Source organism: Phyllobates terribilis, unplaced genomic scaffold (assembly GCF_046119375.1).
Source record: "Phyllobates terribilis strain yellow unplaced genomic scaffold, ASM4611937v1 Scaffold_3__8_contigs__length_932513732, whole genome shotgun sequence".
NCBI classification, from domain to species: domain Eukaryota; kingdom Metazoa; phylum Chordata; class Amphibia; order Anura; family Dendrobatidae; genus Phyllobates; species Phyllobates terribilis.
Window position 1 is genome coordinate 760,706,238 of NW_027362763.1, and position 288,358 is coordinate 760,994,595.

At 45.0% G+C, this 288,358-nt stretch overlaps 3 protein-coding genes across 4 annotated transcripts in view; 2 read left to right on the forward strand and 1 right to left on the reverse strand.

Annotated features, from left to right (window-relative positions):
• Positions 1-71,109: 71,109 nt before the first annotated feature.
• On the reverse strand, positions 71,110-115,479 carry NDUFAF5 (NADH:ubiquinone oxidoreductase complex assembly factor 5). Its single transcript, XM_073672209.1, has 11 exons — positions 114,422-115,479; positions 112,249-112,289; positions 111,162-111,225; positions 100,901-100,948; positions 99,222-99,325; positions 95,156-95,195; positions 93,509-93,706; positions 84,304-84,364; positions 76,832-76,915; positions 73,444-73,526; positions 71,110-71,279 (listed from the first exon to the last, which is right to left on the reverse strand). Exons 1-11 carry the CDS (start codon positions 114,677-114,679, stop codon positions 71,184-71,186), a joined length of 1,077 nt encoding a protein of 358 aa, XP_073528310.1. The 5' UTR covers positions 114,680-115,479; the 3' UTR covers positions 71,110-71,183.
• On the forward strand, positions 115,413-188,293 carry ESF1 (ESF1 nucleolar pre-rRNA processing protein homolog). The gene is made up of 14 exons (XM_073672208.1): positions 115,413-115,563; positions 118,939-119,540; positions 126,957-127,291; positions 131,120-131,233; positions 141,137-141,237; positions 144,191-144,343; positions 145,511-145,625; positions 146,455-146,593; positions 150,013-150,174; positions 172,002-172,123; positions 175,601-175,691; positions 175,956-176,038; positions 179,798-179,944; positions 187,099-188,293. The coding sequence occupies exons 2-14, from the start codon at positions 118,994-118,996 to the stop codon at positions 187,405-187,407; spliced, it is 2,418 nt and encodes an 805-aa protein (XP_073528309.1). The 5' UTR covers positions 115,413-115,563; positions 118,939-118,993; the 3' UTR covers positions 187,408-188,293.
• A 78,571-nt stretch (positions 188,294-266,864) lies between these two features.
• The window catches only part of TASP1 (taspase 1), a 143,941-nt gene continuing 122,447 nt past the window's right edge, over positions 266,865-288,358 (forward strand). For both annotated transcript variants that reach the window (XM_073672211.1, XM_073672212.1), the window contains exons 1-6: positions 266,865-266,987; positions 271,384-271,440; positions 279,366-279,539; positions 279,907-279,974; positions 287,980-288,048; positions 288,346-288,358. The exon at positions 288,346-288,358 is cut by the window's right edge and continues 108 nt beyond it. In XM_073672211.1, coding sequence (XP_073528312.1) covers positions 279,395-279,539; positions 279,907-279,974; positions 287,980-288,048; positions 288,346-288,358 — 295 coding nt within the window. In that variant the 5' untranslated portion in view covers positions 266,865-266,987; positions 271,384-271,440; positions 279,366-279,394. The remainder of the gene's footprint in view (positions 266,988-271,383; positions 271,441-279,365; positions 279,540-279,906; positions 279,975-287,979; positions 288,049-288,345) is intronic.

Sequence of the window (288,358 nt, forward strand, 5' to 3'; positions counted from 1 at the left end):
CGCAGCATCCATAGGCCCAGCTGCCGAGTACCCCATTGCCCCAGGGGAGCGTCAACTTCTGGCGTCACGAACAGGATTGCGTGCCCGTTGCCACTGGGTACTGTGCACCTTAAAGAACTGTTTCCCATACCTTGGTGAAGTTTTCCCACCAATTGCCGCTGTTTCCCGCCATTTTCCGCCATTTTTGAGCCGCCGTGCGGGAAGAAGAGGGGCGTAACCGCAGGAATCGGAGAGGCGTGACCGCTGGAAGCGCGCGAAGCTCAAGCCCCGCCTTGCGCTCTGACACATCACCAGAAAGCGTCAGGTCCTGGAAGGAGACCGTCGTCTGCGGAGCTGCGGCCTACCTGATTAAAGAAACAGGAGGTAGGCTACGGTTCACTAGGGGGGCTCAACCATGGCCGACGACCAGCAAGCCGCCGAAGCAGCGGTTAACGCTTCTGATGCTTAACTTGTGCCCGGAGCTGCACAGGCCGGAGCGGCCGCCCCATCAGCAGGGGTCGTGACTCCGTTGATACCCATGGCCCTGCCGTATATCCCTGGAGCGAAATGGCTTCCCCAGTATGATGGCAAACCAGACACCCTGTCTGGGTTCAAGAGAAAAATATGCGGTGTACTGGATATGTACTTAATGACTGGTAAGCAGAGAGCCGCTGTCGTGCTGGGACAATTGACTGGTGCCGCAGAGCGGGAAGTTGAAACCTGGCCAGCCGCAGACCAGGAATCAGTATCCATTATCTTTAAGAGACTGCAAACTGGGTTTGAAAACCGCACTGAGACAGATCTCCGGATGAGGTTCTACCACTGTACCCAGAAACCTCAGGACAGTATCCGGGACTATGCCTGGCGCTTACAGGAAGCCTTGCGGACCCTGAAACAGGTTAGTCCAGCCAGCATACAAGATGAGAGTAAAATGCTGACAGAACAATTCGTCCGGGGGTCCCAGAAGGAGAGCAGAACCGTACGGTGGTGGTCCTTAGATCATCCAGATGCCTCCTTTGACACCTTGAAGGACATGGCTATTAAGGGTCAACAGCCCCTGGAAACATCAGGGACTGCTATCCAGCATTACCAGGGTGGGGCCACCCCAGTGGCCGCAGCACCCACTGCTCCTTCATTAACGGCTGAAACAAAAATGCAAACAGTGCCCCCTAGCGAGCTGGACAGCCTGCGCTCTGAAGTGCGTCAGCTAAGTAAAACCCTGGCCACTGTCCTGAGCACCCTCCAGCTACAGATGGAGCCCAAGCCGGAAGGAAGGATTCTACTCGCCGACAGCCCTGAGGATGTCCCCTGGATGAGGAGAAGAAGGAAGACAGCGCCACCCCGTAGGAGGACAACGCCATCCCGGAGGAGGACAACGCCACCCCGTGGGAGGACCAACGACAAACGTCGCCCTCCAGGAGACTTCATCTGCTACCGTTGCCACAAGGCAGGCCACACAGCGCGGAACTGTCCTTTAAACGGGCAAACCCTGGGGCCGAGGGCCGACACCCAGGAGTAAATCAACCAGGCCTATCAAGCTGGTATCACCGGTTCGTAGGAGGAAGGCGTTTCCTGTCCATCGTGCTGGACGGTATAGCAACACCTGCATTACTGGACACCGGCTCACAGGTAACCATCATACCTGATGTCCTCTACAAAAGGTACTGGTCCATAGATGAACTCCACCCGCCAGCCCCAAACCTCTCTGTGTATGCCTCTAACGGCCTTCCTCTTAACCTATAGAAAACACTTGGGCCAACATATTCAGAGACTCACGGGTCAGTGGTGACAACAAGGACCGGTTCACCACTCATGACCGTGAGTGAAAAATTGCCTACTCAGGAAACAGAATGAGAAACCGCGAAAATGAGTAATGATGGCATAAAAAAGCAAAGTTTATTAGTTAATTAGAAAGGGTATACAGAAGTGATACAAAAATTGTATAAATACTTAGAAACATTAAGACAATGGGTAGATATTGGATCAAAACAGGAAAAACTCCCATAACAACTTCAAAGCCCCCTTAGATAAAGTTACCAGGGTACAATATGTCCCAATAAAATCCACAAGAGGAAGAGTAAAGAGGGAGAAAACAGAAAAGGGGAGAAGACAAACAAGAGTAAACAGTAAAGGTAGAACCAACAGGAGAGTATTAGATCACAAACAGAGAGGCGAGATAATATAACCCTTAAGTATGGTTCCCAAATGGGGGACCATAGTAATGGGTAGGTCAGGGCACTCACCAAGCTGATTGCTAACTCTCCCGAGTGTGTGGGGCAAAGAGAGGCGATCAAAGGACATCCACCAGGGGCCTCGACGCGCGTTTTGCGTGTGGCTTTATCAAGAGGCACGTAGTGCATGGTGCATAAGGACCCATATTTATAGGACCTTAAATGGTCACATGAACAGTCATGTGACCACTATAGTATGGCTGCCACGAGGGTCGGGCATTAGGGCGCATGCGCCGGGGTCACGGCGGCAGCGGCAATCGCGCGCCGCCCATCATGGCACGCGCACATACCGGAAGTGTCGGATGACAACATCCGGGGGTGCGTCGTTGCCATAGAGAAGGACGCGTGCGAGTGCCGGCCGCGGCTCACCCGGCGCATGCGCACCGCTGGCCACCGTAGCAGCACCACTGTGTGTCCCATAGGAGGTCGTGAGAAGTAAATAATACGACCAACCTCTGGGGGGAGAAAAGGGGAAGACCGCCCCGGGGCACCGGGAGTGAAGCATAATAAAAGATCAAGTCAGGCGCAGAAGACGCACATGTGGGAACGAAACTATACAAGCAGCAGCTAAGAAGAAATCATAAAAATGAAGAGAAACCCAGATGTTCGTTAAGCCCCCGTGGTGAAAGGGTGTCAAGAATAGTGATCCACCTGGCTTCCTTTTGTGCCAAATCTTTTATTATGCTTCACTCCCGGTGCCCCGGGGCATTCTTCCCCTTTTCTCCCCCCAGAGGTTTTCCCCTAGGGGTACAACATCCTTCCTTTTGGTTTTATTGATTTTTAATTGCTTGTGTGTTCTGATATTTATTTGTTGTACTTTTCTCTATTTCTAGAGTTTCCTGATTATCCATTATATAAGCCTCTGATTGGATCAGTTATTTTGTGCATTATCTCCATATGATGACGGAGTTGGAATCGGGAATTTCCATTAAGAAGATTTTTTCTGTATTTTTTCCCTGTTGTGTATATGTAAATTTTCTTTTCATATGTATTTCTCATCTTTATTTTTACTTGTGCTTATATTTTGCTCTACCAATACTTACAATAATTAGTTTTCCTATTATATATTCTCGTCTTTACATATCCCTCTTTTTCTTTCCATTCTGTCTATATACCCTTTTCCTTCTCATTGCTATTGGTCGTATTATTTACTTCTCACGACCTCCTATGGGACACACAGTGGTGCTGCTACGGTGGCCGGCGGTGCGCATGCGCCGGGTGAGCCGCGGCCGGCACTCTCGCGCATCCTTCTCTATGGCAACGACGCACCCCCGGATGTTGTCATCCGACACTTCCGGTATGTGCGCGTGCCATGATGGGCGGCGCGCGATTGCCGCTGCCGCCGTGACCCCGGCGCATGCGCCCTAATGCCCGACCCTCGTGGCAGCCATACTATAGTGGTCACATGACTGTTCATGTGACCATTTAAGGTCCTATAAATATGGGTCCTTATGCACCATGCACTACGTGCCTCTTGATAAAGCCACACGCGAAACGCGCGTCGAGGCCCCTGGTGGATGTCCTTTGATCGCCTCTCTTTGCCCCACACACTCGGGAGAGTTAGCAATCAGCTTGGTGAGTGCCCTGACCTACCCATTACTATGGTCCCCCATTTGGGAACCACACTTAAGGGTTATATTATCTCGCCTCTCTGTTTGTGATCTAATACTCTCCTGTTGGTTCTACCTTTACTGTTTACTCTTGTTTGTCTTCTCCCCCTTTCTGTTTTCTCCCTCTTTACTCTTCCTCTTGTGGATTTTATTGGGACATATTGTACCCTGGTACACATATATCTAAGGGGGCTTTGAAGTTGTTATGGGAGTTTTTCCTGTCTTGATCCAATATCTACCCATTGTCTTAATGTTTATAAGTATTTATACAATTTTTGTATCACTTCTGTATACCCTTTCTAATTAACTAATAAACTTTGCTTTTTTATGCCATCATTACTCATTTTCGCGGTTTCTCATCCTCTTCCTCTTAACCTAGTAGGGGTTAAGGACGTGACAGTGAAGGTGGGGAGAGTGGAACTAAAGGACCAAGGACTAATTGTCATAGAATCTAATCCTGGTGATACAGACTTGTATATGATACTTGGTACAAATATTGTTGGTAACTGTTTGGGAGAAGTGTTGTTTTTGCTCCAACAGATTGCCGACACTGCCAAACCAGGGCAGAGGAAGGTGCTCCAGAGAGAGATTAGAGCCCTCCTGTACCAGCAACAGGTAAAGCTAACAGGTGATCAGACTGGTAATGTACGGGTGACAGACCCGATACCCATTGTGATTCCCCCAATGAGTGAGATGCTGATTTGGTGTAGGGCAGCAATAGGTCTCAAGGGACAGAACTACCAGGCGGTAGTGGAGCCCATTAGCTCAGAACACAGACCTACACTCCTAACTGCTAGAGGGGTAATTGACGTATGAAATGGGAGGGTACCCATACGTCTCCTAAATTGTGGGGAGGAGGAAGTTAAATTGCCAAGATACGCCACTGTTGCCAGATTGTATACTGTGAATGATGATGCCATGCACACAGTGGAATCCTTGACCCCACCAGATGCAGTGGAGGACAACGACTCCGAAGCTCAGCTGGAGGATTGGTGTCAACAGCTCCATGTTGGGACTGACGCCACTCCTGTCCATCAGAAACACGGTGTTTACAGAGTGGTTCAGGAATATGAACAAGTGTTTAGTAAACACCCACTTGACTTTGGAAGGGTTAAAGAAGTACAACACCACATACCCACCAGTAACCATCCACCCATTAAGGAGTGTTACCGACCCATACCACCAGCACATTATCAGAACGCCAAGGAAATGTTACGTGACATGAAAAAGGCAAGGGTAGTAAGGGATAGCTGTAGCCCCTGGGCAGCTCCCCTGGTCCTGGTCAGGAAAAAGGACGGTAGCATGAGGATGTGTGTAGATTATAGACAGATTAATCGCATAACACATAAAGATGCATACCCTTTGCCCCGTATAGAGGAATCCCTGGCTGCACTAAAATCTCCCAATTACTTCTCTACACTGGATCTCACTAGCGGGTACTGGCAAGTCTCTGTTGCTGAGGAAGACCGAGAGAAGACGGCCTTCACCTCCCCGATGGGACTGTGCGAGTTCAACAGTATGCCGTTTGGACTCTGCAATGCACCCGGAACGTTCCAGAGGCTGATGGAGTGTTGCTTGGGACACCGGAACTTTGAGACAGTGCTGCTGTACCTGGATGACGTTATCATGTACTCGAGGACATATGAGGACCATCTGAAGCACCTGGCGGAGGTATTTGAAGCATTGTCCTGGTATGGAATGAAAATAAAGCCTTCTAAATGCCACTTGCTCAAGCAGAAGGTTCAGTACCTGGGGCACGTAGTCAGCTCGGAGGGAGTAGCAAAAGACCCGGAGAAGGTCACTGCCATCCAGAAGTGGCCTGAACCGAGAAGTATCAAAGAAGTACGCCAATTCCTGGGACTGCTCGGGTACTACAGGAGGTTCATAAAGGACTATACCAAAAAGGTAGCACCTCTACAAGACCTCCTGGTAGGACAGTCCAAAAGAGGAAAGAGTCCCCCATTCCAGTGGGGCAAAGAACAGACTGAATCCTTTGCAGTAATGAAGGAAATCCTGACTGGTGAAGAAATCCTGGCTTACCCTGACTACAGCCAGCCTTTCCTGCTGTACACCGACGCCAGCAATGAGGGACTGGGAGAGAATGGAAGAGAGAAGGTAATAGCGTATGCAAGCAGGAAGGTACGCCCTACCGAGAGGAACCCGGAGAACTACAGTTCCTTCAAGCTGGAGTTCCTGGCCTTGGTCTGGGCTATCACTGAAAGGTTCAAGCATTGACTAGCCTCAACTAAGTTTTACAGCTTTTACTGACAACAATCCCTTGACACACCTGGAGACAGTCAGGTTGGGAGGCATGGAACAGCGTTGGGTGGCCAGACTGTCAAATTATCAGTTCACCATCAAGTAATGGGCAGGTCACAAGAACACCAATGCTGATGCCCTGTCAAGGATGCCTCACCAGTCAGACACCGAGGATGAAGTGGATAATTTAGAGGAAGTTGAATTAACTGCTTTCCACCGCAGTGGAGTGGTCCATGAGCAACACGTCACCAGAAGACGTCAGGGAAGGACGCTGAATCCTCTAGCCCATCACAGTTGGAAGGAGACTCAAGACAGTGACCCGGTTGTCAGCCTCATCAAAAGACTGATCACCCAGGAAGGTTCTCACCTGGAGAAGGATGCTCCTTCACGAGCCAAGCAACTGTGAAATGAAAGAAGCCGGCTGTTCATCTACAGAGAGAAGCTGTGCAGAAGATATGTCAACCCCAAGACCCATGAAATGGTGTGGCAGATTGTTGTACCTAGGACAGATATCCAGATGGTGTTGGAAGCCTACCACGATCAAGCAGGTCACTTTGGCTGGAAGAAACTGGAAACCCTGCTGAAGGACCGGTTCTACTGGGTTGGAATGCGGAGCTCCATAGAGAGGTGGTGCCGGAATTGTGGACCCTGTAGCCTCAGAAGAAAAGACTACGGCATCCAGAAAGCACCCTTGCAGTCCATCAAGACAACCCAGCCCCTGGAGATCGTCGCTCTGGATCACGTCAAGCTGTCACCCAGCAGGTCAGGCTACTCTTATGCCCTGAGCATGGTGGATCACTATTCCCGGTTCCTGGTGGTAGCCCCTGTCAAGGAGCTGACAGCAGAAACTGCAGCTAGAACATTCCAAGCATACTTCTGCAGGCCCCATGGATACCCGGACAAAGTGCTGACGGATCAAGGCCCTGCCTTTGAAGCCGAGCTGTTTAAAGAATTTTGCCACCTGTACGGGTGCAAAAAGATCCGGACTACGCCGTACCACCCTCAGACCAATGGTTTGTGTGAGAAAATGAGCAACATCATCATAGACCTGCTGAAAACCTTACCCTTGGGAAAAAGAAATCAGTGGCCAGACAAACTACCTGACCTGGTAGATCTGTACAATCACATACCTGTGAGTTCTACAAATTGTACCCCAGCGTACCTCATGAGAGCAAGACCCGGAAAGTTGCCCATGGACCTGGAACTCGGAGTGGTAGAACCGGAAGCAGATATGTCCACTGAAGACTGGGAGACAAATCGGCAAGAGCAGTACAGGTGAGTACAGGCCTGTGTCGAAGACAGTCTGAACAGAGTAAGGGAGAGGCAGGAACTGCGCGCCTGAAGAAAGACTGTGATATTTACCATGGTGAAGTTTCCCGCCATCCGCAGCCGTTTTCCCGCCATTCGCAGCCATTTTCCCGCCATTGGGCGCCATTTCTGGGACTCCGCGCTTGAAGAAGAGGGGCGTGGACGCCAAAAGCGCGTGAGAGCTGAAGCCCCGCCTTACGCACTGATGCTGCGCAAGGTCCTGGAAGGAGCCCAGTGGACGCCGACGTCACCAGCGCGCGACGCAAGGTCCTCGACCCCGACGATCGCCTGCGGAGCCGCGGCCTACGGAGAAGAAGCAACGGAAGGTAGGCCACGGTTAACCAGGGGGGAGGAAGACACCAGGAATGGAGGGAGCTCCCACCGCCAGCGCGGCTGCTGCCGCAGTGATGCCGTTCACGATGCCATATATCCCCGGAGCGGCATGGTTACCCCAGTACTCAGGGGAGTCGCATACCCTGAGCGACTTTAAAGAAAGACTGTATAGCCTAATCAAAGTATACCCCCTGTCCGAGGAACAAAAAGTGAGCATCCTGACAGGCCGGTTAATCGGGGCAGCCCAAAGAGAAGTGAAGTCCTGGTCAGCCAGGGAAAAGGGGACTGTAAAGGAAATACTGGCCCGTCTAAAGGACACTTTTGATACCCGCACCTCAGCAGAGATTAAACTAAAATTTTATGGGTGCAAACAGCGGGCACAAGACAGTATACGGGACTATGCTTTGAATTTGCAGGAGGCCCTGAGAGCCATTAAGCAGTCAGACCCTGACAGCGTGCGTAATGAGGATAAGCTGTTGACTGAACAGTTCATTGAGGGTCTACAGTCCAGCGCCCACCGAACCCAGTTGCGTGTAATGGCCCTGCAGAACCCTGATTTGGACTTTGCGCAGTTCAAAGACAGGGCCATCCGGGTGCTCCGAGAACCGGCACCAGGTGGCGCTGTAACCCATAGGCGCCCCACCTATCACCAGGAGGCGGTACCCTTGTCTGCAGAGCCTGTGGGAGCTGATGCACAGGCTTTGGACAAAGACCCGGCTGCAGACCTGCACCATCAGGTCCAAGAACTGTCCAAAAGCGTTGCCGCGCTAACCAGAACTGTGCAGTCTTTACAGGTGTCTTCCCCAGGAAAGATCCAGCTGGCTTCCAGTCCGGAGGACGTCCCTTGGAGCCGACGGAGGAGGATCCCATCGTCCAGAGGATGGCCCAGTGACCGCTATGACCAGGACGGACAACCCATCTGCCGCCGCTGCAATCAACCAGGACATATGGCAAGGTACTGTCATTCAAACGTGCTCAACCTGGGGCAGAGGGCCGACCCCCCAGGCATAAGACCATCAGGCCCATCGAGCTGGCGTGATAAATACGTAGGGGGACGACCGGTGTTGCCTGTGGTGCTGGATGGCATTCCTATGAGTGCACTACTGGACACCGGGTCACAGGTAACCACCATCCCCTATGTGCTCTTTAAGCGGTACTGGAATGACTCAGATATTACTCGCTACCCAGATGACATTGGCCGTCGTGAAAGCCACCCTAAGATAACCTTGGGTACTAATGTTATTGAAAATTGTCTTGCAGAGATAATTGTCATTTTACAGCAGGTTGCGATGAACGCCAGCTCCAGTCAACAGCGTGTCCTACAAAAAGAGATCAGAGCCTTGATGAAAAGGCAACAGGTAGAACTATCTGGTGGTGAGATTGGAAGCGTTAGGATGAGTGACCCGTTCCCTTTCGCCATGCCCCCAAAAAGTGAGATGATGATCTGGTGCCCGACTGCAATCGGGTTAAGAGGAAGGGACTACCAAGCCATGGTAGAACCCGTCTACTCAGACAGTAGGCCCACCATTTTGACAGCACGGGGGGTGGTCGATGTATGCCATGGGAGGGTACCCGTCCGCATCCTAAACATTGGGGAAAGAAAAGTATACTTGCCCCGGTATGCTACTCTAGCCAAATTGTTCACCGTTAACCAGAACTCTGTAAAGGCTGTGGAACCCTTGCCTCCATCTCAACCAGAGGAGGGTAACGGCTCCAAGAAAAGAATGGAGGACTGGTGTCAGAAACTGCATGTGGGCACCGACTCCACTCCCTCACACCAAAAACAGGGAGTCTACCGGGTGGTGCAGGAGTACGAAAGAGTCTTTAGCAAACACCCGCTAGACTTTGGGCAAGTAAAGGGGGTAGAACACCACATCCCCACAGGAGACCATCCACCCATAAAGGAAAGATACCAACCTGTACCCCCTGCACACTATCAGAATGCCAAGGGAATGTTGCGAGAAATGAAGGAGGCTGGGGTAATCAGGGACAGCTGTAGCCCCTGGGCAGCTCCACTAGTTCTTGTAAAAAAGAAAGATGGCACTATGAGAATGTGTGTAGATTACAGAAAGATCAACCGTATTACACACAAAGATGCGTACCCGTTACCTAGGATAGAGGAATCTTTAGCTGCATTAAAGTCTGCTAACTTCTTCTCCACTTTGGATCTTACTAGCGGGTACTTGCAGGTTCCTGTAGCAGAGGCAGACAAGGAGAAGACCACATTCACCACCCCGATGGGTCTCAGCGAATTCAACTGTATGCCGTTCGGGCTCTGCAACGCACCAGGAACCTTCCAGCGGTTGATGAAGTGCTGTCTGGGGCACAGGAATTTCGAGACGGTCCTGCTATACCTGTATGATGTCACCGTGTATTCCAAAACATATGAGGACCATCTGAAACACCTGGCAGAGGTGTTTGACGCCCTGGCAAGCTACGGCCTAAAAGTGAAACCCTCCAAGTGTCATCTACTGAAACCAAAGGTACAGTACCTGGGACACGTGATGACTGCTGACGGAGTAGCTCCAGACCCTGATAAGATCACAGTGATTAAGGACTGGCCAAGACCCTCCAGCATAAAGGAAGTGCGGCAGTTCCTCGGGTTGGTAGGCTACTACCGAAGATTCATCTCCGGTTTCACCAAAATGGCAGCTCCTATGCAGGACCTCCTGATAGGCCAGTCCAGGAAGACCAAAAACCAGAAGCCGCCCTTCAAATGGGACAAGCTGGAGGATGAGTCCTTCCGCCAGCTGAAGATGGCCCTCACGGGGGATGAAATCCTGGCGTACTCTGATTACGGCCAGCCTTTTATTCTCCACACACACGCGAGCAACATCGGGCTAGGGGCGGTGCTGTCCAAGATCCAACAGGGCAGAGAACGGGTAATCGCTTATGCCAGCAGGAAGCTCCGGCCCATGGAAAGGAATCCTGAAAATTACAGCTCCTTCAAGCTAGAGTTCCTCGCGGTGGTATGGGCAGTGACAGAGCGCTTTAAACATTATCTTGCCTCTTCCAAGTTCACCGTGTACACGGACAACAACCCGTTGACACACCTGGACACTGCAAAACTAGGTGCCCTGGAGCAGAGATGGATGGCCCGCCTATTCAACTATGAGTTCACTATCAAATACCGGGCGGGATGCACAAATGCCAACGCAGACGCCCTGTCCAGGATGCCGAACTTGCCGGACGGAGGGGAAGATTCAGAAGAACTGGAAGAGATTGAACTCCCTGCGTTCCACCGTCGTGGGATTACCCAGTGTTCCCACCGAGTAAGGGACAGGCACTCTGCCACGTTCAATCCCTTACCCCACTACAGCTGGACGGAGACGCAAGACAGTGACCCAGCCGTCCACCTGGTGAAAGAGATGCTGACACAGGCTGATGCCCGCCTTGACCCAGACGCTCCGGAAGAAACTAAACAGCTGTGGTAGGAGAAGAGGAAACTGTTTCTCTACAAGGGGAAGCTGTGCCAGAGAATTGTCAACTCCCGGACACATGAGCTAACCTGGCAGGTAGTGGTCCCGAGAGGAGAGGCGGCTATGGTCCTGGAGGCATGCCACGACAGAGCAGGGCACTTTGGATGGAAGAAGTTGGAGTTCCTGTTGCGTGAACGGTTCTTCTGGGTAGGCATGAGAGGGGCCATTGAGAGATGGTGCAGAGACTGCGGCCCGTGCAACCTAAGAAGAAAGGACCGTGCCAGCCAGAAGATTCCTCTGCAGTCCATCATCACCAAGCAGCCACTAGAGCTGGTAGCCCTGGACCATGTGAGGCTGGCTCCAAGTAGGTCCGGGTACGTCTACGCCCTCACCATCCTAGACCACTACTCCCGGTTCCTGGTGGTGGTCCCTGTCAAGGACTTAACAGCTCAGACAGCAGCTAGAGCCTTCCAGCAGCACTTCAGTCGTCCACACGGGTATCCGGAGCAAGTGTTGACTGACCAAGGTCCAGCCTTCGAAGCGGAGGTCTTCCAGGAGTTCTGCAACCTGTATGGCTGCAAAAAGATAAGGACAACGCCCTATCACCCCCAAACCAACGGATTATGCGAGAAGATGAACCAGGTGGTGATAGTCTTGCTAAAGACGTTGCCCCTGGAAGAACGCAGTCTGTGGCCTGAAAAACTGCCTGATCTGGTGGACTTGTATAACCACATCCCAGTAAATTCCACCAACTGCACCCCGGCTTACCTAATGAGAGCAAGACCTGGCAAGCTGTCTATTGACCTGGACATGGGAGTCCTGACACCAGAGGACACCTCGCCAGAGGCAGACTGGGATACAGAATGGCAGCAGCAGTAGCGGAAGGTGCAGGAAAGTGTTGAGAGAAGTCTGTCTCAAGCAAGAGAAAGGCAAAAGAGGACTTACAACCAGCATGCTCCCGCTGTTCCCCTGGCACCTGGAGAGCAGGTCTTGAAGAGGAAAAGGCGGCTCCATAAGTTGGATGACCAGTGGGAGAAAGACCCATACACAGTACTGCCCTCAAGCCATGAAAATCCGAAAGTATGCGTTATCAGTAAGGATGGAGGAGAGACCACAGCCACTGTCTCCAGAGACCACCTGAAGAAGTGTCCTGAGCAGCTGCAAAGCACTGATGAAGACCAAGATAGCCCTCAACCCGCAGAGGAAAGGGAAGAAATGGTCAGTACCGTACTCGGAGAATTTCCCCGGTCCTGGACACAAATTAACAACGCTATTGTGGTACCCGTCCTTACCTTCCTCCAGCCAGCCCCTCAAGGGCCTACAGAAGAGCAAGTAGAGTTGGGAGAGCAACCGGCCCCGGAGGCAGAAGATTCCATACCAGCAGCCCAGGAGAATCAACCATCTGCCAGTAGTGAACCTGCCGTGCCCGTGGTAAGCCAAAGAGTACGCAGAAAGCTGCCCAGCCTACCCAAAACATCTCCAAATACCTGTAGTGCAGACACTAGTGAGCCCACTACACTAGGGGTAGAAACAGGGGACCCAGAAAGGACACCACCAGATAGCGTGTTACGTAGGTCCACCAGGAGCACTAGGGGTCAAATGCCCGCTCGCTGGAGAATCTAAAAAGTGATATATACCTGTACATTGCAAATGTTGAAATGTTTAATGTTTGTTGCCTGCATAATAATTGTGTTTTTCTAGTTACCCGACAGGGTTTATGGACTGACAGGTTATGGACAATGAATAACCGGAACTGTACCTTGTATATAGTTGCACCTGTAAAGTGCCCCTTTTTGTCCCAGACCACAGAACAAAAACCCGTGGAGGTGGCTGAAGACGTGGTCTAACGCCGGATCATCGATGCCCTGTAGCCACCGCAGGGCCTACGTGGAGGGTTTGGGACGTGTCACTCAAAATGCATCTCGGGTGACATGGACACCTGGCTACGGGACCGCCGAGACATAAAAAGACTAATCTTCTTGTATATTTGTTACTGTATTGTTATTACCTGTTGTGTTTTTGCAAAATGTGTTTAGTCCCGAAGTACTAAAATTTACTAGGGGGGAATGTGGCACCCCAGGGGTCTGGTTGCCACAGTGGTAGAAATACCATGCCTGAGAGCGAGCATGGGTTTTCCTGGTCAGGAGCAATATTGCATGCCACACCTCCTGCCCCAGTCCAGGGAGGGGAGGAACCTGCCCTTTATAAACTGGATCTGGGGCGGGGTTAGGGGTGAAGTCTAGTTCCAGGGAAAGGGACAGAACAGCAGCAAGGAGCTCTGTAGGAGCCAGGAGCTGAAGACCAGGGACTGGAGCAGAGCTCGTCCTGGCAGAAGACACAGAGAACCGGACACCGGAGTCCGTGGCTGTGGGGATATCTACATCCAGCAGCAGAAACCACCTGGCAGGGCATTTCAGGTCCTCTGGCCATAGAAAGCCCGGAGGCTCAGTCACACGCAAGGGACCGGCACCGCAATCGAGGAGCGGAAGGCACCAAAGGCCCCAAGTCACCAGCCATACGGGTGAGCACCACACGGTACACTCAGGGACGTGGGCTACTACACGTCTACAGCAGGGTAGCCAGGAAGAGTGCAGTCAGATGGGAAGGCCTATAACTCCACCTGGCCAGGGGACTCTTGTTCACTCACAGACTGACCAGCCCTCTTATGTTAGCCAGTATGCCCGGCAGGGCCTTCTTCATTACCAACAGTAAAGACCCTGAACCGCACTGCACGGACTCTGAGTAATTTCTGCTGCGCCCACGCACCACAACCCTCACCATCTACAGACGCTGCCCTGAGGCTATACTCCTCCCGTGGGGAGTTATACTACACTCTGCTGCGCACACCACACCAGCCTCAGCGGTCTGCCACGCAGCGGCGGTTCTCAGTGACCGCAATCCACAGGTGGCGTAGTCGGACATTTAATCATAAAAACCACATAAATAGACTGTCACTGGTTTGACCACCCTGAGCCACGGGACCGGGTCGCCGCCACGGAGACTACAACCCCCAGCATTATACAGAGATCCGGCTCCGGGTATTTCCCCTACACACACGGCCCAGGGGGCGCGTCAATTATACCCGTAATACACTTTTATCAGCCACAAGAAGAACCTGTGAGCGATCTGGAAGAACCTGCTCAGGAACAGGAAGAGTCCCCAGTAAGTGGAGGATTACTCGTTGAGACGGAGCCTGAAGGCCCAGTGGACAGTGTACTTGCCAGTCCCATAGAGAGATTAAGGCAGTTCTATAATCTACCAGCACGTACACCTGCTAGATTAACAGAAAGGGTACGCACAGACACTAGTGACACCCCAGTGCTACGAAGGTCCACACGCAGCACACAAGGACAAATCCCTGCCAGGTTTAGGGAATAAGCATGAAGTGCCTAAATTGTAAATAGGTACCCCGTTGGGTATTGCCTATTATTTATTGTATAAACTGTCAATAATATGTGTGCATTTAGTTATCCGTCAGGGTACAAAGACTTGTAGGCTGAGGACTGTGAGCAGCCAAAAACTGCACTGTAAATAGTTGCACTCATCAAAAGTGCCCCCTTATTTGACCACTGAACAAAAACCTGTTTGGCGTGGCCGAAGACGTGGTCCAACACCTGGATCACTTATGCCCTGTAGCCACGCCCAGGGCCTACGTTGAGGGTTTTCAGGCGGGTCCCTCATGTTCTTTCATCGGTGAAATGGACACCAGGTTACGGGACTTACTGTAACTTTATTAATGTTATTATAATTGTTATTGTTGTTAACCTGTTTTGCAAAATGCTTCAGTCCAGGAGTACTGAATTGTACTAGGGGGGAATGTGGCACCCTGCTGTTCACAGGAACCACAGAACCCAGGGTGCATGGATGGACTTCTCCACAAGAGGCCCTCATTACATACAAACACCTCCACCCTTCCACCTCATACCACCAGAGGGAGCCCGTTAGGGATATATATATGGAGGGTGGAGCCAGGCAGCTCAGTCAGTTGTTTAGCAGTCAGACAGAGTCAGAGAGTCTGAGAGCGTGCTGACGCTGAGAGCAGCGTAGATGCAGAACATCTGCTGCTGAGTATTGAGGGCCCCGAGTGTGGCCGACGGCAAGGAAGAGAGGAGTTGAAAGGGGCAGAGGAGCATCATAGGCTCTCCCCGAAGATACAAACCGGACACCGGGTCCGCTCGTACAGGGTCCTTTATACCCAGTAGGGACCACCGGCATTCCAGGAGGACTACAAGTCCCTGGCAGACCTGAAGCTAGACCCATTACAGGACCAGGAACCAGGAAGGCCCCAGCATTACCAGGGATAGTGGTTGCCAGCAGATGGTCCTACTACCAAGCGAGGGAACAGCATGACACATAAGCTAGGCCTAGTTGCAGGCTGGCCAGGAGCATACAGAGAGGCAGACACGGACCAGGAGGCCTTATACCCACTCACTGGGGAGAAGTCCGGAAGTGCACCCATCCTACTGAGTACCCTGGACCGTACCTGACATCCGCACCAGTAAACGTATTGAAGCGAATCCCATGTCTCTGTCAGTTACTCCTGCTGCGCCATCCCGCCTGCACTAGAAATCCCAGCATCACCACCCACCAAACTCCACACTGCACGGGGGCCCGCTCCACCTGTGGGGAGCAGAAACACCTCAGCTGCCATCCCATCACCCCCCGGATGTCTGCAGCAGTGCTGGTAAACCTTACCAGGTACCACAGGTGGCGTCACAAACTATTTACTTTACTTTTATCTCTATCCAAGTTACAATCCCCTTTTTGGTTGACCGCCCTGGGCCACGGACCGGGGCAGCCACTGTGACATACCCCCCCCCCAGCATCCATAGGCCCGGCTGCCGAGTACCCCTTTGCCCCGGTGCGCGTCACTTGACATTGGACCTTTTAGGCATGTGGAGGCAGACGCATGTGGGTCTCCCTTAGTGTTCACCTATGCATTGAAAAGCAAAAGCTGGCTAAAATTAGGAGGAAATGCAATGCCCGTTGGAAGAATGGTGGCGTTCGCAGTGGAATAAAAAGACAATATCAATACCCTTTGAAAAAGTGGTGGAGGTCGCATTAGCTTAGCAAGACGGTTTTAATGCCCCTTGGAAGAGACGTGGAGGTTGCAGTAGCTTAACAAGACGGTTTAAATGCCCCTTGGAAGAGACGTGGAGGTCGCAGTAGCTTAACAAGACGGTTTAAATGCCCCTTGGAAGATTGGTGGAGGTCACAGTAGCTTAACCAGATGGTTTTAATGCCCTTTGGAAGAGACGTGGAGGTCGCAGTGGAATAAAAAGACAATATCAATGCCCCTGGGAAGAGTGGTGGAGGTCGCATTAGGTTAACAAGACGGTTTTAATGCCCCTTGGAAGAGCGGTGGAGGTCACAGTAGCTTAGCAAGGCGGTTTTAATGCCCCTTGGAAGAATGGTGGAGGTCACAGTAGCTTAACAAGACAGCTTTAATGCCCCTTGGAAAAGTGGTGGAGGTCGCAGTAGCTTAACAAGACGGTTTTAATGCCCCTTGGGAAAGTGGTGGAGGTCGCCTTAGCTTAACAAGACAGTTTTGATGCCCCTTGGAAGAGACGTGGAGGTTGCAGTGAAATAAAAAGACAATATCAATGCCCCTGGGAAAAGTGGTGGAGGTCGCATTAGCTTAACAAGACGGTTTTAATGCCCCTTGGAAGAGACGTGGAGGTTGCAGTAGCTTAACCAGATGGTTTTAATGCCCCTTGGAAGCATGGTGGAGGTCACAGTAGCTTAACAAGACGGTTTTAATGACCCTTGGAAGAGACGTGGAGGTCACAGTGGAATAAAAAGACAATATCAATGCCCCTGGGAAAAGTGGTGAAGGTCACATTAGGTTAACAAGATGGTTTTAATGCCCCTTGGAAGAGCGGTGGAGGTCGGAGTAGCTTAACAAAACGGTTTTAATGCCCCTTGGAAGAGTGGTGGAGGTCACAGTAGCTTAACAAGACGTTTTTAATGCCCCTTGGAAAAGTGGTGGAGGTCGCATTAGTTTAACAAGACGGTTTTAATGCCCCTTGGAAGAGATGTGGAGGTTGCAGTGGAATAAAAAGACAATATCAATGCCCCTGGGAAAAGTGGTGGAGGTCGCATTAGCTTAACAAGATGGTTTTAATGCCCCTTGGAAGAGATGTGGAGGTTGCAGTAGATTAACAAAACGGTTAAAATGCCCCTTGGAAGAGACGTGGAGGTCGCAGTAGCTTAACAAGACGGTTTTAATGCCCCTTGGAATAGACGCGGAGGTCGCAGTGGAATAAAAAGACAATATCAATGCCCCTGGGAAAAGTGGTGGAGGTCGCATTAGGTTAACAAGACGGTTTTAATGCCCCTTGGAAGACCGGTGGAGGTTGGAGTAGCTTAATAAGACGGTTTTAATGCCCCTTGGAAGAGTGGTGGAGGTCACAGTAGCTTAACAAGACAGCTTTAATGCCCCTTGGAAAAGTGGTGGAGGTCGCAGTAGTTTAACAAGACAGCTTTAATGCCCCTTGGAAAAGTGGTGGAGGTCGCAGTAGCTTAAAAAGACAGTTTTAATGCCCCTTGGAAAAGTGATGGAGGTCGCATTAGCTTAACAAGACGGTTTTAATGCCCCTTGGAAGAGACGTGGAGGTCGCAGTGGAATAAAAAGACAATATCAATGCCCCTGGGAAAAGTGGTGGAGGTCGCATTAGCTTAACAAGACGGTTTTAATGCCCCTTGGAAGAGACATGGAGGTTGCAGTAGCTTAACAAGACGGTTTAAAAGCCCCTTGGAAGAAACGTGGAGGTCGCAGTAGCTTAACAAGATGGTTTTAATGCCCCTTGGAAAAGTGGTAGAGGTCACAGTAGCTTAACAAGACGGTTTTAATGCCCCTTGGAAGGGACGTGGAGGTCACAGTGGAATAAAAAGACAATATCAATGCCCCTGGGAAAAGTGGTGGAGGTCACATTAGGTTAACAAGATGGTTTTAATGCCCCTTGGAAGAGCGGTGGAGGTCGGAGTAGCTTAACAAAATGGCTTTAATGCCCCTTGGAAGAGTGGTGGAGGTCACAGTAGCTTAACAAGACAGCTTTAATGCACGTTGGAAAAGTGGTGGAGGTCGCAGTAGCTTAACAAGACGGTTTTAATGCCCCTTGGAAAAGTGGTCGAGGTCGCATTAGTTTAACAAGACGGTTTTAATGCCCCTTGGAAGAGATGTGGAGGTTGCAGTGGAATAAAAAGACAATATCAATGCCCCTGGGAAAAGTGGTGGAGGTCGCATTAGCTTAACAAGATGGTTTTAATGCCCCTTGGAAGAGACGTGGAGGTTGCAGTAGATTAACAAAACAGTTAAAATGCCCCTTGGAAGAGACGTGGAGGTCGCAGTAGCTTAACAAGACGGTTTTAATACCCCTTGGAAAAGTGGTGTAGGTCGCAGTAGCTTAACAAGATGGTTTTAATGCCCCTTGAAATAGACGTGGAGGTTGCAGTAGCTTAACAAGACAGCTTTAATGCCCCTTGGAAAAGTGGTGGAGATCATAGTAGCTTGACAAGACGGTTTTAATGCCCCTTGGAAAAGTGGTGGAGGTCGCATTAGATTAACAAGACGGTTTTAATGCCCCTTGGAAGAGACGTGGAGGTTGCAGTAGCTTAACAAGACGGTTTTAATGCCCCTTGTAAAAGTGGTGGAGGTCGTATTAGCTTAACAAGACAGCTTTAATGCCTCTTGGAAAAGTGGTGGAGGTCGCAGTAGCTTAACAAGACAGTTTTAATGCCCCTTGTAAGAGACGTGGAGATTGCAGTAGCTTAACAAGACGGTTTTAATGCCCCTTGGAGGAGTGGTGGAGGTCACATTAGCTTAACAAGACAGCTTTAATGCCCCTTGGAAAAGTGGTGCAGGTCGCAGTAGCTTAACAAGACGGTTTTAATGCCCCTTGGAAAAGTGGTAGAGGTTGCATTAGCTTAACAAAACGGTTTTAATGCCCCTTGTAAGAGACATGGAGATTGCAGTAGCTTAACAAGACGGTTTTAATGCCCCTTGGAAAAGTGGTGGAGGGCGCATTAGCTTAACAAAACGGTTTTAATGCCCCTTGGAAGAGATGTGGAGGTTGCAGTAGCTTAACAAGACGGTTTTAATGCCCCTTGGAAAAGTGGTGGAGGTCGCATTAGCTTAACAAGACGGTTTTAATGCCCCTTGGAAGAGACGTGGAGGTTGCAGTAGCTTCACAAGACAGCTTTAATGCCCTTTGGAAAAGTGGTGGAGGTCGCAGTAGCTTAACAAGACGGTTTTAATGCCCCTTGGAAAAGTGGTGGAGGTCGCATTAGCTTAACAAGACGGTTTTAATGCCCCTTGGAAGAGACGTGGAGATTGCAGTAGCTTAACAAGACGGTTTAAATGCCCCTTGGAAGAGACGTGGAAGTCAGAGTCTTTTAACATGACGGTTTTAATGCCCCTTACAAGAGCCATGCAGTACAGAATATTAAAAACATTATTCCCATTATTGGGGAGTGGGTCTCCCATAGTCTTTGCCTATGTCTTCCAAGCAAAACCAGCCAAAAATTAGAACGGAGGAACTTGCAATGCTGGCAACACGGACCATGGTCACCCTGGTGGTATAGTGGTGGTGGAGGCTGAGGATAAGGAGAAGAGCAAAAAATAGCCGAATTGAGGAAGCGTATACCCATGTGTGGGTGTGAAGAGGTGCATGGGAATACACCTCCCGAAATAACACAGTGGATTTGACTTTATGTTACTCTGCTGTCATTTGGTGGTGATGAGAAGTCTGGCCCAATCCAGCACTTGTTCATTTTGATAAGGGTCAGCTTGTCAGCATTGTCAGTTGACAGGCGAGTGCGCTTATCAGTTATAATTCCCCCAGTGGCACTAAAAACATGCTCCGATAACACGCTAGTGGCAGGGCAGGCTAGGACCTCCAAGGCGTACAGAGCGAGTTCATTCCAAGTGTCCAGCTTGGATACCCAATAATTAAAAGGCATAGAGGAATCACGGAGGATGCTGGTACGGTCGGCAAGGTACTCCCTCACCATCTTTTGAAACTTTCCACTCCTTGTGAGAGTACCCCGCGCCTCAGGGCCTGTAAGCTGGGCGAGTCTCAGAAAACTGTCCCAGAATGTTGACAGTGCTCCCCTGCCTCTGCTGGATTGGAGTTGCGTCTCTCTCGCCTGTACGCCTTGGTTGGTCAACGAACTGTGACCTCTGGCGCTAGCGTGTTCAGATGGGAATTTTTTTAACAGTTCTGCAGCAAGGGCCTTCTGGTACTGCCCCATTTTTGTAGACCTCTCCACCTCAGGTATAAGAGAGTGAAAGTTCTCCTTGTAGCGGGGGTCTAAAAGTGTCACCAACCAGTAATGACTGTCACCCAACATTTTGGCAACGCGAGGGTCACGGTTAAGGCAGCGTAACATAAAGTCAGCCATGCGTGCCAGACTGGTAACGGGCAAGACTTCCGTGTCCTCACCAAGATGACGACTGACCATGCTCTCCTCCTCCTCCCCCCCGTTCTCAGGCCACCCACGCTGAACCAACTGTATGACAGTTGTACAAGTACTACCATCTACAGCGCATGATACCAGCTCCTGTTCTTCCTCCTCCTCCTCCTCTCCTTCATTGTCCCCCAATGCACGTTGGGATGAGATGAGTCTGGGCTGTGTGTGATCGCCTATTACGGGTTCTTGATCCATCTCATCATACTCTGGCTGCAATGCCTCCTCTTTAATTCTGTGCAGAGAGCATTGCAAAAGACAGACAAGTGGGATGCTGACGCTAATGATGGCATCATCGCCACTCACCATCTTGGTGGACTCCTCAAAGTTTGTCAGGATTGTACATATGGCAGACATCCAGGTCCACTCCTGAGGTCTTATGTGTGGAGTCTGACCTGAATATCGACGGCCTTGTTGCAGCTGGTACTCCACAACTGCTCTCTTCTGCTCACAAATTCTTTGCAACATGTGAAGGGTAGAGTTCCAACGTGTGGGGACATCACACACCAGTCGGTGTGCCGGAAGCTGCAAACGCTGCTGCAACACAGCAAGGGTGGCGGAAGCTGTAGCTGACTTGCGAAAATGAGCTGACAGGCGGCGTACTTTGACGAGCAGATTTACGGGGTACGATCTACTCGGGGTACGATTTAAGAAACCGTTGAACCACGAGGTTAAGGACATGAGCCAGGCATGGTACGTGTGTGATCTCGCCTCGCCTCAGAGCCGCCACCAGGTTGCGACCATTGTCACACACGACCATGCCTGGATGTAGGTTCAGCGGTTTCAGCCACAAATCTGCCTGCTCTTTCACAGCTGTTTACAACTCACAAGCAGTGTGAGGTTTATCACCTAAGCTTATGAGTTTCAGCACAGCCAGTTGCCACTTGGCTGAGGCAGTACTGCAGTGCTTCCCGCTTGTAACTGATGTGGTGATATCTGAGATGGAGGCTGAGCATGAGGAGGAGGAGGATGCATAGGAGCTGTACACTGTGGGGGTAACTCTGACTGACATAGGGCCCGCAATCCTCGGTGTCGGAAGGATGTGTTCCGTCCCAAGGTCCGACTGGGTCCCGGCTACCACTATGTTTACCCAGTGTGCCGTCAGAGAGATGTACCATCCCTGGCCACAAGCACTTGTCCACGTGTCCGTTGTCAGGTGGACTCTCCCAGTAACTGCGTTGTTGAGGGCACGGCAGATGTTTTGGGACACGTGCTTGTGTAGTGCAGGGATGGCACACCGGGCAAAATAGTGTCGGCTGGGGACTGAGTACCGAGGGACGGCCACCGCCATAAGGTTTCAGAAGGATTCTGTCTCCACTAGCCTAAAAGGCAGCATTTCCAACGCAAGCAGTCGTGAAATGTGCGAATTTAGGACTGTGGCCTGTGGGGCGTTGGCTGCGAATTTGTGCTTTCATTCAAAGCTCTTGGATATGGACAACTGAACGCTGCAGTGGGACGTGGACGTGGACGTTGATGCTGTTTCTTGAGAAACTGTCATAACAAGTGAAGACTGAGAGGAGGGGGCATCTTTGCATGCAATATGGATAGGGGATTGCCTTGCACGCACAACAGGGAGTTCTATTACATGCACAACAGCGGAAGAAGCAGTGGTGACACCCGCTGACACTGGTCGTGGACCCTGGGGTTCGCCCCACAAATTCGTTTGCTTTGCTGCCATGTGCCTGATCATGCTGGTGGTGGTCAGGCTGGTAGTTTTGTCACCCCTGCTGATGCTGGCATGGCAGGTGGTACAAATGGCCTTTTTGGGGTTATCAGCAGAGTCTTTAAAAAAATTCCAGACTCTGGAAGACCTACCGGTTGTACTGGCAACATCCCTCGTGTTGGTATTACGGGGAACTGTTGCCTACTGTAACATACCTGGTGGCGTTCTTGCATAGTGCACCATCCCCCACTATGCAAGATCGCAAACTTGATCATCAGCCCAGTCTGCTAGCCTGGCTTCCCTCCATGCGGTCTGCTTGCCTCTGTTCTGGCTGCTTAGGGCGGTGGCCCGATTACTTACTGCTTCTTGTAGCTGCTGCGGGCACACCCCTAATGCGTCCTCAGCCTATTGCTGTCCGTCACTGGATATTTAAACCAGCTCCACTCTGGAGCTGATGCCTGAGCATCTCTATCATTCAGTGTGCTTCTTGACGCTGAATGTGCCAGGTCCTGTCTGAACTATCTCCTAGCCTGTTTTCTGTCCGCCTTCCTGGAGGCTGTATTTCCAGGCCAGTCTGAACACGCTCCTAGCCTGTTCGTCCCGCCTTCTAGGGGCCACATACCTAGACCCGCTCCTGTATCTCGCTGCAGTGTCAGTTCCTGTCTGAACACTCAGTTCCTGTCTGAACACTCTCCTAGTCTGTTACCTGTTTTTCTCTATGTCCGTACCTTCCCTTTTTCTGCAGAGTCTGAACCTGCACCTAACTCCTACTCGTTGTCGCTGTACTTCCGTTTGTGAGTTTAGAGTCCTCTCGCTACTTCATTGCAAGTATCTTGTGTGTATCTGGTTCTACCTTTGCCTTCCAGTCTGTTACGTGTGAACAGAGCCCTGTCCCCTCTGCTCTGCCTTTGCTCACCGCTCCGGCGGTTTATCCCTGCTCTGCCTTTGCTCACTGCTCCGGCGGTTTATCTCTGCTCTGCCTTACTCACCGCTCCGGCGGTTCTTGCCTGCTCTGCCTTGCTCACCGCTCCGGCGGTTCTTGCCTGCTCTGCCTTGCTCACCGCTCCGGCAGTTCTTGCCTGCTCTGCCTTGCTCACCGCTCCAGCGGTTCTCACTCTGCCCTGCCTTTGCTCACCGCTCCAAGCGGTCTCGCTCTGCTCTGCCTTTGCTCGCTGCTCCAGGCGGTCTCGCTCTGCTCTGCCTCTGCTCGCCGCTCCAGGCGGTCTCGCTCTGCTCTGCCTTTGCTCGCCGCTCCAGGCGGTCTCGCTCTGCTCTGCCTCTGCTCGCCACTCCCGGCTTTCTTGCTCTTCTCTGCCTTTGCTCACCGCTCCAGGCGGTCTCGCTCTGCTCTGCCTTTGCTCACCGCTCCAAGTGGTCTCGCTCTGCCCTGCCTTTGCTCACCGCTCCAGGCGGTCTCGCTCTGCTCTTGCTCACCGCCCCGGCGGTCTCGCCCTGTTCTGCTCTTGCTCACCGCTCCAGGCGGTCTCGCTCTGCTCTGCCTTTGCTCACCGCTCCAGATGGTCTCGCTCTGCTCTGCCTTTGCTCACCACTCCAGGTGGCCTTGCTCTGCTCTGCCTTTGCTCACCGCTCCAGGCGGTCTCGCTCTGCTCTGCCTTGGCTCGCCGCTCCAGGCGGTCTCGCTCTGCTCTGCCTCTGCTCGCCACTCCAGGCTGTCTCGCTCTGCTCTGCCTTTGCTCACCACTCCAGGCGGTCTCGCTCTGCTCTGTCTTTGCTCACCGCTCCAAGCTGTCTCGCTCTGCCCTGCCTTTGCTCACCACTCCAGGCGGTCTCGCTCTGCTCTGCTCTTGCTCACCGCCCCGGCGGTCTCGTCCTGCTCTGCTCTTGCTCACCGCTCCAGGCGGCCTCGCTCTGCTCTGCCTTTGCTCACCGCTCCAGGCGGTCTCTCTCTGCTCTGCCTTTGCTCACAGCTCCAGGTGGTCTCGCCCTGCTCTGCTCTTGCTCTCCGCTCCGGCGGCCTCGCCCTGCTCTGCTCCTGTTCACCACTCCGGCGGTCTTGCTCTGCTCTGCTTGTCTACCGCATCTGCGGTTCTGTTCCTGAGTCCCAGTCTGTACTGGACCTTATCCAGTCTGTGCTCCAACCTGCTAGTGCCTCCCTGTCAGCACTCCAGCCGTGATTGCCAGTACCCCCTGCCTGCATACCAGTCGTGCTTACCAGTGCCCGCCTGTCTGCATACCAGCCGTGCCTGCCTATACCCACAAGTCAGTGTGCCAGCCTAACCTGCCTGTTCCTGTATTCTCCGGTGTGGGTCAACAGCCGTGTCCGGGGTCTGACCTGGAGTAGCACCTGGTCCCTCTGCTCGGTTCCTCCCTGGTGCACTGGCGTCATTAGCCGTCGTGCGACCTTGGTCGGATCGGGTAGATACTTAGTTACGCCCCTCCAGGCACTCTCCGGTTCATGGTCCAGTGGGATCACTAAACACGCACACGCCAGTCAGTCCGGGCGTGTGCATAACACCTGCTTTCTGTGTGCGGCCACCACACTGCTTCTTCCTGCCTGTTGGGATACTCTGCCTCCCTCCCCCTGTGTGCTGGTGGCCTCGCTCTGCTGTCCTCCTGCCACGTTGGGTCAGTTACTAGATCATCCACCACCTCCTCCTCTTCCACTTGGGCACCACAATCCTCCTCCTCACTTCGTGGCAATTGTGTCTCGTCATTATCCACCTCTTGTGACAAATTGCCAGCGTCGACTTCCTGTCGCCGTGGCTGTTCAAATATTTGGGCATCGCCACATGGGATCTCCTCTTCCACCACTTCAAGCGGAGCAGACAAGGGGCACAAATATGGAAATGGACCAGTGAACAGCTCTTCAGAGTGTCCAAGTGTGGGATCAGTTGCTGTCTGACAACACTCGGCATGGTGGGAGGAAGGAGCATCAGGGTGAGGAGGAGTATGCGGTCGAGACTCACGGCTACTAATACTTGACCGTGTGGAAGACAGACCGGAGGTGGTGGTGCCCAGGTAACTGGAAGTATTATCTGCTATCCAATTAATAACCTGTTCACACTGATCAGTTCGCAATACTGGTGTTGTAGTGTGCTTCCCTAGTAATTCGGTCAAGAAGTGGGAGTGAGAAGATGTGGCTGTTGGTTGTGGCACATTTTCACCTTGGCCACGGCCCAGTCCTCTACACGCACCATCACCAGAACGTCCAGTTCCACGTCCCTTGCCACGCGCCTTGCCCATTGTAAATGAAGTAAAATAGCTTACACTCGCACTATCAATGGAAAAAGGGTAATGAAAAGGAGATTAGAACCGTGGAAGAGGAACACCACAGTTCTATTCCTCTGGCCTACACCAGACTCTTTTAAACAGATATATTGGTGTCTGACCAGTCAGGGAGACACTATTACAGTTTTTTTTTAGGGCAAAAAATGGCAAAAGCAGGATAATACAGAGATTTGACCTGTGGAACTGCAAAACCACAGTTATAGTTATGTGGCGTACACAAGAATCTTTTAAACAGATATATTGGTGTCTGACCAGTCAGGGAGACACTATTATTGTTTTTTTTACGGCAAAAATGCCAAAAGCAGGATAATACAGAGATTTGACCCGTGGAACTGCAAAACCACAGTTCTATTTCTCTGGCCTACAGCAGACTCTTTTAAACAGATATATTGGTGTCTGACCAGTCAGGGAGACACTATTACAGGTTTTTTTTAGGGCAAAAAATGCCAAAAGCAGGATAATACAGAGATTTGACCCGTGGCACTGCAAAACCACTGTTATAGTTATGTGGCGTACACCAGAATCTTTTAAACAGACCAGTCTGACCAGTCAAGGAGACACTATTACAGGTTTTTTTATGGCAAAAAATGGCAAAAACAGGATAATACAGAGATTTGACCCATGGAACTGCAAAACCACAGTTATAGTTATGTGGCGTACACCAGAATCTTTTAAACAGATATATTGGTGTCTGACCAGTCAGGGAGACACTATTACTGTTTTTTTTATGGCAAAAAATGCCAAAAGCAGGATAATACAGAGATTTAACCCGTGGAACTGCAAAACCACAGTTATAGTTATGTGGCGTACACCAGACTCTTTTTAAACAGATATATTGGTGTCTGACCAGTCAGGGAGACACTATTACAGTTTTTTTTATGGCAAAAAATGCCAAAAGCAGGATAATACAGAGATTTGACCCGTGGAACTGCAAAACCACAGTTCTATTTCTCTGGCCTACACCAGACTCTTTTAAACAGATATATTGGTGTCTGACCAGTCAGGGAGACACTATTACAGGTTTTTTTTACGACAAAAAATGCCAAAAGCAGGATAATACAGAGATTTGAGGCGTGAAACTGCAAAACCACAGTTATATTTCTCTGGCCTACACCAGACTCTTTTAAACAGATATATTGGTGTCTGAACAGTCACAGACACACTCAATTTTTTTTTTTGGGGGGGGGTGGGATACCAAAAGGTTAATAAGACGCGTATTTGTACAGTCTGACTGAGAAAAAAAAATACAGGAGTTAGATGAAAAAAAATAATAATTTTTCCTGGCCCCTGAGACCGGGGGATAAGTCTAGCAATTTGACCAACAGGAGCACACAGGACTGTAATGCAGTGTTTGCTGGTATAACCACTGCGTCTCCTATACAGCCTGCCTGCCTGCCTGCCTGATATCTGGGATGGATATTAGTCCTGAGAAGGACTGTTTGTTTGATTTGGCAGGCTTTAGAGACCCTACACTAACTATTTCGCACTATATATCTCTCCCTAACTCAGCAGCACCCTCTCTACACTGTCTGATCCGGAGCAACTGTATCCAAGATGGCGGCGCCCGGTTTTAAATACTCGAGGTGACGCTGTGCGGCCAGCCAATCACTGTAATGCTCACAAACAACATGGCTGCGGCATTACAGTGACTGGCTGGCAATCCCTGCATGTTCATTGGCTCTGTAAAGAGCGCCAAACGTGCAGGGTGGAGACCCGAGCTCCCGCCCGAGTAACCTGGAAATGCTCGGTGCTCACCGAACATCCCGAGTAGTGAGATGCTCGGGCGAGTAACGAGCAGTGTCGAGCATGCTCGCTCAACACTAATCCTTTTAGCTTTGTATTCCAATCATGTGTATCATCCCACCAAGTTTCAGTGATTCCAATGACATCATATTTCTTTTCCTGCGTTAGTAGTTCCAATTCTCCTTGTTTGTTGCCCATGCTTTGTGCATTTGTATAAAAACATTTTAGTTTGTGATTGGTTTCTCTTCCTCCCATATTTTTATTATTTAGATTTTTTAGTCTTTGTTCTTTCTTTCCACTTCCAGTAGCAGAGATCTCAATAGTATTTGTCAGCTGTATAGCTTTTTCTGGCCTTTTGCTTCCCTTCCCACATTGTTTCTTCATACTTAGCCCTTCACACTCTCACGCATCCATTTTCTCTCTTGCACTATCCCTCTTTTTCTATGCTCCCCTAACAATTGAAAAATATTACAGTCAATGATGGTCCAGCTTCAAGTTTGAGACATGAATAGTTAAAATCCATTATTTATTGATTGTGATTAAAACCTGGTCATACATTAAATATTTTGTGCACTGTATCACCATGTTTTAATTGCAACCAATAGATAATGGATTTTAACTATTGATGTCTTAGACTTCGAGCTGAACCAGGTGAGCTGGCCTCCTTTTTCACTAGAAGTCCCAAAACCCCCTAGTCTACAGTAAAACTCTCCCTAAACTCCAGTCTACAGTAAATGTCCCACTGAAATTTTGGCTTCATATGCTTAGCTGCTCCCTGCTCCAGTTTATCTTACTTCTTTGTTGCATTCTTCACTTACTTCAGCAGCATGATGAGGTGACCTCATGCTGCAGCGATGTCAGCAGCGTACGTACGCCGCCACATTAGGACAGGGAACCAATTGGAGCTTCTCTGACCTTGGCAGTTCCAAAACGCTCAGAGGTTCATTTGTATTTAAGTCCTACATCCTAGTGAAGCTCCTCACAACTCCCCCGCTCGCCCTAGGCATCGGACCTCCGGTGCCTAGGGTCTGGGTAGGTGATAACTACTTTTTACTGAAATACCTTATTAGTGAAAAAGAAAACAAGTTTCCTTTGTACTTCTTTGTGACTTAGTTGTCAGATTGTCTAATAGGTTTCCTTTTACTTTTCTCACTTACCAGGCAGTGTCAGAGAGATTCTGCATCTCGGCAAAGTTCCTGGAGGTGGCCACTGGATATAGGAGTAGAAAATACAGAGATCAGGAATAAACTTTCTTTGGTTTTCTATTTTTTTTTGCTAATTTTATTTTTTTATCTTTTAACATTTTCTCAGCACACTCTTCCTCTTCTACTGCAGTAGGCCAACGGTTGGCATCATTAGTTGCGCTTCCGGTCTTTATGAGGACTCTTGCAGACAACTGTCCATTAGGATATACATTCACAGGAGTTGTAGGCACAGTCTCCGCTTGGAGAAGTCACGTTGTCCACCATGTACATAGCCTTCAGAATAGCATGCAGGCCGTGAGCAGGATTTTTAGTTTCGGAAGAATAGGTGCATCATTGGTCATATTCTGTGAATGTGGATAATAGGAACTTGTTAAAACAATAATAAACTCTTTTGATATAGTAAGGACTTATAACTTTATGAATATGATCATGTTTGCTCTCCCATGTCGACTAAGTTATTACAGAAAATTGCCTTTGCTCACTTATTATTTCTTTTAATACTGGCTGTAATCTTAATTTGCCATTCAGTGTGATGCTGTGAGTAGATAAAATAATGTTTCTATAGGATATTTGTTTCCTGCCATGTACTTCACACTGGCTATGTATAAATGTTGTGTATACTGTTACAATACAAAGATATGTACTTACATTTGGTAATGGAATCAACAGATCGCATCCACTTAATAGTACAGCCGGGATTGAGTTTCTGCAGGTTTTGTTGGATTATTCCAGATTCTGGTCTAATATCTGATATCTGGACTGCAGTTCTATCTTAGCGTCTGTGTGGATGGAGTATGATGACGATGAGATAAATGGTCCTCGTCTTGGGTGGTGCTCAGTATGAGCCGTCTGACTCTCCATTTTCAGCATTATGCTCTCTCGTCATCAATATTTATCTATGGAGACAGAAAGAATAGACATTAACTGAAAAAAATGAACTGGTTTATAAACTGATATGCATGCAAAGTATAGGATAAAAACAAAATGAACATATAAGTAAGAGCAACAGTGCATCTAAATAACATGGGGTACTTATTAAACACCGTTTTTCAGTAATAAAAAGCAGGAAAGCCATCCCACCAGCATCAAGGTGTACCCAAATCGGGATGGTCCTAAGCTCTAGTATTAAAACCTTACCATGCGTCAAAGTGGCATCAATGTGAATAAGGGCTGAGCAGAACCGTGTCCCGAATATGGGCACCCAGCAATGAGAAGCTATACAAACGTAATGTTTATATGTTTGATGCTGGTGGGATGGCTTTTACCCTTTTTTTTTATCAAAAACGGTGTTTACTAAGTTCTTACTGTTATTTATATGCACTATTGGTTTTACTTATATACTTACAGCAGGGTATATGTTCATTTTGTTTCTATCTTCAGAATAGACATTAGTAGATAGAAAAAGGCAGTAATATCAGTTATTAGAGGAAGGGCATGGATTATTAGTGGAATATTAGATCCTTGTCTTCAGTGATCTTTTGGTGTCAAAATATAAATTGCATTAATATACTTTATAATTATATAAAAATAAAATATCTTCTTACCTGTTTTCACATCTTGCACACATGTAGATGTCGTCAATTGTGTGATACATGCTCACTGGTGGAAGCCCAGGGTGAACACTGGTGACCTATTGAGTGTAGGACATCCACAGTGGACCATGTCCATCATTTGCACTCCGTCACAACGCCAGCAGGCAGCATGGCACATTTCTGTGCTAATGTTTCTCTAAGGCACTCTAAAGATAGAAAATATACAATAAATATTAGTTGTAAAGACACTCTACATCATAAGTGGCAACCTGCTCAGCCACATTATAGGGAAGGCAGAAAACACAATTGCCCTGGAGCTTTGGAGTTTTCACCCCTGGCAGTCACTTATTATATGTAGTGTATCCACTGTTCATCTCTTATACAGGTAACGAGTTCAAACAGATGCAATTAATACAGATAATGAGTGCAGATTAGGAGGGCTTCTTAAAGAAAAACAAACAGGTCTGTGAGAGCCAGAATTCTTGCTAGTTAGTAGGTGATCAAATACTTATTTCATGCCACAAAATGCAAACTAATTATGTAAAAATCATACAATGTGATTTTCTGAATTTGGCTCTCACAGTTGTAGCGTGCCTATGATAAAAATTACAGACCTCTCCATTTTTGCAGTTTTTGTAGGTGGGAAAACTTGCAAAATCGGCAGTGTATCAAATACTTATTTCCCCCACTGTATATACTTACATATGTTAGTGGAAGCAATGAATCACTACTATTTGGTTGTGCAGCCCTGATTACATTTCTGCAGGTTTTGGCGGAATTTTCCAGATTCAGGTCTTTTATCTGGACTGCGGGTCTCCCTGAGATGTGGATGGTCCTCTCTGAGATGGGTGGTCCTCATCTTAGGTGGTGTTTTGCATTTCAAGTTTGCCTCCACATTTTTTGCAAAGTGACTTCTCTTCACACATCCTTGTGAAACGGCCGACCCTAAGGAGACAAGAAGAACAGGGATTAGCAGACAAGAAAGAGCAGGAATATCAGTTATTAGAGGAAGGGAATGGATTATTGGAGGAAAATTAGATCTCAGTCTTCAGTGACCTCCTGATATAATAATATTAGTTGCATTAATGTAGTTTCTTTATAATTGTATAAAAATAAAATATTTCCTTACCTGCGTTCACACCCTGCACACACATAGTTGTACGTGTATTTGATCTCATATGTATGATAAGTGCTCACAGGTGGTAATTCGGGGTGGACATGTGCGACCTGTTCAGTGAACCCTACAAAGAATGGACCATGTCCATCCACTTGTACACCATTTAAATGCCAGCAGGCGGCATGGCACATTTCATGCATTAATGTGTCTCTAAGGCGCTCTAAAGATAGAAATAATACAATTACTACAAGTTATAAAGATACTTTACATCACAAGTGCTCACCTGCTAGGCCATATTATCGGGAAGGCTCAAGAGACATTTGCCCTGGAGCTTTGGAGATTTCACCGACTATCGGATCTGAAGGATCTCCATCACCCAGGCTGACTCTTCTGATTCATCAACCCAATAATCTCTAGTTACAAGCCTGATAGTTACTATTTATGTGTATTTTATCCACTGTTCTCCTCCGGATCCCCCACACTTAGGGAAAAAGGGGTCCCGAAGCTTTTCAATTATCCTACTCAGTTAAGACCTTATAGCCATGCATGTGTGTGTTTCTCTGGTTTGGAAGCTATGAAAGTTGCAGTAATTTCAGTCTGGCCCTAACAACCTATATTTTTCTATTAAAATGTCATGTTTTTGCCATATGATTGTCATATTAAACTTACCTGCAGAGTCGCACACTTTTTCAGACAGTTCAATGGTGGAATATAGATCGCCATCCTTAAAGTTGTTAATACACTGTCCAGCGGCTACCCTCAGTCTTTTACTCCACTTTATTTCTAGATTTGACTCAGGGAGCTAAAGATGAGAAATGAAGAAATAAAATACATTATATCTGTAATTCAATAAAAAACAGCGGAAAACGCAGTCCCTTCTAGGACACTACAAAAGGGAGGTATAAGTTGTGACTACTGGTCCTAAAGACTCCCTTAGGCACCAGGTCCCGGGGTGACTACGACCTCCTCCGCACCAGTATAACTCTGCATTTACATGGAGGAATAGTACAGATAACAGAATATAGATGAGGATGTACAACCCGGGGATTATAATATCTTACCTCGTTCTCAAACACGGTGCTGTTGTAGAGCTTGAACAGCCGCGTCACCAACTCGTGTTTGGTCTTCTGAAAATCCATCACATAAGGAGATTCAGGGGATGTGATCTCCTCTAGGAAGCAGCCCTGGATGTTACAAATAGGACTAGAAAGAACAGAAGATCATACATGAAGCCTTAGGTTATATCTCAGAACATACAGAGCATTTACCTATTCATTTATTTTCCTGACAATTTAGAAGGGATTTATCGATTAAGGATCAAGTCACCCAATGGTAGAAGGTCAGGGGTACATATACAATAGGGGCAGCCAGCAATAAGCTATGAGTCCGGGCACGTGGAAGAATCAGCACTGAAATAAATCTCCCAAAAATGCCAATGTAAGAATCCAATATCATTGTGAGCAGAGCTGGAAGGTTTCATTGGGTGCCAGGAGTTATACAGGGCAGAGAGGGGGATTAACGAAACACTGACATGGATTGGGGTGTCAAACAATCAACGACATGTGAGAGTGCTGGATTATATGAACTGAGCTGATGGCTGAAGATGTCCACCAGTAGGGGGCACCATTCTTAGTTTATAGTATATATTATAGCTTTATATAACTTACTGCTCCTCTGAGGTGGATCTCTCCAGGAATCCAGATGATCCTGTATCTGGAAGGAAACAGAGCAGTGAAAATCTTTTCATCTTTGGTAATTTTTACATTACGGCATCTATATAATATTCTTATAGAGATTAGCAAAATCTGCAGCCCTTGATTGAAAAGGAGTGAAGAGGCACCAGATTCATGGCCACTACTGCTTTTACTCTAAAGTGCCATGGCTGTGACCACTTGTTGGATATCAGGTCATGGTGCTCCTGTCTATTGTTAGATTATGTTTAGGGAAATATATGTAATCTGTATATATTGTGATCTAATCCATAGTTTTGGACACTGACCAGTGACAGGAGATGATGCGGTTGTTATTATATAGTCATCTCCATCGCTGTCGATAAATATCTCTGGAGATCCGCGCTGCTCAGGGGCATCGTCAGCTCCGATGTCAGAAGTCCTGAGTCCTGTGAATAACATATAACAAAACAGAAAATGGATTCATGGACTGTGTCAAATACCAGAAATCTAGGTTGTGTCTAGAAAACACAGCTATTTAGTCCTTACGTTTGCGGGATGATGTCTCCTCCCCATTAGAATAATCCTCGTCATCAGATACAACAATGACATTGATGTAACTGTGAAAACAAATATAGAAATAGGAATCAGTGGGGAAAATTCTAATATTAAAGCCAAATGATATTATGGATAAAATGATTGATATAAATGGATCAGATAAAATAATCCAGAGCCCAGGATCCACCAGGGTCTTATATGAAGCCGGGATGAAGGCCACTGATTGTCCCCAATAGAAATGTCTCCCAATGGGACCTGAGCTCAGAGTTGGAGAAGATTCATCCTACCTGTAGATGTCATTGCTGGATGACGGTAAAGATGTCACTAGATCTGAGGAAGTAAAAAAATATATGTTAGATGATTATTATAGGTAACAGTAATAAGTGATAATTAAAGGGATCTTCCAGGACGTAATGATTGGTGGCAATACTTAGGATAGGCTTATAATGATCGGTGTGGGACTTATCAAAGTAATGAAGGGGCCGCAGTGCCACTAGAAACATAATCATTGTCCTCATCATTGGTTACAGCCCAGTCCCATTGTGTGAGCTGCAGAACCAGAAACGGCTGCCCAAGACATCAAGCCTGAGTTTACAATGAAGGATGTTTTCGAGGATCCGACCCCTATTGATCAAACACTGACAGCTTTTCCTAAGAATCGGCCATTCATGTTTTATTAACACACAACACATTTTAAAAAAAATAAAATTAAGAAAGAATAGAGGCTGCAAACCCTACAATCCCGAGCAAAGCTGTTCTTATAAAGCCATTATTGTTTGGGCACATATCAGCTGAGACTAGATTGTATAGGGGATCAGTACCTGGGTCTCTAGATGTTATCCCAGTATTGAATCCAGCTTCCTGATGATGGTCCGGAAGTCTCAATCTTTTTTTGGGATGGGACTAGAAAAAGAGAAGAAATATAAGACAATGTCACATAAATCATCAGAAACATCAGTAAGGGTCTGAATATACCACAAGGGCACATGAGGTAACGGATCCGGAGTGCGGGGCATGTTATTCTTATGTTAATAGTAATAATGTTAGTGACGGTCTAGTAAGATGGATATAAACTCTTGTGATCTTCTAAGGTCGCTGCTTATTAACCCAATACCCAAACAGAAATATTACTCTTCATTATCAGGTATTAAGAAGCCAATAAGCAGCAATATTAATCATTCTAACAAGTTATCACATAAATCATTGGACCATAAATTAGTGATATATAAGAATAATGCAGAGAAGTGACGGCTCACCTGATGGAAATCCTCATCACTGCTGTTCTCTGAATCAGACAGAACAATAGTTCGCTGGAAACGCTTTTTGTTCGCCATTTTTTAAATCTCGCAATACCACAATCCTCTCTCTCTAACGCCTTCAACAACCCTCAACGGAATTAGGCGTTACACGGCATTTAGAACTGTCCGGTATATTGTGACGTCACTATAGTGACTCCATCAGCTATGGAACATTGCCACAATGACATCATCACATATACAGTTATAAGCAGCTATATATGTATAGATAGGAGGCTGCATTCATAATCACAAATAATTATTCTAATAACATGGAGTAATAATAGTGTGGTTATTCCCAATGAGGTCTGTTTGTAAAAAGTGTTGTTGTGTATTGGTGAAAATAGCCCAGAATTCCACCTTATTTTCCTCCCCTCCCTTCTTTCTCATTGTTGTTCCCCATTTTATCATTGCTATATAATATCTTATAAGTTATACGTTTGCATGTTTGTTTTCCAAATCTTATTGTGCTATTTTAGTTTTTTCTGGCATACAGGACTTTGGCAGAAGTAATTTACTGTGTATGTCTTAGGATCCTGGTTGGACCTCATGGCCAAGGAGTGGAATAATTACTGTAGCTACAATAGCTGCAAAGGGGCTCAGGAGGACAGAGGGGGCCCAGGACTCTGGACAAAAATAAAAACAGTGGTAGAGGTGCACACACTGTCAGAAGAGGGGTGATGCTCGGCCCCGATCTTCTGAAGTTGAAGAAGCAGAGTAGTGCTCCTTGTCTCTTCAATGAGGAGATGGTAAAATGCTCACTGCACTGGGTTCCAGATAATGGCTAAACAAGGAGCTCAGTGGTACCAAGCAACCTAGGCCCCCTTGCAGTTGGCATCCCACTATTTTCTGACCATAGGTTGTCTTTTAGAAGATTGTCACAGTGACCATTTTTGTGGCAGGCCAATCAGAGGTGGGATGGGGGCGGCCAGGGCCGGCTCCAGGTTTTTGTGGGCCATGGGCGAAAGAGTCTCAGTGGGCCCCTTTAACACATACCACGATTCATGATGCACTTATAGCAGGGAAATATATATATAGTACAATGCCGAAGATTTCACTTCTTACATTACATGAGCGATATCTATTGTAAATTCTACAATAGCTCAGAAACTGACGAATTCTCTCAACGCACAGTGCAGGCCGGACAGTATAGTCCTCCATACAGTATTATGGGCCCCATATATTGCTGCATGCAGAATACTGGTCCCCATATGACTCTTCATACAGGATACAGGTCCCCATATAACGCTCCATACAGAATACTGGTCCCAATATAATGCTCCATACAGGATACTGGCCCTCATATAACGCTCCATAGAGGATACTGGCCCCCTTATTTCACTCCATACAGAATACTGGCCCCCCACATAATGCCCCATGCAGGATGTCACCCCCCTTATAATACCCCAGGCAGGATGTCACCTCACCCCCCCATATAATGCCCCATGCAGGATGTCACCTCTAACCCCCATATAATGCCCCATGCAGTAGGTCACCTCACCACCCCCCTTATAATGCTCCATGCAGGATGTCACCTTTCCCCCCATAGAATGCCCCATACAGGATGTCACCTTTCTCCCCATATAATGCTCCCTGCAGGATGTCACCCCCCCATATAATGCCCCATGCAGGATGTCACCTCTTCCCCCATATAATGCCCCATGCAGTATGTCACCTCTACCCCCATATAATGCCTCATGTGGTATGTCAACTCTCCCCCCATATAATGCCCCATGCAGGATGTCACCTCTCCCCCCATATAATGCCCCATGCAGGATGTCACTTGTCCCCCCCCATATAATGCCTCATGCAGGTTGTCACTTGTTCCCCACCTCCATATAATGCCCCATGCAGGATGTAACTTGCCCCCCAATATAATGCCCCATGCAGGATGTCACTTATTCCCCCCTCCATATAATGCCCCATGCATGATGTCACTTGTTCCCCCCCATATAATGCCCCATACAGGATGTCACTTGTTCCCCCCCTCCATATATTGCCCCATGCATAATGTCACCTCTACCCCCATATAATGCCCCATGCAGGATGTCACCTCTCCCCCCCATATAATGCCCCATGCTGGATGTCACTTGTCCCCCCCATATAATGCCCCATGCATGTTGTCACTTGTTCCCCCCTCCATATAATTCCCCATGCAGGATGTAACTTGCCCCCCCATATAATGCCCCATGCAGGATGTCACTTGTTCCCCCCTCCATATAATGCCCCATGCAGGATGTCACTTGTTCCCCCCCATATAATGCCCCATACAGGATGTCACTTGTTCCCCCCTCCATATATTGCCCCATGCAGGATGTCACCTGTCCCCCCCTCCATATAATGCCCCATGCAGGATGTCACTTGTCCCCCCCATATAATGCCCCATGCATAATGTCACCTCTCCCCCCATATAATGCCCCATGCAGGATGTCACCTCTCCCCCCATATAATGCCCCATGCAGAGTGTCACCTCACCCCCCCATATAATGCCCCATGCAAGATGTCACCTTTCCCTCTCATATAATGCACCATGCAGGATGTCACCTCTCCCACCCATAAAATGCCCCATGCAGGATGTCACCCCCCATATAATGCCCCATGCTGGATGTCACCTTTACCCCCCCCCACATAATGCCCCATGCAGGATGTCACCTCTCCCCCTCATATAATGCTCCATGCAGGATGTCACCTCTCACCCCCATATAATGCCCCATGCAGGATGTCACCTCTCCCTCATATAATGCTCCCTGCAGGATGTCACCTCTCCCCCCCATATAATGCCCCATGCAGGATGTCACCTCTCCCCCCATATAATGCCCCATGCAGGATGTCACCTCTCCCCCCCATATATTGCCCCATGCAGGATGTCACCTTTTCCCCTCATATAATGCCCCATGCAGGATGTCACCTCTCCCCCCATATAATGCCCAATGCAGGATGTCACCTCTCCCCCCTCCATATAATGCCCCATGCAGGATGTCACATTTCCCCCATATAATGCCCCTTGCAGGATGTCACCTCTCACCCTCATATAATGCCCTATGCAGGATGTCACCTCTCCCCCCCATATCATGCCCCATGCAAGATGTCACCTCTCCCCCCCATATAATGCCCCTTGAAGGATGTCACTTGTTCCCCCCTATATAATGCCCTATGCAGGATGTCACCTCCACCCCCTTTATAATGCCCCATGCAGGATGTCACCTCCCCCCCTTTATAATGCCCCATGCAGGATGTCAACTCTCTCCCCCATATAATGTCCCATGTAGGATGTCACCTCTTCCCCTCATATAATGCCCCATGCAGAATGTCACCCCCCCCATATAATGCCCCATGCAGGATGTCACCTCTCCCCCATATAATGCTCCTTGCAGGATGTCACCCTCCCATATAATGCACCATGCAGGATGTCACCTCTACCCCCATATAATGCCCCATGCAGTATGTCACCCCCCCTAATATAATGCCCCATGGAGTATGTCACCTCTCCCCTCCATATAATGCCCCATGCAGGAGGTCACCTCTCCCCCCCATATAATGCCCCATGCAGGATGTCACTTGTTCCCCCCATATAATGCCCCATGCAGGATGTCACTTGTTCCCCCCCATATAATGCCCCATGCAGGATGTCACTTGCTCCCTCCCATATAATGCCCCATGCAGGATATCACTTGTTCCCCCATATAATGCCCCATGCAGGATGTCACCTCTCCCCCCATATAATGCCCCATGCAGGATGTCACCTTTCCCCCCCATATAATGCCCCATGCAGGATGTCACCTCTCCCCCCCATATAATGCCTCATGCAGGATGTCACTTGTCCCCCCCATATAATGCCCCATGCAGGATGTCACTTGTTCCCCCCCACCATATAATGCCCCATGCAGGATGTCACTTGTCCCCCCCATATAATGCCCCATGCAGGATGTCACTTGCTCCCCCCCATATACTGCCCCATGCAGGATGTCACTTGTTCCCCCCCTCCATATAATGCCCCATGCAGGATGTCACTTGTCCCCCCCTCCAAATAAAGCCCCATGCAGGATGTCACTTGTTCCCCCCCCCATATAATGCCCCATGCAGGATGTCACTTGTCCCCCCCCTCCATTTAATGCCCCATGCAGGGTGTCACTTGTTCCCCCCACCATCCATCATATAATGCCCCCCCGCCTGCTCAGGGCCCCAGGGGGCGGGGGTCCCACTCAAAAGTTCCTTTTAAGTTCCTGGATCTTCTAGTTACACTCCTATATAGGTCCTTGATACATAAATAGACTTTATGTGTAATCTATTTTTATTAAAGATATTCATATTATACAGGCAAACCCTAAGCTATTGGGGGACACAGGCGCTTAATGGGGCCTTTGAGTAGAGAGGGCCTGGTGCCAGCGCGGGTACGGGTGCTGGCACTGTATCCTTCCCTTGTGCTTTAAACTGTTTGCAATATTTACCTCTCTCTGTGGGCCCCATACTGTGTGGAACAATATATGGAGCCAATTCTGTTCTATAAGAGCATTATATCGGGCCCATTTTATATGGAGAATTATATGGGGCCCATTCTGTATGGAGCACTATATGGGGCCCCTTTATGCTGTATGGAGCATTATATGGGGCCCATAATTCTGTATGGAAAAATATATGGGGTCCATTATTCTGTATGGAACATTATATGTGGCCCATTATGTATGGAGCATTATATGAGGCTCATTATGTATGGAGAAATATATGGGGCCCATTATTCTGTATGGAACATTATATGGGGCTCATTCTGTATGTAGCAATATATGGGGTCCATTATTCTTTAAGGAGCAATGTATGGGGTCCATTATTCTGTATGGAACATTATATGGGGCCCATTCTGTATGTAGCAATATATGGGGTCCATTATTCTGTATGGAGCAATGTATGGGGTCCATTATTTTGTATGGAGCATTATATGGGGTCCATTATTCTGTATGGAGCATTATATGGGGTCCATTATTCTGTATGGAGCATTATATGAGGCCTATTAGTCTGCATGGAGCAATATATGTTTTTTTTCTCTATGGAGCATTATATGGGTCCATTATTCTGTATGGAGCATTATATGAGGCTCATTATTCTGTATGGAGCATTAAACGGGGTCCATTATTCTGTATGGAGCAATATATGGGGCTTAGTATACTGTATGAAGCAATATATGGGGCTCATTATACTGTATGGAGGGCTATGTGGTGCCCATAATACTGTATGGAGGACTATACTGTTTGGTCTAAATTGAAAACTTTCCCCCAGGACACATACTGCGCACTGCGAGGATTCACTGGTTTCTGAGCTATTGTAGAATTTACAATAGATATCGCTCATGTAATGTAAGAATTGAAATCTTCGGCATTGTACTATATATATATTTCTCTGCGGTATCTGTGCATCATGAATCGTGGTATGTGTTAAAGGGGCCAACTGAGACTCTTTCGCCCGGGGCACACGAAAACCTGGAGCCGGCCCTGTATACAGATTTTGTTAAAGCAGAATATAAGGAAGAACATACAATGAAGTAAGCCATATTCAGTCTCACATATAACATATAAGGTATAATGCGTTTACACCCAATAGGACTGACATTGTAATATTCAGCATTCCCATTATATATAACTAGCTATTAAGTCCGTACTACGCCCGGGAAGCGAGCATTTTTATTGGTATATGGTCTCCCATGCTGGTATGTGCTGCCCCCATCCTGGTATTTGTGCTGCCCCCATCCTGTTCCCCCATCCTGTTATGTGCTGCCCTCATCTCTATTCTGTTATGCATGGCACCCCTCATCTCTATCCTGGTATGCATGGCACCCCTCACCCCCAATCCTGGTATGCATGGCACCCCTCACCCCCAATCCTGGTATGCATGGCACCCCTCACCCCAATCCTGGTATGCATAGCACCCCTCATCCCCAATCCTGGCATGCATGGACCCCTCACTCCCATCCTGATATGCATGGTACCCCCTCATCTCTATCCTGGTATGTATGGTACCACTCATCCTGGTATGCATGGTACCCCTCATCCTTATCCTGGTATGCATGGCACCCCTCACCCCCCCAATCCTGGTATGTATGGTACCCCTCATCCTGGTATGCATGGTACCCCTCATCCCTATCCTGGTATGCATGGCACCCCTCACCCCCCCAATCCAGGTATGTATGGTACCCCTCATCCTGGTATGCATGGTACCCCTCATCCCTATCCTGGTTTACATGGTACCCCTCATCCCTATCCTGGTATGCATGGCCCCTCATCTGAATCTTGGTATGCATGGCACCCCTCATCCCCAATTCTGGTATGCATGGCACAACTCATCCTCGATCCTGGATCCTGGTATGCATGGCAGCCCTCACCACTAATCCTAGTATGCATGGCACCCCTCACTCCCAATCCTGTATGCATGGCACCCCTCACCCCCAATCCTGGTATGCATGGCACCCCTCATCCCCAATCCTGGTATGCATAGCACCCCTCATCTCAATCCTGGCATGCTTGGCACCCCTCATCCTGGTATGCATGGCACCCTCATACCCAAGCCTGGTATGCATGGCCCCCTCAGCCTTATCCTGTTATGCATGGGCCCCTCACTCCCATCCTGATATGCATGGTACCCCCTCATCTCTATCCTGGTATGTATGGTACCACTCATCCTGGTATGCATGGTACCCCTCATCCTTATCCTGGTATGCATGGCACCCCTCATCCCCCAATCCTGGTATGTATGGTACCCCTCATCCTGGTATGCATGGTACCCCTCATCCCTATCCTGGTATGCATGGCACCCCTCACCCCCCAATCCTGGTAAGTATGGTACCCCTCATCCTGGTATGCATGTTACCCCTCATCCCTATCCTGGTATACATGGTACCCCTCATCCCTATCCTGGTATGCATGGCCCCTCATCCGAACCAAGGTATGCATGGCACCCCTCATCCCCAATTCTGGTATGCATGGCACCCCTCATCCCCAATCCTGGATCCTGGTATGCATGGCACCCCTCATCCCCAATCCTGGTATGCATGGCACCCCTCATACCCAATTCTGGTATGCATGGCACCTCCAATCCTGGTATGCATGGCACCCCCATCCCCAATCCTGGTTTCCATGGCACCCCTCATTTCAAATCTGGTATTCATGACACCTCTCATCCCCAATCCTGGTATGCATGGCACCCCTCATCCCCAATCCTGGTATGCATGGCACCCCTCATACCTATCCTGGTATGCATGGCACCCCTCACCCCCCAATCCTGGTATGTATGGTACCCCTCATCCTGGTATGCATGGTACCCCTCATCCCTATCCTGGTATACATGGTACCCCTCATCCCTATCCTGGTATGCATGGCCCCTCATCCGAATCATGGTATGCATGGCACCCCTCATCCACAATTCTGGTATGCATGGCACCCCTCATCCTCAATCATGGCACCCCTCATCACTAATCCTAGTATGCATCCTGGATCCTGGTATGCATGGCACCCCTCATCCCAATCTTGGTATGCATGGCACCCCTCATCCCCAATCCTGGTATGCATGGCACCTCCCATCCCCTCATCCTGGTATGCATGGCACCCCCATCCCCAATCCAAGTTTGCATGGCACCCCTCAATTAAAATCTGGTATACATGACACCTCTCATCCCCAATCCAGGTATGCATGGCACCCTTCATCCCTATCCTGGTATGCATGGCACCCCTCATCCCCATTCCTGGTATGCATGGCACCCCTCATCCCCAATCCTGGTATGCATGGCACCCCTCATCCCTAATCCTGGATCCTGGCATGCATGGCACCCCTCACCCCCAATCCTGGTATGTATGGTACCCCTCATCCTGGTATGGATGGTACCCCTCATCCCTATCCTGGTATACATGGTACCCCTCATCCCTATCCTGGTATGCATGGCCCCTCATCCGAATCATGGTATGCATGGCACCCCTCATCCCCAATTCTGGTATGCATGGCACCCCTCATCCCCAATCCTGGATCCTGGTATGCATGGCACCCCTCATCCCCAATCCTGGTATACCTGGCACCCCTCAGCCCCAATCCTGGTATGCATGGCACCTCCCATCCCCAATCCTGGTATGCATGGCTCCCCCATCCCTAATCCTGGTATGCATGGCACCCCTCATTTCAAATGTGGTATACATGACACCTCTCATCCCCAATCCTGGTATGCATGGCACCCCTCATCCCTATCCTGGTGTGCATGGCACCCCTCATCCCCAATCCTGGTATGCATGGCACCCCTCATCCCCAATCCTGGATACTGGTATGCATGGCACCCCTCATCCAAAATCCTGGTATGCATGGCGCCCCTCATTTCAAATCTGGTATACATGACACCCCTCATCCCAATCCTGGTATGTATGGCACTCCATCTCTCATCCTGGTATGCATGGCCCCCTCATCATCAGTGTTTTTTCACCCATAGGAAGTAATGGGTGGTGAAAAAGCTGAAAAAAGCGCATAAAAAATGCATCAAAATGTGTATCAGCGTTTCTAGTTGGTTTATTAAAATGCAGCATAAACAAACACTGAGCCCATAAAAGTAAACACGGGCCCTTTGGGCAAAACAGGAAAACAAACAAAAATGGTAACACAAAAACACAGTCTTTGTTGTAGCAGGGATCCACCTGCTCAGAGTTCAGCAATGCCATGTGGTTCAGGATAGCTCCATACAAACAGATCTGGAGTAACTCTCTCCAGACCTACTGAACACTGAATGCCTCAGCAGGCCGAGTATTTAAACCCCAGATAAGACCCTTAGGTGGAGATTTGGTGAACGACCTCCCACCCGCTCTATAGTCATTCATAAAAAAAACTGGCTCATTTAAATATGGCTGATTAACCCTCTCAGCACATACCATGCAGGAGAAGACTTCAAGGTTCCCATCACTGAAGCTAATAGCCTCAGTGAGACATATCTCCCCTCCAGCACTCTGTCAGTCACTTTGTCACAATATATATATACATATACATACATGCATACATATATACACTGCTCAAAAAAATAAAGGGAACACTCAAATAACACATCCTAAATCTGAATGAATGAAATATTCTCATTGAATACTTTGTTCTGTACAAAGTTGAATGTGCTGACAACAAAATCACACAAAAATCAACAATGGAAATCAAATTTATTAACCAATGGAGGCCTGAATTTGGAGTCACCCCCAAAATTAAAGTGGAAAAACACACTACAGGCTGATCCAACTTTGATGTAATGTCCTTAAAACCAGTCAAAATGAGGCTCAATATTGTATGTATTGCTCACCACAGAAGAAATGCTAGCACAGGCTTCCAGAATCCGTAGTTTCAGATGCTGCACATCTCGTATCTTGATGGTATGGTGTGGTATATGGGGTACAAAGATAATGGGGCCATTCTTCATCAATGGAAACCTCAGTGCCACTGGATATCTGAAATTGCTACATGATGATGTGTTGCCCTCTTTATGCTCTGAAGATGGCACGTTCCCTGGGTTTTCCAACAAGATTGTGCACCACCACATTATGGGTGTCAGGTCCAAGCATTCCTACCTGAACTGTTTCCTGGAAAGTGGATTGGTCGTCGTGGGCCAGTTGAATGGCCACCAAGGTCTCCCGATCTGACCCCCTTAGACTTTTATCTTTGAGGTCATCTGAAGGCAATTGTCTATGCTGTGAAGATACGAGATGTGCAGCATCTGAAGCAACGGATACTGGAAGCCTGTGCTAGCATTTCTTCTGCGGTGTTGCTATCAGTGTGTCAAGAGTGGGAGAAGAGGGTTGTATTGACAATCCAACACAATGGGCAGCACTTTGAATACACTTTATAAGTGGTCATAAACTTGTAAAAAAGGCATGAAAGAATAAAGTTACGATAAAACCAAGCACGCCATAGTTTTTCTTATGAAATTCTCAATAAGTTAGATATGTCACATGACCCTCTTCCCATTGAAAAAATTAAGTTGGATCCAAAATGACCGACTTCAAAATGGCCGCCGTGGTCACCACCCATCTAGAAAAGTTTTCCCCTCCCATATACTAATGTGCCACAAACAAGAAGTTGATATCACCAACCATTCCCATTTAATTTAGGTGTATCCATAAATGGCCCACCCTGTAATTTCATTCAAGATGGAGGGGGGGGGCAGTCTAAATCTTAAACTAGGACCCATCAGACTCTAGTTATGCCACTGCCGATATGTATGTGCCTCTATGTAAGGAGAGACAAGTTTTATATCTGCAGCCTTCTGTGCATATGTCCAATCAGTAACGTTCACTTTATTGCTGTCTAATGTCTTGGTTCCTTCCTTGCAACTACTTCACATCTTCAAATCTCCCATTACATCTAAGAGTATGTCTCCTCAGAACAGAACGTCGTCAGCAATTAACATCACACACACTCTCAGAAGAACTGGTGTTTAGGGTCACGACAGAACATCTCGGCCCATGTAACCCTTACACTTCCACATAAATAATTGCAAAGTATTTTGCTCTTTTATAAATAGCGCAATCAAATTCCACAGCACTTTACAGACATTATCATCACTGTCCCCATTGGGGCTCACAATCTAAATTCCCTATCACTATGTCTTTCACGTGTGGTAGAAAACCTGAGAACCTGAAGGAAACGTATGCAAACACAGGAAGAACATGATGTTGTCCTTGGTAGGATTTGAACCCAGTACCCCAGTGCAGCAATGGAACAGTGCTAACCACTGAGCCACCATGCTTCCTATGTAGTTAATTTTATAGGTGTGATCCATGGTCACTGGTGAAAGCACAGGATGAACACAGTTATAATGGAGAGGGTATTGATCAAGAGTACAGCCGTAAAGGAACTGTTAATGAAGAGAATATTAACCCCTTCACCCCCAAGCCTGTTTTCACCTTCATGATGAGGTCAAATTTTACAATTCTGACCAGTGTCACTTTATGAGGTAATAACTCAGGAACGCTTCAAAGGATCCCAGTGATTCTGAGATTGTTTCTTTCGTGACATATTGTACTTCATGATTGTGGTAAAATTTCTTTGATATCACTTACATTTATTTGTGAAAAAATGAAAATTTGGTGAAAATTTTGAAAATTCAGCAATTTTCAAATTTTTATTTTTATGCCTTTAAATCAGAGAGTCATGTCACACAAAATAGTTAATAAATAACATTTCCCACATGTCTACTTTACATCAGCACAATTTTTGAAACATAGGGTTAAAAGTTGACCAGCAATTTCTCATTTTTACAACAAAATTTACAAAACCATTTTGTTTAGGGACCACGTCAAATTTGAAGTGACTTTGAGGGGCCTTTATGACAGAAAATACCCAAAAGTGACACCATTATAAAAACTGCACCCCTTAAGGTGCTCAAAACCACATTGAAGAAGTTTATTAACCCTTCAGGTTATTCACAGGAACTGAAGCAATATAGAAGGAAAAAATGAACATTTAACTTTTTTTCACAAAAATTTTACTTTAGGGTAATAGGAGGAATTGGACCCCAAAATTTGTTGTGCAATTTCTCCTGTGCACGCCGATAATGTTTTTTCCATCTTGTGTTTTGCGGTCACGTGACCATCTGCCTTTATATTCCAGCCCCGCAGTTCTAGCTGTGCTGGACTTCAGTGTTTGACTGTTTCTCTAGCCTGGTGCTTCTGTGCCTTTCTCTGTCAGTTTGCTTGGTCCTTCTGGGACCTCTAGTACCTTTTTGTCAGTTTGTCTTTTTGTGTTCTGCAACAACTTCTCTGTTTAGGAGGTGTCCCATTTTTGTCCCAGTCCTTAGTACTTTTAGGGACCCCTCCCTTTATGCTATAGGTCTTCATTCAGACTAGCCGAGGACTAAGGTGGGTCTGTTCGCTAGGAACAGGCAGCCCGCTGCATCGTAGGGATTCAGCTTAGTCTTACTGTAGGGACAGATTTCCTCAATCTTTCCTTAGTACATGTTGCAGATCATAACAGATACCCCATATGTGGGGGAAAAATACTGTTTGGGCACACGACAGGGCTCGGAATGGAAGTGGGTCCATTTGACTTTTTGAATGCAACATTTGCTGTAATCATTAGTGGACACCATGTCGCATTTGGAGAGCCCCTGATGTGCCTAAACAGTGGAAACCCCCACAAGTGAACCCATTTTGGAAACTAGACTGCTCAAGGAATTTATCTAGACATACGGTAAGCATCTTGAACTCACAGGTGCTTCACAGAATTTTACAAAGTTAATCTGTGAAAATGGAAAAAAATTATTTTTCCCACAAAAATGTTGTTTTATCCCAATTTTTTTAATTTTCACAATGATAGCAGGAGAAATTGGACCCCAACATTTGTTGTGCAGTATCTCCTGAGTACACCAATACCCCATATATGGTCAAAAACTACTTTTGAGGCACAATGCAAAGCTCCAAAGGGAAGAAAAGCTATATTGGAGATCAGATTTTGCTGCACTGGTTTGAGGGTGCCATGTCACATTGGTAGAGCCCCTGAGGTGCCAGAACAGCAGAACCCCTTATAAATGACCCCATTTTACAAACTACACCGCTTAGTGAATTAATCTAGGGGTTCAGTGATCATATTGACACCGCAAGTGTGTATCAGAATTTTAGACCATTGGGCAGTGAAGAATAAATAATTACATTTTTACCACCACCATTTTATTTTAACTCCAGAATTTACATTTTCACACTGGGAAATGGGTAAAAATGGCACCAGAATTTGTCCCACAATTTTTGCTGAATGTAGAAATACCCCCTATGTGGATGCACAGTATTGCTTAGCCACACGGCGAGACTCGCGAGGAACACAGCACTATTTGCCTCCTGGAGCACAGATTTTCCTAGATTGGTTTGCGGACTCCATATACAGTGCCCCTAAAGAGCTAGAAGAGCGGAATTCCCCCTCAAGTGATCCTATTTTGGAAATTATACCCCTTTGGGAATTTACCTACAGGTGTAGTGACGATTTTGACTTCATGTGTGTTTTCCAGAAACAAGCATCATTGGATGTTGCTGAGTGAAAATTGTAAACTGCCATTGTAGTGATGAGTACGATGTAGTGATCAGTACATGGTAGTGCACAGTATGTTGTAGTGCCCAGTACATTATGCCCAGCTCATGCTTCTGGAGACATGCACCTGTAAATTAGGTGGGCTCTCATCGCTACAGAAATGGCAAAAATGTGGATGCGAAATGTGGTTTAGGCACACTGGGGCTCAGAAGGGAGCGGAGCATTTGGATTTGGAAGCGCAGAATTTGCTGTATTTCTTTTGAGGAGCAAGGAGCCATTTTGCTTTTACAGAGCCTTTGTGCTACCAGTAATGTGGAAGCCCCCTATATTTCCGTTAACAAATGACGGACCTGAGTGGGGACTTGCTTTCTTTGTGGATTGAGTTGAAGCTTTTGTTGGGAACATCTTACATAACATTTGGGATCCCATTTATCCTGTGTTCTACGCTGAGCTCTTATATTTGGGTCGCCATCTAAATCTCCGAGTGACGTGATTCAGATGAAACCCCCGAGGCAGCCATTCATTATAATGAGACAGCAGAGTTACTCTGGACTCCATCTGGCCTCTGTTCTGCGTTGTCTTTCTTTTCAGAAGTGCACAAAATTGTGGTGGACCGCACCTCTGGATCATAAGTCAGATGACATCCACAGTGCCCCCATCTGCCTCATTATAGGGAATCTTCCATTGGGGATTCCGTCTAAATCACGTATTTCAGAGATTTAGATGGAAACCCCCGTGTAAGCTCTCAGTGTAGAGCGCAGGATAAATGTGAGCCGAACCTTACTGCAATCATTGGGAGGCAAAATTAACAAAATCAACAGCTGGTGAAGAATTGGTTTTATTTATTTTTTATGCCGTTCCTCGTGCGGTATAAGTGATTTGACAACTTTATTCCTCAGGTCGGTGCGATTACAGAGATTCCAGATTTATATAAATTTTTTTATGTTTGGTTGCTGTCACACACTAAAAGACGCTTTTTATTGTTTTTGCATTGCCATATTTTGAGAGCTACAATTTTCCCATATTTTGGCCGACAGAGTCATGTGAGGGCTTGTTTTTTGTGGGACGAGTTGACGTTTTTATTGGTTCCATTTCTGGGCACATGACATTTTTTGATCGCTTTCTATTCCGATTTTTGGGAGTCATATTTGTACAATTTTTAGTAACTTTTTTTTTTACCCTGTCCCAGTATGGGACATCAACTTTTCCTGCCCTGATTACTGATCATAACATTTGGGATCACATTAATCCTGTGCTCTACGCTGAGCGCTTATATCTGGGTCTCCATCTAAATCTCCGAGTGACGTGATTCAGATGAAACCCCAGAGGCAGCCACTCATTATAATGAGACAGCAGAGTTACAAACATTGTAACTCTTAAAATTGTACAAATATTAAAAAAAAAAAAGAATAAAAAAACCACAAAATAAAGAACAAAAATATATATATATACGGTATATATATTAATCCAATTAATAAATGTACTTATTTAAGTCCGCCACAGTTTTGTGCACTTCTGAAAAGAAAGACAAGGCAGAACAGAGGCCAGATGGAGTCTAGAGTAACTCTGCTGTCTCATTATAATGAGTGGCTGCCTTGGGGGTTTCATCTGAATCACGTCACTCGGAGGTTTAGATGGAGACCCAGATATAAGCGCTCAGCATAGAGCACAGGATAAATGTGATCCCAAATGTTATGATCAGCAATCAGGGCAGGAAAAGTTGATGTCCCATACTGGGACAGGGTACAAAAAAAAAGTTACTAAAAATTGTTCAAATATTAAAAACATTTTTTTTTACCCTGTCCCAGTATGGGACATCAACTTTTCCTGCCCTGATTGCTGATTTAATACTCTGCAATGCTTTTGCATTGCAGGGCATTAGAACAGTGTATCGCAGGCAGGGGGGAAGCATGTCAGGAGCTTACAGGCCATTGTTCCTGGGTGACCCCGTGGCCACCTTTCGGCCCAGGGTCACCATGGAGATCATCGGCACAATTCGATCGCAATCGCGTTATGCTGATGGGAGCAGAGAGGGAGCTCCCTCTTTTTGTGCTGCCCATTGATGTCGCTGTCACTATTGACAGTGGCATCAGAGGGGTTAAACACCTGTGATCAGTGCTAGCACCGATCGTGGGCGTTACTGCAGGGTGTCAGCTCTCATATAGAGCTGACACCCGCATTTGATCATCGTAGCTCTCAGTGTGAGTCTGCGCGATCGTCAGGAATTATATGTACGGCATTTTGCTGGAATGCAGCTCCCGCAGCGCCGTACATATACTGTGGATGTTGGCAAATGGTTAAAGGGGTTATTGGGACCTTTTATATTTATGGCCTATTCTTAGGAGAAGTTATCTATATCTGCTTGGTAGGTTTGTGACACCTGGAAGCCCTGCTGATCACCTGAAGTGCTTAGTAGCAGGGCTGCACAGATTGTCTGACACCTGAATAGTAGCCACAGCTGGGTACTGCACATCAGCCCCTTATTGATTCGAATATGAGGCAGATGTGTAGTACCGAGCCCGTCGCCGCCTCTTCCTGCCTAACTGATGGCACCTTTGCCTGAAGTCAATCAAGCAGGAGGAGTTGGCAAGAGGTGGGGAATAGAGCTGGAGTGACAGAGGCTTCAGATCTTCATCCTCATTTGAATATCAATTCAAACACTGATTTCTCAGTAATGGATGAATGGACTGGCCATGTAAAAGTGTTCCTAAACTTTTCTTTGAAAAAACTATCTGCGTATATAATAGTTTGTGAAGTGCAATTCAGCCTACAGATTCTCTTTAAGTCCCCTATATCTTCTAGTACTATCAACTTGAGCTGCATGTATGCATCTAATTGGCATTGATCGCTTTGACAAAATTCCCCACTTATATACCTTAATTTCCTCCAAGATGAACACGACGGTGGATGAGTCCTCATTTACTACAATGTCATCTTTTAGCAGAGATACAATGTTATCTTTATTGCTATTTGAAATTAAAAAAGATTGTGGAGGACCCATGTTTCTCGAGTCTGGGCTCTGGGTAAATATTCAATACATGAAATGTGTCTAAATGCCTACATATTAATCTAGAAATAGAATACTTAAAATGGTTGTCTTGGGTAGACAACCCCACTTTAAGGGTATGTGCACATGATGCAGAAATGAAGCAGAAAATTTCTGCATCATTTCTGCATCTCCCTGGCAGAAAAAACGCATGCAGATTGTGCATGCGTTTTTCCTGCAGAATACATGCGGATCCACATGCAGATTCACATGCGTTTCCGCATGCAGATTGACAAGCGCTTTCCAGGCGATTTTAGCATCACTTGGAAAGTGCTTGATAACTAGGTCACACTATATAAATCCATGCAACCGGCATGGATTTATACAGTGTGAACCGAGAGAGTGTATATACTTACCTCCGATGGCCCGCGCTGTCCTGCTCAATCTGTTCTCCCTCGCCGGCAACTTTGAATTGAAAGACCTGCCGACGTCAGCGTCACGTGACCCGTCACATGACTCTGACGTCACCGCAGGTCCTACAACTCACTGCAAGTGCCGGGAACCAAGCGGGAGCGCTGCGCGGGCCGACAGATGGTAAGAATACATTTATTTTTTATTTTATTCTTCTTTTACAGCTTTTTTAATGGTACCTGGGTGTGGATGAGACTCTCCTCTCCTCCACACCCGGGTACCATCCGCACATTAGAACGCACCAATTACGCAAGTACAAATGCTGTCTTGCGGAATTGGCGCGTTCTAATGCAAGTCAATGGCGGCGAAATCGCCGCGTTTCCGCAAAATTAATTGACATGCTGCGGATTTTTGACCGCAGCGTTAACGCTGCGGAAAAATCCGCATCATGGGCACAGCACATGCGGATTTCCATTGGGGAACATTGCTTCCCTTCTACCATGCGTTTTTCATGCGTTTCCGCGGCGTTTACACAACTGCAAAAACGCCGCGGAAACGCATGAAATACGCATCGTGTGAACACAGCCTAAAAAACAAACAGCCAAGGTGAAAATCAGATGATCACTGCAGGTCTGGACTTTGTAATCATTGGGAATCAACTTTTTATTGCTGAAAGTAGCCAAATCTGGAAATACCAAAAATATAAACTGCATCTATGCAAGTAGTCTCAGATTAGAAATAATACCTCCGCATAAAGTAAATTAATATTCTCATTTAAAGGGGCATTTCATTTGAAACTTCCACTTTAATTTATTAATAGATTTTCATTCTTCTGTGAGAGGTATAATCTGCTGGGAACGAGTTAGACAAGTGATGTTAATAAGATTGCTTTTAGGCGTGCACTTAAATCATTGCCATCTAATCGCTCTGTAATCACCTAGCTGAGCAATGGAGCCTTCTTGGACAAGTTGTCTAATTTAAAATGCAATAAACTGGAATTTTATCAAGTTTGCTGAAAAGCTCCCATTAATTGTCTGTCAATAAATATTAATCACTGCTGATTGTTAGGCTAGAAGCTGCTGGGAGTAAAAAAAATGAATTAAGTCCCTGTATTTGTTACAGTAATGTTCTCTAGGCTGCTGTGAGGAATGGGACAAGGCGCTAACTATCTGCAGAAACCACACGTGTCCTTATTGTGTCCTGTAACTAATGTAAGTCTATATTAATATATCTTACACATATATATACACACATATTATTGCATGCTAATTGAACCTGTCAAAGGATGGAAAATATTAGGCAGCTGGTGACCTGTGGGGTTCTTAACGTTCATGTATTGAAAGGAGGAAAAATGGTCAAGCATAAGAGTATGATCACACAGTTTTACTTACGTGGATTTTATTGCAGATTCTGATCCAAATTAACTTTAAAAACCATTTCAAATATTCTTTCATGTTGATTCTGAAGTGGCTCATGTGAACATATCCTAAGAATATGAGTGACTATTAAAATAGCAGATATTGTGGGGTGTTCCTAGCACCCAGTGGTTAGTATTTGTAGGCCTGTATTTATCATTAGGCACTGGAAGTCCAGTGCTTTAGGCAGTGCCTGCTAAAAGAAAATTTAAATCCCCTTCCACTGTCTCTAGTTGGAGCCGTCATCTTTCCTGGGACAAGGAGGAGCAATTCGCATAGACTGTGTGGAGAGTAAGGGAGACAAGCAATGTTCCTCCCTCTACTGGTTGCACATGATGCCTCTTCTTCAGGTGCTGTCAAAGATGATTCATAGAATGTTAGAGTTGGAAGGGACCTCCAGGGTCATCGTGTCCAACCCCCTGCTCAATGCAGGATTCACTAAACCATCTCAGACAGATGTCTGTCCAGCCTGTGTTTGAAGACTTCCATTGAAGGAGAGCTCACCACCTCTCGTGGCCGCCTGTTTCACTCAGCAGCCTGTTTCACTCATTGATCACCCTCACTGTCAAAAAGTTTTTTCTAATATCTAATCTGTATCTTCTCCCTTTCAGTTTCATTCCATTGCTTCTCGTGTTTCCATGTGCAAATGAGAATAAGGATGATCCCTCTACACTGTGACAACCCTTCAGATATTTGTAGACAGCTATTACGTCTCTTCATAGCCTTCTTTTTTGCAAGTTAAACATTTCCAGATCCTTTAACCGTTCCTTGTAGGACATAATTTGCAGTCCACTCACCATACTGGTCGCTCTTCTCTGAACATGCTCCAGTTTTTCTATGTCTTTTTTAAAATGTGGCGCCCAGAACTGGACACAGTATTTCAGATGATGTCTGACCATGGAGGAGTAGAGGGGGATAATTACTTCACGTGATCTAGGCTCTATCCTTCTCTTAATACATCCCAGAACTGTTTGCCTTTTTTGCTGCTGCATCGGGCTAACGTCAGTCCATATATTTTCTTTGGTATAGAAATGGTTAATAGATCACCGGGTGGAGTGAGGAGGGGGATTAGCAACGATGTCTGTTGGTGAGAGAGGCTTATTGGATTCTAGAACTTGATACTAACAGCCAATTCGTATAGATTTTAAATATGAGTTGGCATTAATTTACTAACGTGTGTGAACACTACCATGTGACAGCCTCCAATTAGAGTCGATTATGAGTCCAATTTTCTTTTAAAAATAGGGTTTGAGTATCTTACATTGAGGCCATGTCCCCAATGTCATTATTTTTTCTCAGGAGTGGGAGCCAAAACCAGGTGAGGAACAATCAGAGAAAAGGTATAATAGAAACAAGTCACCAATTTTGCATTTATCGTCCACTCCTGGTTTTGTCTCCCATTCCTGAGAAATAATACTGACCGAATACTGGTAGTGGGGCCGTGGCCTTAGACTACGACTGAGGGCTGGAAACGTGTCTCTATTTTACTAAGTGAACCCATCTGTATACACAAACTTTTTTTATGGATTTGTACTAATAAAGAAGAATATATACATTTTTATTACATCTAGTTATACTCCATGTTAAGGACCATAGCAATTTTATTCTTTAGATACAACAGTTTGTCCTTTCATGGAATTATTTCATCTCTATTTCTCGTCTTTACCGAAAACTCAGAACGCCAATCTTCTCTTGGGCTGGTGGGAGAACACTGTGGTCTTTTCAATGTCGTTATCTGAATACCACAAATCTGTGGCCCTTTGGGGGTGCTATATTGTTGATATTTTTATCAACTGATCAGAAATATCCTCATCGGATCAGGCGCATCATTTAAGGAATTTCTTGGTAAATTAAACAACAATATTGGCATTTGTCAAGGATATCGTAGCTCAAGAAGATCACGCAGAACAACCTGTGTCGAACAGCTCTATCGTCCGGGACAATTACACAATTGGCCGACAATCAACGGAGAAGGCCCGCAGGCTGTCTACACTATTAGGCCAGTTGTCGGGAAACTAACAGTAAGCCGATTGTATATACACCTCTGGATTCCAACACGTAAAATACATGTATATAACCTGTCCCGTCACTGCTAAATCCAAGATAACGCCAGAACAATTATTAGCTGCCACCAGCGGTCGTTTTTTTTTAAGCAGGCTGATTGAAGGCCTGGTTCTGGTAGTGTATGGCTTCGAGGCACGGTTTACAGAACAAAAGGAACAGAACTATTACATTTTATATTTTATCCAAAAGGAGGAGGTGTTTATAAAAAATATACAAAGGATTTTACAAAGGGTACAAACAATACAGCATATACAGTTACAGAAAATAAAAGGGATTAACAAAATTACTTAATACGCTGCTCGCAGAGATGAGTCAACTTATCCAAAGGAGAGCGCTTGACTTGGGGCCATTCATTGAACAAGATTCATGCATAGACGAGGTGTAACTCTCTACAGGAACCCAGGTCATAATTTGTCTTGATCTTTTATTAGCACCTGAGCTACACCCAAACCCCACCCCCCACGATGTCCTCAGCCCTCCAGGATTTTATGAAAATCCCACTTATGCGATAACTCCTCTCCGGACGGTTGCAGAAGTCCAAGATCGCTGCCATATTGTTTATCAGGATTTTACTCTTTCCCAGAGATCAAACATGACATGGCTGTTGTCAGTTACTTTTCCATTATGGTTTTGGGGCTTATAGGCAGGGGCTACAGTTAAGAGAAAATATGCATATTCTTCCCCTATTAACACTGAGGCCGAAAATGTATGTTACATTACTATCGGACCATACAAACTTCGATATTCCATATTTTCTTTCAGAGACATACAGTACAGACCAAAAGTTTGGACACACCTTCTCATTTAAAGGTTTTTCTGTATTTTCTTGACTATGAAAATTGTACATTCACACTGAAGGCATCAAAACTATGAATTAACACATGTGGAATTATATACATAATAAAAAAGTGTGAAACAACTGGAAATAGATCTTATATTATAGGTTCTTCAAAGTAGCCACCTTTCGCTTTGATGACTGCATTGCACACTCTTGGCATTCTCTTGATGAGCTTCAAGAGGTAGTCACCGGAAATGGCTTTCACTTCACAGGTGTGCCCTGTCAGGTTTAATAAGTGGGATTAACCCTAGAACGCATACCTGGGGCCTCGCAGGCCCGCCTTGTTAATTGTTTTCTATTTTCTGCAAGATTACTTTAGTTAGAATTTTGAAACTCTAGGTATTCCTCAGGTATATAGTTGTTTGTCATTTTTGTTTGAGTTATTCCATGTTATTTGCACATGGGCCTAAAAGGCCCCAGGTATGTGAAAAAGTAGATTTTTATGGTCATGCGTTCTAGGGTTAATTAAAAGTTGTCACTGCCCTATGCCCATTTTACATAAAGGCAGCTCAGATTGACAGCTCTTGTCTCCTGCTGCAATTCTGTGTGACAAGAAGAAGGAGGGAGGGGGAGAATGTCCCTCTCTAGTGGGGCAGCAGAGATGTTAATATTTTCTATGACAGCATTCATTTTGCTATGAAATTTTGGAGGGACAAATATACTCTAAGAATGAAAGCGGCCTTTACATATTGTTTTTAGAAAACAAGCTCCATATAAAAATCTATTACATTAGCGTAGTCATCAACCCTTTCCTCTTGAATAAAGTATCCAGAGTGGCCAATACCTACACATTCAAAGGAATTGTTAGATGTTATCCAAATTCAGGAAGGATTCTGATAAACTGAAAATTATAATCAAACAAAAAGGGTTGTCCCAGAGGGTCCAAGTACAAGCATAAAACCATGCACTTTCCAAAGAAAAGTGTGATCTACTCCAAGTAACTGAGAAAACATCTGATACGAGGGATGATTAGAATTATTGGCACTTTGGAAAATTGTGAAAAAAAATTGTGAATTTATAAATTTCTTTGGTCTTTCTCACGTACACACTTCTCAGCACGTGACGTGGGGTGCGCCTGCAAGGGTTAATTTATCGCCTCTCACTCAATCCAGCACTCAACCTCTGTTTTAGGCTATAAGGGGAGCATACAGTGGTGGCCAAAAGTATTGGCACCCCTGCAATTCTGTCAGATAATACTCAGTTTCTTCCTGAAAATGATTGCAATCACAAATTCTTTGGTCTTATTATCTTCATTTAATTTGCTTGCAAGGAAAAAAACACAAAAGAGAATGAAGCAAAAATCAAATCATTGATCATTTCACACAAAACTCCAAAAATGGGCCAGACAAAAGTATTGGCACCCTCAGCCTAATACTTGGTTGCACAACCTTTAGCCAAAATAACTGCGAACAACCGCTTCCGGTAACCATCAATGAGTTTCTTACAATGCTCTGCTAGAATTGTAGACCATCCTTCTTTGGCAAACTGCTCCAGGTCCCTGATATTTGAAGGGTGCCTTCTCCAAACTGCCATTTTGAGATCTCTCCACAGGTGTTCTATGGGATTCAGGTTTGGACTCATTGCTGGCCAACTTAGAAGTCTCCAGTGCTTTCTCTCAAACCATTTTATAGTGCTTTTGGAAGTGTGTTTTGGGTCATTGTCCTGCTGGAAGACCCATGACCTCTGAGGGAGACCCAGCTCTCACACTGGGCCCTACATTATGCTGCAAAATTTGTTGGTAGTCTTCATACTTCATAATGCCATGCACACGGTCAAGCAGTCCAGTGCCAGAGGCAGCAAAGCAACCCCAAAACATCAGGGAACCTCCGCCATGTTTGACTGTAGGGACCATGTTCTTTTCTTTGAATGCCTCTTTTTTTTCCTGTACACTCTATGTTGATGCTTTTTCCCAAAAAGCTCTACTTGTGTCTCATCTGACCAGAGAACATTCTTCCAAAACATTTTAGGCTTTCTCAGGTAAGTTTTGGCAAACTCCAGCCTGGCTTTTTTATGTCTCGGGGTAAGAAGTGGGGTCTTCCTGGGTATCCTACCATACAGTCCCTTTTCATTCAGACGCCGACGGATAGTACGGGTTGACACTGTTGTACCCTCGGACTGCAGGGCAGCTTGAATTTGTTTGGATGTTAGTCGAGGTTCTTTATCCACCATCCGCACAATCTTGCGTTGAAATCTCTCGTCAATTTTTCTTTTCCGTAAACATCTAGGGAGGTTAGCCACAGTGCCATGGGCTTTAAACTTCTTGATGACACTGCGCACGGAAGACACAGGAACATTCAGGTCTTTGGAGATGGACTTGTAGCCTTGAGATTGCTCATGCTTCCTCACAATTTGGTTTCTCAAGTCCTCAGATAGTTCTTTGGTCTTCTTTCTTTTCTCCATGCTCAATGTGGTACACACAAGGACACAGGACAGAGGTTGAGTCAACTTTAATCCATGTTAACTGGCTGCAAGTGTGATTTAGTTATTGCCAACACCTGTTAGGTGCCACAGGTAAGTTACAGGTGCTGTTAATTACACGAATTAGAGAAGCATCACATGATTTTTCAAACAGTGCCAATACTTTTGTCCACCCCCTTTTTTAGGTTTGGTGTGGAATTATATCCAATTTGGCTTTAGGACAATTATTTTTGTGTTTTTTCATTGAAGACAAATTAAATGAAGATAATAATACTAAAGAATTTGTGATTGCAATCATTTTCAGGAAGAAATTTAGTATTATCTGACAGAATTGCAGGGGTGCCAATACTTTTGGCCAGCACTGTAAATCACACCCCGACACATTCTGCACACCCCAATTTCTTACATTGCGACCACTCATCAAACACACAGGGTGATGAGTCCCTGAAATCTATGTTACTATCAGACAATCAAAAGGCCACACACTCTCTTAAAGGCATATTAAAGGTATCTTTAAGGTTTTTTAATATGTTTGACCCATGTATGCTCTAAAGATTTTAAGTTTTTATATAAATATACTATGTTGAGAATAAAAGATATAAAAAGATAAAAATAACAAATTTCTAAACGTTTCACGTCTGCAGTTATCCTGTTTCCTTGAAGGAAGGAAGAAGTGAATTATAGAGCACATCAGCAGCCCTCACAAGTGAACACATCTTCTTTTTGTGTCACCCAGCTTTTTATTGTCCTGACAATAGGCTCATATTTCCAGTACTACCCAGATTGGCCCATTTAAAGGATGCTGTCTGTGAATGGACGATGAGCCAAGCTGTGGCATCTCAAATACCTGTCTCTCCCTCCCTTCTCTTATACAGACAATAGGAGATATTCTTTCTTAGCTAAAAAGCCATCTGCTAGCTCTTTGAACTAAAGGCTCCATGTTTGACACCTTTAGTATTTTCCCAGGAGACCCCACTGTGGCTCCAACTTCCTGCAATAAGAGAAGGCTGATGTTATCTTCCATGTGGAGACAATCATGCTGACACAGCCTTACTAGTTATCTCACTGACAAAATAGTTTCCCTTACAATTATACATTTCCTTCACAGTCTTATAATCTCGATGGACCGTATTTCAAGACACATTTCTGCTCTTTCACAGATTACATACAGAAGAGGATATAATATCAGAGAACAACTTTTTTTGCAGCTATTACCTCCCCTCACCCAAACGCATAACTAGACCACTGGCTTATAATATGAATCTCGAGACTTTGCCAATTGCAAAACTACTGTGGTTATCTCTGTATGTGTCCATGTCCCCTGACATACAGTTGTGCTCAAAAGTTTACATACCCCGGCAGAATTTTTCCTTTCTTGGCCTTGTTTCAGAGAATATGAATGATAATAAAAAACCTTTTTCTCCACTCATGGTTATTGGTTGGGTGTAGCCATTTATTGTCAAACTACTGTGTTCTCTCTTTTTAAATCTTAATGACAACCAAAAACATCCAAATGACACTGATCAAAAGTTCACATACCCCAGTTCTTAATACCGTGTATTGCCCCCTCTAACATCAATGACAGCTTGAAGTATTTTGTGATAGTTGTGGATGAGGTTCTTTATTTTCTCAGATGTTAAAGCTGCCCATTCTTCTTGGCAAAAAGCCTCCAGTTCCTCTAAATTCCTGGGCTGTCTAGCATGAACTGCGCGCTTGAGATCTCCCCAGAGTGGCTTAATGATATGGAGGTCAGGAGATGAGATGGCCACTCCAGAACCTTCACTTTGTTCTGCTGTAGCCAATGCCAATGACAGGTTGACTTGGCCTTGTGTTTTGGATCGTTGTCTTGTTGGAACGTCCAAGTGCGTCCGATGCGCAGCTTTTGGGCTGATGAGTGCAAATTTGCCTCCAGTATTGGCTGATAGCGTGTTGCATTCATCTTTCCTTCAACTTTTACCAAGTTTCCTGTGCCTTTGTAGCTCACACATCCCGAAAACATCAGCGATCCACCTCAGTGCTTTACAGTAGGAATGGTGTTCCTTTCATCATAGGCCTTGTTGACCTCTCTCCAAATGTAACGTTTATGGTTGTGGCCAAAAAGTTCAATTTTGGTTTCATCACTCCAAATTACCTAGTTCCATAAGTTTTGAGGCTTGTCTCTGTGCCGTTTGGCATATTGTAGGTGAGATACTTTGTGGCATTTGAGCAGTAATGGCTTTCTTCTGGCGACTCGACCATGCAGCCCATTTTTCTTCAAGTGCCTCCTTATTGTGCATCTTGAAACAGCCACACCGCTAGTTTTCAGAGAGTCCTGAATTTCAGCTGATGTTAGTTGTGGGTTTTTCTTTGCATCCCGAATAATTTTCCTGGCAGTTGTGGCAGAAATTTTTGTTGGTCTACCTGACCGTGGTTTGGTTTTTACAGAGCCCGATTTTCCATTTGTTAATCACAGTTTGAACGCTGCTGACTGGCATTATCAATTCCTTGGATATCTTTTTGTATCCTTTTCCTGTATTATACCTTTTCTGGTAGATCCGTTGACAACTCTTTTGCTTTCCCCATGACTCAAAATTCAGAAACGTCAGTGGCTGGATGCAAGAGTCTGTCTGGATCCCAGAAACTCACTCAGCTTTTATGCACACACACTGATTACAAGCAACAGGTCACAGGTGAGGATGTTACCTTTAGTAGCCATTCAAACCCATTTGTGTCAAATTCTGTGCATGTTATCAGGCTAAAATCACCAGGGTATGTGAACTTTTGATCAGGGTCATTTGGATGTTTTTGGTTGTCATTAAGATTTAAAAAGAGAAAACAGTAGTTTGCCAATAAATGGCTACACCCAACCAATAACCATGAGTGGAGAAAAAGTTTTTTTGTTATCATTCATATTCTCTGAAACAAGGCCAAGAAAGGAAAAATTCTGCCAGGGTATGTAAACTTTTGAGCACAACTGTATGATGAAAAGACCAAATGTCAATTTCAGTGTCGTAACCCTGAACATGTGGGGGGCAGTAGACATGTCAGAGATACAGCCATACAAAAGACATGTGATCCTGATGATCTTTTATCAATCTCTTTTTAATTATAAAGATAGTCCAGTTTACAGATAGTAGGGGCGACAAGGAAAAATGAATTATTCAAAAAGAAAGTCAGTGGAACTACGGACCCTGACTAGCTCAATGAGAGACGGCCTTTCACGCTGTTTCTCTGATACACGTTTCATTTTTTGTGTTTATTTCTGGCCAATTTCCTTATTTTCTTATTTTTTTCTGGCTTCCCAAAAGTATATCACTGACATACTATTTTGTTCCATTTTCATTAGTTGGATTTCTTATCTTTTGCTTTTTCACATATTCTTATCTCCATTTAGACTTTATTATCCCCGCTCAATAGTATGAATTCCTATTGTACAAAGTTCTAAAATTACATCTTTACAAAAATGCAGTAACATTTTACACTTATTCATTAGAACATCTTTTGTATCGCTTTCTCTGCATGTCCTTTGCATAACTTTCTTGACATGTTACATTGTACTTTTGATTACCTATTTAGCTTAAGATTGACCCTGACAACTGCACGACGTGCAACGGTTTTTGGCTGTCCTACACACCACAACACAGTAAACAAATATGGAGCGGGAGCCTGTACATTCACTGAAATTAGCTTTTTTTAAAAAAAAAAATTGTTTTCAAATGAGAAAACCTATTGGAGCTGAAACGTTGCATGGGTTAATAAAAGGTTAATTTCATTGGATGTGCCGCCTTATTCACCATATTTGTTGATTGTTGGATCAAGTCCATAGAGGTGTGTGCCCCCTTTAGTTATCTACACAGTCAGTCCTTATTTATACTGTGTTGCATGTATGTGTTTATTTTCATTGATAGAACATGACCCATTATAATCTATAGTGCTATTCACGTCTGTGGTTTTTTTCATGGACCACGTGTCCGTGAAAAACTCTCTGAGACATGTCTGTCATCCGTGCTGCCGGAAAAAAACTAAAGCCAATATAATGCTATGGGTCTGTGAAAAACTGGTACGGCACACGGATGGCATCCATGTGCGGTCAGTGTTTAACATTGCAAATAATAGGAGCTGCTTTGTCATTTATTTATTTCTTTATCCATCTGTGCAAAAAACATTCATCACATACTGATGATAAAAACAGACACATTGATGCAAAACTAATGACATTGGTACCATTTTTTCATGTGAATGAGGCCTTAAATAGGGATTTAAAGGGAATCTGTCAGCAGGTATTTGCTATTTATTCTGAGAGCATCATAATATGGAGAAAGAGAGCCAGATTCCAAGGATGTATCACTTACTCGGCTGTGTGTTGTAGTTTCAATACAATCAGTGTTTTATCAGCAGGAGATCATTGCAGGACAAGGTTTCATGTGCAGCCAGTCCACTAAACTATGTACCCCGCCCCATCACTGATAGGAATCTTCCTGTGTACACGGTACATTGTCAGCAATCTGCCAATCAGTGGTGTGGGCGGGGGTTACACACAGATCAGCATTCTGAGCACTGCTACATCTACAACAGAGATAACAGAGATTCTATCCAAACTACACCAAGCAGCCCAGTAAGAGACACATCACTGGAATCAGACTCTTTGCTCCTACATTATGCTGCTCAGATTACATAACAAAACCTGCTGATAGATTCCCTTTCATAGTTTTTTTTTAGGACATACTATCCCCATTAATTCATCTTATATTGAATGAATTGTTTAAGCTCTATCAGTTAGTATTTTTACTGGCCATTTCTTAAAAGCTACATCAAGAGATTTCTATTTGTGCTTAATGGGGTGATAAAGGAGCTGTTAGACACGTGCACACATTGAGTATTTGGTGAGTTTTTTACATCATTGTAAGCCAAATAGAGTGAAGCAGTCAGAGGGAAAATATAATAGAAACACGAGCACAATATCAGACTGGGGTGCTAAGGGCCCACCAGTAACCAACTCCAGGCCCCCAATTTTCAGCTACATGCAAATGTGACATTATCCTCAATCACAAATTTATATAACAATGAACTGAATAGATTGTTAAATGAATAAGATGCTGCCTTTGTCTGTACATAGTGATTCAAGTATATAGTGCCATGTACTGTTCATATAAGAGGGTGGTGGCCCACTCCTGCACAGGGGCCCACCTGAGGATTCTCCTGTTGGCCAGTCCAAGCTTCTACGTGCACTTCTGCTTTTTTTTTTTTTTTACCCATTCCTGTGTTTGGCTTACAAATACTGATGTAAAAAAACCTCACCAAATACTGAACATGTGAACATGGCCTTACTGTGATTTTCCAATCTCTAACTTTCTCTATTAGACCACGGCCCCACTATCAGTATTTGGTCAGTATTTTTTCTAAGGAGTGGGAGCCAAAACCAGGAGTGGGTGATAAATGCAGAATTGCTGCACTTGTTTCTATTATACCTTTTCTCTGATTGTGCCTCACCTGGTTTTGGCTCCCGCTGCTGAGAAGAAATACTGACCAAATACTGATAGTGTTGCCGTGGCCTCAATGTGTTTGTTCACTTTTACTAATTAGTGGAGTTTGAAAATGAATTTGGTGTTCGTATAGCACTTATGTAGTGCTTTTTCTAATATATGGATCCGTTTAATGCCAGAAAACAAGTCATCCTTAGATGGAGGCTGCCAGGCACACTCCTCAGCAGCTGCTCCATCTCAGCAGAGTTTGTCATAGACCATTGCAGCCCGGAAGAGCGAGCAGCCAGCGGCTGTGGCAGAACAACATCAGCTGTAAATTTCTCCAGAATCCTTACTGCAAAAATGGATACAGTAGCTGCAAGCAGTAGCCTTGGTATAGGTTGCTTCATCTAGCTCTTGGCCAACTAAGGGAGCGTCACTGTGTGGGAGGTGAGTAATTGCAGGCAATAAACCATTAGGCCACTTGCACTTATACATGAGCCATGTATGAGGGAGTCAGAGTCGGTGTCATAGAAATTGAGGAGTCGGAGGTTTGGCTTACCGACTCCACAGCCCTGCTGCAGATTGTGGATGTGACAAGGTTCCCGAGTAGCTCCAAGTGTCTGCACCATGCACAGGTGCAGGAGCTATCTACCATCATACACACTGTTCTGCTGAGATTTTTTTTTAGTTTATGTGCACCTGTGCATTGACTAGCATTAGCCAGTGTGCGGCTTCCACAGGGCCGCACACAGAGAGAAGATAAACAGTGTATAAAGGAACGAGATATGCTGAATTTTGTGCATAAACTTTCTGTTTTTAATCAATTAGCCAGAGGTCAAATGCTTAATTCCAGTCCCTCTGCTGAATAAGAAAACCCAGCATGGTCACATTTATTATTTCAGTTAGAGTGCCTTCACATGGGTTGACTCATTGGATCATCTCCCACCTCGACTACTGCAATATCCTCCTCTGTGGCCTCCAGTCCATCCTTATCTATAATGCTCGACTAATCCACCTTTCTCCTCCTCCACTCTAGAGATCCCCTCACTTGCTCCCAATTCCCTAACGAATCCAGTTCAAACTGCTACCATTGACCTACAAAGTCATTCATAATCTGTATCACATATATCACCGGTCCTCCCAAGACCTCCGGCTCTCCTCCACACTCATACCTTTCTCACCCATTCGGCTCCAAGACCTCTGCTGAGTGTCCCCAATCCTATGCCCCCACATGTCCGATTAGCTACCACATTCTGAACTTTCAAACGGAACTTGTAAAACCCATGTCTTCAAGAAAGCTTATACAGCACCATCATATGCCGCATGCAAATACGGGGAGAACATTCAAACTCCTTGCAGATGTTGCCCTTGGTGGGATATGAACCCAGGACCCCAGCGCTGCAAAGCAACACTGCTAACCACTGAGCCACTGTGCTACACTGATAATAAAAATAATAATATGCTGTGTACTGCGATAGCAGCATTGTGGATGAGATTTCATCTACATGTTGCAAAGAAATTCTGTAGTGTGAATTGACCAGAGCTGTGGATTATTGATGTCCAGTATGTCAATGTATGCAGGTTTTCCCTGCTGATTTCACCCTTTGCAGTGCATTACTCCCAAAGCAAACCATTTGGGATTATTTGCAAATATGTCCTATGCGGTCACACCCTTAGGATTGTATAGTTTTTGTTTTTGTTAAATGCTATTGAACTTTTCGATACAGGTTTTTGAGAAACAGCCTAATTGAATTTAGAAAGAAATGATAAATATAAAAGGGAGGACTTCTCTCTACTAGATCCACTTCGCTTATTAAAAACTATAGTGGCTTTTTTCCCCCCAAATAGGCAGTTTGTGTTACACTTGTGCCAATAATATAACATGGGAAAGCAAAGCGTTAATAGAGGTAATGACTGGAAAACAATGAGCGTTCCAATAATAAGAATATATTATGTAACTATGCAGACACACAAAATAATTAAATAAATGGCAAAAATTAGCCTGTAACATAAACATAGAAGTCTACAAATCAACAAGATATTAACATATATTCAGGGTTGTAAACAAGCAATTTACCACGATCCCTCTTCACATTAATTGTTACACATTTCTATTTTCGGAGATGAGATCTATAGACTTGTTTGTGTAATCTTAATAATTAGATTATTTCTGCTAACTACAAGAAAAATAAAGTCAAGTATCCGATTACTAATGAGAAGAGAGAACGGTGACTGCGCTAGAAGGAGATATTGCATTAGATCATCTCTTTTCTCTGTTGCATGGCCAGGGTGCACTTATAGGGGTAATTAAAGGGGTTATTTTATGCTCCCTGTACAAGAAAATTGATTTCATAGAGAAGAATTGAAACCTTGAACCCCAAAGCCAAATACTGCTAGTAATAGTGGCTCCTTCTTTAAGTGAATTATTAATGTAATCACGTATTAGGCCACAGCCCCATTATCAGTATTTGGTCAGTATTTTTTCTCAGGAGTGGGAGCCAAAACCAGGAGTGGACAATAAATGAAGAATTGCTACACTTGTTTCTATTATATCTTTTCTCTGATTGTTCCTCATCTGGTTTTGGCTCCCACTCCTGAGAAAAAATACTGACCGAATACTGACCAAACACAGATAGTGGGGCCGTGGCCTTACTCACATTTACAAAGTCATCCAGCACTATGGAAAGCCAAGTAGGAATGCGCAGACATCCTATAGCGGTTACCCTACTTAGACTTTATAGGTGTTGCACCATCCAAACAACCCATTTTCTAAATGCAGATAAAATATTACCAAATATATTGTTATTATTTAGCTCTTGTTCAAATGTAATATATCACCACATTGAGGAACAGCAATCCATGATTTCCATATTGCTCATTTAAAAGTTAAAAAAAAAAAAATAAATAAATATGTTTTTGTAATCTGAGAGCAACACGGTGTAGGAGCTGAAAACCTAATTCCAGTGATGCGTCACTTATTGGGCTGTGTGGTTTCAATAAAATCAGTGTTTTAATCAGCAGGAGATTATCACTACAGGACTAGGTGTCTTGTGCCTCCAAGTCAACTGCTCTGTGTAACCCAGCCCACTCCACTGATTGGCAGCTCTCTGTGTACTCTGTACATTGACAGAAAGCTGCTAATCAGTGATGTGGGCGTGGTTATACACAGCTCAGTATTCTGAGCTCTGCTAGATCTACAGCAGAGAAAACTGATTACATCAAAATGACAGTATACAAAGCAGCAAGTGGCAACTGAAATCAGGCTCTATGACCCCACATCATGATGCTCTCAGACTACACAACAAAAACCTGCTGACAAGATTCCCTTTAATGACAACACAATTTTATTTTTTAATTTCAGCATCATTGTACAAATAAATTACTGTACAATAATTTCTATAATTTTTTTTTTATGTCACAAATAAATAAATTAGGGGGTTCGATTTTTTTTGCTTTATACTTTTCACGGTTCGTGTAACCCACTAAATGAATTATTATGGTTTCGTGGATACCTAATGTGTAGGCTTTTTGTTTTGAATTGTTATATGCAAGTATTTTATGATATTTTTTTTAGACCGTGGGGACTTTTGTATTATTGTTTTTTTTTTGTTGTTTTTTTTTTTTCTTCAGATGTTATAAAGCTTGTGGCATGACCAGACAGGCTTTGGGTGCAGGTGGAAGACCGAGAGGAGGTTGAGGAGGCAGAAGCAGTGGAGGAACTTTGACATAAAGAGGATTGACGCACAACTCGTGGGGACGGCAAGACTTGGACAGCAGCCCCTTGTCCTGCTGTCACCATAGTTACCCAGTGCCCAGTCAGCGACATGTAACGCCCCTGTCCATGCCTACTCGTCCAAGTGTCTGTGGTGAAATGCACCCTGTCACACACAGAGTTTATCAAAGAAGCGGTGATGTTGTGTGCGACATGCTGGTGGAGCGCAGGCACACCTTTCTTTGAGAAGTAGTGCCGACTGGGCATCTGGTACTGGGGCACTGCGACGGACATAAGGTCTCGAAAATCCTCTGTGTCCACCAGGCGGAAAGGCAGCATTTCTGTAGCCAAGAGCTTGCAGATGGTGAAATTCAACCTCTTAGCTTTCTCATGGCTAGGAGGAAATGGTCTTTTACTTGTCCACATCTGAGGGACCGAGGGCTGGCTATTGTGCTTAGACGGGGTTGATAAGGGTGTCCCCGGCAAACTGCCGGTCTGTGAGGAAGATGCAGGCGGACATGTTAGGTTGCCTTGATCCAAAGGTGGTGCTATCGATGTCGGACAGCGCTCAACACCAGCTGGTGTTACCACCTCCAAAGAAAATGATGACCTGCCAATCACGCTGGCTGTTGCGGGTAAAGAGGTGGCAGGTCTGCGCCCCAAAACAGGTGTGACTGCTGTCCCCCCAGTCACAGAGGATGAAGAGGCCGCGGATGCACAAGATATGGCAGACGGTGATTGGCCCGGCCGGCTAGGCCGCATTGTAGCACACTGAGCTTCCCACTGCAACTTATGCTTCATGTCCATGTGCCGGTTCATGCATGAAGTACTCAAACTATGTATTTTTTGGCCTCTACTTAGCTTTTGCTGACAAATGTTACAGATAACACGAGTTGGGTCATCTTTATCGATCTGAAAAAATGCCCAGGCTATGCAAGGCTTAGCACCCATGCGACCTGAAGAGCCACCACGACTTGTGGTGAGAGGCAGAGTTGTGTTTGAGGATGCAGTTGTTGACGTGCTTCCAATACTACGTCTCTGTCCAGGAAGGCGCAACCTGACCTCGTCGTCACTAGCATCTTCCTCCACCTCCTCTGCTGACCTCATCTCTTGGCTGACTGTGGGTTGACAGTAAGTGGGATCTCCGACCTCATCATCATCACCCTGTGCGTTATCACACCCGTCGTCCTCAGAGCCAACCTGTTCCTGCCCTGACAAAAAACTAAAGTTGTCGCTCCAATCAGGTATTTGAGTCTTATCATCGTCTTCCTCATTGTCTCCACCAACAGGAGTTACAGTTTGGGAATGAGGGTCTACATTATGGTCAGAACCTTCTGCGTCTGGTCCTGGATCCGACTCATAAAGATTCTGGGCATCAGTGCAGATCATTTCCTCGTCTGGATTCACAGAAGCGCTGGAGTCGACCTCTGATTCCCAGGCTATAGTATGAGTAAACAGCTCTGCAGACTCAACCATCTGTTCTACCTCATACTCAGATGGGCAGCTGGAGATTTGGGAGCTGTGAGGAAGCAAGTGCGATTTGGGTGACACCTTTGAGGACTGGAGTATTTGTGATGTTGAAGTTGATGTGGAGGAGAGCCCACTTAAAGGAGCACTTGATATCCGTTGAAGCACCTGCTGTTTTTGTGCCTCATCTGGAATTTGTAGCGATTGGCGTGGCCGTAAGAAAGGGATCTTATCACATTGTCCGCTAAAAGAAGTAGACATTTTAGTTTGGCTGGAAGATGGTCTTTCTTCTGCACCTACCCCACGGACACAACCTTTTTTCCCCTTCCCAATACGCCTATTCCCCTTTCCACCAGCAGCAGGCCTTTTTCCACTCATTTTGGTGGTTAACTAATTCACAACTCTGGAGTTGTTTGCACAAAAAAACAATGGATGGTAACCGAGCAGAGCTGAGTGGCCAAACTGTGGTATTAGGCCAAAACTATTGGCTGGGCTAGATGCAGAAAAAAATTATTTTTAATTTGCAACCTGATGGAGGTCAGTATAGATGGACTAATAGACCAAGTCCCACACACTGCTAGAAGCCCAAATATTTTTTCAGAGCTAGATGCAGAAAAAAATTATTTTTAATTTGCAACCTGATGGAGGTCAGTATAGATGGACTAATAAAACAAGTCCCACACGCTGCTAGAAGCCCAAATATTTTTTCAGAGATAAATGAAGAAAAAAATTATTTTTAATTTGCAACCTGATGGAGGTCAGTATAGATGGACTAACAGACCAAGTCCCACACACTGCTAGAAGCCCAAATATTTTTTCAGAGCTAGATGCAGAAAAAAATTATTTTTAATTTGCAACCTGATGGAGGTCAGTATAGATGGACTAATAGACCAAGTCCCACACACTGCTAGAAGCCCAAATATTTTTTCAGAGCTAGATGCAGAAAAAAATTATTTTTAATTTGCAACCTGATGGAGGTCAGTATAGATGGACTAATAGAATGATGCTATGCCCAAAAGATTTTACTTCACTAGGTGCAGTAAAAAAATTGGTATTCTATACACAGGTGGTATATCTTGCAACACAGATAGGCTACTCCACTGACTAACACACTCTGCAATAGGCCAAAAAGGATTAGCTTTGCTAGATTCAGCCAAATGCTGTGAAAAAAACTTGCACAGCACTGGCACAGACCTGCCTGGCAAAAACTGATAGGAACTGATGTAACCTAGTCCTGAAAAGGACTCCAATTACAATTAGTCTTTACTCCCACAATCTATCTATTTAAGAGCACAGACCTGCCTGATAAAAGTCGTAGGAAATGCTGTAACCTAGTCCTTAAAAGGACTGCAATCACAACTATTCCCTACTCCCAAGCTATCTGTATATTTGTGCAAAAATTGGCTTGAAATTAACAAGGTATAGCGCACACAGCAACAGCGGTGCCGTCTAACACGCAGCTGCAGCAGTGAGAAAATGGTGGCGACGGGGAAAATGGCTTGGTCTTATAGGGCAAGGACATGTGACATACACTGCCAATCACACATGCCCTTGCTTGTGTGAAAAAAAGCACTTCGCTCCGTGTGTGCGCTGCTGATAGGCTGACAGATTGCACCTCCCCACTGCAAATGCGGGAAAGAGAAAAAAAAATGGAGATCTTCTTTGTTCCTGCAGAGATCCATCCCCTGCCCCTCCCCCCGCCCCGCTGTACACTCAAACTGCGTATTAACATTAATTTTCATCATTACTGAGAAAAAATCCAGTTATGATTTTGGTGCACGAACAGTTATCGAACATAACCTCGAACAGCCGAATTTTTCTCAAATTGTTCGTGTTCGCCGACCGGCTCGAACACCGCCCAAAACAGCTCGAATTTGAGATTGGCGAACAGTTCGAGTAGAACAACGCTCATCTCTACTAGCGATCACAACAAAAGAAGCCGTAATAAATTACTTTTGTATTCTCCTTAAGGTCTCAGACTGCATCCGACAGCCGGAGCCCCAACCGGTTCCTGCCAGATTGCAGGAGCACACGCTTTAATCTGGCACTTTAAAGGGACTCTATCAGCAGGTTTTTGCTATGTAATTTGAGAACAGTATGATGTAAGGGCAGAGAGCCCGATTCCAACAATGTGTCACTTAATAGCCTGTGTGTGTATCTTTTTCAATAATCCCCTGGTGATAAAACACTGATTTTAATCACTGCAGGACTAGGTGTCACATGCCTACTGGTCAACTTGTTCTGTGTAACCCACCTCCCCACTGATTTATATCAATATACAGTGTACACAGAAAGCTGCCCATCAGTGTTGTGGCGAGGTTACACAGCGCTCCACATTCCAAGCTCTGCTACATCTGTAGCAGAGAAAACAGTGATTTTATAAAAACAACAGCATGCAGATCAACAAGTGATACATCGCTGGAATCAGGGTCTCAGCCTCTACATCACGCTGCTCTCAGATTACATAGCAAAACATGGAGACAGATTCCCTTTAAAGTTTCAATGGTAAAAGAATAAAAATCAGGAACAATTCCCAGAGCTTGGTCATTATCAGGTTAAAGGAAATGTCCAGGTTAGAAAAAAGACATTTCTTTTTATGACAAAGGGCTGAAAGCAGAGCTGTATATTGCTACCTTTTGGCATTTAGCCATTTTTTTGCAGAACATTTATACAAAAGAAAAAATCCACCCGACCTCTATCATTTATTTACATTTATTATAAAACACATCTCCGGGATTCTGCTCAGACAATTCGGTGGTGTAAAGTGACAGGTGTTTAGGTGTCATCATTTTTAGATTTCGACACAATTTCATTTACTTTTCCGAGCTCTCCAAATGACATTGTGGCGGAGCCTCTCTTGGCTGGCTTTGCCTGAAAGTACAAAATGAGAGAGAGAGAGAGAGAAAAATGTTTCAGGTCTGTTAGTAATTTTCTTGCGGAGCACTCGGGCTATATTGAACAATCTCATTGTACGCTGTACAGGTAATGGAAGCGAGAATGTTTTGTGGACTGAAAAACACTGAATGCATTGAATATAAAACGCTATAAATGTTCCAGTTGTTAAATAATAGTGACAAATAGAAAGATGGAACCGGACTCATTTATAGGTTGATCTAGTAATGATAGACACGGACACTGGGGAAAATAGTTATCATTTTGCAAGAAATATTTTATGCACTTCATGAAAATGGCACAGTTTTTCTAAACTTTTGCAGCAGTTTGTCTTCCACTTCTGAAGACAATATCTGCATTTGTAGAGATGCAGTAGCCACCAACTTGTAGGCTGCAAAATGCTACTCATCGAAAATGAATGAAAAAGGCTAAGGAAACTTTGCATGGCTATGGAAAATATCATGCTGCAGACATATAACATTGTTGTTGCATTGGCAGACATGTTTGCAGGAAGTCAATTGTCGAGAATGGACATGTCTTAGGCATGCAATCATACGCCAGGCCCCTTGTATACAGATACAGATACAGTTAAAGGGGTTATCCAGGACTCTATTAACTTTTTACTGTGGGCTTAAGAACTAATAGGCAGGTACTTGCTAACCAACTGCCCAGAGCAGATCTCCTCTGCCGGCACCGAGCAGTCAGTGATCGCTCCTGCCGGTGATTCAGAGGCTTTTTCTGATGTCCCGTTAACAGATCAGTGGTTGCTCTTCCACTCTGCTCTGTTGACAGGGTGTAACTGCTGAGGTCATGCTGATTGACAGCCGGCTCACAGATGTAGAACTGCAGAAAAACAGCTGTCAAACGCCCCATTGACAAAGCAGAAGAACAAGAGCTGATTTTTGGCCATGGAACAACACAATCACTGACAGCAGAGGTCGGTGCCCACTCTGAGCCGGATACAATAAACAGATAGTTGCTGGCTAGTTAGTAACTACCTGCCTGTTAGTTAATAATTTAGTCCGGGATAATCCCTTTAAGGCCACGGCTCCATTACCAGTATTTGGTCAGTATTTTTTCTCAGGAGTGGAAGGAAAAAAAACAGGAGTGGGTGATAAATGCAGAATTGGTGCACTTGTTTCTATTATACCTTTTCTCTGATTGTTCGTCACCTAATTTTGGCTCCCACTCCTGAGGAAAAAATACTGACCAAATACTGATAGTGGGGCCGTGGCCTAATAGCGTTTTACAACCCTGGGGAAATTACGGCAATCACTGCAGCTTGATTAAATCCCAACAGTGTGTACCATACAGACGGATAGGCCAGTTTCGCATATCAGTTTTCCTGGTACATGCATTATCGGTTATTCTGTTATTTTCATGGATAAGTCACAGTCCCATTATAATGAATGGAGCTTTTTACACCAACTGTCTGCAACAAAGAAAAAACAAAAAGTAGACAAATCCTACTTTGATCAATGTTGCAGATCAAATTAGTCAATGCAAGTTATGGCCCCATAAAACGATAAAGAAATGATAGCACACCGATGTCATCCATGTGCCGTCTGTAGGAGAAGCCAATAATTTTTTTTCCTTTATAAGAGAAAAAACAGATTATGGCTCAGTGGTCATCACTTGTGCTTTGCAGCCCTGGGGGTCCTGCATTCAAAGGACAACATCTGCAGAGTTTGTATGTTGGCCAAGATTTTGCGCTGGTTTCATCACACATCCCACACTCTACATGTGGATTGTCATAGCTGTCGCCACCGGGGCCCACAAGGTCTGTGGAATATGATGGCGCCATATAAGTCAAATAACTAAATAAAAAATAAAAAAATTGAACGAATGAAAAATGGGTCCAGCAGACTAAGGAGAAAGAAAGAAAAAAAAAAAAAAAAAATAATAATAATAATAATAATAATAATAATCGCTTACTGCTTTACACGTATGAATAAAAAAAAAAAAAAAGGGAAGTTTGAAACTGGTTGGTGCATGACTGAAAATCGCATACTTGCGGTCATGTGACGACCACTCAAACCGGCAAGCAGAGGCGAATCCTGACCGTGTATATACTGCACAGGATTTGTAAAACTGCAGATTTAAGATAAATCTGGGAGAGTATGTATTAATCTTAACAGTTTACCTGTGATTCATGAGGCTTCCACCCAATCATATAGTAGATCTGAAATGTGGCAGGTACGGAGCCATCCTCCTCTCCATACATCTCTGCAAAATAAGGAAATAATTATTATTATAGTGCCATTTATTCCATGGCGCTTTACATGTGAAAAAGGGGTATACAGACAAAAACAATTACAATGATTGTTAACAAAACGGGACAGCGACTGGTACAGGAGGAGCGAGGACCCTGCCCGCGAGGGCTCACAATCTACAGGGGATGGGTGAGGATAAAGTAGGCGAGGGGAGAGCTAGTTGTGCAGCGGTATGGTGGAGCGATGGTTACTGCAGGTTGTAGGCTTGTTGGTTCCTTTTGAAGGTTTCCACAGTAGGCGAGAGTCTGATGTGTTGGGTTAGAGAATTCCAGAGTAGGGGGGATGCACGGGAGAAATCTTTTATGTCATTGTGGGAAGAGGAGAGAAGAGGGGAGTAGAGTAGGAGATCTTGTGAGGATCAGAGGTTGTGTGCAGGTATGTACCGGGAGACTAGGTCACAGATATATGGAGGAGACAGGTTGTGGATGGCTTTGTATGCCGTGGTTAAGGTTTTGAACTGCAGTCTCGGGCAATGAGGAGCCAGTGAAGGGATTGACAGAAAGGAAAGGCCGGGGAATAGCGGAGGGACAGGTGGATTAGTCGGGCAGCAGAGTTTAGGATAGATTGGATGGGTGCGAGAGTGTTGGAAGGGAGGCCACAGAGCAGGAAGTTACAGTAGTTGAGGCGGGAGATGATGAGGGCGTGTTTCTGCAGATTCATGGTTGAGGAATGTGCAGATCCAGGAAATATTTTTGAATTGGAGTGGGCGGGAAGTGGAAAGGGCTTGGATATGTGGTTTGAAGGAGAGATCAGAGTCCAGGGTTACCCCGAGGTAGCGAGCTTGCGGGACTGGGGAGAGTGAGCAGCCAATGACGTTGATAGATAGGTCAGATGGGGGGGGGTGATTGGTTAGGTGGAAAGATTATGAATTCTGTTTTATCCATGTTAAGTTTTAGAAATCTGGCAGAGCAGAAGGATGAGATAGCGGACAGACATTGTAGGATTCTGGTTGGTAGGGAGGAGATATCGGGTCCAGAGAGGTAGATCTGTGTTTGTCACCATAGAGGTGATACTGAAAGCTGTGAAACTCTATGAGCTGTCTCAGGCCAAAAAGGTGTAGATGGAGAAGAGCAGGGGTCCTTGAACTAAACCTTGGGGGACACCGACAGATAGGGGGCGAGATGAGGAGGTGGTGTGAGTGGGAGGCACTGAATGTCCTGTCTGTTAGGTATGAAGAGATCCAAGATAGGGCCAAGTCTGTGATGCCGAGAGAGGAGAGAGCCTGTACTAAGAGAGAATGGTCCACTGTGTCAAAGGCAGATGACAGGTCTAGGAGGAGAAGGACAGAGTAGTGTCGCTTGGATTTGGCAGTTAGTAAGTTGTTGGTGACTTTAGTCAGGGCAGTTTCAGTAGAATGGTGCAGTCGGAAGCCAGATTGGAGGCGGTCAAAGAGAGCAGGAGGAGAGGTGGGAGGATAGTTCAAAGTGGACATGTTGTTCCAGTAGTTTTGAGGCACAGGGGAGAAGTGAGATGGGGCGATAGCTTGTCAGAGGATGGGTCAAGAGAGGGCTTTTTGAGGATGGGTGTGATCGAGGCATGTTTGAAGCATGAGGGGAAGATATCAGTTGTTAGTGACAGGTTGAAGAGGTGGGTTAGGGTTGGGATGAAGATAGTGGTAAGGCTGGGGATGATGTGAACTTGACCTAATCAAGTCCCACAAGTGGTGAGGTGTGATTTGGAGAGTAAAGAGGAAAGTTGATCTTCTGTAATGGTGGAGAAGCTGGTTTTGGAGGAGGTGTGAGGAGGGGCTGGGGGTATTTTAGGCAAAAGCTTTGTCTGATGGTGTCAATCTTCTGCTTGAAGAATGAGGCAAAGTCTCAAAGTCTTCAGCTGAGAGGAGAGGGAGGAGGCGCTGGGGGCGAAGGAGAGAATTGAAAGTGTTAAATAGCTGTTTAGGGTTGTGAGACTGAGGATATGAGAGATGAGAAGCATGTTTGTTTTGCTGCAGTGAGTGTGGACTTGAAGGTAGTGAGGGCTTGAAGATAGTGAGGGACTGTTTGAATGCGATGAAGTGCTCATTGGAGTGGGACCTTTCCCATCTATGCTCAGCAACCCTGGAGGCCCGTCGCAGTTCTTTGGTTAGGCTGGTGTTACAGGGTTTGATTGTGCGAGCTTTGGTATGTGTGAGAGGGGCGACAGAATTGAGAGCTGCAGCTGTTGTGGTGTTATATAAAGCAGCAGCAACATCTGCATCATGTAAGGAACTGATGTCTGTAAAGAGGGAGGAGTTTAAGATTTCTGCGAGGGTAAGCAAGTTTGTGGAGTGGGGATTGTTGCCCTGGAGAGGAGAGGGTAGAGAATGTAAGTAGCTTGTGGTCAGAAAGAGGGAGGGGTGAGTTAGAGAGGTTAGATAGGGAACGGAGGCGGGTGAAGATTAGGTCCAGAGTGTGGCCATCTTTGTGAGTGCCTGCGGAAGACCATTGGGTAAGGCCGAAGGAGGAAGTGAGGGATAGAAGGTTAGAGGCAGCTGAGAGGGAAGTTTCAATGGGGATGTTGAAGTCACCCATGATGATAGTGGGGATGTCAGCGGAAAGGAAATTAAGTAGCCAGGTGGTGAAGTGATCTAAGGTGGTGGTGGCTGGTCCTGGGTGACGGTAAATGACAGCCAGTTGGAGGCTGGAGGGTGAGTAGATGCGCACACAGTGCACCTCAAAAGAGGAGAGAGTAACGGAGGGTGGCAGTGGGATTTGGGTGAAGGAGCAGTTATCTGGCAGGAGAAAACCTACTCTTCCACCATGCTTGCCAATGGGGCGGGGGGTGTGGAAAAGGTGACAGTGTACATTAGGAAAACGTTTATATAGTGGATCACAGGAAGATGAAACCTAGACCGATTGGTTTCCAGATAAACCAGCCATCAAGACTGTTAGTGAATGTATAAAATGATCTACACATAATCAGCAAATAATCAGACAAATTGACAGCCCCATAAATTATATTGAGTACGTGTATCTTTTTGAAAAACACAGATATAACACACAAGTGAAAAACTGACATGTGAATTAGGCCTAAAACTGCATCTAAGAGCAGATTAAAAAAATAGCGTACTTCACAGAGGCTACTCAAGGGAAATAGAATTTCTTACAAAACCATAGAAGAGGTTGTTCTTTTTAGTACTCGGAAACAGACAAACAAGATTCAAACCATTGAAGCAGTAATAAACAGCATAAAGTCAGAGTGCTCTGCTTCTTACAGCAACTGCGGAGAACCAAGAATAAAAGATTTTTAAACAAAAAGGATTGTACAAGGGCAGCAGGATACCTTGATATATGGCCGCAGCTGCGAGCATTGAATCTCTGTGCAGAAGGCATCTCCTGTTCCAAGCACAGTTGCTCTCGCCCATACCTAGAACATACACAGGAATACAAATGACTTTAACTTCCCCATCTGCTTTGTTTTTTATGTAGGCCAGAAAGTGAAAAATTATGTAAAAGATGGAAACGTAAAAAGCATTTCTACCATGAAGAACTAACAATCAGCACTAAGTGCAAAGAAATAGCAAAAACATTTAAAGAGGGTCTCCTGTATATTTTTAAACGTCACAGAGGTAAAGCCAGTATAAGCAAAAAGAAGGATTAGTTACCACTGGAACCTGCTCCCCCGCGAGCACAGCCGCTCTTGAATGTCTATGCCGGACTGGAAATGAGCATGTCGGGGCCCCTGATTAGCTAGGGCATTACAATAGGAGAAATCACCCCATGTTCACTGACAGACACTGATAAGAAAAGATCTGACAACTTCATGGTTTCCTTTCTTATAGCTGTCGACTGTGACTGCTTCACATGCTTGAAGACCATTGTAGTCATTTTATTCAAGGCAGATATTCACTCCAGACCATGATAGGTAATAGAAGAAGAAAGTCCGAATGCTCTAGCAATAGCCCCTTTCTGAATATCTGTACATTAATTTTGGACTGGGGGTGGACAGGGACCTAAGTGCTAAGGGGGCCATTTCTACCTCCAAAGCAGTAAGCAACTTCTATCACAAACACATAACTGGACTGCATAGGGCCCATATACTGTCCTTGGACAGAGGAACCTCTTCTGTCTGTGTCCACCCCTGATTTTCACAATGTATTTGTATGCAGGTCAGAACTTGTGTGTGGTTCCTTGGCCCGAACCATAGCTGGAGGTTTCCACCAGTCCGGACACAAACAAAAAATACATCAAATAGCCTTAAAAATAAGATAATTACACACAGTCAAGAGAAAAAAAACATATGGTGGGTAAACAGTAAAAAATATATATACTGCTAACAAAGTGTGACAACTGATAGGGTGTACATGAGAGTAAGTAGTAGTAACTGGGAGACCTGTCTACAAAAGAAAGATAGTAAGAGGCAAATTAGCCTACAGAAAAAAAAACATAAGCAGTCAATAAGCTTTGCGGTTACACTTCAAAATTGAGGCAAAGAATTTGTTAGTTGCAGAGTAAGGGCTCGCTCACACGAGCATACACATCAGACGAGTGCTATCCGATGTTTTATTGGATAGCACTCTGACTAATATTTTTCTATGTGGCAGTGCAGATCAGCATTTTTTTTTTCCACATGCTGATCTGGCTCACAGGACTTAATGAATTTAGTTACCCATCTATTAGCTGCTAAGTTACAATCATGCAAATCCAAAGGGCGGCTGGTACATAACCCAAGCTCTACTTCTTTCTGGAGTAATTCTAAGAATGGAACTTCTCCATACAACCTTTTCTCCTGAACTTGCTGATTCCCAGCTGTTTCCATCAACGAGCGGGATATTGTTCCCCCTTGATGATTGATATACGCAACCATTACCCAATTGTACGATGGGATGCTAATAGGTCGGACCTGAAGAAAAGGAAATTTTCTAATGCTTTTTTTTTTTACTGCTATTAGTTAACTCATGTTGGATGAACTTCTTCTCCAGTGTTCTGACCAAGCACCCTGGACTACATGATCTCTCAGATGTGCTTGCATCTGTAGTTATGAGGTCGCTGATCTGATACACCCATGGGATCCCTGCTGACAGATTTTTTATGCTTATCCACCATAAGAGAGAGTTTGTAGTTACCGAAGAAAGATTTAGGTTTCCTTTTAAACACCTAGCCATTTTTTTTTTTGGCCCAACAATACCTCCCATCGTAGTGGTTTGGTATGCAATTGGGCCCATGACACTGCAAGAACACATGAGGTTAAAGTCCCCAAAGACAATCGCCTTCCTGAGCATCATAGCAGGCCTGTTCACTGTGGCCGATACCAGGGACGTCACTTTGGTCTTCTCCTCGCAGAGGAAACAAATCTGACTTGCCAAGTCCAATATAAGACCTAGAAAAGGACTGCGTTTTTAATGGTTTTGATTTTCCTATATTCCTCAACCAACCTAGCTCCTCCGAGATGGTTCTGACTCTTGCTAGTTGGGAACTGCAATGTTCCACCAATCTTCTCACAATCAGGAAATTGTCCAGACAGGGAATAATCAGAGTGACCTGTTCCCAAAGATGCGCTATTTCTACAACCCCTGGCAAAAATTATGGAATCAGCGGGCTGTTTAATGTTGTTGAAAAAAATCAGATTACAGACATGGCACAAAACTAAAGTCATTTCAAATGGCAACTTTATGGCTTTAAGAAACACTAAAAGAAATCAAGAAAAAAAAAAATGTGGTAACAGTAAGGGTAATTTTTTTCAGTCCAAGCAGAGGGAAAAAATTATGGAATCACTCAATTCTGAGGAAAAAATTATGGAATCATGAAAAACAAACAAAAGTTTGGCACCAAACAAAAGTTCCAGCATCATCACCTTGCCCAATGCAGATTCGCGATTCATCACTGAATATGACTTTAATCCAGTCATCCACAGTCCACGATTGCTTTTCCTTAGCCCATTGTTACATTGTTTTTTTCTGTTTAGGTGTTAATGATGGCTTTTGTTTAGCTTTTCTGTATGTAAATCCCATTTCCTTTAGGCGGTTTCTTACAGTTCGTTCACAGACATTAACTCCAGCTTCCTCCCATTCGTTCCTCATTTGTTTTATTGTGCATTTCCTGTTTTGGAGACATATTGCTTTAAGTTTCCAGTCTTGACGCTTTGATGTCTTCCTTGGTCTACTAGTATGTTTGCCTTTAACAACCTTCCCATGTTGTTTGTATTTGGTCCAGATTTTAGACACAGCTGACTAAACAACCAACATCTTTTGCAACATTGCGTGATGATTTACCTTATTTTAAGAGTTTGATAATCCTTTCATTTGTTTCAATTGACATCTCTCGTGTTGGAGCCATGATTCATGTTAGTCCACTTGGTGCAACAGCTCCCCAAGGTGTGATCACTCTTTTTAGATGCAGACTAACGAGCAGATCTAATTTTATGCAGGTGTTAGTTTTGGAAATGAAAATTTACAGGGCAATTCCATAATTTTTTCTTCAGAATTGAGTGATTCCATAATTTTTTTCCCTCTGCTTGGTTTGAAAAAAAATTACCCTTACTGAGTACCACCTTTTTTTTCTTGATTTCTTTTAGTGTTTCTTAAAGCCCTAAAGTTGCCATTTGAAATGACTTTAGTTTTGTGCCATGTCTGTGATCTGCTTTTTTTCAACAACATTAAACAACTGAATGAACATCCTCCGAGCCCGGTGATTCCATAATTTTTGCCAGCGGCTGTATTATGATTTTGGTTTACACCCTTGGAGCAATGAATAGACTGAAGGGCAAGGCCTTGAACTGGAAATGCTTCAGTTTTCCGCCTATAAATAAAGCCACCCTCAGAAATTCTTAATGATCCCCATGTATCGGAACATGGTAGTACGCATATTTCAGGTCTCGTACAATCATGTAGCAATCAGGAAACAGAAGTTTTATATAAGTCATTATTGATTCCATCTTGAATAGGTCAATCTACTAAGAATCTGTTTAGATTCTTCAAATTGATGATGGTCCTGAAGGTACCGTCTTTTTTTTTTTTTTTTTTTTTTTTTTATAAATCAAGAAAAGGGGTGTGTGAAGATCTGAGGTTGTGGGTTGTAATAATCACCTAGGCAGGTTAACGATGCAATAATATTTTATTCCTTACATCCAAGGTTTTACAACAACTCCAGGTAAATGGCCAAAATACATTGCCTCTAGTCCACAAGATCCCCTCCCTGGGGCGGTAGTTCCACTGCCTTTGTACCAGACGATACTCACCGTCTCCCAACTTTTGGTTGGCCCACAGATTTCGTATCTCCAGTCAGTATAGTCTGTATTCACGTTCCACGCTCCTCCAGACGAGGAATGATAGAAGCACAGTATACAGTAGCAATAGTCCTTAAGAAAGTTCAAATTCAGACGACAGATCTCACAACTGTAGCCCGTTTATCCAGCCCAGTCGGCAACCAATCTCTAAACTCCATGAGCCATCCATACCTGGGATCCAGGACCTCAGCCTAGATCAATTCCCTTCGACATCATTCCACCAACTCCTTGACTAAACATGTGGCTTCTTTTCCTCCCTCCCTGAGATCAGCCCCCTGAGTGGGCAGAAATATTCACACCCACCCCCCATAAACATTTGCTTTTAGCTGAAAGAATGAAGAATATTCCAGCAGCTCTTCATCTGGGTCTGCATGCGAGAGCACCTGTGGTGACGGCTCTGTGTCTACTGTCCCCATCCACACAAATGGGCTGGTGGCTGGGAAACAATGGAATGATTGCTTTCATTGATTACCAATCTTGAGTCTGGCCTTATGTATGCTTACTGTCACTGAATGGAAGCATTAATTCCTGAGGCTGAACTGATGAGCAAACAATCACTAATAAATCACAGCAAGCAAATCTCTAATAAAGCATAACAAGCAAATCACTAGTAAAATACAATAATAAGATCGACAGAACCGGTGCTCCGTGCTGAAAAAAGTCTACATCCCTTAGAGCCGTGGACTCCACTCTACGTGCATTACTAATCTTTAGTAAGTGGCCAGCTCCTCACAGGGGGGATAAAATCCCCTGCCTTCTACCGGAACTTCCAAAAGAACTTGCTTCTGGAATAGACTGTTCCTCGCATGACTTTCTGGCAGATGTTATCATGAAGGTTTGCTGAGGGACAGAGTGGAATTCTAGCTTCAGGCCTGCTTCCATTAACCCTAGCATCAAGTTACTGGATAATATTTTTCTCCAGGCCGGGAGAAAGAGGGAAAGCTTTCCCCCTACCTAATGGCAATGGCGTCATAGGGAAGAAAATCCATGAGACCTGGATTTTTCCTCATTTTATCTTCCCATCTTCCTTGATCTCTGGGAGATCTTCCTCTACCGTATCTTTTTTTTCCCGAAAGGACCTCTTTTTGTATTCTGGGATAGAAAAATTGGGAAACCCTTTTCTCTTATCTCCAGCCTTCTCCAGGATGTCATCTAGCTGAACTGGCCAAAGAGTAATTGCCCATCACAGGGAACAGAACATAACTTAGTTTTGGACTGAATATCCCCCAGCCAGCACTTCAGCTGTAACGCCCTCCGATCAGCGTTAAAGAGACCTGCTGATCTGGCCGTCAGTCTTACAGAGTCTGCTGAGACATCGCCAAGAAAGGCTGCTGCACCCTGCATTAAGGTAAGTTGGTAAAAACCTTTTCCCTTGGGACATTATCTCTTAACGAATTTTCCAGATGCTTTAACCAGATCATCAAAGACCTGCCTGTACAAGTCTCTGCTACAGCTGGTTTCAAGGCACTAGCCAAGGCCTCCCAGGTATGTCAAGTGCCCATCTGCCTTCCTATCTAAACGGGTCCTTCAGGATATTCATGTATTTGAACGATAAGGAAGACCTTTTAGAAGATTTGGCTACCGCGACATCTATTTTTGGGGTTGTCACATAACGCCGTTTCTCCTTCCTCAAAGGGGTACTTCCTTTTAGAAGAGGACGGTAAAGCGCCTCTCCTCTCTGGCCTTTTCCATTCCTTTTTGATGAGTCTTTGAATTTTCTCATTAGTGGAAATGAGCGCCTCTTTCTCTGCTCCAAACTTGACGACCTCTATTGGTTTAGGGGTGGTGGTCCTTATCGCCTTAACAACCTATCTGTATCCTCAATGGGGAAGCATGGTCTACCCCATCGTGCCGCTATTGGAGGAGGAGTCAGATTCACATTGTCTTCTGATTCGGATGAATCCCTTAAATCAGAAGGCGAATTTCCTAGAGCCCTTCTTCCCTTTTTTGGCACTCTCCTTAATAAGGGATTTAAGGGAATCTTCAACCTCTGTCTGGACTTCAAATTCATAGCGAAATTGGGGGTTTCTTCACAAATGGTCTTTTGAATGCATGCTGAACAGAGCTTTTTCTGCCAGTCAAGCGGTAGCGGGGTTCTACAAAGCGCACATTCCCTATTTTTGCGTTTTGCGCTAAACTTTCTTAGGCCTTTCCTAGTAACAAATAACAAGCAAAGGGGTAGCATTAACAAGGTCAACATTCACAAAGATCACTCACCACCTGCTGTTACTTAAGGGTACCGGATTCGGAGGCTGGACCAGGTCACAAGACTGTTCCCCTCTGGAGGCTGTGGATTCAAGACCAACTCTTCTGGCTATCCCTATTGTTACTTCTTCCACTAGAGCGACTGCCACCACTGCGCCCACACTGATGCTGATGATGCTGCTGTTCCTCTATCATACACCGGAAGGCGAGCCGGAGCAAACGCGCTCTTACTGCCGTCAGACTGCATTTTGAATGAGGGACCAGCTACAAACCCCACCCCCCCACCGTGATGCATCATCCGGATCCCCCAGAAGTGAACTTGACCACTTCCCGTTCACGTGTCCCCAGTACGTTCATCATCAGGGCACACCACTCATGGGGAAAAGGGGTCTCCGCCGATCACATCCGCATGAGCCCCCACTGGACTACCGGCGGTGCCTCCAGAATCAGACTTCTCCAAAATCACGGACAGCCAACATGTTTTACGGACACATTAGAAGACCATAATAAATCATTACAATTATAAGTGAGATAGATATATATGATATATATATATATATCATATATATATATATATGATATATATATATATATCATATATATATATATATATGATATATATATATATATGATATATATATATATAATATATATATATATAATATATATATATATATATATGTGATCTATATATATATATATATATATATATATATATATATATATATATACAGACCATACATTCTATGTGAAGACATCAGCTGCATTTACTGTGAACTGTAACATTATAATTACAGCCATAAATATCTGTACAAGTCTCTCCAGCTTAAAAATAATAAAAAAAATCACGGATGTATCAACATTTTTTTTTTTTTTTTTGACAAGGCAAAAAAGTGCCCTATTTTGACAAATAATTCAGGAATTTCTGTATGGTTGGCAACCCCGATTGATAAAAGAGGAATATCGATTGGGATAATAAAAAAATAAAAAAATCACTTTTTTCTTTTTCTTCATTTGAAAGAGCTCAGACAGGTTATAAAAAGAAACAAAGTATTGCCTCGCTGGACAATCCCAAACATACTGGCTCAGAACATTACTTCTGCTTGTTATGACTGACCTTACAAGGTGTTGGCGATGGTACAAAATTGTGCAAAAACTACATATATACAATACAACGGTAAACCACAGCAACTTTGTACTGTCACTACACTCAATGTGCAATTTAAGCAAGTTTATCATTTTTCTGCCATATAATTTCTTAACTACTACATTAACCTTAAAATAAACCTTTAAATCCTATAAAATAAAACAAAATGCGTACTTACCTTGTAAATCTTTCATCAGCTCAAACATCCCAGGGTAGTGAACCTGGATTTCATCTGTATCCTGCGCAGAGAGAAATATGACCACGTGCACACAAGACAATAAAACTGTGAATGAATTAATACAGCTTCTTATCATTTTCATTATAACAGCTCATATATCACAGGGTGCGCCGTTTTCATGAGGTTTGGATTTGGTGCTGGGGTTAAAGAGATAACTAGTGGCAGAGGGTAATATAACTTAATAGGTATGTCATCAATAACTACAGTATAATGAATGGCAAAGATCAGACGGAATCTAGCAGCCATAAAACACATGCCTGGCCAGAGATCCTCGATAAACCATTCCATTCACAGCAATGAAAGAGAGGAGGGGGGGCTTGGGGTGGAAATCAGTCACTTTGTCTTCATGCCTACTGATCAAAAAAAAGTTCTTAAGGCCCCGTCACACATAACGAGATCGCTAGCGAGATCGCTAATGAGTCACGATTTTGGTGACGCAATAGCGATCTCGCTAGCGATCTCGTTATGTCTGACAGGTAGCAACGATCAGGCCCCTGCTGTGAGATCGCTGATCGTTACAAAGCTTCCTGGACCATTCCTGGGTCGTTGCGCTCCCGCTGGGCAGTGTGCATCGCTGTATTTGACACCTTATCAACGACCTCGTTAGCGATTCAGAACTGAGACATGTAGGCGTGCATAAATTGGACTTTTCTGCGCTCCTCGTCCCCGATTGGTGGTCACTACTGCGTCCTTGTTTTTTCAGATCCCACCAGCGTTCTCCGGCTGTGACTCCACTTTGAAGAAATCAGGCATCTTTAGCGAGGTAGGTATTGTTTGGGGTCTCAAATGAGTTTTCATTTTTAATGAAGACGCAGTAGAGATCCCATCTGACCGGAGACGCAGTGTTAAACCAAGGCCACCCAATCTGAATGCAGTAGCGTCCACCAACTGGAGATGAGGGGGGCGCGGAAAAGCAATTTTATGCACGCCTTTCTGATACAGTACAGTCCCTATCAAGGTGTGGATCGTTGAAATACCTGCTGTGTGAAAGTGTCCCAACGACCACCGAGATCGTTGGTTAGATCGCTGGGGCGGCCGAGATCGTTGGAAAGTTCTGCATGTTTGACATCTCCCCAGCGATCCCAAAACCGTGACGCAATAACGATCTCGCTAGCGATCTCCTTATGTGTGACAGGGCCTTTACAGCACAGAAGTGTTTGCTTTGGCCATGCATTTTCCCCATAATGGCTACTGATGGGTAGAAGTAGTATTACATACTGGCAATTGACAATAGGAGTTTTGTTTTTTTCACTTTTTTTTTTTTTTTTTTTTTTTTTAACAAAGCAGGGACCCAAATGGGGTACTCCTTTCTATGATGTCCATATTAACAGGACATATTGACAGGGCTGTCTTCATGAGACTTCACCCTTCTGCAGTCCATTTTCATTCGCAGATGCATTCACAATTCACCATGTGTTTCAGCTGAAGCCTAAATGTAAGAAGATGAACAATGAAGAAATGCTTTTAAGGAAATATAACCCTTCTACAAAAAATCTCAGGTGCAATTCTTCCAGGATCAAGTGCAACAATTAAAATTGCAATAGACAAATTGACCTACGTGTATGTCAGGGATGTCAAACTCACAGAGGCCCGAAATGTAAAACTTGAGACAAAGTAGAGGGCCAACCAGTATATAGTATAATGGGCACCACACAGTCCTCCATACAATACTATGGGCACCACACAGTCCTCCATACAATACTATGGGCACCACACCGTCCTCCATACAGTATTATGGCTCCACATAGGGGTGGTGGTTCTGGTGTCGCAGGCCAAATAAAACCCACGGCCAGAGTTTAACATGTATGGTCTATGTTGACTCAAGAAGCGGCCATACAGCACTTTTGAGATGGCACAGATTCCATTCCGAATTGCATGCCTTAATTCCAACTAATCTTTTGCACTGCCAGAATGCAACTACTTTACAAGCCTTTTGGGATTATCTTGTCCTTTTGGAGAATCACTTCCACCTTCAGTGATCACTCCGTCCTGTTTCTCTGTCTTTTGCCTGCACTTGCCGCACTGGCGACACACCCCAGCCAGTGAGTCAGGGTCCTAGCAGACATTTCCAATTTTTTTTTCCTTTTTCTTTTCAGTGGGTCAACACAGGATCAGGAAGAGACTAGCGGGGACCAGTTAAGTATCAGAATGGGAGCTGCTAGGACTAAGTGAACGAGAGTATCACTTCTTTAACTTTTTTTTAAATCCCTTTTAAAAAAAAAAAAAAAAAAAAAATCCCTGGAAACTTTCTTTATTGCAGCAAGAACTTATATTTGCTTTCGCTGGTGGGACGGCTTGTATACTTTTTTTGATCAAAAATAGTTCACTAAGTACCCTATATTTCATATGCAACTTTGCTTTACATTTATATATAATGATGGTAGGGTATGTGATATATTTTTTGTCTTTTGTAGGTTTTGCATCTTTTTGCTAGTGTGAACATGCTCTTATTTCTTGCATGTGTACCATCTTAGACCTCAGTTCACATTGCTAGATTTTTTGCTTTCTGGGTGTGTCTGAAAGCACCTTCTTAGACTTTGGCTACAACAAAGTTGAGAATGTGACACATTACAATTACATTTTAAAATCAATTATCAATGAAATTTTCCTCTGAAACAGGCATTAGTGGATAGAGATTGTAGCGCCGGCGTCCCTGCCCTCTGCTAGGCAGGGACGCTGTTCCCCTCACCCCTCTGCTCCGAGCCCGACGTCCTCCTCCCGCTCTGCTGGCAGCGCGCGCTCCTTCCCGGCCACTGTGCTTAGGGCGCGCGCTCCCTCCCTCTTAAAGGGGCCGCGCGCGCCGTCCTAAGGAGTCCCCGGCCAATGGCCGGAGGACTTCACCATATATAAGGCACCTCCTCCAAAATGGAGGTGCCCGAGCAATGTTGTTGCACTGTTCACTACTCTGCTTCAGCCCTCAGGTCCCGTTGCCAGTTACCTGCCAGATTCCTGCCAGTTTGCTGTCTGATTCCTGCCTGATATTCTGCTTACCTGCCTGCTAGCCTGAGGTCCGACGGTCTGCCTACCGACTCCTGTCAGTCTGTCTAAGGACCAGCTTGCCCGCTCACCTGGGAGCGCTCCTCTGCTACCTGCCTGCTAGCCTGAGGTCCGACGGTCTGCCTACCGACTCCTGTCAGTCTGTCTATGGACCAGCTTGCCCGCTCACCTGGGAGCGCACATCTGCTACCTGCCTGCTAGCCTACCTGGAGGCTCCGCCGTCACGTGCTGTGACCACCTGCCATTCCAGAGACTCCTGCCCGCTCACCTGGGAGCGCACACCTGTTACCTGCCTGCTAGTCTACCTGGAGGCTCTGCCGTCACGTGCTGTGACCACCTGCCATTCCAGAGACTCTCGCTTGCTCACCTGGGAGCACACATCTACCATCTGCCTGCTAGCCTACCTGGAGGCTCTGCCATCACAGGTCGTACCTACCCTTTACCCAGAGACTGCCCCGGTCACTTGCCGTGACCTCCTGCCCGTTCATCCAGAGACTGCCCCGGTCACTTGCCGTGACCTCCAGCCCGTTCACTCAGAGACTGTCCCGGTCACCTGCTGTGACTGCCTGCCCGTCTTCCCTGGTCGCCACCCGCTCCCTTACAAGGACCGCCCCCTTGTATAGTAGCTCAGAGGTTCCGCCTCCCAGACCCGTTACAGTTTGCTCGGGCCATGGAACCCGGTGGCACCCAAGCTCCCTCACTCTCGGACCTGTGTCATGAACTGTCCCGTCAGAGGTCCCAACAGGAGTCCATCCTGGGTCACCTGCGGAATGTCAATACTCGCCTGGACACTCTGACTGCTCCACCAGCAACCACCGCCAGAGCCATGACTCGCAATCCGGCAGCTCCGCTGCCCACCAATACTATGGTATCCTACCCCGGACCCCGGCTTTCTGCACCTCCTCGCTTCGGAGGCGACTCCGCTCAGGCTCGGGGCTTTATAAATCAGTGCACCCTGCACTTTGAACTCCTGTCCCACCAGTTTAACTGCGACCGGGCCAAAATTGCCTTCATCATGTCCCATCTCACCGGGGAGGCCCTGGCCTGGCTAAATCCTCTATGGGAGAGAGGAGACCCCCTGGTGTCCGACTTGCCTGCCTTTCTCACGGCTTTCCGGAAAGTCTTCGACGAACCTGGACGGAAGACCTCATCCGCATCATCTCTGCTACGCCTCCGTCAGGGAAGTCTCACCGTGGGCCAATATGCCATACGGTTCCGTACCCTTGCCTCGGAGCTGGCCTGGGATAACGACGCTCTGGTATCTGTCTTCTGGGAGGGTCTGTCCGGCCGTATTAAAGATGAACTTGCCGGTCGAGACATTCCTACCACTCTCGATGACCTAATAACTCTTGCCACCCGGATTGACCTACGGTTCCAGGAGCGTGCCAAAGAAGTCACCCGTGAGAGGAGGTTTCCACGTCTAGCTCCTACTTTTCAGAAATCCGTCACTCCCTCCGTTTCTCCCCAGGTACACTCTCCTGAGGCTATGCAGGTCGACCAGACCAAGATGGTCAAAACCCGTCAGGACTTACGCCGTACCGAGGGGAGCTGCTTCTACTGTGGCAGTAAGGAGCACCGGATCCGTACCTGCCCGGAGAGGTCGGGAAACGCCTGTGTCTAGGTTCGCTCAGAGAGGTCGACCTAGACAAGAATAAATCCTCTCCATCCCTGCTGCTGTCAGTCTCAATTATCTGCGGGGAGAATCGTTATTTCGAACTAGCCCAACTTGACTCTGGAGCGGCCGGGAATCTTATTTCACAGGCCCTGGTAGAAAAATACCGCATTCCCACCAAACCTCTGGCTATACCATTATCTGTCGCTGCTGTGGATGGGGGCCTCTTACCACGTCCCATCCAACTCATCACCGAATCCGTAACTCTGCAGGTGGGAATGCTGCATTCTGAGAGCATCTCTTTTCATGTTCTGCCTGGACTCTCTCACGCCCTCTTACTAGGTCTACCTTGGCTCCAGAGACATGCACCCGTGCTTGACTGGCAGACCGGAGAAGTCCTTCGCTGGGGACAGGACTGTCATAAGACTTGTTTGGTTCCTGTTCATCCCGCCCGTCCTTCTCCTACCCCCAACTAATCTACCTGGACTTCCGATTCCCTATTGGTCATTTGCTGATGTCTTTAATAAAAAGGAGGCAGAGACATTACCCCCTCATAGACCATACGACTGTCCTATCGACCTGTTACCTGGTACTACGCCTCCCCGTGGGCGTATTTACCCATTGTCCGCTGCTGAGACCCAGTCGATGTCCGAATATATTGAGGAGAATTTGGCCAGGGGATTCATCCGGAAATCTACCTCCCCGGCGGGAGCAGGCTTCTTTTTCGTAAAAAATAAGGACGGCTCTCTCCGTCCCTGAATAGACTATAGAGGCCTTAACCAGATCACGGTGAAGAATAAGTACCCCCTTCCGCTCATTCCAGAATTATTTGATCGTCTGAGGGGGGCTAGAATCTTCACCAAACTGGACCTCCGTGGGGCGTACAACCTGGTCCGTATCCGTCAAGGGGATGAATGGAAGACTGCATTCAACACCCGGGACGGCCACTATGAATATCTGGTAATGCCCTTTGGTCTCTGTAACGCTCCTGCCGTCTTTCAAGAGTTGGTCAATGACATCTTCCGGGACCTTCTCTACTCCTGCGTAGTGGTGTACCTGGACGACATCTTGGTCTTCTCTCCGGATCTCCAGACTCACCGGAGAGACGTTCGTCAGGTCCTGCTCAGGCTCAGGCAGAATCACCTCTTCGCTAAATATGAGATGTGCCTGTTTGAGCAGACCTCGCTTCCGTTTTTGGGCTACATTATTTCTCAGACCGGCCTTCGAATGGATCCAGAGAAACTGTCTGCCATCAAGAAATGGCCCCGACCGGAGGGGTTGAAGGCCATTCAGCGGTTCCTGGGCTTCGCCAACTACTACCGCCTCTTCATACCGCACTTTTCTTCCCGGACTGCCCCAATTTCCGCGCTCACCCGTAAGGGCACTAATCCCAGCGAGTGGCCGCCCGAAGCAGAGGAGGCCTTTCTTTCCTTAAAACAGGCCTTCTCTTCCGCTCCGGTGCTGCATCGCCCAGATGGCAACAAGCAGTTCTTCCTGGAAGTTGACGCCTCCTCCTCTGGAGCCGGAGCGGTACTTACCCAAAAATCATCTTCCGGGAGAATGGTAACTTGTGGCTTCTTCTCCAAACTCTTCTCCTCTTCTGAGCGCAACTATTCCATAGGAGATCGAGAGTTATTGGCCATCAAGCTGGCATTGGAGGAGTGGCGTTACCTGCTCGAAGGGGCTCTTCACCCGGTAATAATTTACACTGACCACAAGAACTTGGCTTACCTCCAGCATGCCCAGAGACTTAACCCGCGCCAAGCTCGGTGGTCCTTGTTTTTTGCTCGTTTTGATTTTATTCTTCATTTTCGCCCGGCTGACAAAAACATCAAGGCGGACGCCTTGTCCCGATCCTTTCTGGTGTCTGATCTCGAGGAGGAACCGAAACACATCATCGATCCCGCCAGAGTAATGCAGGTGGCTCCCGTGAGTCTAAATAGTCTCCCTCCCGGTAAGACGTTCGTATCAGTACCTGATCGGGAGAAGATCCTACACTGGGGTCACTCGTCTAAACTAGCTGGCCACGCCGGTCAGAAAAAGACCCTCCAGCTTATTACCCGGCACTACTGGTGGCCTACCCTGCACAAGGACGTAATAGACTTTGCTTCTGCCTGTGTGTCCTGCGCCCGCAACAAGGTTCCGAGACATTTGCCAGCCGGTCGCCTCCTTCCGCTCCCAGTACCTGCTGCCCCCTGGCAGCATATAGCAATGGACTTTATAACTGATCTCCCCGTCTCTGCCGGTTGTACGGTCATTTGGGTGGTCGCTGACCGCTTTTCCAAGATGGCTCATTTCGTTCCCCTGCCAGGCCTCCCATCTGCACCCGAGCTGGCTAAAGACTTTATCCGCCACATCTTCCGTCTCCATGGTCTGCCTCTCCACATCGTGTCGGATCGTGGGGTACAGTTCACCTCACGCTTCTGGAGAGCCACTTGTAAACTGCTAGACGTCACCCTGGACTTCTCCTCCGCTTACCACCCACAGTCTAATGGTCAAGTGGAGCGGATCAATCAGAACCTGACCAGTTACCTCCGGCACTTCGTTAATGCCCACCATTCAGACTGGGTGGATCTCCTGCCATGGGCCGAATTTTCTTACAACAATCACGAGAGCGAATCTTCCTCCAAGTCCCCGTTTTTTGTTGTCTTCGGTCAGCATCCTCGGATCCCATTTCCCGTCTCCACCTCGGTGGACAATCCGGCTGCGGAATCTCTTGTTAACAAATTTTCCTCCATATGGGAGAGTACCCGATCCGCACTCCTTCTGTCATCCGAGCGTATGAAAAGACATGCTGACAAAAAACGTCTGGATCCTCCTCAATTCCGTCCAGGGGATAAGGTCTGGCTCTCGTCCAAGTATGTCCGGCTCAAGATTCCTTCCTATAAGTTAGGGCCTCGGTTCATCGGTCCTCTGGAGGTCATCAGTCAGATCAACCCGGTGGCCTATAAATTGAAACTCCCGGCCAACTTGCGGATCCCTAACTCCTTCCATGTATCTCTCCTCAAACCTGTGGTACTTAACTCTTTTTCCAAGTCTACAGGTACGCCTCCTGCTCCGGTTTCCGCTGAAAACGAATTTGAGGTAGAGAACATTCTGGCCACCAAAAGGGTAAGAGGGAAGACCTTTTTCTAGTAGACTGGAAGGGGTTTGGTCCTGAAGAGAGAACGTGGGAGCCCCGGGAGAACATCCATGCCCCTCTCATCCTAGCTAAATTTCTCTCTGGCCTAAAAAAGGGGGGCCTAAAGGGGGGGGGGTACTGTAGCGCCGGCGTCCCTGCCCTCTGCTAGGCAGGGACGCTGTTCCCCTCACCCCTCTGCTCCGAGCCCGGCGTCCTCCTCCCGCTCTGCTGGCAGCGCGCGCCCCTTCCCGGCCACTGTGCTTAGGGCGCGCGCGCGCGCTCCCTCCCTCTTAAAGGGGCCGCGCGCGGCGTCCTAAGGAGTCCCCGGCCAATGGCCGGAGGACTTCACCATATATAAGGCACCTCCTCCAAAATGGAGGTGCCCGAGCAATGTTGTTGCACTGTTCACTACTCTGCTTCAGCCCTCAGGTCCCGTTGCCAGTTACCTGCCAGATTCCTGCCTGATATTCTGCTTACCTGCCTGCTAGCCTGAGGTCCGACGGTCTGCCTACCGACTCCTGTCAGTCTGTCTAAGGACCAGCTTGCCCGCTCACCTGGGAGCGCTCCTCTGCTACCTGCCTGCTAGCCTGAGGTCCGACGGTCTGCCTACCGACTCCTGTCAGTCTGTCTATGGACCAGCTTGCCTGCTCACCTGGGAGCGCACATCTGCTACCTGCCTGCTAGCCTACCTGGAGGCTCCGCCGTCACGTGCTGTGACCACCTGCCATTCCAGAGACTCCTGCCCGCTCACCTGGGAGCGCACACCTGTTACCTGCCTGCTAGTCTACCTGGAGGCTCTGCCGTCACGTGCTGTGACCACCTGCCATTCCAGAGACTCTCGCTTGCTCACCTGGGAGCACACATCTACCATCTGCCTGCTAGCCTACCTGGAGGCTCTGCCATCACAGGTCGTACCTACCCTTTACCCAGAGACTGCCCCGGTCACTTGCCGTGACCTCCTGCCCGTTCATCCAGAGACTGCCCCGGTCACTTGCCGTGACCTCCAGCCCGTTCACTCAGAGACTGTCCCGGTCACCTGCTGTGACTGCCTGCCCGTCTTCCCTGGTCGCCACCCGCTCCCTTACAAGGACCGCCCCCTTGTATAGTAGCTCAGAGGTTCCGCCTCCCAGACCCGTTACAGAGATTTAGGACCACAACTCTATACTGACCCACGTATTTCTTTCAGGAGACTGCTGATCCTTACCTGGGGAGGAGAGTGAATGTTGACTTGGGAGATGCCAGCCCCTGTTATCCCAGTTTCTTTCCCTCTCAATCCTACATTCTCTTCTTTCCTTCCTCTCCCTTTCAATTCTACCCATTTCTTTTAGCCAACAATACTTTCTTTTTTTCTTTTGTTACATTGCAAACAAAACTTTCTATGGAACGTGGCCAGTGTAGAGAACTTTATTACTTACAACAGTTAGCATGTTAAAGCCAGATCTCCCCATGAGATTGCCCAGGTCATTCACGGCAGTGAAGGGTGACACGTGCGGAGAGAATCCCCCTTCTCTTTCAATCTCCGCCAGCTGCAACGAACAACGAAGCTCATATAGTGTCTCTCCTCCGAACATGGCCCCAATGAACACACCATCATTCTTAAGTACGCGATAAATCTGAAAGACATACAATTGTATATTCATTTGTTTCTCTTGATTAATCTATTTTTTGTGATAGTTTTGGAATATACTGGCTTTACTTACAGCGACAAGCAACGCACCCTGGGAGCTGCCTGCATTAATTAGGCCCAATAGGCAAAAGTAGTAAATGCTGTGATTTTTCTCCAAATAGATAATCATGCAGTGGGGAAAAATGGCATTGTGCCCTGACTATAAAGGGTCTGTGTGCTCTCTGTGCACGGACACTTGTCTGAACGAGCCATTAAAGGGGTTTTCCCACGGACAAAAGTTAATTTTAACCAATAGATCTTGGAATAATAAAAATTTCTACAATTGAATGTATTTAAATAAAATGTTCCTGTGCTGAGATAATCTTATAAATGTGCCCCTGGCTGTGTACTGTGTAATGGCTGTGTCTGACCACACAGGGACACGGTCTGATCATACCACAGCTCCTGGGCAGGGGGGAAGCAAAAGACTATACAGACATTACATCTGATTCATTCTTTGAAGTAAAACATTATTTAAAAACAGGCAGAGAAATGTTTTACCTCACAAAAAGAATCATCTGTGACCCCCTGCTGTCCTGTCTGTATACTCTTTTGCTTCCTCCCCTGCCCAGGAGATGTGGAATGATCAGACGATGTTCCTGTACGGTCAGACACAGCCATTACACAGTACACAGCAGGAGCACATACATAAGATTATCTCCGCACAGAAACATTTTACTTAATCACATCCAATTGTGGAAACTACTATTATTCTAAGATTTATTGATTAAAATGAACTTTCGTTCATGGGAAAACCCCTTCAACGTACCTCATTCTCCTTCACTTCAATTACGAGGTCCCATCCCATTAATCGACACCATTTTTACAAAAGTTCCCTGGCCAGAAAAAAAAAAGGGGCAAAAGCCTGCCCCTTTTTCCACAAGGAAGGCTTGCGTAGAAATATGTGACATTTTAACGCCCTTCATAAATAGCTCCCTTAGGTTTTAGAACAAGAAGACAAAAATGAGTGACTAATCGTGGATTTTACTTCGTATTACTGATAGAGGATGCTTTCACAATGGCAGATTTTATTTTTTTCATGCAGTTTTTGAAGCCAATGTCTAAAGTGGGAAGATCCTAACTCTCTCTTTAACTCATTCGTAGTTTGGGCTTTTTAAAATAACTAAAAAAAATTTAAAAAAATGCATAAAAATGGGAGAGGTGACAGTACCCTAAGAATCCAGGCCCCTCAGAATAATTACACAGGCTATTTATGAAATGTAATAAAAAAAATAATAAAAACAGTTTGATATTTGTTGGTAATTGCATAACTGGAAAAAAAAGGAGTTGAATAGTTTAAGCAATGTTACCTAATGTTTTTTTTTTTGCACGTAAGACACCACGAGAGCTGGTATCAATCCAATCATGAAAAAAAAAAAAAAAAAAAGCTCCATACCTCTTGAAATGCTCGAGGTAGATCATTCACCCAGTGTAAACTGCAATAAACATAACAAAAATGAAAGAAAATGAAAAGAACAAAATAAGATTAGTCAAATTTTAAGTAGTAATTTATGTGCAAAGATAAAAAAAATTAAAGAAAATGGAATATAAACACCTCAATGTAATACACATCATGCATCATATCTCCTGGTGGTCTATAAAATCAGCACATTAATTACAAAACTCAATAGCAAAGTGGAGGAAGGGAGACAGAGGCAAATGAGCCAGAAGAGCAAGGACGGCAGAAAGAGGTCATCATGAAGGCTGGAGGTGCTGGTTCAAGTAAGAAGAGGTAGGGTCTATTTGCTCGCTAGACACTGCTAAAGCATTTGACTCTGTTGAATGGGAATATCTATGGGTAGTTTTGGAGAAATTTGGTATGGGCGCTGGATTTATTTCATGGATCAAGCTACTATACGAGAGGCCATTGGCACGATTAAGGGTAAATGGGCGTCTTACTTCAGCCTTTGAACTGGGGAGGGGTACCCGGCAGGGCTGCCCGTTGTCCCCTTTACTGTTCGTACTGGCCATTGAACCACTAGCTGTGGCTATCAGGATGCACCCTGGCATAATGGGATTTCGCAGAGGGAATATAGAGGAGAAAATTGCGCTTTATGCTGACGATGCACTACTATTTTTAGCGGAAGCCTCCAAAACATTATCTGTAGCTATGGAGTCAATCGAGAAGTTTGGGAAATTTTCGGGTTTGGTGATTAATTGGACTAAGTCGGTACTGCTTCCAATAGATAATGGGAACATTAATGCACCTCACTATACTGACTCGGGCTTACAAGTGGTCAATGAATTTAAATTTTTGGGTATTAATGTAACATCTAAAGTCACTTACTATGAGAAGCTAAACCTCAACCCAATACTGGCCAGATTCAAGTGTAAACTGAACACGTGGTCTAAATTGCCACGGTCAGTGGTGGGCCGCACTAACTTGGTCAAGATGATCTGGATGCCACAATTGCTATATGTATTGCATAATTCTCCAATATGGCTTCCCCAGAGTTATTTCCTTAAAGTAAACAGCATGTTCAGGGACTTAATCTGGGGAAAACAAGCTCCAATAATTAAACTGGAAACTTTGCAAAGAGATAAAACAATGGGTGGCCTTGCTGTCCCAAATCCGTGGGTTTATTATATGGCAGCTCAGCTCCAGCACATTCGTGGGTGGGACGACCCTGGAGGGGGAGGGGGGGCTCAATGTCTTCTACTCCAATCACATTTTAAATCACTCAGACTCTATGGAGCATTGGAGGCTCACAAATTTAAGACACCCTCTTGTAGAACCCCAACTACGCTGTTAATACACAAACTTTGGTGGGCAGTGAGGAAATTACAGGGGATACAAGGGATCTCACAATTTACATCACTGTGGGAAACGTCATGGCTCCCTAACCTATATAAATTGGAAGGGTTTAAAAATTGGAGTCTAAAAGGACTAGAAAGATTCACTCATGTTTTAGCGGGAGATTCACTCAAGGAGTTTTCACAGATACAAAATGAATATGGACTGCCCAACACCGAATTTTATAAGTACCTTCAGTTACGACATGCAGAGAGTCTTGTCCTAAGTAAAGGAGTTCCTCAAAATGCTATAATACAGAGAATGGCTAGATCACATAATTCTGGGGGCTAATCTCATTGCTTTATAGGGGTCTGCTGGACCTGGTATTAGCAAAACACTCCATAAGATCGAAAGAAAAATGGGAGGGCTTGATAGACCCTATTGAAGAGGAGCTGTGGTCTGAAATACTGGAAAGAGTTCCCCAGTTATCTCTGAGTGAGTCCCATAGATTCTCCCACTTACAGGTGCTGCACCAGTCATATAGAACACCCCAATTTCTCCACGATATAGGGCTTTGACCAGACTCCCTATGTGCTAGATGTAAAACATCCCCAGCTAACATGCTTCATACGATGTGGACCTGCCCTGCTCTGGAAAACTTCTGGCGGGATGTAATAACGATCATTGATAGAACATACTCAGTCGATTCAGATCCCTCACCATTAGTATGTATACTGGGATATATAGAAGATCTGAGCACTGACGAACATGGCAAAATAGCGGTGGCACGCATGTTATACATGGCTAGGAAACTAATAGCCCAACATTGGTTATCAGAGCAGGCGCCCACGGTGACAGAATTTATAAATAAGATTAATTGGTTATTAAATCTGGAAAAAGGTATATATCTGAAAAGGAAGGCCATCTCTAAATTTGAAAAAATATGGGCTCCATGCATTGACGGCTCCGGCCTAGCATCCAGAGAACTGCATAGATTTCGACTTGGTCTGCTATGATTGATATATAGATTACTTGACAGGTGCAAAATCCTACATTGGGCTGCTTTAGACATGTGTATAACTGCTCCAAAGCAAGAGTTAGATACCCCTTAATATAATTGTGACTATTCATACTGTAAGATTGCTAATTTGCTGTGGACAGAACTGTGGAACATTTAACTCAAAATGTTTTGTTTGAAAGGGCGATGTGTTGTGGGGAGAGGGACAGAATAGGGACTGGATCCCTTCTTTGGTTGGGTTGTTTTATTTGTTTCGCTGTTGTGTTACAAAAAAAGTTTTAACAATAAAAAAATATTTGATTTAAAAAAGAAGAGGTAGGGTCAAGACAAGAACTTTAGAGGAAGCCATTAATAATGAAGGGTTTTGTTACAGAAGTATCTGACTACTTCGCTTCTAAGCAAGGGGCTACTATAGAGGGAATCTGTCACCAGGTTTTTGCCATCTAACCTGAGAACAGCATGATGTAGAAGTAGAAACCCAGATTCCTGTGATTTGTCACTTACTGGTCTGCTTGTTGTAACTGGTAAAAATCACTGTTTCATCAGCAGGAGATCACCACTGGAGATTCAGTAGACCTGCTGCCAGGTAGTCCTCCATATTCATGAGTTTTGTAGAACCCTGAACCCATCACTGATAAGCATCTTTCCATATATGCTGTGCATAGACAGAAAGCTGCCAATCCGAGGTGGGGGGCAGGGATATAAAGAGCTCAGTATTCAGAGAGCTGGTAGATTTGCAGCAGAAAAACTGACTTTTTTTGCTTCTTTAAGTGGTTTTAAAGAGGTTTTTGAACATTTTTTTGGACAGTGACTAGTTTGGAACATTTCCATCAGGAGATACTTTAAAGAAGTGATATGCACTGAAGAAAATGGCTCAAAAGACTGAATATATGAACAGCAAGTAGTTTTGCAAAGAAAAGGAATAGGAAGAATATTTTAAGCAGGTTTTTTGAACGATTTGTTCAGTCGTCTTTTGGTGTGGATCCGCTCCAAAAGGTTCCTTCAAAAAACTCTGAATGCACATATCCTTAGAGTAAGCACCAGGAATTAGTATTCGATCAGCATCAAAGAAAGTGTGTAAATAAATGAGCAGCCACCAAACAAATCAGCGTTACTACAGAGAGGGGTATGCTAGGAAGGGGTGGGGTGAAACTTTGGTTTTATAGCGCAGAAGTGCTACAGACAGACTGGAAGCACTAATAGTATATCACCCTTGATCCTTTTAAGAGACCGGGATTGTGCAATGATCTGGGAATTTTTGGATGCTGATTCTAAACAAAAGTAAAATGTCTGACATAGGTGACTTTAGCCACTACACAATCTTGGAAGCCTAGAAAATTAGAGACTATGGGTCTAATTCATTAAGGTGTTTATGCCAGAATTGTGCACCTTAGTCATTTACAATATTTTTGCTCAACTTGTGAGCCGCACAAAAATATTTCAATTTTTGGCATTTACACTCAAGTTTTAAGCAGCGCCGCCAAAAGGGTTTATAATCGGAGGGACGGGGAGTAACTTTGTCTGCCATTGAAATTAATGAAAAGTTATGCTACGTTACGGGCAGAACTTATTCCAGTCACTGACCGGAGTACATTTCTGGCAATGGCACACACCAGTTAATAAGTTACATTCTTAGGAACTGTGAACACGGTACCATGGTGAGATGATGCATTAACGTGTACAAATCATCTGTTAGGAGATCATTTATACCTCAGGCTGCTGACAACAAGGTCAAATGTATTATCCCTAAAAGGTAGAAATTCTTCATCAGCTACTACATTTACTGTTGGGACTTCAGACACCGCACAGCGTTTCTACAAGTTAAAAAAACATAAGAGTTTTAAGTAAAAATAAAAAAAGTAGTTAACAGGCTGGACAGAAACGGCTAAGTGACTTATGAACAATTGTGTAGCTGTCTATAATGGACAACTTTATAGGACACCAATTTAATTCTATAATATAATCTAATGAAAATATACAAATTTCAGCAAAAAGCTTTGCAGGACCCCGGTCTAGAGGTGAGGTCTGTCGTCTGTAGCCACTCAACCAGAACCCTGCAAACCGTAGGTCTGGTGTGACAAAAGTTGTTGCAGCATGGCGCCGGCACGATCATAACATAATATTATTCAGAATGGAAAGTCACGATGAGAATTATCATAGCAGAGACCCCACTTCATTGGCCAAAATATAGGGGTCATAGCCATATTATAAGTAACTTCTGCTCTGAAGGACTGATCGTAACCAAGTATTACATGGTCGACCTGTCATCTGAACACAGAGCAGCCTGACCGCATTTAGAAAAAGGCTGCTAATTGGGTTAATTAGCTCATACACCTTAAAATGGTGCAATTTTTATTTTAGTTTTTTAGGGAAACCTAGTAGAAAAAAAAATTTTTTAGCCCCAAATAGATGAAAAAAAACCATAGTAGAAACAAAAACGTCCACAAAAGGTGGACAACTTCTTTAATCTCCTGCGACTCCTTTAAGCACAGAATATTGGACATTAGATGACAATTAAGTGGCAGATATAGGAGTATTCGTATCTCAGGTATTTCCGCCATACGCGTATGACGAACATGGGTCTTACATCTGGAAACGCGCTGGTGTGAATCAGAAGTGACCGACCATGCGCCGCTCGCTCCACTCACTTCCATAGAAACCATGTGCGGCCGCCTCTCCCTCTCCATGGTTGAGACCATTTCCCAACATGGGTGCAGGTCCCATCAGTCATTTATAAAATATCCAGGGGAACCAAGCTCATCTCCTACACTGGTTGGCTCTTCTGCACGATTAAGGACTCCATGTGAGAAAGGGAATGTTAAAGAGTATCTGCCATTTACCATAAATACGTCATTTCAGTTCACCTGGTCTAATTGCTGCTGTTCTCCTGAATATGGCATTTTTTTTTAGTTTTTGTTCCAGCGCCTCTCTGTTCCTGAGATATGGCCCCATGGGTCCTGTATATAAATCTACTCTCATTAGCCAACTGGGCGTAGTCCTCATTAAGACTCCCGAGGTAGAGTTGAGAGCCACACCCACCTGGCTAAACAGACTAGTTTTACATCCACGGAAGTCATGGCGATATCTCAGGAATGGAAAGGAACAGGAAATAAAGAAAAATTATGCCAGATTCAGGAAAACAGCGGCATTTAGACCAGGTAAATAATATTATTATTATTATTATTAATACTACACACACGCCCACTGCAAGTAACAGATGTTACGGATATATTAACCCCTTATCAGTTGGACAGTAACTTGCTTTTGGAAAAGACTCCTGGCACAGGTGCTGCTGAGGTTATAGCATTGACCGCTGGTTTTATTTTTATTTTTTTAACTTTTATATAGCAGTTGTAAGGTTATAACAAAAAGTGTGATGTCTCTCTTACCAGCGCCTCCTCACACACGTCAGCTTGGACTAATCTTTCTACCGTTTCCTGCGAATAAAAGCACAACAAGGCAATGAATTCACAAACCAGCAAGTCTTAAAATAAATAGCTCCTATAAATATAGAGTTGATAAGAACAGCCAACATAAGCAGAAAAATATACACCATCCCATGTATCAGCCGCACACGCGGAGTTATTCTCCTTTGCCAATAGTCTGTGGCATTATTCCAAGCAGCCGGCAGTATCGGAGGCCATACATCACATTATGCGTCAGCTTCGCTCATGTTTAGTACCGGCGTTCCTGCACACACATATTTTACTGGGGTAATAACATACAGATATCAGACATTATGCACAAACTGCAGACAAAAAACGTCCACTCTGAGCAAAATTAAGAGTCATAATGCAGCTATATAGACACACATGGAAATTCCAATCACGGGGCATTGTATAACTTTATTTCGGCGTGTGATATATTACTAGGTTTAGTGCCGGAGAGGGAACAAGTGTGGACGCCTTCTGACAAGACTTCGAGCCCAGCGTGGTGGTAAATATGTCTCAGAATCGGCCGCCGAGGCTTCTGTGCTTACTGATTGTCTGTCCTCACAGGTTCATCTCCAAGAACGGCATCAGTTTAAGGTTTTCTCGTAAGATAATTCTGCTGCGAGGTCTATAAAATTACAGGATTGTATTGGGCTATAGTATTAAGGCCTAATGAAACTAAAATTTAAAGGTTGGAAAGACGTTAGCGAGGTTCTCACAGAATAGAAAAGAAATTAAAAAAAAAAAAAAAAAAATTCTGAAATACTTATTAGTAAGTCACACTCAGTTGAACTAGGAAGGTAATCGCTAGAGTACAAAAGGGAATCTGTTGGTAGGATCGTCCCTCCTAAGCCCTCGATATGGGCATGTAGGTCATAGGAAGCTGAATAAAATGACACCTTGATATCTGCGATTCGATGTCTTATTCCAGAGAAAACCACATCCATCTTATATGAAAGGGGACATTACTAGTGTAAGATATGTAGGTCAGGAGACTGTCAGTCATTACATGTCTTACACTGGTAAAGCCTCATTTCATGTAAAATAAGCACTGGGGACAGATTCTCAGAGAGATCTATGTCCGGCCCAAAGATCTTAACAGCTCATTTTCATATTAAGAAAAATGTGGATTTCTCAGTAAGAAGATATCAGATCCCAATTACCATCCTAGTTCAAAGATTCCCTTTAAAACACACTGACAGAAATCGGTCCTTAAATGGTTAATAGGACATGTGGCAGAGACATCAGGGCTGCTGAGGTAAAGAGGCTGCTCACACTGCTGTCCACCCTGTCTGTATGATCTAATCCTGGAGATACCAAGGGTGCTGAGGTAAGAAGAGGCTGCTCACACTGCTGTCCACCCTGTCTGTATGATCTAATCCTGGAGATACCAAGGGTGCTGAGGTAAGAAGAGGCTGCTCACACTGCTGTCCACCCTCTCTGTATGATCTAATCCTGGAGATACCAAGGGTGCTGAGGTAAAGAGGCTGCTCACACTGCTGTCCACCCTGTCTGTATGATCTAATCCTGGAGATACCAAGGGTGCTGAGGTAAGAAGAGGCTGCTCACACTGCTGTCCACCCTGTCTGTATGATCTAATACTGGAGATACAAGGGTTGCTGAGGTAAGAAGAGACTTCTCAAACTGCTGTCCATCCGGTTTTTCTGACCTAATACCGGAGACAACTAATTATTCTGATTTAGAAATGTAGTGGACAGTAAATGTGCAACCTTGTAACCATAGAAATAACAGAAATCTCATCACCATATAGCCCAAGTAATAAAGAGGATCTGTCACCAGATTTCAAAATACAAAACATTATTAAACATATCTTTACCTGATTGGACTGGTGTACTTACTTTGAAAATCCATTTCCGAATGGCTGTATCATTTTGAAAGTTTGCCTTTCTGATGTTAAAATTATTATTTTATGAGTCAAGCTCCAGCTGAGCTCAAAATGCTCACCTTAAAATGGGTTTACTCAAGTTTGAAAGTTATCCTCCATCTGTAGGAAAAAGGATAAATTTCCCAATTGCTCAGAGTCCAATTGCTAATAGTTTGAACAGTCATTTTGTGCAGATGTTTTCTACTATTGTATTTAAAAGAGAGTCAGAGTCTAAAAAAATGTTTATTGTATAGTTCAAGGGAAAATATGAAAAAATATGAAAGGAAAAGGATTATTTTTGTTACACAGCTTGCTTCAATACTCTGGAGCTGCTAGCCAGCGAGCAAACATTGAACGATGCTGCTTATTCACGGATAAATGCCAAAAGCAATTTGATGTATGGAAAGGAGGCCAGCAGATGGTAAATGATATGCAACAGCTACGCATACGATTGGCACTATGGACAACCGGAGCTCTGAGGGAGCGTAGATGGGACAGCAAATGGAAATCCAAAAATAAAAAAATAAAATAAAATAAAATATAGATCTAATACAAAAAAAAAGTTGTCATGCTCCTAAAATTGTAGCCAGGTCTGCAAATGTGCAGTAAATTACCTATTAGATATGTTTTATAACCTCTAAGCCAACTAAAGGAAAATAAAGCCCAGCGGTGAAGCTATTGAGCATCAAGGGTGACTTGGCTTCTCCGCTGGCAAAAAACGATTTTATTAGAGAATGACTAGAGCAAAATAGGTTCCAGGGAGCGCAGAAACAGGAAAAGTGAGAATCTATTGAGTCGGAGGCAAGGTGATTTCTTTCCGCTTGTATTCGGGTGCAATTTGCCAGACGAGCCATGAATCTACTCTGAACTGTGGAAGTAACTGCTGCGTCTCTTCTGTGGCAAACACAGGTCCCTCATCCATAACGTCCATAAAAACGTCAAGTGTCTCTGCGAACAGCTTGTCTCCCGCATTTAGGGATGGATTAGAGGACCCACAGCAGCCAGCGAGTGGGTGTATATCCATCTGACATCTGTGGCAGAATCTGCAGCTAGTTCAAGCAGAAACATTGATGTGGATGGCCAGAGAGACATGTATGGCCATCTTACAGGGAATGGGTCATGCGGTTTTTTTTTTTTGTCTTATTTTGTTATATACGAATCTCACAGTTTCTAAAGGCAGTGCAGCAGTGCGCTTTATGGCAATTGAAAGCACGTTCTGATTGTTTTTCCAATCAAGCTGCAAATCTTATCACATCTGCAGCATTCTTATTATGTTGGGGAAAAGACAAAAGATTTTTACTGGTGTGCATATTTTAAAGTTACTGGGCCAAAACCATTTTCTACATATGTTTGACTACTGAAATCTATAGGCTTGTAGGTGTGTATATATATTGTAAGAGCAGCTGACGTATACACCAAATGCACAGCACAAAGAAGCACAGTCTTATGCCTTTTTCACACATCCAGATATTTCCGGTACTGGAAAAAACAGAGATATCCGTGTCCATGCGTATGATACGTGTGGCAACCATGTGTCGAATCAGTATCATTCGTATCGGCGCCTGGGAATCAGCGGTACAATTAGCGCCGCTCCCAAGGGCCGGGTGCTGAACGCTTCCCTTATTATCCCCTGCCGGAGCTGTGATCAGCGCCAGCAGGGGACAATGTTGAGAGTAGTATTCTGCTCCCGCTGTCTCCTAGTGTAAAAATAATAAAATTAAAAAAAATAAAAAAAAACTTATGCTCACCTGTCCAAAGATGAAATAAGTGTCCCATGCTGTAATCAAACAGACCGCACACGCTGAGGGGCAGGGTATAATGACTCGCTACAGCGAGTGGGCCCCTGAACTGCAATGAACTCAGTGAGCGGTGTCCTGTCACTCAGTGAACTCAGCACAGTTCAGGAGTCCGCTCACTGCAGCGAGTCATTATGCCCTGCCCCTCAGAGTGTACTGTCGTCTCAAGCCACCACAGACGCTGATGTAGAATTGTCGGTCAGAGGGATTACAGCATGGGACAGTATGTTGGAAAGGTGAGTATTATGGTTGTTTTTTTATTTTAGTTTTTTTTTACAGGGGACAATGGCTTCAAGGAATTAGGTGTAAAGATGAGTAGAATGTTTATTTTATTCTTATTTTACACTTGCTGGACACAGCAGGGGCGGAATACTACTCTCAACATTGTCCCCTGCTGGAGCTGATCGCAGCGCAACAGGGGACAATGATGAGACTTGCCTTTAGCACTCGACGCTTCTGAACAGCGCTAACTGTACAGCTGATTCCCAGACGCCGGTAAATGTCACACGGATGTCATCTGTGTGTTATCAGTGTGCACGTGTGCGGGACGTTTTGCAACCCATGCTGCAGGTAAAAAAAAAACGGAAATGTCAGCGTGTTTCGCCCACAGACACACACAATCTGAGGAAACACATGGGTTTGTGTGTGTCAGTGTCTCCAGTATGTTTGGAAACAGTCACCACACGTACTGGAAACATGGACGTGTGAAAGAGGCCTTAAAAAGGAGGATCGTTAGAATATATTCTGTTAAACCCATTGACTTCGGCGGACTTTTCATACAATATCATATCAAAGCACTTGGCTGATGATCGAGGTCGAAACAAATTTTTTAAATATTTAAGTTTTGCAAGATTATTAGGAGGGAGATTTTTTACGTGAGCTGCTGTTAACAGAATTTAGAGATAGGCTTTAGTCCAGTCACATAACTATAGACAGTAATAGTCAAGGTCTGGCCTGTTCTATTTCTATGGTAGCGGTATCTAAGCATTCTGTGACAGAAACATGTGCATGGAGGGGGAGCAGGTGACCTGTGATGTCACCAATCGTGAATGCTGGATACTGCGTTATCTACTGTATCTCATCTGTCATTGTAATCCTGTCTGTGTTCATTTAAAGAGGAGGTGTACTGAAAGTGACCTGTGCAGCACAAGAAGTGTCAGTCAGATATGTGGATTAGTGGCCAGTGAAATCTGAAAGAATGCAAGATTTTTTTTTTTTTTTTTTTTTTTAAATACAGTTAGTGGCATAGAAAATAATAACATCAAACTATCTTAGAGGGGTTATCAGGGGTGTATCTAGTAATCAAGTAAAAGCAAAATTTCTAATTAGGCCCCAATTACTGACTTTACCAAAAGGGAAGAAAGAAAAAAGAATTACTCACAGAGTAGGTAGGGTCACGGCGCATAGGTGCATTCACAGATGTGCAAACCTCCCAACGTTTAAAGACAGTTAGAGGAATAGGTATTGCAGTACTGAAGCCTCTCAGTACTCTCACCCCCCATAATACCCCTTCCATGGCATCCATAGACTATGATGCATTCCACCAAAAATGCAACAGACACACAATATGACCTACAAATGCCCCCAAAAAGTATGATGATGCCACAATACCCTCAGAACAATATGAAGCCCCTTGTGACACCCAACACAGTACGAAGCCCATTGTGACACCCAACACAGTACCCCTACAAGTGCTAATGGAGATATATAAAATCACAACACTTACTTAGCCCCATTCGTCTAATGTGCTGCCCCGCTCTGTACAGCGTGTGCACTGCGGCTCTATGCAGTAATCTAGTGATGCCAAAGTGCTGCTGTGCCAAGACTCAGGCACACAGGCTTAATTGTGAAGCAGGAGCCTATGGCTCCCTATTCTACTATTTGGACGCATGAATGTCAAACAATGGGCACCCTCTCGAATTCACGGGCCCCATAGTAGCCACGTGGTCTGCTGCAATTAGTGATACAGTGCTGAAGGTTATCCAGCCTTTTAAAATTGATAGCTAGGGGGCTTTAACACTGCGTTCTGGCACCCGTTCATTGGTCTTGTCAGGGCTTACTTCCGAACCCCCCCCCGAAAAATGGGGCTCAGACGTATGCGCTGACGGGGTCATAGACTAGAATGGTGCTGGAAGAGCGTACGTGCGCTCTGTCATGCAATATTTTCAGGCGTGTAGGCCTACTGGAGGAATACACGAAGACCAGTATACTACATATGTCCGAATCCCGTTTTGCATGGAGAGGGGTCGGACGTAAGCCCTGATGGGACCAACGAATGGGTGCCAGAACGCAATGTGAAAGCACCCTTACCCTTAGGATAGGCCATCAATATCAGATCACGGGAGTAGGACTATCAACACCTTCTCTGAACTGTTTCCAGAGACTTTGGGACTTGTGTGAGACACTTAGCCTCAGAAATGACTGCTTTGTACTTTCCTGCGTCAAATATATATATACACCTTCTCATTTAAAGATTTTTCTGTATTTTCATGACTATGAAAATTGTACATTCACACTGAAGGCATCAAAACTATGAATTAACACATGTGAAATTATATACTTAACAAAAAAGTGTGAAGCAACTGAAAATATGTCTTATATTCTAGGTTCTTCAAAGTAGCCACCTTTTGCTTTGATGACTGCTTTGCACACTCTTGGCATTCTCTTGATGAGCTTCAAGAGGTAGTCACCGGAAATGGTCTTCCAACAATCTTGAAGGAGTTCCCAGAGATGCTTAGCACTGGTTGGCCCTTTTGCCTTCACTCTGCGGTCCAGCTCACCCCAAACTATCTCGATTGGGTTCAGGTCTGGTGACTGTGGAGGCCAGGTCATCTGGCGTAGCACCCAATCACTCTCCCTCTTGGTCAAATAGCCCTTACACAGCCTGGAGGTGTGTTTGGGGTCATTGTCCTGTTGAAAAATAAATGATGGTCCAACTAAACGCAAACCAGATGGAATAGCATGCCACTGCAAAATGCTGTGGTAGCCATGCTGGTTCAGTATGCCTTCAATTTTGAATAAATCCCCAACAGTGTCACCAGCAAAGCACCCCCACACCATCACACCTCCTCCTCCATGCTTCACGGTGGGAACCAGGCATGTAGAGTCCATCCGTTCACCTTTTCTGCATCGCGCAAAGACACGGTGGTTGGAACCAAAGACCTCAAATTTGGACTCATCAGACCAAAGCACAGATTTCCACTGGTCTAATGTCCATTCCTTGTGTCCTTTAGCCCAAACTTGTCTCTTCTGCTTGTTGCCTGTCCTTAGCAGTGGTTTCCTAGCAGCTATTTTACCATGAAGGCCTGTTGCACAAAGTCTCCTCTTAACAGTTGTTTAAGAGATGTGTCTGCTGCTAGAACTCTGTGTGGCATTGACCTGGTCTCTAATCTGAGCTGCTGTTAACCTGCAATTTCTGAGGCTGGTGACTCGGATAAGCTTATCCTCAGAAGCACAGGTGACTCTTGGTCTTCCTTTCCTGGGGCGGTCCTCATGTGAGCCAGTTTCTTTGTAGCGCTTGATGGTTTTTGCAACTGCACTTGGGGACACTTTCAAAGTTTGCCAAATTTTTCGGACTGACTGACCTTCATTTCTTCAAGTAATGATGGCCACTCGTTTTTCTTTACTTAGCTGCTTTTTTCTTGCCATAATACAAATTCTAACAGTCTATTCAGTAGGACTATCAGCTGTGTATCCACCTGACTTCTGCACAAAACAACTGGTGGTCCCAACCCCATTTATAAGGCAAGAAATCCCACTTATTAAACCTGACAGGGCACACCTGTGAAGTGACAACCATTTCCGGTGACGACCTCTTGAAGCTCATCAAGAGAATGCCAAGAGTGTGCAAAAGCAGTCATCAAAGGAAAAGGTGGCTACTTTGAAGAACCTAGAATATAAGACATATTTTCAGTTTTCACACTTTTTTGTTAAGTATATAATTCCACATGTGTTAATTCATAGTTTTGATGCCTTCAGTGTGAATGTACAATTTTCATAGTCATGAAAATACAGAAAAATCTTTAAATGAGAAGGTGTGTCCAAACTTTTGGTCTGTACTGTATATATATATATTTTTTTCCCTCTTTAAAGCCACCGTTCAAGATATTGCAGCGTCGCTCCATTAACTTCAGTAGAGCAATATTGTAATACTCTTAAAGGACACACAAAAAATGGCACCGGCTAATACAAACCAACCTGCAGCTGCTGTAAACATTGAAGAGGCTGCATCTCTCACCTCTTCAAACAGCTGGTCGTTGGGGGGCCCATAGTCAGACCCCCACTTATTTAATGTGGGTGGCCTATTTTAAAAGATAACGCCATAAAAATATGTATATTTTACATATTAAAACCATGACACATTCCCTTTACTGCCGGTGTATGCTTCTAATGATATTGTACCCTCCTATTACATTAGAGAATTATAGAAGTAGCATTTCCTTAACCCAATTTTATCAGAAATTAAAGTGTTAACACAAAATAATTGCAGTACTGTGAGAAATATAGAGACTGTCTAACCTCATATTAGTGGGGGGGCTATTATCTTTGCAATTATTTTAGTGCTATAGAGTTTGTGCTTCACTTTTATCACAGTTCATATAATTATAATAATACCATCTATTAATCTGTTATATAAATATATTACTATAGCCAGTGAAAATAATGAGGGTCAAGAACCTCTTTAATTCAAATGATGTTTCTCATAAGAAACAACCGGGATTGTAACGTGGGTGATAATTTCTTTATAAATTAAGCCTTGGCCTCTTTTTTTATAGATTTTTGATAAATGTTTCTGTGCAACAACAGTGACACCTGCTGGTTACACACCGAATTTCCAGCACAACTTCATGTCATCTTCTAATTAGTTCATGAACAGGTCAGTCCAGATGATCACAGCATATTTTATGCCAAAGTGGAATCAGATCCTATTAACAAAAAGCAGGGAAACCACAGCACATAATATATTTACATTATTATTACTTTTTTTTTTTTTTTAACTTGCTAAGGTAATAGGTGTATTATTGCTGAGGATACCACTCAGATCGCCACCAATTGCACTTGCAACCCAACTGTAAAGTGCTGATGGATTGCCCTTCCAGCTGGGGACCTCGCAAAGACATACAAGCAGTGGCGTAATGGTGTAACTTGAAGCTCGTGGACCCCAATGCAAAATTTTCAACAGGGCCCCCAATTATTACAAGTCTTTCATAGCATTGGTCTTTTCATATAGGCCAAAAAGGACTTTTTGGGCCCCTTAAGCTGCAGGCCACAGGTACGATTGCAACCCTTGCACCTATTGTAGTTACACCCCTGCATACAAGTTTTCTTTCAGTCTCAAAAAAAAACCCTAACCTGTCCCAACTTTACAATCAGGTTTGTGACAATTAGGCCACAGCCCCACTATCAGTATTTGGTCAGTATTCGGTCAATATTTTTTCTCAGGAGTGGGAGCCAAAACCAGGAGTGGGTGATAAATGCAGAATTGGTGACTTGTTTCTATTATACCTTTTCTCTGATTGTTCCTCACCTGGTTTTGGCTCCCACTCCTGAGAAAAAATACTGACCGAATACTGACCAAACACAGATAGTGGGGCCATGGCCTTAAAGTGTTTTCTTGCCTCATTCAAAATATGGGCCCAAGGAGGGAGAAATTGTATAAACTACAGGAAAACACATTACTTAGGTGATAAATATATCCTCTGCCGGTGTGTGATCTGATGAGAATATCCACATGACTATGCATATGGTGACTGCAGCCAATCACTGGTCTCTGTGCGGAGCGATTAGCTACAGTGGTCACATGGGTAGTCAAGAATATTATATCTGCAGCAAAAACCAAAGGGGACCATGGGGGCACTAGAATAGCAGTGGATTTATCAGGTAAATAATGTAACTTTCCTTGCATGGCTTGTTTTTTAAAGAGTTGGCAATCGATTACTTGGGAAAATAATTTTCTTTATATCTATTTGCCAATATAACTTGACTGTCAATTCCTTTGGCTTTTCAAGATCTCTGCTTTCTGTCATTTTATGCGAACACTCAGTGTTTACTTCCATTGGATGAAAATCTATTCTGGATGTAAGGAATTGATACAAGAAGAATACTGAGCGGTGATAGATCTGTTCTTTAAAGAGAAGGTGTGAGTAGGAAAGAGCTAAAGAGTGCAAAGATGCAAGCATGGGAAAGCCCGAAAGAAAGAGACAAAGCATGAGAAAGCATGCGTGAGTGAGCGGCTGACTGCTGAGGCTTATACTACGGAGTGAAAAAAAAACTACTAAAAAAAGGGCAGGATACAAGCTATATAATGGAAAGAAATAGTGTCATTCCTCATATGCAGATTATTCTGAAAAGTCACTGAAAAATACAACTACACTTTTAAATCACTTTATTTTCTACACAGATCGATTTCCATTGCTGTTTTAGTTCGGCATGTGGATGGAAAAATGCAGAAAACTGTCCTCCGGACGTCTGGCTACATGTTTTGGCTGGAGCATAGAATATTCTGTGTGTGACAGGAGCCTTGTGCACAGAGCCTTACCTTTGTTAGATGACGTGATATATAACCTCTTCCACAACCGATATCTAAAGCAAAAGGAAATGTTCTGCAAAAGAAAAAGGCATGATCAGGCCAACAATAAGCCAAAGCCCTGACAAATGTGCGGTACACAGTGAGAAACCGCACATCCAAATTTAGGAAAAAAACAAAAATTATAGCAGCAGGCATGCTTTCCTATATACCAGCTTTTTGCTATTCTTCATGCCAGTGGACCCATTAGGGTATGTGCACACAGTCTTTTTAATGAGTTTTTTTAAGCAGAAACTCCAAGCTTTCGAGGAGGATTTGGAGAGTTTGCGCTCAGTTTCTGTTCCAAAACTCCTCTAAAAACCTATGAGACCATACCCCGAAACACACACACACACACACACACACACACACACACACACCTAAAAAAAATGGATTTTACGCACCCTTCCTGAATCCTGCAACAAGTCTCCACCACAGCCCCAGAATCTGTAATTGGCTGCAGTGCTGATGTCACGTCGACACCAAAGGCCCTGCAGCCAATCAGTGATCTCAGCAGTGGCTCGTGCCATTTACCTGGCCAGAGCTGTTGAACTTAACGATTGGCTGCAGTGCTGTTGATGTGATGTTAGCGACGCAGCCACTAACAGACACTGGGAGCGGAGGCGAAGACTGACTTTTTAAACAAACTGTGCTGGGGGCAGTAAACTCCCTCTAAGTGCCCCATTGCACCTCCTGGGGCATATGCAGGATGTGAACAATGAATGGGTGTGTATATAAAGGGAGCGGAGGATTTCAGAAATGTCTTTAAACAACTGTACATTGTGTGACTTTTACCCATTTTTCTCCAATCCACAACACGCTTCTGATCTGTTTGAGGGGTTTAATGGAAGGGGCGAAAAACCCTGCGGTCCGGCAGAATGACAATAATTTACACCAGATTTGGGAATAAATTAGAAGTGAAATCGACAGCAGCTTCGTGGATTTCAGGTTTCGCAGCATGGACGGCATCACAATGTGTTGGAAAATCTAAAAAAAACATGTTCTCTTCATACAGCAAATGTCCAACCATTAGAAGTGGAGGGTAAAGGGCCGGACTCACCTGGCCACATCAAACACGCGATCCACAACTCGGTCTGCAATCTGCAATAGAAAAATGGAAATAAGTGAATACAAGTGATAACGCCCCTAGTATAATTATAAGTAAGGGTCTCTATAAACAAGCCGATATATGAGGAGAGATCATTTAGCCCCTCGACCTCGTCCACAACACAGGATCTGAGTCACATATATTGGGAGTGAGGCTCAATAGGACTGTGCATAAAGCTATATACTGCTGTATATTAGAGTTTTCACGGTTTTTAGTAAACTCCATGAAATGACACCGTATATGGAGCAACGAAAACGGCAACATAGCGTGCAATTATAGCTCTGAAGGAGAAAAACCGGTCATTAAGAGGTGCCAATATCTTATAGGTGGTTTATAGGAAGATACATAATAAAGTCCCATTGCCGCTGCTTTAGGAATAGAGGGCTCAGATTCACCTCCAGTATCTTACCACCAGCTATGCCTAGTAAATGGGTAAATCTGGCCAATAACAGGGACCTGATAAAAGTACGTAAATGAATGAAGCCTTAGATGTGGATACAAAGGAGTAAAAAGACAGCAGACACAAGGGCTTTCATTAGGCTCCAGGTTGCTTTGACAACCTATCAGCGGCCTCGATTGGGGTCCACCCAGGAGGAGGTTACAGATGAGATTCTACACTTTAAAGCACAATTACAATGTTACAAGTATTTTTTTTCAGGCTCCACAGAGAAGTCTATGGAAAAAAATGCAACAAAAATGCATAGTTCTGTCATGTTTAAAGGGAATCTATCAGCAACATGAAGTAGGGACAGAGACCCTGGTTCCAGAGATGTATCACTTTGTTTACTGCGTCCAGCAGTTGTGATGGAATCAGTTTTTTCTGCTGTAGATCTAGCAGAGCTCTGAATGCTGAACCCTATAAAACCTTGGCCACCCCCCTGGTTGACCATAAACTGCTAGTGTGGAGCCCGTGTGGTTGAACCAGAAGGCCCAAGACACCTAATCCTGTAGTTATAATCTCCTGATTTTATTGAATTAGCAAAACACATCCCAGTAAGTGACACATTGCTGGAATCAGGGTCTCTGTCCCTACATCATGCAGTGCTCAGATCACATAGCAAAAACCAGCTGACAGATTCCCTTCAAACACACAATGGGTATTTTCATTAAATCGTATCCATTTTGCTTGAACTGTTAAATGCAGCAGATTTTCTGAACACAAATAAAAAGAGTGGAAAGAAAAAAACCTGTTCCCGCACACGAGAACATGGTCTTAGGTGTTGTTCACACTAAAAGTGTTTGATGCGGCTTTTCCTTTCAGTTTTCCGAACAGAAAAACCCCCAGGTGGTTTTACAGTAACGGCAAAATGAATGAATAAAGTGACTTTTATAAGTCTCATTCACACATTGCGGTTTTTTTCCTGTGTTTTTTTGTTTTTTAACCTGAGATGCATTCTATGTTAAAAAGCAGCATGTCAATTCTTCTAGTGTTTTTCCTGTAGTTTTTCTCCTATTAAGATCAGCAAAGAAAAAAAACAAACCACGTGGAATTGCTAGAGTTTTCCAGCCGTAGTCTGCATGTTATTTCTCATACATTAAAAAATGCCAGATTTATTCAGGGCTAGTTCACACACAGCGTTATTGATACTTCTTTTTTTGCCTAGTTTTAAAGGTTGAAAAAAAAAAAACACAAGTAACGGCAACAATGAATTAGATAATTTATACAGTTTCATGCACAAATTTTGTTTTTCAAATGATCAAGAAGGCCTAGACTATGTTTGCGTTGATTTTTTACGTAGATTTTGAAGCGGATCGACTACAAAATTCACAAAGAAAAAAAAAACTCTGAACAGAGTCTTAACTGCAAAAACTGCACCGAAAAGAAAAAACGCAACAGATATTTTGCAATAAAATGTGCATTTTCTGCTGCACTTTTTAGCAGCTTTCTCTCAGTAGGGTTTAAAGATGGTGAAAGAATAGAAACACTGCATTTAAAAAAAATAAATAAGCATTGCAAGTCAAAAAAAATGCTTAGAAAATGATCGCACTGAGTGAATGAGATTTTAGAAATCTAGTTTTTTGTTATTGTAGAACGCTGCTTTTTTCTGCATTACAAAACAAAAGGAAGAAAACGGAAAAAAAAATGCTAGGTGTGAACACGCCTTTGTTAGTGGCTGGCACTGACCTCTTCTCGCAGGTACTCATACTGGTGGGCATTACCCTGCGATGCCGCCCAGTTCTTCTGTCTCCTTTTCATGCTTCTGTCAAAAACATTGAAGACATTGTCTGTCCTGGAGGCTGATGCCCTTCTGACTGGCACCCTGGTAGTGGAGGGGAGGGCATCTGTGTGCCACCCTCTGCTGCTGAGGGTTATGTGCCCCCTCCTGAGATGTAGGAGAGGACACCTCATACACAGTGCCAGCCCCAATGCACTAGTGGCCATTGCAGGGCACCCCAGGAGTGCAGTGCTAACAGTGCCCCCTAGCAAAGCCCCCTCAGCAGTGCAGTGCTAACAGTGCCCCCTAGCAATGCCTCCTCAGCAGTGCAGTGCTAACAGTGCCCCCTAGCAATGCCTCCTCAGCAGTGCAGTGCTAACAGTGCCCCCTAGCAATGCCTCCTCAGCAGTGCAGTGCTAACAGTGCCCCCTAGCAATGCCCCTCAGCAGTGCAGTGCTAACAGTGCCCCCTAGCAATGCCCCCTCAGCAGTGCAGTGCTAACAGTGCCCCCTAGCAATGCCCCCTCAGCAGTGCAGTGCTAACAGTGCCCCCTAGCAATGCCCCCTCAGCAGTGCAGTGCTAACAGTGCCCCCTAGCAATGCCTCCTCAGCAGTGCAGTGCTAACAGTGCCCCCTAGCAAAGCCCCCTCAGCAGTGCAGTGCTAACAGTGCCCCCTAGCAAAGCCCCCTCAGCAGTGCAGTGCTAACAGTGCACCCCTAGCAATGCCTCCTCAGCAGTGCAGTGCTAACAGTGCCCCCTAGCAATGCCCCCTCAGCAGTGCAGTGCTAACAGTGCCCCCTAGCAATGCCTCCTCAGCAGTGCAGTGCTAACAGTGCCCCCTAGCAATCCCCCCTCAGCAGTGCAGTGCTAACAGTGCCCCCTAGCAATGCCTCCTCAGCAGTGCAGTACTAGCAGTGCTCCATGTGTATAACGAGCAGAACAGCAACAGCACAACTTCCCAGCGCAGTCGAAGCTTTACACACAGCCAAGGACACAGAAACGCGAAACTATTTGGCCATTCGCGGCCGCCGTAGCCGGGGTGAGAGGTCACAGCCGCCGCAAAGGATTGCTGGGAGGAATCACGTGTTGACCAGTGAGCAGCAGGAAGGAGGTGAGCTGCTGTGATAAATCTGTTTTATACATATACTGGCCGCATCTGCTGGTGCTTGTAGTCCCGGACATTGCCGAGATTCTTGCACTGATGAAATAAATCTGTCCATATTCGTAAAGTGTATGGACCTCTGCCGGGGGTCTGTACACTACAGGGCTGCATGTACTGACCGCTGTGTGGTGGCATATGGAGTCCTGTGGGTCTGTGCTGTAGGGCGCACAATTACAGGCAGGGTTTGTCCTCCTCCTTTGGGAACAATTTTATTTTCCTACTTGAATGTACATATTTTGGGCTAAAAGTAATTTTTGCAATGAGATTTCATTAACAATATAGCACTGTTTACCTTCTATCTATATCCTCTGTGTATTCCTGGCTGCAGAACTAGTTATCTGAGGATCCATCAGTGAGCGCTTTCTGATTGTCTTATGGGGAGTTTGTAAGTGTTATCCGCCTTTTTCGGAGCTCCTCTCAGCTGATTTATGACCACAGACCACATTAACGTTGATTGTGCAGGGAAAAAAAGAGCCTGTAAAAGCAAAACCGTGCAAAATGTGTTATCAATCCTGGCTGTAAAATATAATTATTATCCCCACTACATACATTCTACTCCTGTATTACATCAGAGGTGCAGAATAAGCTCTTCGAATGTAATAGGTGCCACATTACAGATCTGTGCTCCTAGGTTATCAAATATGGCATCAGGATTTTGTAGTTTAAGGCTGCGTTCCCATGATGCGCTTTTATCTTGTTTTTTTTACACTGCGGCAAAAGCGCTGTGTTGTACAGTATGAGTAAAGTGAATGGGATTTATAGAAATCTCCTGATCTGTGTAGATTTACCTATAGACTTGCATTAGCTGTGGTAAATCAGTAAGTAAAAAATGCACATCCGTTTTTAGTGCATTTACGCAGTGTAAACACAACAAAAACGCATGTAATCTGAACCTAAGAATGGCTATACCAGGAAGTTTCAAAGTCCAACCAGCTTTATTTAAAGCATGAAACACCAGAGAAGAGACCAAAAAAAACAGGGTAAAAAATGCAATAAAAACGCAAGTAAACTAAGGTGCAGAAATTCTGCAGCATCAAAAACAAACGTATCGTGGGAACGTAGTCTAATGCTATGGTCACACGTTCAGTATTTGGTCTGATTTTACCATAGTATTTATAAGCCAAAACCAGGAGAGAAACAATGAGAGGAAACGTATAATGGAAACACGTCACCACTTCTGTATTTTTTTTACCCACTCCTGGTTTTGGCTTACAAATACTGATGTAAAATACTGACCAAATACAGATAGTGTGACCGTGGCCTAAAGCTACTTTGGGATCATGTTTATTTTATGAGCAATCTACTGTCTCCCAAATTCCATCTTTGTAATTCCAACTTTATCACGTTTATGACGCTGCTTGTTTTCCCTGCGTCAGAAATGCAGCATCTTAAAGTTCCAGCAAAGTGGATTTGATTTCTAGAAATCTCTTGCCCACTGTGCATCTTATATACGCTGAGTAACCTGACCTGCCTTGCATTTTTAGAATCCGCAAAATGTTAATTTCTCTTGTAGGCACTCTTGAGTTTTATGTGCAGATTTTCCCCATAGATGTGAATTAGATGCAGAAAATCTGCAGGTAAAAAAATGCACATTATTTATTATTATACCCAGGGCTGTGGAGTCAGAATAAAATGGACCAACTCCGACTCCTAAAATATATAATAAATTGGGTACAGTAGTTCAATGCAGTTTGTGGGGAATATTTTTTCATAAGAATTTGGGAAAGTTATGAAATGTCCTATAAATGTTTGTCCTGTTCCTGATCTAAGGGTCTAGACTTTTAGCTGAGATGAATCTGTGCTACAGTAAATTTATCACTTAAACATGAGCCATGTATGAGGGAGTCGGAGTTGGAGTCAGTGGCATGGAAATTGAGGAGTCGGAGGTTGACTTACCGACTCCACAGACCTGATTATACCGCCATTTATTCCATGGCACTTTACATGTGAAAATGGGTCACTAACTGGTACAAGAGGAGAGAGGACCCTGCCTGCGAGGGCTCACAGTCTACAAGGGATGGGTGAGGATATAGTAGGTGAGGGTAGAGCTGGTCGTGCAGCGATGTGGTGGAGCGATGGTTACTGCAGGTTGTAGGCTTGTAAGAAGAGGTGGGTCTTCAGGTTCCTTTTGAAGGTTTCCATAGTAGGCGAGAGTCTGACGTGTTGGGGTAGGGAGTTCCAGAGTAGGGGGGATGCACGGGAGAAATCTTGTATGCGATTGTAAAAAGTGGAGATTAGAGAAGGAGATCTTGTGAGGATCGGAGGTTGCGTGCAGGTAGGTACCGGGAGACTAGGTCAGAGATATATGGAGGAAACAGGTTGTGGATGGCTTGGCAGCATCAGAAGGTTCACAAATGGCTTGTGGCGTGAATGCGAATAATGGAATTGGAAAACAACCATATTTTAAAAAAGAGGCGTCACAGCTTACATCCTCTGCAGCTGTAGTTCTAGGGGAAATGTGGCATTACATGTTGACTAGAGATGAGCGAACCCGAACTTAAAAGTTTGGGGTTCGTACCGAACAGTTAGTGTCCGGTGCTAAACTCTGAACACGGACTTCTGGAGGTCCATTTTAATGTTTGGAGGTCCATGAGAAGAGAGAATGCATTTTTAAGCTCTGAAGTTCGGATCCCAATACATTTCAATGGAGTTCGGGTACCCGAACCAAACTTTGGACATAAAGTTTGGTCAGGTACCGGAACCTGAACTTCCACAGGTCCGCTCATCGCTAATGGTGGCCATTCAAAAGTATAGATAGCACATAGAGGAGGATCCCCATCTATAATGTGTGCCCTAACGAGGCATAGGCTTGTGGGTTGCTATTTTGTGATACCCCATTTAATTTCTTTCTTAATCTATTAATTTGTCTCCAACCTGGCCATTAAAGCAGAAGATGCGCCGTCATCTGACAGCCCATTCTTGTGAGGAGGTCTAATTCTACTGTGCCAAAAACCATACCGCTGTGGAATAATACTGATGATTCCTCCTAAGAACAGGTCATTGATATCTAAATCCTGAACAACACCTTTGTTTTGTCTTTTTTTTTTAATCATATATGGAAGTACTGTGGGATGCCAATAAGTATTGTATCACAGCTCCACTAGGTCGGACGTAAAAGTATTATTCTCATATGCATGAGCCCTTTTAAGGGGTTTTCTAGTAAGGACATTCCCTATCTATATTCACTCTTAGAAGCATGATATGGTTTGTAAATAAGGGGTGTCTAAACCGTCTATCCCATTGTGCTCTCTTGTTTATGTTTTATCAGATTTTGGGGTATTTTTATAATATTTATATGCTAATTAAACTTTTTTGTCATTTCAGATCCTTCATCTATTTCAGTTTCTTTTTTTTTTACTGGTGTCTTAAAATTAACAAGATGGCAGCAAAAGAACTAACTTCTGACCAGCGATTTAGTCGCGTGACAAAAGACCCTCGATTTAGGGAGATGCCAGAAAAGGAGAAGAAAATTAAGATTGATAAACGTTTCCGGGCCATGTTCAACGATAAGAAGTTCAGTCTTAAATATACAGTGGACAAACGGGGGCGTCCTATGAACCACAACACCGCTGAAGACCTGAAGCGCTACTATGATCTCTCCGATTCTGACGAGGAGGTGTTGTCAGATAAAGAAACCGCTTTACATACCAAGACAGAGAAGAAGAAAGCAAAGCAGAAGAAGAAAGATTCGTCAAAGTCCAAGGTAGTGTCCGCAAAAATCGTCAACGAGAAAACAGAAACATCTGAAGAAATGAATAAGAGCAAAGCTGATAAAAAAGTGAAAGCTAAAGGAGATAAAGTATCTAAGCAAAAAAACACTGACAAAGAAATCAGGACTAAAGAGAAGCCACCCAGCAGCTTTCCTACAAAAAGTGATAAGAAATCCACAAAAGTAATGGAGCTAAGGGAATCGGAAGAAGAATCAGGTACAGTGTATATTAATATTGTCATCTACCCAAAGGTAATTATCACATCCTAGGGCTAAAAGATGGAGCCCTTACTCTTGTAAAACCTCACATAGTTGCTATTGACTGCTGCATCCAGTGATCAAAATCAGTGTTAAGTGACTCATGACATTGCCTTCTGTGTATGACTGGATGCAGGAATGGGTTAAAAAATGCAACGTAAAGACCCTCTGACCCAGCACTTGGTATAACACTGTGTATTTATATGCGATTACCCTGCAATGTTCTTTTAATTAAGGCCATTAGTGCACTAGGTTGATTTAAAATGTAGGTTTGGGACTAATGTTTTATCGGTCGACCATGACAGCACCACGAGAGAGAGGGAATCCGCCCACCAAGGACAGGAAACCTACAGGCTTAAAAGGGGGTGGCCCTCCCTCTCGCCTCAGTTTTGGTTTCCTGTCCTTGATGGAGGAAGCCGGTCGCAGGCGAAAGAACGTGGATGGCGACGGCTGTCGATCCTGCGCCCCTGTCTGGGGACGGCAGCTCCAGCGTTGGCCTATGCTCGTGCGCCCCTATATGGGAGAGGCACAGCATCCTGTGCACTGGGGGTTCCTTTTGCAGTGGGGCTGCTCCCCTGTCTGGGGTGGCATCCCCTTTTCTGCCTCAAGCCAGGTGCGCCTCCCGTGGGAGTGTAGGCCCTGGCTGAGCCCCAAAAGTGCGGTGGGGTCTGCATCCCGAGTGGGGGTGACAGCCCACCATCACCCTCCGTAAGTGTGGGGAGGGGGGGTGAGGGCCAAGGTGATTGTGTCCCCTCGCCCTGCCCTGGGTGAACGCAGCGCGGTGCATCACTAAAGCGTGGCTTACCTGAGGGAGCGCTGACAGCATGCGTCCTCGCGCGAAGCTCGTGCGGTGCGTACTTCCGGGTTTCGGTAAGTCGCGGCCAGATGACGTCACCGCGACTCGGCGTTCATGTGCCGGCAAAAGAGCGCGAAATTCAAAAAAAATAAATAAAAAAATGGAAAAAGTATGCTGATGCGCTGCTAGAGGGGAGGAGTCAATACCTATTTAAACTATCAGGTAACATGGCTCAGTGCTTCCCAAAGCTTCATTCTTTCATTATGGAGTCTGAAGGTGTCCAGTTGCAGCAGCAGCAGCAGGTTGAGCAGCCGCCATCTTCATCTCAGCGGCTTTCTGGGGGAGCCCCAAAAAACGCATCGCGCACGTGGTCCTGGTAGCCGGTCCTCAGGAAAACGGAGCTCGGGGTCTAGGTCTGGTCACCATACCTCTGGTAGAACGGACGAATCTGCAGCCTCTAGGGAAGGTCCCCCGGCTGAGAAGGGTCCTTCCTCCAATCCGGTACCAGCTGTTTTTTCTTCCTGAGCCGCCTGGGTAAGTGATCTTCGAGTAAGTTCACTTAGTAATATGGTATCCCTTCTCCCCTTCCATATTTTATCAGGGGAAGAAATGTACCGCCAAGGCAAAGCATATACAGTGTGCGCTATGCAAGTCTCTTCTTCCTGACGGATACCCTAAAAAGCTATGTCAGTTGTGCATAAACCAGACACTGGCAGAAGAGGGTCCTGCTCTAGCTTCTGGTTTAGAAACCTTAGTTAAAACAGAGATTCACAAGGTCCTCTCCAAGAGAGTTAAAGAGAAAGTGAACTCGGACTGTGAGATCCCCTTAGTCTTGGATGACCCCCTATCCTCTCCCTATGAGTTGGATTCAGATAGTGCAGACTTTTCCTCTGTTTCCTCCTCTGATAGTGGTGTGGGACAAAATTGCTTCCCCCTTGGTGAAGTGGACAGACTGATTAAAATGGTTCGGTCCACCATGGGCATCACAGAGGCCAGGCAGGAGAAGTCAGTCCAGGACGATTATGTTCGGGGGGCTGGGTCAAAGGAAGAGAAGGAGTTTTCCGTTGAACGAAAAAATCCAGGACTTAATCCTTAGCGAATGGAAAAAAACAGAAAGGAAGGGCGCTCTACCTCCATTCTTCAAAAGGAAGTACCCCTTTGAGGAATCTGCCTCTTCCTCCTGGGAAAAAGCCCCCAAAATTGATGTGGCCATTTCCAAAGCCTCTAAGAGTTCCTCCCTTCCTTTTGATGATATGGGAGCTCTTAAAGACCCCCTAGATAGAAAGGCTGATTCTTTCCTTAGAGGGACCTGGGAGACTTCGGCGGGAACCCTAAAATCCGCGGTGGCAGCTACTTGTACCTCCAGGTCCCTAATGATCTGGCTGGACCAGCTGGAAGCCCATCTTAAAAACAATTCCCCCAGGAAGGAAATCTTGGCGGACATGTCTCTTCTTCAGGGGGCGGCAGCCTTTCTGGCTTACGCATCAGCAGATTCCGTCAGATTAGCAGCAAGGTCGGACGCCATGTCTAACTCGGCCCGGAGAGCTTTGTGGCTAAACTGTTGGCCGGGGGACATTCATGCGAGGACAAGACTCTGCGCTATCCCTTGTGAAGGGGGACATCTCTTTGGGTCGGTTCTGGATGAGCTACTGGATAGAGCAAGTGACACAAAAAAGGGCTTTCCTAACCTATCTGCCCCCACGTACAAACGTCCTTTTCAGAAAAGAAGGTTTCTACGTAATAAGCGCCAGAAGGGTCAGGATAAATGGGAAGACCGTAGACGGAAAGGTAAAGGGCTCCTGTTCGGATCCTCTTCCGCTAGCCAAGGCCCCCGAAAACCGAGCCAATGACTCGCGGCCCAGGTAGGGGGGAGGTTATTGGGCTTCTTACCTGCCTGGACAAATATCTCTTCTAATAATTGGATCCTTGGTCTGTAGGTTCCGGCCTGAGACTCGACTTTCAGCGAGTCCCTCGTGGGAGGTTCGTCCTGACCCCAAACCGGTCCTCAACACGGGAGCAGATGGCCCTACAAGTGGAGGTCCTGAATCTGGTCCATAAAGCCGTCTTAGTGGAGGTCCCGATAGCAGAGAAGGGACTGGGGTTCTACTCACCGTTGTTTTTGGTCACTAAACCTGACTGATCCTTTAGGTGTATTGTTAACCTTAAGGCCCTGAATAAATTTTTGTTAATTCCCACCTTTAAAATGGAGTCCATTAAGTCTACTATAAAACTATTGTTCTCAGGCTGTCATATGGTAGTATTGGATCTAAAGGACGCATATTACCATATACCTATACACAGAAGCTTCCAAAAATACCTTAGAGTATCCTTGGTCATAGGGGATGAAATCAGACATTTCCAATTTGCGGCCTTGCCATTCGGTCTCGCTATAGCCCCTAGAATATTTACGAAGGTGATAGCGGAGGTGATGGCTCATGTACGGGAACATAATGTGTTGATTATCCCTTACTTAGATGATTTTTTGATCATTGGAGACTCAGCCTCTCAATGTCTCTCCCATCTTAAATTGGTCTCCTCTATTCTGGAAGGCCTGGGCTGGATCCTAAATCTGGAGAAATCCAGGGTAGTCCCTTCGAGAGTACAGCAGTTCCTAGGTATCATGCTAGACTCAGACCTCCAGATGTGTTTCCTTCCAGAAGCCAAAAAACAGAAGGTCAAAAGGCTGGTGGAAGGAGCTCTTGCCAACCCGGTCATGTCCCTTAGGGCTGCAATGTCCTTACTTGGTACCCTGATATCTTGTCTGCCGGGGATAATGTGGGCACAATACCACTCCAGAGTTTTACAGTGGGACGTCCTACAGAATGAGGTCTCGTTACATGGACACTTGGAGAGACGGATGTCCTATCTCCCCAGTCTATTGACTCTCTACAGTGGTGGGTGAATTTAGAAAACTTGTCTCGAGGAGTTCCCTGGGTGGTCAGAATATCTGAAATAATTACAACTGACGGGAGTCTACATGGATGGGGAGCTAACTTGGGGGATATGATTGCCCAGGGGTTCTGGTCGGACGCGGAGAGAGCTCTTTCCTCTAATACTAGGGAACTACTGGCAGTTGATAGGGCTGTTGATCATTTCTTACCATTCCTTCACAATAAGAACATTAGGATCCTGTCCGATAATAATATAGCAGTAGCTTATATTAACCATCAGGGGGGTACTCGTGCTGGATCGCTAATGAGAGTGGCGGATCATCTCTTTCAGATCTCGGAACACCATCTCCTCTCTTTAACAGCCCTCCACATCAAAGGGAAAGAAAATTCAAAGGCAGACTTCTTAAGCCGTCATTTTTTAAGGCAAGGCGAATGGGAACTAAAACAGGACATTTTTTCCCTATTAGTCCGGAAATGGGGTCTTCCGGTGGTGGATCTCTTCGCCACAAAACAAAACCGGAAGACAAAGGTTTTTTTGCTCCCTAGATCCGAGAGAAAGGCCCCTAACGGTAGACGCTCTCCAAATCCCTTGGAACTTCAGTCTGGCCTATGCCTTCCCACCGTTAAACCTTCTGCCTATGGTACTAAGAAAGATCAGAGAGGACAAGGCAAGGGTCCTCTTGATCGCCCCCTTTTGGCCCAAAAGACCCTGGTTCTCATGCCTGAGGAACTTGTCCATCTCGGACCCTTGGGTCCTGCCCGAAGTTCCGGATCTCCTCAGCCAGGGTCCAGTGCTCCATCCGCGAGCTCTGGGCCTCCACTTGACGGCATGGAATTTGAGAGGTCCCTGCTAGAACTAAAAGGTTTTTCCCAGAGTCTAGTATCTACTTTATTACGTAGTAGAAAGCCTGTCACTACCAAAATTTATGCAAAAGTTTGGAACAAGTTTTTATCTTTTTCTAAATCTTCAGTGGATAAGGGAGCGCCAATTGGGAAGATTTTAGAGTTCCTACAAAGGGGCTTCGAGCTGGGGTTAGCAACGAGCACCTTGAAGGTCCAAGTGTCGGCACTAGGTGCCCTCTATAACTGTGTCCTCGCAGAAAACTATTGGATTTCCCTTTTAATAAAAGCAGTAGGTAGGTCCAGGCCGGTTACCAAAACTAATGTCGTTCCATGGGACCTAAACCTGGTTCTGAAAGCGTTAGCTGGGGCACCCTTTGAACCAATAGATTCTGTATCCCTGAGATCTATTACCCTCAAAACAGCGCTTCTTGTAGCCCTAACATCTGCTAGGAGGATTGGTGATATTCAGGCTCTGTCCTCTGGCCCTCCCTTCACCCGGGTCCTGGACGACAGAATAATTCTTAGAGCAGATCCAGCATACTTGCCTAAGGTAGCTTCCCGGTTTCATAGACTTCAGGAAGTAATATTACCCTCTTTTTGTCCGAACCCTAGTAATCAGATAGAAGCAGATTTCCATGCTTTAGATGTGAGAAGGTGTGTGGTTAGGTACCTTGCTGTCACTCAGCCCTTTGGGAGAGAGAGTTCCCTGTTTGTCTCCTATCAGGGGGTTAGGAAGGGGCTTAAGGTCTCTAGATCCACCATAGCTAGATGGATTAGGGAGGCCATTACGCTAGCCTATGTATCCAGCGGAGAAGAAGCACCGCGTGGCCTGAAAGCTCACTCTACCCGGGCGGTGGCAACCTCATGGGCAGAGAGGTCTGGCGTCTCGATGGAGGATATATGTAAGGCAGCTACCTGGTCTTCTCCATCTACCTTCTATAAGCACTATAGACTAGATCTGGGTGCTTCGTCTGACCTCACATTTGGGAGAAGGGTGCTCCAAGCGGTGGTCCCTCCCTAGAATCTTCATCTCTGCAATTCTCTCGTGGTGCTATCATGGTCGACCGATAAAGAGATTAGTTACTTACCGGTAACGGGATTTCTCGGAGACCATGACAGCACCCTTATATTCCTTCCCTTCACCCCTTTTTGGGAGCACTTCTTATCTGTTTTCATTCTTTATTCTCACACATTGGTGTTGTAAGAAAATGTATATACTGTTTGTTTCATGATTATGTTGCTATGTCTACTAACCAGGCGGTCATCTCAATGCTCTGTAATCCAAACTGAGGCGAGAGGGAGGGCCGCCCCCTTTTAAGCCTGTAGGTTTCCTGTCCTTGGTGGGCGGATTCCCTCTCTCTCGTGGTGCTGTCATGGTCTCCGAGAAATCCCATTACCGGTAAGTAACTAATCTCTTTTCCCTGTGAGGACTTGTACGGGAAGGGTATGCAAATGAGCCATCCTCCAGGCCAGGAAGAAGAAGGCTATCTCTTTTATGGAGTGTGACAAAGTCACTGGTAAAGTGCTGGAGGGGAGATATGTTGGCATCAGTGAACTAAAACCTTTAAATTTCCTCCAGCATGTTACTTGTTGAGAGGGGTTAACTCCATAGTAAAAGGGGGTGTTTTCTTGTGAATGGCCATAGTGAAGGGTGGGAGGCCATTCACCAGATCTCTCCTCCTCAGGATGTGGTCTGGGGGAGTTTAAATACTCGGCCAGCTGAGGCATTCAGTGTTCAGTAGGTTTGGAGTGAGGAACTCCAGATCTTTTTGTGTGGAGCTATCCTGAACCACATGGAGTATCTGCACTCTGAGCAGGCGGATCCCTGCTACCACAAAGACTGTGCTTTTGTGTTGCCGTTTTGCTTTGTTTTTCCTGTTTGCCCAGCAGGCTGTGTTTTCTTTTATGGACTCAGTGTTGGTTTATGCTGCATTTTTTTAATAAACCAACCAGAAGTTTTAAAGGGACAGCATACCTGTGTCTCCCTCCGTGTGCAGCTGAGTGAGCGATCTACCACAGGAGGTAGCTACCCCATAAGGCAATGCTGGAGCCTTGTCCCATAACTTAAAATATAAACCAAGCCAGAGGCCCGATTCATTAAGGCTGGAGTTTTGTACCCTCATCCTGTAGGAATTAGATGCACCCTATTCATTAAGAGTCTCATTTAATCACTGTTGTGCACGTTTCGTTGACCTAGCCAGAAATTTCACTCCAGTCTGGGACTGGAGTAACATTTCTGGGGTAAGAAACGCCGTCACTTATCATTAATTTCCCTCCTTGTCTTCCCCTGGTTCCTCTCCAGCTGTACCAATTTTGGCGTAACTGCTTGGAATTAGTGTTAAAACAGCAAAAGTTTCACAATTTTTGTGCAAAAATGTTTCAAGTATTCAAAGTGTTTTATGCCAGTTTTCTGGTGTAAACACTTGAATTTTTCAGTCCCAGTGTTTTATTTGAAGGAAAATGGACGCCTTCATCCGTGCAGAACAGGGGATGAGATGCCTTTTGATGGCTGTATTGGGGATGCAGTTTCCGTATGATCTTCAGATGGTGTTGCTAATTTACGTTTAGATTGTAATAACTAAGTTCTGAAATTTTTTTAGCCACTAAAATATATAAAAAAAAGTTTGTTAAACCGACTGAAGAATCATGGTACCAGGTGATTGTTTTGCAAATGCCTAAAACTAAAACTCCTCTAGCCTTCATACGGCTATGTTGATAGAAAAAATGAAATTGTTCCGGGGCTCAAGGGTTATCTGCATTACTTGGGTTTATAGGATTTTGTGACTGTCTTATTCATTGTGTCCCACAATTGTCTTCTCATGTCTGTGTCACCATTACTTTGCAGGGCCGGAAGACGAGAGTGATCAGGACAGCAATGATGAGATGAACTCGGTGGAAGAGGTGAGCGGAGTGGAAGTAGAGGAAGATGAGGAAAGTGGTGGAGAAAGTGGAAATGACGATTCTGAAGGAGAAGGGTCAGAAGAAGATGAAGAAGCCAGTTCTGGGGAGGAAGAGGACAGTGACAGTGATCTAGATCTCGCTCGAGGCAAAGGAAACCTTGAAACAAGTTCTGAAGATGATGACGATGATGAGGACGATCAACTTGACTTGCCAGGAATAGAAAATGAGATTGAGCATTCCTGGAGAGAAATGGACAAAGAAGCACCTCGTGGCGATGAGGTAACAGTCAAAACTTAGTTATTTCATGAAAACATTTTTGTAATATACAGGCCAATATCTATTCCCTCGGTTTCCACTTCAGTTGCAAATCTTTGTTGCGGACGAGGCATAGTCTCGTGATCCCTCGATGGGGCTATCTTCTATTTCAACTCCTGAACCTCTGACCTTCGCTGCATTCACCTCCTGCATAACTTGGATGTATTCCTGTTGTCTGACCCATTTCCTATCAATTGTTTTGGCGTCTGATTTTGTACCTTTACTGAGCTCCTATTTTCTTGCCAGCCTGCACCACCGGCCAGCAGCTAACTCCAAGGCCCCAAACCAGGGGCTCCTGTATAAGCCCAGATCTCTGTACAGGGTATAAAGGGTGACGGCCAGGGCAACCCTTGGGATCTAGTAAATGGAGTTGCTTGATCCTAGTCTGTCCGTGGTGGCCATTTTTAGAGCTGCCAAGTGACCACTGACAATACCATTCCTTAGCTGTCCATACACAAGATAAAATTTGTCCAAAATAGATTATTTGGCCAAGATTGTCGATACAAAATATATCGTTTGTGATGACCAACAGCGCATTCTTGTCTGATGAAAATATGGTCTGATAATATTCGCCCATTCACCTGAAAATACAGGTGTACGGTGTGATCAGCTGCTGTGGCAGATCATTTTCACTTTGTACAATCCCACTTATTTTTTACATTTGCCAGGTTAGTCTGGTGTGTTAATGGTCTCATGGGTATGGCCAGCTTTATTATTTTATATCAACTTAAAGGGGTTGTTCAGTTTAAAAATGATCTTTAAATATGCATAGAATAGTGCCGGCAGGTTGACTTCAGGCTTGTCCTCAACGAAGGACCAGGATTTCTGTATGAAGATGTCTTCAGTGCAGTGTGTGTGAAAAGGGCTGGCTGTTCATTTCAATTGGTAAGCCAGTCTCTGTCACGCCAGGTGTGGGAAAGACTTAGTGCAACACAAAGGGAAGAGGGAAAGGGAGCCCAGACTGTAGGGAAAGTGGAGACCTCCTAGGTTGATCTAGCGTCACCCTGTCTTTCCTACCGTCCCTGTATTGGCTCTTAACCAATCGCCGCACGCGTACCTCGCCCTGTCTTTCCCTGGCATTTGGCTCAAGCTAGGGAACGGAGGAGATGAGCACTAGTCGATCTCCACTAAACACTATAGACAACAAGGAAGGACAAACGGGGAAAAGTGCTTAGCTTTAGATGACTCCAGACAAATGCACAAACACGTCCTCAAGCTCCAGAGAGGAAGAAGTACTGCTCTTGATAAAGCCTTCACAAGTAGTAATGAATATCGCCGGCACCCCCCTATAGAGCACACCAGGTATTTATACACCCAGGCCAGGGAGTTAATTAGCCAGAGGGAGGCAGCCACTGGGTCCTAGAGACAGCCTCTAAGAAGATGTCTGTAATGCTAAACAAAGAGATCTCCTGCAACCAACTGCAGGGCGACTGTCTGTCACCTCTGACACACCTGTGACTGTCTCCTTATCTGTCAAAGCCAATGTATAGGCTCAGAAGTTAGCTAAGTTAACTATTTAAATGAGTCATTGAGCTAGCCCCCCTCACACAAGGCACTGAAGACGTGCTTTGCCCGATAAGCTCTTTAAAGCAGATTTGTCACCAGGTTTCACAATGCAAGCTGCATACACTACTAAATAAATCACTTAGACATTATCAGGGTGGTGTATATACTTTGATAATCCCTTTAATGGCGGTATAATCCTTTTATGAAGGTGTAACGCCATCTCCTCCCACCTCGCCCATTTGACAGTTCCGGTGCCTCCTCCCTCCTACTGAGATCTCCCACTGCTCAGTAGAAGCTGCAGCTGTCATTCAGGGTGGGCGGGCTGAGGCTTCGTACATTTGGACTCATCACTCTATAGTTGGACTCAAGATAAAATGTTCATCTTCCTGTCAGGATTATACAGCCATTCTGATGTCCACCGTCGGACAACCCCTTCTTAAATGGAACCTGTCACTCGCTTCAGGCCCAGCATGAATCAGTCCCTGGCAGCACGATTGCACCCAGGTACTTTTTTTTTTCTGACTATTCTTCTACCCGCACCGCTCCAGGCAATTGACAGGTCTGTCGCTAAGTATACACATGGGAGAGATTTGTCCATCGCCTGGAGCGGTGCTGAGAGAAGCCGGCCAGGGACCTCACCGGACTAGTCAGGTCTTTCTATATAGTCTTCGGCTGGATATTCAAATTATATATAGCCAGATTATATATTATTAAAACTCTTCACGTCTGCCAGAACTGTGAAGGGTGCAGCCAATCAGTGATCCATGACAGGCTGCAGTGACACGTGACTGTCTGGAGGCACAGCGCCGACATCATTGGGACGGCACTGGTCCAGGAAATGGGTTTGTGTTTCTTTTATTTTATTGGGGGCACTTTTTCATTTTATAAGCAGTTGTTCTCTAGTGGACAACCTCGATGATGATGATGGATGATGATGGATGATAAAAAATCATTGTGGTTGGTGTGAAGTCATTTCCCCCTCATTCTTCTCAAACCTGGACCTACCTGTTAGACAACTGGCTGCAGAAGGAGCCCCCCTCCCCAACTGCTCTTCCTTGAAGGGTATACCTAAATAAGGCCTATATAATAATGGCACTTTCACAAATAATTATAAACCTATAGGGAGAAGGAAGCTAAAGCCACTCAAATTCAATATACTTTATTAATCAATAAACACGAATTCATAAAGCAATTATTTAACAGGTCCTGCTCATGCGGACACCAAGTCCTGCTAGACGTAGATAAAGTGCAGCCAAATTTACAATCATAAATATAAGATCATGGAGACAAACCTCAAGATCAGAATGCTATGTGAGAAAAAAGTGCTTGGCATAGTGCAGAGAAGTACTAGACCGGATACAGAGTGTACAGCATACATTTAAGCCATAGATGCCAAGTGCAAGGAATAGGAGATCTAACCTGAAGATGCAGCACAGGACCTGGTGTCCGCTTAGATTCTATGCCCTTTAGCCACATTGCACTTTATTGGATTTGAACCTTTCTTAGGGTTGTGTATACACATTGATATGCAGATTCTCATCGCACTCTCTGATATTTGATGAACTTCATGCTAATCTACTTTGCAATATATGGAACTTAGGACCCCCCCTTCTGGAATAGTCTGGTATTGCCAGCAGATGTCGTTTTTTCTGCTTTATTTTCCCCTTGTTCTTCTTGTTTTATGAATTTGTGTTTATTGATTAATAAAGTATATTGAATTTGAGTGGCTTTAGCTTCATTCTCCCTATAGGTTTATAATCTTCCTTAAAGGGGTTTTCCACTACTAGGACAACCCCTTCTTGAACTAAATGTTTGGCCCCGATAAAATAATAAAGCCTATACTCCCCACACAGGAGGCGAGTATAAGCTTTTTTTATTTTATCGGGGCCAAGTGTTTGGTTCAAGAAGGAGTTGTCCTAGTATTGGAGGAGCTGAGCAGGAGAGAATTAACCATTATGTTCTCTGCAGGGTTTTTACAAGACTGACAAACTGTGAGCAAATGTTTCTCCTTATTTTATCCGTCGTTTTAAGCTTTTTAGTGTTCTCCTAATAAGTAACGCTAACATCTTACTTCCATTGATAAGACCTATGCAAAGCTTTGCTTACATACCACACTGTCCCATGGGCATTTTTCGCATGAACTTGCAAGTATTATATCATTATATTAGAAATTCGAAGACTCTCATGTATTCATATAGGTTTTCAGCAGTGATCCTGTACTGTAGGCGGTATAGGAACACATTAATTAAGTTAATCTCCTTATCATAAATGTTATTTTTTTTTTAGGTAACCAGAAGATTAGCTGTTTGCAACATGGACTGGGATCGACTAAAAGCGAAAGACCTTCTGGCTCTGTTTAACTCCTTTAAGCCTAAAGGAGGGATTGTGTTTTCTGTAAAGGTAAGTCATTATTAAATAAGAGCCCATACATTTATGTCAGTCAGCTCTGGACCGTCTATATCATCGTAGTCCTACATTGCAACTGCTTTAGGTGCCATTGAGCCTGCCCGTGACCCCGGGGACATTGTGATCACCAGAATTATTTTCTCCCCTTATTCTTCAGAGTAAGAAATAAATACTGTTTAGAGACACCTTTCCCTTAAAATCACTGATGATGAACTCCGCAGTATAAGTAGCTCATCAGCAACTCCCTATATAACAGCGCCACTGGCCAATGCGAGCTTGGACTCTGTGCACATTACACATTAGTGGAAACCTGATGTTTGCATTTCTAAGAGCAGAAAATGTGATAACACCAGAAGTTATTCCCCAATGACCCCACACTGGTGATCTCCACCGGTCCTGAAAAGACGAGAGCACATCCATTATTAACTGGCCAGTGACCAGTCACAGGCCATTTGCATGCTCTTCACCTGATTGTCTGCAGTGGTCACATAAATGATGGACATAGAATCATCCATCACCCCTGGGGCATCAGTGTTGGAGAAGGGAAGTGGAGTTTTATTAGGAAAATAATGGGTATTCAAAATGGATATATTTTGCCTGAAAGTGATTTGTAGGAGGAGCCAAAGCCAACCCTGTTTGACATACAGCAGAGTTCATGTTATATCTGTGGGACTGCAAGGATGGTTTCTACATAATGTATTCACTTATGTGTCACGTAAGGTGTGGGAAAGACTAAGTGCAGCACGAAGGGAAGAGGGGGAGGAAGCCCAAACACTAGGGAATAGGGGAGTGGAGACCACTAGGCTGATCTAATATCACCCTGCCTACCCTACCGTCCCTATATAGGTTCTGCACCTATCGCCGAGCAGGACCATAAGCCCTGGATGTCCCTAGAGCTTGGCCCTAGATTGGGAGGGGAGGGATGCGTACTGGTCAGTCCCCACTATAAACTAAAGACAACAAGGTAAATGTCATGCAAGTTGTGGGAAAGACTTAGTGCAACACAAAGGGAAGAGGGAAAGGGAGCCCAGACTCTAGGGAAAGGGAGGAATGTGGAGACCTCCTAGGTTGATCTAGCGTTACCCTGTCTCCCCTAACTCACCTGTATTGTCTCTTAATCAATTTTCCTAGATGTCCCAAATGGTCTGAAGGGCTTCATCAGAGAAAATAACTTTACCCCAGTCCTCCGTAGTCCAATCTCTGTGTTTTCTGCAAAGTTATTTTCTCTGATGGTTGTAAATATTGAGTATTCACATAAACATGACTTATTTTGCAATAAAAGTGTAACATTTTATGAAATGCTGATAATTTACTTCACTAATCATAGAAATATCTGACTAAAAGATATAAAAACACTAGAGCATCCAATTTTGTGAAAACCCAAATCTGTGTCAGGCTTATATTTTCGACCATGACTGTATATTTTATTTATAGTACTGTGCAAAAATAGAAGTGTAGAAGTGTTGATAGTTTATTTTTAGCAATTAACAAAATTCAAAATGAATGAACAAAAGAGAAATCTAAACTACAGTATATTCCGGCGTATAAGACGACTTTTGAAGACTGAAAAATCTTCTGTCTAGTCTGGGGTCGTCTTATACGCCGGTAATGTTTTCGAACTTTCAGAAATTGACATGCGGGGATACTCTGGGGGTGTTAATAAGCTGCCGTGGCCGTATCCCTGCCATGTCGGAGTTAATATAAGGTGGAGGGAGTTAAAATACGGCGGCGGTAGGTCCAGACAGTCAGCGCTTCTGTGCTGAAACTGACACATCGCTGCGCTGTGTCTTCTCAGGCCTGGGACACAGCGCAGCGTATTTCCAGCAGCGGAGACAGACAGAACCTAGCGAACTTTTCTGACACATCGCAGTGTCTTCCCAGCTCCGGACACAGCGCAGGGCTTCTGTGCCGACAGCTTTCACTTGTCACAGAAGCGGTGCGCTGTGTCCGGAGCTGGGAAGTTCGCATCGTTTCTGTGACAAGTAGTGTTGAGCATTCCGATACTGTAATATCGGGTATCGGCCGATATTCGCGGTATCGGAATTCCGATACTTAATTCCGATACTTTTACAATATCGAATACCAGAATCGGAAGTTCCCATAATGCCTGCGCTCTGCAGTGTCTCTGAAGGATGACAAGCTGGATGGCAGCGCTCAGCTGCGATCCAGCCTGTCATCAGAATGCCATCCCAGCGTGGGAGAATTCTCCTGATTGTTTAAAAGCCGGCGGGCGGTAAAAAGCCGCCGGCTTCTAAACAATCACACAGCCCCATACTGCTTCCCCGCAGCCTCCCACCCCGATCCTCCGCTCCCCTCGCCACCTCCCATCCCGATCGTAAGTTAGGACCGGGTGGGGAGTGCAGCACAAAGGAGCGGGGAGCGAAGGACCCGGGCGGGGAAGCCGGCAGTGAAAAGACTTCACCGCCGGCTTTCCCGTTCTGTGCTGCGCTTTCCCGCCGGTTATTTCAAATGAACAGCTGAGGTATCAGGTGATGCCGATCAGCTGTTCATTTGAAGTCGCTGCGGTGCCCTCAGAGGGTTCATGTGAGTTCATGCTTGACTGCTTTGCATGAACTCACATGAACTTTCCCACGGTCTCACAGGTCAGCCTCACCTCCCAGACCCGTCATGATTGGTGTGTGCGGGTGTCTGTGCGTGTGTCTGCGAGTGTGTGTGGGGTGTCTGTGCGATGTCTGCGGGTGTGCGCGGTGTCTGTGCGATGTGTGCGGGTGTGTGCGTGCAGGCAGACATAGGCCGATGTGACACTACTACTCCCATCGGCCTATGTCTGTCCCCCGTCCACTCCTGCCAGCAGGATCAGCTCGATGGGAGCAGTAGTTCCCATCAGCCTGATCCTGCTATATAAATTGCCCTACTGTGTCCCCAATAAATTTTAAATACATGTCATTGGTGGCCAGTGGTTGCCTACAATAAATTAGTTCATACATTACCTGTCCCCGCCGATCGCCACCTAAAATAAAGTAAAAAATAAAAAACTACACCTATACTCACCTAGACACCTAATTCCCCGAAGCCATCGATCTCCTGTAATAAAATATAAAATAATAAACCACAACCTTATCCTTACCCCTCCGTAGTAGTCCACGAGTGTCCCACGAAGATCTCCAGTTCAGAGCAGCCACATAGAATGTGACCGCTCTAAACCGCTTCCTCCGCTAGAATGACGGGGCCGTAAAGCAGCCCCTTCATTGCATAAGCGGGTTCGCCGGAGTTCAGGCAGCGCTGCTCCGGTTAGCTGCTTTACGGCCCTGCTGTATCGTGAGAAATTCCCACGGTACAGCAGTGCCGTAAAGGAGGTCTCCGGAGCTGCGCTGACTGAATGCACTCCGGTGACCTCAGTCAGTGGCTCCCGCTGCCGGGAGCGGACGTGTTCCCGGCAGCGTGAGCTTACAGCAGCCATGCACAGCTGTCACCATCTCCAGATGTGACAGCTGTGCATGGGAGATCAGCGCAGGAACGTGGACAGGTAACTATTTTTTTTTTTAGTAAACTAAGAATTAAATAAAATGGTGTGTTTTATTTCAAATAAATTATTTTTTTCTTGGTGTAGTGTGTGTTTTTTCTTTTTAACACTTTGTAGGTTAGTAATGGGGGTGTCTTATAGACGCCCATCATTACTAACCTGGGCTTCATGGCAGCTGGCGCTGACATGAACCCCAGCCCTATTACCCCCTGCCACCGCACCAGGGCAGCGTGGAAGAGCGAGGCTAAGTGCCAGAATTGGCGCATCCTATGGATGCGCCATTTCTGGGGCGGCTGACGGCTGGTGTTTCTAGCCTGGGAGGGGGCCAATATTCATGGCACCATTCCTGGGCTATTAATATCAGCCCCCAGCTGTCTGCCTAGCCTTTGCTAGCTATTAAAATAGGGGGGACCCTACGTCATTTTTTTTGGGGGGTCCCCCATTTTAATAGCAAGTAAAGGCTAGGTATTCAGCTGGGGGCTGATATTAGTAGTCTGGGAAGCTCCGTGGGTATTACCCCCTTCCCAGGCTTCAAACATCTGCCCCAGCCGTCTGCTTAACCTCCGCTAGAGACTAAAATTAAGGGGAACCCCACGCCAATTTTTTTTTAAATAAATCCTTTATTTTAACACTAAATGACAAGTACAGTAATCAACACTGTCACTGTACTTCATATATATGTGACTGACATGTTTCTATCTATCTAATCTATGTATGATTCTCTATTCCTTCTATTCTAAATTGTCGGGTACAGATGCTGAATTGCCGGCCGGCGTTTTTAAAGAGACGGTGCATGAAAACACTATTATTTTTTTATATAAATCCTTTACACTAAATGACAAGTACAGTAAGCAACACTGTCACTGTACTTCATATATATGTGACTGACATGTTTCTATCTATCTAATCTATGTGTGAAGCTCTATTCTGTCTGTTATAAATTGTCGGGTACCGGTGTGTGCCGCTGATGAAAATGGATGATAGTAATGTTGTTGTATGCCTTATGTTTATGAGTGACAGTTTTCCTGCTATATACCTGCATGTCATAAGAATTTAAATTAAAAAAGGACCATGTTAAATTCAAATCTGTTTTTTTAAAATTTTTACCGGTGTTTGGTATGCGTTGGAAAAGGGGTAGTCTTATACGGTGAATATATCCTAAACTCTATATTTTAGCAGGAAAGTAGGGGGGTCGTCTTATACACCAGGTCGTCTTATACGCCGGAATATACGGTACATGGATATTTGATGACTTCACTTTGCCTTCAAAACAGCATTAATTGTTGTAGATACACTTGCCCACAGTTTTTGAAGGAACTCCGCAGGGAGGTTGTTCCAAACATATTGGCGAACTAACCACAGATCTGTGGATGTCACCTGTGTAAATGCTTCTGTTTCTTCATATAATCCCAGACAAATTCAATGATGAGATCAGGGCTCTGTGGTGGCCATATCATCACTTTCAGGAATCCTTGTTCTTCTTGACGCTGAAGATAGTTCTTAATGACATTGGCTGGATGTTTGAGGTCATTGTCCTGCTTCAGAATAAATTTGGAGCCAATCAGACGCCTCACCAATTGCACTGCATGATGGATAAGTATCCACCTATAATTCTCAGCATTGAGGACACCATTAAACCTGACCAAATAACCAACTCTATTTGCTGAAATGCAGCCACAAACTTGCAAGGTACCTCCACCATGCTTCACTGTTGCCTGCAGATCCTCATTATTGTACCGGTCTTCAGTGCACAAATTGACTTCTGTTACAGCCAAGTATTTCACATTTGGACTCATCAGTCCAGAGCACCTTCCACTATTTTTCTGCACCCCAGTTCCTATGTTTTCGGGCATTGGTGAGTCTCTTGGCCTCGTTTCCATATTGAAGCTGTAGTTTTTGACAGCAACTCTTCTATGAAGATCACGTCTTGCTCAATTTTTCCAAAATTAATGAGTTTAGCTGGCTCCCACTGGGTGTCTTTCATCTGCTGCACGAAGTCTCCTTGGCCGACCATTGCATCTGTGGTCTTCATTGTTGCCCAATTCTTGATGCGTTTTTAAAGGGAATCTGTCAGTAGGATCAACCATCTTAAGCCGTTTATATGGGCATGCAAGTCATAGAAAGATGAGTAAAATGATACCTTGATATCTGCGATCTGATGTTTTATTCCAGAGAAATTCACATTTTTCTTATACAGTACAGACCAAAAGTTTGGACACACCTTCTTATTTAAAGATTTTTCTGTATTTTCATGACTATGAAAATTGTACATTCACACTGAACGCATCAAAACTATGAATTAACACATGTGGAATTATATAGTTAACAAAAAAGTGTGAAACAACTGAAAATATGTCTTATATTCTAGGTTCTTCAAAGTAGCCACCTTTTGCTTTGATGACTGCTTTGCACACTCTTGGCATTCTCTTGATGAGCTTCAAGAGGTAGTCACCGGAAATGGTTTTCACTTCACAGGTGTGCCCTGTCAGGTTTAATAAGTGGGATTTCTTGCCTTATAAATGGGGTTGGGACCATCAGTTGTGTTGTGCAGAAGACTGGTGGATACACAGCTGATAGTCCTACTGAATAGACTTTAGAATTTGTATTATGGCAAGAAAAAAGCAGCTAAGTTAAGAAAAACGAGTGGCCATCATTACTTTAAGAAATGAAGGTCAGTCAGTCCGAAAAATTGGGCAAACTTTGAAAGTGTCCCCAAGTGCAGTTGCAAAAACCATCAAGCGCTACAAAGAAACTGGCTCACATGAGGACCGCCCCAGGAAAGGAAGACCAAGAGTCACCTGTGCTTCTGAGGATAAGTTTATCTGAGTCACCAGCCTCAGAAATCGCAGGTTAACAGCAGCTCAGATTAGAGACCAGGTCAATGCCACACAGAGTTCTAGCAGCAGACACATCTCTACAACTGTTAAGAGGAAACTTTGTGCTTTGTACAATATCTGCTAGGAAACCACTGCTAAGGACAGGCAACAAGCAGAAGAGACTTGTTTGGGCTAAAGAACACAAGGAATGGACATTAGACCAGTGGAAATCTGTGCTTTGGTCTGATGAGTCCAAATTTGAGATATTTTGTTCCAACCACCGTGTCTTTGTGCGACGCAGAAAAGGTGAACGGATGGACTCTACATGCCTGGTTCCCACCGTGAAGCATGGAGGAGGAGGTGTGATGGTGTGGGGGTGCTTTGCTGGTGACACTGTTGGGGATTTATTCAAAACTGAAGGCATACTGAACCAGCATGGCTACCACAGCATCTTGCAGCGGCATGCTATTCCATCTGGTTTGCGTTTAGTTGGACCATCATTTATTTTTCAACAGGACAATGACCCCAAGCACACCTCCAGGCTGTGTAAGGGCTATTTGACCAAGCAGGAGAGTGATGGGGTGCTACGCCAGATGACCTGGCCTCCACAGTCACCAGACCTGAACCCAATCGAGATGGTTTAGGGTGAGCTGGACCGCAGAGTGAAGGCAAAAGGGCCAACAAGTGCTAAGCATCTCTGGGAACTCCTTCAAGATTGTTGGAAGACGATTTCCAGTGGCTACCTCTTGAAGCTCATCAAGAGAATGCCAAGAGTGTGCAAAGCAGTCATCAAAGCAAAAGGTGGCTACTTTGAAGAACCTAGAATATAAGACATATTTTCAGTTGTTTCACACTTTTTTGTTAAGTATATAATTCCACATGTGTTAATTCATAGTTTTGATGCCTTCAGTGTGAATGTACAATTTTCAAAGTCATGAAAATACAGAAAAATCTTTAAATGAGAAGGTGTGTCCAAACTTTTGGTCTGTACTGTATATAAATGACCTCTCCCAGGCTATGGGCAGGATGCTGCCTGGAAGATAACTCTGCCTCCAGAGCTTATTATAGATGAGGGAGAGTAACCAGTGATACAAGTAACTAACACAGAACAGGAGAGCTGAACTTGGTCTTCTTGCAAACACATTTTTTTGCAGCTTTGCTGCTGCCTGTGAGCTGGAAGCTGTGAGGAACCTGCAGATGTGTCAGGTACAGTCACACACAGCTCTGCAGTGAGATCAGGAGAGCAGAGATCGGCCATCACACATCACACTGGTAACTGCCCCTTCATGTAAAAAGCTCTGGAGGCAGAGTTATCTTCCAGGCAGCGTCCTCCCCAGAGCCTGGAAGAGGTCAATTACATAAAGTGATAAAAGATGATTTATCCACAACAAAGCGTCTGATATGAGACATACAGGGATCACTCTCCTCAGCAGTCTATAACCTGTATGTCCATATTAATAGTTTACATAGGTCAAATGTGGTGACAGATTCCCTTTAAATGAGCTTGAACAGCACTGTTATGCACGTATCTCACTCATTCACAGATAACGGGAATAATTAAGCCTACAACACAGAGATCCGCATCCTACTGGTCCCTGTACGGACTAGACAGTTCCTAGCCACACCGCTAAAAATACCACCTCAGACCTGGCTCCTTAAAAGGCCATCAAGGCTTTTCTCCTACCTCCTGGGGAACCAGAGGGGAGGCCCCTGCACACAGCTAATCAGGAGAGAGATAGTGTCCAGAAGGATAGAGGACCAGAGTGAGGAAACTTAAAGGGGTATTCCCATCTCCAAGATCCTATCCCAATATGTAGTAGGTGTAATAATAATTTTAGCAAATACCTCCAATTAGAAATGTAGTGTAGTAATTTTGATCCGCTATGCCACTTACCTCATGTGCAGGCAATACAGGACCTTCGGTATCCACGGTTACGACCACTAGCGACTAACTAACTGTCACATTATCAGTGGACGTAACCATGGATACCTAAGGTCCTGCTATGCCTGCTCATGAGGATAGGATCTTGGAGATGGGAATACCCCTTTAAAGCATGTGCATGAAGGGGAAATAAGGAGAATAAATGAAACAAGAATAATCTCCCACCAACCTAACTTAGGAGAAAGGAAAGGTGCTGGGAAGGCAGAAAAACAAACACACAACAGAAATAAACATGGTGTTTTCCTAGCAGGGAAAATTCCTTGCCTAAAGTGCTGGAACTCCTTAGCACTAATCCACTTAAAAGTATAGCCAGCAAGGAAGTGTAGTGAAGGGAGAATATGTATAGCCCAACCCAGAATGTGGTAGGGCAACCAAAACGGGATAATGGGAAACACCTGAAAAGGAGAAACCCAGAAAGGAAAAATAAAAGCAACAGGAACCATCAACATAAGGACAGGGAAGAAAAAAGCAATAGCTCATCAGATAGAAGAACCAACCACGGAGTCAAACCGAGCCATGGCTAGCACATCTTGCAACCCCCAGTCTACTATGAAATCTTTTCCTGGAGACCTTGTGTCTTGTTGCTGTGCTCAGTCTTGCTTTGGTGTATGTGACATAAACCGTCTTCCACAGCCTCGCCTCTGTTCCACACCCAGTTTTAAGTCTCCTACACAGCTGTTTCTGTTTCCTTTAATCACTTGTGTTTCAGTCTACTTATGAAAATTATGATCACTAGCACCTGCTTGGTATAATTAGTTACTAATACACCTGAGTAAAATCTTAAAAAATCCCAGACTGTCACGGGTGTGTCAGAGGTGACAGACAGTCGCCCTGCAGTGGGTTGCAGGCGATCTCTACGTTTGGCATTGCAGACAGCTTCTTAGACAACAGGCTGTCTTTAGGATCGAGCGGCTGCCTCTCTTGCTAATTAGCTCTCTGGCCTGGGTGTATATATACCTGGTGTGTCTGAGAGGGAGTCACCCGCTATATCCATTTCTACTTGTGAAGCTTAGCAAGAGCAGTACTTCGTCCTTTCTGGAGCTTAAGGCCGTGTGTAAAATAAGGCATTTCCCCTGTTTTGTCCACCCTTGTTGTCTATAGAGTTTAGAGGAGGTTGACTAGTGCTCATCTCCTTCCATCCCTAGCCGTAGCCGTACGCCAGGGAGAGTAGGGCGAGGCACGCGTGTGGCGATTGCTGAGGAGGCAACATAGGGACGATAGTTGAGACAGTTTGACGCTAGACTAGACTAGGAGGTCTCCACTTTCCCCCTCTCCCTAGAGTCTGGGCTCCCTTTCACTTTTCCCTCTGTGTTGCACCAAGTCTTTCCCACACCTGGCGTGACACTGACTTTGCACAAGTGTACCTAGAAGAATCTATGCTATTTTGATGGCACAGGGCAGTAACACTACATATTGATTGATTTAGATTTCTATTTTGTTCATTCACTTAGTTTATTTTTATCAATTAACAAAATACTATTAACATTTCTATTTATTTTAAAGCGTTCTTACTTTGCAGCACTTTTTCCATACCTGCCTAAACCTTTTGCACAGTGCTATACATACCAGCTATACATACATTACAGTCTGTAGAAATAGCACCATCTCCATGCTTTTACTTTCTGATGTTTATATGCTCGATACCAATCCCACAGATTTACCCATCAGAATTTGGAAAAGAAAGATTAAAGGAGGAAGGACTTCATGGACCGACAGAATTAAAGAACGTTTCAGAAGATGTATCAGAAGAAAAACTGTAAGTGTCCAGGAAACTTTATTTATGTAATATAAATGAAAACTGCTTCTCCACAAAATGAAATATAGAACTTGATACTTTATTTTGCACTTTAGCTTGTAATATCAGTGGCGATTAAAGTCTCATTCACACGTCCGTTTTTCACGTACGAATACTATCTGTTTTTTTTTCAGAGATAGCACTCGTACCTATGACAGTCTATGGGGTTGTTCACATGTCTGTGATTTTTTTTTTTTTTTTTGTGGACCGAGTGGTCTATAAAATCAGAAACATGTCCAATATTGATCCGAGTGTCAGATCAAACTCTGCAAGGAAAACGGACGGCGCTCGGATCAGTCCGTTTTTCACGGACTGATAGAAAGTGGAGAAGCCTTTTTTTTCTCATTCGTGAAAACTCTGATGAAAGTCATTGATGAAACTTGGTCCGTATTTCTCGTACATGGAAAAAAAACTGATGTCTGAATGAGATTTTAGTTGCCATTGTGCTGTTTTTTTATGTTGCTACTACTAATTTATCAGCGGCCATCATGGCGGCTCAGTAGGTAGCACTATTGCATTTTACTTCTTGGGCCCAAGGTTGAATAAGACAAAGAACCATATTATTTTCTCTACATATTAATTGGTTAATCAGCTGTTAATCCTGCTTCTTAAAGGGGCCCTTCCATCTCCGAAATGAATACCTGCCTATGTGCCATGCTATTTTCTTGGCTCTCATTAACTACTATGAGAGATCCAAAAGTGACGTAGGGCAGCACAATCTCTTGACCATTGTTTAAGTGATCAGTGGGGCACGGATTGATCATACATTTATCACCTATTCCTCGGATAGGTGGCAAATGCTTTTCATAATATAATCCCTTTAACTCCTAACCAGGCCAGTTGACTGTTTCTCATTTACGCCTCCCCCTTCCAAGGGCCATAATTTCTTTTAGTTTATAGACACATGAGGGATTTTTTTGCAGGACGAATTGCACTTTTTAATAACACCATTAATTTTACCACGTAGTGTACCGAAAAATGGCGGGAAAAAAATTCCAAGCGTGGTGAGATTGCAAAAAAAAAAAAAAAAAAAGCTCAATTCTGAGGCTATGTGCCCACGATGCAGAAATACTCAGGATTTTTTCCTGAGCGTTTCTGCATCTCCCTGGCAGAAAAAAACTCATGCGGATTGTACATGCGGATTGTACATGCGTTTTTTCCTGCCAGGGACATGCGGATGTGAAGTGTTCTTCACATGCATTTCCGCATGCGGGTTGACAAGCGCTTTCCAAGCGATTTTAGCATCACTTGGAAAGTGCTTGTCAACCGTTTGCCGTTTGCATGGATTTATATAGTGTGACTGAAAGAATGGAAAAAAATAAATATATACTTACCCTCTGATGGCCCCCGGTGTCCTGCTTCACTCCGTTCTCCCTTGCCGGCAGCGGTACACTGAAGGACCTGCCGACGTCAGCGCCGCGTGACCCGTCACATGACTATGACGTCAGCGCAGGTCCTTTAGTCCATCGCGAACTTAAGGCAAGCAAGGAGGAGTGCATCGGGGGCCGCCAGAAGGTAAGTATATATTTATTTTTTATTTTATTCTTTCTTTTACAGGTTCTATGGTACCCGGGTCCGGAGGAGAGTCTCCTGTTCTCCACACCCGGGTACCGTCCGCACATTAGAACGCATGGAATGCGCATCTACATATACAGTGATGCGTAATCCATGTGTTCTAATGCAAGTTAATGGCGGCGAAAACGCAGCACTTCCGCAAAATAATTGCTAGTGCTGCATTTTTTTACGCAATGATAATCCACAGTGGAAATTTCCGCAGCATGTGCACAGCACATGCGGATTATCATTGGGGAACATGGCAGGCCTTCTACCATGCGTTTTCTAAGCGTTTCTGCAGCTTTTTTGCCGCTGCGGAAATGCTTAAACGCATCGTGGGCACACAGCCTGACATTGTTTTTTCAGAATTCGGCAGAAGACATGCATGAATCTCTGTTATTCATTTCGACTGCAGAGGCTCGGGATCCCCCAAACTAGTGAAAGAGGGGGGCCCAGTGGTAGAGGCTCTGGCAATCATACATTTACCACTTATTGTTTATATTTCCTGGGATAACCATTTTATTCCAAGAAACAGCGCCACACCTGTCCACGGGTTGTACCTACAGTGAATGTGGCTGAGCTGTAATGCTGCACACAACCTCCGGACAGGTGCCGCACCGTCTTTGGAAAAAAGCGATCATGTTATTCAAATCCTGCAACCGCTATAAAATAACCGTAAGCTGCTGAATGCTTTGTCATCCACCGAGCAAGTCCCCTCCCTACACAGACATAATGATGAGCTATGGACAGGTCATCAGTATGTAAGTCCCAAAAAGAACTGTCTAAAGGGGTTGTCCAGTACTAAGACAATCCCTTTTCAATCTCGTTGTTGCCCCACAGGAAAATAACACCTATATTCACCTCCGGTGTCGGTGCCGTTTCAGCAGTGTCTGCACTGGCTCTCCTGAGGATCATGTGACATGTCAAGCAGTCCCTGCAGACAATCAGCAGCCACTTTACTCTCCCCGCCTTAGGACGTATCGCATACATATGGAGGAAGTGAGAGCACAGCAGCATTGACTTCCTCCGGATGTATGTGATTTATCTGAAGGATTTTGGCCACAGGGATTGCGTGACATAATAATGTCATGCTATCCCCGGGAGAGTCGGTGCCAACACCGCTGGACTGGCACATACACCGGAGGTGAGTATAGGTGTTATTATTTTAATGAGAGAAAACAAAGGGATTGAGAAGTAGTTGTCCAAGTAGTGGACACCCCTTTAACAATTGAAATTACTACATTTACTTCAATTCTAATAAGAGGGGGAATTAAGGCCATAACTGTGTGTATAATGATGGAAGGCGGATGCCGTAATGGAGGCTGAGAGTTTCTATGACATTTTTACTTCTCGCCCTCAGACTCTTTAAGGAGAAGTTACGTGAATACCAGTTTAAACGTCTGAAATATTATTACGGGGTGGTGGAGTGCGACACCCCCGAGACCGCCAATAAAATCTATGAGGAATGCGATGGACTGGAGTTTGAAAGAAGCTGTTCATTTGTGGATCTGCGGTAACGTGTAGATTCCTAGTATTTTATTTATTTAGTATTTTGCCATGTCAGAAATTGTGAACAGTGAATATCCAGGTGCCGAGACCCCTACTCACCACTCAGCGCTGCGTTCTGTGTGTTGACTTTTCTTTTCTTCGTTGAGCAAAGAGAATATGGATTTAGAGAAAGTCCAGAAACGAAGCTGAGCGCTGTGCCACCTAGTTCCTGGTCTCCTCTCCTTGGAGAGCGGAGCGAGCTGTGTAGGTGGGGTATATACAGTACGTTTCTCTGAATCCACTGCTTCCACCGTTCTCTGAGGAAAGTAGAGCTGAACAGAGGCCCAGCGCTCATACCCTGACAAATCTGTATTCTGCTAACTCTGTTCTTGGGGAAGATCGCACTTAGCGGGAATGTCTCAACTTCCTTTCTTCAGGAGTGCACAGCTTGTGGCTTCCTGCGTGGTCAGGGGTGCTGCGTCCTTGAAGATTGACTGTTTGGACAAGCGTCATTATCGCTCCACTGGGCGCTGTCTCCGACTGCCAGAGGAACCAGCTTTTCCTCTGCAGCATGGGACGAGCACAGGGGCCCCCAAGACTGATCAGACTGAGCGATTCTGCCAACTACAGATCAGGCTCTAAAGCATAGACCTGCAAGTGGTACTAGCTGTAAATCTAAGTAACCAGCCACTCCGAGAATTGCAGAGGTGGTCGGTTACCCAGGCAACAAGCTGTATGCCATTATATTAAAAATCACCCAATCTATAAAACAAGGGAAAGTTTTAAGTAAATTGCAAAGTTGCTTTTTTTACAAACACTCATCAGTTTTTAACTACATAAGAATTTGAGACAACCCATTTCACTGTCCAGAAACAAAGGGACAGCAGCGATCATCTAAGAGTGGTGTAAATGATTGACGGAGTCTCAGCACCTGGACCCTTGCAGACCAAAACGTAAGACATGTCACCTAGGATATAATGGAAGCTTATTATAATGATAGGTAGACTTTAAGGGCTGAAATCTATTCAGTATCCGTTTATAGTTCAATGTCGACCAATTTCCCTTTTGTTCATTTGTCTTTCCCCCCCCCCCCCCCTCCCCCCCCGTGCTTTAATTTAATTCTCTGCGAGTAACACAGAAATATGGACATCAAGTAGTTTTTCATTGGGCTCCTGTCTCTGCCTTTTTCCAGGTTTATCCCCGACGATGCACAGTTTAATGATGAGCCTAAAGACTCTGCTGTGGACGTGGACCTCTCTGCTTATAAACCAAAATATTTCACAACTGCAGGTGTTGTAACGTCTAAGGTGCGTTTGGGTTTTGCTGTTCAAACTTATGCTAGCATGAACGGTTACATATATATGTATATGCGCATTATATATACGTGTGTGTATATTTGTGACTTTTTGGTATACACAAGTACACGTGTCATTTCATGCAACTTTTCACAATAAGCTGTTGTGTGTATGTAGATGAGGAATAACACTATTTCAGTCCATTCTATACCGTTCATCCTGCATTTTTTAACAGTTTTCCCTACTGGATACTCAATTGTTAGTTTTCAGTTGTCTCTGAGCTAGTGCGTGGAGACTAGCTGCTATGAAGTGTCTCATACACAGCACACACAGACGTGATGGATTCATACCCTCTAATGTAACACTTTTTCAGAAGTATTCTACAACAGTACTGAGCATTGTAGCTGTAAATCCAGCACTGGGTAAGATAAACACTTACAAAGACATGCTGCTGCTTTATAGTATCATTCCTTTTCATTTTCCCTTCTCCATAAACTTTAGCAGGCAGTTCTAGGTGATCCATTTTGTTTTAAGCAAGATAGATTTGAGATTGAATGAAGTGAATTAAGAGTTCAGGATGCCAGGGAACAGAAGTGGCTCATAAGTGGAGAAAGAAGATTTTTCGGATAAGATAGATTGCAAGGCTTCTTCTTCTTTTGATTCATGCAAAGTTTGCTGAAATGACAGTGACCATGTAAGTTGTAATATCTTGGGTCAGTAGCACAGTCAGTAGTCTAATTAGTCTTTTTGTTTCTCTAAATAAACTATCAAATGTGATAAACAGAGATTTTCCCATCCGACACATCTATTTGTCTAAAACAAATGTTTAATGTATTTTTAGGTGGAGCTAACGTGGGATGAAACTGATCAGGATCGGGTCACAGCTTTAAATAAACCTTTTAAAAAAAGTGAAATCCTAGACATGGATTATCAAGCGTATTTAGCATCCTCTAGTGAAGAAGAGGAGGAGGCAGCACAAGGTACATACTGCAAGAAAATCTAATGAATAAGGATAATGGAAGTTCGGCCCTTTCTGCTGCCTTGACTGTAATTTGTTTTGCCTTGTGCATGTATCCGTATTACACTTGTATTTTATCTAGAGCCATAAAAGAAGTCGTACAGATCCATGAGGTCTCTGCTGTACCTCTGTATACCGCCGATCACTTACAGAGGGGGTTTTATTCATTTGGAATCCGCAGAAAGAAAAATCATGGCCTGCTCCATCATAATCTTTACCTATGGAGCTCAGCAGAGGCTGTATATACATGCACCATCTTTCGCGCTCCTTGTGTGTGAGTCTTAACGCTCCTTACAAATCATAGAATCATAGAATGGTAGAGTTGGAAGGGACCTCCTGGGTCATCTGGTCCAACGCCCTGCTCAAAGCAGGATTCACTAGATCATCTCAGACAGATGTCTGTCCAGCCTCTGTTTGAAGACGTCCATTGAAGGGGAACTCACCACCTCTCGTGGCAGCCTGTTCCACTCATTAATCACCCTAACTGTCAAAAAGTTTTTTCTAATATCTAATCTGTGTCTTCTCCCATTCAGTTTCATCCCATTGCTTCTAGTCTTTCCTTGTGCAAATGAGAATAAAGATGATCTTTCTACAATGTGACAGCCCTTGACATATTTGTAGACAGCTATTAAGTCTCCTCTCAGTCTTCTTTTTTGCAAGCTAAACATTCCCAAATCCTGCAACCGTTCCTCATAGGACATGGTTTGCAGACCAGTCACTATTCTGGTCGCTCTTCTCTGAACTTGCTCCAGTTTGTCTATGTCTTTTTTAAAATGTGGTGCCCAAAACTGTACACAGTATTCCAGATGAGGTCTGACCAAAGAGGAGTAAAGACCGATAATGACTTCACGTGATCTAGACTGTATGCTTCTGTTAATACATCCCAGAATTGTATTTTCCTTTTTTGCTGCTGCATCACACTGTTGACTCATGTTCAGTCTATGATCTATTAGTATACCTAAGTCTTTTTCACATGTACTGTTGCTTAGCTCTATTCCTCCCATTCTGTATATGCTTTTTTCATTTTTATTTCCCAGATGTAGTACTTTGCATTTTTCCCTGTTAAAAATCATTCTGTTGTTTGCTGCCCACTGCTCCAGTTTATTTAGGTCTTTTTGAATCCTCTCTCTCTCTTCTCTAGTATTAGCTATCCCTCCTAGCTTTGTATCATCAGCAAATTTAATCAGTTTACCCTCCATTCCTTCATCTAAATCATTGATAAAGATGTTGAACAATACAGGTCCCAGGACGGAGCCCTGTGGTACCCCACTTGAGACATTCATCCAGCTGGATGTGAAGCCATTTACAACCACCCTTTGAGTCCGATCACTAAGCCAGTTATGAATCCACCTAACAGTTGCCTGGTCCATTGCATACTTGGTCATTTTTTTCAATAAGGATGGTGTGAGGTACTTTGTCAAATGTCCAGTTAAGTTCTAAGGGGTAGCGTTTCTCCTTATGGAGAGTGACACACCAGCTCTGGCACGTCAAGGTAAGGAGGCTTATTCGCCATGCAATGCTCCTCTGGGAAATTTAATATGCAAATTGCCTCTTCAGAGAAAAAGAGGACTTGTACTCTATTGGGCCACCTAAGAGGCAATTTGCATATTAAATTTCCCAGAGGAGCATTGCATGGCGAATAAGCCTCCTTCCCTTGGCATGCCAGAGCCGGTGTGTCACTCTCCACAAGGAGAAACGTTACCCCTTAGACCTCAGTCCAGAGCCTCTCACCTAGCCAAATCAGTTCTCAGACTTTGCACTGACGAGGGCCAACAGCCCGAAACACCGTGTCTGCAAATTGAGATTCTGATTTGGCTTTTATGCCAAGTCATATTGCACGACTCGTTAAAGGGTTAATTGTGACTTGTAGGATTGCTACTTCCAATAGGTGGCGCAGTTAAGTTCTGAAATTAAAACCAAAGAAATGAGCTGGAGGATAAGCTGGTATATGAGGAAAGTGTAAGAGCAGATTCACACTGTGACCATTTCGCAGACAAAACTCAAGAAGAAAGAAAGCTGAGCACATACCCCATAGTAAGTAAATAGTAATAATACATGTAAATTACATAATGCACTTCCTGTAGTTATCACTATTCTGATCAAAACAGTGTAAAAACCATCCCACTTTGTTTGTGTTATTATAAAAATGTAAAAAGCGAAGGGACAAATGGACATGAATAGTATTATACTCCCCCTGCGTGGGGTAATTGTCACCGAATTTATTGTTCCTTTTCAAATAAAACAATATGAAACTAAAACCATCCCACCGCGACAAGGTGAACCCAGTTGGGACGGTCTTGTCTTTAAAACCTTACTATGTGTCAACCGATCTCAATGTGAATAAGGGCAGAGCATGACGGGAGTCTGACTAGTTCAGACACCTGCCCATGAGAAGTTGTGTAGAAGAAATGCCTTGCTCAGAAAGGGGGACCCTCACCCCTGTTTGTACAAAGTAGAAAAAACTTAAACAAAATCATGGACAGGTGTCTAAACTAGTCAGGCTCCTGTCCTGCTCACATTGAGGTCAGTTGACACATGGTATGGTTTTAATACTAGAGACAGGACGGTCCCGATGGGTTCACCTTGTCACCTGCTGTTTTTTGATCAAAATAGGGATAATGAAGTACCCTATGTTATTTACATGTATTATTACTGTTAACTTACTATAGGGTATTTGCTCATTTAGTTTTCTTCTTTGGTTCTGAAATTAGCAGGGTGACATACAAAGAGGTTCCAGGGGGAAAAATAGTTTAAAACGAAGACGTGACACTTCTATTTTAAGAAGTCTTTCCTCACATCCTAGTTTTCACTCTACTGTGGATAGGATAAATGTTCGATCCCCTACAATCTCATAAGCGGTAGTCCCAAACCCCTTTTTGCTCTAAGAAGGACTGACATTCGAATATCGCTCGTAGGTCATCACCATAAACATTGAATGCAGCAGCATGGAGCACGCTTTACTGCTATTCTATTCCAGCTCCTCTTCCCTGCGGCCGTGTAGTATGTGGGACCCTAGTGATCAGTGGGATCTCCAGCGATCAGAAATTGATCCGTTTTCCTATAGATAGATAATAAACATCGGTTAGGGAGCAAGAGTTCGGCTTTGTGTTTCACAGTCGTGCACCCATTGGTGGGCAGAACTTTAACCGCGCAGCCAGACATACAGTGCGTCCATAACACCCATGGGGTTTCGTCAGGAGTTTACACCATAGAAGGTCTCCGTGCCCCATGGAAGTGCAAATTCCAAAAATAATCCAACATGATTTTTACCCTGATTTCAGGGATCTTTGGTATTGAAATAGTTTCTCTTCTGGAATTTACCTTCCATGAAACATTTCATCTGGAAATTTTAATGATTTTTTTTTTCTTCGTTCCTTTTAGAAACTGAAGTGTCCGCAAAGCCTGAAGATGCAAAATCTAAAAAAGGTCCAAAAGACGATGATGAACAAATTCAACGCTACAGGCAGCTGCTGAAAGGTATCCAGGAAAAAGAGAAGAAACAGCAGGAAAAGGATATAGAAATGGAAGTGAAGTGGGTCCCGGGTAAGTGAGCTCGGTTATTTCTCCACCATTGAGAATAACGTGGCGCAATGCCGCAAATCGCCACCGAGAGGCACTCTCACCTTGTAGTGTGAAGACGCTATACAGTCCTCACGTTTACGGCCGGTTGTAGGTACAGGACATATCGGAGGAGGTACAGGTGCCAAATGGAGCCAAGGTGCTGACAACGACCACAACAGAGGCACCCAATTTTAAGGATCCTCAGATTTAAGAAATATAGTGCTAGTAACCTAGTTTAGGTTTACGTTATGTGCTATAAACCGATTCATCACTTGTATTTTTGAAGTTACTTTTCTTTTTTTTATCTTGTGGTATTCAGTGACATTTATGTGTGTCAAATTCTTCAAAGTGGAGCACGCGGTTCATGACATTCGCTCAAAATCAAAAATGTTGTCTTTAACCTATTTTGTGACTTTTTTTTAATATTTGCCCAAAAAGTCGCATGTTCCTCTAAAATGTCACAAAATTTGTGAAAAAATATCAGGCATACATGAATCCACTCCAGCTGGCACTGGGGTATATTTGCACCAAAATTCTGTGACTTTCTATAAACTTGCAAGTGATAATTTGGCCAAAAATATTTGAAAAACAAAAACCAGGCAAACAATGACCGACATGAAAAAGAAACAAAAGAGGAGAACAGTAGAATGGATTTGAAAGGCACAAATTAAAAGAAAGATAAAGCGAAAATGAAAAACGCCAAACACTAGACAAAAAAAAAGGCGGAGATTCAGTATTAAATTGGGCACAGTGTTTTACATGGGCTTTTTTTTCTCAAAGTGTTTAATTTTATTTCCTTGTCTTTTTCTAAAATTGCATATAACTGCATCAGGGTGTCATAAATCATTAGGAGGATGGTCCCGTTTTAGAAACTTTTCTTTAATTGGCAGTAATCATTATAAAAAAACAAATTGAGTATTACTTACCTGTGCTGACTCCCTGCCGCTGCCCCGGTTGTTTGTCTGCAGCGCTGATGTTCCATCGACAGCACTGCAGCCATTCAGTGAGCTCAGCAACTTTGCTCTTGTAGACAGCAGGAGCTCCTGAACTCATGGATTGTCTGCAGCGCTGCTATCACGTCCATAGCGCTGCAGCCTAATAATCAAGACTAGGGCAGTAACTGAGTGCCGGTGCTGAATCTGGAAAGGGTAAGTTATACTTGTATTTTTTTTTATTTATTTTTTTTATAGCTACCGCAGTTTATAAAGGGTAAAGGCTTTTAGTCTTCCTCTTGTCCGGCTTAGCCGGTTAGCTCTGTGCCGGGCTGTTACGGTTGGAAAGCATTAATTTATTGGATTTTGGTCTATTTTGCAGACCCTTTGTTCAGAGATAAACTTATAGTATGTGGGAAAGGGGCTGCCTGTCGTCCCTATGACTTATAGTATGTGGGAAAGGGGCTGCCGGTCATCCCTATGACTTATAGTATGTGGGAAAGGGGCTGCCGGTCGTCTCTATGACTTATAGTATGTGGGAAAGGGGCTGCCGGTCGTCTCTATGACTTATAGTATGTGGGAAAGGGGCTGCCTGTCGTCCCTATGACTTATAGTATGTGGGAAAGGGGCTGCCTGTCGTCCCTATGACTTATAGTATGTGGGAAAGGGGCTGCCTGTCGTCCCTATGACTTATAGTATGTGGGAAAGGGGCTGCCTGTCGTCCCTATGACTTATAGTATGTGGGAAAGGGGATGCCTGTCGTCCCTATGACTTATAGTAAGTGGGAAAGGGGCTGCCTGTCGTCCCTATGACTTATAGTAAGTGGGAAAGGGGCTGCCTGTCGTCCCTATGATTTATAGTAAGTGGGAAAGGGGCTGCCTGTCGTCCCTATGACTTATAGTATGTGGGAAAGGGGCTGCCGGTCGTCTCTATGACTTATAGTATGTGGGAAAGGGGCTGCCTGTCGTCCCTATGACTTATAGTATGTGGGAAAGGGGCTGCCTGTCGTCCCTATGACTTATAGTATGTGGGAAAGGGGCTGCCTGTCGTCCCTATGACTTATAGTATGTGGGAAAGGGGCTGCCTGTCGTCCCTATGACTTATAGTATGTGGGAAAGGGGATGCCTGTCGTCCCTATGACTTATAGTAAGTGGGAAAGGGGCTGCCTGTCGTCCCTATGACTTATAGTAAGTGGGAAAGGGGCTGCCTGTCGTCCCTATGATTTATAGTAAGTGGGAAAGGGGCTGCCTGTCGTCCCTATGACTTATAGTATGTGGGAAAGGGGCTGCCTGTCGTCCCTATGACTTATAGTAAGTGGGAAAGGGGCTGCCAGTCGTCCCTATGATCTGCAGTGGGGTGAAGGGTTATATTTTAGAGCTGCTACACGAAATACTAGTTACGAGCCATCCGCTGCTGTCCGCTCGCTCCCCTGCTTTCCGGGAACCGTGGTGTGCACAGTCATTTCTTTCTTTAGTATATTACCATTCAGGATGGAAAGTCTCGCCGTCCGAGTGTATGATCATGCTAATAGTATAACAGGCTTTCACTTACATTGGATTTTCTCTAATTCCCGCTCATCTGAAGTATTAATACAAACCAGTTGCTGTTGGGAGAGGTTTATGAAGGAAACATTTGGTATAAGATGTAGGGGATGGCAGCATCAGCACAGGAGATCGTGAATGGAAAACATTTAGACTTTTTTTATGGGATCTGTGTTAAATTTTGTTTCCAACATGAAGCTCTTTCTGAATATGTATTTTTGTTGTAGATCAGGCAAGTAAAACTTTCTGTAGGTAGAAATAATCAGCAATGGTCTGATGGCTCCAATTAGTAATGTGCTAACAGCTAAATCCACAGCTGAGAAGGGTGGTCTGAGGAACCTGGGGGGCATATGGACATAATGGCCTGGGTGCTAATATAAGGCGTTTTTTTCTATGGCTGGCCCGGCCCGTTCATATTTTTATTATATGGTGCTCTGCTCATTTCAGTTTATTACCAGATTTCATCTGTGGTGGCCACTTTAGAGGAGATGTATGACCAGATGCAACTACTGTCGGTGGTTTCAGGAAATGGACTTGCAGCGATCCACTGATTCCTAGTCCCCTGAAAAGAGGATATCTTGATGAGTTTATCACATTCCACATTCACGGTCTGAGTACAGATCATGATGTTCAGATCGGCCGCAGATCTCTTGACCCGAACTCCACAGTCTTCTAGGCATATCTGAAGTGATTGAGCTCGGGTCAGGAGTCCCGCGGCCAGTCTGGACATTGTAGTCTATTCTCGAACAGTGAATGTTGGATGTATGAAATTGGCCTTAATCACTCATCAAATCTAGTTTGCTAATTAATGTAACCTTTACACCCTACAATGATCAGTTAGATAATTTCTATACATTTATAAATAGTTAATGTCTTAAAGGGGTTGTCCAGTGGGAAAGCTTATGGGAAAGGACTGTGATTTAAAATATAAAAGAAGCGGTACAATTGCCCACTTCTCAAGTTCCGAACTTGCTCTTGCACCCTTCCGGTCTCTTCTTCCTGACCCCAAGTGGACACACAGGAAATGCCTTTCAGCCAGTTTATGACTTTCGCCGGTCCCAATGTGGCCAGTGATTGGCTAAACAGGAATTTCGTATCCTTTCCGGTGTATCAGAAACAGGACTACAAGCGTCGTGCAAGGATCATTGGGGGATCGGTGAGGTGTATTTAATATGACTGGAGCAGCTTCTGGAGCTGTAGCCCCCAGTTTGGGCAGACCCAGACTTATTATGCACGGAGCAGCTCATGGAGCCGTGGTTATGGCACCCAGTTGAGGCAAACTGACTTACTAATGCTAAAACTGCTTGGATAGATGAAACCTGCTACACCACCTAATGTCAGAAATGGGGGTTATGGAAATGGGGGTCCCCACTCAGGGTATCATGGAGTTGTTGGGAGGGGTGCGCCCCAAGTGTTTAGTTTTAGTCTAGACAATTTCATACATTGACCGAACTACTAATATAACTAGAAGAGTCGATGTCATGTAGAGGATTTCAGAAGTGCTGTGGGGATCTGTTGACCGGCAGCACTAGCCTCTGTGTGGCCGGCGTCATGTCCTTTATCAAGGCCATCCTTGATGGTTCAAAGCAAGTTTATTTTCCTTTGCTTTGAAGCTGTAGACAGGCTGGCTTTTATCTTCCGAGCTCTGTTTTTCTTAGCATTCCTGTACAAATTCGGTCTCCAGAATTAAAAGTAAAATGATAAGAAAACGTCTGCTATGGAAAGAAGATGGACATATGGAATGACAGTTCCATCATACGATTGTACGATGGGGGAAACGTGATGTGTACACTTCTCACAGATCTTTATTTAGCATTGCATGGCCTTTAAGTCTCCCTACGCCATCTTGGCACTCTCCACAAGGAGAACTATTCCCCTTTAGACTCTATTTAGTGGGTATTGCTGGTCCTAGTGCTTTGTAACCGTGCCTGATCACCGGGGATGTGCGCTTCTTCACACAGCGTACTTCTTGCCTGCCATCAGACTTTTCTTCACCACTGATGATGCAGGAAATGCTAATTTAATCACTTTTTTCCTAGTGCACAGAGCTGATAAAAGCACAAGGATTTAAGTCATGGTCTGGTAATTACACCTCCCAGTGGAGGATGAAAGGTCCCCCGGGCACTTTGATCTGTCACTATGCATTGCTGCTAAATGTAAAATGAAAAATCCAAGTAATATGATAGGACTCAGCAAATAAGTCCCAAATTGTCTGTTTACATACACTGAATACATGCTATTAAGCTCTATTTAATTTAGGAATGACTTTGACTGACGTGTCGGCCATCTGCCGGGGGAAAAAGCACTGATAGCATATCCTTGTACTGAGGCATTGCCCCCCAGTAAATAACATTTCATTTAACCCGATGGCTAGCATAGAGATCTAAAATGTGCAATCTCCTAAGACCAGAAGCAGACGATTCAATGCAATAACATTTTATGAAATGTTTTATTTCTGGAGGTCTTTTTCCTACAGGAAAATATACAACTTTGTTTATTTGTCCAATAATTCTCTTTGTACCATTCAGATGAAATTAAATAATTTTCTAGGAAAATAAAAATTAGAAAATCCTAAATTTCTGAGTATGTTAAGAAATGGCCACCACAATCTGCATCCAGAGTAACCTGCTGGTGACAGCAGCTCCAAAAAGGGTTTAGGATCGCTGTGGACCGTGTGGCCATATTTATTTTGCACTTTAAGTATTGCACTCCACTGCGATTTTCACGGTAACATTTCTCTACAACTATATACAGTCATGGCCAAAAGTATTGAGAATGAGACAAATAGTAATTTTTCCAAAGTTTACTGCTTCATTTTTTGTAATGGCAATTTGCATATACTCCTGAATGTCAAAGAGTGATCAGCTTAACAGCAATTACTGTACTTGCAAAGTCAATATTTGCCCAGAAAATGAACTTTAACCCCCAAAACACATTTCAACATCATTGCAGTCCTGCCTTAAAAGGAGCAGCTAACATTGTTTTAGTGATTGATCCATTAACACAGGTGTGGGTGTTGATGAGGACAGGGCTGGCGATCAATCAGTCATGATTAAGTAAGAATGACATCACTGGACACTTTAAAAGGAGGCTGGTTCTTGGTATCATTGTTTCTCTTCAGTTAACCATGGTTATCTCTAAAGAAACACGTGCAGCCATCATTGCACTGCACCAAAATGGCCTAACAGGGAAGAGTATCGCAGCTACAAAGATTGCACCTTAGCTTCCATTGTTGTCAAAAAGGCTCCAGGGCGCCCAAGAAAGACCAGCAAGCACCAGGACCGTATCTTAAAACTGTTTCAGCTGCGGGATCGGACTACCAGCAGTGCCGAGCTTGCTCAGGAATGGCAGCAGGCTGGTGTGAGTGCTTCTGCACGCACTGTGAGGCGGAGACTCTTTGAGCAAGGGCTGGTTTCAAGGAGGGCAGCAAAGAAGCCACTTCTCTCCAGAAAAAACATCAGGGACCGAATGATATTCTGCAAAAGGTACAGGGAGTGGACTGCTGAGGACTGGGGCAAAGTCATTTTCTCTGATGAATCCCCTTGTTTGGGACATCTGGAAAACAGCTTATTCGGAGAAGAATAGGTGAGCGCTACCACCAGTCTTGTCTCATGCCAACTGTAAAGCATCCTGAAACCATTCATGTGTAGGGTTGCTTCTCAGCCCAGGGAATCGGCTCACTCACAGTCTTGCCTAAAAACACAGCCATGAATAAAGAATGGTACCAGAATGTTCTCCAAGAGCAACTTCTCCCAACCGTCCAAGAGCAGTTTGGTGCCCAACAATGCCTTTTCCAGCATGATGGAGCACCTTGCCATAAAGCAAAGGTGATAACTAAATGGCTCATGGAACAAAACATAGAGATTTTGGGTCCATGGCCTGGAAACTCCCCAGATCTTAATCCCATTGAGAACTTGTGGTCAATCATCAAGAGACGGGTGGACAAACAAAAACCAACAAATTCTGGCAAAATGCAAGCATTGATTATGCAAGAATGGACTGCTATCAGTCAGGATTTGGTCCAAAAGTTGATTGAGAGCATGCCAGGGAGAATTACAGAGGTCTTGAAGAAGAAGGGGCAACACTGCAAATATTGACTTACTGCATTAACTCATTCTAACTGTCAATATAACCTATTGGTACTCATAATATGATTGCAATTATATTTCTGTATGTGATATAAACATCAGACAAACACTAATAAAAACCAGAGGCCAGCAGATCACATGAAAATATAATTTTGGTGTCATTCTCAAAACTTTTGGCCATGACTGTAGAAGAACTATTAGATTGGAAAAATGTGCTTTTTTCTAGAAACAGAGTCACTGGGTGTGCTCTTATAGCCAAATCTTTCATATACAAATAGCTGACCTGCAATATCCGACACAGCCCATATTGTTATATTTCGAAAAAAAGACTACAATGTTCTAATCATATACAGCTTCTGTAAAACTGCCTTATCTTTGGCTACCATCCTTTCCGTGTTCTAGGTTCTGCTAGTGACCGAACACTAACATCTCCCATAATCCAAACCTCTCATTCTTGTCTTCAAGACTTTTCTCGTGCTGCACCAGTTCTTTGGAATGCGTTACCCCAGACAATTCGGTTAACTTCTAACATCTGCATTAAGCATGCCTGAAAAACTTCATCCTTTTAGGCAGTCCTATCACCTGGTGCTGGAGAAGTTTTCCTGCCACAGTATTTTTAATTTAAGAACATACATGTTCAAAATCAGTTGTGCAACAGTAGGAGTAAAGTCACCCTACACACAAGTCTAACGTCTGACGATATCCACTAGTGACGAGCGAGCACTAAAATGCTCGGGTACTCGTTGCTCGGGTCGAGCAAATTGGAATACTCGGGTGCTCGACCCGAGCAACGAGCCCAATGTAAGTCTATGGGAAACTCGAGCATTTTTCAGTCGGCTCCCCCCGGCGGTTTGCAGAGGGCCTAAAAACTGCCCAAATCGATGGGAACAGTGCTCACATGGCATGGGAACAGCATGGGGAAGACCCCTGGAAGCATCTCTGACCCCCAGGTCACTGCTGTCAACAACATTGTCAGAGTATTACGCCACTTTTTGTATGTTTTATTGTGAATCCATAAAACAAAACCAAAATGGATTTTCCTGGAAAATATATTAAGGAACATCCTTTCCAGGGTAATGACTTGTATATACGGCAAAATAAATATCCAAAACCAAAAATACTCCTCCACACCTTGGGCTATGTTCACACTTAGCGTTTTTGATGCGTTTTTGCATTGCTGTCAACAAAGACAAATGCATTCACTGGGAAATGTCATTTTAACATTTTACAACCTTATCTGGCCATGTGGTGTGTGACACATAATCAGACGCATGCATACAGTGCTGAAAAGACATGGGAACAGCATGGGGCAGAACTCTGGAAGCATCTCTGACTCCCAGGTCACTGCCTAAAAGTGTGCCCATCATAAGTGATCTTTGGCGCATGTGAAGATGCCTCCCGCCATGCACCTGTCGTTGCAGACTTGCAACAATCACTGTCCACGTCCTTGTCCCAGTGCAGCGTTCAGTTTTCCCTACCCTATTCCTTGGAATCCAAGCTCAAGTATGCAGCCACCCACCCACCCACAGGCTGCAATACTATACTGCCAAATTTTTGACAGCTGCTTGTACTTGAAATGTGGCCTTTTAGGCTCGTGGAGGCGGAAGCTTTTCATAACCTCATGCCGGCAGCGGCCGGGTGTCCATACTCGGTCCCCAGCCGCCACTGTTTCTCCCGGTGTCGTCTCCGCCTTCCACAAGCACGTGGACAGGTGAATGTGGCCAGGGACGGTACGGAGCCAGTCCACAGCTTTTTTTGCTGAGAGTTGTATTTAGCTCGGTGAAAGGACTGGCATAGAGGGAAATCGTATCTACTCCGGCTGTCATTTCTCTGTCACCAGGTTCCACCCATTGTCACACACGACCATGCCTGGCTGTATGTTCAGCGGTGAGAGCCACAGATCAGGTGACTGTGTTACAGCTTTCAACAACTCTGCAGCGCTGGGCGGTTTGTCAATTAAGCATTAAGCATGTTATCTTCAGCACAGCCTGTTGCCGCTTGGCCAAGGCAGTGCTGCAGTGCTGTCAGCTTGTGACTGATGTGGTCATTTCGGAGATGGAGGAGGAGGTGCAGGAGCTGAAAAATGTGATGACATTGAGGTTAAATTGGTGACGCTGTTTTTTATACTAAAGAAAGATCCTATTGTTTTGTTTTTTTTTTACGTTATTTTTTAAGACAAATGCATTCACTGGGAAATGTCATTTTAACATTTTACAACCTTAGTTGGCAATGTGGTATGTGACACATCATCAGACACATCCTGTTTTATTTATGATGGAGGGACTCTGAAAGTCATAAAGCCTATTTTTATAGAGACATCAGACGGCCCTTACTATTCTTAAAAGGCCAGCAGTCGGCCGTAGCTATTGTTAGAGAGCCATCAGCCGGCTATGCTTTGTTGTTCCCATTATTAACAAGTGGGTCTCCTATACTGTTAGTGCGTATCCAGTGACTGCAAGGGCTGCCAAAAATTTGGACTTAACCCAATACCCATTTGAAGAGACATAGAGGAGGGCCTCAGTAAAAAAAATGTTCCCATTATAAAGGAGCGGGTCTCCTATAGTGGTAATGCCCATGCTGTGACTGCGAGGGCTGCCAAAATTTGGGAAAAACCCCATTAAGAATTTAAAGACACATAGAGCAGGGCCACAGTAACAACAAATTCCATTTAGAAAGGAGAGAGTCTGCTATACAGTTATAGGGTATGCAGTGAGTCCAACGGCTGACCAATTTTAGGAAAAACCCCACTAAGAATTTAAAGACACACAGAGCAGGGCCACAGTAACAAGTACGACATGTTCCCATTAGAAAGGAGAGGGTCTGCTATACAGTTATAAGGTATGCAGTGAGTCCAACGGCTGACCAATTTTAGGAAAAACCCCACTAAGAATATAAAGACACATAGAGCAGAGCCACAGTAACGACAAATTCCATTTAGAAAGGAGAGAGTCTCCAATAGTGTTGGCCTATGCAGTGAATGCAAGGGCTGCCAAAAATTTGGAGGCACTTCAATGCCCCTTGGAAGAGACGTGGAGGAGGGCCTCATAAAAAAATGTTCCCATTAGAAAGGAGCAGGCCTCCTATACTTGTAATGCCCATGCACTAAGTGTATGGGCTGACAAACATTTACCCCTGGGGGGTATACATGAACATACTGTATAAAAAAATTTTTTTACGGGCATCATAAACACCCTTTAAAAAAATTATGTGGGTGTTGCATCACGGACCACGGTCACCCTGGTGATGTGGTGGAGGATGAGGAGGACAAGAGCAAATAGCCAAAATCAGGAAGCGTATACCCATGTGTGGGTGTGAAAAGGTGCATGGGAATACACCTCTCAAGACAAGACACTGGATTTGAGTTTGTTACGCTGCTATCATTCGGTGGTGTTGAGAAGTCTGGCCCAATCCAGCCCTTGTTCATTTTTATAAGAGTCAGTCTGTCAGCATTTTCAGTTGACATGCGGATGCGCTAATCAGTTATAATTCCACCAGCGGCACTAAAAACCCGCTCTTGGAAAACGCTGGCGGCAGGGCAGGCCAGGACCTCCAAGGCATAGAGAGCCAGTTCATTACACGTATCCAGCTTGGATACCCAATAATTATAAGGCACAGAGGAATCACGGAGGAAGTTGGTACAGTCGGCAAGGTACTCCCTCAGCATCTTCTAAAACTTTGCACTCCTTGTGAGAGTACCCCACGCCTCAGGGCCTGTGCGATGGGAGGGTCTGAGAAAACTCTCCCAGAACTTTGACAGTGTTCCCCTGCCTCTGCTGGATTGAAGTTGTGTCTCTCTCGTCTGTACTCCTTGGTTGTCCAACGAAGTGTGCCCTCTGCCGCAAGCGTTTTCAGATGGGATTTTTTTTAATAGTTCCGCAACAAGGGCCTTCTGGTACAGCCCCATTTTTGTAGATCTGTCCGCCTCAGGAATAAGAGATATAAAGTTCTCCTTGTAGCGTGGGTCTAGAAGTGTCACCAACCAGTAATGACTGTCACCCAAAATTTTGAGAACGCGAGGGTCAAGGGAAAGACAGCGTAACATAAACTCAGCCATGCGTGCCAGACTACTAACAGGCAAGACTTCCGTGTCCTCACCAAGAGGATGACTGACCATGCTCTCCTCCTCCTCCTCTTCTCTGTCCTCTGGCCATTCACGCTGAACAGACAGTATGACAGGTGTGCAGGTCTATAGTGCATGAAACTAGCTCCTGTCCTTCCTCCTCTTCCTCATTGTCACCCAATCCACGTTGGGATGAGATGAGATGACTCTTGGCTGTGTGTAGTCACCCTGTATGGTTCCTTGCTTCATCTCATCGTGCTCCGCCTACAATGCATCCTCTTTGATTGTGAGCAGAGAGCGTTTCAGAAGACCGAGAAGCGGGATGGTGATGCTAATTATGGCGTCATCGCCGCTCATCATCTTGGTGGAGTCCTCAAAGTTTTGGAGGATGATACATATGTCTGACATCCATGTCCACTCCTGAGGTCTTATGTGTGGAGTCTGAACTGAATACCGACGGCCTTGTTGATGCTGGTACTCAACAACTGCTCTGTTCTGCTCACAAATCCTTCCCAACATCTGCAGTGTAGAGTTCCAACGCGTGGGGACATCACACACCAGTCTGTGAACCAGAAGCTGCAAACGCTGCTGAAACACAGCAAGGGCAGCGGAAGCTGTAGCTGACTTTCTAAAATGGGCACACAGGCGGCATACTTTAACAAGCAGACCTGGCAGCTCCGGGTAGGATTTGAGAAACCGCTGAACCACGAGGTTAAGCACATGGGCCAGGTATGGTTCGTATGTGAGCTCGCCTCGTCTCAGAGCTGCCACCAGGTTCCGGCCATTGTCACACACGACCATGCCTGGCTGTAGGTTCAGCGGTGTGAGCCACAGGTCTGCCTGCTCTTTCAGAGCTGTCCACAACTCTTCAGCATTGTGCGGTTTGTCACCTAAGCATATTAGCTTCAGCACAGCCTGTTGCCGCTTGGCCGAGGCAGTGCTTTAGTGCTTCCAGCTTGTGACTGATGTGGTCATTTCGGAGATGGAGGCTGAAGAGGAGGAGGAGGCTGAGGAGGAGGAGGTGCAAGAGCTGTAGACCGTGGGGGCAACCCTGATTGACCTAGGGCCCGCAAACCTTGGTGTCGGGAGGACGTGTTCCGTCCCAAGGTCCGACTGGGTCCCGGCTTCCACTATGTTAACCCAGTGTGCCGTCAGCGAGATGTACCGTTCCTGCCCACAAGCACTTGTCCACGTGTCCGTGGTTAGGTGGACTTTCCCGGTAACTGCGTTGTTGAGAGCACGGCTAATGTTTTGGGACACGTGCTTTTCTAATGCGGGGATGGCACACCGGGAGACCGAGTACCGAGGGACGGCCGCCGCCATCAGGTTGCGGAATGCTTCCGTCTCCACGAGCCTAAAAGGCAACATTTCGAGCGCAAGCAGTCGTGAAATGTGAGAATTTAGTAGTGTGGCCTGTGGGGCTTTGGCTGCATATTTGCGCTTGCGTTCCAAGGACTGGGTGTCACGCTGTCTCCGTATACTGGAGGTAGGGGGCCTAAGCTGACCCTAAGCTGGGGCCCTGACTAATCCCTCAACCTGGAGGTACTGTTAAAGGTACAGAGGTCCAGGCCGCCAGCGTAACCCCTACCTCCTGAAGATCCCTGCACCACAGTAATCTAGTCCTGAGAAGGACCCCGATCACAACCAAAGGGAACAAGACATAATATGCCCAAACACAATACTTAGACGAACGAGACAGTACAAGGGAAAAACCAAAACCACCTTGCATACAAACAACTACTCAACTACAACAGAGGGAAAACCAACGGGAAAGGAGATAAATGATAAAGCGAGGAAAGGGAAAAACACTTCCAAATACACTTATCTCAGCAACTCCAAACACCACGATCCGCTCTGTCAGTCTGAATGAAATGCTTTCACCGACACCTCCCAAACAGACCAGCAGGTATATGAAGGAGTCTCACTACAGAAGTATTGATTGCAGCTGGGCGAGGCTGGACCTCATCTAGCCCAGAGAGAGAGAGAATTAACTCCCTCACTGCCGAGAGACACAAAGCACCAACAAGTCAGCTGCGAGAAGTCAGGCTGTGTACTCGTGACGATCTTCGTGGCAACACACCCGTGACAGTACCCCCCCTTCTACGAGGGGCCTCCGGACCCTCAGGGCCAGGTTTATCCGGGTGAGTCGTGTGGAAGGCCCGAACTAATCGGTCTGCGTTAATATCCGACGCAGGAACCCACATCCTCTCCTCAGGACCATACCCCTTCCAATGAACCAGGTACTGAAGGGACCGGCGATTAAAGCGTGAATCAATGACCCTCGATACCTGGAACTCCAAGTTACCATTGACAGCCACTGGAGGGGGAGGTAAAGGTGACGGTACCACCGGCGCCACATACCTCTTAAGCAATGATCTGTGAAACACGTTGTGAATTTTAAACGTAGGGGGGAGATCAAGACGGAATGCCACCGGATTAATAATAGAACTGATTCTGTACGGCCCAATGAACCTGGGACCCAATTTCCAGGAGGGAACCTTAAGTTTAATATTCCTGGTAGACAACCATACCCGATCGTTCACACTTAGGTCCGGACCAGACACTCTCCTCCTATCAGCCATACGTTTGTATCGGTTCCCCATAGTATTCAGATTCTTCAGCACCCCTCTCCATACTGAAGCGAGTGATGAGGAAAATCGTTCCTCCTCAGGAACCCCCGAAGAGCCCCCCCTACTGAAAGTACAAAACTGGGGGTGAAAACCATATGCCCCAAAAAACGGGGACTTACCAGTGGACTCGCTCCGCCTATTATTAAGAGCAAACTCTGCCAGAGGTAAGAAAGAAGCCCAGTCCTCCTGGTTCTCTGACACAAAACACCGGAGATATGTCTCCAAGCTCTGGTTCATACGTTCCGTCTGACCATTGGTCTGAGGATGAAAAGCCGAAGAGAATGACAACTGCATCCCCCGCCGTGCACAAAACGCCTTCCAGAACTTAGACACAAACTGAGACCCCCGATCAGACACCACCTCGGAGGGTACCCCGTGAAGCCTCACAATCTCCCCAATGAACACCTGCGCAAGAGTTTTAGCATTAGGGAGAGCCGGAAGAGCGATAAAATGTGCCATCTTGCTGAACCTGTCCACTACAACGAGTATGACCGTTTTACCCGAAGACGGAGGGAGGTCCGTAATAAAGTCCATAGACAGATGAGTCCAAGGACGCTCCGGGATCTTCAAAGGTAAGAGGGCCCCAGACGGACGGGTATGTGAGGTCTTAGAGCGCGCACAAACCCCACAGGACGCGACAAAAGTTACCACCTCCTTATGTAAGTTAGGCCACCAAAACCGACGCGAGAGGAGATCCACAGTTGCTTTACTCCCCGGGTGTCCTGCAAAAACAGAGTTATGGTGTGCCTCGATCACCTTTTGTCGCAACTGATCTGGAACAAACAGTCTCCCTGGAGGTCCAACAGGGGCGTCCCCCTGAGCCTCCAATACCTCCTCCTCCAGCTCAGAGCATACTGCCGAAACCACCACCCCCTCCTGAAGGATAGGAATCGGGTCGTCCGTATTCCCGGCCCCCGGGAAACTACGAGATAAGGCATCCGCCTTTACATTTTTTGACCCAGGACGATATGTAACGACAAAATTAAACCTGGTAAAAAACAATGACCACCTAGCTTGTCTGGGATTCAGACGTTTCGCGGACTCCAGATATAGCAGGTTCTTGTGATCGGTGATGACGGTGACCGGATGAACTGCCCCCTCCAAAAAATGGCGCCACTCCTCAAAAGCTAACTTAATGGCCAAGAGTTCCCTATTGCCGACATCGTAATTCCTCTCAGCGGACGACAATTTTTTAGAGAAAAAGGCGCACGGATGCCACTTACCAGGGGACGAACCCTGTGACAATACTGCTCCCACCCCTACCTCGGAAGCGTCTACCTCTACAATGAATGGCTGAGACGCATCAGGTTGAATGAGTATGGGCGCCGAGGCAAAACATTTTTTCAAAGAGGAGAATGCTTGACAAGCCTTGTCAGACCACCTAGAAAAATCCGTCCCCTTTTTAGTCATGTCTGTGAGAGGCTTAACCATGGACGAGAAATTACGAATGAACTTCCGGTAATAATTAGCAAACCCCAGGAAACGTTGTAGTGCCTTAAGGTTCTCTGGCCGATCCCACTCAAGAACTGCCCGCACTTTCCCAGGGTCCATACGAAAACCGGACGCTGAAACCAGGAAGCCTAAAAACTGGAGTTCCTGTACGGCGAACACACACTTTTCCCACTTGGCATACAGTTTATTATCCCGCAAGATCTGTAACACCTGCCTAACGTGCTCCTGATGAGACACCAGATCCGGCGAGTAAATTAAGATATCATCCAGATATATGACAACAAACTGTCCCACCAGGCGGCGAAAGATGTCATTAACAAAGTGTTGAAACACCGCCGGGGCATTAGTCAGACCGAATGGCATGACAAGGTTCTCATAATGCCCCTCCGGAGTGTTAAACGCCGTCTTCCACTCATCCCCCTCTTTCATCCTAATCAGATTGTACGCCCCCCTGAGATCCAACTTAGAGAACCATTTGGCGCCCACGATCTGATTAAAGAGATCGGGAATAAGTGGGAGCGGATACGGATCTCGGACCGTAATCCGATTAAGTTCACGGAAATCCAGGCAAGGGCGTAGGCCTCCATCTTTCTTCTTAACAAAGAAGAACCCCGCAGCCACCGGTGAAGATGAAGGTCTAATATGCCCCTTAGCCAGACTTTCTGAGATATAATCCTTCATGGCCTGCCTCTCAGGACCAGAAAGGTTATACAACCTAGCTTTAGGTAACTTGGCCTCAGGGAGCAGTTTTACAGAACAGTCATACACGCGATGAGGAGGTAGTTCCTGACACCCTTTCTCCGAGAAAACATCCTCAAAGTCCGCCAGAAATGGAGGTAAGACCCAAGGAGTAACCGCACCAATGACCGTGTTCATGCAGTTTTTATTACAGAATTTACTCCATTGGCTTATCTCCCTGGTTTGCCAATTAATAACCGGGTTATGCTTAGCTAACCAAGGAAGGCCCAACACAATAGGAGTGGGAAGACCCTCCAACACGTAGCAAGACAACAGTTCTTTATGTATTGCCCCCACTTGAAGTTTTACGTCATGCACAGCTTGCAAAAAACTTCCCTGACCGAGAGGCCTGGCATCGATCGAGAATATGGGGATGGGTTTAGCCAACTCACTCAACCGCATACCTTGGACCCGGGCAAACCGAGCATCAACCAGATTAGCCCCGGCCCCACTATCCAGAAGAACAGATATCCTCTCAGTTCTCGTACCCACCACCACCTCCGCCGGTACGAGAAACTGAGACGAACCTAGGGACGAAATACCTACTCCCAGATTGCCGTCCACCACACAACCTGGGATTAACAGTTTTCCGACGACTCTTCACTCTGCAAGGGACGGGATGGACACCCCCCAATAAAATGTCCCTTTCTCCCGCAGAAGAAACACCTTCCTGCCTTATGGCGCACCACCGGTCCCCTCCCCCGAAATGATGTCCCTCCTAATTGCATAGGCTCCTCTGGACTGACCAGGGGAACCACCATATGAGGGGACCTTGTAGGAGGTGGAGTCATCACAGGGGGTAGAATTATCCCGCACCTCTCCCGAAGCCGTCTGTCCACGCGAATAGCAAGGGCCATAGCGGCTTCCAGTGACACGGGAGAGTCATACTGTGCCAACACATCCTGTAATTTGTCGGATAAACCATGACAAAACTGGCTCCTAAGAGCCGGGTCATTCCACTGGGTGTCCGTGGCCCACCTACGGAACTCCGAACAGAATTCCTCCGCCGGACGATCTCCCTGCTGGATCCTACGTAACTTAGACTCAGCAAGGGAGATCCGATCTGGGTCATCATATACGAGTCCCAGAGCAGCGAAAAACCTATCCACTGACTGGAGAGCCGGGGAACCCGGGGGAAGAGAGAACGCCCAGGATTGTGGGTCCCCTTGTAGGAGCGAGATGACAATTCCCACCCTTTGTTCTTCACTCCCCGATGACCGAGGCCGCAGCCGAAAGTACAATTTGCATGCCTCCCGGAAAACAAAAAACTTGTCCCGCCCCCCAGTGAACCTATCAGGGAGGGCTACTTTAGGTTCTGGTCCGGCTTGCTCCTGAGGATGCCAAACCTTGGACCTAACGTCCGCCAGCTCCATGGACAAACTCTGCAATTGCCGAGCTAGACCGGCTACTGGATCCATGGTAGCTGGAGAAAAACTAAGTTGGGTCGGTGAAAATGTCACGCTGTCTCCGTATACTGGAGGTAGGGGGCCTAAGCTGACCCTAAGCTGGGGCCCTGACTAATCCCTCAACCTGGAGGTACTGTTAAAGGTACAGAGGTCCAGGCCGCCAGCGTAACCCCTACCTCCTGAAGATCCCTGCACCACAGTAATCTAGTCCTGAGAAGGACCCCGATCACAACCAAAGGGAACAAGACATAATATGCCCAAACACAATACTTAGACGAACGAGACAGTACAAGGGAAAAACCAAAACCACCTTGCATACAAACAACTACTCAACTACAACAGAGGGAAAACCAACGGGAAAGGAGATAAATGATAAAGCGAGGAAAGGGAAAAACACTTCCAAATACACTTATCTCAGCAACTCCAAACACCACGATCCGCTCTGTCAGTCTGAATGAAATGCTTTCACCGACACCTCCCAAACAGACCAGCAGGTATATGAAGGAGTCTCACTACAGAAGTATTGATTGCAGCTGGGCGAGGCTGGACCTCATCTAGCCCAGAGAGAGAGAGAATTAACTCCCTCACTGCCGAGAGACACAAAGCACCAACAAGTCAGCTGCGAGAAGTCAGGCTGTGTACTCGTGACGATCTTCGTGGCAACACACCCGTGACACTGGGGTATGGACAACTGAATGCTGCGCTGGGACAAGGACATGGACGTGCTTCCTGATGCTGCTACTTGAGAGTGCGCAACGACAGGCGCAGGGCAGGAGGCATCTTCGCATGCACCATGGACAGGGGATTGGCTTGAATGCACAACAGCGGAAGAAGCAATGGTGCCACCTGCAAACACTGTTCCTGGACCCTGGGATTCGGCCCACAAAGTCTGGTGCTTTGCTGCCATGTGCCTGATCATGCTGGTGGTGGTCAGGCTGGTAGTTTTGCCACCCCTGCTGATGCTGGCCTGGCAGGTGGTGCAAATGGCCTTTTTGGGGTTATCGGCAGAGTCTTTAACAACCAGACTCGGGAAGACCTAACAGTTGTACTGGCAACTTCCTTCGTGTTGGTGTTATGGGGAACGGTTGCCTGCCTTCTGTCTGCGGCCACCACACTGCTTCTTCCTGCCTGTTGGGGTGCTCTGCCTCCCTCCCCCTGTGTACTGCTGTCCTCGCTCTGCATGTCCTCCTGCCAGGTTGGGTCAGTTACTATATCCTCCACCACCTCGTCTTCCACTTCCACACCCTGGTCCTCCTCCTGACTTTCTGGCAATTGTGTCTCATCTTCCACTGCTTCTGACACTTTCCCACCTTCGACTTTGTGTGACCGTGGCTGCTCAAATATTTGGGCATCGCTACACGCGTTCTCCTCTTGCCCCGCTTCAAGTGGACCAGGCGAGAAGCCCGAATCTATAAATGGAAAAGTGAACAGCTCTTCAGAGTGTCCAAGTGTGGGATCAGTTGTCTCTGGGCACTCGGCATGGTGGGAGGAAGGAGGATCAGGGTGAGGAATATGCGGTCCAGACTCACGGCTACTGAGACTTGACCTTGTGGAAGACAGGGTGGTGATGGTGGTGGTGGCTAAGTGACTGGAAGCATTATCCGCAATCCAACCAACAACCTTTTGACACTGCTCTGGGTTAAATAGTGGTGTGCTGCGTTCCCCTAGAAATTGGGACAGGAAGGTCAGGCGAGAAGATGTGGGTGTTTGTTGTGGCACAATTTCAGCTTGTCCTCGGCCTCTGCATGCACCATTACCATCACGTCCAGTTCCCCGTCCCTTGCCCCGTGCCTTGCCCATTTTAAATAGAGGACAGTATCTTCCACGCTCACTACAAATGACTGAGTTTGGAGCGAACTTATATGTGATCCATCTGACGGAGAAAACACAGTTTTAAATACCTGGCCTGTAGGTAAGTAGTTTTAACAGCAAACTGGTGTGAATTGCTTCACTGACACACTGAAAGAAATTTTTAATGGAGGCCAGAAATGGCAGTATTTTCTGAAAACGTATATGTGATCCGTGTGACAGAGAAAACACAGTTTTAAATAGCTGGATTTCTAGCGCTGTAATATGGAAAGGACCTGGCTGTATTCTGCAGTGCCAACATGCAAATGGCGCAGAAAAACGGTGTTCTCTGGATTGCTTTTTAAGCAAATAATGAGGATTAAGATCCAAAGAAAAGTATTCCTGGCTCCTGAGACCTGGGCCTTTGTATAGAAATATCTAACAGCAGCAGAAGGCAGAATTGGAATGGAGCCTCTTGTTTTATATGCACTGCAGTCTGTTATATACCCTGCCTGCCTGCCTATATACACTGCCTGCCTGATATCTCTTCAGATGGATTAGTTAGTCTTCAAAAGGACTGTTTGTTAAGATGGATATGTGTAATGTACGTTTTTTCTCCCTACACTACCTAATACACAAGCAATTCTCTCCCTAGCTCAGCAGCATCTCTCCCTACTCTGCCTGGTTCCGGAGTAGACTGTGACGAGCATGGCAGCGCCAGGTCTGACATAGACCTGATGACGCTGTGCGGCCAGCCAATCACTGTAATGCCACAACCAACATGGCTACGGCATTACAGTGAGTGGCAGGCAATCCCTGCATGTTGATTGGCTCTAAAGAGCGCCAAACATACAGGGAGGGGACCCGAGCAACCCCGGAAATACCCGGCGAACGCCGAGCATCTCGAGCAGTGAGATATTCAGGCGAGCACCGAGCAGTAGCGAGCATGCTCGCTCATCACTAATATTAATGTGTTCTGTCGATAGTCTGTGAGTGTCGCGGAAGTTAAGGATTCGGCATGACTGACTTCGGACTGCCAATCCTTTTGTTTTCCGGCAGGTTAGCCACCACCAGAGATGTCTGTCCGCGACTGTCTCATAGAGTACACAAGAGCAGTCGGCAGAGTAAACACTCCTATGTCTAGGAGAGATGGAAGACAGAGCTGCTGGCTGAACCATCCTTTGGCCGACAGGTGTATAGGGACAGCTTAAGGGTCCTGCTGACAAGAGCTTACAATCAATGAGACATAAGAATAATATAAAAGGTAAAAAGTGATTGTTTTGTACATTGGTCCAACCATCTTAATAACCAGGTAATACATATATTTCTGCATGAGCTGCTTAGTGCATGGAGTATGAGGGGTGGTGTGACATAGAGGCATCACGGTTCTGATGAATAATGTAGAGGAGGAAGAAATGTGGTAGACCTGCTAAAACACATGAGATTTTATGGATGTTGGGAATTAACTGGATTGTCAGGATTGACAGTAGCACATTTCGGGGAACTGGTGCAGCACGAGAAAATTCTTGAAGACGAGAGTGGGAGGTTTGGATCATGGAGGTCATTAGTAATTAGGTCACTAACAGAACCTAGAGTGTGGGTAGGATGGTAGACAAAGAGGAGGGACCTTTAAAGGAGTTGTCCAAGACTTAGTTTTTTGGCCCATAGTTAAAAAAATAATAAAAATAGGCTAGTAGTTGCTTACAGAGGCTACTACCTGCCTGTTCTAGCCAGTGCCGGCTCACAGTGTTCACAGACCGCACCTGCCGGTGATTAAGCTGCTCCACATCAACAGAGCAGCTCTTCGTCTTCCGGGCTGCTTTGTCATTGGGGTGTGACTGCTGACATCATGCTGATTAACAGCTGGCTCCCTGCAGTTAGGTAGTGGGGAGCCTGTTGTCAATTAGCATGATGTCGGCTGTCACACGTCGTGGACAGAGCGGAAGAGAAGCCATTATTCTGTTGATGTAACGTTAGGGAAAGCCGCTGAGTCGCTGGTAGGAGCGGTCTGTGACCGCTCTGTGCTGGCAAATTTCAGCATTGGGCAGTACAGGTAGGTTTAAGCCACTACCCTTTTCCAATTCAGTCAGGATAAACAACTGTGTGTGTGAGATTCCTGAAATCTCATAGCTTGTGCTGGTACAGTAAAACGCAGCTTTTAATTTGCATAAAAAAGCAGCAAAACCGTAACGTGTGAGCATAGCCTTAGATACTCTTTGTATGATTTAGAATATTCGGTCTTTTTTTTTCTAGAAGCAGCGTCATTCCCTTCCGTGGGTCGGGTCGCTGTGTTTGATTGTTGCTGGTCAGCCTTTTTTATATGAAAGGGAATTAGCGATACGAGATACACTGTTTCTGGAAGACGATGCGCATTTTTTTAACTTTTGCCAGTCAGTCGTGATCACAACAGTGACGTTTTGCATGGTTAGACTGCAAAATAAAAATGGCCACATGGTCTAAGGGGTCCTAACACCTCTCTGGCGCTGCTTGAAAATTGGATTTATTCATAATGCATTTACCTATCTTCTAATGCAGAGCTATGGATCCGGTGTTGCGTTGCGGTTGGCATTTGGTGCCAGGTCGTATGCCATGGTGCTCCTCAGTACATTGGCAGCATTCCCTTTTTTTTATCAGACGCGTCACTTTGCTGTTGACATAAGATCTAAACGCTGATTATAAGACGAGGTTCATTAGCGCTGGATCTGGCGTTTGGCTTTGGCCCCGTCTGCAGGAGGTAATCACGGGGTCATTTATTTTTCTTTGCTTGATGCTTCATATTTCCAGACCTGATGCTAAATGAGGCGTTCCGAAAGATCTCCATATATTATCATCTGCGTCTTCAAAGACCATTTTATGATGGAGTTACAATCCAGACAACAACAAAATAAGCTTCTGATTAATGTCCCAGCGACTTTTATCGTTCCTTTTAAAATACCAGAGGCAGGAGGAAACGTATACTCTACGTCAATGATCCATACAATATATTTCACAATTCCAATAATAAATCAAGATCTCACAAGCCTCCGCTAGAATCACTGCTGACAAACTGGTATTAATATATAACTACAGTAGTAATTGAACCTGACGTTGTACTAATGGGAATAAACCAGCAGGTGGCAGCGTTCTGAACCCACCGTTAAGGTAAATTAATATTTGGTTTCCTCTTCTCCCCAGGGCTAAAGGAAAGTGCAGAACAGATGGTTAAAAACAAACTGGAGGGAAAAGATAAACTAACTCCATGGGAAAAGTACCTGCAGAAGCAAAAAGACAAAAAGAAATTGAAGAGGAAGAAGAAGGTAATGTTCTGGCGTTGTGTTGAATATATCATAAATGGAGTGACCGGTCATGGAAGAATTTGTGGAATACCTGAAATCTTGCACATCCAATATGTCATGCTAAGATTTCCGTATTCTGGTTCAATATTTCCTTAAAGGTTTGTTGCGTTTTTCGGCGTGTTGTCAGCGCTGTAGACAATGACTGAGCTCAGTGTCTCTGAGCGGCATGTGCTGTCAACTCGCACAGCGCCGCTGAGCTCAGTGATTGGCTGCAGCGCTGTCGGCATTACATCTGCACTGCAGACAATAACAGTCAGTGAGATCAGCACGGAGACTCCGCATCGGACCCGGGGAGGGTGAGTGAAGAGCAGTTTTTGTTTTTTCTAGAAAGTAAATATGTAAATTGTCTCTTCAGAGAGGAAGAGGACTAGCACTCTAGCGCCACCTATTGGAAGTAGCAATCCTAAAAGTCAATATCGACCCTTTAATGAGCCTAGAAGCAAACTGCAGCTTGGAAACTAGAAAATCCCTTCAAATAAATCAAGTAAATTAGAAAATGTGATCCGATGAAGGAAAATTCAGATCAAACTGTGCCCAAAATTCCTGAAACAATCTATAATGTATTTCTATACACATAAGTTGGGTTTGTCCCATCTTAAAAGGGTTCTCTGGGCTTCTGATATTGGTGTTTAGGATAGGTCCTCAATATTAGATCAGTGGGAGCACCCTTTCCAATCGGCTGTCTTCTCTTCTGGCGCTGGTTGGATGTAAGCAGTGTACAGAGTGGACACCACAGTGCCTTACTCTGTTTGGTGGCCAGTGCCAGGTACTGCAGCTCAGATTAGGGTCTGATCAGCAGTACCGGCATCTGCCACTACGCAGTGTACGGAGCTGTGGGGTTTGGCTTTGTACATTGCTTACATTCGGCCAGTGCCAGAGGTGAAAACACCTGGTTGGTGGGGTGGGTGCTTGTGTCGGACCCCCACTTATCTTATAATGATGACCTATTTTAAGGATAGACGTTGTGGACAACCTCTTTAACCTCATAGAGACTAATTAGGTACATACACTAGTTACATCATGTTGGGCATCCTTGTCATGCTGATTGCACGACATTGCTTCTCTACCCTTAGAATCAAGAGCCAGCCATAGAAGCAGGGCCCACACGGCTATCTATTCTAAGAAATAAAAAGTTAGGACCATCAGAACACTATGAGGAAAAAAATATACGATGCAAAAATTTTCTCCAATTTTAGCCTGGTCCTCCACGGGCCGAGCTTGTGTGCTTGCCCTTAGGTGACCAGGGTGATGGTGAATACACACACACACTAGTGTCTCGGAAATGCAGCACTTGTGTTGCTGTAGCTCCTAAGGGTTAATAATACCTGCCACCTCCAGAGTCCTGAATTTGTGTACATTTCTGCCGCCTGCCACGTGTTTCCATGTCTGCCTGGCTCTCCGCTTGCACATCAATCACAAACATATGTGACAGAGAGAAAAATAAGCTGGTTACGCTGTGGCCGCGTGCCGGCTTTGATCTTTATTTTCGCGGTGTTTTGGAATGTTGGAGAGAACGCCAAAAAAAAAAGGCTCATTTGTGTTTGTGACTATATCAGAAGATCTGGGGACGCTGCTGCTCAGACCCCAGAGTAGGAGACCCTGGATGCTCATTTTCCTTATTGCCTACAAGAGACGCTGGAATTGTGTGGCCCTAACCCGTGCGGTAATCCTGAAATGTTCTTGCAGTACGTGCATTCATCTGTTTCATGTTTGCTAATCAGAGGATAACTAGCCATTCGTTACAAAAACAGCAATTATATCATATGATTTCTTATAAGTTGTTTAGCTGGGATACGATATTTAGAACCTTGCATGTTTAACCAATCTAGAATAGTCCGCTTTGTCGGTTGCAAGTGTTAGGAGCGGGCTCAGGAGCTGAGCCTGCTCCTCACACTGTGGGTGCTTGCTGTGTTATACAGCTGGCATCTGCTACCAACAGTAGTCTCCAGAGCCAGATTCAATCGCTGCTGTTTAACTCCTAAAATGCCATGGTCAATCTCCAACAGCAGCTTTTAAGTAGCATAATCCTGCCCAGACATCTGTATGGAGGCCCAAGACTTTTCCCACCTATTCCCACCCAACATGATCACAGGGGGGCCAATGCCTTGCCATGGGATCCAGGGGTCTGTTAAAAGTCCCAACCACCGCTATCTTGGAACTCTTGTGAAGACCAGAAGCCGTATGTAGAACAAGCGATCAAAAATCACAGGGATAATTCCTCTATAGAGATTTTAAAAATTAAGTAAAAAATATATATATTTTAAAAAGTACAAAAAATAAATACACAAAAATTCATATCACCACCTGTTTAACAATAAAGAAGTTGAAAGCGTAACCGCACTTTTAATTTTTATTTCATAAATCAATAATACATTTGAACATGAGAAACTGTGTAATATATCTTATCAGAGAAATCTGTTTTTTTTCCTCTGCCAGGATTGATCAGTAATTATGAAAATTCTCAATTTCCAAGTAAAATCTGTATTCAATGAAGTGAGATAGGCGATGGCAGTCGCTACTTATGTGATTCTATGTAGAAGTGAGGGAGGAGGAGGACAGGGGAGCAAGACGCAGAGCTCCTCCCTTCTCTTCCATCTTCGTAGAATCTTATCAGTAGCAATTATCATCTCATCGCTGTAATGTCTTCACCGACTACAGATTTTACCTGGAAATTGGGGGTCTAAGGGGTAACGTTTCTTGTGGAGAGTGACAAGCCAAGCCTGGCATGTCAGAGTGAGGAGATTTATAAGCCATGCATGCTCCACTGGGAAATTAAATATGCAAATTGTCTCTTCAGCGAGGAAGAGGACAAGAACTGTACTGCCACCTATTGGAAGCAGCGATCCTAAAAATTGAGAGGAGAAGGAAGCAGATTTCTCTGATAAGCTAAATTACAAAGTTTCTTATTTTCATGTGTCGCATTAATTAAGGAAAAAAAAATAACGGTCACTCTTTAAATAATAACAAATTTGGATTCGCTGCGTCAGCAAAAAGTCCAATCTATTAAAATGTAAAATGCTACAACCTGTACAGTAAATGCAATAAAGCAAAAAAAAGAAGAAGAATCAAAACTCCAGGATTGCTGTTTATATGGCCACTACACCTCTCGTCAAAAAATGTATTAAAAGACAATCAGAACATTGTATGTACCCCCAAAAACGGAACTGATAAAAACTACAGCTCGCCGTGCCAAAAACAAGTCCTCACATGGCTCCATATAACAGAAAAACGAAGTTACGTGTTACAGAAAATCACAAACCTTTTTTTTTTTTCCAGCATTTTATAAAATCTATTAATTTTACTTATTTATTTTACATTTAAAACACAACAAATAGATTTTAGTGGTTTTCTCTTTTATTTGTTCGGTAATAACGATTGTGATTTAGAAGGGATCTAGTACTAAATTTGATTCAATTCCTCTTTAATTGCATTTTTCAGGAGAGTGAAGAGGAATCTGACGACGAGGATGACGTCCCATCCGATGTGGATATCAATGACCCGTTCTTCTCTGAGGAGCTGAAGAAGCCAGGTAATCTAATATAGAAGAGCAATGTTGGCTTAGGCCATGTTCACACCAGCAATTTGCTACTGTTTCCGTGAACACCCATGAGATGATGACATGTCTGTTGCGATACATTGTAGCAGATTTGCTACATCTGCCCAGGAAGGGGCCAACATCTTAGAATCCCGGATCCATTTCTCCTGAGAGCTGCATCCTGTTTACAGCAGGGATATAACCGCCTCCGTTTGTAGTAAGTAAAGTTGCAATTAACACATTATTTCGGCACTTCAGGTCTGCAAAAGAAATCTGCCGGTGGCAAGACGCAAGAAGACCAAGAGTCATCTATAGATGAAGAAGAGAAAGAAAAACGAGAGGTAAGGCTGAGAATTTGGGCCGACTATCTAATGTGTACAGGGGCCTCCCGAATCTCTGCAACATAAGATAGGGAGAGAAGGATCCGACCTGCTGTATTTCAGCTGCTGATCCTTTTGTGTGTGCCTGCATATGGGGACAGAGCTGTCAGCTGTACGGTCATTTGGCCAAGAGTCATCTAATGTGTATGAGGGCCTCCCGAATCTCCACAACATATGATGGGCAGAGAAGGATCCGACCTGCTGTATTTCAGCTGTTGATCCTTTTGTGTTTTCCTGCATATGAGGACAGAGCTGTCAGCCGTACGGTCATTTGGCCAAGAGTCATCTAATGTGTATGAGGGCCTCCCGAATCTCCACAACATATGATGGGCTGAGAAGGATCCGACCTGCTGTATTTCAGCTGTTAATCCTTTTGTGTGTTCCTGCATATGGGGACAGAGCTGTCAGCCGTACGGTCATTTGGCCAAGAGTCATCTAATGTGTATGAGGGCCTCCCGAATCTCCACAACATATGATGGGCAGAGAAGGATCCGACCTGCTGTATTTCAGCTGTTGATCCTTTTGTGTGTTCATGCATATGGGGACAGAGCTGTCAGCCGTATGGTCATTTGGCCAAGAGTCATCTAATGTGTATGAGGGCCTCCCGAATCTCCACAACATATGATGGGCAGAGAAGGATCCGACCTGCTGTATTTCAGCTGTTGATCCTTTTGTGTGTTCCTGCATATGGGGACAGAGCTGTCAGCCGTACGGTCATTTGGCCAAGAGTCATCTAATGTGTATGAGGGCCTCCCGAATCTCCACAACATATGATGGGCAGAGAAGGATCCGACCTGCTGTATTTCAGCAGTTGATCCTTTTGTGTGTTCCTGCATATGGGGACAGAGCTGTCAGCCGTACGGTCATTTGGCCAAGAGTCATCTAATGTGTATAAGGGCCTTAGGTCTGTAGGGTTTTGAGACCATGAATGTAAATGAGTGTTTTTATTCACTGGCGGCAAACAGATCTAACGAATAAAATTAGGAATCGAAACACAAAGCACAGAAGAAAGTCATAGAACTTTTTATACGATGTTTCAGTTGCACAAAACCGGAAACTTAAAATAAAAATGTTACTCAAAGTACATTTTAATTAATAGATCTAAAAATAAAAGCAAGTTTTCTTTTTTCTTTTACATTTTTTTAAAGTGTTTTATTACTCATCATTCCCGAGTCCGGCACCGAGTCTGTCTATGCTACAGATGTCCTTTATTGTCAGCGGTGCAGCTAATGATTGAGCTCAGCAGCTCTGCCTAAGTAGATGGTTTGAGCTGCTTGTTTTCAGTGCTTTTTTTTATGCATGTGTTTGGGGCTAAAAATCACTTTTGCAATTGGGTTTCATTAAAAATTTGCACAACTTTGCAACTTTTACTTGTGTTTTGTTTCCCTGCACATTCAACTTTAATGGCATCTGTGGTCATAAAACCGTTGAGAGGAGCTCAGAAAAAGAGCTTCCATCAGTACAAACTCACTGAGGGATTCTCAGATAACTCATTCTACAGCCAGCAAAATATAGTGCAACACAAAGGCTATAGAAGGCCGACAGTGCAAAATTTTTAATGGAACCCAAATGTAAAAAAAAATATGTATACATATTTTTTTTTTTAGTCCCAAATTCATGCATTTAAGTAAAAAAAAGTTTAAAAGTGGGCAACTCTTTCAAAAAGTTTTTAAAAAGAAACTATCAATAAATAGTTAGTCTTATAATTTATAGGGGGTGCTATGTGCTGCTGATCTTTTGAAGTCTGCATTCACAGACCCCCTTGAATCAGTCCAAATAGCGATCTGAAGTGCGCAGATTCTGCCTAAGTCACGCGTATGGTGCGGTGTCAGGGCTGAATAGTAAGTCTATGGTTCCCTAGAAAATTGGTGTGAGAATGATTGTATGGACCCATAGACTTGTATTGAGCCCGTACACCACTTTGTGCATGCGGTTCATGCAGGGGCTGGGCTCTCCAGAGTGGTGTTTTGACAGATTGGAGGGGGTCTCATGGACCTGGACGTTCATCTTTTAAATTTGGTATAGTGAGAAGTATTGCCTCGTTGATAAATACTAAAGGTCTATTGTGTTTTGTGACTCATTATTAGCAATTATCATCCTGGTTTACACAGTCTGACTGATTGTACCTGTGCTCAATCAATTACCATTAATGATCTGTATGGATGTAAACCAGTGGGAGCGAAACTCAAAGTATTCCCCAGAGGCTGCAAAAGGGGGGGAAACAAAACAAACAATGGAAAGACTGAGATATATTGAATTTTATGGCTAGTTAAGGGAAAAATAGGGTTGCTGTGTAATGCTGGAAAGTGAAATAAGAGAAAAAAAAACTTTATTTTTTTTTTTTTTTCAACTAAATGCCTGTGGACTGGCAGCTGGATCACAAAACCACCGCACTGTGTAATGATACATTTCATGGTTTGTTTCAAACGGGTAAACAGATGACAGAGGGTTTCTGTTTTCGCCTGGCGTATTTGGTCAGACACCTCCGTGTGCACCGGCAGGACTGTTTACACTGCATGCTAATGAAATTACCGACCGGGAGGAAGCGGTCGTGTTACTGACACTGATCGTGGACGGAGCATTTCTGCTGATTGCTTTAACACACATCACTAGATTACTGCTCGTTTTATCATATTACTTGTCCTCAAGGGCGGCCCTGGTGCACGGTCAGTAAGAAGGGTTCCTTCAGTCTTGATTACCGATCGAGAAGCTTAGTGCACTGGAACATGAAGACCGCATTAATGACCGGAGGCACGGGGGAAAGGCTTTAAGTCGACATTAAAGCTTTACCCCACTATAGTCAGGGCATGTACATAGTATATTAATACCTACTGAATTACCTCTGTCCTGCCTGAATTTAGGTTGTCTAGCACCAGGCTGATATCTTGTATATCTGGCTACTTGTACAGAAGTTCTATCTGCTGTTCAATACACTGCCTGTGTATAAGGCACATACTTGTCTTGGGTTCCTCTCAGTTAAAAAAGAAACAGAAGATCATTTCTAATGGTTGAAAAATTCAATAACTAGCACATTCTATCACTTCCTGATTAGTGGAGGGGTCCGATATTGTGGAACCCCCCTTTAGCTATAGAATCGAGGGGCTACAACACTAAACAAGTGCTGTAGTTTCTTTAGTTTTTCACGCATGGTTGCTGAACAGGAGCGATATTGTGCAGGGACTTCCGGCCGTGGGTAGGGAGGTGCGGCACAGTTCTATGAACTTCACGGCTGAGTCCAGGCCCTGTAGATATCAACACCTCATCCACATGTAGCTGGAGTAAAACCAGCATGATGTGGATTTTCAAATCCGAAGCATGACCAGTTTGCAGCAGGTTTCACATTTTCAATGTACAGATGTGAAGTCCACAGCAAAATCTGCGAGTAACATTGGTGGATTCCTTCTGCCCTAAAAGTCTTTCTGGGATCACAGTATTGATGGCTTATCCTCACTGCACCCCTCCCCCCACTGATCAGCTGTTAGAACTGGTCACAGCCCAACAAAGCCGCAGGTATAAAGAATAGTGTAAGCAGCTGATCGGCAGGAGTACTGAGCATCGGACCCCACCACTGTGATATTGACAGTTTTTCATAATGACATGCAATAAATGTTGTGTTCCTGGAAAACCCCATTAGTGCTCATATGTCATAAACTGTTTATAGGTTTAGAATGTTTTTTCTTCCAATTAAAAAGTGATTAAACTTGCTGATTGACCTTTTAGGCGGAAATGGCATTGCTCATGATGGATGATGTCGCGGACGACCGGAAGCATTTCAATTTTGATAAGATTGTAGAGCAGCACAACCTAAGTCGCCACAAGATGAAGAAGTTAAAGAAGAAGGATAAACTGGTGGAGGATGACTTCCAGGTAAGGGCTTTCTTTTGGTGACCATTCAATTTATGATCCTTTGTATTTTACAAGGTGCAGAACCCTGTCCTGACAAGGCAACAGTTCTAACCACTTAGTCACCATTTTACCCACATTTACATAGATATTAATCTGTAAGAGTCCAGAGTTTTTAATTTTTTCGCAACATCATTCTTCAGGAGCGCACCGTTTAGACCAGCAGCATCTTTGCGCCCCTGGCCCCAAACTGTGCGCTTTGCAATGTTACAAGCAGAAGCCCCTTTGCCTCTGCAGCATCAGGGGAGTTCAGTTGCAGACCAGCACTTACAAGCTCTGTAGCAAAGAGCTTGTAAGCATTGTTCTCCGCTGCTACTAATAGACAGCAGAGGTAACCAGTCACCCTGGCCGCGAGCATTAAAGTATGAAATTAAAAATCACTTGGTTCTTGAGAACCGAGTGTATTTTTTAATAAGAGGTCAATTTCAAAGTTGCTTTTTTTACAAGCACATTGCAATTTTAACTATTTATTATGTTAAAAAATAGCTTTAAAGGGGTATACCCATCTCAGATATTTGGGATCTATCCTCAAGATAGTTTCTGGTCTCATTTTTCATGCTGCTGTCAGTGGAGCGGTCGCGACGCGTGTGCGACTTTATCCTTTCTGATCCCTGACAACATCATAATAGTGGTTGTACTCCTTTAAAAATACTTTTATCACAGGCTGCTGTAGCTATAAAAAAAAAAAAATAAATCACTGGCGCTGCAGACAGTCAGTGAGACCAGACTGTGAAGAAGAGTTGGCGCTGAACTCGGGGTTAGTAACTAATACTCACTTTGCATTTTTCTATAGCTACAGCAGCGTATAAATGACAATTTTCTAAAAGCCCTTAAAGTCAATATTTTAGACATTCTTGTGACTGGGATTGGTTAGCCCATTGCTAAAAACTATAAAAAATAAAAATAACACACAGACATATTCCAAAAATGCCAAGGTGGCTGAAGGGAAGGATTCCAAGTGACAGCATTATGTTAAGGATTTGTTTTTTATTGTACCCCTAATATTTTCTTTAGGCCGTGTTCACATGACCATATATCACAGTCTATGTATTGAATGCAATTCCCCTTTGATGGCGGCTCTCCCGACCTGAACAGATAGCCTCATATGTATCCATGAAGCTGTAAGTTTAGGTCTGGAGACCCAAGATCAGTCCTGGCATCATGTGAACCTCTCTTTAAAGGGGTATTCCCATCTCCCAAGATCCTATTCCAATATGTAGTAGGTGTAATAATAATAATAATATTAGAAAATACCTCTAATTAGAAATGAAGTATAGTTATTCAGATTCGCTATGTCACTTACCTCATGTGCAGGGCATTGCTGTAGCTTAGGTATTCATGGTTACAACCACTAAGAGCTGTCTAACCAACTGTCAATATATGAGTGGTCATAACCATGGATACCTAAGCTACTGCAATGCCCTGCACATGGGGTAAGCGACATAGCAAATCAGAAGAACTATATTACATTTCTAATTGGAGGTATTTACTAATAATAATATTACACCTACTACAGATTGGGATAGGATCTTGGAGATGGGAATAACCCTTTAAAGTTGCTTCAAAGGTTTGCATTCATGTTCAACAAATTTAGTTATTAACAGTTAAATTTTGGAAAAAAAAAAATGTTTTTACTCTGATTTGTCACTACGCCGCACTTTCCTGTTGGATGAACTTGTAGCATTAGTTTTAGTGAAATTCGTTTATTTCTGTCTTCTTTCCTCCTGGTTTGATCATTGCGCAGAACAAAAGATCAGAGTTTGTGTTAGAAATGTACATGTTCTCATGACGGGAGAGCGTTAGATGGTGGATATCATACACTCTGCCTGTGGTTGATGCCGGGGCATAATACAGACATACTTCAATATCTTAAATAAAAGCCTTATGCATCCAGAAAGTGAGCTGGTTAGAGTTTGGGGAGTATCCATCATCCATCCAGACCTTTTATTATAGCAGGGGAAATAAAACACACAGCTATTGTTGTCTAGTTTGGTTCTTTTCCTCCTGCCCACAAAGCACCATGTGTTTTCTTTGTAGCTGCTCTCAGACATAATTTTCCTAATTTTAGCAGAAATATAATAATGTTTTCCCTTCTTATGTTTTTTTTTTCTTTTTGAGATCGTATCAATGGTTTTTGCTGCTTCCAAAAGTTCTTGGGGTCTTTTTGCAATAACCATCTATACGCCTGTTTGTTTTGGCAATGGACGTTTAAATCCCATTCGCATTTGGCAGCAAATATTATATTTTTTCCTACTTCAATGGCATCTAGTTTATCTTTCTTCAGATGGGACTCCAATTCTAAAAGGGGTTCTCCACCATGGATAATCCCTACTTATTTGATGGGTCCTATTATAAAGGGCTTATCTCAAATATTCAACCTGAAGGAACTCCTAGTGATCAGCTGTAATTTTTGTAATCATCTGGAAATAAGTGTAATTTCTCTGCAGCGCCACCACAGGGGAAATGAAGTATTACACCGTGCCCATTCATATTAATGGTGTGATATCTATGTAATGCAGAACTTGACAGGTCCTCCAGAGTGACCCGCTCTTTGCAACTGTTCTGCACTCTGGTCAAGAGACGAGGGTCCTGAATAGGTGACCTCCTCTATTTAATTACACTGAAAAATAATGTTGTTTTTTTTAAACTGGACTATCCCTTTAAGTGCCATTGTCAAAGTAAATTCCCTCAACAAACATTTCAGATTTTCCTGCATCTTCATGGTTTCTAATTTCAGTTTGTTAGCGAACACATAGTAATATTTTAACTTTGTTAAAGTAGAACACGGATTTCACATGTAAAGCACCATAGAATAAATGGTGCTATGATAATAAATAATAATTCTTGGTGCTACTGTGAGTGAGAAGAAAATTTGCTTTTAGGTTCAAAATTTTGCCCTAATTTTCATAATAGCACTCTATGTCTCTGTTCTGTCTTCGGTGAGCTCCACCTAGTGGTATCTGAAATGTAGATAAAAATATATAATTCAAGCAGGTTTTTCCAGCCCATAGTTGGAACATATCAAGTCTCCACAGAATAGATAATAAGTGTCTGATCAGTTGGGGGTCCGACATCTGGGACCCTGATTATCATGAGAACGTTGGATGGAGTTGCAGTCTAGCATGCACCCGAGCTACTTCAGCAGTCTTGTAGACTTTGAATGGAGTGGCGATGCATATGAACGGCCACCAGTTCATTTGAAAGAGGGGCAGGACCTGTTACTAAACATATCCTTTAAAGGGAAGCTATTGACCGAAAATGACCCATTGTTTTAATTAGGTTTTTGTGTTTAAACGTATTTTTTTATTACTTTTTTTGCCAGGTTTTTTTTTCATTACCTAATATTAGTCTGTGTTAGAAATAAAAAAAAATAGAAATGGGAGTTTTTAGACTGTAACTTTCTGTTGTTTCAGGAGACAACACGTGTACATACCTACTGTACATTGTTTATACCCCGACCCTATCTCTTGTATTGAAGCCTCCAATGAGCGTATGCAAGAGGGGGAGTAGGAGAAGGAGCAGGATCAGATGTGAAATCTGCTATTGTGATTGGTGGATCTTGTATTATCATCTGTGTATAGAGGCGTAACCTGTCAATTGTAATCCTGACTCTGATGATAAAGAGTCTACTGAAAACTCCTCCTGAAAGATCAGGAAGAATGAATCTAAAAAAAAAACCCAGTTGCCAGTGCAAAAATTGCAAGATTACTATTTTTTAAAAAATAAATAAATAAATAAATTAACGATTGTGATATGGAAAAAAATTGCCATTTTTTTAATACATGCAACACAAAAACCTGATTTAAACAATAGGCCATCTTCTGATTATAGCTTCCCATTAATGGTATGATATGTACGAGATGTGGAAGGGAAACATACGAACCCATTTACCTGCATCCTTGTGATAATTATGAAGTGAATGTCTGCGTATCCTGAACAATCTAATATTTGCACTGACTTTCTGATTGGTAAGAGGCTTTGGGATGCATTTCCACTAGCTTAGTATGGTTATTATGCAGAGCAGCCTAGACGCGCGTTCCCTGACAATCTTGAGAGCAAACTCCCTTGGTAGTGACCATAAAAATTAGAACTAAAAAAAAATGAAATACTTCTCGGAACAGTGGGAATAAAACGAGAACAAAAACTGGCTCCTTTGACCTGATGACAGGTCCCAGTTTACTTAGAAATCCTCTTTCTCGGCAGCACGTTGTCCTGTGTGAACAGAACATGTGCTGCCGAGAACATTGACAATTGTTTTGTACAGAACGATCGTATTATCAATTTTTCTGTACTCATGCGAAGTTCTCTGCCTGTCTAAGCGGTCTATTAAACAACCGCCTGTCGGCTTCAATGTCTCCAATTGGTTAATGTCCACGCTTTGGCTCAGTAACTTATATACACCAATACAGTGCATGTAGGTAGATTTTTTTTTTTTTGGGCTACCATTCTTGTGAGGTGGCAGCGCTGAGTGATTCCGAGTGTACCTTCTGAAGTCTCTCAATTGAGATCTCTTAAAATTAAAGGGTCTAGTGACTTATCCAAAATATTTCTACAGTAAGTGTTAAAGGAAATGAGAAGACGAAGGACCTCAGCCCAGCTGCTTTTATGTAGGACCCATCACATACGGAAGTGTGTAATTGATTACAACACGTGAGATCACTAAGCCTGGTTTATACAAGCCTGATGTACTGGCACTTGTGTGCTCTATAAAACTTGTTGCCAACACAGATTGGTCATGGTCAATTTAATTCAGTGCTGTGATCAAATTCTTAAAGAGGACCCCCTGGGAAACCTCGTAAAGGAAAAAAAGCGCAAATAATTTCGGGAATCCGCTTAGGCAGTTTTATGAGAATAATAGGTTAATTAATTGATTCTCCCATTGTATTCAATGGGCTAGCAACTTGTCAAAATGACAAAAAGGCAAACTGTAGAGTCCACTCTAAATTCTGATTGTCTAAGCACAAGGCTCCATTGATAATTCAGGCGATGTATAGAGTCAGATTCCCCCCCAGAGTTGGTACATTCCAAAGTAGAGAATCTCATGCTGGAAAGTGAAAGTCAAACCTGCATTGCTGGAATACCGACAGAAATCCACTGATTTGCTAATGACATATATTTGAGAAATGTCAAATAATTGAATCTACTGACATTTCTTGTGTTTTTCTCAGAACTGATATGGACCTCTTTAAGGAAGGGTTTACAACTCGTCAAATAAAAGCAGTTATTTGTAAAAAGCACATAACAGTTATTTACAGGAATTTATCAATAGTAGCTAATGACGGAAGGTAGAATATTTCTCGAAGAAGAGATATTATCTCAATAGGTCTATGTAACACCTTTAAAGGGTTATTAAAAAAAAAGTGATTCCAGCAATTGGCTTTCTCCAGCAGTCCAATGGACAATGAATGGAGCGGAGGTCAAGCAGGTCTTCATTCAAGAGTTGTTGTAGAGCCTTGTTTTTCAGGTTCCAGTTGTTGGACATCGAGAAATCATAAAGTTATCCACTATACCATAAATAAGTTTTATTTTTTAGGATAGCCTTTAATGGGCCATAATGTACTGTTATCATGGGAATTATACAATTCATGCAATTTGAGATAATAGTGTATCACAATGATTCTGTATCACTTGCGGGTGCCAGCTGACAACAATTCTAAAGGCCTGAATAACAGATAACTATCCCTTATTTAATCCCTTAGATTTCATCTGTGGCATACCGCCAACGGCGGCAGATCACACGACCAGCACAGAACCCCCCCGTCCCCACCCAGCTTTGTACTTTCAACTGTATCGTCATTCTGTACTGTACTGTAGTGTAATAGTGTAAGGTGCACTACATGGTACAAATAATAATGTATGGAGGCCTACATGGGGCCCATAATAATGTGTGGAGGACTACATGGGACCACTAATAATGTATGGAGGACTATATGGGACCCATAATAATGTATGGAGGACTATATGGGACCCATAATAACGAATGGAGGACTATATGGGACCAATAATAGTGTATGGAGGACCCATTATATTATAAGGAGCACTGTGTGGGGCCCATAATACTGTATGGAGCACTATGTGGAGCCCATAATACTGTATGGAGGACTATGTGGTGCCCATTATGCTCTATGGAGGAATATGTAGGGCCCATTATGCTGGATGGAGGAATATGTAGGGCCCATTACACTGGATGCAGGGCTATGTGGAGGTCATTATATTATTTGGAGGAATATGTGGAGTCTATTATACTTTTTGCAGGACTATATGGGGGCCGTTATACTGTTTGCAGGTCTATGTGGGGGGGATTATACTGTTTGCAGGGCTATGTGGGGATATTATATTGTTTGGATGTCTGTGTGGGTGCCATTATACTGTATGCAAGCAATTATACAGTGCAAAGCTTTTTGCGGGGTCCATCATACTGTGTAGAGGGCTGTTTGGAGGGCTGGGTGAGGGCCGTTTTACTGTTCGGAGGGCTAGTGGGGGCCATTATACAGTGTGGATGGTTGTGTTAGGGCCCATTATACCGTATGGAGGGCTGGGTGGCGATCACAGTTGGGCCATCATACTATGTTGGAGTCGCTATACTTTACTGGCAGAGGGTTGAGGGGGTTACACACATCATTCCTTGTGTGTGGATGGTACTGTGGGGGTATAATACTGTGTTTTTTGGGTGGACACTATAGTTGGCTTCATACTTTATGGGAGCAATGAAAGGGCAATCTAGGGGCTTCAGTGGGAGGAAAAGTACTGTGTAAGGGCTTCAAAGTTGTGAGATATGTTCTTCTCTGACTCCCTTTTTATGGAGGAGGGGTGGTCCCAATTAAAACTTCTGCTATCGGGCCCCATGATTTCTCTGTACACCCCTGAATTTCATCCATCTATTTGCCTTTCAAACAGAATGGAAAAAAAAAGCAGATGAAAAACTAAATTATTCCAATAGATAATGTCAACTCCTTAAGCAAAAACAGCCCTTACTCAGCTTTCAGTACAGCTTTTAAAAAAGATTTTTTTAGTCTCTGTAGATGGCATTTTCTTGCAAGAATAACTGGGGCAGTTATTCGCTAGAGATTGTCCTAAAAAATATTTGTCTATTTAATTATTTTTTTTTGTACCTACAGATAAATGTTGAAGATTCAAGATTCCAGGCGATGTACACATCACATTTATACAGTGTGGATCCCTCAGATCCCAACTTCAAGAAAACCAAAGCTATGGACAAAGTTTTGGAAGAAAAGGCACGAAGGAGAGAACGGGAGCAGAACAGTTACACAGAGACAGTAAAAAGACTTCAAGAAAAACTGAAAGCTGATGATGAAATGGGAACATCCGCTAAAAAAACTGTAGATCCGGCTCTGTCGGCACTGCTGAAATCCATAAAGAGCAAAACCCAGCAATTTCAAGCGTCTAAAAAACAGAAAATGAAATAACAACTGTTTGCCTGTGAGAGATGTATGTGTCATTCAACGTCTCTGAGACAGAGGAGCCCTCCTCTCCACAGGGCTCTATGAAGAACAGAAAACTTTTTGTATATAACTCCATAGAAACAAATGATTTTACACTTCAATGTGGATATTGTGTGTATTAAATAATGACATATGTAACATCGGTTAAAGGGAATTTTCTGGACTACAACATTAATGGCCTTAACGTGAGAGAGCTGCCAACTCAACATTCATTAGTTCGACAGCTCTGTCTCCTCGCTCCCCCAGACATAATACACACTTTGCTCAGCTGAGCATTCGAGTGCTCTCTATGTGAGCGCCATTTCCAGAATCTGCCAAATTTCCATTGCCCTTATGTCCCCCGACAACTTTAATATGTATAGGAGCCTTTTAAGATAGACCATCAATATCACATTGGTGGAAATTCTAACTTTTAGCACCCCCGCTCATCATCACATTGGTGGGAATCCAACTCTTAGCAACCCCGCTCATCATCACATTGGTGGGAATCCAACTCTTAGCAACCCCGCTCATCATCACATTGGTGGGAATCCAACTCTTGGCACCCCAGCTCATCATCTCATTAGTGGGAATCCAACTCTTGGCACTCTCCGCTCATCATCACATTGGTGGTAATCCAACTCTTGGCACCCCAGCTCATCATCTCATTGGTGGGAATCCAACTCTTGGCACCCTCCGCTCATCATCTCATTGGTGGGAATCCAACTCTTAGCACCCTCCGCTCATCATCTCATTGGTGGGAATCCAACTCTTAGCACCCTCCGCTCATCATCACATTGGTGGGAATCCAACTCTTGGCACCCTCCGCTCATCATCACATTGGTGGGAATCCAACTCTTGGCACCCCAGCTCATCATCGCATTGGTGGTAATCCAACTCTTGGCACCCTCCGCTCATCATCACATTGGTGGGAATTCATCTCTTGGCACCCCCCAATCATCATTACATGGGTGGGAATTCAACTCTTGGAACCCATGCTTATCACATTGGTGGGAATCCAACTCTTGGCACCCCTGCTCATAATCACATTGGTGGGAATTCATCTCCTGGCACCCCCACTCATCATCTGATTATAAGAGCTTCATTGGTTTGAACTTTCTTTAATCCAAGAAATATGAATCCTAAGGTACATTTTTTTTTTTTTTTTAGGTACAAGTCATTGGGCCAAGGCCTAACACAACAAAGTTGGTACCAATGTGCTAACCTTAGGTGCATCTAGGGGAAAGATGAATGATGAATTTCCCAAGTGTCTATGTAGACATCAGTTTCCATGTTATTGACTGCACTTCTAAAATAATGTGGTTGTCCAGTTAGAAAAAATTGCATTAATGTTTTTTGAGTAAAAGTCAGTGAAACTATTATACTGAACTGCTGATCTCTCCTTTCTTGAAACAAAACCTGGAGTGGAACTGATGTGACCGGCAATGATATGTTGACTTTAATAAAAAAAAAAAAAGCTGCCCTAAAGTACATTAGTAAGTTTCATTGATTTTTCACTTTAGACTCATTGAAGCATATATTTTCAAAATGACAAACCGCTTTAAATGGCTAGGGTGTTTAATTCAAAGCCAACTCTAGTGAAAGTTAGTTTCACCTCTAAAGGACTTTCCCACCTTTGACAAAGCTGACCCAAAACGCTGACATGCACAGAAAATAATAAAGCCAGCTATTACTCATCCTTCCCCACTCCAGCACCTACTCTCCACCGCTGCTCCGGTCCCTGTGTTTTGGCTGCAGCAATGATATCACATCATTCAGATGAGTGTCTTGTGCTGTCTACATTGGCAGAGCCGCTGAGCTCAGTGATTGGCTGCAGCTGTGATGTGCACTGTTGATGTGACGTCACTGCTGCAGCCAAATCAAAAAAGACCTGAGCAGCGGTGGAGATCCAGCACAGGGGAGGGAGGGTGACTACCAGCTAGCTTTATTTTGTATGCCTGCCAGTATTTTGAGCCTACTTTGCTGAAAGTGAAAAACCCATTTAATCTTTCGCATGACTGGGGATCCTCACCAGAAGACCTGCATTAGCCCACATATAGCTGTAGCAGCCATAGGAGCTATTACATAGCCGGCTCAGCATTCATAAAGTGATAGCTGGCTTACAACTCGTCTCTTCGAACTTGGAAATGTTCGAAATGCTCTATTATTTCAAGATATCTATGGATAAATTGAACTGGGTGTTACTATTCCCTTTGTCCTAAGTGGGGTGACCCTACCCATCCTGGCACTGTCAGTACTGATTGGAAAGACACACCTCTAATTGGTAACACCCAGTTGTCAATTTGTTCATACATTTCTAGTGAAAATAATAGAGGAACAGCACAATGCAGAGTTGTAAGAAAACAGTTTCTGGAATTGTTATATTGTGACGAATACAATTATTTACTAAACTACCATCATGGCTAAAAGTTTTGAGACTGATAAAAATTTTGGTTTACACAAAATTTTCTGCTTCAGTTTTTATAGTGGTTTGCATTAACTATAGATTGTTATGAAAAGTGATTAGATAAATTGCAAAAAAGTTGCAGTCATTCCTTACCATGAACATTAACTTAATCACAAAAAAAATTTACACTGGCATACTGCCAGGTCACAAAATGACCTGCTTACATTATTTTAGTGAACTTCTCATTAGCTAAGGAGAAAGTGTTAATGAGGACAAGGCAGCTAATATCACTCTGTCATAATGATTGAATTATAAGAGCAGACTAGTTGCTTTAAAAAGGGGGATGGTTCTTGAAATCATGGTCTTCTGGCAACTATAGTTACCTCCAAACAAATACGTGCAATCATCATTGCTTTCCATCAAAAGGGTTTTACAGGCAAGGACATTGCTGCTTGTAAGATTGCCAATGAATCAACAATTTATCAGATATAACCTTCAAAAAGATAAAGAGGTTCAGTTGTATGAAGAAGGCTTCAGGGCACCCATGAAAGTCCAGCAAGTGCCAGAACTGTCTCCTCAAGAGGATTTGGCTACGGGATTAGATCCACAACAGTTCAGAGCTTACTCAGGAGTGGATAGTTGTCAGTGCATCTGCATGTTGTGATGCAAAGGCTTTTGGAGGCTGGGATGATGGTCAAGAAGGGGAGCAGAGAAGCCACTTCTCCCCAAGTAGAACATCGAAGACAGACTGACATTCTGCAGGAAGTACAGCGATTCGACTTTAGAGGATTGGGGTAAATATATATAATAAATATATTTTTTCTGAAGAAGCCCCTTCAGATTGGGACATCAATTATTGTTGGAAGAAGAAAAGATGAGCACCACCAGTACAGCATCCTGAGCCGATGTATGGGGTTGTTTTTCCTCCCAGTGAGTTGGCTCACTGAAGCATCAAACTTTGTGAAGTCAACATTTGTGTCCTTCTCAAAACTTTTGGCCACGACTGTAGACAAATCGGGAAAGCTGACCGCACCTCTTTAAAGAAACTGCCAAGATTGAGTATATGTACATTTACAAAGCTGAACTACAATAAAGAAGAGCCAAATCTTGACCTTGTCCAACAAAGAACTTTTACAGGCAGAATACATGTGCATGATCAGTTCACGTTTTGCAGTCACATTTTTCCACCCTTTACTGTGCTTTATATTTGAGTGGTGAATTAGAGCCCATGTATGAAGGATTATCAGAATTATCAGCACCTGCACAACATTGAGGTTATTCCCATCAAGTATGAATCATGTACAGATTGAAATAATAGAGGAATGAGATCAGACAAAATATATTTCTTAGATGTGAAGATCTCTTCCCTGGCCAAGCACAGGAAGTAACAAAGTATGTGACTCCATCTCAAGTGAACAAACCCAACAGATCAGGATGTCTATTAGATGAGAATCTCATGAATCATTATTATATCATAAATTATATTCATCTGGAGTCTAATAGTAGCATTAATATAGGATGTTTAACCTTTCGCAGTGTTGAGACAGTCTGTTATCCATTATTCTTGCATCAGAAACATTTGCATTTTCGCATATAACATGAAATATTACAGCTGCCATTATGTTGACTTACCTGTAAAATATGACAAGTGTATCTGCAAACCTTTATGATCTTGCCCTTTACTCATAGATACAAATGTTTGCAGATGTCAAATAGTTTCCACCTGCGTCAGAAGAATTGAATATTTCATATCTGGTGCTGTCTACAATGGTTCTCCAGGGGAGCCCCAAAGTAAAGTTTTAGGAACTACGGATCACTTTGGAAATGCTTGTAACGTGAGTTTGAATAAGAATGCTCTTTTCAGTTATGATTAATACAGAATTTAAGTTGCCGCTGCACTTTCAGACAACTTAGTGTTACTTAATAGATAATCTAAATTTGACACCTGCAAAGGGTCTTTGTCTTCCTGATCTTACTCTTGTCTTTTAAACTACAAACAGGAATAATGGAAAAGTGGGGTTTTAGTTTTTGGGGTTAGCAAGCCATTGGACAAGTGAGGGAAAAAAATTCCAGCCCCTTTAGTGCTGGCAGAATGATTATAAAAAGAACTGCCCGCCTGAAAATGAGAGGATGGTAAATGGTGGAGTTACTTTTAGTGCAAATACCAGTACCAGTACTAGTACTTTCAATTTGTTGTGGGGGATAAAATCAATGTTAGAGTTGGAGGGGACCTCCGGGGTCATCTGGTCCAACCCCCTGCTTAGGCAGCAAGGTCCAGCACCCTAAAGGCAGCAAGAACATGTTTTGTGAAGGTAAGTTCCACTATAGCAGTCTTTTTTTTTTTAATTACTTTGATACATCTAAAACCAATAATGAAACAACTTTGCAAATAATCTTCATTCAAAATTCCCACTGCCTTTGTATCTACAACTCCTATTCAGTTATTTGTGTCTCTTTATTTATTTTACTTGCTTACATAGCGCCATTAATTCCACAGCTCTATACAGACATCATCACTGTCCCCATTGGGGCTCACAATCTAGATTCCCTAGCAGTATGTCTTTGGATTGTGAGAGGTAACCAGAGCAAGACACAAACTCCTTGTAGATGTCCTTGGTGGGAATTGAACCCAGGAACCCAGCGCTCCATGATAACGGACTACAAACTGTGTGTAGTCTGGTTCTGCAGTCATACCCTTACATCTGTCCTGTACTTCTTAATAATCTACCGCATGCAAGATGGCAAGAAGCAGAGGACAGTATTGGCCCAATGCATCAAGACCCGGGTTGTCTGTATGACTGGAAACCAGCAGCTCCCAGCAGGAATTAAGTTAATCTTCTCCAGGGTGCTGCACTTCCAGTATGACAGCCAGGCATCTTTCTAACGCTATTAATCTGCAGATTAACCCTATATGTGCAGGTGAATAGCGTTATCCAATGTGACCAGTTGCCTTTAATGTAAAGGTGTACTACGGTAGAAATTAGTTAACATTCATTTATAGGTTGGTGACAACTATTCAGTGGACGTCTGACCAATGAAACCCCCTCCAATTGCCAGAATGGAACATGGCGTAGCTGTCGAGCACTGGAACAGGAACCACAGTAATGATGACACGAAGGCAGTATCACAAATAAACATATATCCAGGTACCTTGTAAGTGACATTATGATTGAGTGGTTCTCTTTCTTTTCGTCGCCATCTTGTCCAGACGCCATGATGACTTTTCAAAACCTCAGCTCATCTCTGCAGACTTCTCTGTTCTCCAGTCTTCTGCAGCACATCTTGACATGGTGCTCTTAAAAATGAATTATTATTAAAATGGCCACTGCCTATACCATGGCTGCCCCCTCTGTACTGTTTTCCCTAACACCCACTCCACATTGTCCCCCCACCATGCTAACCTCCCTCCATACTGTGCTTCCAATTCACACTGCCCCTTCTCATCCATTCTGTGCCCCCTCTTCCACACTATGCCCTCGTACTGCCCACCACAGTGCCCTCTCCAAAATGTACCCCTAAACAGTATGATGCTCACCACAGCGGCCAATATAGTATATCCACAACGGCAAACCCCAATACACAGTATGAAGTCCACCATAGCCCCCTATACTGTATGGTCATCACAGCTATCCGTATAATGTCCCACACCGTGCCCTATACAGTATAGTCACCACAGTCCCAATACAGTGTGGGCACCATAGTCCCTGCAAGTATAATGTCCTTTACGACCCCCTATACAGTATGGTCACCACATTACCCAATATAAAGTTCTCAACAGACCCCAATACAGTATGGACACCAAAGTACACTGCTCAAAAAAATAAAGGGAACACTTAAACAACAGAATATAACTCCAAGTAAATCAAACTTCTGTGAAATCAAACTGTCCACTTAGGAAGCAACACTGATTGACAATCAATTTCACATGCTGTTGTGCAAATGGAATAGACAATAGATGGAAATTATTGGCAATTATCAAGACACCCTCAATAAAGGAGTGGTTCTGCAGGTGGGGACCACAGACCACATCTCAGTACCAATGCTTTCTGGCTGATGTTTTGGGCACTTTTGAATGTTGGTTGTGCTTTCACACTCGTGGTAGCATGAGACGGACTCTACAACCCACAGAAATTGCTCAGGTAGTGCAGCTCATCCAGGATGGCACATCAATGCGAGCTGTGGCAAGAAGATTTGCTGTGTCTGTCAGCGTAGTGTCCAGAGGCTGGAGGCGCTACCAAGAGACAGGCCAGTACACCAGGAGACGTGGAGGGGGCCGTAGCTGGGCAACAACCCAGCAGCAGGACCGCTACCTCCGCCTTTGTGCAAGGAGGAACAGGAGGAGCACTGCCAGAGCCCTGCAAAATGACCTCCAGCAGGCCACAGCTGTGCATGTGTCTGCAAAAGCAGTTAGAAACCAACTCCATGAGGGTGGTATGAGGGCCCGATGTCCACAGATGGGGGTTGTGCTCACAGCCCAACACCGTGCAGGACGCTTGGCATTTGCCACAGAACACCAGGATTGGCAAAGTCGCCACTGGCGCCCTGTGCTCTTCACAGATGGAAGCAGGTTCACACTGAGCACATGTGACAGATGTGACAGAGTCTGGAGACGCTGTGGAGAGCGATCTGCTGCCTGCAACATCCTTCAGCATGACCGGTTTGGCAGTGGGTCAGTAATGGTGTGGGGTGGCATTTCTTTGGAGGGCCGCACAACCCTCCATGTGCTCGCCAGAGGTAGTCTGACTGCCATTAGGTACTGAGATGAGATCCTGAGACCCATTGTGAGACCATATGCTGGTGCGGTTGGCCCTGGGTTTCTCCTAATGCAGGACAATGCCAGACCTCATGTGGCTGGAGTGTGTCAGCAGTTCCAGCAAGATGAAGGCATTGAATCTATGGACTGGCCCGCCCGTTCCCCAGACCTGAATCCGATTGAGCACATCTGGGACATCATGTCTCGCTCCATCCACCAACGTCACGTTGCACCAGACTGTCCAGGAGTTGGCTGATGCTTTAGTCCAGGTCTGGGAGGAGATCCCACAGGAGACCATCCACAACCTCATTAGGAGCATGCCCAGGCATTGTAGGGAGGTCATACAGGCCACACACAATACTGAGCCTCATTTTGACTTGTTTTAAGGACATTACATCAAAGTTGGATCAGCCTGTAGTGTGTTTTTCCTCTTTAATTTTGGGGGTGACTCCAAATCCAGGCCTCCATTGGTTAATAAATTTGATTTCCATTGATGATTTTTGTGTGATTTTGTTGTCAGCACATTAAACTTTGTACAGAACAAAGTATTTAGTGAAAATATTTCATTCATTCAAATCTAGGATGTGTTATTTGAGTGTTCCCTTTATTTTTTTGAGCAGTGTATAATGTCCCCTATACAGTATGGTGACCACACAGCCCCACTATAATGTCCCCCACATCCTCCCTTATAATAATAATAACTTTTATTTGTATAGCGCTAACATATTCTGCAGCGCTTTACAATTTTAGGGGGGACTTATACTGACATTACAGAATAAGCATAACTCATATCAAAAGGAGTGAGGGTCCTGCTCGCAAGCTTACAGTCTATGAGGAAATAAGGGGGACACAAAAGGTAACGTGTACATATGTTGTATAATATAGCCATATTACACTAAAAAGGGCATGTACATAACACAATATGAACTGGTCGCCAGCCAGTATGTGTACAGTACAGAGGCTATTAAGTGCATGGATGGTATGAACACGAATTTGAAGAAAATTTTAATATGGGCCAAACTAGGACAGGTAGATAAGTATGTTGAGGCAATAGGCCAGTCTAAAGAAATTAGTTTTTAGGGCGCGCTTAAAACTGTGGGTATTGGTAATTAATTTAATTGTCTTGGGTAGTGCATTCCAAAGAATTGGCGCATCATGTGAGAAATCTTGGAGACGGGAGTGGAAAGTTCGGATTATGGAGGATTTTAGTTTTAAGTCATTAGCAGAATGAAGGGCACGAGTAGGGTGGTAGACTGCGACAAGGGAGGAGATGTAGGTGGGTGCTGAAGCAAAGATTGCTTTGTGGGTAAGAGTGATAAGTTTATATTAAACTCTGTATTGGATGGGCAAGCAGTGCAATGACTGACCCAGGGAAGAGGCATTGGTGTAGCGGTTGGCGAGGAATATGATCCTGGCTGCTGCATTCAGGACGGATTGGAGAGGGTAAAGTTTAGTAAGTGGGAGACCGATTAGTAAGGAGTTGCAATAGTACAGATGAGAACGAATAAGAGCTACAGTAAGAGGTAAGAGTTTTTGGCGAGTCAAAGGTAAGAAAAGTTCTGATTCTAGAGATGTTTTTGAGGTGTAGATGACATGGAAAAGCGAGTGATTTGATGTGAGGAGTAAAGATAAGATCTGAATCAAATATGACCCCAAGACAGTGGGCATGTTCCTGGGGAGTAATGGTAGAGCCACAAACGGAAATGGCAATATTATATTGGGCACAGGTAGGTTAGTGGAGGGAGGAAATACGAGTAGTAGTTCAGTTTTTGACATTCAGTTTTAGATAGAGGGAGAACATAATGTTAGAGACGGCGGAAAGACAATCACTGGTCTTTTGTAGTAATGCAGGGGTGATGTCCGGAGCAGAGGTGTATAATTGGGTGTCATCAGCATAGAGATGGTACTGAAAACCGAATCTGCTGATTGTTTGTCCAATAGGAGCAGTGTATAAGGAGAAAAGAAGGGGGCCTAGGACTAATCCTTGAGGAACAGTAAGGGGAAGGGGAGAGGAAGAGGAGCCAGCAAAAGACACAGAGAAGGAGTGGTCAAAGAGGTAGGAAGAGAACCAGGAGAGGCCTATAGAGCGGAGCATAGTGAGCAGGAGCTGGTGATCCACGGTTTCGAATGCTGCAGAAAGATCCAGGAGAATCAGCCGGGAGTAGCGACCATTAGATTTAGCTGTTAGTATATCATTAGAGACTTTAGTGAGTGCAGTTTCAGTAGAGTGTAAAGAGAGGAAATCAGATTGTAAAGGGTCAAGAAGGGAGTTATCTGAGAGATAGCGGATTAGACAGGAGTGGACCAAGCGTTCCAGGAGTTTAGAGATAAAGGGAAGATTGGAAACAGGTCTGTAGTTAGCAGTGCAGTTCTGGTCAAGGGATGTTTTTTTTAAGAAATGGATGTATGCTGGCGTGTTTAAAAGAGGAGGGAAAAATACCAGATGAGAGGGAGAGGTTGAATATTTTAGTTAGGTAAGTGGTGACAGTTGGAGAAAGGGATTGAAGAGGATGTGAGGGAATATGGACACTGGTGCAGGTGGTAGGGCGAGAAGATGGAATCAGCCTGATCACTTCTTCCGTGACTGGTTCGAAGTTAGAAAGTGAGCAAGACGCAATGTGGGAGGGAGGAGCATGCATAAAATTTGGGGATTGGGAGAAAATTTCCTGTCGGATATGGTCAAATTTTTCTTTGAAATAATTGGTCAGATCGTTAGCGCTGAGGTCGGTGGTCGGGGCCTATGCTGTTTGATTAAGGAGAGAGTGAAAAGTGTCGAAGTGGCGTTTAGGATTATTGGACAGTGAGATGATGAGGTTGTTAAAATAGGTTTGTTTGGATAGATGAAGGGCGGAGTTATATGTTTTAAGCATAAATTTATAATGGAGGAAATCTTCAGACAGATTAGATTTTCTCCACAACCGTTCGGCACACCTGGAGCACCACTGGAGAAAACGTTTGCAGCGTGTGCCAGGGTTGTCGCCATCTGTGCCAAGTTAATCTCTGTGTAGGAGGTGCAGCTTCATCCAGGGCGTATTTCAATGTTTCATTATGCTTTAGTGCAGAATCAGGACATGAGAGGGAGGAGATTGGGGCCAATGATGATTGCAACGTTTTCATGAATTTCTGGGTGTTAATGGCACATATATTTCTATATGTGTGGAAAGTGGAGGTGTCTTGAGCAGGGTGACCTTTCTTGACAGAGAATGAAAGAAGGTTGTGGTCAGAGAGCAGAAGAGAAGAGTTAGTAAAGTCATGTACTAAGCAGAGTCAGGAGAAGATCAGGTCAAGAGTATTTCCATCTTTATAATTAGTAAGCTGTGAAAGGCCGAAGGAGGAAGTTAGCGATTAAAAGATGAGCGGCAGATGGGGAGAGGGGATCGCCAATTGGGATGTTAAAGTCCCCCATGATGAGAGTGGGGATGTCACAGGATAGAAAGTTTGGAAGCCAAGTGGCAAAGTGATCCAGAAACTGAAGGGAGGGGCCGGAGGACGATACACAACCGCTACTCGCAGGGAATAGGGCCGGTAGAGTCTGACAGTGTGGGCCTCAAAAGAAGGGAAGATAAGTGAGGGTACTGGGGTGATAACCTGAAAAGTACATTTTGTTGAAAGAAGCAGACTAACACCTTCACCTGATCTGTTGTCAGGTTTCGGGGTATGAGAGAAGTGTAGGCCACCATATGAGAGAGCAGCAGCGGCGGTGGTGTCCGACTGCTGGATCCATGTTTCAGTGATAGCTAGAAGGTTAAGGGAATTTGAGAGGAAGAAGTCATGAATGTAGGAGAGTTTATTACATGCAGACCGCACATTCCAAAGGGCACAATTAAAAGACAGAAGGCATGCAAGGAATATTAATGAGGTTAGCTGGGTTTCTGAATGTAGCAGGGAAAGAGTTAGTGTTATTATTACAAGAAGGTCCGGGATTAGGAGAAATATCAGTTGCGACTAACAGAAGAAAAAGAGAGAGAGTGAGCAGATGCTTGAGTGATTTGTGAGAGTGTTTCTTGTGTTGTATGGTGGGAATGAATGAGACTGTGTGGTATAACATTGTGAAGAGAGCATGAGAGCTGTACATAGTAGAAGAGAGGAGAGAGGGGTTAATATGGATGAAATGTGCCCAGTTTGTGGGAGAAAGGTGAATGTGAATGATTGTAGCAGCCAGGACATAAATGGCACATATACAAATGGTGAATACTCTTTGCAAAATAGATAACCTGGAAGGAAGTTTGATTAATTGTCTTGCATGTCTTACCCATCTCCTGCCCTGTCAAACTGCCATGTCTAACTGTGCTGGGACTTTGATGTATGATGTACCAACAGCCCAGGTATAATGTCCCCCACATCCCCCATATATGATGTCCCACACAACAGGTATAATGTCCCCCACAGCTCCCAATATAATATGTGCACACAGCCTAGATATAATGTCTGCCACAGCCCTCCATATAATATGATGTCCTCACACCCTAGGTATAATGTCCCCCACAACTTCCTATGTAATATGAAATCCCCACAGCCCAAATATAATGTCCCCCATAGCCCCCCCATATAATATTACGTTCTCATAGCCCAGGTATAATTTCCCCCACTACTTCCTATATAATATGAGGTCCCCACAGCCTCCAGTATAATGACCCCCATAAAATATGATGTTCCCACAGCCCTTCATTCAGTGGCCAAATAATATAAGAAAAAAAAACTTATACACACCTAATCCAGGCTCCCCATCCACTGCGGCCACCGTCTTCTCTTCAATCTGGTATAGCAATGGGTGCTGGACGTCGCGACGAAGCAGTGATGTCATCGCACCACCCGACATTACCTGCTACATTTTACCTGCTTACAGATTCCTTTTAAGTGGTCAGACTTGGGGATTTAGGCCAGACACAGTTTAACCAATTCTATTATGTGTCAGTTTATAAGCTAAAATATTTTTATCAGTTGGGCTATATACATGATTTTTGCTATATATATACTGCAGGTGGTCTCTTGTGACTATGTTTAAATTTTCACATGGAAAACTGGTTTTATAAATGTTAATGATAAACACTAAACATTATTTGAAATATTGGATCAGCTATATAAGAAATCCACATCATGTAGCCATGCCCTTCATCCATTTTGAAGTGCTTAAATGTAGAAGAGCATTATTTCCATTCTTCCACAGATGTTATATATATAACTACAACATAAGACTTTTCTGGTAAATGATACTCAGCTGAACTTTCGTGAGACAAAATTAGGCAAAAAAACGATTGTTAATTAGAGGGAAATGTAAATAATAGGAATCAAAGGGAACTGTCTGAAGAACTTTCTGCTATTATAATATACATTACACTGTTTATATCTATAGAATACATCACTTAAATTCCTTGTCTAGAGTCCTCCGCCCAAGAGCTGTGAGCTTTGTTCTTTTGCATTCCAGTGGAAACACACATGCAAAGTATATAGAAAAGCTGACAATATTTTCAGTTACTTTCTTTGGAAGAATATACAGTACAGATCAAAAGTTTGGACACACCTTCTAATTTAAAGATTTTTCTGACTACCTCTTGAAGCTCATCAAGAGAATGCCAAGAGTGTGCAAAGCAGTCATCAAAGCAAAAGGTGGCTACTTTGAAGAACCTAGAATATAAGACATATTTTCAGTTGTTTCACACTTTTTTGTTAAGTATATAATTCCACATGTGTTAATTCATAGTTTTGATGCCTTCAGTGTGAATGTACAATTTTCATAGTCATGAAAATACAGAAAAATCTTTAAATGAGAAGGTGTGTCCAAACTTTTGGTCTGTACTGTATGTATATCAAATGGAAACTATACAGAGATGGTATGGAATATTTATAGCTAATTTAGAGCAGTCATGCCTGGTATATCAAGGTTGCACAACCTGCGGCTCACAATGCCATCTCGTTGGTACCCTCTGGTCTGTATCTGCTCACATGCAGTTGCCATCTCAGAGAAACAAAGGATAAATAAAAAATGGGGATACCTTGACCTGTTTGGAACTTTAGAGAGCAGCAGATTAGATAGAGTGGGCCGATGTAGATGAATCATTTGCACTACACTTCTCAGGGCCATTGCTAGAAATAGACCTGAATGATATGTAGAGACGTTGCTATTCCAATGTTGGAAATATATGTTTCATGGATGTTCTATATAGCAGCACAACCTAACGAGGGGAATTTATTAAAGGCAGTGACCTTTTAAGATTTTCCATCGCTCTCACCACTGTTCTAAAAACCTGTTATGGAATTGACTTTCAGACATATGAATGTCCATAAATTTGGCAAAGTCTAATAGGCTGTATGTCAGTGATCAGAACATAAAAATTTCATGTCCCATGGTCGGACATAGTAAAATTAAAGAAAAAAACAAAAGTCAAATACTAGGGATTAAGCGGACCTGTGGAAGTTGGGGTTATGGTACTCGAACCGAACTTTATTTGAAAGTTTGGTTCGGGTATCAGAATCGTAACCGAACTTGAACCAGAACCCGAACCCCATTGAAAATAATGGAGACCCGAATTTTTCATGTTGAAAAAAATCTCTGTCTCCCCTTCTCCATTCTCTCTCTCTCGTCACCGGACTTCCCCCGGAACTCCGAACATTAAAACGGACTTCCTGGAGAACTTTCAAATTAAAAATTTACTCAAAGTCAAGCAGACTATGGCTTAAAGAATACACATCTCCGGAAGGTGAGGGGAACAGGTGTTATGCAAAACTACATCTGTGGCAGGAGAATTTACCCATTGCAAATTTAATGAAGAGATCACTACGTTCACCGATCTGCTGCTTTTAGAGTGTGGGTGTAATGAGAGCAGAATATTTATGCCCTATACATTGTCTTGGTCAGGTTCAAACATACAGCTCCTGTGAAACAAAGCAGAAGCCTACTAACGTAGTAAGAAAATCACCTACATCATACTGCGCGGCGCATGATACGTGTGTGAAATATCTTGTGCTACCATTAATAGGTGACTTTAAAAAAAAAAATTGGAGTATATTTTATACTACGATGCATTCAAGTTTTGGCCATCATTTTCAACACATTACTATGAATGATTACAGAAAGTGGAATTGAGACATTTGGAAATCTTAGATTACAAGTCAAATCCACAAGAGGTTTTTGATTTATTTAACAACTGGAAAAAAAAGTTAAAAAAAAGATCACAGACCCACGACGAACAATCATGTATGTTTTATATTATTCCTGCCTTCCGAAATTACATTTATTGTTTCCAATCAGAAATGACAGTTGGCCCTTGTTTCTGCATCGTATTGTTTGCGTTATCCAAAAATAACATTTTGAAGCCATACTGACACATACTTTAAACAACCAGGGTTGCTAAAGAACAAAACAGCAAAGTGGAATGTTATAGAACATTAACAGTAAAGTGCTGGCAGTGGTCGCTTAGAGTATCACGAATCCCTGCACTGAATCTTTGTTCTACTTTCTTGTAAATCAGAAATGATGGATGATGCCCTGAATAGTAATCATTTACAATGATGTCTTCCTGTTTTTCTCAATGGAAAGTATGTTTTAAATAGTTTGTTTCAGATTTTCTTTTGCATTGCTCTTGTACCCTTAGGCCGCCCTGAAAGAAGGAATTCATATGTATGTGGTGGTTATTTCATGCTTGCCTTGTTTACAAAAAAATATGGGAATATTGTTGTTTTTTTTTAACTCAGAACAATACACATGATAAACCAGATGTCCTCAAACTTATCTAACTCCAAGTTATTTCCAAATATGAGATGTGGTGTTGGGCCACACAAGGTATTAAAAGGTAAAACATCAACAAAGGGTATGAAATTCAATAATGTTATGGCTTTTACACTAGTGCAATTCTGTGACATTCCCAGTGATACTAGTGCAAAATAGTATCTGTGGCTGACATTAGCTGAGGAGGCATCTGTAGGTGCCTCAAATGGCTGAGTCACTGGCATTGCCTTCAAAAGTCTCACATACAACTTGCAGTAGTTTACAGCATAGGAGAGGAATGTATAATTGTCTTCTGCATACAGAACAATTAATGGTTGTTAAGGATCTAATCTTCATCTACCAATTCAGTAAGAATTTTTTTATTACGAGTGTTGACCAAACATTTTGCTTTTTTTTTTTAAAGTGTGATTACTTCTGTCTGGTAGTTGTGATGCCATTTTCCTCGTGATTTTAGTAAACCGGAAGCAAATGGTTGTCAACTATAAGGAAGAAAATTGTGTTTGACATTGTTTTGTCCCTTTGTTAGTTTTCAGCATAAAACATGGCAAAGACAAAGCCAAATATATCACCAGATATCAGGAAGCTTATTATTCTGAGAGTGAAGTCAGGCAAAAGCCAAAAAGGGGTAGCTATGGAATTCAACTGTTCTCAGACTCAAGTGTAATGAATATTAACCTCTTAACCCCCGAGGGTGGTTAGCACGTTAATGACCAGGCCAATTTTTACAATTCTGACCACTGTCACTTTATGAGGTAATTACTCTGGAACGCTTCAACGGATCCCACTGATTCTGAGATTGTTTTTTCGTGACATATTGTACTTCATGATTTTGGTAAAATTTCTTCGATATCACTTGCGTTTATTTGTGAAAAAAAAACAGAAATTTGGCAAAAATTTTGAACATTTTGCAATTTTCAAAATTTGAATTTTTATGCCCTTAAATCAGAGAGTTATGTCACACAAAATAGTTAATAAATAACATTTCCCACATGTCTACTTTACATCAGCACAATTTTGGAACCAAAATTTTTTTTTGTTAGGGAGCTATAAGGGTTAAAATTTGACCAGCGATTTCTCATTTTTCCAACAAAATTTACAAAACCATTTTTTTAGGGACCACATCACATTTGAAGTCACTTTGAGAGGTCTTTATGACAGAAAATACTCAAGGTGCTCAAAACCACATTCAAGAACTTTATTAACCCTTCAGGTGCTTCACAGGAATTTTTTGAATGTGGAAGAAAAAAATGAACATTTAACTTTTTTCACAAAAATGTTACTTTAGACCCAATTTTTTTATTTTCACAGGGGTAACAAGAAAAAATGGAACCCCCAGGTGCTTCACAAATTGATTCGTAAAAATGAAAAACTGAAAAAAAAAAACTTTTTCATTTTTACGAATCAATTTGTGAAGCACCTGGGGGTTCCAAGTGCTCACTATGCATCTAGATAGGTGCCTTGTGGGGTCTAGTTTCCAAAATTGGGTCACTTGTGGGGGAGCTCCAATGTTTAGGCACACAGGGGCTCTCCAAGTGCAACATGGTGTCCGCTAACTATTTGAGCAGATTTTCCATTCAATTTGTTAGCGGACACCATGTTGCGTTTGGAGAGACCTTGTGTGCCTAAACATTGGAGCTCCCCCACAAGTGACCCCATTTTGGAAACTAGACCCCCCAAGGCACCTATCTAGATGCATAGTGAGCACTTGGAACCCCCAGGTGCTTCACAAATTGATTCGTAAATATGAAAAAGTGTTTTTTTTTTTCAGTTTTTCATTTTTACGAATCAATTTGTGAAGCACCTGGGGGTTCCAAGTGCTCACTATGCATCTAGATAGGTGCCTTGGGGGGTCTAGTTTCCAAAATGGGGTCACTTGTGGGGGAGCTCCAATGTTTAGGCACACAGGGACTCTCCAAATGCAACATGGTGTCCGCTAACAAATTAAATGGAAAATCGGCTCAAATTGTTAGCGGACACCATGTTGCGTTTGGAGAGCCCCTGTGTGCCTAAACATTGGAGCTCCCCCACAAGTGACCCCGTTTTGGAATCTAGGCCACCCAAGGCACCTATCTAGATGCATAGTGAGCACTTGGAACCCTCAGGTGCTTCACAAATTGATTTGTAAAAATGAAAAAGTGAAAAAAAAACACTTTTTCATTTTTACGAATCAATTTGTGAAGCACCTGGGGGTTCCAAGTGCTCACTATGCATCTAGATAGGTGCCTTGGGGGGTCTAGTTTCCAAAATGGGGTCACTTGTGGGGGAGCTCCAATGTTTGGGCACGCAGGGGCTCTCCAAACGCAACATGGCGTCCGCTAACAATTTGAGCCGATTTTCCATTCAATTTGTTAGCGGACACCATGTCGCGTTTGGAGAGCCCCTGATGTGCCTAAACAGTGGAGCTCCCCCACAAGTGACCCCATTTTGGAAACTATACCCCTCAAGGATTTTATTAAGGGGTATAGTGAACATTTTGAACCCAGAGGTACGACACAGAATTTGATAACATTAGGTCATCATATTGAATAAGTTGTCATTAGTCTTGAGCGCAAGTGCTCGCTACTTGAGTTTGCATCGGGTACTCAGGTATGCACCATGTACTGCGTGTGCTCGAGTGACATGCTCGAGTCCCTGCCCTGCATGTTTCACGGTTATTAGACACCCCAAAAAAAAACATGCGTGGATTGCTCGTGCATGGCAGGCAATCCCCGCAAAGTTTTTTTGGCCGCGAAGCATAAGGGGCGGAGACTCGAGCATGTCGCTCAAATACCCACGATACTCAATGCATACCAGAGCACCCGATGCAAACTCAAGTAGCGAGCACTTGCGCTCAACACTAGTCGCCATATCGTCATCTTTTTTTCTTACTTTTGAAAAAAATCCCAACCCCATCACAACCCTAACCCTAACCCCAAACCCAGCCCTAACCCTCGCCTTAACCCCAGCCCAACCCTAACCCGAGAGTTTATTTTTTACGCCGTTCCTCGTGCGGTATAAGTGATTAGACGACCTTATTCTTCGGGTCGGTGAAACTACAGCGATACCAGAATCATATGGGGTTTTTATGACTGACAGCTGTCACACACTAAAAGACGCATTTTTAGTAAAAATCTAGTTTTTGCATCGCCATATTTTGAGAGCTATAATTTTTCCAGATTTTGGCAGACAGTCATGTGACGTTTTTTTTTTTTGTGGGATGAGTTGACGTTGTTATTGGTGCCATTTTCAGGCACGTGACATTTTTTGATAACTTTCTATTCCGATTTTTGGGAGGCAGAATAGACAAAAACCAACAATTCAGGAACTGTTTTTTTTTTGTTTTTATTTATTCTGTTCCGCGTGTGGTAAAATTGATAAGGCTGTTAGAACCTTGTTCTTAGTTTTTTTACTTTGCTGGTCACATGACCTTGTTGGCCTATTTAATCCTGCTCCGCCCTTCTGGCTTTGCTGGACTTCATTGTTTAACTACTTTCTAGCTAGCCTGTGCCCTGTATCTAACTCTGTTAGTTTGCTTGGTCTACGGACCTCTATGTTCTATATATTTTGTTTGTTCGTCTGTCTGCTACTATTTCTGTTAGGAGGTGTCCCATTTTCCTCCCAGTCCTTAGTACTTGTAGGGATTCCTTCCCCACATCTATAGGTCTCCGTACAGACTAGCTTAGGACTTTAGCAGGTCTGATCGCAGGATCAGGTCCCCTGTTACATCGTAGGGATTCAGCTGAGTTCTATCGTAGGGACAGATCTCCTCTCTTTCCTTAGCTCTGGTAGCAGAACATAACAGTAAGTCCAGCCCAGCAAATGCTCTAAGGAAAGATTTTTTTTTCTGTTCCATCATGGTGTCGGTTCTGGATTTGGCTAAACACCTGCAGGGACTCTCTTTGGAGGTGACTGAGCTCCGTCAGCACGTGAGTAACTGTCCTGGAGCACATTTCTTGGAGCCTAAGGTACGTTTGCCGGATGTATTTTTTGGTGAACACCGAGAATTTTTTTCATTTAAAAATGCTTGCTTATTGTATTTTCGTTTGAGACCCAAGTCCTCTGGGGATGATTCCCAGCGCATAGGGTTTATAATGTCACTTTTGCGCAAAGAGCCTCAGGAGTGGGCCTTTTCTTTGCAACCTAGTGATACATGCTTCAGATCAGTGGATAGTTTTTTTTCTGCTTTGGGACTATTATATGATGATCCTGACCGTGTCGCATCAGCTGAGACTGAGTTAAGACGTTTCAGACAGGGATCAGGTAATGTGGAAAAATATTGTACTCATTTCCGTCGATGGTCTACTCAAACAGGGTGGAACGATTCTGCTCTGAAAAGTCTATTTCTTGCTGGGCTCAGTGAAAGGGTTAAAGACCTGCTAATTGCTTGTCCTACACCTGAAGATTTGCAACAGGCTATGCAATTAGCTATACGGGTGGATAGGAGACTGCGTGCAAGGGTTAATGAGAGCAAATCCTCTCCTATGTCAGTTTCTGGTTATGAGAATGTGTGTACTAACAGTGGTGAATCGATGGAGATTGGAGCGATGGCACCTCGCTCTCAAGAAAAAGATCGCAGATTTTCTGAAGGCTTGTGTTTCTATTGCGGAAAATCTGGTCATTTGATTAAAGACTGTGAGCTTCGTATCAAGAAAGAAAAAAAAATGGTCAGTCATGCCCGTATTGCCTGTTTAAATTCCAAGGGTGTATTTTTAGCTGCTTCCACGATTGCTCAGGAAAAATTAATGGAATTTCGGGTGTTTGTTGATTGTGGGTCTACTCTGAATGTAATTGATGGGGGATTCTTGGAAAGACTCAATTTAAAACCCGAACCTTTATCATCCCCCATTGCTGTGGTCTCTGTGGATGGTTCCCCTTTGAAGAATATTACTCTCAAGGTCTGTGAATTTCCTCTCACTATTAATGGTGTTCACCATGAGAAATTGGATTTGGTAGTGTTGAATAACTTGCCTTCTCCAGTAATATTGGGATTGCCCTGGTTAAAATTTCACAATCCTGTACTGGATTGGTCTACCAGTGAAATTAAATCCTGGAGCCATAAATGTTATGACAAGTGTTGTAACGGGCGTATTGCAGCTTTGGATAGGGGAGAATTGCCTGTTCCTATTCAGGATTTTTGGAGAGTTTTTTCTGAGAAAGAATCGCAGGTTTTGCCTCCCCATAGAGACTATGATTGTTCTATTGAATTTGTCCCTGGAGCGACTCTTCCTAAAAGTCGTTTATTTAACCTTACTATTCCTGAGAGAAAGGCTTTGGAGGAATACATACAGACAAGTTTGGCCGCTGGTCACATTAGGCCCTCTAAGTCTCCTGTGGCGGTTGGATTTTTTTTTGTAAAAGAAAAGGACGGCGGTTTACGTCCTTGTCTGGATTTTCGTGAGATTAACAAAATTACTGTACGCAATCCTTACCCACTGCCATTGATTCCTGATCTGTTTAACCAGTTAATGGGGGCCAAGTGGTTCTCTAAAATTGACCTTAAGGGGGCATACAATCTGTTGCGCATGAAGGAGGGTGACGAATGGAAGACTGCTTTTAACACTCCTGTGGGTCATTTTGAGAATCTGGTTATGCCTTTTGGTCTTACTAATGCTCCTGCATTTTTTCAGAATCTTATTAATGACATCCTTAGACCTTTGATCGGCAAAAATGTGGTTGTGTATTTGGATGACATTTTGCTTTATTCGCCGGATCTGGAGTCTCATTGGCGGAGCGTACGTGAGGTATTACAGTTGTTAATGGACAATTCGCTTTTTGCTAAGCTGGAGAAATGTGAGTTCGCTGTACAGAGAATTAGTTTTTTGGGCTACATTATCTCCAGCGAAGGTTTTGAGATGGACCCGGTTAAAGTTCAAGCTGTACAGGAATGGCCTAGGCCTATTGGTTTGAAATCGATACAGAGGTTTTTGGGTTTCGCCAATTATTACAGAAAATTCATAAAAAATTTTTCTAGTATTGTCAAACCTCTGACCGATCTCACCAGGAAAGGTGCTGATGCGGTTCAGTGGTCTTCTGAGGCCATTGAAGCTTTTGTGTATCTCAAGGAGAGGTTCACCTCTGCTCCCATCCTTATGCAGCCTGATGTGACTAAGCCGTTTTTGGTTGAGGTTGATGCTTCCTCTGTGGGGGTTGGCGCAGTATTGTCTCAGGATAACGGGGATGGATTACATCCCTGTGCCTTTTTTTCAAAAAAATTTTCGGAGACTGAACTGAATTACGATATTGGTAATCGGGAATTATTGGCTATTAAACTCGCATTTGAACACTGGCGCCACTTCTTGGAAGGTGCGGAATTTCCCGTTCAGGTTCTTACGGATCATAAAAATCTGATATATCTTGATGCTGCCAAGCGCCTGAATGCCCGTCAGGCTAGGTGGGCACTGTTTTTCTCGCGGTTTAATTTCTCCGTTACTTACATCCCTGGTACTAAGAATGTTAAGGCGGATGCCTTGTCTCGCAGTTTTTCTCCCATAGTCGGTGCTGAGAAAGAGGAGAACATTTTACAAGAAGGTGTTGTGATAGCTGCTTTGGACTCCGTTTTGGAAGATGAGATTCTTAAAGCACAGGAGAATGCCCCATCTAACACTCCTCATGGGAGGTTGTTTGTGCCTGGGACCTTTAGGAGAGATTTGTTTGTTGAGTGTCACGAATCTCGGTTGGCAGGTCATCCCGGAATCTCTGAGACAAAGAGACTGGTGGGTCGCAGTTTTTGGTGGCCTGGATGGCAGAAGGAAGTCATTAAGTGGGTGCGCCAATGTACTATTTGTGCTAGATCTAAGTCCTCACATATTCCTGCTGCGGGGTTGCTTTGTCCTTTGGAGGTTCCCAGTGCTCCTTGGACACATTTGGCTATGGACTTTATAACTGACCTTCCCCCCTCTGAGGGTTTTACTGTCATCTGGGTGGTCGTGGACCGTTTTAGCAAGATGTGTCACTTGGTTCCCTTCGTCAAACTGCCCTGCGCTAAAACTCTCGCTAAGGCCTTTGTCAAGGAAATTGTCAGACTTCATGGCGTTCCTACTGACATTGTTTCTGATAGAGGTCCTCAGTTCGTGGCTCGTTTTTGGCGTGCCTTTTGTGACAGGTTGGGAGTTCATTTGTCGTTCTCGTCCGGATATCATCCTGAATCTAATGGCCAGACAGAAAGGAAAAACCAGGATGTTGAGCAGTTCTTGCGTTGTTTTGTGGCAGACAATCAAGAGGGGTGGTCTGAGTTTCTGCCACTTGCTGAATTTGCTCTGAACAATCATACATCTTCTTCTGCTGGTTGTTCGCCTTTTTTTTGTTGTTCTGGGAGACATCCGTCGTTTGGGTCGTTCTCCAAGTTGGGATCTGCCGTGCCTGAGGAGGAGAATTTTTCCGGTGATTTGGAGAGAGTTTGGACGGATGTGCGTGGTAATCTTCAGGAGGCCAACAGAAAATCTAAAGACTACTTTGATAGGAAACGACAGGAGGTTTTGTTCGCTGTTGGTGACATGGTTTGGTTGTCCTCTAGGAATCTGCGGTTGAGGATTCCTTCTAAGAAATTGGGTCCCAAGTTTGTAGGGCCCTTTAAGGTGCTTCAGGTTGTCAACCAATCTGCTGTTAGGTTGGAGGTTCCTACCTCCTGGAGAATTAATCCGGTATTTCATGTCTCTCTGTTGAAAAAAGCTGTTGTATCGGATTGTGACGCCTCTGCCTCTGTTCCTCCGGTGGTGGAGGACGGGGAATATGAAATTTATCGCATCCTTAACTCTAGACAGTATAGAGGTAGTTTCCAGTATCTTGTGGCCTGGAAAGGTTTCGGACCCGAGGATAACTCTTGGGTGAGGTCGGATGATGTTTCCGCGTCCAGACTTATCAGAGCATTTCACAGGAGATTTCCTGATAAGCCTGGTCCTAGGGGATCCGGAGGATCCTCTTAGAAGGGGGGGGGGTACTGTTAGAACCTTGTTCTTAGTTTTTTTCCTTTGCTGGTCACATGACCTTGTTGGCCTATTTAATCCTGCTCCGCCCTTCTGGCTTTGCTGGACTTCATTGTTTAACTACTTTCTAGCTAGCCTGTGCCCTGTATCTAACTCTGTTAGTTTGCTTGGTCTACGGACCTCTATGTTCTATATATTTTGTTTGTTCGTCTGTCTGCTACTATTTCTGTTAGGAGGTGTCCCATTTTCCTCCCAGTCCTTAGTACTTGTAGGGATTCCTTCCCCACATCTATAGGTCTCCGTACAGACTAGCTTAGGACTTTAGCAGGTCTGATCGCAGGATCAGGTCCCCTGTTACATCGTAGGGATTCAGCTGAGTTCTATCGTAGGGACAGATCTCCTCTCTTTCCTTAGCTCTGGTAGCAGAACATAACAAAGGCAGCTTTATTCTTCGGGTCAGTACGTTTACAGCGATACCACATTTATATCGTTTTTCTATGTTTTGTACTTTTACATAATAAAAGCAATTTTATAGAAAAAATTATTTTTTAGCATAGCTTTATTCTGAGAGCTATAACTTTTTTATTTTTCGGCTGATGGAGCTGTATGGCAGCTTGTTTTTTGCGGGACGAGATGACGTTTTCAGCGGTACCATTTTTATTTATATTCGTCTTTTTGATCACGTGTTATTCCATTTTTTGTTTGGCAGTATGGTGATAAAGCATTGTTTTTGCTTCGTTTTTTTTTTTTTTTTTTTACTGTGTTCACTGAAGGGGTTAACTAGTGGGACAGTTTTATAGGTCAGGTCGTTCCGGACGTGGCGATACCAAATATGTGTACTTTTATTGTTTTTTTTTTATAATAATATTTATTGATGGGTACATTATATTTTTATTTTTGGTGGATTATTTTTTTTATTTTTTTTTAAATATTTTTACAATTTTTTATTTTTATTTTTCCACTTTCTGACAGTTTTTATACTTTTTGACTTTGTCCCACTATGGGACTTTAACTTTTTTTATTCTGATCGCCTGCATGGCATAGGAATGGAGCACCATCCCTGTGCCATGCAGGCTGTCAGCGCTGGACAGGGAGAAGATAGTTTGGAGATGCACTGCGCATGTCCAAAAAATCTTCCTGCTGTCTGGTGACCCGGATGTTGTCATGACGACATCAGGTCAACATGGCAACATCCTGGAAGCCACGGCAGACAGCGCTAGAGGCCGGAAGAGGAGGTGAGTATCTGCGATCACCTCCCCTTGCCACCGCAATGCTGCGATCGACTTCGATCGCAGCATTGCAGGGGTTAATGTGCCGGGAGTGGTGCGGGACCGCTCCCTGCACATAGCCCTGGGTGTCAACTGTGACAATCAGCTGACACCCGGCGGCGATCGCGCCCGCACAGCCTGTGTGCGCGCGCAATCGCGATGACGTACTAATACGGGTCTGGCTCTTAAGTCCCAGGGCACAGACGCGTATTAGTACGTCTAATGTTGTTAAGGGGTTAAAGAAAGAAAAAGAAGGTTATGGAACATCTGACAAACCTAGAAGTGGACAACCACGGAAAAAGTCAGTATCTGATGTCCATAAAAGTGCTATACAGATTTCGCACAAAATGAACGAAGAATACGGGGTCAAAGTGAGTCACCAAACTGTGGTGTGACGGCTAAGAGCAGTAGGGTTGAATGCACGAGTTCCAGACAAGAAGCCTTTCATCTCTGCAAAGAACCGGGAGGTCAGACTTGAGTTTACCAAAGAACACAGACAATGGAAAGAGACAGATTGGTCTAAGGCAGCGATGGGCAATTAATTTTCCCGAGGGGCCACATGAGAGACTGTGACTGTTGTGGAGCCCCTTATAAAAAGTAAGAGCCCCTCACAGCCTCCCTATATACAGTATGAGCCCTACACAGCCTCCCTATATACAGAATGAACCCCACACAGCGTCCTATCTACAGCATGAACCCCACACAGCCTCCTATCTACAGCATGAGCTACACACAGCCTCCCCATATACAGCATGAGCCCCACACAGCCTCCCCATATACTGCATGAGAGCCCTATAGCCTCCCCATGTCCAGAATGAGAGCCCCATAGCCTCCCCATGTCCAGCATGAGAGCCTCATAGCCTCCCCATGTCCAGCATGAGAGCCCCATAGCCTCCCCATGTCCAGAATGAGAGCCCCATAGCCTCCCCATGTCCAGCATTAGAGCCCCATAGCCTCCCCATGTCCAGCATGAGAGCCCCATAGCCTCCCTGTGTCCAGCATGAGAGCCTCAGTCTCCCCATGTCCATCATTAGACCCCCATAGCCTCCCCATGTCCAACATGAGCTCCCCATAGCCTCCCCATGTCCAGCATTAGACCCCCATAGCCTTCCCATGTCCAACATGAGCCCCCCATAGACTCCACATGTCCAGCATTAGACCCCCATAGCCTTCCCATGTCCAACATGAGCCCCCATAGCCTCCCCATTTCCAGCATTAGACCCCCATAGCCTCTCCATTTCCAGCATTAGAGCCCCATAGCTTCCCCATGCCTAGCCAAACATCCCATACACATAAAAAAGAACACCACATACTCACCTCCGTCCCGTTCCACTGACTTTCTGCTCCTGTCTCCAGTCTGTTGACGCTCCAGAGTACACAGCTGACGCGATAAAATGACATCATCGCATCAGCTGTTTCACACATTGATTGGTGAAGGAAGGGGCCAGAGGCATTGGTGGAGGCCCCTCAGCGCAGATGGAGTCAGCAGGCGGATGGCGAGCAAGCGAGCAGCAGGGGAGGGCATAGTGGGGCCCGTGGGCCACTGTTTTCCAGCCCCTCGGCTGTCTTGGTCCGTGGGCTGGACTGAAACAGCCAGAGGGCCTGATGTAGCCTGCAGGCCGCACTTTGCCCAAGTCTGGTCTAATGTGTTCTGGTCGGATGAATCCAAGTTCAATCTATTTGGTAGTGACCGCAAGCATTATATATACACCGCCCAATTGAAAAATGTAATGATGTAAGGTACCAAACACCTACAGTGAAACATGATGGTGGCAATGTCATGTTTTTCTGCTTTTCATTGCTTTTCTGCATCTGTCATTGGCCCTCTGCATAGAACTGATGGAAATATGAATGCTACCATGTGCAAGGATATACTGGAGAATGTAATGCTGTCACATGGTAAAACCAAAGTAGCCAGGGGATGGAGATTCCAGCAAGACAATGATCCTAAGCACACATCCAATTTAGTGAAAAATTGGTTGGCAAAGAAAAATGTTCGCCTGTTGGCCAAGCCAATCACCTGATATAAACCCTACATAGCACCTTTGGGATCAGCTGGGCAACGAGTTGGGGCCCGTACCCATAGCAATAGAGATTAATTATTTGCAGATGGAATGGAGCAAAATCCCTCAAGATGTCTTGAATACCCCAGTGGCTTCAATGCCCTGTCGGTATAGTGCAGTAATTAAAGCAAGAGTTTATGCTACAAAATACTAAGTTATGGCATTGTAAACAATGAATTACTCTCTATGTTGTGATCAATAAACTAGTATACGCAAAACTTTTGCCAGTCAGTTTTCTTTAATTAAATGACCATACCTATATTCAAAAGCATTTTGGTTAAAATTAAGGTCTTGCAAGATGACAACTTCATGCACTTTCTAGTCATCACCAGGAAAATGGCATCACAACAACCAGACAGAAGTAATCACACTTTAAAAAAAAAATGCTAAATTTTTGGTTGCCACTGTATATTATGACATCTTCACCAGTACCTGCTCCTGAGATGTCTGCTTTTGTCGACAGGCGCCATTGTATTCACTCTGCAGCGGTGCTGGTGATAGATGAGATGACGGGGTCAAAAGCTCTACATGGTACAGGCTCTGTCCAGCCATTAAGGTTAGGGTGGCTGGGACCTGCAGTGCTGTCCAGTCCGACAGTATGGGTGTGTGTGCGCTGTTCAGCTGAAGTTATCAGCTCCTTCCTTCAGCCATTTGGAAAACACCAAATCCTACTAAAGTTTCCAGCTTACTGCTGGAAGCTGCCAGATATAGCTTTGTGCTTTTCTGGTTAAGTTCTGTGGTTTATGCGCCTGTGTAGTATATGTGTTTTCCTGTTTGGACCTCGGCTTGTTTAATGATGTTTCTCCTGCCTGATGATTTTGTATCTTTGCTGCCCTCTTGGTTTTGACTTGGCTACCTACCCAACCCTGCAAGCCAGCACCGTCCGTACAGCATCTTATTCTGTAGAACAAGTCTAAGGGGCCACTGTTTAAGTCCAGATCCCTATACAGGGGTAAAAGGGTAAAGGACAGAGCAATCCCTGGGATCTGGTAAGCAGAGTGGCTTGCGCTAAGTCTGTCCGTGGTAGCCATTTTTGAGCTGACAGAGCCACATTAAATGTATATTTCTTTGGTCTATACCACTAAAAATCTTGGTCCTAGAGCAGACATGGGTAAAGTGCAGCCCATTTGTCACATGCGATGTCGTCACTACATTGTGCCCACAGTTCCTCAGTACACAGCAAAGACCGGAGCTGTGGGGGAACGGGGTTACATGAGTAATTTTATTTTTCTAAATCATTCTGGGAGAGGGGGTTGACATAATACTGTGTAAGGGGGCTGTATGGGGACATCTTTCTGCATGGGGGTTATGTGAGTACATAATAATGTGTAAGGGGGCTGTGTGAGGACATAATACTGTGTAAAATGACTGTGTGGGGGCATAATACTATGTAAGGGGGCTGTGTGGGGACATCCTTCTGAGTGTGGGGCTGTGTTCGGACATACAGTACAGACCAAAAGTTTGGACACACCTTTTCATTTAAAGATTTTTCTGTATTTTCATGACTGAAGGCATCAAAACTATGAATTAACACATGTGGAATTATATACTTAACAAAAAAGTGTGAAACAACTGAAAATATGTCTTATATTCTAGGTTATTCAAAGTAGCCACCTTTTGCACACTCTTGGCATTCTCTTGCTGAGCTTCAAGAGGTAGTCACCGGAAATGGTCTTCCAACAATCTTGACGAGTTCCCAGAGATGCTTAGCACTTGTTGGCCCTTTTGCCTTCACTCTGCGGTCCAGCTCACCCCAAACCATCTCGATTGGGTTCAGGTCTGGTGACGGTGGAGGCCAGGTCATCTGGCGTAGCACTCCATCACTCTCCTTCTTTGTCAAATAGCCCTTACACAGCCTGGAGGTGTGTTTGGGGTCATTGTCCTGTTGAAAAATTAATGATGGTCCAACTAAATGCAAACCGGATGGAATAGCATGCCGCAGCAAGATGCTGTGGTAGCCATGCTGGTTCAGTATGCCTTCAATTTTGAATAAATCCCCAACAGTGTCACCAGCAAAGCACCCCCACACCATCACACCTCCTCCTCCATGCTTCACGGTGGGAACCAGGCATGTAGAGTAGTGTTGAGCCACCCCCGTAGTGTTCAAGTTCGGTTCGGTTCGTCGAACACCCGTGTGTTCGCCGAACTGTTCGTCGAACTGTTCGTCGAACACCTTCGAACACCGTTAAAACCAATGGCAGGCAAACAAAAACACATAGAAACACATAGAAAACACCTTCAAAGGTGTCCAAAAGCTGACAAACTGCTCAGAAGACACAACTAACACATGGAAAAGTGACAAGTACATATAGTCATGCGAAAAGAAAAGAGGTGGAGGAGTAAAAGGAGGGGGAGACACAGATATAGGCATGTCATGCCCTTCTAAAATCCAAAAAGTGAGAAGCCGAGAGGGCCAGTCCGCTCCTGCCCGTGCCAGATCCGTGTCGCCGGGTTTGTGCCAGAGCCGCGGTGAACCCTGACGGCCAGCCCCCCTCTCCCAATACTGGTGCCTGTCCGCTGGTGGGTCGAGAGAGCCCCCCTGTGGTGGAGGCAGCTCTAAGCTTTTTAATTTAAATTGTCCCTCTAATTTGAATGAATACACTTTAAATCCATTTACAAGGATCTATTGGAGGGCAAGTCTCATGCCAGCAGCCGCGTAATTCCAGCTCCAGTAGCGTCCACTAAAGCTGCTGCAGTTAAAAAGCTTTTATAAGGATCGAGCTCGGCTGTCCACCGCAAGGCATCCTAGTGCCAGTCCCAGCCCCTATGCCTTGGGGTGCCTCCTGATGCTCTTCACTAAGTATCCCGTGGTCCCGAAGCATTTCCTTTGAAAAAATTAAGTGTCCAAACTACAGGTGGTGTAGCTTGCTTAACAGCCGGGATAATCCGCTGACTAGCAGACACTGCTACTAGGCACAAAGTATTTCCTGGGCTAGATGCAGTTAAAAATTTGTAAGTAGATACTCTCGTTGGATGCTGAGAAAGCATTCCATAGAGTCTCCTGGCACGCCATATATGATTCTCTTAAAAAGCTTGGGGTAGGGGTCTAGGGGACCCTTTTATAGCCAAAATCACGGCCCTGTATCACAATACGTCACCTAGGCTGAAGATAAATGGAACTGTAGCACCGAGGGCTCGGTTGCTACAGACGTATTGCACCTCACCCAGAGGTGTGATATCTCACTCTCAGATAAGGATGGAGTGTGGATCAGGACCCGACACCTGCATGCATTACACCACATTGCCGTGGGGCAGGGCGACCAATATGCCCCTGAGATGGGCACGACAGTCCCTGTCCCTGGCTGGAGTGGGGGGAGGGAACACTGAGGAAGGGGAACCCTGCAGTGCAGGAGCAGGGAGGAAGCAGTTCCTGGGTGCATTGAGAAGGGAGTATAAAAGGTGGGCACCATCTTAGTTCAGTGCAGAGAAGTCTGAGCAGAAGTGGCAGGGAGCAGGGGCTCTGCATGAGCTCTGCTCCGGAGGCGGGCCTAGTAACAGAGGCCCAGGCCTGCAAGAGGGAGAAGGAAGGAAGAGGAGCGGAGAAGGCTCCAGGAACAAGGAATGAAGGGATCCCAGGGGTGCGGACGGGCGAGTCGCCACCGCACGCCCGAATCCACCTGCGTGGAGGGGTCAGGCCAAAGGGGGAGACCGGTCCCCGAACTAGTGGAGGCAGGAAACGACCCTCAGCTAGAAACCGGAGGCTCTGACATTTTATGTGGCGCAGCCCCTTGCTCCACCCGCTAGGAAGGCACCACATAGGGTCAGGGAAACTGGCGCCAAGTTTACCAAGAGGAGGCCCGAGGCAGCCGGACAGAAGTGTTGGTAAGAAAGGCCAGACAAAGGACACACAAAGGGGGTCCTGTGAAGCGCTCCAAAGTTATCTGGGAGTTGTCTGAGCCCCTCACCTGGTGAGCACAGTACGACGTGGGCAGCCGTTACCTGCAGACGTGGTCTGGATAATAAGAACTGTGAGTAAAGGCTCTGAACTGCATCACTGACTCCGTGTCGTTACTGCTGCTGCCCTGCACCATCACCCCCATCCTCCGCATACACTGCCCTGAGGCTATACTCCTCCCGTGGGGAGTTATGCTACGCTCTGCTGCACCCACAACACCAGCCTTAGCGGTCTGCCCTGTAGCGGCGGTTCACTCTGACCGCAATCCACGGGTGGCGTAGTCGGACATTTAAACATCAAAACCACATAAATAGTTCCGCCACTGGTTTGACCGCCCTGAGCCACGGAACCGGATCGCCGCCACGAAGACTACAACCACCAGCATCCACCAAAAAGGGTCCGGCTCCGGGTGTCCCAAGGCCCAGGGGGTGCGTCAGAACATTTTCATCACCTTTCACAATCACCAATGGGACAAGGCAGGGATGTCCTCTGTCCCCTCTCTTATACATCCTAGTGACGGAGCACCTGCTCTCATCAATTCGCCATAACCCCAATATTAGGTGGATTGAGGTGGGAGGCACCGAGTACAAGTGCTCTCTATTTGCTGATGATGTCCTAGTATATATCACTCAATCACATATATCCATCCCTGCTGTTATGGCTGAAATAGATCACTTTGTTACATGGTAAAATTTTAAAATCAATGCAGCGAAGTCTGAGGCCCTCGATGTCTCCCTCCCTAAATCCATATAGGATTCCATCCAGTCCAACTTTCCCTTTGCCTGGCCCTCACAGGGTATCAAATACTTAGGAATTCCTATTCATAGAGACCTCTCCCATCTATGTTATCTTAATTTTGGGCCCTTTATTGAACAATTCCATACAGACCACGGTTGGCAAGTTAGAACTGTAAGATTCACTACGTGAACCACTGGTGTTTTGTGGAAAAGCACATGTACACCGCGTTCCAAATTATTATGCAAAAAGTGTTTAGGAGTGATAAGGGAAGAATTTGTTTGTTTGTCAGTTAAACTCATTGATGGTGATGTGTGTCAGGGCTCTTTATATCACTGTAAGCAATTGCAGACACCTGTGCTAATTAGTTTGGCAGGTGTGTCCAATGAAAGGCAAGACTACTTAAGAAGGCTGTCTCACATTATTAAGCAGCCTACATTTTCTGCCAAAATGGGAAAGAAAAAGGATGTGTCGGCTGCTGAGAAGCAACAAATTGTGGAGTGTTTAGGTCAAGGCATGACTACAATCAATATTGTGCGATGATCAGGATGAAGTGTCTTGGCAATCAAGAAGTATGTAGCTGATTCACAGTACACACGTGTGCGTGCTGATAAGGGCAAATTGAGGACTCTTTCCTACAGGCAATTACGTCAGGTTGAAAGAGCAGCGGCAAAAAAGCCTTGTCATAGCAGCAGACAAGTTTTTGAAGCTGCTTGTGCCTCCAACGTCCCCCGAACAACAAGATGCAGGGTCCTTCAGAGGTTTGCAGCTGTGCATACGCCATCCTGTCGACCTCCTCTATCCACTTCACACAAGCAGAAACGGCTCCAGTGGGCCAAACATTACATGAAGACTGATTTCAAAACTGTTTTGTTCACGGATGAGTGCCGTGCAGCGCTCGATGGTCCAGATGAATGGAGTGGAGGATGGCTGGTTGATGGACACCCCACGCAAACACGGCTACAGCGCCAACAAGGAGGAGGTGGAGTAATGTTTTGGGCTGGAATCATGGGGAGAGAGATTGTCGGCCCCTTTAGGATCCCTGAAGGCGCTAAAGATGAACTCCATAATGTATGTGGATTTTCTCAAACAGCACTTCCTGCCATGGTTCAAGAAGAAGAACCGTGTATTTCACAGCAAGATCATTTTTCTGCATGATAATGCACCATCTCATGCTGCACATAAAACATCTGCATCTCTGGCTGATATGGGCATAAAAGGGGACAAACTTATGGTGTGACCCCCATGCTCCCCTGACCTCTACCCCATTCAGAACCTTTGGAGCATCATTAAAAGGAGTGTCTATGATGGCGGGAGGCAGTTCACATCTAAGCAACAGCTCTGGGAGGGTATTCTGTCCTCATGCAAAACAATTGAAGCAGAAACCATCCAAAACCTGACAAATTCAATGGACGAGAGAGTTCAGAAGCTCCTTTCGAACAAGGGGTCCTATGTGAAAATGTAACATCACCTAGAATAAAGTTTTGAGTTGAAAACTGTTTGATTTCAGTTTCTAACAACCTGCTAATGCTTATAATTTCAAAAATGACCATTTTTTTGGTCTTTATTAAAATGAAAAGGTTGATCGAAAAGTTTGGGGGATCTAAGAGTGTGGCAACCCAGTAGTCATGATTACTTCGAATTCTGACAATATGAGGGTCATGCTGCAGGTAGTGCAGCAAGAAGGCACTTATGTGTCTTGCGCATCTCGGAGCCCCAAAATTATTTTCCGGGCTAGATGCAGCTAAAAATTATTTTTAATTTTAAATCTGGTGAAGCTTATTATAGATGGCCTAATAGGATCAGTGCTGCACACTGCTACAAAGCCCAAATTATTTTCCAGTCAAGATACAGATAAACATGATTAGTAATTTGAAAGCTTAAAACGGTTGGTAGGGTGATTTTAACCAATCATCAAGCTTTTACTCTCCCCAGGATGACACAGGGGTAGAAAAGTCGTTTCGGATCCATGATTTGTTCATCTTTATGAACGTGAGTCTGTCTACATTATCAGTGGAGAGCCGCGTGCGCTTATCTGTCAGCACACCACCAGCAGCGCTGAACACACGTTCAGACAGAACGCTGGCTGCGGGGCATGACAAGATCTCCAAGGCGTAAGTGGCTAGCTCCGGCCATTTATCCAGATTGGAAGCCCAAAAAGAGCAAGGGTTCAGTGACACAGTCGTGGCTTCAATGTTTACTTGGAGATACTCCTGTACCATCGTCTCTAGGCGTTGACTATGTGTCAGACTTCTTGTCTCCTGTGGCCTTGCAAAGGATGGGCTAAAAAAGTGGTGAAATGATTCCGCAAAATTGATGTTACCAGCAGATACTGTGGTTCTGTTACGGTTTGAGTGCTGAACACTTGACGGTCCCACGGTTGGCAAGTTGGAACTGTGAGATTCACTACGTGCACCACTGGTATTTTGTGGAAAAGCACATGTAAGATTCTGCAACAGTCTCTGCTGATACTCCTGCATGCGTGCATCCCTTTCTATGGCAGGAATAATTTCTGCAAATTTACTTTTGTACCGGGGATCTAACAGTGTGGCAACCCAGTAGTCAGGATTATTTCTAATTCTCACAATTCGAGGGTCATGTTGCAGGTAGTGCAGCAAGAAGGCACTCATGTGTGTTGCGCATCCAGGAGCACCAAGTCCCTGTTGTGTTGGTGGCGAGGTAACAATCATGCTTCCTTCCTCTGTCCTCTCCCCCCAACCTCGCACAACAGAAATGTGATCAAGGTCTCCCTCATCTGATGAGTCTTCCATCAGTTCGTCCTCCACTTCTTCCTGGGCTCCTGCACCTTCCTCACTAGTTTGGCTGCTACCATGCGCCCTGGTAAAACCATCTCCCCCACCCTCACATGCCTGCCGCCTTGGTGCTGCCGACCTTCTGGACCTTGCAGATGTTAGCCCTTCCGCATACAACTCCTCCTCCTCTACTTCCTCCACCTCCTCTTGTGCCACCACCTGACTCCGAATTCTGTTTAACATGTGCTCCAGCATGTAAATCACCGGAATAGTCATGCTAATAATGGCATCGTCAGCACTAAACATCTTCGTCGCCATTTCAAAACTGTGCAGAAGGGTGCATAGGTCCCTGATGTGAGACCACTCCTCCAGCGTGATTTGCCCCACCTCTGAATCTCGTTGGCCTAGGCTATACGTCAGAACGTATTGCACCAGGGCTTGTCGGTGCTGCCACAGTCGCTGCAACATGTGCAGAGTTGAATTCCACCGGGTAGGCACATCGCATTTTAGCCGGTGAAGTGGCAGGCCCAACGACTTCTGTAGAGATGTAAGTCGCTGAGTTGCGGGATGCGAACGGCGGAAGTGAGCACACAGCGACCGTGCCCTCTGCAGAAGGCCATCTAGTCTGGGATAGTGGGCTAAAAATTGCTGGACAACCAGGTTCAACACGTGAGCCATACAAGGCACGTGTGTGACATTGCCCCGGCGAAGGGCCGCACCCAGGTTTGCAGCATTGTCGCACACGGCCTTCCCTGGTTTCAGGTCCAGTGGAGACAACCATTCATGAAATTGGTTCTCCAGAGCTGACCACAACTCCTCAGCTGTGTGACTCACATTTCCCAGACATTTCAATGTAAAAACCGCCTGATGACGTTGAGCCCTACTGCCAGCATAGTAAGGAGGTGTGCAGGATCCCTTCTGCGCAGTTAGAAAGCTTGTGGCATGACCAGACAGGCTTTGGGTGCAGGTGGAAGACCGAGAGGAGGTTGAGGAGGCAGAAGCAGTGGAGGAAAAATGACATAAAGAGGATTGACGCACAACTCGTGGGGACGGCAAGACTTGGACAGCAGCCCCTTGTCCTGCTGTCACCATAGTTACCCAGTGCCCAGTCAGCGACATGTAACGCCCCTGTCCATGCCTACTCGTCCAAGTGTCTGTGGTGAAATGCACCCTGTCACACACAGAGTTTCTCAAAGAAGCGGTGATGTTGTGTGCGACATGCTGGTGGAGCGCAGGCACACCTTTCTTTGAGAAGTAGTGCCGACTGGGCATCTGGTACTGGGGCACTGCGACGGACATAAGGTCTCGAAAATCCTCTGTGTCCACCAGGCGGAAAGGCAGCATTTCTGTAGCCAAGAGCTTGCAGATGGTGAAATTCAACCTCTTAGCTTTCTCATGGCTAGGAGGAAATGGTCTTTTACTTGTCCACATCTGAGGGACCGAGGGCTGGCTATTGTGCTTAGACGGGGTTGATAAGGGTGTCCCCGGCAAACTGCCGGTCTGGGAGGAAGATGCAGGCGGACATGTTAGGTTGCCTTGATCCAAAGGTGGTGCTATCGATGTCGGACAGCGCTCAAGACCAGCTGGTGTTACCACCTCCAAAGAAAATGATGACCTGCCAATCAAGCTGGCTGTTGCGGGTAAAGAGGTGGCAGGTCTGCGCCCCAAAACAGGTGTGACTGCTGTCCCCCCAGTCACAGAGGATGAAGAGGCTGCGGATGCACAAGATATGGCAGACGGTGGTTGGCCCGGCCGGCTAGACCGCATTGTAGCACACTGAGCTTCCCACTGCAACTTATGCTTCATGTCCATGTGCCGGTTCATGCATGAAGTACTCAAACTATGTATTTTTTGGCCTCTACTTAGCTTTTGCTGACAAATGTTACAGATAACACGAGTTGGGTCATCTTTATCGATCTGAAAAAATGCCCAGGCTATGCAAGGCTTAGCACCCATGCGACCTGAAGAGCCACCACGACTTGTGGTGAGAGGCAGAGTTGTGTTTGAGGATGCAGTTGTTGACGTGCTTCCAGTACTACGTCTCTGTCCAGGAAGGCGCAACCTGACCTCGTCGTCACTAGCATCTTCCTCCACCTCCTCTGCTGACCTCATCTCTTGGCTGACTGTGGGTTGACAGTAAGTGGGATCTCCGACCTCATCATCATCACCCTGTGCGTTATCACACCCGTCGTCCTCAGAGCCAACCTGTTCCTGCCCTGACAAAAAACTAAAGTTGTCGCTCCAATCAGGTATTTGAGTCTTATCATCGTCTTCCTCATTGTCTCCACCAACAGGAGTTACAGTTTGGGAATGAGGGTCTACATTATGGTCAGAACCTTCTGCGTCTGGTCCTGGATCCGACTCATAAAGATTCTGGGCATCAGTGCAGATCATTTCCTCGTCTGGATTCACAGAAGCGCTGGAGTCGACCTCTGATTCCCAGGCTATAGTATGAGTAAACAGCTCTGCAGACTCAACCATCTGTTCTACCTCATACTCAGACGGGCAGCTGGAGATTTGGGAGCTGTGAGGAAGCAAGTGCGATTTGGGTGACACCTTTGAGGACTGGAGTATTTGTGATGTTGAAGTTGATGTGGAGGAGAGCCCACTTAAAGGAGCATTTGATATCCGTTGAAGCACCTGCTGTTTTTGTGCCTCATCTGGAATTTGTAGCGATTGGCGTGGCCGTAAGAAAGGGATCTTATCACATTGTCCGCTAAAAGAAGTAGACATTTTAGTTTGGCTGGAAGATGGTCTTTCTTCTGCACCTACCCCACGGACACAACCTTTTTTCCCCTTCCCAACACGCCTATTCCCCTTTCCACCAGCAGCAGGCCTTTTTCCACTCATTTTGGTGGTTAACTAATTCACAACTCTGGAGTTGTTTGCACAAAAAAACAATGGATGGTAACCGAGCAGAGCTGAGTGGCCAAACTGTGGTATTAGGCCAAAACTATTGGCTGGGTTAGATGCAGAAAAAAAATATTTTTAATTTGCAACCTGATGGAGGTCAGTATAGATGGACTAATAGACCAAGTCCCACACACCGCTAGAAGCCCAAATATTTTTTCAGAGCTAGATGCAGAAATTTTTTTTATTCAATTTGCAACCTGATGGAGGTCAGTATAGATGGACTAATAGACCAAGTCCCACACACTGCTAGAAGCCCAAATATTTTTTCAGAGCTAGATGCAGAAAATTTTTTTATTCAATTTGCAACCTGATGGAGGTCAGTATAGATGGACTAATAGACCAAGTCCCACACACCGCTAGAAGCCCAAATATTTTTTCAGAGCTAGATGCAGAAAATTTTTTTATTCAATTTGCAACCTGATGGAGGTCAGTATAGATGGACTAATAGACCAAGTCCCACACACTGCTAGAAGCCCAAATATTTTTTCAGAGCTAGATGCAGAAAAAAATTATTTTTAATTTGCAACCTGATGGAGGTCAGTATAGATGGACTAATAGACCAAGTCCCACACACCGCTAGAAGCCCAAATATTTTTTCAGAGCTAGATGCAGAAAAAATTATTTTTAATTTGCAACCTGATGGAGGTCAGTATAGATGGACTAATAGACCAAGTCCCACACACCGCTAGAAGCCCAAATATTTTTTCAGAGCTAGATGCAGAAATTTTTTTTATTCAATTTGCAACCTGATGGAGGTCAGTATAGATGGACTAATAGACCAAGTCCCACACACTGCTAGAAGCCCAAATATTTTTTCAGAGCTAGATGCAGAAAAAAATTATTTTTAATTTGCAACCTGATGGAGGTCAGTATAGATGGACTAATAGACCAAGTCCCACACACCGCTAGAAGCCCAAATATTTTTTCAGAGCTAGATGCAGAAAAAAATTATTTTTAATTTGCAACCTGATGGAGGTCAGTATAGATGGACTAATAGACCAAGTCCCACACACCGCTAGAAGCCCAAATATTTTTTCAGAGCTAGATGCAGAAAAAAATTATATTCAATTTGCAGCCTGCTGGAGGTCAGTATAGAAGGACTAATAGAACAAGTCCCACACACTGCTAGAAGCCCAAATATTTTTTCAGAGCTAAATGAAGAAAAAAATTATTTTTAATTTGCAACCTGATGGAGGTCAGTATAGATAGACTAATAGACCAAGTCCCACACACTGCTAGAAGCCCAAATATTTTTTCAGAGCTAGATGCAGAAAAAAATTATTTTTAATTTGCAACCTGATGGAGGTCAGTATAGATGGACTAATAGACCAAGTCCCACACACCGCTAGAAGCCCAAATATTTTTTCAGAGCTAGATGCAGAAATTTTTTTTATTCAATTTGCAACCTGATGGAGGTCAGTATAGATGGACTAATAGACCAAGTCCCACACACTGCTAGAAGCCCAAATATTTTTTCAGAGCTAGATGCAGAAAAAAATTATTTTTAATTTGCAACCTGATGGAGGTCAGTATAGATGGACTAATAGACCAAGTCCCACACACCGCTAGAAGCCCAAATATTTTTTCAGAGCTAGATGCAGAAAAAAATTATTTTTAATTTGCAACCTGATGGAGGTCAGTATAGATGGACTAATAGACCAAGTCCCACACACCGCTAGAAGCCCAAATATTTTTTCAGAGCTAGATGCAGAAAAAAATTATATTCAATTTGCAACCTGCTGGAGGTCAGTATAGAAGGACTAATAGAACAAGTCCCACACACTGCTAGAAGCCCAAATATTTTTTCAGAGCTAAATGAAGAAAAAAATTATTTTTAATTTGCAACCTGATGGAGGTCAGTATAGATAGACTAATAGACCAAGTCCCACACACTGCTAGAAGCCCAAATATTTTTTCAGAGCTAGATGCAGAAAAAAATTATTTTTAATTTGCAACCTGATGGAGGTCAGTATAGATGGACTAATAGACCAAGTCCCACACACCGCTAGAAGCCCAAATATTTTTTCAGAGCTAGATGCAGAAAAAAATTATATTCAATTTGCAACCTGATGGAGGTCAGTATAGATGGACTAATAGAATGATGCTATGCCCAAAAGATTTTACTTCACTAGGTGCAGTAAAAAAATTGGTATTCTATACACAGGTGGTATATCTTGCAACACAGATAGGCTACTCCACTGACTAACACACTCTGCAATAGGCCAAAAAGGATTAGCTTTGCTAGATTCAGCCAAATGCTGTGAAAAAAACTTGCACAGCACTGGCACAGACCTGCCTGGCAAAAACTGATAGGAACTGATGTAACCTAGTCCTGAAAAGGACTCCAATTACAATTAGTCTTTACTCCCACAATCTATCTATTTAAGAGCACAGACCTGCCTGATAAAAGTCGTAGGAAATGCTGTAACCTAGTCCTTAAAAGGACTGCAATCACAACTATTCCCTACTCCCAAGCTATCTGTAGATTTGTGCGAAAATTGGCTTGAAATTAACAAGGTATAGCGCACACAGCAACAGCGGTGCCGTCTAACACGCAGCTGCAGCAGTGAGAAAATGGTGGCGACGGGGAAAATGGCTTGGTCTTATAGGGCAAGGACATGTGACATACACTGCCAATCACACATGCCCTTGCTTGTGTGAAAAAAAGCACTTCGCTCCGTGTGTGCGCTGCTGATAGGCTGACAGATTGCACCTCCCCACTGCAAATGCGGGAAAGAGAAAAAAAAATGGAGATCTTCATTGTTCCTGCAGAGATCCATCCCCTGCCCCTCCCCCCGCCCCGCTGTACACTCAAACTGCGTATTAACATTAATTTTCATCATTACTGAGAAAAAATCCAGTTATGATTTTGGTGCACGAACAGTTATCGAACATAACCTCGAACAGCCGAATTTTTCTCAAATTGTTCGTGTTCGCCGACCGGCTCGAACACCGCCCAAAACAGCTCGAATTTGAGATTGGCGAACAGTTCGAGTAGAACAACGCTCATCTGTAATGTAGAGTCCATCTGTTCACCTTTTCTGCGTCGCACAAAGACACGGTGGTTGGAACCAAAGATCTAACATTTGGACTCATCAGACCAAAGCACAGATTTCCACTCGTTCAATGTCCATTCCTTGTGTTCTTTAGCCCAAACAAGTCTCTTCTGCTTGTTGCCTGTCCTTAGCAATGGTTTCCTAGCAGCTATTTTACCATGAAGGCCTGCTGCACAAAGTCTCCTCTTAACAGTTGTTGAAGAGATGTCTCTGCTGCTAGAACTCTGTGTGGCATTGACCTGGTCTCTAATCTGAGCTGCTGTTAACCTGCGATTTCTGAGGCTGGTGACTCGGATAAACTTATCCTCAGAAGCAGAGGTGACTCTTGGTCTTCCTTTACTGGGGTGGTCCTCATGTGAGCCAGTTTCTTTGTAGCGCTTGATGGTTTTTGCAACTGCACTTGGGGACACATTCAAAGTTTGCCCAATTTTTCGCACTGACTGACCTTCATTTCTTAAAGTAATGATGGCCACTCGTTTTTCTTTATTTAGCTGCTTTTTTTGCCATAATACAAATTCTAACAGTCTATTCAGTAGGACTATCAGCTGTGTATCCACCTGACTTCTGCACAACACAACTGATGGTCCCAACCCCATTTATAAGGCAAGAAATCTGTAACATACCTGGCGGCGTCCTTGCATAGTGGTCCATCTCCCACTGTGCAAGAGCGCACACTTGATCTCCAGTCCAGTCTGCTAGCCTGGCTTCCCTCCATGCTGTCTGCTTGCCTCTGTGTCTGCTGCTTAAGGGCGGCGCCCGATCACTTCCTGCTTTTTGTACCTGCTGCAGGCACACCCCTTGTGCGTCCTCAGCCTATTGCTGTCTGTCATCTGGTATTTAACCCAGCTGCTCCAATGAATCCCAGCCTGAGCATTGGGTTTCATTCAGTGTGCTCTTTCACTCTGAATGTGCCAGGTCCCTTTCTGTGTTTGCTCGCTTGCCTTTCTTGTAGGCTGTATTTCCAGGCCTGTCTGAACACGCTCCTTGCCTGTTCGTTCCGCCTTCTAGGGGCCGCATACCTAGACCTGCTCCCGTATCTTGTCTGTCATGTCTGAACACGCTCCTAGCCTGTTCCTCCCGCCTTCTAGGGGCTGCATACCTAGACCCGCTCCTGTATCTTGCTACTGTTTCTGTTCTTGTCTGTATACTCTTCTAGCCTGTTTCCTGAGTTTCTCTATGTCCGTACCTTTCCTTTTTCTGCAGAGTCTGAACTTGTACCTAACTCCTGCTCGTTGTCACTGTACTTCCATTTGTGAGTTTGTGGTCCACTCGCTACTTCACTGCAAGTACCCTGTGGGTATCTGGTTCTGCCTTTCCCTTCCTGTCTGTTCCGTGTGAACAGAGCCCTGTCCCCCCTGCTCTGCCTTGCTCACCGCTCCGGCGGTTCTAGCCTGCTCTGCCTTGCTCACCGCTCCGGCAGTTCTAGCCTGCACTGCCTTGCTCACCGCTCCGGCGGTTCTAGCCTGCTCTGCCTTGCTCACCGCTCCGGCGGTTCTAGCCTGCTCTGCCTTTGCTTACCGCTCCGGCGGTTCTGGCCTGCTCTGACCCTTTGCTCACTGCTTCGGCAGTCTTGCTCCGCTCTGACCCTTTGCTCACTGCTCCGGCAGTCTTGCTCTGTTCTGACCCTTTGCTCACTGCTCCGGCAGTCTTGCTCTGCTCTGACCCTTTGCTCACTGCTCCGGCAGTCTTGCTCCGCTCTGACCCTTTGCTCACTGCTCCGGCAGTCTTGCTCCGCTCTAACCCTTTGCTCACTGCTCCGGCAGTCTTGCTCCGCTCTGACCCTTTGCTCACTGCTCCGGCAGTCTTGCTCCGCTCTGACCCTTTGCTCACTGCTCCGGCAGTCTTGCTCCGCTCTGACCCTTTGCTCACTGCTCCGGCAGTCTCGCTCCGCTCTGACCCTTTACTCACTGCTCCGGCAGTCTCGCTCCGCTCTGACCCTTTGCTCACTGCTCCGGCAGTCTCGCTCCGCTCTGACCCTTTGCTCACTGCTCCGGCAGTCTCGCTCCGCTCTGACCCTTTGCTCACTGCTCCGGCAGTCTCGCTCCGCTCTGACCCTTTGCTCACTGCTCCGGCAGTCTCGCTCCGCTCTGACCCTTTGCTCACTGCTCCGGCAGTCTCGCTCCGCTCTTTGCTCACTGCTCCGGCAGTCTCGCTCCGCTCTTTGCTCACTGCTCCGGCAGTCTCGCTCCGCTCTTTGCTCACTGCTCCGGCAGTTTCGCTCCGCTCTGACCCTTTGCTCACTGCTCCGGCAGTCTCGCTCCGCTCTGACCCTTTGCTCACCGCTCCAGGCGGCCTCGTCCTGCTCTTCTCTCGCTCACCGCTCCAGGCGGCCTCGTCCTGCTCTTCTCTCGCTCACCGCTCCAGGCGGCCTCGTCCTGCTCTTCTCTCGCTCACCGCTCCAGGCGGCCTCGTCCTGCTCTTCTCTCGCTCACCGCTCCAGGCGGCCTCGTCCTGCTCTTCTCTCGCTCACCGCTCCAGGCGGCCTCGTCCTGCTCTTCTCTCGCTCACAGCTCTAGGCGGCCTCGTCTTGCCCTGTTCTTGCTCACCACTCTGGGCGGCCTTACTCTGCTGTGTTTGTCCGCCACATCTGTGGTTCTGTTCCTGAGTCCCAGTGTGTACTGGGTCCTATCCCGCCTGTGTTTCTACCTGCTAGTGCCTACCTGTCTGCACTCTAGCCGTGCTTGCCTGTACCCCCCTGCCTGCATACCCGCCTGCCTGCATACCAGTCGTGCCTGCCTATACCCACCAGTCTGTGTGCCAGCCTAACCTGTCTGTTCCTGTATTCCCCTGTGTGGGTCAACAGCCGTGTCCGAGGTCTGTCCTGGAGTAGCACCTGGTCCCTCTGCTCGGTTCCTGCTTGGTGCACTGGCGTCGTATGCCGTCGTGCGACCCTGGTCGGATCGGGTGAATACCTAGTTACGCCCCTCCAGGCATTCACTCTCCAGCACGGTCCAGTGGAACCACACGCACACGCCGCTCAGCCCGGGCGTGTGCATTACAAAATCCCACTTATTAAACCTGACAGGGCACACCTGTGAAGTGAAAACCATTTTCGGTGACTACCTCTTGAAGCTCATCAAGAGAATGCCAAGAGTGTGCAAAGCAGTCATCAAAGCAAAAGGTGGCTACTTTGAAGAACCTAGAATATAAGACATATTTTCAGCTGTTTCACACTTTTTTGTTAAGTATATAATTCCACATGTGTTAATTCATAATTTTGATGCCTTCAGTGTGAATGTACAATTTTCAAAGTGATGAAAATACAGAAAAATCTTTAAATGAGAAGGTGTGTCCAAACTTTTGGTCTGTACTGTAATGCTGTGTAACGTGGCTGTGTTGTGATATCATTCTGCACGGAGCGCTGTGTGGGGACATAGTTCTGTGTAAAGGGGATGTATGGGGATTTTTTTCTGAATGGGGGCTGACGGAACATAACACTGTGTAGTGAGGCTTTCTGGATATGTCATACTCTGTAAGGGGCTGTAGGGGGGACATCATACTGTTTGATGGGACTTCATGTTTAGGGGCTGTGCTGTGACATAATTCTGAGTAAGGGGACTGTTTGGAGATATCATTCTGAAGGGGGTGTTGTAGGGATATAATACTGTATAGTGAGGCTTTTTAGGGACGTCATACTATGTAAGGACGTCATACTGCTTGAGGGGCTGTGTGGTGACATCATACTATATGGGGACACCCTACTGTGTGGGGACTGTCGGGCATAATATTGTATTGGGAGCTGTTGATCAAAATACAAGGGCTGAATAACAGAAGCAGTATGATTTAATGTTTAAGGTTAAGTGCACACGTAGCGTTTTTGACGCGTTTTCGCTGTGGTTTTTAGTCGCGGAAATTCAGTGCAAACGCTTTGTAATCAGTCTGCCAGCTATTGCAATGTGGCAATCCTGATGTGCTCTGCACATGAAGCGGAAATTTCTGCTCAGGATTGCCACTGTGGAAAAAAACGCAACATGTCATTTCTATGCTGCGATTCCCACCCATTGACTGTAATTGAACCGCAGCAAATCTGTAGGTATATTTATACGTGCGGATTTGCTGCATTTCAGTGAAAGCCAATGGGCGGTGAAACGCTGTGAGTGGTACCCGGGTCGGCAGAGGAGGACTACTACTCCCCTCATCCGACTGCTGCTCCCGCTGATAACAGCGAGAGCGGCGTGGCTGAGGGGAGCAGTAGTCTCCTCAGCTGAGTCAGGAACCACTCGCAGTAAAAAAAAAGTAAAAAAAACCAAAACACTATTTTCACCTGTCCAGTGAAGATCAGCTGAGAGCTCACGTGACCTCACTTTACAGCACTGGTGCTGCGTGGGAACAATCTCAAGATCACCGGGGCATATCAGCTGATCTTTAGCTGATGAACCCCAATGACCTCACTCCTGCAGCAGCATGTACACTGACAGGAGTGATTTTACACTCCTGTCAGTATACATTGCTGTCTTCTACAGCAGTGACATCAATGATTGCTGATGTCACTGCTGTAGAAGTGATGCTGATCGCCGAGGGACAACCGTGACAGCGGTAATCATGGACGGAGGACAGGACAGGTGAGAGATATGGTTGTTTTTTATTTTACTTTTTTTCAGGAGACAAAGGCTTTGGGGACTGAGAGAACAATAAAAAAATGTAAAAACAGTATTTTTTTATTTCATTAAAATACTTTATTCTGGCCGTGTATTTATTGAAAAAGCGGCAACAACTTCACTATGCGGTTAGTAATGGGGATGTTTTATAGACGCCTTCCATTACTAACCTGGGTTTCACGTCAGCTGCCAATACAAGGCTGACGTGAACCCCAACCCCATTACCCCACTTGCCCCCTCTACAGGGCAGTGGGAAGAGCGGAGGCTAAGTGCCAGATTTGACGCATCTTATGGATGCGCCATTTCTAGGACTGATGATGGGTGATATTATTAGTCGCGGAGGGGGCTAGTATCCATGGCCCCTTCCCTGGCTATTAATATCAGCCCACAGCTGTCTGTTTAGCCTTTTCTGGTTTTTATTTTATAGGGGGACCCTATGTCAATTTTCTTCTGGGGCTCCCCTATAATCTAGCCAGTAAAGGCTAAGCAAACAGCTGTGGGCTGATTTTAAAAGTCAAGGAACATTTTTGGCTAATGGCCCCTTCCCAGCTACTAATATCAGCCCTCCGCAGTCGGCTTTCCCTCTGCTGGTTATGAAAATGATGCGGAAGCCCACACCATTTTTTCTTTACATTTTAGGCTATGTGCCCACGATCCGGACGTAGCAGGGCTTTGGACGCATATTTTTTGCTGTGTCCAAAACGTTCCATTCTATTGAATGCAGGTAAATCCACGTGTTCACTGAACCATGCGGATTTAACGCATTCAATACATTCTAGCGGCTATATTTCTGTTGCAGAGACTATCAACTCCGCAAGAGAATTTGACATGCTGCGGTCCTGAAAGACACGGCACATGTCAGTGTCCACAGGTTATTTGCAGCCTCTGATGCACGCATAGTGAACGTGGGATTTCTAGAGATCCCATCCATTATGCTGTAACATCTGGACGCTGCGGGTTTGACGCTGTATAAATATGCAGGGTCAAACCTGCAGTGGCTTCTGACTGTGGCCACGTACCCAAACTCACCCGCAGCATGTCAATTTCTGTAGCGGACACGTTAGTCTCCGCTTCAGATTTTGACCGATTGAAGTGTCATTATATGTGGTAAATTCAAATGTACCGACAAAGTGCGGCATTAGAACACTGCGTTTTGGACGCAGCAAAAAGAAAAAATACGTTGCATCCAAAGCACTGCTAGTTGCTGTTCGTGGAGACATAATGGCTAACGAAACAGCTGTGAGCTGTTAATAATAGCCAGGGACCATGTTTGTCTAATGGCACCTTCCTAGGCTAAAAACAGCAGCTCACAGCTGCCCCAGAAATTAAATGAATGGAAATGCTAATAAAGATTGGGTGAATGGGATTAGCTGACACCTAGCTCTTTTGTTTGGTGATGACAAGGTGTAAATCAGACCCTTTCATCACCAAACCTAATTAAAGTAAAGTAAAGTAAAGTTAAATAAACACACAGACACAGAGTATTTTAAATACAACAGACACATTCTTTAATCATTTAAATTAACCAATATACTCATCCCAGTTCTGACGGTAATCCAAAAAGCAATGTCCCACCAAATAACTTTATTTAGCTGCAAAAAGCATTCATTGATGTACAAAAGCGCTTCAAAAACCGCATCAAAAACCTCGTTAAAAACGTGCGGTTCTTCCACAGCGTTTTTCCTGCCAAGGAGATGCAGAAACGCTGCCGAAGTTTCTTCTTCATATCCTGAATGTGCGCACATAGCCTTATATAAAGTTTATAAAAAGCAGAAAATTATATGGTTGTTATTCGCTTCTACAGATACATGTTACTATAAGTCCTAACGTAACATTTATTAGCAGTAGCAGCAAGTCAACAGACTTAATTCTGCTCAATATTAAGTGGTTAAACTTAATATAAAACAATAATAAGCAGAGTCCGGTCGGTTGGTGGGGCCCTCCACAACAGTCACTGTCCCTTGGTAAAATTAATTGCCCACCCCTGTCCTAGAGGATGGCCGACCAGCTTATATGCAAGTCATCCTAACTAACAGGTGGATTCTAATATTCTTTTCCATTTCCGTTCCTGCAGAAGCACCTTTTGAATAACAGGGTGATTCCTGTCAACCATTGATTGATATGTTTTTATCTTCTTCAAATGGAGCACTTTGTGATTTGAGGTATATACAATGGTGGCCAAGACTGTGAATGCTTATTTAAATGTTCTTGTTTTGCAACTTACGCTTAAATAACTTTTCTAAACTGCAGATATCTAAATAGTTTTTTTTATTGAATTTATCATTAAATGTCCATAATAACTGATACATAAACATTTGCATTTAGTAAAACCATGAAATTTAAGCAAATGGGGCGTATTTATCAATTGTCTCTGATTAGGCAGTACAAACTTAAGCCCCCGTCTCACATAGCGAGATCGCTAGCGAGATCGCTGCTGTGTCACGGTTTTGGTGACGCAACAGCGACATCACCAGCGATGTCGCTATGTGTGACACTTTGCAACGATCAGGCCCCTGCTGTGAGGTCGCTGATCGCTGCAAAATGTCCTGGACCATTTTTTGGTCGTTGCCCTCCCGCTGGTCAGCACACATCGCTGTGTGTGACCAGCGGGACCAGCGATCAGGCTGGTAACTATGGTTAACATCGGGTTACTAGGGGCACACGCGCACCTAGTAACCCGTTGTTTATCATGGTTACGAGCCTGCTAAAGTGAGCGGTAACCTCCCGCTCACTGTAGCAGAGTGGTAACCATGATAAACAACGGGTTACTAGGAGCGCGTGTGCCCCTAGTAACCCGATGCTTACCATAGTTACCAGCCTGCTCCTGCTTCAGCAGGCTGGTAACAGGAGCAGGACATCGTGGAGAGATTCTTTCCACGATATCGCTGCTCCCCTGATCGTTGGTGAGCCTGCCTGTTTGACAGCTCATCAGCGACCACATAGCGACGCAGCAACGATCCCTGACAGGTCGTATCGTTGTCGGGATCGTTGCAGCGTCGCTAAGTGTGACGGGGCCTTTAGACTAGACAATCTGAAAATGCACTAGACTTGCCATAAAGGGTTCATGTTGTTTTGATAAATCTGGCGCATCTTTATACTGTGTAGGCTAAGCTTATACCAATTATTTGTGACCATAATTTTAGGTCTTTGGATAGGAGCTGAGCTGCAGGACCCGTTATATTATGATAATTGAAACATTGTGGACATAATGAGAATTATTCTTTACAAAAAAATTTTAGGACTTTACATTCCTCAACATTAATATCAAATATGGGGAGAAAAAGAGGTCAGCAGCAATTATTGCTGGAATATAAAAAGTTGTGCCCGTTATTCATACTTTATGTACATTCCAATTCATTGACAAAGTGTACGCTAATTAGTCCGCTAAGCAAACTCAGAATGGAGAGATGCATGTTTGTTAACTTTCGTTAGCTTGGTTTCCTCTGATCAGGAATGTCATCACTTGAATTTATAGAGGTGCGAGCAATCACGTATCAAAGTGATAATTGCATTTGCTGAAGGCAAAGGAGATTATATTTTAAAATGCATTCTTTCTAATTAACTTCAAACATTACGTTGTAAAACTGGGATAGAACTGAACTCTTAATAGACACTGACACATATGTAACCCAAATAACTTTTCTCAAATATTTTGGATATATCTTGGAAAAAAACAGATAATTTTAAACATTTAGTAAGAAGTCATACCTGATGGGTTTCTAATTAATACGGAATGCAAAGTTAAAGCTTGCCATATACAACTGTCATATTTATTTTAGTAGTGAGAGGTGATAAGCTGAGGCCAAACATCTGCAGTGTTGTTTATCCTTGGCCATAATCTAACCTGCCAGTCCTTGTTTCCACAATTGTAAAAAATAACAATATGAGTATGCAGCAGAACAGGTAGATGTTGTGACCTTTGTGGAAGCTAATGTAAAGCTCCCCTCGCTGTCAATCATAGTGCGACTTCTCTAGGAGGTACATGGCTTTTTCAGTGTCAGTGCATCTGCAGAGAGTACGACGAGCTACCAGAGCCTGAGGGGATCTCTGAGCCTCATGCTAAGTGCCCACGAAGCAGAAATGCTGCTGATTTTTTCTGCATCTCCCTGGCAGGAAAAAACACATGCGGATTTTACATGCGTTTTTCCCGCCAGGTAGAAGCGTTTGTCAAGCGTTTTGGCATGCATTTCTGCATGCGGGTTATCAAGCACTTTTCCAAGCGATTTTAGAATCACTTGGAAAAGTGCTTGATAACTTGGTCACACTATATAAATCCATGCAACCGGCATAAATTTATATAGTGTGACCAAGTTAATAGTTATAAAAAGAATAAGAATGTTAAAAAATTAAAACAAAACATTATACTTACCTTCTGATGGCCCCGGTCTTATCTCCGATGCGTCCGGTATCTTGGGCGGCTCGCGGTGGTGTAAAAGGACCTTGCATGACGTAATTTAGTCATGTGACAGGTCACGTGACCGCCGACGTCAGCGGTCGCGTGCCCTGTCACATGACTAAATGACGTCATGGAAGGTCCTTTTACACCATCGCGAGCCGCCGGGGAGCCAGGACGCACCATACAGGAGACTGGGGGCCATCAGAAGGTAAGTATAATTTAGATTTTTTATTTGAAATTCTTTTTTTTAACAGGTACTATGGTACCCGGGTCTGGAGGAGAGTCTCCTCTTCTCCAGACCCGGGTACCATCTGCACATTGAATCACTTAATATCCGCATGTGCACATGTAGTCATGCAGATATTAAGCGATTCAATGCAAGTCAATGACGGCAATTACGCCGCATTTCCGCAAAAATAATTGGTAGTGCTGAGTTTTTTTTTCGCAATGATAATCCGCAGCAGAAATTTCCGCAGCATGTGCACAGCACATGCGGATTATCATTGGGAACCATGGGGCACGTATTACCAAGCGTTTTTTAAGCGTTTTCGCTGCAGAAATTCCACGGCAAAAACACTTGAAAAATGCATAGTGGGTACGCAGCCTCAATCACACTATTGTTACATTATGCTGTGGTTCTATATTTATCGCAAGTCGTCATAGTAGCTATTCAAGTTTCACGATTAATCCAAAAACATGCAAATAATTAAGGTTGTTAAAGAGGGCAGTAATGCACACGCCCGGGCTGAGCGGCGTGTGCGTGTGATTCCACTGGACCGTGCCGGAGAGTGAATGCCTGGAGGGGCGTAACTAGGTATTCACCCGATCCGACCAGGGTCGCACGACGGCATACGACGCCAGTGCACCAAGGAGGAACCGAGCAGAGGGACCAGGTGCTACTCCAGGACAGACCCCGGACACGGCTGTTGAGCCACACAGGGGAATACAGGAACAGACAGGTTAGGCTGGCACACAGACTGGTGGGTATAGGCAGGCACGACTGGTATGCAGGCAGGTGGGTATGCAGACAGGGGGGGTACAGGCAAGCACGGCTAGAGTGCAGACAGGGAGGCACTAGCAGGTAGGAACACAGGCAGGATAGGACCCAGTACACACTGGGACTCAGGAACAGAACCACAGATGTGGCGGACAAACACAGCAGAGTGAGGCCGCCCAGAGAGGTGAGCGAGAACAGGGCAAGACGAGACCGCCAAGAGCGGTGAGCGAGAGTAGAGCAGGACGAGGCCGCCTGGAGCGGTGAGCGAGAGTAGAGCAGGACAAGGCCGTCTGAAGCGGTGAGCAAGAGTAGAGCAGGACAAGGCCGTCTGGAGCGGTGAGCAAGAGTAGAGCAGGACAAGGCCGCCTGGAGTGGTGAGCAAGAGTAGAGCAGGACAAGGCCGCCTGCAGCGGTGAGCAAAGGGTCAGAGCTGAGTGAGACTGCCGGAGCAGTGAGCAAGGAGTCAGAGCAGAGCGAGACTGCCGGAGCAGTGAGCAAAGGAGTCAGAGCAGAGCGAGACTGCCGGAGCAGTGAGCAAAGGGTCAGAGCAGAGCGAGACTGCCGGAGCAGTGAGCAAAGGGTCAGAGCAGAGCGAGACTGCCAGAGCAGTGAGCAAAGGGTCAGAGCGGAGCAAGACTGCCGGAGCAGTGAGCAAAGGGTCAGAGCGGAGCAAGACTGCCGGAGCAGTGAGCAAAGGGTCAGAGCGGAGCAAGACTGCCGGAGCAGTGAGCAAAGGGTCAGAGCGGAGCAAGACTGCCGGAGCAGTGAGCAAAGGGTCAGAGCGGAGCAAGACTGCCGGAGCAGTGAGCAAAGGGTCAGAGCGGAACAAGACTGCCGGAGCAGTGAGCAAAGGGTCAGAGCGGAGCAAGACTGCCGGAGCAGTGAGCAAAGGGTCAGAGCGGAGCAAGACTGCCGGAGCAGTGAGCAAAGGCAGAGCAGGCTAGAACCGCCGGAGCGGTGAGCAAGGCAGAGCAGGCTAGAACCGCCGGAGCGGTGAGCAAGGCAGAGCAGGCTAGAACCGCCGGAGCGGTGAGCAAGGCAGAGCAGGCTAGAACCGCCGGAGTGGTGAGCAAGGCAGAGCAGAGGGGACAGGGCTCTGTACACACGGAACAGGCAGGAAGGGAAAGGCAGAACCAGATACCCACAGGGTACTTGCAGTGAAGTAGCGAGTGGATCACAAACTCACAAACGGAAGTACAGTGACAATGAGCAGGAGTTAGGTACGAGTTCAGACTCTGCAGAAAAAGGAAAGGTAAGGACATAGAGAAACACAGAAAACAGGCTAGAAGAGTATACAGACAAGAACAGACACAGTAGCAAGATACAGGAGCGGGTCTAGGTATGCAGCCCCTAGAAGGTGGGAGGAACAGGCTAGGAGCGTGTTCAGACAGGACAGACAAGATACAGGAGCGGGTCTAGGTATGTGGCCCCTAGAAAGCGGAACGAACAGGCAAGGAGCGTGTTCAGACAGGCCTGGAAATACAGCCTCCAGGAAAGGCAGCAAGCAAACACAGAAAGGGACCTGGCACATTCAGAGTGAAAGAGCACACTGAATGAAACACAATGCTCAGGCAAGGATTCATTGGAGCAGCAGGGTTAAATACCAGGTGACAGACAGCAATAGGCTGAGGACGCACAAGGGGTGTGCCCGCAGCAGGTACAAGAAACAGGAAGTGATCGGGCGCCACCCTTAAGCAGCAGACACAGAGGCAAGCAGACAGCATGGAGGGAATCCAGGCTAGCAGACTGGACTGGAGATCAAGTGCGCGCTCTTGCACAGTGGGAGATGGACCACTATGCAAGGACGCTGCCAGGTATGTTACAAGGGCACAAAGACACAGCATAGTCAATCTAGGTCAAAACACAAACGTATACAGTGAGCAGCAAAAGCAAAGTAAGGGTATATTTGGAGGTGGCAGATTTGTAATTTCTGTGACCAAATTTCTGTTTCATTCATCTGAAAGACAATATTTTGGGGTCATGCACATGGATTTCTGAAAGCCTTTTACATAAATGGGACAGTCTGCAAAAAAAAATATGCTATGGCCTATTCCAGTAATAACTTGGTCTCCACTGGTCTCTACTTTCTTACCTCAACAAGCAGGACATACCAATAAATGTCCGCTTAGCCAACCCCTGGCCACCACGGTAATTACAATTGACCTGCCTTTTGAGAGGGTCCAGGAAGCAGAAACCAGCAGGAACCCAGGGAGCGTTGGAGCATCAATGAAAAGGATTAGGGTTTTTTTTTTAAGAAAAATGATTGGCTTGACAAACCCTTTAAAGTACGGTGCCCTCTTTGCTCATTCAAGCAGCTGCACACCCTCTGTATGCACCAACCAGCCTCCTGGCAAGCAGTGGAGAACAAAGTGTTGGTAACGCTTTAGCTGGGTTCACATAGCACTTGTCATTACATTCAGTGGCTCCGTCAGAACTTATGTCTGAACCCCCGCAAAACAGGATTCAGGCATATGGGCCACTGACTATAATGGTGCAGACGGAGTCGCAATGTGCTCTGTTGTGTATCATTTTCAGCTGTATATGCCTAGTTGAGGTGGGCAGCAAGACATAATCGACTAAGTCTTGTTGCCCGCCTCCAATGGGCATATACAGCCAAAAATTATATTATATTAGTAAAAGTGTAAACAATTCTGTTGCATTGTAAAATTGAATAAACTTACCTCCCTGTGATCCAGCGTCTTTCTATCCAAACCAAGGTTCACATAGCATTTGCCATTACGTTCAGTGGCTCCTTCAGAGCATTTTGGTTGTATATGCCCATTAGAGGTGGGCAACTAGACTTAGTCGACTACATCTTGCTGCCCACCTCAACTAGGCATATACAGCAAAAAATGATGCACAACAGAGCACACTGCGACTCCGTCTGTACCATTATAGTCAGTGGCCCATACAGCTGAATCCTGTTTTGCGGGGGTTCAGACTTAAGCTCCGATGGAGCCACTGAACGTAATGGCAAATGCTATGTGAACCTTGCCTTGGATAGAAAGACGCTGGATCACAGGGAGGTAAGTTTATTCAATTTTACAATGCAACAGAATTGTTTACACTTTTACTAATACAGGCAACTTAATGTATTTATCAGGAAAGTATATTGGCACCAAACAATTAACGGTATGGACATAGCCAATACTGAGTCATGCCAAATATGCAATTTAAACAAAATGCTTCAGGTGTTCTGTAAAAAGTCATTCAATTTTAAGCATGGGAGAAGAAGGCGGCACTCACCATTCCAGTAAAAATTATTACAGTCCTTTATTCCATTTGTGGGACGTGGACACGGTGTGCAGGTAACAGAGGAATGCGGGGAGGAAGGCAGACAGGATGACGAACGTTTCACGCTGAGGTTGCGCTTCTACAGGTCCAGGTATCACAGGACTGTAATAATTTTTACTGGAATGGTGAGTGCCGCCTTCTTCTTCTCCCATGCTGAAAACTTAATGTATTTACTGGTATTTTAAAGAGTTTAGTGGAAAATACTGTATCAATTACAAATTATTTTCCCAATTAGGCTTGTCACCATAGAAAATTCTGCAAATCTAATAAGCAAAGGTAACATACGCCACTCATCAGATCTGTTCTCGTCATCATCTCCATCACAAGAACTCACAGTGATTCTTGGAGTCAATTAAGTTAATGGTTCTATTTTTCCCATATCCTGTTACACACTACCACATCCATAACCAACTTTTGTGCTGATGTTTCAGCACTGTGTTCCTACCAGAGGACCAAGGACCAGTTGCCAGGATTTTATCCCAAGTCATAAATGCCTCTCAAAGTTTCTTGGGTGTAAGGTTTTGTAGAGGTGAAATTCAACACCATAATATTTTTAGAGGCAAATACCCCAGAAATGAGAAGTAAAATGACTATTTACATAAAATAAAAACTTTGTTGAAAAGGGAACAATGCCCATTAAAATAACTTTGATTTGAAAGGTTGCTAACCTCTTAAAATTAAAAGCTTTCCGAAGCAGTGAATATATTTTCATGGACTATATTTATTCTCCAAAATTAGTATTGATTATTTTTACAAGTGCAGATTGCATAGTACAGGGTGGGCCTAAATTAAATGGGAATGGTTGGTGATATCAACTTCCTGTTTGTGGCACATTAGTATATGGGAGGGGGATAACTTTTCCAGATGCGTGGTGACCATGGCGGCCATTTTGAATTCGGCCAGTTTGGATCCAACTTTATTTTTTCAATGGAAAGAGGGTCATGTGACACATCAAACTTATTGAGAATTTCATAAGAAAAACAATGGAGTGCTTGGTTTTAACGTAACTTTATTCTTTCAAGAGTTTTTACAAGTTTATGCCACTTGTGTTGGATTGTCAATGCAACCCTCCTCTCCCACTCTTGACAGTATCCGTTGTTTCAGATGCTGCACATCTCGTATCTTCACAGCATAGACAATTGCCTTCAGATGACCCCAAAGATAAAAGTCTAAGGGGGTAAGATCGGGAGACCTTGGTGGCCTTCAACTGGTCCACGATGACCAATCCACTTTCCAGGAAACTGTTCATGTAGGAATGCTCGGACCTGACCCGTAATGTGGTGGTGCACAATCTTGTTGGAAAACCCAGGGAACGTGCCATCTTCAGTGCATAAAGAGGGCAACACATCATCATGTAGCAATTTCACATATCCAGTGGCATTGAGGTTTCCATTGATGAAGAATGACCCAACTATCTTTGTACCCCATATACCACACCATACCATCAAGATACGAGATGTGCAGCATCTGAAACAACGGATACTGGAAGCCTGTGCTAGCATTTCTTCTGCAGTGTTGCTATCAGTGTATCAAGAGTGGGAGAAGAGGGTAGCATTGACAATCCAACACAATGGGCAGCACTTTGAACACATTTTATAAGTGGTCATAAACTTATAAAAAAACTCATGAAAGAATAAAGTTGCATTAAAACCAAGCACACCATTGTTTTTCTTATGAAATTCTCAATAAGTTTGAGGTGTCACATGACCCTCTTCCCATTGAAAAAAATAAAGTTGGATCCAAAATGGCTGACTTCAAAATGGCCACCAGGGTCATTATACATCTGGAAAAGTTTTCCCCCTCCCATATACTAATGTGCCACAAACAGGAAGTTGATATCACCAACCATTCCCATTTAATTTAGGTGTATCCATATAAATGGCTCACCCTGTAGTTGCAATGGCTCGACAGCTATGAGCAGGAACCACACATAGACATCTTTAAAGCACTTCTGTAGTTTTAGGTGTCCAGTGTATGTGTACATGAGGAATAACACAATATTTTTGTCCATTATATGATTTGTATCGGGTATTTTCACCAGTTTTCTCCTCTGTATACTCTGTCCAATTTAGTTATCACTGAGCAACTGGGGGAAGACAAACTGCTATGATATCTCTCATACACACACAAAAACATGAAGGATTCCTGCTCTATATGTAGCACACGTTCAGAAGCAGCAACAGCGTGGAGGACATCATACAGCAATATTGAGAAGTGTAGCTGTGAATCTAGCAGTGGGATGAGATAAAACACTTACTAAAAAGCAGCACATGTTCAGAAGCAGCAACAGCGTGGAGGACATTATACAGCAATAGTGAGCAGTGTAGCTGAGTCAGTATTGGATATATAGCATATATAGTTTTATGAATATAAGTAAAGGTTACGTTTTAAGAAATACCTCTCTGCTGTTATTTGTTGTTGATACTGAGGTTATCGCCTGCCATATGTTAAGCAGGTTGTCGCTAATTATTTAGCTGTGAATCCAGCAGCAGGATGAGATAAAACACTTACAAAAAGCAGCAGTACTGTTTGTTTCCGTATCTCTTTGGTGCTTCCACGTCCCCACCTCTCAATGGCGTTCAGCAGGCAGCTGTAATATGATCCCTCAGTGATCTAGTAGTTTGTATTTACAAAATGGATTTTAGCTGTATTTCTGAAGCAATGATGAGTTGAGAAGTCATACATGGAGAATTTATTATGTTTCCTATATTTGATTTATGTAAAAGTTGTTAAAAAAAAGTGACCAATTAATAAGAATTGTTATGCAATTTTGAAGCAGCCATACAGGTCTAAGTACATGGCATTGTTGCCCCCCTCTCCCCAGAAAAAAAACAAGGTTTCATAAATGCTGTAGCATGATAGATGAATTTAAAGCTGCTCCACGGCAAAAGTCTTTGTAACCGAAGCCTAAAATTTTGTATAAATCAGAAGATGATTGTTCAAATAGATAATGTAAAGGTACAAAAACAGTCACAAATTACTAAAATAGCGCATACATATGTGATCTGTTAGGAAGTGCCTATCTAATTGATATATTATGTGCATTTAGGCTGTTGGCACTGATTAATAACCCAATTATAAAGAACGGTGAGGTGTAAATAATATACTAATCATTACTGTATATAATTCAATATATCATTCATGTATTTTAGGTAAATTACTGATTAACTGGGACGTACTAACTAAACAATATGCTTTAATATACTTTATCCTGTTCATATTGTTAATAAATCAAATCAGTACATTTCTGCTTTCGTTTACAATATACTTGCCATTAGAAACACTGCTTTGTAATGAAAATAGTAAGAAAATAACAAAAGGGCCTAATGCATAAGAAGAAAGACAAAAAAATATTTTTATTGTAATGTTATTACAAATGGCTTTCATTATAGGAAACTTATTGTATAAAAATGTGTCTTTTAGACAGAAAAACAAACCCTAATCCCTGCCTGCAAACTCCTTATGGTAAAATAAGATGATTAACTTTGATTTTGAAACTTAAAGGAAAGTCTCAAATAACAAAATTACAATTGATGCAGTGATCAATGGGCACAGACGAGGTCCAAATCCATAAATCAGAGTAATCGCATTGAGTTTCTTCTGGGAAGTCGCCATTGTAAAACGCAGAAAAACTAAGATATAATCGTATAAATCTCACAGAGAACTGGGGCAGGTCTTCAGAGGCTTCAGTCATGTTTGGTAAATGCAATCTGTAATTGATGAGGATATACAGTGGGTACGGAAAGTATTCAGACCCCTTTAAATTTTTCACTCTTTATTTCATTGCAGCCATTTGGTAAATTCTAAAAAGTTCATTTTTTTTCTCATTAAAGTACACTCTGCACCCCATCTTGACTGAAAAAAACAGAAATGTAGAAATTTTTGCAAATTTATTAAAAAAGAAAAACTGAAATATCACATGATCATAAGTATTCAGACTCTTTGCTCAGTATTGAGTAGAAGCACCCTTTTTGAGCCAGTACAGCCATGAGTCTTCTTGGGGATGATGCAACAAGTTTTTCACCCCTGGATTTGGGGATCCTCTGCCATTCTTCCTTGCAGATCCTCTCCAGTTCCCGTCAGGTTGGATGGTGAACGTTGGTGGACAGCCAGTTTCAGATCTCTCCAGAGATGCTCAATTGGGTTTAGGTCAGGGTTCTGGCTGGGCCTTTCAAGAATGGTCACAGAGTTGTTCTGAAGCCACGCCTTTGTTATTTTAGCTGTGTGCTTAGGGTCATTGTCTTGTTGGAAGGTGAACCTTCAGCCAAGTCTGAGGTCCAGAGCACTCTAGAAGAGGTTTTCATCCAGGATATCTCTGTACTTGGCCGCATTTGTTTCCGTCAATTGCAACCAGTCGTTCTGTCCCTGCAGCTGAAAAACACCCCCATAGCATGATGCTGCCACCATCATGTTTCACTGTTGGGATTGTATTGGGCAGGTGATGAGCAGTGCCTGGTTTTCTCCACACATACCGCTTAGAATTATCACCAAAAAGTTCTATCTTTGTCTCATCAGACCAGAGAATCTTATTTCTCATAGTCTGGGAGTCCTTCATGAGTTTTTAAGCAAACTCTATGAAGGCTTTCATACAGTACAGACCAAAAGTTTGGACACACCTCATTTAAAGATTTTTCTGTATTTTCATGACTATGAAAATTGTACATTCACACTGAAGGCATCAAAACTATGAATTAACATATGTGGAATTATATACTTAACAAAAAAAGTGTGAAACAACTGAAAATATGTCTTATATTCTAGGTTCTTCAAAGTAGCCACCTTTTGCTTTGATGACTGCTTTGCACACTCTTGGCATTCTCTTGATGAGCTTCAAGAGGTAGTCACTGGAAATCGTTTTCACTTCACAGGTGTGCCCTGTCAGGTTTAGTAAGTGGGATTTCTTGCCTTATAAATGGGGTTGGGACCATCAGTTGTGTTGTGCAGAAGTCTGATGGATACACAGCTGATAGTCCTACTGAATAGACTGTTAGAAGTTGTATTATGGCAAGAAAAAAGCAGCTAAGTAAAGAAAAACGAGTGGCCATCGTTGCTTTAAGAAATGAATGTCAGTCAGTCCGAAAAATTGGGAATACTTTGAAAGTGTCCCCAAGTGCAGTTGCAAAAACAATCAAGCGCTACAAAGAAACTGTCTCACATGAGGACCGCCCCAGGAAAGGAAGACCAAGAGTCACCTCTACTTCTGAGGATAAGTTTATCCGAGTCACCAGCTTCAGAAATCCCATGTTAACAGCAGCTCAGATTAGAGACCAGGTCAATGCCACACAGAGTTCTAGCAGCAGACACATCTCTACAACAACTGTTAAGAGGAGACTTTGTGCAGGAGGCCTTCATGGTAAAATAGCTGCTAGGAAACCACTGCTAAGGACAGGCAACAAGCAGAAGAGACAAGTTTGGGCTAAAGAACACAAGGAATGGACATTAGACCAGTGGAAATCTGTGCTTTGGTCTGATGAGTCCAAATTTGAGATCTTTGGTTCCAACCACCGTTTCTTTGTGCGACGCAGAAAAGGTGAACGGATGGACTCTACATGCCTGGTTCCCACCGTGAAGCATGGAGGAGGAGGTGTGATGGTGTGGGGGTGCTTTGCTGGTGACACTGTTGGGGATTTATTCAAAATTGAAGGCATTTTGAACCAGCATGGCTACCACAGCATCTTGAAGCGGCATGCTGTTCCATCCGGTTTCGTTTAGTTGGACCATCACTTATTTTTCAACAGGAGAATGACCCCAAACACACCTCCAGGCTGTGTAAGGGCTATTTGACCAAGAAGGAGAGTGATGGGGTGTTATGCCAGATGGCCTGGCCTCCACAGTCACCAGACCTGAACCCAATCGATATGGTTTGGGGTGAGCTGGACCGCAGAATGAAGGCAAAAGGGCCAACAAGTGCTAAGCATCTCTGGGAACTCCTTCAAGATTGTTGGAAGACCATTTCTGGTGACTACCTCTAGAAGCTCATAAAGAAAATGCCAAGAGTGTGCAAAGCAGTCATCAAAGCAAAAGGTGGCTACTTTGAAGAACCTATAATATAAGACATATTTTCAGTTGTTTCACACTTTTTTGGTAAGTATATAATTCCACATGTGTTAATTCATAGTTTTCATGCCTTCAGTGTGAATGTACAATTTTCAAAGTCATGAAAATACAGAAAAATCTTTAAATGAGAAGGTATGTCCAAACTTTTGGTCTGTACTGTATGTCTTGCACTGGGGAAAGGTTTACGTCAGGCAACTCTGCCATTAAGGCTGCAGTGATAGTTGACTTTGTGGAACTTTCTCCCATCTCCCTACTGCATCTCTGGAGCTCAGCCACAGTGATCTTGGGGTTCTCCTTTACCTCTCTCACCAAGGCTCTTCTCCCACGATTGCTCAGTTTGGCTGGACGGCAGGTCTAGGAAGACTTCTGGTGGTCCCAAACTTCTTCCATTTAAGGATTATGGAGGCCACTGTGCTCTTAGGAACCTAGCGTAATGCAGAAATTCTTTTATAACCTTGGCCAGATCTGTGCCTTGCCACAATTCTGTATCGGAGCTCCTTGCGCAGTTCCTTTGAGCTCATGATTCTCATTTGGTCTGACATGCACTGTGAGCTGTGAGGTCTTATATAGACAGGTGTGTGCCTTTCCAAATCAAGTCCTATCAGTTTAATTAAACATAGCTGGACTCCAATAAAGGAGTAGAACCATCTCAAGGAGGATCACAAGGAAATGGACAGCATGTGACTTAAATATGAGTGTCTCAGCAAAGGGTCTGAATACTTATGACCATGTGATATTTCAGTATTTTTCAGTCAAGATGGGGTGCAGAGTGTACTTTAATGAGAAAAAAAAATGAACTTTTTTACCACAGCTTCTGTCACCGCTGTCCCCTGATGACGTCCTGTTTCAGTAACATTGAAAGAGCAGTCTGCACTGTTTCTGTCTATGCCGCCTCATTCACTGAAGTAAGGCATCATCAGGGAGCGGTGCTAGAAGCAGGGTAAGTGACAGCAGAGACTCCACATAGCTTCTATAATAACCACCCTGAAATGAATTAAGCTTCTATAATAACCACCCTGAAACGAATTATCATCGGGGCAGTGATAAACGCGAGGTGAGTGACAGCAGCGCCGCACCCTGAAGCCGAATAGTTTCAGGGTGGTGATAGAAGTTGTGGGGCGGAGCTGCTGTCACTCACTCTGCTTCTATCACCGTCCCTGATGACAGCTCACTTTAGTGAATGAAGCAGCGGGGACAGAAGTAGAGTGCACAGAAGATGCAGGGTGGCGTGAGAGAAGCTGTAGTCACTTCTCCATCAAGGATCAAGGACGGTATCGGGACGGCAGTGACAGAAGCTGTAGTAAAAGACTGCAGCAGTACCACTGATGAAGCTTTGTTTCAGGACAGAAAAAAGTAGCAGTGAAAGTGATAGCAGCTACAGCCCCCTGATGACGATCCGTTTAAGAATAAAGTATGAAATTCACTTAGTTTCGGACAACCCCTTTAAGGCTGCTTGCATAATTCTACTAGGACACCAGATAAGTAATGAATGCAATGAAATACATCTATCATGACTTACCTTTTATAAATGAAGTGTATCATGAATCTGTTCAACACACGCGTACCTATCGTCCGTATTTCATCTGTTTTATATGGATTGTGACATGGTGATAATGTAAGACAGTTGGACTATTCACATGGACAATATTTCACATATTTTTATCAAAACCAGCATATTTTGAGTTGTTGTATGGATGGAATACGCAGACTAAAGTCAATGTGGAGTGCTTATGACGCGCCCCCTGGGCCAGTGTTGTTTGGGGGATACCCGGATCCGGATCAGATGGGGGTTGTAGTCTCCGAGTGGCGGTGACCCGGTCCGTGCCCAGGGTGTCAAGCTCAGTGTGTGGCAGTCCTACAGATGTTGCTGGATGTTCTTTAGTGTCGACTACGCCACCCGTTGATTTGCGGTCAATACGGCCGCCGCTGCAGCAGGGTCCGCTGAGGCTGGTGGTGTGTGTGCAGCTTCTGGTAGTATAACCCCCAACGGGAGGGGTATAGCCTCAGGGGGTCAGTTGTAGAGGGTGGTGGTTGTGGTGGTGCAGTGAGGGTGGTAATAAGACTCAGAGTCGGGCTGTGCAGTTCAGGGTTTTTACTTACTGCTGTTGTGCTGGTCACTCCGGCCTTGAGTGACCGCCCGAGCCGTGCTGCGTCCACCAGGTCCTGGACTCGGCCAACCCCCAGGTAATTCTGGAGCGTGATCCTGAGCTCCCTCTCTGACGTTCCTTTTCTCTGGCCTTCCCCACCAGGGATCCACTTATGTCCGGCTCCCTCGGGCCTCTTGTTGGTAAAACCCTTGTCTCTGGGTTCCCTGACCCTATACTTTACATAGTTTACATAGTTTATAAGGCCGAAAAAAGACAAGCGTCCATCCAGTTCAGCCTATTTCTTGTGCACTGCAGCTATTCCGCAGCGTTGATCCTGGGGAACGCAAAAAACAAAAAAAAAAAAAAAAAAAACATGCGGTATAGGCCAATTGACATCATTGAGGAAAAAATTCACTTCCCGACACCAATCTGGATTAATTAACTATCACTAAGCATAAGATGTAATTTTATTGTTCTCAAGAAAGGCGTCCAGGCCTCTCTTGAACTCATTAAGTGAGTTGGACATCACCACTTCCTCTCCCAGAGAGTTCCAGAGTCTCACGGCTCTGACCGTAAAGAATCCCCTTCTATGCTGGTGCAGGAACCTCCTTTCCTCCAGACGCATAGTGTGCCCCCTCGTCTTTGTCACCATCCTTGGTATAAACAGGTCATGGGAGAGATCTCTGTACTGCCCCCTGATGTATTTATACATGTTTATGAGGTCTCCCCTAAGCCTTCTCTTTTCCAACGTAAATAGGCCTAATTTTGACAACCTCTCTGGGTATTCTAGTCCCTCCATTCCCTTTATTACCTTAGTCGCCCTCCTTTGTACCCTCTCTAGCTCCAATATGTCTTTCCTGAGCACCGGAGCCCAGAACTGTGCACAATATTCTAAGTGCGGCCTTACCAGCGCTTTATACAGAGGAAGAACAATGTTCTCATCATATGCCCCTATTCCTCTTCTGATGCATGCCATGACTCTATTTGCCTTCGCAGCTGCTGCCTGGGCACTCCAATTTAATTTGCTATTAACCAAGACGCCCAGGTCCTTCTCCATGTCAGATTTCCCCAACGGTTTCCCATTTAATATGTATGGGTGACTGCTGTTTTTCTTTCCCATGTGCATGACCTTACATTTATCGGCATTGAACCCCATTTGCCATTTTTTGGCCCAACTCCCCAATTTATCTAAATCCTCCTGTAGCTGTGCCCTATCCTCATCTGTATTAGCTACTTTACAAAGTTTAGTATCATCTGCAAATATTGCTATTTTACTATGCAACCCTTCCACTAGATCATTAATAAATATATTAAATAATATAGGGCCCAAGACAGACCCTTGAGGCACCCCGCTAGTAACCCTGACACACCCTGAGCTTACTCCATTGATAACCACCCTCTGCTTTCTATCACTCAGCCAGCTATTTACCCACTTACACACATTATCCCCCAGACCAAGCATTCTCATTTTATATACCAACCTTTTGTGTGGCACGGTATCAAACGCTTTGGAGAAGTCAAGGTATACAACATCCACTGACTCTCCCCGGTCCAGCTGTGAGCTCACCTCCTCGTAGAAGGCAATCAGGTTTGTTTGGCAGGAGCGATCTCTCATGAATCCATGTTGATATGGAGTTAGACAGTTATTATCATTAAGATATTCTACAATAGCATCTCTAAGAAATCCTTCAAACAATTTACCCACAACAGACGTTAAGCTGACTGGTCTATAGTTCCCAGGGTCACTTTTAGACCCCTTTTTGAATATTGCTACCACATTTGCTTGGCGCCAGTCTAGTGGGGCAGTCCCTGTCCATAAAGAGTGCTTGAATATAAGATACAGCGGTCTGTCTATCACATTACTTAATTCTTTTAGTACCCGGGGGTGTATGCCATCTGGGCCTGGTGACTTGTCTATTTTGATATTATTTAGGCGTTTCTGAACTTCCTCCTGGGTTAGGTGGGTGATATTTAGCGGAGGGTTTACTTTATCACTTTGCATTTCCTCCGATAAATTGTTTTCTTTTGTGAAAACAGTGGAGAAGAAGCTATTGAGTAGGTTTGCTTTACCCTCATCGCCCTCTATGATTTTACCCAGGTTATTTTTCAATGGGCCAACTCCATCAGTTTTAATCCTTTTACTGTTTATATAGTTAAAGAACAGTTTGGGATTCGTTTTACTTTCTTTGGCAATTAGTCTCTCTGTCTCCTCTTTTGCTATTCTTATTTGTTTCTTACAGATTTTGTTTTTTTCCCTATAAGTTATTAGCGCTTCCTCGCTGCCTTCTTGTTTAAGTTTACCGAAAGCCCTTTTTTTGTTTTTCATTGCCCTCTTGACTTCCTTATTTAGCCACATTGGCTTCCTCCTATTCCTAGCCCTTTTATTCCCATAAGGTATGTACCTTCTACAGTGACTATGTAGGACTGTTTTGAAAATTTCCCATTTTCTATCCGTGCTCCTATTACTGAAGATACTATCCCAGTCTATAAGGTGAAGGGCATCTCTTAGCTGATCAAACTTTGCCCTCCTGAAGTTCAGTGTTTTTGTGACTCCCTTGCTGGGCACCCTACTGAAGCACATGTGGAATTGTATAATGTTGTGGTCACTATTTCCCAGGTGCCCCCCAACCTGCACCTCAGTTATTCTGTCTGGCCTGTTAGTTAATATTAAGTCTAAAAGGGCCGTCCCTCTAGTTGGTTCCTGCACAAGTTGTGACAAATAATTGTCTTTGAAACCTGTTTCCTTTCTGAGATCTACAGCTTTCGGTTTCCCAGTCTATATCGGGGTAGTTGAAGTCCCCCATAATAATCACCTCGTTATTTTTTGCTACTTCGTCTATTTGTCTCATTAATAGACTTTCCGTGGCTTCTGCTATATTTGGTGGTTTATAACAGACTCCTATGATAATTTTATTATTGTTTTTTGCCCCATGTATTTCCACCCATAAGGACTCGACCTCCTCATTTCCCTCCCATACATCCTCCCGTATTGTAGGCTTTAGACACGTCTTTACATATAGACAGACTCCACCCCCTTTCCGATTTCTTCGATCCCTTCTAAACAGACTGTAACCCTGTAAGTTAACTGCCCAGTCATAGCTTTCATCCAACCATGTCTCGGTTATTCCCACTATGTCATAGTTACCTGTAGATATTTCTGCTTCCAGTTCATCCATCTTGTTTGTCAGGCTCCTGGCATTTGCTAGCACGCAGTTTACACGATTTTGTTTTGTTCCAATCTTCTCCCTGTGGATTGTATTAGAAATTTCTTACCTTCCTTCCAAGTATCTTGTCTTGGACCTTCTTTGTCGCACTTCATATCTTTCATTAGTATGTCCTCTGGTTGCATGTTCGTGTCCGGCGTTTTTCTTCCCATCCCCTCTTCTTCTAGTTTAACGCCCTCCTGATGAGTGTTGCGAGTCTCCTGGCGAATGTGTGTTTCCCGGGTTTGTTGAGGTGTAGTCCGTCTCTGGCAAGGAGTCCATCATAGAGGTAATTCACACCGTGGTCCAGGAATCCAAATCCTTGTTGTCTGCACCATCGTCTCAGCCAGCTGTTCACATCAAGGATCCTGTTCCATCTCCTGACGCCATGCCCGTCTACTGGAAGGATAGAAGAAAAAACTACCTGCGCATCCAGTTCTTTTACTTTCTTCCCCAATGCTTCAAAGTCCTTGCAGATTGTCGGTAGGTCCTTCTTTGCCGTGTCATTGGTGCCAACATGTATCAGAAGAAATGGGTGGACATCCTTGGGACTGATGAGCTTTGGTATCCTATCGGTAACATCCTTGATCTTCGCCCCTGGGAGGCAGCATACTTCTCTTGCGGTTATATCCGGTCTGCAGATAGCTGCTTCTGTTCCTCTCAGTAGTGAGTCTCCCACCACCACCACTCTTCTTCCCTTCTTGGCTGTCCTTTTTCTTGTCGCTTCTGGGTGTTTCTGGGTGCTCTTTTCTTTTTTGCTTGCTGGTAGTTCCTCATCCTTAGGTGTGCCATCTTCGTCGTCCACAAGTCCTTGGAATCTGTTTCTCAGTTGTGTGGTTGGTGGTGTCTCCATGGTCTTCTTGCTTCTTTTGGTCACTTGCCTCCACTTGTCTGCCTCTGGAGGTTCTCTGACGCTTCCTTCACTTTCTCTGACCAGTAGTGACGCTTCTGTTCTGTCCAGGAAGTCTTCATTTTCCTTGATGAGTTTTAATGTCGCAATTCTTTCTTCCAGTCCCCGCACCTTTTCTTCTAAAAGAGCCAGTAGTCTACACTTCTGGCAGGTGAAGTTGGTTTCAGCTTCTGGTCGATCTGTGAACATGTAGCACATGTTGCAGCTCACCATGTAGGTTGTCACATCTGCCATGCTGCTCCTTGTCTCTGCTGACTTGATGTCTGTCTTCTTTCTTGTGATACCCTAGGAGAAACAAATTCGCGCGCCTAACGCCGCGCGGTTTGGCGATGCTTTCCAAGCAGCTGGTCCCGGCTGTACCCAACGATCTTCTAGCTGAAGGAGACTCTTCGCTTTTCCCAGAAGGCACCTGGAATATGCAAATTGCCCTCTTCAAGCTTCAATCCCTGGTTTGGCGATGCTTTCCAAGCAGCTGGTCCCGGCTGTACCCAACGATCTTCTAGCTGAAGGAGACTCTTCGCTTTTCCCAGAAGGCACCTGGAATATGCAAATTGCCCTCTTCAAGCTTCAATCCCTGGTTTGGCGATGCTTTCCAAGCAGCTGGTCCCGGCTGTACCCAACGATCTTCTAGCTGAAGGAGACTCTTCGCTTTTCCCAGAAGGCACCTGGAATATGCAAATTGCCCTCTTCAAGCTTCAATCCCTGGTTTGGCGATGCTTTCCAAGCAGCTGGTCCCGGCTGTACCCAACGATCTTCTAGCTGAAGGAGACTCTTCGCTTTTCCCAGAAGGCACCTGGAATATGCAAATTGCCCTCTTCAAGCTTCAATCCCTGGTTTGGCGATGCTTTCCAAGCAGCTGGTCCCGGCTGTACTCAACGATCTTCTAGCTGAAGGAGACTCTTCGCTTTTCCCAGAAGGCACCTGGAATATGCAAATTGCCCTCTTCAAGCTTCAATCCCTGGTTTTGTGTGCCTTCGCAGTGGATTTAGTGGGGGGGTCGTGGCAGATCCTGCCCACAACCTCCGGTCTCTGGCTGAGGATTAGTGCCCTCCACCAGCTTGGGATCCGGTACCCTTGTGCCAACCCTTCACCCTTCTGGTTGTATTTGGGCTCTTGGGGTTCCCTCTTCTTCCCCTCTGGGTCCTTTTCTTCTCCTCTCTCTCTTCTTTCAGGACTGCTTGACCCTCTACAACAGACTGACTGGTAACTGTCTGCCTGTCTGACCCTGATCTAAGATGGTTCCCACCTTATATACTCCCTCTATGTGTGAGCTCAGGTGACCAGCACCCAATGAGCTCCTAGCATTACCCAGACTGCTCCCCCTATCTGCCCCTACACTACTGGGATGTTCCACCCCCCTCCCACTCCAGCCAGGGACAGACGCAGTCGTACCTGCACATAAACTGGTGGGAGTACCGTTGATCTGTCCCCCGGAAATGGGATGTATGTAGTGCATGCAGCCTACTGAGCTCAGTTCCACACTCCATCCTTACCCGGGAGTGGAATATCACACCTCTGGCTTGAGGTGCAATACCCCTGTAGCAGCTGAATCCTCAGGGTGCTACATTCCCCCCTGGTAAATCACAGCACGTCCTCGGGCTGTAAGAGAATAAAAACATCAAACATACAAGTTTTCATAACAACAATAACATATAAAACATTATATATATATTAACACTCTTGCTCCTCCGGCCACGGTGCGACTTGTGACCGGGTAAAGTGCGACAGTCTCTTGTAGAAAAACGGTTTCCTTATAAAACCAGTAGGGGGCGCCTTAGAAAGCGCAACTATATACAGGGGGAAAGTGGCCGCTCTCAGTCCTCGGCCAGGTATAAGGAAGGAATGACCGCTCTCAGTCGTCGGTCAGTGGGATTAAGGGACACACGGGTTAACAGTTCAATTTGCTGGTCCCAACGGGGACTATATTTAAAGCAGCAACAGTTCACTGTACCCCTACGGGTAACTATTTACAGTCTCTTTACCGTACTTTAACGACGGCGTCCTCCTGCTCCTTCTTTGTCTTCAGACCCGTCCGGGTCCTCTTGCTCCTCCTCACACCGCAGCTCCTCCTCCGTCAGGCGATGCACATGGAGGGCGTAGGGTCCTTTGGCACACTTGTGCCGGGTGAACGTGACCTCGTCCCCTACGTACAGGTCACGACCTCTGTGTCCCTCCGGCAGATGGCTTTCTACGTCTCTGCGGATTACAAAGACGTCGCCGGGGGTATGATGGTCTCTTATGAAGCCCCACCCATGCTGCAGGTTGAATTTAATCACAGTCCCGGTGGTACGGGGACCATGAGCTGCACGGGGGTTCCTCCTGGTCCGGCTCTTCTGCCCTGCGCTCTGTTCCTGCAGCCGCTGCTCACGGATCCGCCTCTCTTTCCGCTCTTGCTCGAAGGCTGCCAACTGCTGGCGGCAGCACTCCACTCGCTCTGCTGCGGCTGCCCGCGTTTCTTGAGTGAACCCCATGAGGTCTCCTCCGGTGGGGTCCCACTCGAATTGTGCTTCTTCTAGCGGGAGCGGGGTTCTCCTGACGGGCTTCGGAGCCGGAATCAGGGGCTCGCACAGGGGCCTTGCTCTTTGGAGTTCCAGTTGGTAGTACTCCTGGGGCCATACAAAGGGCTGCCCATCCGGGCACGTGTGCTGGGCAAATAGATCTTCGCCCAGGTGCGGCACTCGAGATGTTGAGGGCGCGTTGATGGTAGCGGCGCCCGGGTTGACCAGGCCTTGCGACCAGGCTTGGGGCACCCTAAAGGTAAAGGGCACCGTAAGGACGGCGGCGCCCGGGGTTACTCGGCCCTGCGACCAGGCCGGTGGCTCCGCGGAGGTAGGGGGCGCTGTTGGAATTGCGGCGCCCGGAGGTACTAGACCTTGCGACCAGGCCGATGGTATTTCCTGTTTCGTCGCGCTCAGGGTCGAGGCGTGTGACGTCACAGGGGTCGCGGCCGCGGCTTCTACTTGAGGCCTAGTCTGGCACAGTGACGATGCAGCGACGGGCACGGCAGGGGGAATTTCGGGCTCTGCGACGGGGAGCTGGGGCAGACTCACGGTTTCTCGGCTCGGGGTAGTGACGTCCCCTTTACCTGCCTCCAGTTGTCCAGCTCCCTTCTCGGCGCCGTCTCCGGCCTTCACTCCTCCTGCACCATCCTCAGAGGCGGTCTGTCTCCTCGTCTCGGGTGGCGTGCTCCGCTGACGGGTTCCGGTCTGCTGGGCCATCTCACGGCTCCACTCCGTCAGCGTGTCTTGCTGCACCTGGGCCATCCTCCGTGCGAGGCCCTCCAGCGCGGTCTGTGCACACTCCCGGTCTCGGGGGAGCTGTGCTAGGATCTCCACTAAGCCTAGTGGGGTTGTTGCTTGCAGCAGGCTCCTGACCACTGGGTCGGTGCTGCCTGTCTCTCCCTCCATCTCCGGGTACGCTTTCTCTGGACTCCTCTCCAGACTTCTTGTCTCCGGGTGTGCTCTCTCCAGACTCCTCCAGGCTGCACCCATCTTCTCTCTTTTGTTCTGTCTCCGCCCACATTGAGGGTGGTCCCGGGGCAACTTTGTGATTGTCAGTTCCAGGGGCAGTTCTCTCACGCTGATGGACACTTCCAGCATCACAGTCTCTGTTGGTGGGCGCGGTTTCCGCTTTTGGCGCCATTCTTCGACCTGGCCCACGATGGGAGGTGACCTCTTGCCACCCTCTGGCACGCCCATAATGGCGTCCGCTCTTCCAAGGCGGGAAATCTTTGGAAATGGCGGGAAAAAGCTGCAAATGGCGGACAACCGGCGGGAAACGACCTGTGATGGGGTCCGTTGGCGGGGACCCTCCGGAACCGGCGGGAGACTTCTTTTTGAGGTAACGGTGAACTTTTCTTCAGGCACGCAGTACCCGGTTGTTGCGGGCACGTAATCCTGCCGACTACGCCAAAGTTGACGCGCCCCCTGGGCCAGTGTTGTTTGGGGGATACCCGGATCCGGATCAGATGGGGGTTGTAGTCTCCGAGTGGCGGTGACCCGGTCCGTGCCCAGGGTGTCAAGCTCAGTGTGTGGCAGTCCTACAGATGTTGCTGGATGTTCTTTAGTGTCAACTACGCCACCCGTTGATTTGCGGTCAATACGGCCGCCGCTGCAGCAGGGTCCGCTGAGGCTGGTGGTGTGTGTGCAGCTTCTGGTAGTATAACCCCCAACGGGAGGGGTATAGCCTCAGGGGGTCAGTTGTAGAGGGTGGTGGTTGTGGTGGTGCAGTGAGGGTGGTAATAAGACTCAGAGTCGGGCTGTGCAGTTCAGGGTTTTTACTTACTGCTGTTGTGCTGGTCACTCCGGCCTTGAGTGACCGCCCGAGCCGTGCTGCGTCCACCAGGTCCTGGACTCGGCCAACCCCCAGGTAATTCTGGAGCGTGATCCTGAGCTCCCTCTCTGACGTTCCTTTTCTCTGGCCTTCCCCACCAGGGATCCACTTATGTCCGGCTCCCTCGGGCCTCTTGTTGGTAAAACCCTTGTCTCTGGGTTCCCTGACCCTATACTTGGTGTGCCTTCGCAGTGGATTTAGTGGGGGGGTCGTGGCAGATCCTGCCCACAACCTCCGGTCTCTGGCTGAGGATTAGTGCCCTCCACCAGCTTGGGATCCGGTACCCTTGTGCCAACCCTTCACCCTTCTGGTTGTATTTGGGCTCTTGGAGTTCCCTCTTCTTCCCCTCTGGGTCCTTTTCTTCTCCTCTCTCTCTTCTTTCAGGACTGCTTGACCCTCTACAACAGACTGACTGGTAACTGTCTGCCTGTCTGACCCTGATCTAAGATGGTTCCCACCTTATATACTCCCTCTATGTGTGAGCTCAGGTGACCAGCACCCAATGAGCTCCTAGCATTACCCAGACTGCTCCCCCTATCTGCCCCTACACTACTGGGATGTTCCACCCCCCTCCCACTCCAGCCAGGGACAGACGCAGTCGTACCTGCACATAAACTGGTGGGAGTACCGTTGATCTGTCCCCCGGAAATGGGATGTATGTAGTGCATGCAGCCTACTGAGCTCAGTTCCACACTCCATCCTTACCCGGGTGTGGAATATCACACCTCTGGCTTGAGGTGCAATACCCCTGTAGCAGCCGAATCCTCAGGGTGCTACACTTACAATATGGATGTATCAGTATTTGATCAACTTTGGGTTTGTATTTACATTTATTGCAATTATTTTCTACTGTGGATCTGTGATGCCAAATAGTAAAAAAATTGAAATGCAGTTACAAAAACTGATCATATGCTGATACAATATTGTTGAATTCTTTTTGATTATATGTCCATATTGTGGATCCAAATAATGGGTGTATCAAATATGCTCTCTCTGAAAATGGCCCATGGTTAAGGCTACGTTCCCAAGATGAGCTATAAAGGTATATTCCCATCTCCAAGATCCTATCCCAATACGTAGTAGGTGTAGTAATAATAATAATAATATTAGAAAATACCTCTAATTAAAAATGTAGTATAGTTTTTCTGAATCGCTATTTCTTTCCTCATGTGCAGGCATTGCAGGACCTTAGGTATCCATGGTTACGACCACTAGTACACTAACTGTCACTATATAAGTGGTCGTAACCATGGATACCTAAGGCCCTGCAACTGGTAACGTAGCCTTACAGTTCCCCCAGGAGTAAGCAATCAGATGATAGCGTTTTGTGACCAATAACAATAAGAACAGTACCACAGAGTAAACGCCAAGAAGATATATTATTTATCATGCTCACTTATATAGCGCCAAATTATTCCGCAGCGATTTACAGACATCACCGGCACTGTCCCTATTGGGGCTCACAATCTAAATTGGGTATCAGCATAGCATGTCTTTGGAGTGTGGGAGGAAACCGGAGGCTGGCATTGTTTTCGGCAGTGTGAGGCTATGTGCCCATGATGCAGAAATGCTCCAGATTTTTTCTGCATCTCCCTGGCCGGAAAAACGCATGCGGATTGTACATGCGTTTTTTCCGCCAGGTAGAAGCGTTTGTCAAGCGTTTTTGCATGCATTTCTGCATGCGGGTTATCAAGCGCTTTTCCAAGCGATTTTAGCATCACTTGGAAAGTGCTTGGCAACCGGCATGGATTTATAGTAGTGTGACCAAGTAATAGTTAAAAAAAGAATAGAAATGGTAAAAAATAAAACATTATACTCACCTTCTGATGGCCCCCGGTCTTCTCTCCGATGCGTCAGGTGTCTAGGGCGGCTTGTGGTGGTGTAAAAGGACCTTCCATGACATCTTTTAGTCATGTGACAGGTCACGCGACCGCCGACGTCAGCGGTCGCGTGAACTGTCACATGACTAAATGACATCATGGAAGGTCCTTTTACACCATTGCGAGCCGCCGGGAGCCAGGACGCACCATAGAGGAGACTGGGGGCCATCAGAAGGTGAGAATAATGCATATATTTTTTTTTAACAGGTACTATGGCACCAGAGTCTGGAGGAGAGTCTCCTCTACTCCAGACCTGGGTGTAGTGCCGGCGTCCCTGCCCTCTGCTAGGCAGGGACGCTGTTCCCCTCAACGCTCTGCTCCGTGCCCGGCGTCCCTCTCCCGCTCTGCTGGCAGCGCGCGCTCCTTCCCGGCCACTGTGCTTAGGGCGCGCTCTCCCTCCCTCTTAAAGGGGCCGCGCGCGCCGTCCTAAGGAGTCCCCGGCCAATGGCCGGAGGACTTTACCATATATAAGGCACCTCCTCCAAAATGGAGGTGCCCGAGCAATGTTGTTTGCACCTGTGTCTCACCTGTGCTTCAGCCCTCAGGTCCCGTTGCCAGTTACCTGCCAGTTACCTGCCAGATTCCTGCCTGATTACTTGCTACCTGCCTGCTAGTCTGAGGTCCGACGGTCTGCCTTACTAATCCTGTCAGTCTGTCTAAGGACCAGCCTGCCTGCTCACCTGGGAGCGCACATCAGCTACCTGCCTGCTTGCCTGTGGTCCGACGGTCTGCCTTCCAACTCCTGTCAGTCTGTCTATGGACCAGCTTGCCCGCTCACCTGGGAGCACACATCTGCTACCTGCCTGCTAGCCTACCTGGAGGCTCCGCCGTCACGTGCTGTGACCACCTGCCTGTCTAGTGACTCCTGCCCGCTCACCTGGGAGCGCTCATCTGCTACCAGTCTGCTTGCCTACCCGGAGTCTCTGCCGTCACGTGCTGTGACCACCCGCCTGTCCAGAGACTTCTGCCCGCTCACCTGGGAGCGCTCATCTGTCGCCTGTCCGCTGGTCTTCCTGGAGGCTCCGCCGTCACATGCTGTGACCACCCGTTCATCCAGAGACTCTCGCCTGCTCACCTGGGAGCTCACGTCTATCTTCAGCCGCCACAGGTCGTACCAACCCTATACCTAGAGACTGCCCCGGTCACTTGCCGTGACCTCCAGCCCGTTCACTCAGAGACTGTCCCGTTCACTCAGAGACTGTCCCGTTCACCTGCTGAGACTTCCAGCCCGTCTTCCCTGGTCGCCACCCGCTCCCTTACAAGGACCGCCCCCTTGTATAGTAGCTCAGAGGTTCCGCCTCCCAGACCCGTTACAGTTTGCTCGGGCCATGGAACCCGGTGGCACCCAAGCTCCCTCGCTCTCGGACCTGTGTCATGAACTGTCCCGTCAAAGGTCCCAACAGGAGTCCATTCTGGGTCACCTGCGGAATGTCAATACTCGCCTGGACACTCTGACTGCTCCACCAGCAACCTCCGCCAGTGCCATGTCTCGCAATCCGGCAGCTCCACTGCCCACTAATACCATGGTATCTTACCCCGGACCCCGGCTTTCTGCACCTCCTCGCTTCGGAGGCGACTCCGCCCAGGCTCGGGGCTTCATAAATCAGTGCACCCTGCACTTTGAACTATTATCTCACCAGTTTAACTCCGACCGGGCCAAAATTGCATTCATCATGTCCCATCTCACCGGGGAGGCCCTGGCCTGGCTAAATCCTCTATGGGAGAGAGGAGACCCCCTGGTATCCAACTTGCCTGCTTTTCTCACGGCTTTCCGGAAAGTCTTCGACGAACCCGGACGGAAGACCTCATCCGCATCATCTCTGCTACGCCTCCGTCAGGAAAGTCTCACCGTGGGCCAATATGCCATACGGTTCCGTACCCTTGCCTCGGAGCTGGCCTGGGATAACGACGCTCTGGTTTCCGTCTTCTGGGAGGGTCTGTCCGGCCGTATTAAAGATGAGCTTGCCGGTCGGGACATTCCTACCACTCTCGATGATTTAATAACTCTTGCCACCCGGATTGACCTACGGTTCCAGGAGCGTGCCAGAGAGGTCACCCGTGAGAGGAGATTACCACGTCTAGCTCCTACTTTTCAGAAACCCGTCACTCCTTCTGTCTCTTACCAGGTACACTCTCCTGAGCCTATGCAGGTCGACCAGACCAAGATGGTCAAGACCCGTCAGGACTTACGCCGTGCCGAGGGGACCTGCTTCTACTGTGGCAGTAAGGAGCACCGGATCCGTGCCTGCCCGGAGAGGTCAGGAAACGCCTGTGTCTAGGTTCGCTCAGAGAGGTCCACCTAGACAAGAATAAATCCTCTCCATCCCTGCTGTTGTCAGTTTCAATCGTCTACGGGGAGAACCGTTATTTCGAACTAGCCCAACTTGACTCTGGAGCAGCCGGGAATCTTATCTCACAGTCCCTGGTAGAGAAATACCGCATCCCCACCAAACCTCTGGCTGTACCCTTGTCTGTTGCTGCCGTGGATGGGGGGCTCTTACCACGCCCCATCCAACTCATCACCGAATCCATTACTCTGCAGGTGGGAATGCTGCATTCTGAAAGTATCTCCTTCCATGTTCTGCCTGGACTCTCTCACGCCCTCCTGCTAGGTCTACCTTGGCTCCAGAGACATGCACCCGTTCTTGACTGGCAGACCGGAGAAGTCCTTCGCTGGGGACAGGGCTGCCATAAGACCTGTCTAGTTCCCGTCCATCCCGTCCGTCCTTCTCCTACCCCAGCTAATCTACCTGGACTTCCGATCCCTTATTGGTCTTATGCTGATGTCTTTAATAAAAAGGAAGCAGAGACACTACCCCCTCATAGACCATACGACTGCCCAATCGACTTGTTACCTGGTACTTCTCCTCCCCGTGGGCGTATTTATCCATTATCCGCTGCTGAGACCCGCTCGATGTCCGAATATATTGAGGAGAATCTGGCCAGGGGATTCATCCGGAAATCTACCTCCCCGGCGGGAGCAGGCTTCTTTTTCGTCAAAAAGAAGGACGGCTCTCTCCGTCCCTGTATAGACTATAGAGGCCTTAACCAGATCACGGTGAAGAATAAGTACCCCCTTCTGCTCATTCCGGAGTTATTTGATCGTCTGAGGGGGGCTAGAATCTTCACCAAACTAGACCTCCGTGGGGCGTACAACCTGGTTCGTATCCGTCAGGGGGATGAATGGAAGACGGCATTCAACACCCGGGACGGCCACTATGAATATCTGGTAATGCCCTTTGGCCTCTGTAACGCTCCTGCCGTCTTTCAAGAGTTGGTCAATGACATCTTCCGGGACCTTCTCTACTCCTGCGTAGTGGTGTACCTGGACGACATCTTGGTCTTCTCTCCGGATCTCCAGACTCACCGGAGGGACGTTCGTCAGGTCCTGCTCAGGCTCAGGCAGAACCATCTCTACGCTAAATATGAGAAGTGCCTCTTTGAGCAGACCTCGCTTCCGTTTCTGGGCTACATTATCTCTCAGACCGGCCTACAAATGGATCCTGAGAAACTGTCTGCCATCGAGAAATGGCCCCGACCGGAGGGGTTGAAGGCCATTCAGCGATTCCTGGGCTTCGCCAACTACTACCGCCTCTTCATACCACACTTCTCTTCCCGGACTGCCCCAATTTCCGCGCTCACCCGTAAGGGTACTAATCCCAAAGAGTGGCCGCCCGAAGCAGAGGAAGCCTTTCTTTCCCTAAAACAGGCCTTCTCTTCCGCCCCGGTGCTGCATCGCCCGGACGGCAACAAGCAGTTCTTCCTGGAAGTTGACGCCTCCTCCTCTGGAGCCGGAGCGGTACTTACTCAAAAATCATCTTCCGGGAGCATGGTAACTTGTGGCTTCTTCTCCAAACTCTTCTCCTCTTCTGAGCGCAACTATTCCATAGGAGACCGAGAGTTATTGGCCATCAAGCTGGCGTTGGAGGAGTGGCGTTACCTACTCGAGGGGGCTCTTCATCCGGTAATAATTTACACTGACCACAAGAACTTGGCTTACCTCCAGCATGCCCAGAGACTTAACCCGCGCCAAGCCCGGTGGTCCTTGTTTTTTGCTCGCTTTGATTTTGTTCTTCATTTTCGCCCGGCTGACAAAAACGTCAAAGCAGACGCCTTGTCCCGATCCTTTCTGGTGTCCGATCTCGAGGAAGAACCTAAACATATCATCGATCCCGCCAGAGTAATGCAGGTGGCTCCCGTGAGTCTAAATCGTCTCCCTCCCGGTAAGACGTTTGTTTCAGTACCTGATCGGGAGAAGATCCTACACTGGGGCCATTCGTCTAAGCTAGCTGGCCACGCCGGTCAGAAAAAGACCCTCCAGCTTATTGCCCGGCACTATTGGTGGCCTACCCTGCACAAGGACGTAATAGACTTTGTTTCTGCCTGTGTGTCCTGCGCCCGCAACAAAGTCCCGAGACATCTGCCAGCCGGACGCCTCCTTCCGCTTCCTGTGCCTGCTGCCCCCTGGCAGCATATTGCTATGGACTTCATAACTGATCTCCCCGTCTCTGTCGGTTGTACGGTCATTTGGGTGGTCGCTGACCGCTTTTCCAAGATGGCTCACTTTATTCCCCTGCCAGGCCTCCCGTCTGCACCCGAGCTGGCTAAAGACTTTATCCGCCATATCTTCCGTCTTCATGGCCTGCCCCTCCACATCGTGTCGGATCGTGGGGTACAGTTCACCTCACGTTTCTGGAGAGCCACTTGTAAACTACTAGACGTCACCCTGGACTTCTCCTCCGCTTACCACCCACAGTCCAATGGTCAAGTGGAGCGGATCAATCAGAACCTGACCAGTTACCTCCGGCACTTCGTTAATGCCCACCATTCTGACTGGGTGGATCTCCTACCATGGGCCGAGTTCTCTTATAATAATCACGAGAGCGAATCCTCCTCCAAATCCCCGTTTTTTGTAGTTTTCGGTCAGAATCCTCGGATTCCTTTTCCTGTCTCCACCTCTGTGGACAACCCGGCTGCGGAATCTCTCGTTAGCAAATTTTCCTCCATATGGGAGAGTACCCGGTCCGCACTCCTTCTGTCATCCGAGCGTATGAAAAGACACGCTGACAAAAAACGCCTGGATCCTCCACAATTTCGTCCAGGAGATAAGGTCTGGCTCTCATCTAAATATGTTCGACTCAAGATACCTTCTTACAAGTTAGGGCCTCGGTTCATCGGTCCTCTGGAGGTCATCAGTCAGATCAACCCGGTGGCCTATAAATTGAAACTCCCGGCCAACTTACGGATCCCTAACTCCTTCCATGTATCTCTCCTCAAACCCGTGGTGCTTAACTCTTTTTCCAAGTCTACAGGTACGCCTCCTGCTCCGGTTTCCGCTGAGGACGAGTTTGAGGTAGAGAACATTCTTGCTACCAAAAGGGTAAGAGGGAAGACCTTTTTTCTGGTAGATTGGAAGGGGTTTGGTCCTGAGGAGAGAACGTGGGAGCCCCGGGAGAACATCCATGCCCCTCTCATCCTTGCTAAATTTCTGTCTGGCCTAAAAAAGGGGGGGCCTAAAGGGGGGGGGTACTGTAGTGCCGGCGTCCCTGCCCTCTGCTAGGCAGGGACGCTGTTCCCCTCACCGCTCTGCTCCGTGCCCGGCGTCCCTCTCCCGCTCTGCTGGCAGCGCGCGCTCCTTCCCGGCCACTGTGCTTAGGGCGCGCTCTCCCTCCCTCTTAAAGGGGCCGCGCGCGCCGTCCTAAGGAGTCCCCGGCCAATGGCCGGAGGACTTTACCATATATAAGGCACCGCCTCCAAAATGGAGGTGCCCGAGCAATGTTGTTTGCACCTGTGTCTCACCTGTGCTTCAGCCCTCAGGTCCCGTTGCCAGTTACCTGCCAGATTCCTGCCTGATTACTTGCTACCTGCCTGCTAGTCTGAGGTCCGACGGTCTGCCTTACTAATCCTGTCAGTCTGTCTAAGGACCAGCCTGCCTGCTCACCTGGGAGCGCACATCAGCTACCTGCCTGCTTGCCTGTGGTCCGACGGTCTGCCTTCCAACTCCTGTCAGTCTGTCTATGGACCAGCTTGCCCGCTCACCTGGGAGCGCACATCTGCTACCTGCCTGCTAGCCTACCTGGAGGCTCCGCCGTCACGTGCTGTGACCACCTGCCTGTCCAGTGACTCCTGCCCGCTCACCTGGGAGCGCTCATCTGCTACCAGTCTGCTTGCCTACCCGGAGGCTCTGCCGTCACGTGCTGTGACCACCCGCCTGTCCAGAGACTTCTGCCCGCTCACCTGGGAGCGCTCATCTGTCGCCTGTCCGCTAGTCTTCCTGGAGGCTCCGCCGTCACATGCTGTGACCACCCGTTCATCCAGAGACTCTCGCCTGCTCACCTGGGAGCTCACGTCTATCTTCAGCCGCCACAGGTCGTACCAACCCTATACCTAGAGACTGCCCCGGTCACTTGCCGTGACCTCCAGCCCGTTCACTCAGAGACTGTCCCGTTCACTCAGAGACTGTCCCGTTCACCTGCTGAGACTTCCAGCCCGTCTTCCCTGGTCGCCACCCGCTCCCTTACAAGGACCGCCCCCTTGTATAGTAGCTCAGAGGTTCCGCCTCCCAGACCCGTTACACTGGGTACCATCCGCACATAGAATCGCTTCATATCCACATGTGCACATGTAGTCATGCAGATTTTAAGTGATTCAATGCAAGTCAATGGCGGCAATTACGCCACGTTTCCGCAAAAATAATGGACATGCTGTGGGGACCATGGGGCACGTATTACCAAGCATTTTAAAGTATTTTCGCTGTGGAAATTCGGCGGTAAAAACGCTTGAAAAATGCATAGTGGGCACGCAGCCAGACTCCGGTTTACAAAAGATCATTCCACATGATGAACAAGTGTTTTGCTCATTCGTTAGGTGATCAGCATCCTGTTTACTCTAAAAGATTATTGTGAAATGTGTTTTTACGCATGCTCGTTAACAATTATCTTTCAGTGTGAATGCAGCATAAAGGGTTGGTCCGGAAGCTAAAATCAATTTTCTATCTTTACACCATAACCACTTTTGTAATAAGCTTTATTACAGAACACCCTACACTTTTCCCTATCTACCTAATCGCTAAATGTGTTTTTTTTACTGTAATTCCTGTGTGACGTTTCATTTGAGAGGAGTGTCATACACGATATCACAGGAGCCTGGGGCTGCAGTCACTCCCCGCAGCGTCCATTGCCCCTCCTGGAACAAGATGTCACAGAGGGCAGCGCTGCAGTCACTCACTAGTTTGTTGCATCGCTGCCCCCTCTGGAGACATCCTGGACACTGTGGCTGATGTCAGGGCAATGGTGACCCTCTGTTTCTGCCTCCACCACATCTTCAGTGAATGAAAATGTTGTTAGGGGTCGGCGATAGAAGCAGTCAGTGACACCAGCGCAGTCCCCTGATCATGACTCATTTGAGGGTCTATTGCAATCGTTCAGGCTATTGTAATAAGCAATGGGCTGCCATAACACCTGGGAGCCTATTTGGTGCTCCTTTGAAGCCCAGTCTGTGGCACTTTTCTAACCATGTAGTCCAAAATGCCTAAGTCTTGACAGTGCGTTCTCCCGTGCAGGTATTGACAGTGCGCTCTCCCGCGCAGGTCTTGACAGTGCGCTCTCCCGCGCAGGTCTTGACAGTGCGCTCTCCCGCGCAGGTCTTGACAGTGCGCTCTCCCGCGCAGGTCTTGACAGTGAGCTCCACCGTGCAGGTCTTGACAGTGAGCTCCACCGCGCAGGTCTTGACAGTGCGCTCCCCCACGTAGTTTTGCCTCTCCAGTATCGGCGGCGCACAGATGCTGCCTGGATTCGTCCAGTTTCACAGCTGCACTATCAAGCTGTATAGCAAATAGCTTGCAAGCCCCCTAGAGAACCAGCCACCTTTGATTGCAGAAGAGGCTGGTAACCTAGGCAACTAGCAGTAAACAACTTAAACTCCCTCCATTCTACAGAACTGAGAGGATTTTTTCAATGAGAAGTAAACTGAAAGTTGCTTGTTTTTACAAGCCCTTTGCAATGTTACTCACTAAGTTAAGAGAACCCCTCTAAATTCCTGGACCAGCCAGATAAGGCCAGAAGTACCAAGGAAGAAGGTTAATGGCATAACAGCACCTTGGTCTCATCTTTCAGTGCTATATGTCAGCCTGTCACAGGGAGCATTCTGCCCTAACCGGCAGCAGACCGGCGTCTCACTCACTACTGCGTCACCTCTTCCTCACAGAGGCGCGCTGCGTGATATCACGTGATCCGACACTCACCAATAGCAATCACGCATGCGCACATACCAGCCGGCTCCGGGCTGCTGCTGGGACAGAGGGGCCTGCTGCTGGGGGCGGACGAATGAGCGCCGGTTGCCTGTAAGTTTTCAGTGCTCCCTCTCCAACACCCTTGTCAGTAATTCGTCAGTAATTCCAAGCTGCTGTTGGGCATGAGGCGCGACGTATTGACCTGTAGCTGCTCATCCCCTGCATTAAACTACAACTCCCAGCATGCTGTTGCCTAGTTGCTAATTAGCTGCATGCTGGGAGTTGTAGTCCTGTGCAGGTGTCTCAGGTGTAGGGCTTGCAGCCTGTTGTGAATTATGTTGCATGCTGTTTTGCTTGCATTTTGCAGGTTTTCTGATGGTAATGACATGAAGTGAATTTAGGGGAGATCCTGGTGTAATTGTGGGGCCACAGTTACCTTCCTCCAGGCAGCGGCTCTGTGTATGTAGCATTGCTGGTTTATGTGCACTGAGGTGCGGCTTTAGGGTCCTGTTTATCCAATAGCCCCTAAAAGAGCGTCCTGGTGTACGTTTTTTTGAGGCGTCCCTCTAAGAAAGTGATGGGTGTCTGTAACTTCCCAATGTAGAAAATGGAAACTAGGGTATGCCGTTGCTTAACCCCTTCTTGCCGCTGCCTATTTTTGTTCCTGCACTTCTGTCATTTCGTCCCATTAGAGCCGTATTTATTTTTTTTTTCCAGCATCGTAAACCTTGTATTTTGCGAGGCAAGTTGCAGTTGTAAATGACACCGTTCTCGTTACCTTCTAATGTACTAAAAAAAACAGGAAAGATTCCAAGTGTAGTGAAATGGTGGAAAAAAACAACAATTTTTTTGTTTTAAAGCGCCAGTCCAGCAGTTTTTTTTTTTATCGCGGTGCCGAAGTGGTGCTTCCAACCTAAGGTCCCTGGTCTTATACTTACCAGCCACTGTCGTCACCTTCTATCGCTGCCGCTCCGGTCAGCAGTTTGTGACCTGCCGAATCGCTCCAGTGTCTGCTGACTTGCAATGAGAATTTGTGACCTCTTTTTTTTTTTTTTTTTTTTTTTTTTTTTACTTCCGGCCAGTCAGAAGTTGCGGTCGCAAGATGGCGCCGCAGGACCGGAACGGCACCGATAGAAGGTGAAAATGTCAGTGCGTAGATATAAGACTACAGGCAGGGACCTTAGGTTAGAAGCACCACTCCAGCGCTGCTATAAAAAAAATAACACTTAAGTGGTGCTTTAACCTTATTCATTGTGTGGTAAAAAATGGCCTGGCCATATGATTCCTCAGGTCTGAAGGATTGCAGCAATGCCAAACTTGTAGAGTTTTCTTTTTTCATAGTTTTTACTGTTTGAAAAAAATCAGAACTTTATGAATTTATTTTGTCACCATTTTCGGAGTCTTTTTTTTTTTTTTTTTCATTTTTCATCCTGGAGCTGTATGACGGCTTAGTTTTTTGCATAGTGAGCTGTTTTTTTCAATGGTATCATTTTAGGGTTTATGAAATGTTTTGTTAGCTTTATTTTTTTTCTAATTTCTGGGGCAGAAGTATAGCAACTAGTGTTGAGCGAGTATGTTCTGTCCGAGTATGCTCGGGCCGAGCTCCGAGTATTTATAGCTGCTCGGTGATATGGTTAAATCGCTCCCGTGTGCATGATTTGCAACTGTTTGACAGTTTTATTACATGTGAGGAATGTGTAAGAAATAGACATTCCTCACATGTAATAAAACTGTCAAACAGTCGCAAATCATGCACACGGGAGGGATTCAAGCCGATCACCGAGCAGCTATAAATACTCGGAGCTCGGCCCGAGCATACTCGGACAGAACATACTCGCTCAACACTAATAGCAACCGAAAAAAAACAGAAATTTTGGCTTCATGATTTTTTTTTTTTTTGCTTTATGGTGTTGACGGTACGGGTTAATTAACTTTGATAGGTCATACTTGTGTCGACATGTCAATACCAAGTATGGTTATCGTTTTTAATTTTTTTAATTTCTTAGTCTGGGCTTCATAGGAGTACAAAGATACCAGTGATGGGGGCCTTCCGTAGGCCCTCAGCTGCCATGGTTAACCATCGGTGCCAGAGCATATGCACCACCAGGATTGCGTCATTAAATGCTGCTAGCGGAGATTTACAGGGGCATTTAATTGGGTAAACAGCAGCATTTGGTTGGATCCCCACCGATCCTAAGAATTAACAAGAACTGCGCCACCTCTTGGCACCTGCCGCAGTGCAGTTTCCCTGATGGCTGGGAGTGTTGCAGTGCATGGAAAAACTGAAGGAGATGCAACGCTAAAGCAGGACTGTCGCCCCTTCATTATTAGGATCAGTGGGGGTCTCAGAGGTCACCCTTCATGAGACATGCCCAATACTTATCATCTTTGGCTTCATATTGCCATTACTTTTTTTTTCATCTTCAAAGCCACATGCCAGCTTTTTTTTGCGGGATGAATTGTAGTTTTAAATGACTCATTGAATGATTTATTTTATAATTTAAAGTAGATTGCAGTCTATTGTAAAACTGACGATATGAAGCGTCCAAGACAGTGGTATGAGGTGGGTTAAGCTGGTGTCATTGGAGTAAGCTTCTGAGTCTGCCCCATACAGCTAGCGTGCACTGAATATCATCAAATCTTTTGAAGTTTTTATTTGCCATTTTTGATTATTTATTTCCAAAAATTTGATTTGATGCATTTCGCAATATTGTAAAGCCTCCAATTTCCCAGAAAAGATGCATGTAACCCTATGATGTCTCCTAGGACTGTATCCAACCGTTTGAAACTCTTTAACAAAAACATGACCTTGTAATGTCAAAGTGACTTCATCATAGAAAGGGAACCCAGTAGTAACCTACCGCCCATTTAATAATACAGCACGCCGACAGTCTCTTCATGTACTTTAAAAGTCCCAAAATAATCAATATAGTCACTTATGATCAGGCAGACAATTTTGTGCATTACACTTACTCAAACTGATTATGTTTCTGTCAGAGGTATCATCATCCTGCTGTGTTTGAGTTGAGTGATGGGCCATTTATTCAATAATGCCTTCTGCTTCCTCCCCATTAAATGGAACCTGTCATGTCACTTGTATAAGTTAAACTGTCCCTAGGTTGTTGTTAGTGCTGCAGCGTGCATCACTAACATGCTTTTTCCATGATAATCGGCAATGGCAATATGGTAGTGTAAAAAAGAAAAAAAAAACATACCATGGCTAAAAATGTGAGAGCTGCTAGCAGCAGAAACACAATTGCTGGCACCAGCCGTTTGGGCAGTACTACTACGGCAGCACGGTGGTTACTTTTAATATCTGACACACTGATTGTCATTCTGACGTGTTAAGCGTTTCAGACACACTGTCTATTTGCTTGGTAAATTACATAGCCAAAGTAAATTGGGAGTTTGCAGCAAGTTCTTGAGTGGATGGAAAGAAAAAATTACAATAAAGAAATTTTATCATTAAACCCTTTTAAGAAATTATACAAATGTACAGTCACTTGGAAATAGATATATAGTAAATTATTGCCTCCCAATTTACTTTGGCTATGTGATTTACCAGGCAAATAGACAGCGTGTCTAAAACTCTTAACACGTCAGGATGACAATCAGAATGTCAGATATTAAAAGTAAAACACCCCTGTAGTTTATGTGTAAACAAGGCATAATTAAAAAAGATAAGTTCTACTTCTATTTGGATTTGAACCCAGACATTGTAGTTTCAGAGGCAGATGCTTTACCATTCAGCCATTGGGTCAAGTGATAATGACTGGTAGCTTTTCTTGTCTTATGAGATCAACCATGAAAATACTCAGGGTGACTAAAAGTCATTGTGATTCTGATGTTTGAAGAAAGTCACACATCAGTCTCACATATCAAAATCACCCATCATTTGAATTTGGCTTGGAGGAGGTATTTGTGAAAGTCCCAATGAGTTTCAGACAGGTTTGCACTGAAAATCATATAACCAAATAGAATGGCTAGATTTCTTCAACTGAGTTTATAGCTCAGTGATTAGTGTACTGGCTTCTAGACATAGTTTTGGGTTCAAGTCCCATCAGCGAACAGTGACTTTTTTTTTTATTACTATTATTACAGTTGTAAAAGTCACTCGTCAAAGTCGCTTCTCAGACAGGGTATATAGCCTCAAACTGACATCATTCTGATGTTTGACTTTGATATCTGATCATGTCCTAAAATGGACACTGTACATCTGGATCAGTCACAAGCTGTATGCATTTTTGCAGGAGTTCAGTTTTTCTGTTCCTTTGATATCAGGAATGGCAGGCCTTACAGATGAAATTCAATGGATGTGTATTTTATTAGTTCATCTTACACTGAGGTAGCAGCCGTCCAATTCTACGGGTACTTGTTTCATTTTTACTATAGACTTTGTATTGTTTCTTAGATTGTTTATTATGTTGGGTGTACTAACTTATTTAGGGGCAATTCCACCTGATGAGCCAAAATTTATTTTATACTTTTTTTTTTTTTTACAATGGAGGTTGAAGAATGAAGCGTTTTTGTGAGTTGGAGGAATCCTAAACAACAAATAAAGCATGTGAGTATCACAGCCGTCCCATCTTACTGTAAGTCATGTATAATATGGTGGAGCCACGTCTATTCAGTCCTTTTGCTACTGTACACTGAATATTATTGGATGCTTGCTCTGTGTGTGTGTGTGTGTGTGTGTGTAACACATGTGGAATTATATACTTAACAAAAAAGTGTGAAGCAACTGAAAATATGTCTTATATTCTAGGTTCTTCAAAGTAGCTACCTTTTGCTTTGGTGACTGCTTTGCACACTCTTGGCATTCTCTTGATGAGCTTCAAGAGGTAGTCACCGGAAATGGTCTTCACTTGACAGGTGTGCCCTGTCAGGTTTAATAAGTGGGATTTCTTGCCTTATAAATGGGGTTGGGACCATCAGTTGTGTTGTGCAGAAGTCAGGTGGATACACAGCTGATAGTCCTACTGAATAGACTGTTAGCTGCTTTTTTCTTGCCATAATACAAATTCTAAGTAAATAAAAACGAGTGGCCATCATTACTTTAAGAAATGAAGGTCAGTCAGTCTGAAAAATTGGGCAAACTTTGAAAGTGTCCCCAAGTGCAGTTGCAAAAACCATCAAGCGCTACAAAGAAACTGGCTCACATGAGGACCGGCCCAGGAAAGGAAGACCAAGAGTCACCTCTGCTTCTGAGGATAAGTTTATCCGAGCCACCAGCCTCAGAAATCGCAGGTTAACAGCAGCTCAGATTAGAGACCAGGTCAATGCCACACAGAGTTCTAGCAGCAGACACATCTCTACAACTGTTAAGAGGAGACTTTGTGCAGCAGGCCATCATGGTAAAATAGCTTCTAGGAAACCACTGCTAAGGACAGGCAACAAGCAGAAGAGACTTGTTTGGGCTAAAGAACACAAGGAATGGACATTAGACCAGTGGAAATCTGTGCTTTGGTCTGATGAGTCCAAATTTGAGATCTTTGGTTCCAGCCACCTTGTCTTTGTGCAACGCAGAAAAGGTGAACGGATGGACTCTACATGCCTGGTTCCCACCGTGAAGCATGGAGGAGGAGGTGTGATGGTGTGGGGGTGCTTTGCTGGTGACACTGTTGGGGATTTATTCAAAATTGAAGGCATACTGAACCAGCATGGCTACCACAGCATCTTGCAGCGGCATGCTATTCCATCCGATTTGCGTTTAGTTGGACCATCATTTATTTTTCAATAGGACAATGACCCCAAACACACCTCCAGGCTGTGTAAGGGCTATTTGACCAAGGAGGAGAGTGATGGGGTGCTACGCCAGATGACCTGACCTCCACAGTTACCAGACCTGAACCCAATTGAGATGGTTTGGGGTGAGCTGGACCGCAGAGTGAAGGCAAAAGGGCCAACAAATGCTAAGCATCTCTAGGAACTCCTTCAAGATTGTTGGAAGACCATTTCCGGTTACTACCTCTTGAAGCTCATCAAGAGAATGCAAAGCAGTCATCAAAGCAAAAGGTGGCTACTTTGAAGAACCTAGAATATAAGACATATTTTCAGTTGTTTCACACTTTTTTTGTTAAGTATATAATTCCACATGTGTTAATTCATAGTTTTGATGCCTTCAGTGTGAATGTACAGTTTTCATAGTCATGAAAATACAGAAAAATCTTTAAATGAGAAGGTGTGTCCAAACTTTTGGTCTGTACTGTGTGTATGTGTATATATATATAAAATAATTTTCCTTGGGTACATTTCAGATAATATATTTTCTCGGTCGCTTTATTGGGGAACACAGGAACCATAGGTTAGCCTGCTGCCACCTGTAAAAATGTACATGATTGCTAATACCACATGCTTATCAACCGGTACTGTACCTTTATTTTTTTTATTGTGCCCGATGAAAACCTGAAAGAAATAAAATAAGACCATGACAGAAAAGCGGTGTTTTGTTTATCTCACCTCCCAAAAATATAATAAGTGATCAAAGAGTTGTTAGTATCCCAGAATAATACAAATAAAAACTCCAACAAGACCCCGTACAAAGTAAGTCCATTTTACAGCTCCATCAGTAGAAAAATCCATAAGTTTTGACTTTCAGAATATGGTAACACAAACGGGTTTTTTTGTGCTTTTTTTTATGCTTTTTTTTTTTTTTTTAAGGGCTTTTTCACACGTCCGGATATTTCCGGTACTGGAAAAGCCAGTGTCGGGGATATCTGTGACCATGTGTATGAGATGTGTGGGAACTGTGTGCCGCATCAGTATCACACTTACCAGCACCTGGGAATCAGCGGTGTATTTAGCGCTTTTCCCAAGCACTGGGTGTTGAACACTTCCCTCATCATTGTCCCCTGCCCCAGCAGTGGACAGTGTTGAGAGTAGTATTCTGCTCCCGCTTGTCTCCTAGTGTAAGAATAAAATAAAAAAATCCTTATACTTGCCTGTCCGAAAATGAAATAAGTGTCCCATGCTGTAATGCATCTGACCGCACACGCTGAGGAGCAGAGGAGAATGATTCGCTACAGCGAGCGGGCCCCTGACTTGCGCTGAGCTCACTAAGTGGTGTCCTGTCACTCAGTGAGCTCAGCGCAGTTCAGGGGCACACTCGCTGGAGCAAGTCATTCTCCCCTGCTCCTCAGCGTGTGCGGTTGCCTCCGCAAACGCTGATGCAGAATTGTCGGTCAGATGGATTACAGTGTGGGACGGTATGTTGGACAGGTGAGTATTATGGTTGTTTTTATTTTTTTTTACAGGGAGCGATGGCTTCAGGGAATTAGGTGTAAAGGTGAGTATAATGTTTTTTATTTTATTCTAATTTTACACTTGCTGGACACAGCGGGGACAGAATACTGATACTGATCGCAGCGCCAGCAGGGGACAATGATGAGAAATGCCTTCAGCACCCGATGCTTGTGAACAGCGCGAATAGTACCGCTGATTCCCAGGCACCGGTGTCATCAGGGGTGTCATCCGTGTGTCATCAGTGTGCACGTGTGCGGGACATTTTGCTTTCCGTGCTGCAGGTAAAAAATGGACATGTTAGCGTTTTTTGCCCACGGACACACCGTCCGTGGAAACACGCAGACATGTGCACAGACCCATTCATTTCAGGCTTGGTGCCCACGTAGCGTTTTTCAAGCGTTTATGCTGCGGAATTTCCGAAGCGTAAACGCTTGTGAAACGCTAGGTAATCCGCACCCCATGGTTCCCAAGGGGATTCCGCATGTTCTATGCACATGCTGCGGATTTTTCCGCAGCGTTTATGCTGCGTACAAAAATCCGCAGCATGTCATTTAATTTTGCGGAAGCGCAGCGGAACTCCCGCCATTGACTTGCATTGAAACGCATAGAAACCGCGACTGTACATTTGTACAAGCGTCTTCTATGCGTCTCTATGTGCGGATGGTACCCAGTTCTGGAGGAGAGGAGACTCTCATCCAGACCTGGGTACCATTGTACCTGTAAAAAAAGAATAAAATAACAAATAAAGTTTATACTCACTCACCTTTCCGAAGGCTTTTCTCTGAATGCCGGCATCGCTTGAGGACCTGCGGTGACGTCACAGTCATGTGACCGCAGGCCCTTCACCGCTCTGTCTCGCGATATGCCGGCAGCCGGGAACCAGACAGGAACGAGCGCTGCAGCACACGCCGGGGCCTCAGGGGTGAGTATATTTGTTTTAATTTTTACGGTTCACACTGTATAAATCCATGCCGTTTGCATGGATTTATATAGTGTGACCTAGTTGTCAAGCACTTTCCAAGTGATGCTATCGCCTGGAAAGCGCTTGTCAATCTGCATGCGTTTTTTCTGCCAGGGAGATGCAGAAATGCTACAGAAATTTTCTGCTTCATTTCTGCATCGTGGGCACATAGCCTCAGTGGATATACGTGTATCTGTGTCTCGAGTACGTGTGGAAACGGACACCACACGTACTTGAAACACGGACGTGTGAAAGATCCCTTACATAGTGAAACATGAAACTATAAATTTGGTATCACTGCGCTGTCACATCATGAACTTACTGTGCATGCACCACCCTGGGGAATGACGGCACTTGTACTAGATCTTGGGTGGGAGCGACAGAGTGAAAGAAGAGGGACCTGACAATCACTGATAGGAGGCAGATGGTGGGCAGGGAATAGGGAAGAGGGTCAGCCGACCTGTAAGTCATTTGCAGAAAAATTCAACAATAAATTTCTCTAACTGTTGTATTGATTGACACCACCCATTATACCATGAAATATACTGCAAAAAATTTAAACTGTGATGAAATGGTGAACAAAAACAAACAAACCTGCAAATCTGACATTGTTCAACTCTTGTGTTTAACTCTTATAGTATGGTAAAAATGATCTGGAGATACCAAAGTTGTATAGATAACTTTTTTTTTTTTCACCTCTAAAAAAATAAATAAATTGAGATTGTTGCTTGTTTTTTGAGACCCTTTACTTTTTTATTTTGCTATTGATGGAGCTGTAGGAGGGCCTGTAATTTGCGCCCTGAACTGGCGGTCTTATCAATACTAATTTTGATGTGTTTTTATTGCATTTTTTTGGGAAGGTGTGGTGCTTGAATAAGCCTCAATTCTTGCATTTTTGCTCCTTTTTTTTTGCTCTTTCCAACATTTACTGTATGGGTTAATTAATTTTATACTGTAACAGGGCTGTTACGGTTGTGGCGATAGAATTGTGGCACTTGTGTTTTTTGAAATTTATTTTCAATGGGGAAAAAGTGGTGATTTGCATGTGTATGAGTGTGTACAATTTTTTTTTTTTTATAAGTTTTTGCCAAGTTTTTTTTATACCGATGAAGACACTTGAACTTTTGATTGACCTGATTTTTTTTTTTTTTGATTTATTATTATATACTGAATTTTCACAGTTTTGCATTAAATTGCTAAAATAGCAGTCTCCTATGGAGCTTCACAGCAGTAGCAAGATGGCAGCAATGGGGGCTTTCAGCTGACCTGCATCTGCCATGCTAACCCATCGGTGCCCCGCAATCACATCATCGGGGGCCAATGGAAGCTGATGTATGCATACACTGGCAATCGCTCCACTTCAACGCCGCTGACAGTAGCATTTACATAGTTAACAGCATAGATTGGAGTTCAGCTCCGGCTGCTACTGTTGGACACACATGACGGCTGTATAACATACCCATCATCTACAGCGTGTGGAGGGAGCTCAGCCCACCATTGACATGAATGTGCATGATTTAGCAGTAAGGGGTGCACTTTTTTAAAATGAGTTTTTTTTCTGTTTTTTTTTTTATTTTATTTTTTCTATAATCTATGGGCTAATTGAGAACTAAATGGGTCTTTTAACAAATAGTTTTGTGAAAGTTTCTTGAGAATTAAATTTTTTTTTTGCTGAACTTATAAGCCATCTAATGCCCCAAATAAATAAATGGCCCTATCAACAATGATGCTGTTATAAAGTAGACATATATGGTAAATGTTCCTTGTTAACAATTTTGTGCGATATGACCATCTGCTTTAGTAGTATAGACATTAAAGTTTCATAATTGCTAATTTTTTATAAAAAAAAAAAAAAGTTATAAACATAAAACATATTGCCCAAATTGTACCAGTAATTTACAATGCGTCACGAAAAAAAAACCTCAGAACCACCTTTAAAGGGTTGCTCTCAAGTTTTAAAGTTAGCCTCTTTCATCAGGATAGGTAGTAACTTTCCAGTTGCTGGGGGTCCGACTTCTGTGGTCTCCACTGCTCCTGAAAACTGTGGCTGTGAAGATCCCCTCTCCTCTATTTACCCAGGGCTCTTCAGAACCCGTTTCTCGGGAGTGATGGGGGCCACGGCTGTGGGACCCCCAGCGATCAAGAAGTTATCTCCTTTTCCCTGGATATGGGATAACTTTCAAAGTTATGAGCATCCTTATAATTAGTAAAAGCATTCAAAAGTGTTTCTCCTGTAAAGTCATCAAAACCTCCCAATTAGACTGCTTCATTAAAAGGGTAATAGTTCTTTTAAAGGCTTCGAAACATAAATGGTCATAATTCAGAGAAATTTTTCAGCAGATGGCTATTTCGGAGTCTTTGCTTTTCATCAGTACAGAATAGGGCTCTGGTTGACACGTACTGGCTCACGGGAGGTGCTGAATCTTCTTGGGAGATCTTCATTAGTTGGCAGGGAGCCTTTAGGGTAGTGTTAAGGAAAAAAACGCCTTTCCAGTGCCACCTCTAGATGGCTACAGTGGAAATTCTTTCATTTGGTGCATCGGTCTGGAGCCCGACTCTAAGCATTAATTAGCAGTCCTGAATAAACCTAAAGGAGTTAGCCAAGTTTTATAAAAAAGTTCTTGCACACCTTCTAATCCTATGTGGCGTCAGTGCTGCCAGTCCATGCTCACAAGCCAGTCTATGTTTATTTTGGCTGAAACTGTGACTTTCTGTATGTGACAGTCAGTCACTGACTGTGATGGTCATGTCCTGTCCTGGACAAGTCAGGTACTGCTATGTGCCAACCGGGACCTACTTTCTTTCTTTTTTTTAATTACTACGTGGGATCCCAAAAAAATGATTACTGGAACTGGATTAAGGCGTGAGTGTGAAATAAATAATGAAGTAATCTAATATTTATGAGGTTGAAGATTAAGTAGGTGCCACAAAAATATGATGAAGAGAAAAATCTCTAAAGAAATTATACCTCTTAAGGAAGAATTGAAAGGAACAGAGGAAGCAATTTGTGCTTAGGCAATGAAAAAGAGGTTTCCTTCTGTTTGGACTGGCTGTCCTAAAATATATAGGGCAGTAACCTAGGTATCAAAAAAGACTGGCAAGCAGATCCGTACCGAAACCAAAATGCACATTAGGTTACTTCTAACGCCAGTAAAAAAAAAAGTAACAGTAAAACCAATGTATTGACATCCCCAAAAGAAAAAAAAGGTCTAGGATGGAAAATCCAACTTCAAAACCTGGGGATTAACATGGCGGAGTCATTGCCTCACCAACAATTTGTCTTGGAACAATCCATTTGGGAACTGGAGACAGTGACGTTAAGAAAGCTACTTTACAGCCCAGTGTTTCTGGTAAGAAAACAGAAGAATAAGAAAAGGAATCTGAAACCAATTATTTCATAAATGTATTCATGAATTGAGTATCTGGGTTGAAGAACATTTTCTTCAATAGTTGCTTTCCTTTTTTATAATTTTGGAGCCATATCCGTATCTTGTTTATTTTGGAAAAAAAGTTTGACATGTGGCCTACCTAGGTGTAGTGGACCTCTTAGGCTTTTAATGGATTTGACTTGGGGCTAAACCGAGGAGTGGCGACTAAAGGACCCCATTCTTTTATTCCCTATTTCACTCATTAACTACTGTACAAGAACTTGACTTTGCTGCAGGATTTCCCCGGGGCAAAACCTCAAAGTAATCCCTGTTAACAAGAACTGACATTTTATTGAATACAAGAAGTAGTTCTGAGATGTGACCCATGACGCATATTCTGAAAATTTGGAGTCAGGGCAGGTGGAGTTCGTGTAATAAGGTAAACTGGCAGAGGGTCAGGGCAGGCGACAGACTAGAATCAAGGTTAAGATACAAGGTGGGTGTCATTATTGGAAGGGAACTCAGAGTATTATCTTAGTACACATAGGAAGCTATTAACCTTAATATTTAGGGAAATCACGATGAGGGAAGGCCCCTTAAATATGGTGGATGAACTGATCATTGGTTGGGGGAGATGAATTTGGTTATGAGTCGGCACGCGTGCAACCAGCACAAAAAGTATCAGCTAGGAGAGGTTAACTGTAGCCACATGAAAATGCCAGAGAAGGTGGTGTTCACCTGCTAAGACTTTTGCTAAATATGAAGATTAGGAGAAGTTATACTTGCAGTTCAATTTTATAAAAATGTAATGAACTTGTTCATAAACGCGCTAAACGCCAATCATGGCCTGAGGCTTTTGGTGTTTGTGGTATATAAATTACTATTCTAACTCTTAGTTTTGGGTATGTTTCATTCCAGGACAGCAATGCAAACCTTGTGGTGCCATTATGGAGAAGGCTGTAAGCACATCAGAACCATTGCCTTCTAAATCATCTCAGGTCTCTAGTAATAAAGAGACGGACTCAACCAAAGAAGTAGACTCGAGTAAAATACAGAAGGGAAAGCGAGCTGGGTTTGTGCTGGTGCATGCAGGTAAGAGGTGATCCATGCACTGCAATGGCGTGATTGACATGTATAAGTGGATAAAGTATAATTCTTTAAGTCTAGCTATAGTCAATCGTGCTGCTGGGGGCAGAGTTTTCTCAATAGTTAGCCCCCACCAGTTGACCAGTAATTATCTTTTTATCTGATATTTTTTTTTTATTCTTTTGCAAGAATAGCAAAGTCTTTGTGCTCCATTTGGAAATGGAGTTGTCATAGCTGCCATGTCTGTTATGAGCAAGAGCCAAGACACAAGTATTAGCATGTAGATATATTGAAATGCTACAGTGTAAGACCATTCATAATATACTCTAATTATTTTGACATATTTTTGTTGTGTTTTTTTGCTAATTTGTAGGTGCTGGATATCACTCTGAATCCAAAGCCAAGGAATATAAACATGTCTGCAAACGAGCATGTAAGAAGGTAGGATTATATTGCTGTCTTCTAGTAAGATGTCAGTATGGGGTAATCTTTATCTTTTGTCGTAAGAGGCACATTTGGATGTTTTTACAGTGATTGCATATTGCTGGTACATGTCATGACTTTTTCCTTGATGAGGGTCCAACACCTGCATTCCATTATTTTTTTGCAGAGAAGGGAACTATTGCCCGATTCAAGTGAATGTGGCCTCTGCCTTTCCTTGCACATCTTTTGGTGGGAAACATCTCTGTGCGTTGCAAAAATTTACAAGGGAGCCTCAGTAAATCTGTTCAAATAATATAATCTATATATTTATAATCGTCTTATCCCGTCTTTCTGTCTGTCTGTCTGTCTGTCTGTCCAGGAAATCCCGCGTCGCTGATTGGTCCAGCAGCGGCCAATCAGCGACGCGGGATTTCAGAAAAAAGATGGCGGCCGTTAGCGGCTTATCTGCGGGACGGAGCTCAGCGGCGATGCAGCCGGGAGATGACCGGCGCGAGGCGCTCATCTCCCGGCTGCTAGCAGCAGAAGGACCCCGACCGCCGGCGCCGCTGACCTCCATGCGGCTAGGGTGTGAAGGGAGGACCGGGGAGCGGCGCTGCGGGTCGGGATACTTCTGCTGCGAGAAGCCGCTCATCTCCCGGCTTCTCGCAGCGGAAGTAGCCGCACAGGCAGCGGCGCTCCCTGGTCCTCACCAATACGATTCCGCTCCCTGGTCCTCACCAATACGATTCCGCTCCCTGGTCCTCACCAATACGATTCCGCTCCCCGGTCCTCACCAATACGATTCGCTGATTGGTCGCGGTCTCCGCCAGCGACCAATCAGTGATCTTGGCGCAAAAGTTAAACACCGCTGTGCTGATTGGTCGCCACATTTAAATAGCGGCCGCGACCAATCACCGATCTTGGCGCCACATTTAAACACTGCTGTGCTGATTGGTCGCGGACGCCAGCCGACCGCGACCAATCAGCGAGATTGGCGCCAAATTTAAACAGCGCTCTGCTGATTGGTCGCGGATGTCAGTCGACCGCGACCAATCAGCGAGATTAGCGCCTAATTTAAACAGCGCTCTGATCTCCCGACAGCAAGTGTGAACGGAGGACCGAGGAGCGGCGCAGCCGCTCATCTCCCAGCTGCTCGCAGCGGAAGTACCCGTACAGGCAGCGCCGCTCCCCGGTCCTCACTAATACGACCAATCAGCGATATGGGCGGCAAATTTAAACCCTGCTCTGCTGATTGGTCGCGGTGGCCAGCCGCGACCAATCAGCAGTATTCGCGCCAAATTTAAACCTCGCTCTGCTGATTAGTCGCAACCACCGGCCGTGACCAATCAGCGATATTGGCGCCAAATTTTAACACCGCTTTGCTGATTGGTCACGGTTGCCGGCCTCGACCAATCAGTGATTTTGGCGCCAAATTTAAACACCGCTCTGCTGATTGCGCCCGGTCGGCCGCATACATATTCTAGAATACCCGTTGCGTTAGAATCAGGCCACCATCTAGTAACTGATAATCACCTGTTCAGTTCTCTGCTGCTCTAGTGTCACCACTCTGGTGGTCCCTGTTAATTCTTATATCCCTGCAGTAATGGCATGATACACATCTGCCAATCACTTCTCAGTAGTCTCATGACATACAGTTGTGCTCAAAAGTTTACATACCCCGGCAGAATTTTTCCTTTCTTGGCCTTGTTTCAGAGAATATGAATGATAACAAAAAAACCTTTTCTCCACTCATGGGTTTTGGTTGGGTGAAGCCATTTATTGTCAAACTACCGTGTTTTCTCTTTTTAAATCTTCATGACAGCCAAAAACATCCAAATAACCCTGATCAAAAGTTCACATGCCCCAGTTCTTAATACCGTGTATTGCCCCCTCTAACATCAATAACCACTTGAAGTCTTTTGTGGTAGTTGTGGATGAGGTTCTTTATTTTCTCAGATGGAAAAGCTGCCCATTCTTCTTGGCAAAAAGCCTCCAGTTCCTGTAAATTCCTGGACTGTTTAGCATGAACTGCGCGCTTGAGATCTCGCCAGAGTGGCTCAATGATATTGATGTCAGGAGACTGAGATGGCCACTCAAGTACCTTCACTTTGTCCTGCTGTAGCCAATGACAGGTCGACTTGGCCTTGTGTTTTGGATCGTTGTCATGTTGGAACGTACTAGTACGTCCCATACTCAGCTTCCGGGATGATGAGTGCAAATTTGCCTCCAGTATTTGCTGATAACGTGCTGCATTCATCTTTCCTTCAACTTTTACCAAGTTTCCTGTGCCTTTGTAGCTCACACATCCCCAAAACATCAGCGATCTACCTCTGTGCTTTACTGTAGGAATGATGTTCCTTTCATCATAGGCCTTGTTGACCTCTCTCCAAATGTAATGTTTATGGTTGTGGCCAAAAAGTTCAATTTTGGTCTCATCACTCCAAATTACCTTGTTCCAGAAGTTTTGAGGCTTGTCTCTGTGCTGTTTGGCATATTGTAGGCGAGATATTTTGTGGCATTTGCACAGTAATGGTTTTCTTCTGTCGACTCGACGATGCAGCCCATTTTTCTTCAAGTGCCTCCTTATTGTGCATCTTGAAACAGCTACACCTCTAGTTTTCAGAGAGTCTTGAATTTCAGCTGATGTTATTTGTGGGTTTTTCTTTGCATCCCGAACAATTTTCCTGGCAGTTGTGGCCGAAGTTTTTGTTGATCTACCTGACTGTGGTTTGGTTTTTACAGAGCCCCTGATTTTCCATTTGTTAATCAGTTTGAACACTGCTGACTGGCATTATCAATTCCTTTGATATTTTTTTGTATCCCTTTCCTATGTTATACAGTTCACCTACCTTTTCCCGTAGATCCATTGACAATTCTTTGGATTTTCCCATGACTGACAGTCCAGAAATTTCAGTGACTGGATGAAAGATGCAAGAGTCTGTCTGGATCCCAGAAACTCACTCAGCTTTTATGCACACACACTGATTACAAGCAAACAGGTCACAGGTGAGGATGTTACCTTTAGTAGCCATTCAAACCCATTTGTGTCAAATTCTGTGCATGTTATCAGTCCAAAATCACCAGGGTATGTGAACTTTTGATAAGGGTCATTTGGATGTTTTTGGTTGTCATTAAGATTTAAAAAGAGAAAACACAGTAGCTTGACAATAAATGGCTTCACCCAACCAATAACCATGAGTGGAGAAAAAGTTTTTTTGTTATCATTCACATTCTCTGAAACAAGGCCAAGAAAGGAAAAATTCTGCCGGGATTGGTAAACTTTTGAGCACAACTGTATATGCATGCATCGTGACTAAATCTAGAGATTGTCTGCAGCAGCCATATTGTTGTTTTGCATTTAAATGCTGCTGTAAAATAAATTAATACAGGTGGAGGGATGATGCTGGAGGGGTACAGATAAGTAGTTGTGTTTTCATATTTAAAGCATGTTTTAAGCGATTAGCATATTCTTTAGAAATCCTGGACAACCCATTAAAGGGGCTTTCCACTTTCAGGAAAGTGGATTTCAAACGCTCTAAAATTAACTAACAAAGCAGCTACTCGCCCTCCCTGGGTCCAGTGCCAGCTTCCCGCAGCTGCGGTGTATTGGCTGCAGCAGTGACGTTATGCCGATAGCTAATCAGGGGAGTGAGTATCTCCTGTGTTTTGTTATTTTAGGTATTTTATTGCATTTGGGGTCCACTTTCCTGAAAGTGACCCTTTTATAAGCATTCTCTGTCCATTACATTTTTAGATTTTTTTTTTTTATTATTCTGTCAACTTGTCTTGACTTCAGGTGCAGTATTAATGCATGGGGGACTTATTTCCTTATTTTATATTCACTACATGGTTCAGGGGTCTTTATCAAAACTGATTGCCCAAAACTAATGTTTTCCCAAGTTTCCAAGAAACTCGAGGACATCCTCCTAGGTGGTCCAAATGCTTCTTATTTGTGGCCGATGACCATTTTATGTTTCTGGGGCTTTGTTTTTTTTTACCTACAAGCAAACATTACATTCATTCGCTCTTTCTATTTTTGCTTTTGTTTTTTGTTTTTTTTTTACGGCAGGAGAGGAAATCAGGTTGTCATGTGTAAAAGAATGCATACTTTTTTCCATATATGTGTGTAATTCACTTACTCTTTGTAATTCAGATTGCACGCACATGCCAATATGTTACACACCAGAAAAGTATGTGGTTCCATCTCCGAAAGGAATGAACCCTTCACTGCACCAGCCAAGGCCACTTTCTGCTGGAGTCGTTGTCTGACACCGGCATCTTTATTACATAACCTGTTTTTTCATTAGTCTGTACTTGGCTCAGTAAAAAAAATGCATCCTTTCACTGGAGCTGAATACCTAAAGCACATGGTCTGAAATGTAATTTTAGGGGAAATGATTACTGCTGGCGTGTGTGTGTGTGGGCGGTGCAGTGTCTGAATTTCTCCCTTGTTTGAAAATCCAGCTAAAATGTAAGCTTGGCAAATGAGGAGACAGATATGGCAGCGGAGACTTTCGGGAGAATATTTATTTGGAGCTGGGGAAGGATTTTTCAATGAGTTACCGCTATTTTACTAGACTGGCCGTTTTTTGTTAAGGCAATATTTCCTGTTCCTACTCCGCAAATGTGTGAGGCGGTTGACCTTCGTGCAGTGGCATTCTTCACCCACATCCTTACCAATTTTGTGATAACTTGAAGATGAATCACAGCTCGAAAATCAAGATGTTAACATGCCAGACCTATATTAATCTGAAGTCTTGTGCATTCAAAACCAGCTTGTCCAAATGTTTCCCAAATGTGATATTCTTATTCAGGAAAAAATAGTCTATGCTTTTTCTCTTATGGTTTGATATGTGTATTTATTCTATATATATTGCTACAAGAAAATTCCACTCCGCACATGGTTTTATATTGATGGTGGTACTTTCCTGGATGCCAGTTAGATACCTGTCATTGATTAGAATTGAAAATAAATTGTGTATGACTTAGCAAAAAGCTGCTGACAGATTCCCTTTAACTATGTAATCTGAAGACCACAGGAGATAGAGGCTGAAACACAGAATTCAGGGATGTGTCACTTGTCAAAGTGCGTGCTGTTGTTTACTAAATGTGAAGGATTTATCACTAAGAGATTAACACTGCTGGACTACACTAGTCAGGGAACGCTCCCTCCTGTGATAAGCAGCTCACTGTCTATAGACTTGTATACAGAGAGCCTGGTGGGGGCCGGGTTAGCTCTCTCGGCTCTGCTTCATTCTAAATCTAAAAGCTCCGATTTGTGTGAGAAAGACCTGAACCCAATCGAGATGGTTTGGGATGAGCTGGACCGCAGAGTGAAGGCAAAAGGGCCAACAAGTGCTAAGCATCTCTGGGAACTCCTTCAAGATTGTTGGAAGACCATTTCCGGTGACTACCTCTTGAAGGTCATCAAGAGAATGCCAAGAGTGTGCAAAGCAGTCATCAAAGCAAAAGGTGGCTACTTTGAAGAACCTAGAATATAAGACATATTTTCAGTTGTTTCACACTTTTTTGTTAAGTATATAATTCCACATGTGTTAATTCATAGTTTTGATGCCTTCAGTGTGAATGTACAATTTTCATAGTCATGAAAATACAGAAAAATCTTTAAATGAGAAGGTGTGTCCAAACTTTTGGTCTGTACTGTATGTGTTTGTTACTTCCCACTAAGGTAAGCCTTAAAGGGGTTTTCAGAAAACCCCTGACTCCCTCTCCCCGTGTCCAAGTCCTCGTTTCCACTGCTGTTTCTGGTGCCTCTTACAGTCTGCGGCACGGACATCGCGCTGCAAATGATCAGAGAGCTCAGCGTCTTTCCCTGAGGAGACTGCACAAGCTGCTAAACTTGCCGATTGGCTGCAGTGCCGTTTACATGACGTTAACACTGCAGACAATAACATACCAGGAGCAGCGGAGGAGACTGAGCTGGACCTAGGGACCATTCCAAGGTGAAGATGGGTGTCCATTCACTTTCTGATCAAGACCCCTCCAGGTTCTGAGATTGAAGACGACACAGGACTGATGTATTATCAGATGTACAACCCCTGGCGAAAATGATGGAATCACCGGGCTCGGAGGATGTTCATTCAGTTGTTTAATGTTGTTGAAAAAAAGCAGATCACAGACATGGCACAAAACTAAATTCATTTCAAATGGCAACTTTAGGGCTTTAAGAAACACTAAAAGAAATCAAGATTAAAAATGTGGTACTCAGTAAGGGTAATTTTTTTCAGACCAAGCAGAGGGAAAAAATTATGGAATCACTCAATTCTGAGGAAAAAATTATGGAATCGCCCTGTAAATTTTCATTTCCAAAACTAACACCTGCATCAAATTAGATCTGCTCGTTAGTCTGCATCTAAAATGGAGTGATCACACCTTGGAGAGCTGTTGCACCAAGTGGACTAACATGAATCATGGCTCCAACACGATAGATGTCAGTTGAAACAAAGGAGAGGATTATCAAACTCTTAAAATAAGGTAAATCATCACGCAATGTTGCAAAAGATGTTGGTTGTTCACAGTCAGCTGTGTCTAAAATCTGTACCAAATACAAACAACATGGGAAGGTTGTTAAAGGCAAACATACTGGTAGACCAAGGAAGACATCAAAGCGTCAAGACCGGAAACTTAAAGCAATATGTCTCCAAAACAGGAAATGCACAACAAAACAAATGAGGAACGAATGGGAGGAAACTGGACTCAATGTCTGTGACCGAACTGTAAGAAACCGCCTAAAGGAAATGGGATTTACATACAGATAAGCTAAACATAAGCCATCATTAACACCTAAACGGAAAGAAACAAGGTTACAATGGGCTAAGGAAAAGCAATCGTGGATTGTGGATGACTGGATGAAAGTCATATTCAGTGATGAATCGCGAATCTGCATTGGGCAAGGTGATGATGCTGGAACTTTTCTTTTGGTGCCGTTCCAATGAGATTTATAAAGATGACTGCATGAAGAGAACATGCAAATTTCCACAGTCATTAATGATATGGGGCAGCATGTCAGGTAAAGGCACTGGGGAGATGGCTGTCATTACATCTTCAATAAGTGACCAAGTTTACATTGATATTTTGGACAGTTTTCTTATCCCATCAATTGAAAGGATGTTTGGGGATGATGACATCATTTTTCAAGATGATAATGCATCCTGCCATAGAGCAAAAACTGTGAAAACATTCCTTGAAAGAAGACACATAAGGTCAATGTCATGGCCTGCAATTAGTCCGGATCTCAATCCAATTGAAAATCTTTGGTGGAAGTTGAAGAAAACGGTCCATGAAAAGGCTCCAACCTGCAAAGCTGATCTGGCAACAGCAATCAGAGAAAGTTGGAGCCAGATTGATGAAGAGTACTGTTTGTCACTCATTAAGTCCATGCAGAGACTGCAAGCTATTATTAAAGCCAGAGGTTGTGCAACAAAATACTAGTGATGTATTGGAGTGTTCTTTTGTGTGTTTGTTTTTCATGATTCCATAATTTTTTCCTCAGAATTGAGTGATTCCATAATTTTTGCCAGGGGTTGTCTTATTGTATGCCTTCTAATTTTTCTCTGCACATCGATGCTCCCAGCCGTTGGCTTTTGCTGAAAACAGCAGATTCTTTTCTTAGCTCAGGCTGGTGGCTGCTTCACTTTATCAGTAGTATTCTTCTTCATTTTCAGGATTAATTTTTAACTTGATATTAGGTTTTTTTTTGCCAGAACAGTAAGGTCTCCAATGACTTGTACACATGTTGTATTATGGCATCAAATTCTGATTCCTAATACTCCTAGGTTAGTGTCTATGGTTGTCCCGAAACCTCTTTGTCTTTGGATCTTAACCTGTTTTGTTTGAAGGTAAAGGCACCTGACTCCCTACTTTATACAGTATCCATAAGTTGAAGCTCTGATAATGTGACAATAAGCACGACTATTATAACATCCAATAATTCATCATATCTCTTTACAAACTGCATTATTTTACTGATTGTCATGCTCATGTGTAACTTTTCATTATGCAGGCAATTGAAAAGCTTCAGGCTGGTGATCTTGCCACAGATGCTGTTACTGCGGCTCTGGTGGAGTTGGAGGTATGTGTGATTATATACTGTACCGCATGTCCGATTTATACAGTAGTAGAAAAACCCAAATACCGGAAAGTATGTAATATACACAACAGCAGGTGCCTGGGTTTTCCAGGGGGGGAAAATATACATTGTCAGCATTGTTCTTGTGCTTGATGTAAAACAGATTTTTGTTTGTTGTGACGTGATTAGAGGCTGGCTAACTACTTAGTGTAGAAGCTCATTTATTTACTATTTAAAATTGAGTTCTGTATTTTTTTTCTGCACATAAATCACCTTTTTTGATTATTTTTCCTGATGTAGGACTCCCCTTTCA

Bases quoted from the DNA above. Each gene is read 5' to 3' on its own strand.
- NDUFAF5 (XM_073672209.1), bottom strand. From the start codon at position 114,679: ATGGCCACTAGTGCATTGGGGCTGGCACTGTGTATGAGGTGTCCTCTC. The intron at 99,326-100,900 runs GTAAGAGAGACA...TTTAACTTGTAG, and splicing joins ACGTGTGTGAGGAGGCGCTG to AAACGCTGTGCGGTGTCTGA. The intron at 84,365-93,508 runs GTAAGTAATAAA...CTCTCTGCGCAG, and splicing joins GCTTTAACATGCTAACTGTT to GATACAGATGAAATCCAGGT.
- ESF1 (XM_073672208.1), top strand. From the start codon at position 118,994: ATGGCAGCAAAAGAACTAACTTCTGACCAGCGATTTAGTCGCGTGACA. The intron at 141,238-144,190 runs GTAAGTGTCCAG...TCTCGCCCTCAG, and splicing joins GATGTATCAGAAGAAAAACT to ACTCTTTAAGGAGAAGTTAC. The intron at 144,344-145,510 runs GTAACGTGTAGA...GCCTTTTTCCAG, and splicing joins TGTTCATTTGTGGATCTGCG to GTTTATCCCCGACGATGCAC.